Genomic DNA, 209,277 nt, shown 5'->3' on the forward strand with positions numbered 1-209,277 from the left:
AGAGAAGAAGAAGAGGAAAACTGTTTATATATACTCCAAAAGTTAAACGTTGACTTTGGTTGCGCCCGATTTTTATGCAAATCTCTATTTCGATTAAAATTTTCGAGCTCTTTTTTCTCATCAGGCCCGGCGACATTGTGTCTCGTCTTGTTGCCCATTAAAAATGCTAATTTCCCACAAATATTTTTGCCAATAAAATTTAAAAAATAACAACCATCTTTTGGTTTTTTTTTTTTTGTGTTTTGTTTGCTCATTAACAAATGAATTAGCCAAAAAAAAAAAAACCAAAAACAAAAATGTCTTTAGCAACCAATATTTAAATAAAATTCCCCCTTTACTGAAAACCACCTGAACTTTGAGAAAATCCAGCAAAACTACTTTAAATTTAGTTATACAATAAAAAACGAAAGACTATAAAACTTAAATAGTAATAAATGAAATAAAGCCGCAAATTAATTTTATTAAGTCTTCTCGGGACTCAAATTTCTAGCATATATCGATTACAATATCGATTTAATTAGTCGTAGTTTTTATTGATTTTTATTTTTCGTTTTTTTTTGTTGTTTGTGTTTAAAAAACAAGTGAAAGTTGTCGAGAATTTGACGGTTCATAATTTTTCATCAGCTATCAACTTTTAAGCTTTTCTGTACATATTTTCGCAGCACTGCCACATAACTGTTGTGTATTACAGTTGTTGTTGTTGTTGTGACCTCATCAATTGCAATTGTCTATTGACTATTTTTAGTAGCACTCTAAATTTTAGTGGTATTTTTGTGGACTCTATCTTATCTTCTGCACATTAATAAGTATTATTTTTAGCTAGATTATCGGTTTGCCAAGTTGTGTTCTCCACCAAAAAAATAAAAAATTCCGCTAGAAATTTCTATTTAAAATATAATAATAATAATAACTGAAAAAAAAATGCAACACGAACAAAACAACTAAAACAGAGAGCAAAAAGCATAAAGCGGCCCAGAAATGCGCTAGTGACGAAACGATGCTGACGTTGACGCCGACTGCGACGCTGACTACGACTGCGACTGCGACGCAAGCTGCTCGCAACTCGAGCGCAGGCTGCAATGAATGCCCTCGCCTCAAACGTAGCTTCCCCTTAAATTTAATGTTTTGTTTTCGCTGCGTCTCGCTCGCACTCACTGGCAGCGCATGCATGCGCTCTCGCTTCACAGCGTGTTCGACTTCCGTTCGTTTTGTAGTAAAAACGTAAACGAGAGCAACAGCAGCAGCGACGGCAGATAGACAAGTGAATTTCTACACACACACACACACAAGCGCATACACAACGTATGAACGAAAAATGCGCGCGCTTTGCACACACATGAAATGGAAACCAAAATAAGGAACGTTCTGGCAACGAAACACTCTCGCGCTCTCTTTCTCTCTCATTTTGTCAGTCTCTTTGGCTCTGCGAGTGAATTGTGGAGCGTGTTTGTGTGTGGAACGCATTGCCGTCTCCCACAAAATGAACGCAAGCTACAAGAGGCGATCACAAACACAAATAGTTTAAATTCCACTTGGGCATTTAATTGAGGAAAGCGAACAAAATCCAAAAATACTCAAAAAAAAAAAATAATAATCAGACTCAAACAAAGCTCAAGAGACCAAAAAAATAATAATCTGAGTCACGGTTTTTCCATACCGCTGACGAAATTCTTGTTTACCAATGAAAAAATCTCAGCAGATAAAAATGCATAACAAATGCGTCAGCTTGCTTTAAATAATCCAACTGTTATTTCATATGCAAAAACAGAAATACAAAAATAACGGTAAACTCATTGATTTTGTGTTTGTGGGAGGGGAAATTCCAAGCAGCTCTGTCGCTGCGCTGCTTGACCTCTGCTAACGATTGGAATTTGGATATTATTCCCCATTTCCCATTGTCGTTGCTTCTTCATTGCGTGCGATCAGCACTCCTAACGGTGCCTGACAATAGCATCCACTCCTTTGGCGCCGGCGTTGACTCTCAATTCTGAGACAGTTGCACTCACACACACACACATAAATGAGTGCAAGGAGCTATGGACTCTATTTCAAATGCATTGCAACTGAGTAGAAGTCATGAAGTGGTGTTGGTGCTGGTGGTAGCCCACAGGCCAGACTGCTTCTGCTTGCACTGCAATGTGGAATCGGAACACTCAGTTCATTGCTATTCGTTGCGACGCTGCTATGCTCTGCTCTGCTCTTGTGTTTCACATGCCAAGTGTTTAACTGCTGTCTGTTGTGGTTTACTTGGTAGCCTCTTGCCAGAGCTCTTTCAGTTCCATTTGAAACTTTTTACCGTTTGGTTGGGAGCGCGCATCGCGGCACATTTAACACAATTTATATCGCCTAGGCCGATGTTTCACTTTTTGGTTGTTTTCTTTCGCCACCAATAAATTACATCGAGTTTTTCTGCTTCTGTTTTTCGAGCGCGCGCCAAACTTGTAAAGGAATATAAGGAATAAAAACAAAAAAAAAAGACAATTTTCTCGTCGTGTTTTTCTTTTGTCTCTAACTGTGAATGGTAACTGTAAAGTGTCAGTGTTTTTGTTTGTGTGTGTGCGAAGACAGCACAACAAGAAATCGCAACAGCCACAAACAACTGTAACAATTATTAATGCCAACTAAAAACTCCAATTAAAAAAGAAAAAAAAAATTACATTTGGAAAAATATTCCAATTTGTCTGTGTGTGTCTGTGTTCAGATCGGGATCGGGATCGCAGCAAATGCCCCCCAGCACCCAACAGCCACCCACTCGACAACAACAACAACAACGGCCTACTCATGAAATGCAAAAGTTGGTCCAATAAAATCAACAATTTTGTTGTGCGAAGAATAAAATTCATAAAGGTAAATATTAAAAAACAATAATGATTATAATTTAAGGAGAATACTTCAATTCTTTAATTTGTCAAATTAGAAAAGAAAAACTTTATTTAAAAAAACAAGTAACAATTATTTTAACAAAATTAAAAAATATTTTTAAAAAATAATACAAGTCTAATAAAAACTTATTTCAAAAAATATATAAAGTATAACTATTTTTTTTTTTTTTTTTTTTAAGTGTAAAACAATTCAAATTATTTTAAACACTTTAACCCGTTTTAAAAGTTGTAACTGAATTAATAAAGATAATAAAATTTGTTATATAAAATATTAATATACAAATAAAAACAGTAACAATTTGAACTAATTATTTTTAACAATCTCAAAAGATTAAATGTTATTTCTTATTAAGAAAATAAATCACATAAAGTTTAAGTCCATTTGTGAACATTTTGAATATGGATAATAATTCTGCTAATTAATAAAAGTACTTAACAAATAAATTGTCCTTATTTTAATGAGGAGTTTATTTAAACTTTGAAAAATTAAGCAAATTATTTTTTCATAAATTTTAAAATACAATAAATTGATATAACTTCTCTTAAAAAAGTAATTTGAACATAATTTTTTACGATTCAAACCTAAGAAAAACAGGACTAAAACAAATTAAAGAAATTTCGAAAGCAACAAAGAGATAATTAATGCAGTCAAGTGCGTATTACTTGAATTTAATAGACAAAAGTGCGCAAAAAATGGTCAATTTGTTGTTGTTAGACTTGGCAATTGTTTTAAACAAAACACAAAAAAAACAAATTGCAATTAAATTGTATTTATTTTTGCTTCTCTTTTTGTGGCAGCTGTTTTTGTTATTTCACTTTTCTTTATTGACAATTAAAATAAGCAGCAGGCAGTAAAAACAATAACAAACAACAACAATAACAAAAAACAAGCGAAGCAACAACTAAATAATAAATCAATTTATTTATTTATTTCATTTTCACTCCGTAATCAGCCTCTCTCTCCCTCTTCCTCTCTGTCAGTCCCTCTTCCACTTTTACACCCTCTCCAGCTTCCCGCTGTCCCACTCCCACTTTGTTTCCTTTTGCGCCTTTCACTTGTGCATGTCTCACACACACACACAAATGCATATTTTATAATATTTATTTACATTGACGTTGACGTCGCTGTAGCCGTTGGCGTTAGCGTCGCAGCCGCGCCCGCCATTTGTTTTGTTTACTACAGCCTTTTCTCTCTCTCTCTCTCTCTGTTGTTGTTGTTAGCGTTATTATTGTCTCTTGTTTGTGTCTTGTCTTTTGCCTTCGTTTTCGTTTCACACACACGACACACACAACTTACGTTTATGCATGAATTTTGTTTTGTTCGCCGCTTCCTTGTCCTTGTCACCCGTCTCTCTTCTTCTTTTCCGTTCGTCTTCTACTTCTCCCCATACACATGTACATTTTGTGCCTTCGTGTTTTTCCACCCGACTTTTGTGTTGTTTATTTTTACGCGCTCTCTTGTGGGCTACAAATTCTTGAAATTCTTTTTCTTGTTTTTTGTTTTGTATGTTTCGAACGCCGCACATTTTTCCAGCGGGAAAAACGAGTTTTTCCAGGCAACAGCGCATGCATTCTTCTTCTTGCTTGTTTACAGTTAGGAATGCGGGTGCCTCTTTTTAAATGCGAAGAAAAAAGAGCAACGCGACGCAAAACAAAGCGCGCTCTCTCTATCTCACTCAACCTGTGTGTGGATTCGTTGTTTTGTTGTGGACAGCATTATTTGTTGGGGAAGGAGGGTGTAATGTTGTGTGGATTCCATTTGTGGTGTCTGTTTGGAAAACCTAGACCAATATACATAATATGTACAACAATTACAATTACTCTCTCTCTCGCGCGCGCTCTCTTACTAAAATCTCTGCTCGTCGTCGTCGGCTCTCGCTCACGACGACCGACCTGGCGCACAACTTGTTCGCCTTGTAAAAAATTGAAGGCGCCAGCCGAACAACAATAACAACCACAGCTACTACAATATCTCATAGAGCGGCGACTGCGCTGCTTTGGCCCCATTATGAACATAACATTGCCTCGGCTCGCTCTCGCTCTCTTTGTCGGTCGTCGTCGTGGTCTTTCGTTGCTCTCTCGTGTGCTGCTGCTGCTGCTGTTAGCTTGGGGCTCACTTCATTTTGTGCTTTTTCACTTCTGATTAGTTTTTGTGGCGCTTTGAAACCGGACGTTTCGTTTCATTTTTGTGCACGCGTTTCGCTCAAAAAACCCAAACCAAGCAACACACACACACACATGCGAAACGCCCCATAGTTGTTGTGTATGTGTATATGTATAAGTATTTGTGCTCTCCTGCTCTCAGTGCGATTAAATAATACTCCACAAAAGGCCAAACAAATTACATAAAAATCAAAAGAGGAAGAAGAAGAAGCAACAGCAGCAGCAGCAATAGTAGTGTTCTCATTGCATAAATTTTGTTGTGTTTGTGTTTTCGTTTTGCCTTTCTCGTCTAGTTCTAAATTCGTCTAAAACGAATACAAAAAAAGAGTTCCTAAATACAACAACAACAACAAGAAACGTAATCGTTTTTTTGTTTTTTTTTCGATTGTGTTCTTCGTCGTCGTCGCCGTCGTTTTTTCCTGTTCCTGCTCCGTTCGCTTTGTTTTTTCGTGGAAATTTTTTGCCTAGCCAAAATACATACATACAAATTTATTGTGCGTGTTCCGCCTCCTTGTATAATCCACACAAATTTATAAGTGCAAAAAAACAAAATACGTAGGAAAATAAATAAATAAATTGCTGCGAAATTTTTAGTGTAAGCAAATTTCACGACGAGCGCCAAATAAATAAATTAAAACTCACAAACCCCCACACACACACATAATCCCAAATAAAAGAAGAAAAAACAACGAATAAAGAAGAAAAAAAAATACGCGCGCGCATCTTCCTCTTCTTATTTATATTGCGTGCCTGCCTGCCTGCCTGAGACACTCTCAGTGCGTGGCCCATTGGAATTTGTACCGTGAAACGCAATTACAACATATAAAATACACAAACAGAGCGAGCGAGCGCGTTGCGCGCTCCCAACATACAAGCGACGTAAGTGCAAGCAAGATGGAGCGAATCAAAGAGAGCAAGTGAATGTGGAGCAGGAGTTTTTGACAGAGTTGTATTTGTCGTAGTAGTAGTAGTAGAAGAGAGAGCATCGAGCGAGCATGTTCCAATTGGAATTCACAGTTTGCATTTGCATGCTGCTGCTGCTTGCTGATTGTTGTTGTTGTTGCTGTTGTTCTTGTTAGTGTTTGTGTTTGCGTTGTGCATTTTCATTCATAAAGCGCATTTTTTACTACTGCCTGCTCGCCTTTATATACAGTTAGCTTTGTGTGTTTTTTTTCGTTTTGTGTTTTGTTTTTTTTTTCTTATTATTTTTGCTGTGTGAGCGAGCGAGCGGGCGGGCTGTGTGTTTGTTGTCGTCCGTCGCTGTCATTTCGTAAATCCAAATCTTATTGTTTAATTAAAAAAGTAAATTGTATATTTTATTTCTTACGTTTTCTGCGCTTTTGAGAGATACTTTTAACAATAGATTTTGCAATGCAGGTATCGTAACTACAAAATCGTAAATTCTTCCTCAAAACTAATTTGGTTTTACCCAAAACAAAATATAATTTCCCCTTGTGATCATCTGCTCAATAAAATTATGCAAAACATGTCGCAAGAACAACAACAATGCTGAAATACTCTTATTATTATTGCTTGCTCGATCCGCCAACAACAACAACAGCAACAATTTGTATCTTTTATTGCTAAGAATAGCACAGCAACAAGCGAAACCAAAAAAATTCCTTGCGAATTTTTCCATGTGTGCTTTTTATTAATTTTTCACGCCCACAAACAAAAAGAAAAAAATTAACATGATTGAAGAGGTGGGAGTGTGTTGGGCGGGTGGTGGGAATGATGTGTGATGGTCGATCTTAAATGATGCCATATGTTTTAGATTTCTTGCATTTGGATTGGATTTTCATACAGCTACTTTCGTTGAGCTGCAGCTAAAAGAAACGTTTTTGAATATTTCGTGTATTGTTTTGCTTTTTGGCTTACGTGCTTAGTGCCACGATCCACGTTCTCCATGCAACATTTGCAAACATTTAGTTAGAAATAAACCAGGCATTTATATATTTTGAATTTCTGATTCTATATATCTGTTTAGCTGTTTTCTTGTTATGGTTATTTAATGTTTAAATAAACACTCTTCATATGCATACTTATTCTGTGTATGCACATCTACACTCGGTCACGAAAGTATTTTGACAAAGTGAAAGAATCAAAAAATTCAGCTAATGGCAAAGCTCATTTCTTGAATTGCGAAATTTTAAACAACATTTTCTTTTATCTAGTGCTAAAAAGCCAAATAAATATTAGGAAAATATTAAGAAAATATATATAAAAATAAGAATGAAATGGATAAATATTAATTTTATCCGTTGTCAAATAGTATCTTGACTTGGTGTATATTCAGCTATATTCTTTTGCTGCACCAAAAGAGAGGCGACACCCAATAGACAAACACCTTGTAATACACCCCCCACCCCCTCACCGCCCTCTCACCCCGCTTAAACGTTCCCCTCTCGCCTGCATTTCTAATGCATTTTTTTTTCGTTGTGTTTTTCTTTGGTTTATTTTCCTTCTTTCTTTTCAATTGGTTGCAATTCGCGCTAGACGAGAATTTTTATTTATAAAACCAAATTGAAGACTGAGTGGGTTGGTTATGGGCAAGGGAGGGAGTGGGGGAGGAGGGGTGTCTGTTGAAATGGCGACGAAGCGACAATAAAATAGATTCATTTAAATGTCATTTTTGTCTAGACGACAACGACGACGTCGGATCAGATCGCGATAGAATAGAATATATATAAATTATATATACATATATATATAATATATATATAGATACAAAGATACAGTATATAGGCAAAGTCTGTGGTCATATGTTTTGTGTGTTAAGCACCACGCCCACACCCACAAATAATCGGAGGGGGCACGTTCTCGATTTTTTTCTTGCTCTTTTCTTGTGTGTTTTCCGAAATTTTCCACAATTTTCTTGCACTTTGAAAATTTTGTGGCACCTTGGAAAATGTATTTGTGGGTCAAAAATAATATTTAAATTTTGGTTAAATCAAATGAAAATTTTCAAAGCTCTTCCCAAAAAAAAAAAAAAACACTTTAAAAAACTAAGAAAATCCAAAAATATGCATTTGAATCAGGGGAAATCTTATTTAAAAATAATAAAAAAATTTAAATATATTTTAGAATTACAAGTTTCAAGCAGCGAGTATTGTTGGGTATATTTGATATAGGTAGATATATCTTTATGTATTTTGCAACTAGCGGCTGTTAAAAATTTGGAATTTTTGTTGCCGCCGCGTCGCTTTTGACATTTCCTGTTAACTAGTTGCTGTGTTGCCTGTTTGCCCGTTAGCAGCTACCAATTTTATTACCATTATTTTTATGGCCTTTTGACCAGTTTTGTGTGTTGTTCGCCCCAAAAACACCAAAAAGAAAAAAAGTCGAACATCTTTCGATCTGTGTCTGACGCAGATTGAGGTCCGATTCCAATTCTTTTGTGGCTAATTAGCAAATGAAAGATTCAAATCAAAAACACAAAAATAAATTGTATTTAAATGCTTTTTTATTTATTTGTTGATTTTTTTTATGATTCTGAATAGTTGTGGGCGTGGGGACTGCGCTTTGTGTGTGTGAGTGTGGGCGTGGCAAAAGCTAAATCGTGACGTCAAGAGCAACTTATATGTTAAGTTACCCTGTAAAATGACAAACAGAAATATTAAATAAACACATAAAAAAAAAATAATAAAAATGATCTAAAAACAAATAAATAAGTAAAACTGTTAAACTTTTTCAATATTTTATTTACTGATCGAGCAGTTTAAATACCCTTTTCCCCTTTTTAAGGGGCATCACCAAAAACAATACACAATAAGTAAAGTCTTGAGAAATTCAACCAACAACATTCCAAAGTGTGACGCACTTTATCACAAAAGAAGCAGAAAAAAGCCACAAAAACCAAAAACAACTATTTTCATTGACAAAACAAAAGAGAGAAAAATAGAGAAACTGATACAGCGAGAAGGAGAGAGAGAGAGAGAGAAGACGTTTAAGCTTTTTGTTGCCATTGTTGTTGTTGTTTGTTGCCTAGCATGAAAACTATGTGTGTTACACCTGCTTCTCACATTTTTTGATTTTATTTTATTTTTGGGAATTTCCCATTGAAAAAGCTTATCTTTTAGCATAAATTATGGGTATCTGGATTTTTATGTTTTGGGTTTTTCCCCCACAAGACGAGAAAATTTCAAAATTGTTTTAAGCTAAATAATAAAAATCAATATAGAATTAATGTGGAAATAATGAATTGTAGAAATTCACTGAATTTATTTATTTTTGTTTTTGTAGCCTTCATTATAAAAACGACTTTGAATTCCAGTAAAAAAAATTCACATTTCGCTACTTGCCATAAAATAAACAAAGCAGTCGAAAAGTGAATACTCTATAAATCAAATAACAATTGAATAGAAATTTCTGCAAGAGTCTTCAAGTTAAAATACATTTTTAAAAAATGTTGCTTTGTGTGTTTGCTGGTTGCTTGTTGTGGAAGCCTGGTTCCATTTTTCCATTTGTGAATTTTGTGACTTAAATTAACTGCCGCTTGTCTTTGACTTTCATTGACGCATTTGCTCACCTTGTTTTTATTTAAATTTGTTTGCTGGTTTTATTTGAGTTTTTTCCTTTGTTGTGTTTTATATTTATTTTTATATATTTTTTTCTTTTTTTATTTTTATTTTTCTGCATGCGTTTTGCATAATTTGATAATTTTGCGTTTTTACGACACACACACAATAAATAATAAAAAAAAACCCCAAGCAAATCAGTTCCCCCCTCCAAAGCATAACAAAAAACAATTTCTAATGCTCAGTTCTTAATAGTAAAACTGTGTAAGCAAGGTGGCAATGAACTTTAATATATTTTTATGCTCAAGTCCTTGAACCCGGAAAAAACTAACTGCCAAAAACAATAGCAACTAGCCAAAACAAGATAGCAGCAATTAAAAGCGCATTGGTGCAAGCGAGACAGCGCTATCTGAACTTGACGTCAATGGCGGCCATAAGCAGCACATAAAGCATAGGCCTCAAAAAATGAAAAAAAAAAAAAAAAACGCCAACAACAACAACAGCAGTACAAAAAGCTACTTGTCTCTGTCTGTCTGGTTTGCTGTGGCCGTTTAAGTTCTGTCGGCTGCTGCCTTTTGTGGACCTGTTTCTTGGTTCTCTTCCAAGTTCCGCTTCTGCGCGGCCGTCGTTGACTTTGTCTCTGTTATTGTTTTGACTTTGTTTTTGTGTTGCGTCTTTTGCCTTGCTCAGTTTGCTGCGACTGCGCGCATTTTAATTTATTGCGTTTTCGAATTTACGTTCGTTACACACGCACGCACGCACACACACGCATACGCACACGCACACAAGTGATCTCTCTTATAAGCATTGATTGAAAACGCTCTCACACTTTTTCTCTCTCCCGTTCTCTTTACAGAATAACGGTACACAGCAGTTGCAATCGCCAAGCAGCGCAGCTAGCATCGCAGCTGCCGCCGCCGTTGTCGTCTCTGCCTCGAGCAGCAGCGCAACCGCCACCAACAACAGCAGCAGCATTGAACATCACCAACAACAACAACAAGTGAACAACATTGCTGCACCCGCAACAGCAACTGCAGCAACAATAACTACAACAGCGGCAACAATGCCGGCAATGCCAAAAGAAAAAGCAACAACTGCCGTCTCCTTAAGCGAATCAAATTTCCCGGCACTGAAATTCAAAGAGTATAACGTTGCTGTCGGCGCAATGGCAACGACTGCAACGCGTATGCAACAACAGCAACAGCAGCAACACACATGTGGCTGTGGCGCCGCATCGGCAACATCAGCAACAAACACAGAGAACAACAATAATAATAATAACAACAACAGCAACAACAGTCGCTACAGCAGACCGAGCAACATGTATCTGACAAACGGTAAGCAACAAAATACGCAAAATAAAAACATTTAGCAACAAGTTGCTAAGCGCTCTCTCTCCCTCTTTCTCACGCAGGCTTCACATCCCCACTGGCAGCAGCTGTAGCCAGCAACAACAGTTCATCAGTCGTCTCAACGCCGCAGCGTATCACAATGTGCTGTCGCGAATCGCCGTTGTATCAACGCCAGCTACAACAACAACAGCAGCAACAACAACAGCAACATCATCATCATCAGCAGCAGCAGCAGCAGCATCAGCAACAAAGACAACACCAGCAAAATCATCATCAGCAGCAGCAGCAGCAACAACAAGAACAACAACAGCAAACGTCATCAACACCGCCAGCCCAGCAACAACAAGTACAGCAACAAACGCCGCCGCCTCGAAGGTCACCAACCGATTTCTTCTTTGGCCGTTATATTGGCGAGGGCAGCTTTAGCATGGTTTACCTGGCAGTCGATATTCACTCGCGGCGCGAGTATGCAAGTGAGTACCGTACACCAATATCCAATACAACTGTACTTTCCAGTGGGAACTTAAACTGTAATTGTAACCGTAAATTTAGCAGAATTTATGGGGAGTAATTTAAATACATTATGCAAAAACAAAAAAACACTAATAATTATTTACATATTCAATTCACCTTTGCTCTAATTTTTATAAACTACCCCCGCCCCCTTGGCATTTGTGTGGCTGCTGCTATTTGCTGTTTGTATGGCGCCAGGCGACAAATAGTAAAGAAATGCGGACGACGTCGGCGGCGACAGCGGCGCCAACGCCAACGCAAAAGCAAAAGCAACAACACCGCTGCCAGCAGTCACCTGCTGTTGTGGCTGCTGCCAACAAATCAAAATACGCACAAACACACACACACACAAACTGAAACTGAAACCAGCTGTTACTTGTTGCTAATGAAAACGTTTGCCTTTGTCGGGTGGGTGGACAGACGAACGCATGCAAAAAGAAAGAAAAACGAAACAGTTATATATGTGTGTGTGTGCATTAAATAAATAAAAGTGAAATGAATTGTCAGTTGACAACAGCCAGACAGACAATGCGAGAGCGAGAGGGCAAGAGAGATTCATTTCAAGATGCTGCCGCAACAATTTAATTAGTTGTCACCTCTCCTTTTCATTCTCTCTGCCTTGCTGTCTGTCTAGTTCATCACGCGGCAATCACGTGAGCAGATTTCAAGTTTGTGTTTCTTTTTCTCTTTTTAATTTTGGGCAGCTGTACGCACATTCATAAATATTCATTTGTATTGGCCAAAAACAAACGAAAAAAACCTAATGGCATTTTTATCTCGCAAGTGGGGTGTGCGGTGGATAACACACACACACAAATATATTTATATATTTATATACATATACAAATACTTTTGACTTTGACGTCTTTTGATAATCAAGACATCAACAACATAAGCGCTCTCGCTCTCACTCTATATTTCGCCATCTCTCTCTCTCTCTCTCTATCTCGCTGATGCGATAACGCCTGACGACCGCACGCAATTGACGACAATTTTTCTTCATTGTTTTGTAGTTTGTTTTTGTTTGTTTATCGATTGAAATAAAAACAAAAACAAAAAAGCTGACGTCGCTCAAGATCAGCTGCTGCTGAGCAGCAGACAGCAGACAGCCACATGATAAATAAAAGCAGCGATAACGCCTCCTTTTCATCTTTCCCCCTCTTTCTCTATTGCTCATTCGAATTTCCATGCGCTTCCATTGAAAACACAAATAACTGTTCTTCTATCTTATGTTTATTATTTGTGCTAAGCCAATTTGCTTTTGCAGCCAACAGCAACAACAATAACAGCAAATGCAAATTAGCAGCAGAATGAAAACAACGGTAAATCAATAAACTTGTGGCACGTGTCGCTGCTGCTGCTGTTGCTGCTGTTGCTGCTGCAAATGTGCAATGTGTGCATTTCCATTTTCATACACAAAGCTAAATGCAAAGACAATAAGCAAAAAAAAAAAACAAAAACACGGCGCGTGTCTGCAATAAGCTGCTGCTTTTCTCCTTATTTCTGACTGGCTGATAAAGCACAACAACAGCAAAAATAACAGCAGCAACAACACAACAGCGACAGCAGCAGCATCAGGTGCATGTAAACAACAACAGTGCTGTTAACAGTTAGCTTAGCGCTGCACGCGCAATTCGACTGTTTACTTTGACTGTACATGACAAGAGAGTGACGGAGGGGAGAGACAGAGAGAGAGAGCGCAGCGAGTGTAAGGGAGAAGTGCATTAAATAACAAAGAGAGCAAGTTTGTTGTTCTTGTTTTTGCTGCTTATTATTGACATATGCAGGCGTGCACATTTCGTGTAGTCTGTTTTAAAAATAGAACACAAGAATAACAACAAGCGACGGCGGATGAGCAACAGCTGCGTCTGCTGCTGCTAATCGCATATCTATTCTACTCGCTCGCTCGCTCGCACTACTGGAAATTAACATTTTCATTTGAAATGACTTGACACTTTTGTTTACTGTTTACTACAAACACACACACATGTGCAAATAACAATAAATTATTGTAAAAACATTGAAGTCGACTTTTTTGAAGGTCAACATGTGTTGTACTTTTTTTTCTTTTTGAAGACCACCCAGCCAGGATTTGATTGCTATATATGTTTTGTTTTATTGGCACACATTTTCCACTTTGTCCATATTATTATTCTTATTGAAGCAATAAACGAGCGCAATACGTTTTGAACTCGTCTTGTTTTTGTTTTTAATTAGCTTATAAACATTTTATGGCACTTATGTCTGGCAACATGTTGCCAACGGTTGTTATACGCCCACTTCACGCTCTCTCTCTCACTCCCTCTCCCTCCCTATTCAACTCCCTCACACTACTCACGATGAACGCAGCAAAATTTCGTTTTCATTTGGTTTTTTTTTTTTTGTCGTGTGCATGGTGAGGTGAGCGATTCTCACTTACACACACACAGTGTGCTTGTGTTTGTGAATTTGTGTTGCTACGCATTGCCCAAATTACTGTTGTTATTGTTGTTGTGCGGCGTCTGTTTGACGCGTTACGCAAATTCCTTTTACGCATTTTCACATTGTCTGCTTTTGCCTATTCCATCATTCCTCGCAAATCGCCTGCGTGTGCCTGGCTGTGTGTGTGCGTGTTGGGTTTTTGTGTATAATTTGTGTTGTTGCTGGGTAGCAGCAGCAGCAGCTGTGTAGCAGTTTTTCCGCGCATACTTATTTTTTCTGCTACCTGAGAAATTTGTGCACAACAACAACACGTGCTGCCAATGCTGAGCAGCAGCTGCTGGTGTTGCTGCTTCACCCACGCAATGTTTTCAACTTTGAACTGCAACTTGTTGCTGGAACGCATTGGCAATGGCACATATAACACAACTCATCTCACGATCGGCCGTTGAACTGTTCTCTCTCTCTGCTACTACTGCTGCTGCTGTTGCTGTTTCCCTTCTAGACGTTCCCATATTCCACTGGAGTACACACATGCACACACACATACATGCATACAGATATTTTTTCCCACACGTCGATTTTTGGCCACTGAACTTTCAAAAATCGTTAAACACACACTTAAATGCTTGTCTGTCCGTCTTTCTGTCTGTCTGTCTTCGTTTTTGCTCCTTTTTCTTTCATTCTTTTTCTACCTATGCTTCGTGTGTTATTTTTAATTACAGCAGCGAGCAGCAGCTGCTGCTGCGCAGTCGCAGCTGTCTGGCAGGGTATTTAACCTCTCTCGTCTCTCGTTCTTCCCCTCTCTATCTATCTCGCTCTTTCTCTCTCTGTTGGTCTGTAACATAATATTGATGAATTTGGGTCATTCAACCCAATAAAAACGGATCCTTTTCGTATATTCCTTAATTCTTTGGCTGATTCATAGCCATATTTTTATAAATATATATTTTTTTTGCACCTGCGCTTATAATTTTTTTATGTGTTAGTTGCAGCTGTTGTTTTTTTTTTTTGGGGAGCTGAAAGAGGCACGTGGCAAGGCCAGTTGCTACACGTCCTCCCCCACCCCCTTTTCTATGCGCTGGTTTTATGAGCAAATTAAGCCGCGCCAGGAAGTCGGGAAAGATGCCGTTGTTCCTTAAGCTTTGGCCTTGTTTTTATTATTACTCCCAACACACACACACACACACACATGTGTGTGTGGGGGTGAGAGAGATGGCGTTTTGTCTCTTTTTGCTCACTTGTTGTGCATATTGTCGTTTATTTAACAACCCATTTTTCACAGTAAAAAAAAACAAAAAAACAAACTACCAAAAATCCTTTGCGTGCCGTCAATATGTCGCTTTCCCTCTCCTCCCCCTCCCTCCCATCTGGCAAACACACACACACATCCCATAAGGGCAATAAACTTTTGGTCTAACAGGCAGCAAGCAACAACAACAACAATAATAATAAAAAAAAAAGGAGGCGCACTCAAAATTTTGTTATGACTCAGTTTGTCCCGTTCTACCTCGCTCTCAGCTTGTTCCCATGTTCCACATAAGCATTCCCATTCCACCTTTCCACTAAACACACAGTGCTTACCTGTGTCTGTGTGTGTGTGAGTCTGCCTGTGTTGTTCTTGTTGTTGCTGTCATAATCTGTTTGGTTTTTCGGTGACATATTTAAATGAGTTTCAAAAGCGAAACAACGTCAAGTTACGTCATTATGAAGAGAGAGAGAGAGAGAGAGAGAGAGAGAGAGAGAGAGAGAGAGAGAGAGAGAGCAAAAGAAGGAAGTGCCGGCGAAGGAGGATGAAGAACAGACGCCGTTGCCGCCAATGTTCTTTGCCAATTTTGGGTGGACGGCAGTCGTCTCTAATTAATGAAATTGAAATGTTTTGCGAAACAATGCGAAATGGCACAAAACACAAACACACACACACACACAACACACACACATAAATTGTGTTCTTGCAATGGGCTTTCCTCTTCTTCATTTTATAACAATTTTTGTCAGTTTAATGTCAATTTTGTCGTGTGCCAAAAAGGCAACCGGTAACAATAAATAAAGCGAATAAAAAAGCAACGAAAAAAAAACTGGCCATAAAAGTCGCGTGGGTCGCATTGGAGTCGTTGTTGTTGCGGTTTGTTGCTTCGTCATGCGTTGTTTTATCTGACACTGCTCTGGCAATCAGTTTTATTGCCAGGTCAGAAATCGTTTCCAGGAAAAACAAGAAAATTTTCCATTGCGACAAAAAAAGAAATGTATATAAATAAAATCCCTAAAATGCATTGCTCCCCTTTGGAATATGCTTCAACTTGTGGGAAAAGTTTCTCCTTTGCGATCTTTATGCTCGGTTGCACTCTCTCCCTCGCTCTCCTTATTGCTCTCTCATTCTCGGTTCAAACACCTCAATTGACTTCCTGTTTATCGCGTGTTCCAATTCCAAAACATACCCAAACGGCCTTGCGCCCAATTAACTAACTATGACTTTTGGCTCTCTCTTTTTCTCTGTGGATGCTGCTGGAATGCAATCCAGCAACATTTGTTGCTGATGATGCAGTACAGTTGTCTATTTTGCTTGGTTTTTTTTTTGTTTTTGGTCATTGTCCTCTTCATCTCCCAACACACACAATGAGTTGTTTGCTGCAGTTTCGTCTTCTGTCTTATTTTTAGAATCGTTCGTAGCAGCAGCAGCAATAACAACTGGTTACAATTGCAATTTATGTACTGCTGTTGTTTGTGTCCCTCTCCCTCTCTAAATCTCTCTCTTTCTCTATCTCTTTGTCTCTCTGTCAAACTCGTTGCACTGCATTCCAATCGAGACGCAACAAGTTGCAATGCGCTCTTAATACTTCTTTAATGCATGTGGCTGAGTGTCTGCATGTGCGTGTGTGTGTGTATGTGTGTGTGCGTGTGGATGTGTATGTGTGTGTGTTTTTGGAATTTATCTCGCTCCTCTCACTCGTCTGGTCTGATCTGGTCTGCTCTGCTCTGTTGATCAGTGAGTGGGGCAAACACTGGAAACTCATATTGGGCAAATATTTATGCTGTGTTATACTTTTGCCAGCTGCGCGCTACATTTGTTGCTGCTGTTGTTGTTGTTGGTGTTGTTTCTATTTACTTATGTGGGTTTCTTCTACTCGTCGTTGTTGATGTTGTTTTTGCACATGCGCCGCCGCCGCCGCCATCAAGTTCAAGGCTGCGCTTTCGTTGTGTTATCAGCGCCGCCGCGTCGGCCGTTAAACCCAAAAAAAAAATTAAAATTATTTATGTTGTTTTTTTTTTTTTTTATAAACCGCAGCTTAACAAATGGCACGCAAAAAATTTAAATAAATAATGCGATGACAGCAGCAACAACAAACAATTGCCAATTAAATAGAAAGAAATGCTCACTTCCAATACGTTCCAATTAATGCAATACTTGGAAAGCGGCAGACAGACGCAAAAAAAAAACTATTGCAAAAATACTATACATACATAGACATAAAAAAAAAAAAAAAAATAGCAAAAAACCAACGGCAAAAAATTTCAAGGTCAATTTTATTTTTACGCACTTTTTTCTTTTTCTTGTTTTGTTTTTTTTTGGCATGGGAAATTTAAAACGCATAAAAAACGCGCCCGTTTTGTTTGTTGTTGCTATTTTATTTGTGTTAATCTTTTAATTGCGGTTGTTTTGTTTTTCTTCTTTTTGGCTTTAACTACACACATGTGTGTGTGTGTGAGAGTGTGTGTGTATTTAGCTGCCACTCGACAGCTTATCGCCCCTGATTTGTTTTCTAGACTATGAAAAAAAACAAAGTTGCGATCTTGATAAAATGGCAAAATAAAACCAAAAAAAAAACGACAAAAAGAAAACAAAAAAAAAGCAATTTAATATTTGTATTTTCTATTGGCCTGCCGCCTATCCACACAATATTTAGTGTAGATATTGTGAGCGTAATTTATTATATTCAACTCTGCGCTGTTTATTCGCAAAATCAACAAATTTGCGTTTTAAGTTTGTGTTGTTGTTTGTAGTGTGTCGAGAAACTTTTTGCAAAATCTCAATTTTTGTTTCTTTTCTGCTATCTTCTTTTGTTGTTTGTGTTATCGTTTCGTGAATTTCCCACGTTCCATCATCTCGTATTGGAAAGGAGACTCGAGTTTATGCATAATTGACGCAAAACGGTGGAAAACTGCCGTTAAGCGGTCATAATTCATAGTGCGAATGAAGGAGCCGTTAACCTCTGTCTGCCTCCCACCCTCTCCCCTTTTTCAAATCATTTCACATTTTTCTCAATAAATAATGTTTCAATGCCAAACAGCTAAGCTTACACACATGTCTACATATGTATGGCTGTGTGTGTGTGTGCAGTTCAACAACCAGTTTAGAATTTCTAAGGGAGCAGCAGCAGCAGAGTAGACAGATACAGAGTAGGTCGCACGGGGGGCTGGAAACAAGTTCCCAAAGCGCGCTCGCTTTCGTTTCTGCTTGCTGTCTTTGCCTGCCTGTTAATTTAGCAATTTGAGCAAAATTCCTTCTTTTTTGCTTGCTTGCTTGCTCTGCTGTCTTGCCTCGCTTCCCTTTTGGCACGTTGTTTGCTGCTCTCTCTCTCTCTCTCTATCTATCTCTCTCTCTCTCTCTCTCGCTCGCGCTCGCCCGCTCTCTTTCTGCATTCATTTCAATAAATCACACAAGGAATATGTATGCCGAATTGAAACGAACAAGATAAAAGAAACACACAACAGGCTTGTATACATACACACAAACAGCAGCATAAAATAAAACGAAATCAAAGCAGGGAGCCGTTGTCGGCACAGGCGACAACAACAAACACAGGCAACTTGTGAGCTTGAGTGTAGCTTTTACGTCTGCGACAACTTTGTCGCCAGTGCAACTAAGCTGAGAGAGCGAGAGAGTAATTCTACGATGTACTCACAAAAGCGACGCTTGCAAATTGTGCGCCCAAGTGCGGCTTACAGTTGTTGACAAATTTGTCGACCGCACCAGAAAAATTGAGCGTGCTTTGATTTTTATTTGCCTTGTACATATGTATATACATATATATATATATATATGTATATATATATATATGTGCGTGTGTATGTGTGTATATGTATTTTAATTATCATTATTTAATGCTGTACATATATTGGAATTTTACAGTTGATTCAAATTTCATTCAAGCTGCTGTTGCCGACTGACTAATCAAATCTCCCTCTCTCTCTCTCTCCCTCTCTCTTCTGCTTACAGTCAAAGTGTGCGAGAAGCGTTTAATACTGCGAGAGCACAAACAGGATTACATAAAGCGAGAGCGCGAAGTGATGCACATGATGACCAATGTGCCCGGCTTCGTGAATCTCTCGTGCACGTTCCAAGACCAGCGTTCCCTCTACTTTGTGATGACATACGCCCGGAAGGGCGACCTCCTGCCCTACATCAACCGCGTCGGTTCCTTCGATGCCGCCTGCACCCGCCACTATGCCGCCGAGCTGCTGCTCGCCTGCGAACACATGCATCGTCGCAACGTTGTCCATCGCGACCTGAAGCCGGAGAACATCCTCTTCGACGAGAATATGCACACGTTGATTGCCGACTTTGGCTCCGCCAAGGTGATGACGCCCCGTGAACGCATTCAGGCGGCAGCAATGCTCGCCAGCAGCAGCAGCGCCTGTGATCATCCAGCTGGTGGACAGCAGCCGCAGCGAAGACGTCAACAGCAGCGGCAATCGGCACGCAGCTCCGACGATGATGATGAGGAGGAGGACAGCGAAGAGTTGGACGATGATCTGTACGATGATGATGATCAGGATGATGTAGATCGTCGATTTGACTATGGCGATGATGATGATGACGATGATAATGTGGATGAGCCCACAACAAGGACGACGACGACATCTTCGGCGGGTGGGGATGTGGATGCAGCCGGTTCGCCGCGCAATCGTCACTTCCGTTATCCCAATATGCGGAGTAGACGTGGCAGCTTTGTGGGCACCGCTCAATATGTGTCACCGGAGGTGCTCCAAAATGCGCCCATCACGCCTGCCGCTGATCTGTGGGCGCTAGGCGTCATTGTCTACCAGATGATCTCGGGATTGCCACCGTTTAGAGGCAGCAACGATTATGTCATCTTCAAGGAGATTCTCGCCTGTGCCGTTGACTTTCCGCAGGGCTTCGATAAGGATGCCGAGGATCTGGTGCGTCAACTGCTGAAGATCGATCCGCGGGAGCGTCTGGGCGCCCAGGATGAGTTTGGCTACTACGAGAGCATTCGGGCGCATCCCTTCTTCGCCGGCATTGATTGGCAGACGCTGCGCCAGCAGACACCGCCTCCCATCTATCCTTATTTGCCCGGCGTCAGCCAGGACGAGGAGATACGCACCACCAACGGTGGCACCACCAGCTCCTCTGCCTGTCTGCCCATCAGCGGTGATCTCGAACCGGGTCTGGATGAGCGGCAGGTGACGCGACTACTCAGCGCCATGCTGGGAGTGGGCAGCAGCACCGCGGAACCCGCCCACAAGCCCTCGACGGCAAAGAGTAAGTGTGAATCCTCCCCATTGAAAACCCCTTTGAATCACCGACTAATTTGTACTCCTCCATTTAGATTCCTTTGATTTGAGCGATGCACAGAAGCTGCAACGCTTGGAGGCACAAAAGACTGACAAGTGGCACGTGTTCGCCGATGGCGAGGTGATCCTTAAGCGTGGGTTCGTCAACAAGCGCAAGGGTCTCTTTGCCCGCAAGCGGATGCTGCTCCTCACCACTGGACCCCGCCTCATCTACATCGATCCCGTGCAGATGATCAAAAAGGGCGAAATTCCCTGGAGTCCCGAACTGCGCGCCGAGGTCAAGAACTTTAAGATCTTCTTCGTGCACACGGTGAGTGTCTCCTAAAAATCCAAATTAATAATAATTAATTAGTCTATCAAAAATATACCAAATTAGAGGGAACTTTTTGCTGGTCATTGGGTAATTTATTTGTATTGGGTAATTGTCTATTGGGACTTTTGTGGTTGGGGGTTATTTGAAATGAACCGAGTCTGTGGGACTTTTATCGCTTGGGAATATTTATTTGTGTCTAATTGGGATTTGTGGCATATGTTTATATTAGGACTTAAGGGAATTTTAAATTAATGAGCGTATTTTCTGCTGTGGGATATTTAATTATTTGTTTGTTTTGGTGTTTTCATCTGATTTGATGTGGTCAACTCTGTTTTATGTTGTTTTTGTTGTTGGCACTTGACAGTTTGTTGAACTTGAAGCAGCAAAGCCATCAACAAACGATGACGTAATCAGCATCTGTCAAAATAAACCTCCAGCCACAGACACAAATAATTCAATTGGGGGTCCAGTTTATGGCGCCGGCACGTGTTTATGACCCCACGAGGCACAACAATAGCAACTACAACAACAACAGCAACAACAACAGCAACAACAACAGCAACAACAACATAAAACAACAGAAACCACTAAAAAACTAAATTAAATGCGGCATTGAAAACTGCACACGCAACGCAGATAAAAATCACCAAATAGTTTTTAATGACTTTTGGTCACACTTATTCGGCACACACACACACACACACACACACACACTCACACATTTACATGTAAAGCGTTTGTCTTATTTTTCTCTTTCTGTTTTTCTCTTTTTACAGCCGAATCGCACCTATTATTTGGACGATCCCGAAGGCTATGCCATACAGTGGGCGGAGGCCATTGAGAATATGTCGAAATTGAGCTACGGCAGCAGCGATGCAGATTCGACTGGAACGGGAACGGGAACGACTGGAACTGGAACTGGAACGAGCATCTCATCGTTTGCCAGCAGCAATAGTTTGGCGCCCATTTCCTCCTGCACTGCTGCTGCAAACAACTCGAATTCACCCGCCTCCAACAACAGTTCGCCAACAGCGCGGCGCAGTTCGCCTGCGCAGCGGCAAAATCAAATACAACAACAACAACAGCTGGAAGCAACAGCGATAGCAACAACAGCAACAGCTACAACAACAACAACAACATCACCGACAACAGCGCGGGGTAAAAAGACAGCGTCCAACTGAAGAACACGTGTCTCGCCGCTTGTCGCCTTAGATTTAAATGCAAATTAAATTCTAATTTAGTTGAAATTTAGTGCAAAAACAACAAAAACAAAAACACAACTAGAAAACATATACAGATATACACACACACACACTGATATATGTATATATATATATATTTATTTATATATATATATAAATGCAAGAATTGTGTCTAGTGCTAATTCTAAAATTGTTTATAAACACACACAAACACACATGGCATATATCAAATATCAATTTTTTTTTGGTTTGTTGTGTTCAATTCTGTGCATACATATAAAATACATATATATATGTATATATATATATATGTATATATATATTAATATAGAGCAAGTAATAAACGTAAAGCGTAAGTTTGGCAAAGAATAGTTAATATTTAATCAACTAAAATAAATACATTACACATTAATACGTATATTAATATATATATATATAAAAATATATTTAAAAGCTAAATTAAATAGTAACTAAATTAAACTAAATTATTACAACAAAAACAGAAAAAAAATATTTATACCGCAAATTGATAAAATTAATGTGTATGGTCACACTGTGCACAGGCATGCAGGCAGGCAGGCAGACAGATAGTTAGGGCTTAGTCCAATAGATGGCGCCAGCACACACACACACATATATGTATATCTAATTTTTGTTAGCTCGTAGTTAGTCACAATTTAAATGAATAGTAGCCGAAAGAGAGAAAGAGAAGCTATAGCCGCTGGGCACCATCTGGCGGCCAAAACAATTGTACATTACTTGTATGTATATGTAAATGCCTGCCAAAGAAACAACAGTTAGAACGCATTCTCTAGGCTTAAGTACTAAACAAAAAACAAAAAGAAAAAAACAAAAAACAAAACTAAATTCAATTGTATTCAGAAATTATTCAAGTTGAAAGAGCGTAACTAGCAAATTATGTATGTTAAATTGTAAAACTGTAAAACTGTAAAAACTATCTATATATATATCTATATCTATATCTATATTGGGAGTGTGTTTGTCATGTCACCTAACTGTAAATTTGTAAATCGATACATATATAACTATATATATATATATATATAGATATTGTACATTAGCTATATGCGCACGTCTAAAGAAAAATGCCTAAAAAAATAGACAAAAAAAAATCAAACGAATTGTTTAGCAGAAGAAGAGGAAGATGACGGCTGAGGCAGATTGATTTGCGTGTATGGTCCGGCAGAGGGCGCCACTCGCCGTCATTTTCCGAAATTCGCTCAACTTTCTAGTAAGAATTTTTGTATGCTAGTTTTTTGATTTTTACAATTAATTTATAATGCTTTTTTGCCCTATAAAGAAACGTATAAGACTTTGAGAAACTATTTAAAGCAGAGAAGAAAAAAAAAACGAAAACAAGAAAAACATAACAAAATGGAAACAAAACAAACAATTTAAATTAAAAAGAAATATATATATAAATATACTATATACAACAGAATAAAACACCAAATGCATATACAAAAAAAAAAAAAAAAACAAAGGCAAAGTTAAAATATCTGAAACAAAAACAAATAAAAGAAAAAACAAGCTAGAAAAATGGAGTTGAAAAGAGTTGAAATTTAGTTAAAATTACATTTGGCTTTGGCTGTTTTTGTGCAACAGAAGAAATCATTTTTGTATTTGTATTTGTGCTACTTTGTTTGTAACAGTGTAATAATTCTGTAAATTAGTTTTTTTTCTTAGTTTTTGTTCCATTTTTTTTTTTTGCATTTCGCATAAGATTGTAGAGAAAAAGATATAGAAAGAATGAGAGAGGAGAGGAGTGTAAGTTACAGTTAGCTTGAAAAGTTATATATATATATATATATACAGGTATAAAATTGAATTTTAACTAAAAGAAAAACTAAAAACAAAATAATTATGATGATATGTAACATCAGCTATATATGTATATATATACATGTATATATATATATACAAATACATAGATTATGTTCGGCAAGTTTTGTGTTCGTTCATAATTATGGAACAGTTTCTAAAACTCGCGCGTATTAGTTCAATTGTAAAGCCTAAGTTACGCCTAGACCACGCCCCTAATACACACACACACGCATACACACACATACAACACACACTCACACGCCCCCCGCCCCCTTATCTAGTGTTAAGCTACTATGTGAGAAGAAGCAGAAGGAGTTAGCAGAAGATGAAGAATGAAGAAGAATGAAAGAAAGCAAAAAATACATTTGTAAATACATATCGCGTCCCGCATTTTTGGTGGGCGTGGCCGTAGCAGCAATTTAACTATATAGATCACTAAGTTACGCAAGTATACAATTAATTCAATTAAATTAAATCAACTAAATTAAATTGTATAATTTATTAAAAAACAAAAACAAAAAGCAAAAAACAAATGCAAAGAGTTATGTAAGCAGCAACAACTAAATAGTGAGAGAGATACAAACATGTAAATTATTATTACATACATATATATATATATATATACCAATATATATATATATATATATATACATACACACATATATACACCAATATATGCATAAACAACTAAATTGGTCAAAACAAAACAAAAAAAAGAAGAAAATACAAAACAAAAAACAAAAAAGAACGTATCATTAAAAATTAAAAAAATTAAAAAAAGAAAACATTTTCAAAAACAAACAAAATTTAACAAATTTGTTTTTATTTCGCTTTTGGTTAAAACGAATTGGCAATATCAAAAACATTGGAATTGGTTACTCAACTTTAACCCACCCTCAACCCCCATCCCCTCAACCCCCCGCACCCTGAAAAAGAATACACAGAAAACTTACAGAACTTACTAAATAGGTTTCGACAACAACAACTACACTGTAAAAAATATTCAACAAACGAAAAGAAAAGAGAAGAAGAAGAAAATACAAAATACAGTTTAGATTTTCTTGATTTCGACCTTATGTGCTGCAGTACCTTAAGACAAGTCCAACACAGGAGACTTTGCAACCGGAAGACGACGCCAATTTGTAAACCCTACAAAAATATATATACACTCAGATCTATATATATACATATAGATCTGTACACTTCCGACTCATACAACAAACCTTTTTAATCCGAAAATCATTTGTAGCTTTGTTAAGTTTTCTACTAAGAAGCAAAACACCAAAAAAAAAGAATTGAAAAAAAACCGAGCAAAATTTTGAGAAGACTCAAAATAGATGAAAAGTGCCTAGTGATGAACCAGTAGAAGCAGCAACCAAAAAAAGTCGATCTCTCCCCGGTTATACTTCCTATATGTACATACACACACACATATATATATATATATATATATATATATTTTGAAAATCGCCTGGCAATATAAGTATACGATTTGTGTTTAGGAAACTACAATTTTTGATGTTTCTTAGAGGGTAAAATAAAATCAAGGAATTTCTCGTGTTCGATTTTGTGTGTGTGAGTGTGAGTGAGTGTGTGTGTGAGTGTGTGAGTGAGTGTGTGTGTGAGTGTGTGTGAGTGTGTGTGTGAGTGTGTAATTTTAGTTATGGCAAATCTTTAGTGCAAACCTTATCCGTTTAATTAATATACAAGCATAAATATATATATATATATATAGCCAATATTATACGAGTTTATACATACATAAAATACTTATATATATATATATATATATTTGAACATTCCAATTGTATATTGATAAATTCGAGAGCGAATCGATCGTTTTATCCAAAGTTCAATCTCTAGGGGTGCTAGACTGAGTTATTTAAGCCGCAATCGTAACAACTCTTAACGTAAACGTAATTCAATTACTACCTTGCAAAAGTATAAAATACACCAAAAAAAAAAAAAACATAAACAAATAAAATATAAAAATAAAATTAATAAAAAAAACACTAACTCGCAACTTATGTACATATACATATATATACATACATATACATATTTGTATGCATATAAGATGGAAATACTTATATATATGTGTATATATACATACTGAATACTATGAGAACATAAAATACATATGCATAGGCATCTATATCTATATATCCCTATTGCCCTTCAGTCCCTTCTCCCCCCTTAAAGTACTAAACCTAACCTTAAAAATGGTATACATAAAATTACATAACTATATAATACACACACACACACACACTCTCTCACACATCGATACTATATAGGACTATATATTTACATATATAGATTTTAAGCAGAAGACGGTTAAATTATTATCGCATATTTAAGTACGTACGATACATAAATATATATACACACACACACACACACACACACACCAAACACACACACATAGAGTAAGTTCGAAGTCGCCGTTTAAAATTCGACTGCAATGTTGTATTTTTCAGCACGTAAAACAGAGAAAAAGAAAAACTAAAACTAATAAAAAATTGCAAAACAGAAAACAAGAAACAAAAACAAAATACAAAATACAAAAAAACGCAGAGCAAAACAAAAGTTCGTTACATTTCAAAAATTTCCCTTAAAACGCAACCAAACAAATAACTATGAAATATCCTCAAAATCAAAACTAAAAACAAAAAAAAAACGGAAAATGGAACAGTTTGTTAATGAAAATTAAGGTTTGAGATTTGTGTAAAACAGTTGAGCACTAAAAAAGAGTTGAGTGTAAGGCGGTTTGATTGAAAATAAAACAAAAGAAACGTGACGCTAAAGAGAAGAAAAGAAAAGAGAGAATGTACCATGTGTTTGAATTTTTAACGGTTGAGTTCATTTGACTTTCACAGCAGTTAGCTTTCTACACACAGCTGCGTTGTTTGAGCTGAGAGGGAAATTAAATGTTTGGAGACTACATTTGCTTGGAGCGAGACAGGCGTATGTTGTGCTGGAGTTTTATGGCATTGAGCTTTTGTAAGTGAGCAATGAGCGCGCCGTGATTTGAAATTTAAAGTTCGAGGAAAAACGAATTGTGCTTTGCTTTAAATGTCAGTCGAACGCATTTGCTTCAAACAAAATGCATAATTTCAAGCGTCCCAAAGAGTCTCCCGAAAATTGGCCAACGAAATGGATTATATCCCTCATCATTTGTGGCTATTTGACAGGCCTGGGCCTCGTTCTACTCTGGTACGAATGGCATCCGACGGAAAGGAAACAGGATCTAACGCAACTTTGGCTGATCTTCGTCCTTCTGGCGCTGATCTGCACAACGATGCTCTTTAGTCGACCCGTGCGGTGAGCTAAGCCAACTGTTCCCCTTGCCAATCCATCCCTAATATCTGTTCAGTTGCATCCTTGCACTGACGTTACCTTCTCTAAGCAGCTCTCGGGGACGTGCGCTGCTCATCACATTGGCCTGCCTCTTGGCCGGCCTTGGACCCACTGCGAATATCCTGGCTAATTTGATGGCGATGCTGCGCAGCCTCGCCTGTGGCCAGGAGCTGCTGCGTCAGGCAGTTGGCCAGATGCTGGACGTGGCGCTGGAACCAGTGCGTGCCGTCCAATCCGCCATTGAGCTGCTTCTAAACGAGCTGCGTCGTGTCCTGCGACAGATGATGGAGCTGCTGCTGAGACTACAAGGCTATCTACTCATCATTAGTGAGTATAAATCAGTAAACGGCTTGAGTAGCCGATTAAACTACCCTCTGCAGTCGATACTTTAAGGACTTGTGCCGCGTGGCTCAAGTCTGTCGTGGAATTGTGCAACTCGAAGGGGACAACACCGTGGAAACGTTGCCAGCGTTCAGCAGTGGCGGCAATGGCAAAATGTCGCGCCAAGATGGGCATCTTTAGATCCATTTGCCATGCCACAAAGCTCTTCCTGGCGCTCTGTTATCCTGCCAAGCTGGTGGATGTCTTCTGCTCCGGTTTCTGGGATGCAAGCTGGAATATTTTGGATACACTTCTCGAGCGTAAGTTGTGCTCTGTTGTTTTTGCAGGCTTTAAGTGTTATCCTGCAGGATATTACGAGTTTGTTGCTCAGCTCGAGCAAATGTTCGATGTGAGCATCAGTTTTGAGCACGAATTCTACTTCCACACGAACGCCTCGAAGAATCTCTCGGATGTGGGTGAAGAGATTATTGGGGATATCAGCGATCGCCTGGGTCCATTCACGATGCTCCAGGGCTGGCTGGATCTGCTCTGCTGGCTCATGTTGTTCGCCGTACTCATCAAGTAGGCAAGCAATAGCTAATCTTACTATATATATATCTATATATATATGTATTCCCTTAAACAGAGCCATTTATTTCTATCTGCGCTACATGCTCAGCCTTCGCTATCAGAATATTTACTTGATGAGCTCCTTTTATGCTGTCGATAGACAGTGGCAGGCACAGGGACAGCTACCAGTCTTGCCACTCAAGCGTCTGGAGAGGCGCCAATACTTAAAGGTATATATAGGTATATATCGATAAATATCGATCACTAAAAATGTCCTCTTTTCTGCTTTGCGTCTGATAAACTTCAAGCTCATTTTCCACACATCATTAATTATTTTCAATCGGCTTTAGTAACACATATGTATAGTATAGTATAGTATATAGTATCCATATAGTTTAATTCCCGATTCTTAAGCTGACCAGTCTGCGTCTAACTGGCTATGAGTGCCTGATGCTGGTGGAGAATGCCTTCTTTATGAGCGTCACCTGTGTGCAGCTGGGCAGCATTTGTTTGGTGGACTACAGTCTCTTCTGGCTGCTGGACACCATTGCGTTTTATGGCGAGCAGCAGGACGAACTGGAGATCCCAGCCTATGTCGATGTGGAGGTCGAAGGCGGTGGCTTTGTGGGCGATATTATGAGAGGCATTGTTCAGGCCTTTCGACCAATTACCCAGAAAACCACATTGGACACGAAAGCCTGCCTGCCGCAGCCGATGGAGCCCAACTATGGAAACTATATAAAGATACTGATCATTTGCCTGGTTGCCTGGCTGATCCTGCTGACTGAGCCATATATGCTGCGATTGCGTCATCTAATCATGCAGCGATTCTATCCGGAAAGGGCCTTCGAGCGTGCTCTGTACTTGCATCAGCGAATCCTCAAGGAGAGAGGTAGAAACTGTCTTTTTCTTGAGTTGGTATCAATGGTATCAATTCATTTAATGTGCCCTTCTCTTCGCAGATAGCTTCTTGAAGTCTGCTCGTCGCAGGGCAAGAGCTGTTTTTCGATATCAACAGGCGAATAGTCCAAATAGCTGCCTGAGCTGGCTAATAGCCAAGCTGTGTTGGTTTGTATAATGGTACAGTGATCACTCGAGAAGCTATAGTTTCAATGAAGTACTTTAGCTGAAGTCAGCTCTGTTCAATTTCTCGAGCGATCACTGTAGCTGGCCAGCACAGACGACTTAACAAGCTGCTTCTGCAGGTGCTATTGCTGTCTCTGTCTAATGGAAGGACCACGCGGAGATGTTTGCATACTGTGCGCCAAGCGGCTCAGCTCGTTAGTTTTCCCGATACACAAATGCCAATCAGTCAACCGTTTCACTACAGGATTGCTATTTCAGCTCGAGCCGGATCAGGTGCGATACCGAGGGTTGCCAGGGACTCTACTGCGAGGTGTGCTACAGTAAATCGAAGAACAACTGCTGCCTCTGCAAGCGACCCATTGATTATGGCGATGTCAGCGACATCTCTGAGGTTCAGTAAGCATCAGCTTGACATCCATCAGCGGGTCAAAGTAATCTAACCAGCTGCCCTGCAGGGACTCCTCGGATGATCCTGAGGCGGTTTCGTTTACACAACTTCAGGCTAGTCCCTGCGGCGGCAACTATCGGAAGCAGGAGCATAAAAAGGAAACCTAAACGGGATAACCTATGAACTCCTTTAAGCTTATCTGAACTATGAATAATAAAGTGACTAATAGACTCTGTTCTTAGTTGTCCTGAGTTTTACTTCACATAGTCGATTGTAAATTTATTACAGAACTTTATTTTCAAGTCGATGCACATCAGAAGAGTTTAAATAATGCCAATCTATAAGAGTATTAGCGCTGAATCCTTGGCATCCTCGACATCCTCAGCTGGGGATGCGTCGAAACGGGAGCACGCTGGACGGGAAAAGGCGGCGAAAAGAGCCGAGTACACCAACGATGAGATTAGCATTGATGAGGAGATGGAGAATGAGATCTATCAACTAAAGCCACAGAAGCCAATCGATCCCAAAATGGATGCCAAAGTGAGGAGTTATTACTACGGCAAGCGGCGTAGTCAAAGGATGCGAAGAGTCAAAATTAAAAGTAGAATCGACGAGGGGCCAGCAACCATTTATCCTGAAGAATCTGAGTCACCTGCTGCTGGCTCTCGCATGGATGTCAAGCTAACAGCTGTCGACAAACTCTTCATCTGCGACTATCTAATGATCTACTTAATTCTCGGCTACATACTGGGCATATTTCTGGTGCTCTTGTGGTATCTCTTCAATAAGCTCCTTTTCCATAAGGCCTCCAGCGATCTGAGCTTGTATTGGTTGCTCATTGTGCTGCTCGTGCTGCTGCTACTCATTGTTTTGTACAACCGGACGACGAGGTGAGTGAGCGATTAACTTTTGTGACTTCTGATCAAATAACTTCATTTGCAGATCCATTGGGGCTTTATGGGTGCCCCTAGTTGCCGGCTGTAGGGGACAGGTGCTGATCATCGCCATTGCCTTTGTGTTGGCTGTGGCAGGACCCATGATGAACATCATTCGCAATGTGGAGATCATGGTGTACACGCTCTCCTGTGGCCAGACGCTGCTGAGGAATGCTCTAACGCCAATGCACGAGATAATGGGCCAACCCGTCTATGCCATCGAGGATGCCGTCTACTATTGTTTGAGTCAAGTGCGCAGGATCATGCAGCGTTTGGATGTGGCACTGAGGCATCTCGAGACGCCAATTCTTAGAATGCGTAAGTTTGAGTGAGCTGTGAGCTGCTCTCAATCTGAATATTGTTCCCTGTGTGTAGATGCTGGCTATCAAAGCTGCGATGCTTGGCTGCAACATCAGCAGAGTTGGTTTGACACTCAAATGGGTTCGCCTTATGATCGATGCTTGGGCGCCGGCACTCTCAGCATACAGGAGTGTGAGTACAAGTTCAAGGATCAAAGGAAGGCCATTTGTAATATTAGCAATCGATTCGAGTGGTTCTGTGCCAATCTGAAGGCGTTGCCGAGCTTCTTTGACACCCACTTAAAGGAGCAGCAGGCTGTTGTCGATCACATCTTCAAGAGTACCATTTATGCGAATAATAATTACAATTTGTAATTAATATTTATCTACTAGCAGCACCCATGCAGAGCACTGCCCAAATCCGTGGCTTGTTTGAGGTTAGCATCACATTCGATCACAACACAAGTTCCAGCGATGATCGCCATCATTTGAGCAACGAACTCGAACTGGAAATGGACAAAGAGTTGCAGCTGCACATGAAACATTTGCAATTCACATTCATCTGGTTGGAGTTTGTGATCCTCCTGCTGATTGTACTCATCATTCTGCGTTCGATCTATTATCGCTGGAGCTATTTGGGCAGCGCCAACTTTAATAATGTTTATTTAACGAGCCAATTCACCAAGTTCAATAATAGAATGCAACTCAAATATGGCAATAATGATCTGCCCATGATTGCCCTCAAGGCGAAGAAATATGGATTTGTATAAAGCGAAATTTCATTTTACTTTCCTTTTCTTACAAAGTTTTTCTCTTTACTTTTGTCAGCTGGGTTCCTGCCGCATCTTGCCCTCTGAGCTGAGTTATATGTTTCGATCTGTGATGTTCCTGATTATAGCCAGCTTACAGCTATTCACCATTTGTTTTGTGGACCATTGTCTCTACTCGATGTTGGCCATGATGGCCTATCAATCCCATCAGACAGCAGAGCTTCAGCGTAAGTTGGATATCACTCCGTGACTTAGACTACCTAATACTATATAATGATTCCAGCTCCGGTTTATACAAAGCTGATTATTAAGAATGGTGGTTTTATCAGTGGCGTATTACGTAATTTGACCACAGCCTTTGAGCCACTCACGAAGAATCTGATCGTTGACATTCAACGCTGCTTTCCTTTGCCCAGTTTCCCCAACTATTTTCACTATTTCCATATAATTGTGCTATGCATGCTGGCTTGGCTCCTGGTGCTCCTGGAGCCATTCAGCATCCGACTGCGCCATCGAATGCTGGACGCAATGTATCAGAGAAATGCCGAGCAGCGTGCCGCATTCCTGTTTCGCCATCTTCAGATTCGTAAAGGTGGATTTACTAGACTTGTATTACCTTGTATTACCATGAACCCATTTAAAATGGGTTAAAGGGAGAAGGAAGCAACTCCGACCCCATAAAGCACATATATTCTTGATCAGGGTCAACAGCCGAGTCGATATAGCCAAGTCCGTTCGTCCGTTCGTCCATCTGTCTGGCTATAAGAGCTAGAGACTAGAGACCCGGCGCAGATCAAGTTTGCTTTATTTGATCGATAACTATCGATATAGTTAAACTTCCGATAGCAATAAATGCTACAATTTCCAAGGCGGAATCTTCTTATTAATACGTAATATGCATTTGCATATTATTGATCAACTGCCAAAATTTCATCAAGATCGGATAAGAAAGACCCGAGTCGAGCGCACTCGACTACAGCACTCTTACTTGTCTTATATGATATTATTTCAGACAGCTTTATAAAGCCGGCCAGAAGACGAGCCCGTTCCCAGAATATCTATGCATATGAAAATAGAATCTCCAAGGTGCTGACACAGTGCTCTTCGTGTTTATACAGGTGGGTTAATTGATATAGTAATAATTACACTAACTAATATTGTGAGCCAGGTTGTCCTATGGCTGTTTAGGCGCCTATCGGGGCAAATATTGCACTATATGCAATATGTCGCTGACCAAGTAAGAGTTTAACTCTCTTTTATATGCCAAAATTTGATGAAAAGTTTGGGTTTTCCAGAGATGATTGCGTCGCTTGCGATACGAAAGGCTGTCGAGGTGTCTACTGTCAGTCGTGCTTCCTGGAATCGAATTGCCAATGTGTTTTATGTAATCCCCGGGTTAGATATGGTGATTCGAGCGATATCAGCGATGTTGGGTAAGCATTTGGTTGGCATTTGAAGCACTCTTTATAAGGATATTTACACTTTGCAGTGACTCATCCGATGAACCGCAAAGTCAACCCTTTCGCGAGGATGGCAATTATTGTTCCGCTAAAAAACATGAAGGAAAACAATATTAAATAATTTTTATGAATAATAATTTGTTGTTTATTTTGCTTGTTGTTGCATAGTGTAAACAGCTACCATTCTCGGAGCCGGCGTTCCATTTCTTTTTGCACCTTTCACCCAGTTCAAGATCTTACTTGGCCTTACTTGGCGCTGAGAATCTCAGCGATTCTGATGAATCGCAGCTTTTATTGGTAAAAATGACATTGCGTCTGCCTCATCATCTTCTGGTTGACTTTGTCGTTGCCATATCAGCTACTGTTTGCTCGTTTGTCTCCTTCTCATCTCCCCTCTCTCTCTCTCTCTCTCTCTCACTCAAGATGACGAGGAAGACGCCAAAGACCAGAAGGAGGCTGATAATGACCGTCTTTTGTCGTCGTCCATTGGGCAATAACACTTTGTTTTCAATTTGTGCAACGGCCTCCAATCTGCCTCCGGCCTTCGCTGTTGCCTGGGATACACTTGGAAAACTTTCGAAATTACCATTAGAAGTGTGGCCTTTTTAAAAACTGTGATTAACATTACCAAGTCAACAAGTTAGATTTTATAAAGCTCAAAATCCAGGCTATTATTGGAATGCGTGTAGAGAATCCCATAGAAAACCACAGCAGATTTTTAGGAATTTGAAAAAGAAAACTGTTCCCACTTTAAGAAATTTGTTTCTTATAAACATAAAGAATTTTTAAGAATTAAATTTAATTAATATTTCTCAACCAAAATCGATTATGATTGTTACCCGAGCGATACTAGTTTGATGCAACTATTTTAAGGCCGTCGAACGTAAGTATTTCTCTGAGTGTAGTCACATTGTGGTCATTGTTTGGCGCACATGTGGGCTGCAATTAAATGTTCATTAAATGCGACATCCACGACAAGCCTGAGATTGTTTCTCAACAATTAATGCAGCTGTGTTTAGCTGGACAAGGATTGGTCTTCTACTGCTGGGGCCGTCGCGGTCGCCACTGATGATGACATCCCAGCGTCGTTTTGGTTTTAGGTTTGGTTTGGTTTGGTTTCCTCTCCTCTCCTGTCCTCTGCTCGAGCCTGAAGAATGTGCTGTGTAATTTACAGCCATCGTTTACTTATGCGTGTGTTTGTGTGGTCCCTCGAACCCGTACCCCGATGGTCAACCAGCTTGTTTATTTATGAGCCACAAATTTTGACAGTTATTTCTATTTGTTGAATGTGCCCAAAAACTGTAACACGCTTTGTACCTTTACCTGGGGGTCGCAACCTTTTGATCAGGGTTCATTTTCCATCTTTCTTTCTTTTCTTGTCTTTTATGGCTGTTTAATAAATTCTCTGTGTTTTCATTGCCTCTTTCATCTCGTATGCTAATGTGTGCACAAGTGTTTATTTGTTATTTAACACCCGTTTTCCCCCAGAGTTCGAGAAACCACACAATGACCACCACCATCGTCGGGCAGTCGGTTGACATTTAAACCACACTCACAAACAACTGCCAGACACTCAAAAGATCAGAGCTCAAAAGAGGCAGATAGACAGAGCCAGAGGAGAGAGAGAGAGAGAGAGAGAGAGAGAGAGAGAGAGAGAGAGAGGGGTCATCATATTTGCCGAATCGCCTTAAATACCGTGTACTCATCAATAATGACTAAAAGGGGATAATGACTAAAGGAATAAAGTGAAATAAATTACTCTCCTTTGAATTTTGGAACTATTTCTCTTGATAAAATGTTAAGTGAATGCTTTAACATTTGCTGGAACTATCTAAGTGGTATCTTCTAGTCGTTCACTCCCGATTAGAGCACTCTTGTTTGAAATTGGTTGCGGAGCACAGCTTAGTTGATCAGTTTGGTCTTCAGTTACCTGTTTCGATGCAGTAATTTGAGCTGTTGCTGCGGAACTGATCAACCATCAACCGATCCAATTCCAGGCCGTTATATATATATATATATATATATAAGTAGAGGGGTGTAAATAAGTAGCGGCAAGTTTGCAGAGGTTTCATCAGTTTTGAGCTTTGTCTGCGTCCTTTGAACCACAGAGTTGGATGACCTTTTCGGTTTTGGTTTCATGTATTCCTCACTTGTTGAGTCGTTATTTGAGCAGGGATTCTCATTGTAAAGTTGCCCGAATGAATCGATAACTCAGCTTGAGGTAGATATATATGATTTCTAAGTGAACAAAATATATTTCTTTATTTATAAGTCTCATTTCAAAGTACTACATTCTAATAATATTATGAATCGATTCCTAACTTATTCAAAAACCTTTCTGTCATTATTAAGTTGCCAACCAATTTACTTAGTCTTCGTGCTTCTTCTTATTCGGATAACCAAAGAATCCAATGCTCTTCAGCTCAATAAACAATTCCTGATCATTTCCAATGGCTCTGTAAATGGCCTTCTCCATTTCGTCATACTGGAAATGTGGTGAAAAAGGCATATCATTGATGGCCTGGAACAGGGTATTGCCACGTTCGTTGCCCACGACCAGAACGGTGCCGCTGTTGGAGAATCTACAAAGGATAACACATTAAACAGGAGCAGTTACAAGTTATGCCAATTTTGTCGCTTACTGGGCAATTGTGTTGAAGGAGGAGTCCGTGGTTTGTTTGCCCATTGGCTTTAGGATGTTACGCCGCAGATCCCAGATGCTGCAGGCACTTCGATTTACAGTTATGATAACTGTTGAGTGCGTGTAGCTCCATTTGGCCCAGTGTATGGGCTGAAAGTCATCCAGCAGTTCGATCAGGGGTCGAGTAATGCCATCCACCCAGATGCGCACATACCTGCAAAACACATTCAACTAGCACTGTTAATTGAAAGGGGTAGGTTTGATGGGGTTACCAATCGTTGCCGCAGGTGAGAAATAGCTTGGGCGACCAAGGTGAGAACTCCATGACATTGACACCGCCATCATGACACTTGAGCACCTCCAGATACTGATGCTGATAGTTGATGGAGCACTTGTGAATGCAACCCTCGTCGGTCAGTATATAATAGATATCCTTCTGCACCGGATGGATGGTTATATACAAACCCTGTGGATGCCTATTGGCGGCCACAGTTGTCGTCGTTGCTATCGGCACCCGTATGCCCTCGGGCTGACCCTCGATGCGCTCGAGCGTCATCTGTGTGAACCGCAACAGATACGGACTTTTGCCGATGCGAAACCGTGTCACGGAACCATCCTGCAACAGGCAGAGAAACGGATCAATTTCGTTGCTATCCTTCTGCTCCTGTTTGAGCCAACGTATCGCAATAACCGGTGCACAACTGGGCGAGCTGCTCCGCTGAGAGACAGCAATGGGCATATTCGTTATATCGGCCACATTGCGCACCTCAACACTGCCATCGTACAACCCGATCGCAATCAGCGTTGGCAGATAGGGGGAGAAACAGACTGCAGTCACGGGCTGATTGTAGTAATAGGTTCGTTCCGGTTCACCCGGATTCTTAATGCTCCACACGTATACCTCGCCAGTGACGGGCACTTGCTGTGACGAGAAGGAGAACAGACCGTAGCCAATGGCCAGAATGTCACTGTTGCTCGTACAGAAACTGATGTCGCTGACCGCCTTGCGCTCCTCCCTGCTGGGTGCCGGTATCAATCTGAATAGAAGCTTCATCGAGTACTTGTATTGCACTGTCAGGGAGCATCGATGAACCTCATTAAAGTTGCGAAAACGTTGCATGCCGTGATCAAATTGATTACTGGACAGAGTGCGTCCAATGATTCGGGTGGCTTGTATAAACTCTGGTTTTCTAAATAGCTCGAGGATCATCGAACGCAACTTGCCACGTTCCTTGGCCTCATCATCGTCCATGGCACTCGTGCCGCCGTCACTCATGCGAGGTGTTGGTGCCTCATCCGCCGGCTTGGTCAAGCTGTGCATGGTGAGTTGAACATTTGGTTTTTGGCCAACGCCCTGCATTGTGTCATACATCTCAAAGTTGGACACATATGATCCCACCGTGGCATAGTCCACAACTATTGTGTTCATCGCTCGGGTGTTCGTAAGAACCAAATTCGTCTGGGCATCGTTGTCGGCCCGACGACGCACCTTACCCTTGCCAACAGTCAGATACTCATAGAGCTTGTTGTCTGCCTCGACAACATCGCCTTGGCTGGTGCCCTTTGCCACCGTGTTGCTGACCTGTGAGTGCAATACGACAAAAATCGATTTACGCAGCGTGACCTTTACAAAGGACTTCTTGTAGGGCACCGGAATGTGTACTTCTTCCACTTTCTGGACCGTAGCTGGTTCAAATGTGATCGTTTCGTATGTTATCTATTTGGGGGATGGAGCCAGGAATTGCGCATGAGATGAGTGCTTTTAGTGAAGATTCAAATTGGGTGTCTGACATACCCCATTGATGATCTCATCGATCGACTGCTTGTTGCCACCGATTCCTCCTCGCATGCTGGACCGTGTTTTGGATCGGATTGAGCTGTTTCTGGTGTGAAAATCGGGCAAATTGCTGATTTCATTCGCTAGCTGCAAGTTGAGTCTAAAGAACTTTTCCTTTTGCGGTAAATCTGGTATACAGTTGGGCGTCAGATCGACCTCCTGCTCATCAATGGTCTCCAGCACCTAAGGAGCGACAGAGAAGTGATTTAGTTAACAATGTATTTGGATTTCCGATGATGTTTTACGCAGTTTACCCGGAACTGCATGCGATGCTGGATCTCTGTATCTATTTCCTGGCCATAGTAGTGTGTGCTTGTGCGTGGTTTCTCCTTCACCGCAGTTGACTCTTCGAGTAAATCAAGAGCGACCGCCACTGATTTCTTTTGTATAGATTTACGCTCGGCATCGCTGTCTTTTCTCATGCTCGATGTGGGCTCCATCTTTGGATTAGTTAGAGTTCTTGCCCTTTGTATTTGTGACTTGGCAAATAAATAACACTTAAAGTTTTGTTTCAATGAAAACCTGATATTATTAAGTACAAATAACTTGTGAAATGTTCCCAGGATTAATGGAATAATTGGTCCATATGCATAGAGCTTCCTTCGCTTTTGGGTAATCATTTCACACAGCTGTTCTTATCAGTCCCCATTTAATTAGTGCCATGAATGCTGCCCATTTTGAATGAGATCCCCAGCTCAGTCCCAGTTCGTTAGTGCCTTTTTGGCTTTGGACTGCTGCACGAATCCCAGAATCCTTGTGAATTTCCCCTCGCTCTCGTTTCGTTAGATAAAAAGCCAGATAAAGTTAACACGTCTAACGAAACCACCACCCAGATGCGAAGGACGCTGTTCGCAATGCGTTTCAGTAACAGTTGAACTCGCAGCCCGTGCGAACGTTGCGTTACTATATATATATATATATATATATAGATATATATAGATATATATCCGGCAAACCGAAAGCCCGGCGTAATTTCAATGTGCTTGCGACAAAACGTTCGCAGCAAAAAGTGAATTTGCATGCGATGTATCTTTGAGATACACGCTGGCCAGTGTATCTGGTATCTGTTTTCTCAACTAATTGATTTGGTGTTAGACATAAGATAAATTGCCAACGCAATCCCAAATATCAAATAGTCAAACAGCTAATTACGAGCATGTCAGTTACACAACAACAACAAGCACTCGAAACGGCATTGCCTTCAATGGACAACTGCCAAAGTGAAAACCGAGTACCAGAAAACTCAATTAGGAATGTTGCAAAAACACAGACATCGCCATCGCCATCGCCAACAGCGTCGTCGTTGTCGTTGGCGCTGAATAAACCACAACCAGCTTTGGCAACGACTACGGCTTCAGCTTCAGGTCTGTCGAAGCAGACGCAGTACGTCATAAATTCAGTGGCAATGCATGCGAAGGCGACCACCGCGGGAATCATCACCGGCAACACTCTGCATCTGCATCGAGAGAAAAGTGCGCAGGTACGTGAAATGTGACGTTAATTGAAAGTTAACCAGCTCACCGCGAAATCTGCAGTGAATATACATATCCAGTATTGTATAGCTAAGATATATATATATATAGATGTGCATCTATTCGTTAGACATACTGACAGATACGAGATGGGCTCGAGAGGAAATAGCTAATTGGGATAGGAAGTGGACTAGTTGTAGGTATAAATAGCTGGAAAGATTTACTATATATAATACATAGCATACAGATATTGTATTTGTAGCTAGTACTCCAACTTTTAAGTATATTTTTGTGTAATATATTTAATTTAATAAAAAATAGTATACATATATTAAATCCTTTCCAGTATTTTGATAGTTTGGCTATCTAGTTAATCTATAACTTAATATTTCACTGGTACTGAAGCTAGAAAGCCATTTAATGAAAAGAAAGTTGTTTTGTTCTTAGAAAAACCCAAAAAACCCCTAAGTCTTTCAGACAGTAGTTGTTCTTTTTTATCTAATTAATTTTTAACTGCATGTTTGGCTGGTAGCAATTTGTTTTGTTATCTTTTTTTTTAACTCCTTATCGCAAGTGAATAAATATGGATTTATTTATAGAAGAGCTGGAAACAGCTGGTATACAACAACAAATAATTGTTACCAATATTTATCGTATATCCGTAAGATACTTTTAATATACGATAGCAATGCTGAATTTCATATCCATATTTGCATATCTGAAAACTGTGCAGATTTGCATAAAGAACACACCAAGCCGCCCTCTCATTCTGTGAAGCCCAATGCAGCGAGGACATTGTGAGAGTGAACACCAAAAGCGAGTACAGACATCGTATATAGATACATGTACATGTGTGTGTGTGTGTGTGTGTGTGTATCTATAGATAGAGATGGATATACATATATATATATATATAGCCATAGTGCAGGGTGCGTAACGTAAATTTGTGAATGTTGCGTTGCTTTTTTTCTCCTGTTACTCAATTGTTTTTTTGCCGGCATCAACGAGCATCGTCGTCGTCGTCGTCGTGTCTGTCCTTTTGCTGTTGCTATCCCGTTCCCGGCTAGGCTCAATGGAGCTCGCCGCATGCGTGTTAGCCAGCGCTGCTGCTGCAGATGTGGCAGGCGAAGCGTCGTCATAGCCATGTTATGTAAACATTGTCTGGAGTATGGCCAAGGTGGCTGCGACGAGTGCTGATGACGAAAGCAAGCGACGTAGCCGATCCGAACAACGACGCAGTTGCCCCATGAAGCAGATGGAGGAGGAGGAGGAGGCGGTTGAGGTTTTTGCTTGATGATGGCCATGATTGCTGCTGCTGCCACTGCTGCTGCTCCTTGTTCAGCTTTTGTTACTTCTGCCTTGGCTGCTGTCAAAGTCACGTCATTCATCAGATGCGCTCTGATGCGAAATAAATTTGTTGACGCCATTCAAAGCGAATATCTTTTGATACACTCACAAAAAAAATGTATGCTAGAAATTTGTAAAGTTCTCAATCAATTCTAAAACCCGTTTCAATATTGTTGCAGAATGTGTACTTAAAAATAGAAAATATTTCGCAAATTATTAAAAAATTAAATCAATTTGCAACTAGTTAATTAAAGGGAGGCTTTGCAACTTTTATTATATGTTTTGTTTATTAACAAAATATCAAAAAATCATTTATTAAATGTAGTCTTTATTCTGTTTTAGAGCTTGGTCATATGTTAGACAGCTTTAGAGTTGTGTGTATGTTTTGTGGTTTATGTGGGTGTCTGCCTGGTTGGGTGGTCTCTGTTAGCCAACAAATCAACAATTTGCATTTGGCCACTTTGAGTCGAGTTGCACTTGAATGTGCCGCATAGCTAATGTATGGGCTGGAAGTTATGCCACAAAGCATACACTATCTTTAGTGGTTATGTTAAGGTCTCTGTGCCTCTGCAGACTTTACTTGCTTGGGTAAAGAAATACCTTTTCATTTGTTGAAGGCATTTTCCTTTATACTTTAAAGTTTTTCCTGACATCAGCCCACAGGGCTTTGGTGGTGGTTTTTCAGAGTCTTGTTTATGTTTGCTTTCAATTTTATCCCTGACATCGTTTGCATCCTTTTGTTTGGGCTTTCGATTGTGATTTTTTTATACACATGTACGTTTAGTTTCGTGTCCTGTGTGGGTGGGTGGTTGGGCTGGTGCCTGGGCTGTATGCTTGCCATCGTCCTTGCCCGGTTGCGTGTCCTGCCACCCGACAGCCTTGCACTTGCCCGCAATTGAACTTCAACTTGGGGGTTGTTCCGACTAAACGGAACTCCATCCTAAAACCCTCGCTTCCATTCAGCGTTTGGCATCCCTTTTGCTGAATTTATCTGAGAGCGGACTCTCGTTACTCTCTCTCTCTCTGGTTACCTCTCTCTCTCTCTCTCTCTCTCTTATCTCTTGTGTAGGTTGGCTGATTTTGCCCTTTGCCTTTTTGCCTTGGCCAGAGTTGGTTATCCTTCTGGGCTGCTTCGTCTTTCATCTCGCACTTTGTGTTTGTTTTGCCTCAGCACCATCTCGAGGGGTTAATCAACCTTCTTCAAGTTGTAGCTGTAGCTTGCTAAATATGTTGAGATGCTCGCAGTTTTAGTTATGTTCCAAGTATAATGAACAACACAATTGAATTTACGAGCTGTACTTGTCTTCTGAGAATATAGCAAGTTAGTTTGAGGCAGGATTTATGGCCCTACTTGTTACACAGCACGTGACCCAAGCTTGACAATCCTGTTTGCGATTTAAAGTATATTTTTTCGATGGTATAATTTTACTCGTAATACAAGTCAGAATCGGGATTTCAATTTCGAAGATAGTTTTATTGTAGAGTTCCATTATCAAACTGATTTGGTATTTTAAAATCTGAGAATCGATTCAGTTTTGACAAAGTTGAGCAATGAAACTCTGGAAAATAATATTGACAAAATGTCAATGAAAGCCCCAAAAACTTGTGTTTATATGCAAGTCATTAAATTAATCCAACAATCAATCATCTATTATCTGTTTGATGTCAATATAGTCACTTAATGCACACAGCTACTGATATATTCAAGAGTATTTATATAGACAGATTTGTGATTTACGAGTGGCCCAATGTCAAAAATTGAAATTGAAAATGTTGTGTGTGCAAAGTCAACTGATGAATGCAGTTTGTTTGCTGTTTTGGTTGTGGCTGCGGACGGTCATTGAGCTTCGAGTGGAAACCCATTGCAAATAATCCAAAATCCACTTGAGACGGGCAAAATTGTGCATTGCAAACATTTTGGGGGTCGTAAAATGGAAATGCATGTAAGCAGATTTTTGCAGTTTTTGGCATCACCACCAACAGTGGCAGTTGTGGCCAGCAGCTGCCCACTCTCCCCACTGCACCACTGCACCACAGCAACGCTGCACCACTCAGGCAGTGGCGCTAATGGAAGTCAGCGACGCGTCGCTCTCAGCTGCTTGGCGCCAACATATTTTGCTGTCGCATTGAAATTATGAGCGTTGCCTGCGAAATTTGCATAAACTCAACCAAACAACAAAAAAAAAAGAACAAGAAAAAATACAAAAATAAAAAACATATCTTGGAGAATGCAACGGCGAAGTGGAAAGAAAGTGGAAAGCGCATGCTGAAGAATTTATGTGTACGTGTTTGGAAATTCCTTAATTCATAGATAGAAAATGGGATGTACATACATATGTATGTAGTTACCTGCCGGCTTTTCCTTTGGCGACACAACAACTACAACAACAGCAACAGTTTTCCTCACGTCATGTGAAACTTCTTGGCCGAAAACAAACGAAAATATTTTGATGTTAATTACGTGTGGCACATTCAAGAATTTTTGTGTGCCGACAACATTTGATTACATAATTTTTTGTTTTTCGGGAAAAACTGTGTTTTTCTCTCAAGGAGCTGCGCCTGGAGACGTCGTCAGCGCACATTGAAGACAGCTGCCATAAATTTTGCTGCTGCTGGACGGGGCGGAAACTTGGATGCGCCGCTAATCAACGCTGTCAAGCGTTGCAGATGCACAAGCAGATACAGTTGCACATCTAACATACATATATATATTTATATATACTTATTATATATATATATATATATGTCTTGGCAAATTGTTGGGGTCGCAGCATCGCTGGCTGCTCCACAAAAATATCTTTCACATTCTTTCGACGCTTTTTTCTTCTCATTTAATTAATTTATGCAGTTGCTCGAAGATTTTTCAGTGCAGATTAAAGTCTGGCCTCAGAGCATTTAATAAATTGCTGTTAAATTATAAACGAGTAAAAACAAGAGCGGCCCAGATTTATGAGTGAGAGGTTCCAGCACACAACCGTTGACAACTCCGATCAGTGTTGCCACCTAAATGCGTATTTAATGTGGATCGATAAGCATTATTGGGCAGAGCAACAAAATAACATTCTTGCTTCATATAACAACTACAACTACGACTACAACTGACCCATTAATCCGAAAGATGTCAGCTGGCAGTGCAAATGATCTCGAGGGGGCGCCCACGTTTTGGCCCCGGCATCTTCAATTTTGGTGTTGCGTTTATTTTCGGTGCTCGTGTTGACCTTATAAATCAGACAAATACACACTGAAAAGCCCAAAGAGAAAGAGATGCGGCAGTGGGACGGGGGCCATCGAATTTGTACACAATCAAAAGATTTCGAACGGCGACCAAAGAAATCCATAAAGTTGTAGTTTTTTTTATTTCAAAAATCTAAACATAAATATTTGATTTACGCAATGGGCGCGGGCGGGCGCCGATTGTGTTGATTTATCTTGGCCATTTCAGCAGCCATCAAATAATTTGGTTTTCTCTTTGACAAATTGAAAATGGCAGGCAACAAACATCATTTACATGGTTTTTCTCTGGCTTTTTGAGGGGTTTTGGGGTAGGATTTAGTTTTCATAATCGTGTAAAGTGCATAAGAGCATTTTATTGCTCAATTATCTAAAATTTGTTTATTGTCGTTGTAACTATTTATATGGTTTCTTTGGTTGCATCTGCCATTTATGAACGGCTCTTTGTAAGTGTGTCAAATTAGTAGTTTTTCATTCGAACATGGGCTCATTCCATAATCCCATATTTATGACTATTATACCCTCGACTAATTTTAGATATGATGATTTTTGGATACTAGACAAGCTATTATCTATTATCAGAGATCAGACAATAGTCGGCGCAAATAATGATATCACATGTGGCCATAATTTAATCTCAGTTTTTGTAAATATTTTTTTTGGGTTTTTATCTGGAATTCCGTTTCGACGAAAAAATCTGCAATCCTACGTAAAATCAAATAACAAATAAACAAATGCGCTTATCTTGGGAAATTCCAGATAAGTACATTTATATAATCATGTGTGAGCTGCAACTCTTCCAGCTTAGATATTTGCTCAAGTCAGGTCCCAACTTTCGAGTGCTGGGTAAATGTTCAATGCTTTTGAAAGCTTATGGATTTATATAACTGCAACATAAAGAATATCTTTATTTTGATGGAAATTGCCATCAAATTTACGACCTACCCAGGATGGCTGTCCAATTGGCGATAAAAGTTGAGTACATTCTACTCTAATGTTGATTCAACTATCTAATCTTATCATCTTTTTGGCTTTTTGGCGACGGAGTACGCATTTACATTTGTTGTTTATTTAGTTCGCTGAAACGCGTGATTATTCTGTATAACTGAAATACACATTATATACTGCACTGGGAGGAAAATTATTATTATTTTTCATTTATTTTATTGTATTAACAGATATAAAAAATAAACCTTTCGAATTTTTAGAAATTTGATTTCATTTATTAAGAAATTTATATCTGAAAACAGGATTATTTTTCTAGTTTTCGGAACAACTCAGGGTAACTTTTTTTTGACTGTACATGTTCACACTATATAGCGGGTCATATTTGCCATAAGCGTCAGTTGTGGGCCACGTGAAAAGATATGAGATTGGTCGGGTAGAACATTTTCAAAGATAACAAATGGCACAAACAAATAACAACTGTACTCTTCGTGGAATTTTTGCACTACTGTTGGGCAATCGGTTAAAAATAGTCAAAAAAGAAAAAAAAAAACTTTACGATCCTACGAGGCTATATATAAATAAATTTGTTTATCTTTGTTGGACAGATATTAGCGCTGACCAGCTCTAAAAATATAAACAAATCAATCATGAACGTGACGTGACTCGGGAACCCATAGATACATCAGCAACAACAACAACAAAAAAAGAAAGATACAAAAATGGTGTATGCCGATGAACAGCTGATTGATTTATTTACTTGGCTGATGTTCGCGCTCTTCCATTATTGTGGAAGCTCCAATCTCCGCTGACATGCTATCATTATCATCTGGCAACTTTCTGTTCAATTTCCACATTTGTTTTCTTGGTATGCGCTGACGAAATGTGTGTGCGAGAGTGTAACTGGCACCGCTGTGTCTGTCATAAAAGATATTAACATAGCTGATATGTTGATAAGGTGTAAATGAAATCATTCATCTACCTGTACCGTTAGTCAGCGTCTGAATGCGTCACAAGAATTTCCGCCCTAAATGGATTTGACGTCAATGGAAAAGCATTGTTTACAAAATAACTGATTTGTCAATCGATTTATTTATATCAGACGATTTACCGTACTTTTCATTACCAATTCTAATCGTTGTCATTGGTTATTGATCCAAAAAGCAAACAACTGAAACCTTGAGGGACAAGCCGAGCCATTTACAATATTTGAACAGGTTGATAATATGTGAATTATAATGCCTATAACTAGATGTATTTATGCTTAATTATCGCTTTTATAATGCAAACTACTTGCCTACAACTAGCTAGAGTAAATCTATCTGACTATCTGCTTAGCTGACTCATGTCAAACTACTTTAAAGAGTGGCATCTTTGACTCAAATGCTGCCTGTAAGATGACAAGAAATTCCTTTTCATTGTTTAACAATTGCAATCAACACTCGTTGCACAGAAGGCAAAAAAAAAAAAAAACAAAATGAAGCTGGCAAGTGGCAGTGGATGGCTACAAAGTACATGTATCTGCAACAAACTGCTATTTATGATGGGACGCAAAAAAAAAGAAGCAAAAGATGAAAAATAAACAGAAGAGGCTAGAATCACAAAACTATGAATTCCAAGAAACACTCGACTTGGTTCCAAACAACGAAGAGCATCCCTAAAATGACGGCCAGCAGGAATGTGCCGTAAACACTCAACTCAACTCAACTCAGGCCAAGTTGGCTGGCCAGCCATAAAAGTTGTTTCTGTTTTAGAGTAGCCGAAGAGCTGACTTTTGGAATTGGGTTAAATTTACAGCACTTTCAGCGGAAAGTACAAAGTGAAGAAATCAGCATACGCTCGCAATGTGTTTGACTGGACACATTCATTCATTCATTCATTTATTCACTAGCTCACTCACTCACTCAGTCACTCGTCCGTTCATTCATTCATGTGGTCAGTCTGAGTGCTGCTGGTCTGTCTGTCTGTCTGTCTGTCTGTCTGTCAGTCAGTCTCTCACAGTCTGCCTGCCTTTTTCATCAATGGAAGTTTATGACTAAAGTCGCTGCCATTTCCAGAATCAAGTCACTGTCCCACACTGAGAGAAAACGTTGAGGATTATGCGACTTGAAAGTAATATCAAACATTGAAGATCATTTACGAGTCATGTTTTTTTATTAGTATTATTATGGGGGGATTGCAGTGCGACCTACTCGACTACCCTATTGTGCTCCCTTCTGAGCCTATAGCTCTGCCATCAGCCCCAGTTCCCGCTCGAATGTGGGGATCTTTGATGGTTTGAGGTCTTCTATGTCTCTGAAATCCATAACATGGATCCCTAGGATGCTGCATCTTCTTCTAGTTAAGGCAACACCTTCTGCTAGGATGTGCATCGAGGATTCCTCCTCTCTTTCACAGATCGCTACTATATATAACTAATTTAGTTAGGTGACTTCTTCGTCTAGGTAAGTATCCTTAGACTGTTCTTTCCCATGGTTGTAACTTGCTGAAGTCGTCTAAGATTATAAGCACCCAGGAGACATCTGGCTTGTCGGAGTCCTGCTGCCTCAGCTGACCAGCTCTGTTGTCTCCCTATGCCACAATACGGTTCATATACGAGTCATTTATACTCATTGTAGAATATTAGGGAACAATTCATAGGAGATGTTAGGAACTCTATTTCTATTTCTCTGAGTGTAATCGCAGTCCAGACACAGATTCGATTACAAAACGACGGCGACCGACTTTTTGACTCTTGTGGTAATTGAAGGCGGCGTCGAAGAGCAGCGAAGCGTTCTTCGCTGCAGGAGGCCAACAAAACGGATACTTGGCGGGGAATAAACATTCTTGAGCTACTGTTACGCGGCTGCCAAAAGAACGACAACGACGACAACACGATGTACACCAATAAAAAAACAAACTTTTTATACACACAAGTTGAGTATCGTGTGTCGAACAAAATAAAGAAAGAGAGAAAAAAAAGCTGAAGCTATCGAAAGTTGTTTTTCGTGTCTCGGCTGCATCTGTGAGATACAAAGATACAAAGATACAAATGTAGCTACAAGTTGGTTTGCTGCTTGCGTCACAATTGAAATTCTTGAGAAAGTGTTGCAACTTGCGACCTCAACAAGCACTTCAAGTGACAACCACAAACAATGTGTGCGTATCCACAAGATACAAATGCAGATACAGCTACAGATACAGCTACAGATACCGCATGCCACATACAATTACCGTGCAACAAGCAAACAAACAAACAACAACTCACTTCCCTTATGTTATTTTTCTCATTTTCTTTTCATTTTTTCATTTTTACTTTTTATTTTTATCAATTGTGCGTCGCCAACACTTTTGGCGCGTAATTGCAATCAATGCGCTTTGTTTTTTGCGCTGCTGCGTATCTCATGGATACACAAGTTGACAGCCGACAGCCGACAGCGGCAACACAACTGCAAAACATAAACCGTTGCAATTACCGGACTCGGTTGCATGCAACTTTTTTGTGAACGCTGCACGCATGCGCATGACTCAGCCTCAGACACAGACTGCGACTCCGACTCCGGCTCCGATTCCCCCATTGGAGCTGAGACCCCAACGCTGCCACTGATGCAGGATGTTCTAAATGCCTGGGAACAAAGCAAATTGAAAACGAGTCTGTTAACAGATTGCTTGACGTTGTAGATGCGCCATTCAGATTACCCCAGAATATCCATAAAATGGAGCATAACAGCTCAGTTAATATGGGTGTGCTGAACGTTAAACACACTTATAGAAAACTGAACAAAAACAAAGCTCAAACTGTTTTCAGATCCTTGCAGATCCTTGACTTGTCCATGATCTCTTGAACAATGCTACATTTTAAGTGTGAAATACGATTTTAGCTCGAAATTCATGTTTGATTTCTAGATTCTAGAAACTGCAATTCTGGCTTCCGGCCAAACTTTCCACTGCCACTTTTACGATCATGGCTTACGCTCTAGATTAATATTACGCTCATATTTAAGAGCCCATAATGTTGGCCTATAAATGCCAATGCGCTGCAGATACACAAGATTCATTCAGAAAGAGCTTACACAGGTCGACAACCCTTAGCTACTTTAATAGATCGATAATAGATGGGATCTGTATTTTCACGATTGTTGTCTCGTTGCTGGATAGTAAATCTCATCGCTACTTCCTCAATTCTTTGGCTAGCTAAGGAAGTTCAGGAAACTTTAACAGCAGCAGCAGCAGCGCCAAGTCATGCAACAAACTGTTCCACGACAGACTCAACTTGAGGCACTTGAGAGAAGTTGAAACTGTGAACTTGAGCACAAAATGCCAAGTCAGCAAATTGAAATTCAATTCTTTATACTATTTGGGATTGGGATTGGGATGCTTTGCTGGCAGAGTTATCGATGCAAACACCCCCGCACACACAGCACAGAGTAGAAACATTATTTATGCTGCCATATATCGATATGGGAAGAGTCGAGGCGAGTTGAGTCGAGTTGAGTCCGTTCGCCTTTTGTTTTCTATATATTGTGGCATTTGTTTTGCCGGCTGGCAGTTTTGTATCTCAATTTGCAATTGTGCTTGTAATGAATGGCTGGCAGTGCCAAGCGATCTGTGTAGCAGTTGCTGCCATGTGGGTGCAACTTGTAACTTGCAACTGCAACAAGCGAATCTCATGAATTATGCAAACACGAGCAAAATGCAGCCAGGCCCCCTTCCATTCTCATTCTGTGTGTGAGTCGGTGTGTGTGTGTGTGTTTATGTATGTGGACAAACAAACAAATTGTTTGTTATTATCGCTGGGTGGCACAATGTGATGTGCAACAGCGATCGCGTCAGGAAACTGCCACACAGCTCCGGATTAGGAGTCAGCAGCCAAGTCAGATTAGAACAAGGCGAGGCGGCAAATTGTCAAAGGCGCCGCAGCTGCCAACGATTTACTTAGGGCCCCCCCCCGCCCCAAATGTGCTCCTCGCAATATTTACTCACCCAAATGCCATATTTCTTTAGTTTTTCTTTTTATTTCTTTATTTTTCTTTTCATTCTTATTTTTAGGCCTTGCACAATGTGTGAAATTTGCCGACAGAAATTGAGGCAAAGTCTGTGAGATTTGCGTATTGCTTATTGCCTTTTTGGCGTCTGTGAAAAATGGAGGCTCGTTTATTTTGGAAGTCGCCCAAATGTGATTGCCGTTGATGGAGTCGTTAACTCTTTGAATGTACAAAACCATTAATTTTATTTCTAAATTGCCTGAGCAGGCCAATTGACCCATTGAGTTGGGGGAAAAGTACACAGAGGGCGGTAAAGACGTTAAAAGCAGTTTAGAATTTGGAAATATGAGATCTAAGATAGATGTAATGTGATGAGGGATGAAAGGTGAGGGATATAGGCATTAAGAAAGGAAATCTTATGAAATTTATGAAGTATTCAATTTAAGAAATTTTATTCTGCTTCGAATATTGTAGATGCTGTCTTCTCTCTTGCGATCTTAACTTATCTTATGGGTTAAACATATGATATGCATGTGTTTGTGGGTAAATATCATTGTTTTGCCACATGTTGTGCAACACTTTGCATTCGCTGCTATTCCCCTATCTGCGGATTTGACTTTCAAACGAGTGGTCAACTCTTTTTTGGGCTCTTGGGATTGGCAATGCGTGCTCCATAAATGCACAGAACGTGCCACATTCGAAAAACAATGCAAAATCACAGCCATAAAAAGAATAAGAACAACAAAAACAACAACAGCAACGACATCATCAACAATGGTTGATTTCGCTTGCTTCTACTTTGGCCACTGGAAAGCCTCCCAATCTCAATAGCTGAAGCACATCAAGAGTCGAATGTCGGCAACAAAGAGCAATGAACACAGATTGGAAATGGGGCGAAGCAGAGCCCAAAAATGCATTTTGTAGTTCCCAGAATCTATTAAACCAACCGACGGCAAGTGGCGTTCTTTCCTATAGAGAGAGGAAAGGGGAGAGGAACAGAGAGAGAGAGAGAGAGAGAGAGAGAGTGGGAGAGTCCAATTAGAGAAACAGCCGGGTGCACTTCATCAGCTGCAGCGAGGCGTGATAAGCCGCAGCAGCAATCGCAATCAGTAAAAGTGATGTGGCAAACAGTCGAAAATGTCTGGAAGTATATACTTCATGTTGTGCCATAAATTCATCAATTATCTGGGGACTTTTCCCCTCCCCACGCCAAGTGTGTAAAACAATAGATGCCGCACGACGTGCCCAATTTTTGGTTGGAAAGTTGAAAGGATCGTCTTCAACGAGGCACAGCTGTGGGCGCAATTAAGATGTGCATCTTAATGAAAGTCAACCTCGACTGATGGCCTGCTGATTGGTAACTGGTGCCCGGGACAAGCCTTGACAATGGTCAGAAGGGCAACACTCCTTTCCTCGAGGGAGTTATCTTGTTTGACTTGTGTAACAAGAGATTATTGAGTGCTCGTAATGCGCGACCTACAACCCTAGATATATTTGGAGGTACGCAGGAACTGCTGGTGTTTTTAAACTTTAATATATATTAATATCTATAGATACAAATAGATTAAATATATATATATTTCTAGGAAAGCTTCCTCCAGATGGAAAAATAATTATATTTTAAATTTTATTTCCATTTCGGTTATTGCAAAAACCTCAGAAATTTGATCCTGCTGTAGTTTTAAGAACAATTCTATCAGCTGACACAATTATCGATTGCAACACAATAGGATAATAAAGTTATAGCTGAATGGCGACATCGTTAGACAGAGCCCAGGGGAGAGTTCAACTTTCAGGCAGTTTTTCATTAGTGTGTGTGTGTGTGTGTGTGTGGAGTATTCCTCTGTTGGTGTGGGTAGATTCCAGAATCTAGATGGTGACACAAATGTGCAATAAAAAGTCATTCTTCATTTGTTGTTCGCCAGCCATACAAATTGCTCAATTAGGTGGAGACAAACATTTGCCATAAACACTGCCTGACACTGATTGCTATATTGAGAAATGGACGTGTTGGGGCCTTTCAATTCTCAAGTTGTTTGGCAATCGAATTTTTTACCTGCTACAAGCAGGTGCCATTATTCCCTAGAGACAAAGACAGGCAGACGGAGGGAAAAATAAAATAAACAACACAATATTTTAGTTAAAAGATATGACGCCTACAAATTTGTATTGTGCAAACGTCGGGCAGATGCCAAGAAGTTGTTTTTATATATATATATGTATATAGATATAGATATAGACATGAACATTTTGGATGTCCATATTTATGATGCGTGGTCGCATTTGCATAGATTATTTATTCAGCTTCCAAATTGCAAACAACAACATTCCATCTTGTTATGAGGTGTCATGCGGGTTTAAGAGTGAGGATTCCATTTACATATTTGATATGCCCAAATTGTGGCAAATAATAAAGACATATGTGTGTTGTAGGTGGCTTTTGAGTGGCTGCTGTTGAGTGGATGCTCCAAAATTGAACTCGTAACAAGGCAATTAGAGATGCGGTCCAGTGGTCAGCTGCTGGCAGTTTTTCCACCCTCAACTAATAACCTTTGACCGACCCTTTGCCTTTTTTGCTCGAACAAAATTGCCGACTAATTCCATGGAATGCGGGCCTCGATAGAAAAACTGAGGCTCTCGTTTAATTGTTCGCTTGAAATTGGAAAAGCAGCTCTGCATGCGGAATGGAAAAACAAACGGCATGGAAAGTGGCAATGGAAATGGACCCACCCCAGCACACACACACATATACATATATATATATATATATATATATATATATATAGGAGAACCCAAGCGTGACGGTGTCAAAGGGACAGACGATGAGGACATGCTGTTATTGTTGCCAAACAGACAATGGCATAATGATAATGGCCTTAAGGCAGGATAATGCACATACCACAGCAGAAAGAGATGGACATAGTTAGACATAGAGTCGCTTTTTGTTTTCTGTCCAATTAGAGTGCAAAATATGCAGTGACTATTTGAAAAACTTTAAAGGCAAAACGACAACAAAAATGTGGCTATTAAATGCTTACCAAAATCACAACCCACGCATCGCATATGCCCTGCTTATAATAATCAATATATGGTTAGTTTTAATGATTGTGATAAGAACTTCAAAAGAGTCGAGTAATAAAACTAATTGATAGAAAGCGAAGACGGAGGAAAACACTCTGAAAATCGGTGTCTTCTTCTTCAGCTGGTATCAAATCAAATTAAATCAAATCCAAACTGAAAGCGACAATAAAAACTCAGCGAGTGTCTGTCAATGTGACGGCAACGGCAGCGACTGCGGGTTCGGGTTCGGGTTCATCAACGTATTACCCACCCGGAACATATACTAACTCTTTACTGTTCGCTCTCGCTGCCCTGTCAGTTTGAGTGACGTGGGCGTGGCACTTGGCATGCAAATCATGTCAAATGTCACTACCAACTTCACAGATTGCAGCTGCAAGCTCTCAGCTCACGGCTCACAGCTCTACTCGCTGCTCCCCCCGTCTACTCGTCTCTGGTTCTGGTTCTGCTTCCTTTTGTTGCTGGCATTGGTCGCGTTGAACGGGTTGCCTGACCTTCTTCGGCATTGACTTGTTGCGGATACCCTTTCGTAATCGCATGCATGCTCAGGCAAAGCGAGTCACAACACGAAAATGCGTCGGTTTCGTCCCTTACGGAGGAGAGGGGGAGGGCATCAATTGTCATTGTCTGCATACATTGCAGCTGTTGAAGGCGACAAAAACTCACGCCCCCCATTTTTGGCACGAGTTGAGGGAGGGGCGTCGAGAGAGAGAAGCACACGAATTGAATTGTTCTTCTCGATTTGTTTGGACAGCTGCAGTTGCTACTGTTACTTAAGCTCCTACTCCTATCCCGCCTCTCCCCTCCCAATCACCCTTCCACTTATGGGTAATGTGAGCTTTCTTGTATCATCTTTGGCTAAACTCATGTTTGTCTCATAAAAACTGTCTGCATTCGATATGTTATGACAAATATATGAAGGGTATTCTCTTACAATAGATATAGCTCAGTGAAATTTAATGGGGGCTCGTTTCTCATATAACCCAATAATATTTGAGATGTCCAGCATAAATAGAATATTGGATATGAAGGGGCCAGTGAACTACGAATGAGACATCGATGATAAAAGGTTTGAAGTTACTCTTAAATAGATCGCAAACTCATTAGAATTCCAATACGCTGCTAAAGTTACAGAAATTCTATGAAATCGTTCCAATTTTATAAAGCACTACTATATTAAAAAGAAGTAAAGGTATCTACTACCTTTTTCAAACTCACTGCGCTTCGAAATAGTACTAAAAGTACGAACACAGCCGAGTTGGATCGAACACAATCGGCTTAACACAAACGCAAGCCGAACGCTTGCCGAACTCATGTCGCTAAGAGAGCAGAAGAGAGTAAATGTGTGCAGGCAAAGAGAATATATAAAGGCGCTACTTGTATACTCTTACAGAGTATTTGAGTGTGCATTTTGTGTGTATGATGTCTCAATGTCTGTAATTTGAAATGAGTGCGCCAATCGCACCAACAAATCGTGGTACTCTGCATAAGGGTATAAACACAACAAATGTTGGTGGTGAACAGCAACACCGGCTGAGGGCATTGCAATCCGCTAGCTATTCAGTTGCTTGTGTAGTTTCCAATGGTGCGGAGCGTTTTGAGTGCTGAGCGGACAGCGCACAACAAACCAAAATTGTCGTATTGAAAATTTTGTTGCGAGTCTTATTGTTTTTCGTGGCGATTAGAAACGCTATTGAGTAAAAAGGCGATAAGAAGACAGCGATATAAATCGCTATAATTCAGCAAACAGCAAACACATGTCGGCCAGCCAGTAATAAAACCAAACGAATCGGTTTATGTTGCTATTGTAGCTGGGTCATCTTTTGTTAAAACTTCACGAATGGTTTTTTAGTGTGTGTTTTTTGCGTTTGGCGAATTTGTTGTGGCCCCGCGGGTAAAACTTGAATTTTTAAGCTGATTCCGCAAAAAGCAGTAAAACCAAAATAAAACCAAGAAAACAAAACAAAAATAAGAGTCCAAAAACATATGCTGATGCGAGCATTGTGCTTGAGAAAGAGATACACTGAGAATAAGTGACGTGAAGTGGAGTTAAGTGAAGTACACAGCGAACGAGTCAAAGTCGAGATACTTTATCTATATTGTCCTGGATTAAATATATTTGGGTATCTCGATTGAACGACCAACATGTCCCAGCCAAGTCAATAAGCCAAGCAACTGTTCATGAATCAAAGTTAATACTCGAAAAACGAAATACGAACGAGAAAACTCATCAAAAATGCTGGACAATCAAAGCTTAATCTCAGTGCCTGAATCCTGCTGCAGCTCGATTGCCACAAATGCGGACCTCGACTACGATGTGCCCGTCTCTCGACGCGTTCGCATTAAATCGGTTAGTATCGGTTAGCCAATCATATCAATAAACCAACTAACTTTATATCTGTATATGTATATCTGTGAGATGCAGCCACTCCGATTAAGTCATGGACAACTCATTAACAGCGAAATCTGACAGGGAACGCGGTAGTCGCATCCTTTCGAGTTGTTGTTGTGACAGGCGCGTTCAACTGCAGTTCGTGTCCGGAAATTGTAACGGATCTCTCAGCTATCTTGACAAAAAAATAAAATAAACACTCGAATTGAGCCAGGCAGCTGCCACTTTTCTAGTTTTCCAGTTGGCAGCAGCAACAGCAACAGCAGCAAAATGTCCGCAATTTTGCATTCGTTATCACCTCAGCAGACCGTTTGATGTGCCAGTTATACTTAATATATATATATATACTAGTCAATACATACATGTGTGTATTATATATATTTATTACTCAGGTGCGATATCTTTCGGAGCCGTGTGATAACTCTCAACAGCTGCCCCAGGCCCGTTGCCACAACCCACAAGTGCGAAAACAGTTAACACTCGTGAAAACAATGAGTTCATCACTGCATCCGTGTGTGATTCCCTCCCGCAGTTATCTTGACTTGTTTGGCAACAGTAATGATTAGATAGCCAGCCATAGGATTGATAAAGTTTAGCAACTTAGCTTTGACTAGCAGAAACCGAAGGCTTTTCAATCGATTAGGCATTTATAAGAATTTTGTAATATTTATTATACATTCCAAGAAAGAAACGGAAGGCTATTTAATCTATTATAATAATATATATATAATGTATATGTATATAATAATTGTATATAATAATAATCTGAAAGAATTTATACTTATTATACACTATTGCTTAACTATAAATATAATTACTTTGAAATTTATTATTCATACTTTTTATGTTGAGGCTAGTTCTTTGTGTCGTATTTTCTTAGCAAGTCTTTTGTTTATCTTTAATAAAAATAAAGATTCGTTCCTCCTTGTTAAGTTTTGAGATAATTAAAAATGTAAATCTATATATTTACATGCCCCACCTCCTGTTGCCAACCTCTCTGCAAATATTTCTCTACAATTGACCTTGAAGTGAATTAATATTTATAGACTGTTATCAGGCTTGACAAACAAGTGTAGACGCTAAACAAATTTGGACCTATTTCCACAAGTTGATCAGTAAAGTAATAATAAATTTGTTTACCTATCAGCATGAGCTTTTAGAGCACTCATTCCACTCTCTTTCTGGCTTAATGCAATGAAAGCAAAAACTAATTACAAGACATAATCTTGAAGGCAGGCGAGTGATCGATGGCAATACTTGTTTTAGTGTAATAGTCGCTGACACTAAGTACTGCCGTAATTAAAGATATCCAATACACAATGCACTGAGTGTGCTGAGCAGATTGAGAGATTGAAGAGGGAGGTAAACTGCACTTGCAGCTGCATCCATCACATGAGCAAACAACGCTCAGGCCCAGGTGAGATTAAAATAAATGTGCTCCAAATGCGCAAAAAAGCGAAAAGTAATTGACGCTCCTAGCTCCAAAGCCAAAGCCGGTTAGCCCGAGAAGACCATTGCAGATTGCCGACTGTATATATTCAAATGGGAGGGAGGAGCACAAGGGGATAGCAGCAGCAGATACAAGAGCTTAGATTTCAAAATGTAAAGAGCGGAAAACATTGCAGATGGCTTTCCGTTCGCATAGGTTTCAAGAGAGGTAGAGAGATGAAGATGAAGATGAAGATGGAGCTGGAGATGGAGTAGGCATAAGGGTCTATTAGCATGCTGCTGACTGCTGGCAATTAATAGTTGCACTATCCTCCAGCCAGAGTCCATCGTGCTGGACGTGTGTCTGAGTGCCAGCTGTCCATCTAGGGCCATGAAATTAATGGCACTGCTTGCACCAGCGAATAAAATCAGTTATTAATAGTCTTCTGCGTTGTTGTGTTCCTGTTGTTGATGTTGATTTCCAACTAATTTCAATTGATTGAAAGGCAATTGGAAGGCGGCAAGTGCCAAGCTATAAATAGGCAGCAATATACCAACAAACTGAAACTCTGAAGGCCATAAATCCTGCCCGGCAAAGACCACTCACGTAGCTCTCTCGTATCATTTCCTAGACTCTCACTCTCTTCACTGGCATCTTATCGGCAAATGCTTAGGCGTGACCTGTTCCACTGATAAGCAGCAAGTCCATGGCTACCTTATCTCGAATACAGTGAACGTCTTCTCGACGACTTTCAGCAAATCTAATCGCACTTAATTGAGCGCTGTGCCGCCGCCACCAATAAATTGTAATCGAAAACCCAGCGACAAGTGGTAGCCGAAATATACCAAAGCGATGTCTTCGGGCATTAATTAACAGCATGTCTGAGGAGGTCGAGAAAGTAAAAGTCCTGTTCGGAGTTCAACCGTCCTTTGGGAATATATCTCTCTCTCCCCATTTTGATTAAGTGGCGTCCCATGGTGGCTGGGGCACTGACTAAGGGATCTTTTTGTGGTTATTTGGGCACTTATTTTTTAGTGCCACAAGTGCCTGAAGAAATTGATTAGAATTAATGTGCGTGTGCAGCGTCAGCGTTTTCAATTTGGAAAATTAAGAAAACGTAAGGCAAAAAGAAAAAAATAAACTAACAACTGTCTCCAGAAATTGAAATTGATTGAACGCTGTGGCGCTGAAAGCAATGTCGCGCCACAAGCATCTACATATATATATACATATATACTTATATATTGTTTTATTGATGAAAATATATATGACATGTTTGTCAGTATTGTTTGCAGTTGTTGTTTAGGCACGTTGATTTTTTGTTAGTCAACTATTAAATCTGATTTCATTTGTTCCCTTTAATTATCTCGTCGGGCTGAAAACCTGAATTGCTGTAAATTGCATGCTCTAATAATTGGAATAGTTAAAGTTCGCGTTAATTAACTTATAGTGAACTCTAACGATTGTACAAAAGTACAACAAATGCACCAGATTTTGTAATCGTTTGGATTGCGTTTGGTTGTCTCAATGTGTGTTATTTGAAACAAGTTAATAGCTCAAAACTTGAACTATGAGTTAATATTATTAGAAGACTCGTTTGAAGTTCGAGTTAAAGTATGTTAACGAAGACCTTATAGACCTCGTAGTAGATCATGAACCAACTGAACTGTAGACCCCCATTATAACTCTCTCAAGTGTTAAGTGTTAGCTTCTGCCCCTCGTTGTGTCATTCATCTTTTCCGGCATATCAAATAAATTGAGCGCCTTGTGAAAGTCCATTTTATGTGTATGTAAAACTTTCGCTTACCTTTGGCTTGAGTTATTTTATCTACGACTTATTTGCAAAATGGCTGACTGCGTACACAGTGTTGTTATCTAACACTGGACAGCGGGGCATGCAGGGGCACTCATGTGCCTAGTAACTGCATGGCTGCCCCTTCCCCTTGCTCGACCGTCATTAGCACAGTTCACGTTTAAGTCTTTTGCTAATCCATTAATTAAGTTATCAATTTGGTTTGCATTTATTTATTTTGTTTTTTTTTTTTTTGCGCACTGAGAGCTCAGCAAACATGTCAATAAAATGGATAACGAGTGCCAAGCGCTGTAGGAAATTATGCACTTGAGCTGCGATAAATGCCTATGGAATGCCTACACTCAAAAAAAAATAGATATAATATTTATTGGTTTTGGAAAAATCTGCATAAATTGTAAATATGATTTTCAGAGGGAGAAATAATGCTGAGACACAGAATGAACTGCCTCTTAGAAGTATATTATTTTTCTTAGTGCACGCAGAGACACCTGTTGCTGTTTGGCCTTTGGAGTCTTCGTTCTGCACTTTCTCAGGCAGGCAGGCAGGCAGTCAGACAGTTATGCAGTCAGGCAGTCAGGCACTTGTACCGTCTGACAGTTGGGCCGTCAGGCCAAACGTGCCGAGCCAAGACAAATGTGGACGCTGATAAGGGGCTGGTGATAAACGACTGGAGGCCACGCAGCGGCTCTCGAAAGAGGTGCAGGCGGGGTGCTCTATGGGTCTGGCCCCTTTTGGCATTTTACACATTTTCTGCATGTTAACATGGCAACAACAACAACAACAACACACAGCACACATAACAAACACACAACAACAAATTACATGCACGCGAACTTTGCTACTTGATGGGGTTTTTATTGTTGTTGTTGCTGTTGCTGTTGCTTTTCTAGCGCTTTGTCTTATCAGCCAGTTAAGTGCGCTGCGGTTTTTCTTTTTGTATCTGACAGATACACAAAAAAAAAAAATGGGTATGTATATGTTTAAATGTCTGTCAATGTTGCGCTTGTTGTTGCTGTTGTTGCATGTTGTAAAGTACGTGTCAGTTAGGTTTGAGTTTATGAAAAATTATACGAGATACATCATGTCACGTTCAGGAGGAGGATATACATGAGAGCACAGACCCCAAGAGGGCTTACGGGCTTAGTCATCAAAAGAAATTGTTCTGTTGCCGTATTCGAAGCAATGCTAATTAGGCAACACCTGAAACGAGCTTGAGATGCAAAGAGGCATAGCCATCAGTTATTTATATATATATATGCACAGAGATAACATTGAGTTGTAATTACAAAACAAAATGTATTATGAAGGGCACTGGCAGCGCAACTGCTCACAACTGGCTGGCAAAATGACACTTACAATAAATAAACAATTGCAAATTGCACAGCGAGTGCACCACATACATATATATATTTTTACAGCGACAGCAATTTTTATGGCCAGTACCGGAAATGTGTTATGGCATACAACAACAACAACAACAACAACTGCGATATCGACAACGACGACAACCTTTATGGCCAATACCTGGTTAGTGGGGCTGCCTCTCTTCTCGCTTGCTTTAGATAAGACAAATGTATCGCTCTTGAGTAATAAAAGTTTGCACTTAAGTGGGGTAGGCCATCGCTTTGCAGTCATTTTGTACGCCTTCACTTAATTATTAGCCACAATTTGTGGCTACTGCAATGCGCCATAAGGGGCTCAACTGCTGCACTGAGTCAGCGGAATTCTTTGAAAGCGTTAATTATAACAGTCCATTATCGCGCCAATAAAATGCTAATTAGTGGTTTATTTAAAGGTGCAGTGGAAGCTCTTAGAATTTGAATCAATGCATGTTTAATGGGTTTCAGAAGAATGTTTTTAAAAGCGAATTTTTGCTACACACTTTTGAATGCCTATAAAACTATATTTTCTAGTTGGTTGTGATTATTTCTACAATGATTTTTCTCATATTGTTAGTTAAGGAAATCTTTATCAATTCTTTTAACTAAGCTCAACCCGATGGACTCCTGTTTGCCACATTTTCTTTACAGAAAGGTTCACACACTCTCCTTATGTACACCTTCTTTCGCTTGTAATCTTGAATTATTTGACTTTTCTATACACTTTCCCATCTGAGCAGTTTAAGCCCTGCTCTTCACAGACATTTGCGTGGGTCTCAAACATGGGCTTCGGCTGTAATCCATCACGTGGCTCCTAATGAACATGGAAGAGTGTCGCTTAGATGCCTTCCGAGGGCATTTCTGGGGTTCAAGGTCCGCTTACGTAGGTGCTCTGGAGTGGCAAACGATCTTCAGCGCCAGAGAAACTGGTTAGGTGCGCAACAACTAAAAATGTGATGCCTCATGCCCCAATCAGCTTATAGATGAGTCATCTTCACATCCGGGGTATTCCGCGGCTCTAATCTTAAAGTCAATGATTTGATCCATAACAAACATACGACGTAGCTACGCAACGGAATTAGTTGTCTTTGTTGTTGATAAAAGTCTGACTGAGTTGTTCGAAGTGTTTAAGCCACATTTACAGATAAGCTGGAAGAAATGTGGAAACTGTCGTTTCTGGCCGAAAGTCTGGCTTTTAATTTATGCAGACATCTGTTTAACAAATTCTCGACAATGGCTTTTTAATTTGTTTGTCGTTTGCTTTATGCATATTTTATGGGTCTGCTTTTTTTTTGTGACACTTTTGTGATTTTTATGTTTCCCAATTGCCACTTTGCAATGCGCTTTAGGGCACTTTGCAACATTTTTTTCTTTTTGGCTGCGACAAATCTTTTATTATTTAATGGCTGAACAACATTTGTTTATCAAATGATTGATCTTTTGTTTATTGCCTTTCAAAAAGTTTTATGGCGGTTCTGTTCTCTGCCAAATCTTCTGGGAATGTGTCTGTGTTTTATTTCAGCATAAAAAATGCAGTAAAAACAATAAAAACCAATAAAAATTCATAAAATGTTTTCAAATGAAACAGCAACATTTTTTGACTGCATAAAAAATTAAAACTACACAGACACTGTTTAAAATTGATTTGTTGCCAGTTGATTCACGAGTTAAGAAACCTTTGAGTGTTGTTTTTTTTATTTTAGTTTTGTTATTTTTTTTTTGTCAGTGCGGGTTTTTGGGGAAGTCAATTAACAACGCTTTTTGCGTTGCGTATTTCACTTGAAGTCTGGTTTTTCTCTTCTTTTTCCTTCATTTATTTATTGTATTTTTTTGTTTGTGAAGGTCGACAATACTTTTGTGAAACGGTTTATTTGTTCTTTAATATAACAACAGTCAAGAGTAAATTTGCGAAATTTTCGCTACGGGGAATTAGTCAAAGTAACAACAGCAATCGTCATGGGTTTTCTGTGACTCACTTTGCATTTACATAAAAAAAAAAAACGAAAACGGACCCTTAGAAACGAGAGCCGCGTTTTGCCAACATCAAAGTTAATTTATTTCAAGCGCACTTGGGTATAAAAAAAATTATTATTCCACGAACATTAGCTGAAACCAGTATTAAATAACAATCAGGGACGATCTATTAAACTTGGAAAAAACTCAATTTAACTGTGGTCATTTTCTGAGAACAGTTTATAGCCCATTTAGCTACGCTTTTAATATTAACCTTTATTGTGAAAAATCGGAGTATGTCTTAGATTAGTTCAATTTAGCACCCAACTCGCGAGGGTCAGCTTGACTGAGGCATGCCACAGCCTACAGCAGATTAAGCTTGAGTCAAATCCATTAAAGTTGATTCAAAAGATAAGTGAATCAGCCAAGACACTTGCAGCTATTCAAAGCACACACTCATTGTGCACTCTCTGACTATTCATTGTTGTTGACATGTTTCCCCAGTGTGTGTGTGTGGGGGGGATGTTGCATCGGAGACTGAGTATCAGTTGCACTTTCATTGACTCGCTTACAGCTCAGTGAATCTGATATATCAGGGGTGTGTGGGAGGTAGGGGGTTAAATGGCATCTGAATTGGATTTTGTGCACTTGTCAACGCATTTTAACGTCAAGTTTAACAGTTGGCCAGCTGCTCCGACTGATTTTGCTGGGCAGTCGGAACGTGTTTCTCTCTTTTGCCCGCTTTAAAGTTTTATTGTCACATTTTTTTTTGCACACGGCTTGACGAAATGTGCCGAAATGGCCGAAGCTGTCAGCCAGTAAACATTTTGTTTATTTTTGCCAACAACAAACACAAATACAGCCACAATAAAACCAGTTCAACGCAACATATGGCGTTTTATATTGCCAACACAAGTGGGCTAAATACAAAATTTATTTTATATATATATGTATATGACTTTATGCAGTTCAAATATTTGGCATAAGGCAATTCGCATATCTCTTCTTAAAATGGTATTGCCACAGAACCTACAAACGGTGCAAAAAACCCAGGTTATATTTAATCAGCCGAATTTCACTTAGTCAATGCCAATATCCAAAGGTTAAGCAAAAGTCCAAAAAACAAAATATGACGCGTTGCTTATCCAAAAATAAATAGCGTCTACTCACCAAAAATGTTTGCAGCTAATGAAGCCCAAAGTTTAAAGAAAGCAACAACAAAAACCGAACAAAACCAAAAATCATATTAAGCTGCCGCACCTCCATTGATAGTGGGCCACAAATTGGATTAATTAAAAAGCAGCCAAAAGCAAAACCACAAAACTTTATCAGTCACGCGAACCCTCAAAAATAAATACAATTTTTAAATATATATATATATATATATATTATTCTTATCTGTACGAGGACAGGTTATCAATGTAAGTGTTATTGACTAAAAGGAATATGCCCTGTAGAATTCTCTTGACTGTTAATTGTTAAGAGTTAACAGTTTGTTCAAGTATTTATTTGTGTGTGTTTTTGGCATTTCATCGTTTTCAGTTTGGCTTAATGCGGTTAAGCGGCTCCTCAATGTCAAATTATCAAGTCAAGCAGCGTCTTAAAACTCATCAGATCTTGTGTAAATTTTTGACAAACTTTTTGCCAATTTTTATTTTTACACACAATCATTTTTTTTGGGCTTTAAGTGCTCATTAAGACTTTATCGCCTGCGGCATTTGTTGTTTGCTGTTGTTTGTTATTCTTTTCATTTTTTATTTATTTTATTTTATTTTTTTTTGGTTTTGGTAGTTTGGCACTTGTCTATGTTGGTGGATTTTGTTATTTACGAGCTTTGTGAATGTGCTTAAAAAATTGCAAAACGAAGCCGAACGAATTGAGTTTGGTAAGGTAAGGTCATGCACTCGCCGTGGAGATCGTAAATTGGCCAACATTTGTGCTGGGCTCTTAAGTCCAACTTTGCTTTCTACCGAGCACACCTCCCCCCACAACAAAATTAACTGTCTCTACTCTTTATGGCCAAATGGTGAACAACCTCCAAAAAAAAAAAACAAAATCGTAACCAGCCAAGCTGAAATAAAGAAAAAATCATAAAACAACATACTCGAGAAAAAAAACTTTTGTTGCTTTCATGTGTGCTGCTTTTTGGGCTGTATTTTTATGCCAAAAATCTGCGTATATGCAAGTTATGTGGAACGAGTCTTGTTGCTTATAGATATATGCTCATTGTAGTTGTTTGCAACGCGCTCGCCTTTAAAAAACAACAATAAATCTGTGGAGCTCTTTCACTTTGAGTTTAAAGCGCGCCCATCGATCGGAAAGGAAACGTTAAATGGCCCAAAGGCCGAAATTACTTTTATTAAATTTCTCGACTGATTTATTGTCAGCATTTTGCATAATTTGTAAAATGCAATTTATAAGGCATAAATCCACAAATGTTAAGTGAATTGAATATGAGTCTGCGTTCGAATTTGCAGTTGAACAACTTTTCCACAGATTTCCACAGCTCAACAAAATGAGAAGCATTTAGAGAACTCTTCAACGAATCTTTCCAATATTTTAACAGCTATTTCTCACATTTTTCACTTCCATTTTCAAGTTCCTTGGACTAACAATAAAGCGCGACAAGAAATGCGCTAAACAAACCAATTAAAGACCCTCAAAACAAACAACAATCCATCGAAATTTGATTTTTATTTGCTTGTGACGACAACAGCAACAACAACAACTAAAATCACAGACCCACAAACGGAACTGGAATTTAAGACCCCCTTCTCGGTTTTAAGTACATATTTGTCTATTCAATTAGCGTCGTGTTAAAAATTCAGCTTGAAGAAGAAAGCTAAGTAAACTAAAAGCACATGACAACTCTGGACAGTTGGAGAGCAATCTCCAACAATGCTCTATCTCACTCTATCTGACTCGATCTCTGTTCGATCTCTTCTCGCTCACATCGATTACGTTTGTCGCAGGCAAATTGACAAACATTTCTTGAGATCAGCCTCACATTTTGTGGTTGTCGATTGGAGGTTGTCGATTGTCGATTGTTGTTTGTTGATTGTTTGGTTGTCGGTTGTCGGTTGTTGTTGTTTGAGCAACGCAACGTTCGAGTGTCATTGGCAGTTATGTGGATGCCACATGAATTGCTCGTTGCACATGAACTTCAAGTGCGCTCGTTTTCTTTTGACAATCTGAACGGTTTCAGCTTTCCAAATTGAAAAGTAGAATACAATATCCAAGACCCCTGATCATAACTGTTGTTGTTATTGTTGTAGTGGTTTTTTTTTGTTGTTGCCGAAACGGGTTTCAACCCAAAACCAGCGAGTTGAAAGTTCAACGGCGATTCATCGTGCGATATTGTAATCGCTGAGTTTTCTCTGCTTGAGTGTGTGTGTGTGTGTTGTTGTGTGTGTGTGTGTCTCTATGCGATATGCGCAGCTCATATTAAATGAGCCAGTTGAGGCAGGGATGGGGGCAGGTACAAGTTGTACTAGTGTAGTACTCAGCAGACTGCCAAGCGTGGCAGTCACGGCAACGGCAACGGCAACGGCAACCATGGACGTAGACGTCTACAAAAAGGGGCCAAGATGAGCAGTGGCTTAGCCTCCAGCACTTGGTTGAATTTATCTTTTACAGTAACTAAGAAGTTCTTTACAACAACTAAAGTTCAACATCTAAATCCATTACATTATTCCTATGTAGATTTTATCGTAACTATTTATTGGATTAGGAATATTTCTTGAATGATGTTAAGACCCTAAGAAGAACCTATTATTATCTATAAGATGCATAACTGGAGTGAAGAAAGATTCATGAAAGTTGTTCAAAACCTAAAAAATTGATTTATTGCAAATTTCTGCACTTAATTAAGAGTCTTGTATATAAAGGAGCTCTTAAGTCGAAGGTTTTGGGTTTTTTGATCCCCTCTAACTAATATTTTGGCTACGTCCTTGAAAAAATACAACAACGACAAAACTGTCGGCTTTGGGTTTGAGTTCAAAACGTTCGTTTTGGATTTTCTGTTCGATGCGGTGGCGAAATTAAAAGCAACACGCTTAACCCGAGACTCAAACTGAGACCGAGGCACACACAGACACACAGAGGGACAGATAAGCACATGGATATATCAGCCCCATTCATTGAAGAAACCTTTGCACACACTCCACAGATACAGACACACACAGATACACACACACAGACACACACACACATACATAAATGGAGTAAGTACAAAGGGACAGTCGTGCGCAGTGATTTAGAGACGGAGCGATAAAAGGCAACTTGCAGCGTTTAAATGCGTATGAATGGTATGAAGTTGATGATTATGGTACTCTGTTCAGGGGGGGTGGTGAAGGGGAGCTGCAACAATGCAGTGCCGCTAAACTGTTGTGCTCTAGTGCAGTAAATGATCTTTTAAGTGCTAGGAATGCAACAACAAAATTGATATGAATTTCAATCAGCTTGATTACTCAAATATGCCGTCATTTAATTAAAGTGTATGTGTTTCTCTTTTGGCTACCCAAAGTGTCTGCTGTTGTTTGGCTCTAACAACCGCAGTTGACCTGAAATTCCAGCTAAACTAATGAAGCGCAAGACAAAACAAAATACAATAAAAGAACTCGCTTTGTTTTTCATTTTGCCCAAAAAAGAAAAAAACATAAATCGTTTTTTGCACTTTGTGCAGTTTTTTTCCACTTTTTGTTTTTTGTTGTGCTGCGATTTATGTTTGCCAAATTTTTGGCAAATATGCTACCTGAAAATGAGCGCAGACGAATTCTTATAAATGATGTTTTTGGCCCAGTCCAAGATTGAATTGGAGTCGCAGTGAATGCTAAAGTCAAAGTCGGGGTCGGTCAAACACCACCACGTCTTTGAAATTCCTTTGAAATTGGACTCGTTTTAGTTGTTCTCTCGATTTTACTGTTTGCGGCCTCTTAGAAGTTTTTTCGCATGTAGTTGTTCATTATGGTTATTATAAATCGAAATGTTTAGGAACTGTTTCATTCAGATAAAGCACACAATTTGAATTGTTCTTATTTTTTATTCTTTGTAATTGCAGAAACTTTATGCCCGAGCCATTTATGATAATTATGCGGATACGCCCGATGAGCTGCCCTTCAAGAAGGGCGACGTCCTCACCGTCATCGAACAGGACACCGAAGGCATCGAGGGCTGGTGGTTCTGTTCGCTACGCAATCGGCAGGTGAGTCAAGTCTCTTCGAATCTATATTCTAGATACAAAACTGAGAAGAGTTCCAGTCCATTAAATGCCCAAGGGGCAACGCCTTCTCTTCTTGAGCTGTGTATTTGCTTTTTGTGCTGTTTCTGTGCTTCTTCCCCTTAAGTTTCTTCTACTAATTGCCAAATGGGTTTCTAGCCACGCCCATTTCAGCACTGCATTGGTAATTAACCAATTGAGGCATTTGCATAAGTTCTCCAGCAAATCATTTCGCACACGAAATAAAAAAACTCAATTTGAATTTATAATTTAATTTTGTAGTTAACCAACTGCACATACAAATGGAGTGTGTGGTCTCAACGGAGCCACGTTCTCGTTATGAGCCATGTGAATCATAACCAGCAGCAACATCATCGTCTCCAGGCACGTGGCTGCCACCCGTTGAACGTTCGTTCAAACGACATCATTCACCCGTCGCTAGATGCGGGAAGGCCCCCCTTTTTGGTTTTGGTTGCACATAAATTTCACATTTGGCACTTTAATTGTGTCTGCAGCTGTAATAATAATCTTCATAATGCCTTCGCGAGCATTATTACAAGCGATTACCGCAGCACCGCACTGCATATAACATCATTTTTGGACATGGTCTCTGGCCTATGTCCATCATAATGCCACTGGGGTGTGAAATGTGGGGAAACAAAAAGGAGGTCGATATTGTTAGTGTGATTGCATACAAAGTGGAAATGTTTCACAGCTTGTTAAGTTTATACAACAGCAGCGCAATAATTGGTCAGAAAATGCATGGAAATTGCCGGCCAAGTTTGTTGACTGAGTTGTAAAATGTGGCCAAAATCATGCGTTGAATACACAATCAATTTGAACGGCGCACAATAGATTTATATTCTCCAGATTCTTTTGCTCAATTTCTCATATTTCTGATCATTTAAAATCATGTTCCGCAATATAGAATTTCCTAATATCTGCTAGAACAGCATTTCTTATGGTGTTTGTTTAGTGATCTAAGCTCTCTGATTGAATACACGTCTAAAGTTCAACGTGTTGCAACCTTGAAGCTCTGCTCCGATTAGACAATAAACAACTACATAGAGATATACTTAGTGGGAAGGCAAGATCAGTTTCGATGTGGCCATAAACACACCCAGTTGCCAAATTAAAAACTGATTAACGGCACAGCTCGAAAACATTTCTGCACGTCTACAAAATTTGCCGCTACGAAACATATTTTTAATTAACAGCTCAATTGGCTGGCTCAGAGGCACTCACAAGCACTCGTGAATACACTCATGGCAATTTATGGTGTCTGCTGTATGGTGTCAAAACACATATCAAAATTGAAATCAAAATTGCCATACATAGATAGAGATACATACATAGATACTTAGATACTATGTCGGCCAATTGCCGTTAATTAAAAAGTAGCCGCACTTTTTAATGGAAACAATTAACCCACAAAATAACAAAAAAAAAAAAATAATAGTAGCCAATTGAGTGGCGACAACAGCACATAAATATTAAATAAAAAAAATAACCAACAAAAATGTGGACAAAATTGTAGCATAAATTATTCGGCACTTGCTAAAAAATAAAAAATTACGGAAAAAACCGCTTGCAATTTTTGTTGTTGACGGCCTAAAATTAAATTGAAATGAGCAGCAACAGCAGCAGCAGCAACAGCAGCAGCTAAAGAGTTGAAACACATGTTGACAACATATTTCACTTTGGTTTTTGTGGTAATGGGAACATTTCGAACACATTTTGAAAAGTCTCACACAAATGTCAAGAAATAGACAAAAGAGCTGAGCAAAAACCAAAAACTGTCAATGAAAAATTGCATTCATTTTTAAGCGAGAATGACGGGCAATTAAAAAATTGTCATTTATTACTGTATATGTATTATGTATTATATTTTATATATATTTGATGTATTTATTAAAAATGCATTCAGCATTCAGAGTTAATTAAAAAGCAATCAAATTCAATTGAACTCAATGGGCAACAGCCATGAATTCCATTTAATAGATTGCAATTATAATTGCTGAATATTGTTTTTGTTTTCCTTGTTTTTCACTTATTAAATCTTTTGCTCTATTTATTTTTTCAATAGGGTCTATGCCCCGGCAACCGGTTACGCATCTTGAACTCGTACGATTCGGGCTGCTTTTCACCATCGCCGGCCAGTTCGCCGGTACCATCGCTGGCAGCTAGCACCGCCACTTTGAACAGCTCCATTTGCTCGACTGAGATCTATGAGAATGGCTCCATCATCAGTACATCTGGTGCGGAGACCCAATCCACATCCTCAACAGGCTCCTCCATCTCCTCCAGTCAGGGTCGTGGTGCACGCAGATCGTGGCATTTATCCACGAATAAGGTGAGTTTTTTGTTGTCTTTTTTCTTTTTTGTTGGGTTTCTGATTTTTTAATTTAACGCTTCGTCGGCATTTCCTGAAGGGTCTTAACTCCAAAATGCTCCGCCTTATCGTGCTGCTCTTAATTGATTTCATTTTGCTTTTGAATTATGTTATTTCGTATACCCTGAACCCATTGGGTATAAAGGGTATAATGATTTTGTAAGCGGATGTAACAGGCAAAAGAAAGCATCTCCGATCCCTTAAGTTATATATGTATGTATATTCAGCCGAGCGGATCTCAGAGACTATAAGAACTATATATCTCTGATTTATATCGCTTTCCGTTTGCAATAAAAGTCACCATTTTAAAGTCAGCGGCCTCCATTAATTTGCATTGAAGTTCTTTTGATCAACTGCTCAAATTTCATCAACAAACTTTTAAAGGGAAATTTGAGAATTGGTTCAGGGTATATCGTAGTCGAGCTCACTCGACTACAACACTCTGATTTGTGTTTTTTTTTGTTGTAATGACATCGTCTGGCTGATTTATTTTTGGCTTTTGGTCGGCAGCTACTGCATTTTTTGTTTGTGAATTATGATATCCGTCTGGAAAGTGAAAGAAAGCAATTTCTCGACTCCGGCAGGTTTTCCATCATTACGCCCGGCCATCGTTCAGTCTGCACGTCAATTGCGTGTCGTAATTGTGCAATTAATAAGAGCCGTGTTGAGGCCACATTGCTTTGCCACTGAGCTGAGAGACTCCATCTGGGGCTGATGCTGCTGCTGCTGCTGCTGCTGCTGCTGCTGTCCAGCTGTATCTGTTTATTTTGTTGTTGCATGTGCAACGGGTTTCCTTTTTGGCCTGTCTTTTGCATATGGCTCGTAATTTGCCAATTTGTCAGCTGGACATGCGTTTTATTTGCATTTTAGTAACTACCACCACATCTGCTACTTCAGCTTCTTCGTCATCATCTTCAGCATATCTCATCTGTTCGATTTGAAAAATCGATGTCCATAATTAAAGGAAATGAATAATTTGCACTTTGGCTAAAATAGCTGACATTAGTTGAAAACGCTCAAGGAAATCGTTTATCTTCTTTCTTATTTTCTTTCCTTTCTTTTTAACATAGAATCATTTTAGTGCTTGAGCAGATAACTCAATTTTAGTTGACTATAAACATAGTCCATAGCTCATCTAATCACATAGCATACATTTGACCTACTCCGCAGATCATTGCTTTGATCGGGCCTTTCAATTTCATTTGGCAATCCTCCTTCGCATTTGGCCATTGCATAAGCATCCATTGCATCCATAATTGTCCATTATCATTAGCACCACATGCAATCGGTGTGTTTCAGCTTTGAACTTTGCCATCTGTGAATATTGGATTTTTTTCTTCAAATTTTTTTTGACAGACGATGGGCGTTTTTGAGTTTGGTTTTGGTTTTGGGTCGTCTCTTCGGACTCGCTTTCGCTTTCGTTCGCACTTGGCGCAAAACGCAAAACGCCAAACAGCCAAACGCAAATCAAATAAAATAGAGCCCAAATTACAGAGTCGTAAACATTTCCTCGCATTATCGGCAGCTATCAATCTTCATGGAGGCAAGTGAAACCATAAATTCAAATTCAAATAAATGCTGCGCCAGCGGAGAAACAATCGTCGCTCTACCCTACCCTGCCCCCCTCTATCTCCCCACCCAACCACCTCTAATCCCCCTCCCTCAAGACATTGTATCCAAGCATTTGATTTCTTGTCTGTCCAATTCAAAGAGCTGCAACTGCAAATTGCAACGGGCTCGTTGCCACTGGCAGACTGCAAGATTGCGTCTCTGGTGAAACCTTTCTATGGAGAGGAGACCACGACAAACAAACACCGCTGGCCATAAAGCTATAGCTGTTTTTCTTTTTGTTTATGGGTTGGGGGAGAGGTTTAGCTCTTGAAGTGGTAGCTGTAAAAATTAAATGCCGCTTTTTGTTCAATTTGACGTGTCTGTGGTTGAGCTTATATTGATTTGACTTGTGGAAACTCCAAATTGAAAAGCCTCCACTTGAAAGCGTCAAAAAGTTTCTACACATGATGCACTGCATCCAACAAAAGTTAAACACTTGACGGAGGAAGGGGGAATAAAAACTCATTTGCTCTTTTATTGGGTGCTGCAAACAGGTGGAAACGAGCTAACAGCAATTTCTGAAGTGCCTTTTATGCCTTTTATGAGATATGCCCACAAAAGTGTCTAACGATCTGCATGCCATACGCCACATGATTATCAGCTGCATGCCCCGAACTCAATTGAGAACGGAAATGTCTGTGGCACATTGTTGCGCAACTGTTGGGCTGCCACCAAGTGCGGCAAGTGTCGCGACTCTTGCCTCTCGTTGCCAGCCCACGTTCTACAAACAAATCTATTTGCAGCCAGCCCGATAAGTTGAGCACTGCCTGCACTTTGAGTGAATCGAATCCTAAATACCCTCTTAGAACTCTAGACATGGACTTGATTTTGATCATGGTTTGATCTCTAGAATAATACTACATTCAAAAATTGAGCTCGAAATTCAGTTAAAATACTGCAACCCAAAAAATGCCATGTTGGCTACAGTCTAAATGTTCAACTGCCACAAACTCTAGAATAATTTAAAGTTGCAAGCACGTTTTTATCTTTAAACTTTCCTCTGCCATAACTTTCCCATAACTCAAACGATTTTCAAAAACAAGGGCGTTCAAAAGCTGGCCTTAGGATAATAATTTGTCTACAACTGCAAAACAAACTAGTTGATAAATGTTTACAAGCCAATTGCACAGTATTCACTCTCTCTCTCTCTCTCTCTGTTTCTGTCTCTATCTCTAAGTGTGGCCAAAGAGAAAAAGCGCATAAATATTTAAGACTCATTGTCGGCCTGACCAAAAATAAATCCCAGCGGACAGTGGCTAAAACTGAGACAACTGGCAACTGAGATAGCGAGAGCCAGCAACTTGGCTCCACCGTTAGGCAGTCAGCCAGTTAGTCAGCCAGTTAGCCAGTTGCCAGCCCGACAATGTGACAATTTCAAGTTCCTTGAGCCCACATAAGTTGGAGCAGCAGCAGCAGCAGCAGCAGCAGCAGAGCCAAGTGCGGTCACGCACTGCCCATAAAGCAGCGTCCGCAAAACGCATTCAGACCAAGTCAGGTTGGCCAACTGGCAAACAGGCAAACAGGCAAAACCAAGCCGTGAAGATTTATGGCAATGTGGTTGTGGTTGTGGTTGTGCTTGTTGCCTTGCTGCTGGACCATTTCCAAAAAGAGTTTGACGTGTTTTGTGTGCTTGTGCTTGTGTTTGTGAGAGCAAAAGATGTCATTTTTATTTCAATGACCAAAAATGGTCAAAAATGCCAACAACAATAACTCTTCATTGTTGTTGTTGTTGTTGTTGCTGGTGCATCTTTGGTTGTGCTGAGATTTGTGCATGTTGACCAAAGTTAGAGGAACTTATGGCAACAACTGGCTAATACACCGATATGAAATATAGCTGCAGCAATGCGGCAATGTGGCAATGCGGCAATGCGGATTTCAAACATTGTGAAATTTGTTGCGTTTATATTTGGTTTGAGGAATGTATTCCAATATGGCAAGGTCACCAGTGCCAATCCTAGGGATTAACGGTGAATACAGCTTAATGATCCAAGCACTCGGCACTGCCTCCGTCGTCTTCCATAAATAGCCATTAATTAAGCCTCAATTTGAAGCCACTTGATTTTTGTTGTTTTTTTTGCGAGTCTGATTGAAGAGTGGATTTGTTGAGTTCACAACATGACGCCACAATAAACATTATACGGGAGTAGCCTGCGGCCATTTTTAGAGATCTCTGCCCACCGCTCCAGGTTCAGGTCTCAGTTGGCCAGCTTACTGATTTCGTTACAGCAATTTGCATATATTTGTACAAATGTTTTTCGTGTCATCAGCGTACGTGAGAAAATGCTGAAATTTGTCAAAAGAACGCGGGCCTCTTTTTCTTTTTCTTTTTCGATTTGATTGTTGCTGTCTTTTTGTGTATTTGTGCAGGTGTGCGATAGGTGTGAGAGGAGTCATTGAAATGCATCAAATGAGCTGCAAAAGATACAAATCTCTGCTGCTACCACACATATAAACAGGGGCATAACAAAAAAAAAATAATAGAAATACAAAACTATAGAATGTTTTGACAAGCCAAAGATTTGGAGAGATTTCGAGCAAGCAACACGCTGCTGCATAAAATACACAAATAAACGAAAATAAAAATCTCGAAGATCGTGCTGTGAATTTACAACTGCCAACTATCAAAATCCAATTAAAAATAGCCATAAGCAAAATAAGTCAAAGCAAAACAAACCGTGAAGCGTTTTGCCAACTTTTATAATGCGGTCATTTGCCCCTTTCTCACAGCTCGCCACTCGCAACTCGCAACTCTCTTGCAAGCCGTGCCCAAGTGGTATCTGGGCCATTAAAAGCGCCCCAAATGTGTCATAAAAATAAACAAACATATTTGATCTATGGGCCAGGCAATGATTTCCATAACGGAGCATAAAATGAAAATGCCTGGCAAAGTAAAAGTCACGCAAAAAAATGGTGCGCTGGGAAAAAATCAGCATGAAAAGTGACCTCTTTGAAGATAGCACCGCTTCCCGCTGTGTCCCATTTCCAAAGGCTAACCCAGGCCGAGCCCAGAGACACTAGAAAGAAGCAGAAGAACTTATGCAACAAATTACACAACTTATGTGTTCTATTTCCTTTGTGGCCTCAAAGTGAGTCTGGCCGCTGCTCCTTGTTCGTTCAGCTGCGCTGATTTCTCGACTTGATAGGGAATGTTTTTGTGGCTGCAGCTGCTAAGGATCGACTTTTATAGTTTTTGTAGTTTCTGTTTGCTTGCGAATTGTGTGACTCGTGTTGAATGCACTTCAGTTGTGGAGTGCAAACCAAACGGATCGGAAAGGGAAAACTGGACGCACTTCAGGTAGCACATTTCTCGCTGCGCTGGCGATCCTTTTCGAGGGTTGGGGTTTTAACGGTTCGCCTAATTGGAAATCGATTCAATGCGCTAACGGTCGGTGGGCGTGGCAGTTTGGTGTGTGCTCATTAAACGAGGGTAGCTGCAGCAGCAATTGATGAATTTGACATATGCTGTAATAATATTTCATCAAACATATGGCGTCAGAAATTGACGGAACGCTTAAGCTGCTGCCATATCGCATTTTTTTCAATAATAATTAATCCCTTTTCTATTAATAAACAACACTTCAGTTGCCATTCCCCAGATCCACTCGCCTTATTTGCCATTGTCCGGCTTCAGGGTCTTTTTTTCGTAATTACCTTGACACTGAACCGCTTTGAACTGCAGTCGGCAACAACAAGAGGAAAAAAAGACACATTAATATCCCAGTATTTTTTGGCTGGAGAGCAGGTCAAGCAGTGCGCATGCTCAAAATATTACCCACTATTTTTTTACGTGCTGCTTGCTGCGAGCACGAATCGCACTCGACTCCTTTCACAGTCAAGTTTTTCCCATTGAGCCGTGCAGTTTTCTTTTATGCCATCTTTTCTCTTCACGGATTTTATTAATTGGCAATAATTGGCAACAAAATGTGATAATTGACAGCAATAAAGCCAATCCGACAGGCAGACAGGCAGACAGGTGAGACAGTCATCCAGCAATAAGCCCCTCTTCCGCCGCCCCCAAACAATTGTAGCTCATTCATAAAAATCGCCGAGAGGTGGCAACAACAATTGTGAAAATCGATAAGTCATAGTCGTAGTAAGAAAGGGCGTGGGTGGCACCACTCACTCAGACGCTTGTGTGTTGCATGTGTCAGCCAAGCAGGCAGCCAGTCCTAATCAGCCCCAGACCACATATACATATAAATATTTGAATAAAACAGAGTTTCTATTTCTGCTCTAATCACCAATTAAAGTCAGTTTTAAATCTACTTAAGTTTTAATTTGGAAAGAATTTGGAATCAATAGTTAATAAGTTAAACATGTTTTTTGCTTAAATCAAGAACTTGAGTGGATATCTAGACAAAAGTAACAACTTGACTACTAAGATACTTTTTCGTCTAACTTACCTTTCACAAAAGTGGTTTAATAACCCAACTGTTATCAAAGTGAGAACAAAAACAAACTTAACTTAACTCAAAATATAACTTTCTTGTCTACCAAAAACCTTCTTCAAATAAAATATTCCGCGGATCACAGGTCTAGTTTATCACATGTTAATTAGACATTTTTTTATATATATTTTTGTTGTTTAAATTAATATCTTGCATACCCAAAGTAAGATGAAAATATATCTGATATCTTTTTGGTTAAATGTCGAAACTATTCTGCACCAATTTAATATTATGTGTTAAGTTGCTGTTATTCTTTATTCCTTATCAAACTAATGTTTTATAACCTTTCAATAGGTTGATCACTGTTTGCAATATAAGTGCTAAAAAGAAGAACCCAAAATATCAATTTTGTTGCTTAACAAAAACCAGCTTAATTTTAAATATTCCCACTCCAATTAGCGATTTTTGACTTACGCAAATTACACAATTCTAAGATGCTCTTCTGGCCAATTGTTAATTTAATTCTCCTTTCCGTTTTCTTTTTTTTTGGTATTGATTACAGGTCATTACGCCTCAGCGGCCACAGGGTGATGTCTACATTTACAACAACAGCCCGGGGGGATCATTATCTGGAGCGCCACGCTCACCGCATCCACAACAGCAGCAGCAGCAGATCTACAGCAACCAAAGCATCTATCAGAATCTGGGCATGATGAATGGGAGCAACGTCAACGGTTCCAGCACCAGCAGCACCGAGTTCGAGACCTATGATATACCCAAGCCGGCAACGCCTGTGCCCCAGCTGAACTATGATGGGGGCGTGGCGAGGGGCGTGAGGACGCCGACAACGGGTTCGGCGTTGGGTCCACGCTTCGAATCGCTGAAGAGCGTCGGCGCATCGATGTCCATTGAGGAGGAATCGTACGATGTGCCACGCCCACTAATCATACAGCAGCAGCAGCAACAGCAGCAACAACACCAAATGACTCCCAGCAGTTCGGCATCATCGCTGCTGACCAGCGACAGTTTGTCGCTGAGCTTCTCCAGCTCGAATCGCAGCTCGCTGGCGAATATGCCCGACTATGATATACCCCGCCGTAATCCGTTGCCTGTTCGCCCGCATCAGCGTCCCCATCATGCCGCATGCCACAGCTATGAGTTCTCGTTGCCGCCACTGCAGGAGCAGGCACAGCCCAACAACAGCAACAGCAGCAGCAGCAGCAGCAGCAAGAGCAGCAGCAGCAATGGCAGCCAGTGCATCGGCAAGGAACTGCCGCTGGAGCTGAATTCGGCGCTGGAAACGCTGGCCAAATTGCAGTCGGAGACGACGCTGGCCATCACAAGACTGCTCAGCTTTGTGGTGCCACATTGGCGCACACGTGCCCAGCTGGAGCCGAACATCATGGAACTGAAACTGGCTGCACTGCGTCTGCGCACAGCGCTTCATGATCTCGCCGAGTTCGGTGAGGGTGCGCTGGGCAATGCACACCGGTCGGAGGATCGCAATCTGGCCCTGAAGCTGCGTCCGCTGGTTCGCGCTTTGAGGGATGCCAACAAGCTTATTCAGGATTCCTCCGAGTCGCTGGATGCCCAGGGTGGTGGCTGGTCGGTGGAGCAACTGGCGCGTAGTGATGAGAAGCACGGTTGCCGGCCGCCTGACAGCTTGGATCAGTTAATGGCCTGTGCCCAGACCCTGACCGAGGATGTGCGCTCCACGACGAGCTTCATTCAAGGCAATGCCTCGCTGCTCTTCAAGCGACAACTGCCCCCGGATCAGGCAGCAATCGCCAGCCCCAGCACTCACAATGGATGCACACGCGGCAGCGCCGAGTGGCTGGAGGACTATGACTATGTTGCCTTTGAGTCCAAGGATGCGGCGGCCAAAAAGAATCAGGCATTGAGGGATGCCATTCCCGCAGGATTGAAGACACAGTTCGACAGTGCACTGAAAATTGCCGAGTGTACAGCGATGGGAACGACGCCATCGGTGCCAACGACGCCGACAACACCATGTGTGGTGGCCACCGCATCGCCCCAGATGACGGACAAGGACAAGAAGCTGGTGCGATACTATGCCCAGTTGATCTCCACACACATGGGCAATCTGCTGCAGGCGATCGACTCGTTCCTGGAGACGGTGAAGAACAATCAGGCGCCCAAATATTTCATTGCCTATGGCAAATTTGTTGTGGTCAGCGCCCACAATCTGGTCACCATCGGTGACAATGTGCATCGCAATATCTCCAAGGAGGCGCTGCGCGACAAGATATTGCATTGCACCAATTCGCTGTCCGAGGCTCTCAAGACCTGTGTGCTCAAGTCGAAGAAGGCAGCTGCCCATTTCCCCAGCGGCACTGCTGTCCAGGAAATGGTCGACTCGGTGCATCATATCAATGATCTGGCATATGATCTCAAGAAGGTGATGTTGCAGGCCGTGCAGCTGTCCGCCGGAGATGGAGCTTAAGTGTGACACACACACACACACACACAGGCAGTATTTTATTCAACGACTCGGCTTCCAAAGTCTTCCAGGCTGGCGGCGCACATGTTCCTTACTTACCACACGCTTTGTCTATGCTATGCAACAATAATCCCAGACCCATTCTGAATTCGGCATATCCGCAGATATCGCATCTCGATCCTCGATATACTATTATTTGCATTGTGATATTTCTTGGAGCAAACATCAGAAAATGCACAGCCCCTCACCCAAAAAAAAAAAAAAAACAAACGATTGTCATTATCTCCACACAAAAAGAACTACATACATATGTATATATAATTCGATGCATACACACATATATATATATATAAAATTATGTAAACATTTCGTTACGATTACGATTTAGTTGTATTTATTATTAGAACCCATAGTCAGCGCATTGCTTTAAGTTAGGTCCTCTGTAAATAGCACTACTCACCTTAATTAAATGTCGTTTTTTTTGTACATTTGTATTTTCCGCTGAATAATTGTGTATTTTGTATCAGTGAAGCATTTCAGCAGATAATATATATTGTGTAGTTTAGCTTTACTTATCTATAACCAATAATATCTGATAAAACGCAAACCTAGCATGTAGCATAAGCATAAACGTACATAAATAAACACATACATAGTCAAAATCTGAAAGATTTGCAATAAACATTTGTCGTTTTGCGCTCGGCAAATAGTCAGCAATATACAAGAAGAAAAATATTCACATTAGCCATACTATACACTGAATGTAATAATAACAATGATTTCGTGACTGCAACTGTTCAATTCAAGTGCAGACCATCAAATTAAATATAATAAAATTAACTATATTAAATCACTTGTAATATTTATTTTCGCGCATTTGAATTTAAAATCAAACGATATTTATGATTCATGGTCATATCGATAGAATATCGATATCTGAAAACAGCTTTTGGAAAAAAGCACGATACATTCGAAGTAATTTCAAACTTGCCGCCATTGAAGTAATCGAAGCGTGGCTTATCGTATTTTGCCATTCACACAGGATGAGTTTTTTCCACCATTTGTTATAAGTCATCTCAGGACAGGATGCAACGCCTTTGCTGCAAATGTGGAGTGCTTTATTCTAGCAGAAATAACGCACTATGCCTGGAACATGGAGGTGGCCATGTCACCCACTGTTTCTGTTGTGCACAGCCGCCTCGCCTGAAATGCATTAAATGCAACATTTGGAGGGAAATGGATTTGATGAAGGAGCATGCACCTTGTCTGAAGGGGCCGCTGCACGTGTTTGTCTACTCGGAACCATGGCCACCATTTCCCGATCAGGCAACACTAGCGTCACCGTTCAAGGTCGAGTTGGCGGCTGAAGAGCCTCAGATCGAGTTGGGGATTGAAGACCTCCATATCAAATTGGAGGCGTTAGAGTTGGAGTCACCACATGACATCATACAAACAATTAGTGATCCGGATAAAGTGCCGGAAATTCAAGATGTGAAGCCACAAATAATTAGGAAATCTCGTTGGGTGACCATTCGGGAAATAAATCGGTGGTCCCATTGCCAGCGCTGTGGTTTTGAACACTCCAAGAGTAAAGGTTGGCTTCATCATGCGCAAATGTGCGCGCAGGATCCCAAATATAAGACAGACATGTTCTTCATATATCTGCACACTAAGGCCTGGTGCGGCACCCTGGTGCAGGATGCTTTCTGGGAGAAACACACCGATCCCGAGAAGGGCGACTGCGCAGTCTGCCGCAGCAGGTAACTAATAAAACGGATAACTTTGAGGAGTTGTTGTAATCCTCTAATATTTCAATCAATTATTGCAGCCGCAGGTGTAAGAAACCCTTGCCATATCAGCCAAAGGCACCGCCGCGTTAAAATCAGGCCACCTTGGATCAAGACCATCGAGTCCGTTTCTTAAACAATCGCAAAAATCGTCGAGCATCGACACACCACCCTCGTGAGCGAAGACCATCATTACCACTAATATGAGCTATGATCATATATAAATATTTTATTTCATGTATGAAGATAAATTCCCTGTGCATATAAATGTTTATAAAATATCTATATTTATATTATTATATTATATTATATATATATATATATATATATTTATATATATATATATTTCTATGTTTAGGCATTCTTGGCACATCGAAAGCCCAAATTGCCGGCGGAGCTGTCTTCGGTGTTTTGTGATCGTGCCGCGCAGCGATAGCGATAGCAATATGACTTGTGGCACAGATAGGAGCCGCCCTTCTTGACACGAGCGGGACTCTCGCTGGTGTCGCCCGCCTGCCACAGGTCCGCAGTCCATTCCCACACGTTGCCCACCATGTTGTACAGATCGTAGTTATTCTGACGGAATTCATTCACGGGGCATGTGAACTGATATCCATCCTGCTGGGTGTTGCCATCGGGAAACTCGCCCTGCCAGATATTCAGCCAGTGCTGATCCTTGGGCATTAGTTTATTACCCCAAGGATAGAGTTTGCGTTGCTTGCCCCCGCGACAGGCCACTTCCCATTCCGATTCGCTGGGCAAGCGTTTGCCTGCCCATGTGCAATAGGCGACAGCATCGCGCCAGGACACATGCACCACCGGATGTTGCTCCAAGCCTGGCAAGAGAATCAGTAAAATTATTCAAGTATTTATTTGTACCTCATTATTTACACACCTTGAAGATTGCTGTTGATGCCATTGGGTTTGCGCCAGCTGACGCCTTTGACCTTATACCACCAGAGTGCGTTGACCACACGGTAAACCTCTAGCTCCGTTTGCTGCTCTGGCGTCAGCAGCGTCTTAAATAGGAAACTATCCCCAAAACGTTCCGCTTCGGTCTTATAATTAATCTGCTCGGTGAATTTGGCAAAATTCGCATTGGACACTTCGTGTTCGTCCAGATAGAAATCTTGGACCTTGACCACGCGCTCTGGAGATTCGTGATCGGCCTCGAAATGGGGTTCATTGGTGCCAATGTGCAGACTCCCGCAAGGTATCAAAGACATGCCTGTCAAAATCTGAAAAATTTGCAATAAACATTTGTCGTTTTGCGCTCGGCAAATAGTCAGCAATATAAAAGAAGAAAAATATACACATTAGCCATACTGTCTACTGGATGTAATAATTAACAATGATTTCGTGACTGCAACTGTTCAACTCAAGTGCAGACCATCAAATTAAATATAATAAAATTAACTATATTAAATCAATTGTAAAATTTATTTTCGCGCATTTGAATTCAAAATCAAACGATATTTATGATTCATGTTCATATCGATAGAATATCGATATCTGAAAACAGCTTTTGGAAAAAAGCACGATACATTCGAAGTAATTTCAAACTTGCCGCCATTGAAGTAATCGAAGCGTGGCTTATCGTATTTTGCCATTCACACAAGATGAGTTTTTTCCACCATTTGTTATTAGTCATCTCAGGACAGGATGCAACGCCTTTGCTGCAAATGTGGAGTGCTTTATTCTAGCAGAAATAACGCACTATGCCTGGAACATGGAGGTGGCCATGTCACCCACTGTTTCTGTTGTGCACAGCCGCCTCGCCTGAAATGCATTAAATGCAACATTTGGAGGGAAATGGATTTGATGAAGGAGCATGCACCTTGTCTGAAGGGGCCGCTGCACGTGTTTGTCTACTCGGAACCATGGCCACCATTTCCCGATCAGGCAACACTAGCGTCACCGTTCAAGGTCGAGTTGGCGGCTGAAGAGCCTCAGATCGAGTTGGGGATTGAAGACCTCCATATCAAATTGGAGGCGGAAGAGTTGGAGTCACCACATGACATCATACAAACAATTAGTGATTCGGATAAAGTGCCGGAAGTTCAAGATGTGAAGCCACAAATAATTAGGAAATCTCGTTGGGTGACCATTCATGAAATAAATCGGTGGTCCCATTGCCAGCGCTGTGGTTTTGAACACTCCAAGAGTGAAGGTTGGCTTCGTCATGCGCAAATGTGCGCGCAGGATCCCAAACATAAGACAGACACGTTCTTCATATATCTGCACACCAAGGCCTGGTGCGGCACCCTGGTGCAGGATGCTTACTGGGAGAAACACACCGATCCCGAGAAGGGCGACTGCGCAGTCTGCCGCAGCAGGTAACTAATAAAACGGATAATTTTGAGGAGTTGTTGTAATCCTCTAATATTTCAATCAATTATTGCAGCCGCAGGTGTAAGAAACCCTTGCCATATCAGCCAAAGGCACCGCCGCGTAAAAATCAGGCCATCTTGGAGCAAGACCATCGAGTCCGTTTCTTAAACAATCGCAAAAAACGTCGAGCATCGTTGTTATGTGATAGACCTTCAGATCACCCTCGTGAGCGAAGACCATCATTACCACTAATATGAGCTATGATCATATATAAATATTTTATTTCATGTATGAAGATAAATTCCCTGTGCATATAAATGTTTATAAAATATCTATATTTATATTATTATATTATATTATATATATATATATATATATATATATATATATATATATATATATATATATATATATATATATATATATTTCTATGTTTAGGCATTCTTGGCACATCGAAAGCCCAAATTGCCGGCGGAGCTGTCTTCGGTGTTTTGCGATCGTGCCGCGCAGCGATAGCGATAGCAATATGACTTGTGGCACAGATAGGAGCCGCCCTTCTTGACACGAGCGGGACTCTCGCTGGTGTCGCCCGCCTGCCACAGATCCGCAGTCCATTCCCACACGTTGCCCACCATGTTGTACAGATCGTAGTTATTCTGACGGAATTCATTCACGGGGCATGTGAACTGATATCCATCCTGCTGGGTGTTGCCATCGGGAAACTCGCCCTGCCAGATATTCAGCCAGTGCTGATCCTTGGGCATTAGTTTATTGCCCCAAGGATAGAGTTTGCGTTGCTTGCCCCCGCGACAGGCCACTTCCCATTCCGATTCGCTGGGCAAGCGTTTGCCTGCCCATGTGCAATAGGCGACAGCATCGCGCCAGGACACATGCACCACCGGATGTTGCTCCAAGCCTGGCAAGAGAATCAGTAAAATTATTCAAGTATTTATTTGTACCTCATTATTTACACACCTTGAAGATTGCTGTTGATGCCATTGGGTTTGCGCCAGCTGACGCCTTTGACCTTATACCACCAGAGTGCGTTGACCACACGGTAATCCTCTAGCTCCGTTTGCTGCTCTGGCGTCAGCAGCGTCTTAAATAGGAAACTATCCCCAAAACGTTCCGCTTCAGTCTTATAATTAATCTGCTCGGTGAATTTGGCAAAATTCGCATTGGACACTTCGTGTTTGTCCAGATAGAAATCTTGGACCTTGACCACGCGCTCTGGAGATTCGTGATCGGCCTCGAAATGGGGTTCATTGGTGCCAATGTGCAGACTCCCGCCAGGTATCAAAGACATGCCTTCAATTTCGGGCTCCAGCTCCGCGTAATAATCCCGATAGTGTTTGTTTTTATTGTGCGTCTGTTGCTGGCACACCTGTTGCTCCGTCTGCTCCTGTCTGGTGGTTTTCGGAGCGGCAGCATCTCTGTCCAATTTGTTGCAGCCGCAGTCAGCACTTGCATAGTGGCTAATAACGGCCAACAATAAAATTGCAGACTTTAAATGAGACATTTGTAGCGGTTCCTTAGCGGCGGCAGCTCAGCTGATCGCCTGACCATGTAAACCGATAATCGATAACAATTGCGATAACTATTTGAGCGCCATATCGAAAGTGAATTCTGAAGTGGATTCTAAAGTTGAATAATTAAACATAATTAGTAATATAGAAAGTAATGGACTTATGGGTAAGAACTTTTTAAGGCTAGTTTGTATATACTTCCGCTAAAATTTAAAAAATCAACTTCACACCAAAAACAAACACTTTATTAATTAAGCAAATATTGCTACTATTTTTTGTGAAATTTCTTCAATTGCTGTATGAATCCTGCATTGGGCTGTATGCAAGGCCGCCACGATTTAACCAGATTGTAGGCCTCCTCGAAGCGCATGTCGCGCCGCTGCATCAGATAACCGATGACAACGGAAGCGGAACGCGAAACGCCCGCATTGCAATGGACAAGGACACAGCCCTTGACGGAGTGCGCCTCCTCGATAAAGTCGATGGCGACGGGCAGCACGTAGTGCAGTAGATCCGTTTCGGGTAGATCCAAGCAAGGCAGATGCTTGCACTTGACCGTTGGTGGTAGTTCAACACTGGGCATTTCAATGCCGACACTTAAAATGTGCGTCCATTTATATTTGAGGACATTCTCAGCACTGACAGCATCCTGGGAGCCCAAATAGAGAAATTCACTCAATATGCAGGCGGGCACGGTATCAGGTTTAGTGTCCACCACAAAGCCATATTGACGTGCCTCCAGCTGCACGGGACTGCCATTGGTTTCCTTCTCCTCGCCACTTGATGATCTGCGTCGCTCCATATAACGGGCACCGGTGGGTGTGGTCACAATTGTGGTGGTTGGCCTCAGATTGGCCATACGCTTCTGCAGCTCATACAGCAGAATCATGATATTCACTGACTAATCTCCTCGGGTAGATCAAAGGCCGTCTCCCTATAATGGACACGGCACAAATAGAGACCGCAAGCGGGTGCGACAACAACACGACTATCCCAGTTGTGCTTGGAGGGAATCGTTAGCATCTGGTATATGCAGCGCTCGTCAATGCGAGAATTTGCCAGTGCCAGCAGTGTGCCCACGATGCGACGCACCTGCTTGTAGAGAAACGACTTGGCCTTGATCTCTATGTCCCAATAGTCATAGGTTTGTGTGGCCAATTTTGCATTGGGGCCCAGTGCCAGGGTTTGTCCCGGACGTATGTTGATCTCATCGATTTTGCGCACAGTGAACATGGGATGATCACGACTGGGACTCTTTTGCCGACTGACGCTCATAAAGGTACGAAAGTCGTGGAGGCCAAGGAACATGCGTGCCGCTCCATGGAGGCGTTCTACATCAAAGTTGTCACAACTGCAAGTGGTAAGGGATTAACAGGGATTCGATTCATTAATTGCTTGCTTACTGCAGAAAATAGCATCTATCGATCTCCTCGACGGGCACAAACGATTCGTAGCCTTTGTTCTTTAGACTGCTGCCCTTGGATGCCTCCGACACACTCTTTGCCACAGCCACGCGATACAAATAGGTGCGTCCGGTGGCGTGATAGCGACAGTGGAAAGTGTCCACCACACGCTGACTGCTCAAGATGCGTATGGGCAGTTTGTGCTTGTCCAGCGTTCGATTAAGCACGCCAGTCAATGTGCTGGTGTCATAGGGTTTGCCATCGCTGCGCTCCAAATCCACATGAACGGTTGAGTGCAGGGCGTGTACGCCAGCATCTGTGCTAATTAAATGAACCAAATTATATAAGAATACCAGCATGGCATATAGTTCACAGAGTGGGAGCTCTTACCGACTGGAGAGCACCGTTTGTATTTCGTTCTTGGGTCGAAAAACGCGCAATGCCAACTCCAAGCAGCCCTGTATTGAATTTGTGTCCAGTCGAGCTTCTTCCAGCTTGTTTATCGTCTTTTGTATACCACTGCAAGTAACATTTTATCTTTCCTGCATTCCATTTACGCAGTTTTCTCAATTCTCACCGAAAATTCGTGCCAATGTAGGAAATGTTGAGCAAATACCTATGCATTTTACACCCACACCACCAAAACGCATTTATCGAAAGCAGGCAAAACATATGTTTTGTTATCGATTAACCGATTGCTCAGTCTTATCAGAACAGTTGAGCTGAGAAATTGTACTGCATTAACATTTTAATTTCTTATTGAATAAATATTACAAATGCCAATAATAGCAAATTAGAAAATTATTACTAAAGCCTTGTCGCAACAATATTTATGTATTTAAACGTTTGGCGTAATCGCGCGCAACTTTCAAAAGTCCCCACACAAAAAAAATCGACTAGTCGATAGCGCGTTTGCTAAACATCGTACGTGATCATATTGTATAACTATCGATACATGTTTTGTCAAAGTTTTGTAACCTGAAATAAAGCGAAAAAATAGGCAGACGTGCAAACAATTCGGTCGACCGTTTAATATTGTTCACACATAGCATCGCTCAATAAGCAACAATGACAAATTTCAATGGCTACGCTTCGCATGAGGAGACCGAAGCAAATGGCTGGGTGAAGTTTGGAATGCGCCTTGCAGTCAGCGCTGCACTGCATCCATTTGATTACTCAAAAACGCTAATACAGATTGGCTACGAACCGATTGGCGCCAGACCCGGCAAATCCATGCTGGGCAGACCCATCATGTTGCTACCAAATATTTTTCAGTACGGTTAGTAAAGCCACACATCGATTCTAACTGTTGCCGGCCGGCATTCAATTTTCTCCAATTTGTAGCTGGTCACATCAAAAAGGTGGACGGTTTTTATGGTTGCTATCGCGGCTTGGCACCCAAACTGGTTGGCTCCGTGATGAGCATGGTTGTGAGTGAGCGCGTCGCCGAGAAGCTGGGACTTTCGGATCAGGAGAGCAAGGACGATTCCGAACTGACCGAGGAGGAGAAGTGAGTTTGGTATTTGTCCAGCTATTAGTTAGTTAATGGAATCTTTTTCTTTGACAGATATGTGCAATTCAAGAACAATCTGAAACGCGACATTGTGCTGACGGTGAGCGGAATTGTTGTCTCCCATCCGTTCCATGTGATTTCGTTGCGCATGATGGCCCAGTTTGTGGGCCGTGAGAAGATCTACAATTCAATACTGGGCTCCATTGTCGAAATCTGGAATACCGAAGGCATTATGGGCTTCTTTTCCGGCCTGATCCCCAAACTGCTGTTCGATGTGGCCTGTTTGGTGCTAACAAGCTCCACGGTTTTCATGGTGGACAAATACCTCATCAAGGATAAGGTGGCCCGGTCATATAATGCTGGCTTCACGCAGTTCGCCTTCTCGAGCATACTCTATCCACTACAAGTGGTGTCTACATGCTCCTCAATTAGCGGCTCACGCCTGATGGCCGGCCAGCCGCCAATAATGCCGCGATACAACAATTGGGTTGACTGTTGGAATGATTTGCAGTCGCGTCGGGAACTAAAACGCGGCGGCTCGCTGTTCTGGCGGTAAGTGATGTTAATCAAACATGTAATAATTGCTTATGTCTTATCTATCAACTATCTTTATCTATTGTAGCTCTCAAGTCGTTCAGTCGCCCATAATCGCAACATCAGCCTATGCCCCACTGCCCAAGTTGGCCCGTTACCAATAGACGAGTTGTTCATAAAGACGCGATAAACGGTTAGGATCACAATATATCTATATATAATGATAATAACCGGAACCACGTCCAACGAGAGACGCGTCTGCCTGCATTTTTAATTAGATGATTTGCTCGACGAGCGCTGACTCCCTAAGACATAACTGCATTTGTTTTCCTCTGTCGCTGCTATTATTGCAAATCATTATGTTAAAGTGGTCGCTTAAATTATGATTATCGATCGAGTAATAACCAATTTATTGCATTGCACTGTATAATTTTAAAAACGTTTATTTCCTTTTGGCATCGAATGCCGGCCTCTCCAAAGAAAACCAATTGTACGATGAGACTTTCAATCATCTAACATTTAGCCTGCGACGACTAGTTTCTTGTTATACACCTATTTAAAGTGAGAACAACTTAAAGTAAAAATTAAATACGTTATGCGCATAAAGAACAAACTAGGAGTCTATATTTTAAGGGAAGCTCACATTTAATTATTTGGAAAACCAGATTTGATTGCTTATCAAGTGCTTGAAATTGGATGATTGATGCATGATGCAGCAGCTATTGTGTATACTAATGTTGTAAACAGCTCAAGCTAAAGTGAAACCTGTATTGAAAGTTTTTCATAACAAACAACATTTTTCTATTCATATATGGTATAAATTGAAAATGTATCAATCTTATTTATAAATGCCAGCCAGTTGGGCATTATGTATTCCAGCCTAGAAGATCAGTAGCTAACTAGTTATTATGATTTCCAGCCTGGAATTGGTCCAGTTGCCTGAATAACTAAGTTATTTACACAACACTCCTCCAACGATGGGAGTAATTTGGACTAATAACAGCATATTATTCCTTAATTAACATAACTGCTCGTCTCAATTCCAGATCGGCCCCAATTCATTACATTTTATGACTAAACTATGAATTTATTAAAATATCAAACGAGTTACTTCAATGTGAATTCTACACATATGTAATCTGCTATCTTAATAGGCTTTATAAGGAAATTTCAATGTTGTCGATTTTCCATTCCATGGTTCATTGTACGTTTTTTCTTATAGGAGTTCAGGTTTATTTGTTGCCTTTGGGCAGCATCGAAAACAGGAGCGCTCCACAATGCAACGAAGTTGTTGTTCGTCGTTGTTTGTCGTTGTTCGTCGTTGTTCATTGTTGTTGTCCAATTGGCTTTGGCATTGCAAGTGCAAGTTTCGCATGGGAACTGGTTGAGTATTGAAAAACTGTTGCAGCTCTCAAGTCGACTTCATTGTTTTATATGCACTTGACGCGTTTAGTCATGCTAAATTTCATGCAGTGTTGTACATCGCTCTCAACAGAAGTGTCCAAATTGAGCTAAAACGACAATTTCAATCAACGCAAGGCGGCAACTACAACAACAATAGCAACGACGACGACGACTGACAGCATCTCAAACACAACGCAGGCGCAGCAGCGCAGTCTGCAGCAACAGCAATCAGCAGCCGCCAGCTTCATTCAGTCTGCAACGTGAGCTTGAGCCGAACAGACGTGAGCGCGATCATTGATTACCGATCACCAGTCTTCAATACCAATTCAAAGCGAGGAGGGCACGTCATGCAGACAAGCAGCCAGTCGCAGGCAGTCAATCAAAACGAGCCAAGCTCATAAAAAGTGATAATTATGTGTTTAATAATTGTATGAAATGTGCAACTGTGTAAGCGGCTAGAAAAACATCTGCAGCAACAACAATAAAAACAACAGCGAACAACAACAAAACGATTACAGCAACTAAATATTGTTGTTTTCTTTTACGTGGGCAGCGCGCAGGCGAAATCGTATTTGCATTTCTCTCTCTGCATATCTGCATATAACTGCTTTTGCTTCTTCTGTTGCTGCTGTTGCTGGTTTCGGATAAACGGAAAGGTTGCCCTCGCATTTGAATAATAAATGTGTATCTAAATGCAAATATTAGAAATCAGTCCGTTAAATCGTCGCAGAACAACACGTTATACAAAAGGCTGGCAAGCAGTCGACCCACAAAAACCCACAATTCAAATTCTGAATGAATAAATGAATCAATCGAATCGAATGAATCGAAATCTGGGTAAGTTGAAAATAAGACATAATATTTCTGATATTTATTATTTACAATTTGCAACTGTCGCCATTAAACATACTCACTGCCAACCGTGGCAGCCATCAATAACTTTTGATGTAGCGCAATAGATGAGAAATTGGAAAAAAAATATACAACTTAATAGCCATCTGCACAAAAGCGATTAAATAATTAATGGTCAGCGATGCATGCTTCTTGCATTATTTACGGCCTGCTTAGCTAGTCGCCGTATCTCTCTGCCAAAGATATGAATATAGCTTTAATTTCAGCTCTTCTCATTAGTGCGATGGTTCAACGGAGTTATAAAACCAGAACCTCGCATTAACCGAGCTATCTCCAGCTCTGCTTCTTCTTCTTCCTCTACTTCTGCCTTAGATATTCCTCTCTCTCTCACTCTCGGCTTAGATCTTCTTGCGATTGATTGACGACGCTGGCGCATAGAAAGTTCAGCTGCCAATTTCTGCTTTTTCTGCTCTTCTTTTTATTTTTTGTTGTTGTGTTTTTTTTGGCAATTACATAAAGTATTAACAGATAAGCCCCTTGGCAGCTTTGGCTGGCGCCGAAAATAAGATAATTGTTTGGTCAAACAAGCTGCAAAGATAAAGCAAAATAGATTATAATGGTTAGTTGTAGAGTAGTCGGCTTGTAGATACCCTGTACTCATTGTTGTGCGTTTGTTGTGGAATTTTTCAAAGCAAAATAATAAATACACTGTACTCAACTAATTGTATAACTTCTGCTTATACTATTATTATTGAATACTGTAAAATTGCAGTTATTAAGGACGGTTTATAGCACTACTATGGGATTAAGCTAAAACGGGATTCATAAAAATGTCCTTAAAAACTTTTAGTTATCAAAGTCTCCACCTGCGAGCTGCACACATATACACAATTTCAGTATACCCCTTTTAACCCATTTTTAATTAAGTTGCAGGGTATAGAAAAACTGCCATCAATTTTCACACATTTATATTATTTTTTTCATCTATCAAATGAATATTTATTTACTAAATTTAACTTTAAGCTCTATTATTTTTTGTTTTTTGTGTTTTTTTTTGTTACTGGAGAAAGGCGATTCAGTCCCTGCCCACTTTGTGGGTGTCGGCGGGGGGATCAACGCGAACCACACGCTCAGCCACATTGAGATATGCCTCGTATTCGACTGAGTCCGGCGTGGTGTCGTAGTGATAGTGTCCACCCCAGTTGCTGAAGGAGAAGGAGTGAAAGTGCTGCAGTCGCAAATCGAGATCGTGCTCCTTGGTGACCAGTGTGCCGACGGCATTCAGCTGGGCGGGCATCTCATAAAACTTGAGCCACTGATTGACCTCCTCATCCGTGTGAATGGGCGTAGTGCTAAAATCCCGCATCACATGCTGATGAACGGCTCCGCTCTTAACGAGAAAGATGCCACCCAGGCCAACGACCTGGTCGTCATAGTGCTTCTCCAATCCCTTGCGTATGCACTCCACAAAATTAAACTCGCCCTTGCGCCGCTTGGCACTGATCTTCAGCACGGGTCCCGTTTCACCACTGCACACGAAGAGATTCAGGAGCAGGGCACAGCGTGGCTCAGTGCTGGGTATGCGTTCCAGGACGCATTCCTCGTGCTCGCCCCGCACCGTGGCCGTATAGCTGCCATTGTTGAGCTCATTCTCCGCACTCACGGACAGATTGTAGATGCCCTCGCAATTGGAGTTGCGTATGGGAAATGGTCCGGCGCCGGCGCCTATGGCAAATATTTTGCCCTGGGCACCCTGTGCCCTGCGTGTGATCTCCTTAATGTTGTATAACTTCTCGCGCTGCACTAGCGGCAGCAAATACGGAGGACCTCCCACCTCCAGCAAAATCGGTTTGCCACCCAAACCAGACTCGACCAGGCCAAATTGTGGCGCTTTTAGATCTGGACAGGTGCCCACATTTACACTGGCGGTGGCAAAGTTCTTATCCAGTGCACCCTGTATAACTAGCGAGAGAGCGAGCGAGAGAAAGAGCGAACGTAAATATCGTAAAAAGCTTAATCACGCCCTAAATCAAGACAACGAGCAAAAAGTTGAGCAAAAAGCTTCCCAGCTAAGCAGCTCATATGTTTTGTCAAACAACAAAGAATAGCTAAAATGCGACAAGACGACAAATAAATACCCTTCATATTGAGAATTTTATATGTTCAAAATATTCATAAATATATTCATTCATTCAAAATATTCATATTGAGAATTTGATATGTGCAGAATATAATTTATATATATTATCCAAATTATATATATTACCCACAATATATATTCAGCATGAAGAATTTATACACATGAATTTACAAATTACTCTAGCAGTGCGTTACGCATTTACACATGATTCATAATTACCCTAAAATACCCTCTCCGCAATTGCATTCAGAAACACACGCAGAAAACACCTATCAAGAAAACCGGCTATGGAAAGTTCGACACACTTGCGTGAAGGTCATTTGCTTGAGTTCGTGTTGTCGTGCTGGTGATTGGAATCTGTTCAACTGTTTAAGTGCTCGCCTCACCTGACTGCAACTCTTCCAACGAGGGCACATACAATGGCTTCTCTTCAAACACCAACTGCGCCGTATTCAGTTGACTCTGCGTGCTCATCTTTAGTTGTGTTTTCTGTTTTGTTCTTTACTTTCCAAAAATTGCTCCTTTTTTTCGTAATTCCAGCTGTGAGCTCCGCTTTGCGAGAGATCTGTGCGCTCGATTGTTGCAAACGCGACTGCGAAACGACAACGACGAACACGTCGCATTTAGCTTTTGACTGTTGTCCTCTCTCCCGTAGTTAGCACTGCACGCTCATTATACAGGGTGTGCCACATGCGAGATAAGATAAACCAAACCACACAATGTAATTTCTACCACCATGAATTTTAAGTTACTATCTTAATACTTTCTGACTTCATTAGAATTTATAGCTGAATTCTAGAAATCATACTTAAAGCAGAAGGAAAGAAGGGAATTTTTCAAAATGAAAACTAAATTTTGATTCTAGACATAAAAAGTCGAGTTGATAAACACCCGCTAATAGTTCATATTAAGTATCCCTTAGGGGAATAAGCTGTTAACCTACATTTTATATTTTATATAAAGTTGATCACCCAGCTTAAGGCAGCTAATTTTTCTTTATAGGTTTCGATTTTCTCAACCTACCCTACCAAATTTTTCACGCCTAGTTTAACTTTCACCTTCTGCTTTTATTGTCACTTAAGAACCGGTTGCTCTTTAAGTTTGTGGCTTAAATGTTTGTTTGTTTGTTACTGACTTAATCTTGATAACAAAATACACACGCACAGATTGCTTCTGCATTCTGTTTAACATATTCGAAAGGCCTTCTTTGTGTAAAAAGACATAAAAATTGATCAACGTTTGTGTGCATTTAATGTTGTTTTCTGCCTGTAAAAGTCCAAATCGCATCTAAATTGATCCATTTCACTATAGATTACAGTTAGAAGAGAATGTTTATGAAAATTAATGATCAACTGCATTGCATTGCAGAATATTTAGAGCAGATGGCCTACTCAATACATATTGAGCTTTAACAATGTTTTCACCTCTAGTTTAATAGTAAAGTTAATAATAATAAATATAGGAATAGACGTATATTAATAGAGATAAGCCATGTCGAACTATGATTTCAGCTCTACATTAATTGTAAATTTAGTTTAATCGTTCACTTTAAGCTGTGCCAAACTATAGTTTCTTCTCTACATTAATACTAAATTGAATTACATATTTAAAATGATTCTAAATTTACGTCAAAAAGTATGAATTTTTTCTGCTGATAAGCTCTGTTTGCCAACACTTTTGGTTTACCTCTCAGATAGTCGTAGTCAGTTGCAGATAGGGCAACCACAGTCATTTAGCGGTCACACTTGGAGTTCAGTGATAAGACTTAGTCGATTTTGTTTTGAGAATTGTTGACAAATTTGCGCCTAGTGTTAATTTGATGAATTCCATTGACCTAAAGACAGATGCACGACCTCCTTTTGTATAAATATATATAAAATCTCCTATCTCTCCTCTATTCTTTATGTGCAGCGCAAGTGCAATTAACTTGTCCGTGTTCATGTCCAAAGAGATAACAAAAAACCAGTTCAGTTGTCCAGTCGCAATGCATCCATCTATCATCTATCAGGCAGTTTGGATAGTTTATCGAAATTACCCGGCAGATGAAGCGCTTTCGGCGAGCAGCCTTCTATGTTGAGTGTCATGTTCTCTTTATTGTCGTTCCTGTTGGTCAACTCCAAAGGCGACCCCAATTGGCTGCCTCCAAACCAGAATCAGAACTGAGGAGCAGCAGTGGAGAACTCAATAAGAACTCCACACTGCTGACCCAATTCCGAGGACGCCCATTCTCCGATCTTGGTAGCTTCACTTCACTTTTCCGGTTACAAAGCTTTAGAACTGGTTAGCATCTATGTCGGTAAACATACACACACACACATACTCAAGCACACTCTCATTACATATGTTATTAACACGGATTCTTGTCCCTGTCTTATTAGGCAATGTCTGATTGGCATCAATCCTCGTAATGGGTAATCGCATCACACATAGATCCTCAGCTGGAGTTGGCGTCGTGGAAAGTGGATCTCAGTTTAATACGCGTCGTCGTTATCAGCAGCACAAGCGTGACTATTGCCTCCAAGACGACTATCGCTCCAAGACGCTGCCAGCACGCTGCCATCAGCAGCCCAACGATTCTGTGGATAGCCAGCAATCCGCCCCCCTCGGCTCCAGCAGCTGCCTGGGCACCTCAGGCAGTTCACCACCTAATGGAGGCGAGACTTCGCGAATGCTGTTTCTGCTCTACTTAATACACCGCACCTGGAACGTCGTCATGGATACGATGGACACACGCACCAAAAGGTAATTGCCTCTCACACATACCTCCTACAGTGATCATCCGATGAGTGAGAACTTGTTGAACTTGATTGAGTACTTTTCATTTCTTCGAGATTTTTTCAGTTTGTTTTAAATATTTGCATGCCGTAAATAAAAAATGTACAGTGTACTCGTGACTAGTTAAACAATCAATCAATCAATCAAATTCAGTTCAGTTTACAGAGTAGAGCTTACAGAGCCTTTTATTGGAAGTATTAATTCTAATCACAGAGACATGCCACGAAAAATCATTAATTCTACTCACAGAGAACTCCTCCTTTATCAAGTATTAAATTCAAACGCTTCTCTCTCTTTCAGTCGCTCTACGCCCCAAAAAGTGTCCAACGTGGAAATGGAGCAGCGACAACGGAGACTGGACGAGGAGTGTTCGATTGGAATCACTGATTTGGATGCCTCCTCGTATTGTTCGCAGTATTCGTGCTGCAGCTGCAGCTACTGCTACGAGGAGGCCGTGGATAATCGCACCAATGCCTGCAGCTCGAATGCGGATGAATATTCAGTCGACTCAATTTACGAGCGTGCCAAATCAATTACAGACAGGTGAGTTTAATTATACGTTTTAGTATCAATTCAAAATTAACGACTTGAGCGCTGCTACAGCAGCCACTCTAGTCAGCTGTCAATTTGTGGAAAATAAGCATTGCATACTTGCAGGCGGATGCAAAAGTTTGGCTGCACTGCTTGCTTGAGCAGTAATACGCTGCTTGCATGTGTACAAATCAATTTTGAAAATTTGTAGAAAATTATTTACAAGTTGTAATCAGTTCTTCTCAATTCGAAAAGAATTGCATACTTTTAGCAACACAAGTAAATTTCTGCATACTGTATGGGCAAAAATGTATTCAGTTTTCCACATCAGAAAAAAGACAAAAAAATTACATCTACCTAAAATGTACCATAAATATTTGGCTATTTTAATGGAATTGCATTTTAATTCACTATCTTTTATAAACTAAAAACAATAAATTTGATGTGACTTTTAAATAGCTTCAATTTATAAGAGAGCTTTAAAATGTTGGCATGGTTGGTCAGATGGAATTCTACCCGGCACTTCTGCAACACTGCTTTGCCATTCAGCGATGACAGCTGCTCAGCTGTATGTTAAGCACTCAAAGTAAAGATGAAAATGAAAATGCCAAAAAGTCGTGGTTTTCAATCAAAGCAAAGCGTATATTCAATGACAGGTCTTATACTCGTTAATTGTATAAGCCAAGTCTTATACATGTGCAGACAGAGAGAGAGTGAGAGAGAGCAATAGCAACAAGAGAGCGCTTCACTTAAACGAGTTGAGAAAGTGGCCGCCGAGAGTCGAACTCTAACTGTCATCGACAGCGGCTCGAGTTGGGTCGAGTTGAAGCCAAGCTTAGCGGTTGTCTGGTTGGCTGCCTGGCTTCAGTCAGTGCGTGACTTCTGAGCGAAGCGGACGTGTGCGCGTGGCGAGAGCAGAGCTCAATTGATTATTATTATTATTGTCTATCTAAATCAGTTGGTTAAATCGAATAACGATGGCTTTGCTAGCCGTGCTTTAGGTCTAACAAAGTGTTATCGTATTGGGAGTTTAAACTGTAACTGTTACTACGGTTGATGAATAACGGCTACTTCATCAACACCTCCTCCACACACACAGACACAGTTGTATCTCACCTTGTTACGTGTCGTAGACGATTACGCGATATACATACACATATATATATATACATATAAATAGATATTCTTGTTGTGCAAGTTTTTTTTTATTGGATAGAAAAGTGCCTGTGTCCGTTCTCCCCCTCCCTCCTTCCCTGTCTCCTTTACTCTCGTTAAGCTAACATCATCGCGAGCGAGCGAGCGAACGCGCGCTGATTGCATTCTAACGGTAAAACGAGTACGACTCTCCGTTTTGACTCTCCACTCTGGGGCTGACTGTGTCTCTGTTTCTCAGTTCTTGCCCGGGCTGGCCTATGCTGGCCTATTGCAGCATCCACAACAAAAACAGTAACAACAGTAACAACAACAACAATTGCAACCGTAACTAAGTAGCATAGAAGCTTGCCGTGTTTTGCTTTGTGCTAATCTTCTCAATTTATGGTTTGCTCGTTTCTTCGATGACGCTGCCAAACTCAACTTTTCTTCGTATGCTCACAAAAAAAACACAAAACGAAATATGAAAAGTGTGCGTGTGTGAGTGTATGTGTGTATATATGTATATATGTGTATGTGTGCGTGCTTGGACATTTTGAGAACGTTCTGCATTTGGCCCAATTGGATTTGGAATTGATGTTAGTCGCATTTGCTGCAACTCTACTCCAAATTGGATTTCGGTATTTGGCCTAGAAGCGATCGAGAACAAAAGACCGACCCCAAACGAGGTAAGACACAAAAGTGGTCAAATGGACAAGGTTATATTTCAGCTTGTTTATCTGTTGATCACGCCTCATGCACTGAGCGACCCAGTCAAGTTTGATTTGGTCTAAGATTAAAATTAATGCTAAGTCATTTTTTTTCGATTCAGATTTTAGTAGTTTAAAATTTCAACTCTCAAAAAGAAAAGATTTTTTCTTACTGTGTACCATCTTGGCCCATTGTTCTGTGTCTCTTGTTCTGCTTGCCTGACTGACAGATTACGCCCACATAAGCCACAACCCTAAACCCAAATCTAAACTAGATCTTAAGTGCAGCAACTGGGCAAAGCATATGCAAATAGGGCTTAACTTTCTTCGCATAGTGTATACACTAAAAAAAGAATGAAATGAGACGTCATCTTGAGTTTATGTGTGGGCAGCAAGAACCAAACTAAACAACAAAAGATCGTTAGTACAAGCTATAAAAACACTTTCAAAGCTGCAAGTGTCTTAGATACAACAATCAAAAAGAAATAAAAATAATAATAATAATAATAAATCTTAAACAAATTACATTTAACCGTACTCGAAAGCGGCAAAAAATTGAGATGAAAAATTGAATTTGAGACGGCACGAGACATGCTACACAATAACTATAATTCCCCAATCCCCACAGCCCCCAAGACCCCAGTTAAAGCTGCTAACAATGCCAGTAAAGTGTAAGACAAACAATAAAAGCAACATCAGTGGGCAGCACACATAACAAATAACAGAAAGAAAAAAATAGACATATAAACATATATATATAGGGGCAGACTTATGTACTTAGCGCTGAGCTAGACTGAAAACTGTTCCGGTCTGATTTAACAATTGCTAATAATAAATAGCTTATGCATTGGACACGCTCCAACTGGACACAACTTGGGCGTCTCACGCAAAGCCTACAAAATGGCCAGCACACTTTCGACCAGAAACCCCAAAAATACAATATAAAAATTAGGTTTATAAAAAACCAAAAAAACGAAAAATGGAAAATTTTCTTTTCATAATTGCGGTTAGTTGGCAAATTCTTTGTTTAACTTTCAGTACATTTGTCAGACAGCTGTTGGACACCTGACAAATGAGGCAATTGTTGACTGTTGATTGAGTAACCGCAATTTGCTCTTTAAAAGAGACTTGCTTTGTACAGCACCAGCGGCAGCAGCAGCATCTTGGGCAATAGGGTTTACTCTTTGGCCCAACTAATTGAACTAAATGGGGGGAACTGCGCTCAAAGCAGCAGCTCCCAGCTTAACCATCAACGGCTAATTGAGTTTAAAAGGCCAGCTGTCCACACAAAAGCACTCAATTTGCATCTTATCTCCCTAAAAAAAAGGTTGCGATATCCTAAAGGTTGACAGTTTGACTTTTTAGTTAAAGATTAAAGAGTGCTTATCAGGCGTGGTAAATAGGACAGTGGAAAGGTACTCTAGATAAGTTAAATAGTCAATCAGTCAATGCCATTAAGTTCAGCTCCCACTCGCTTAAGTGTATAATATATATACATATATATATTAAGTAGTACAGTAGAACCTGAAAACAGACAGAGCTTTGCCACATATTATCGTAGATTCTTAGTCTAATCCTGAGAATTTCTATCTTGATTCTGTCTTTTCTAATAAATGCTTAAATGCTTGAGTGTGCAAAACTTTTTAAATGGAAATTTGGTAATAACACTGGAATAATATGTTAATTATTGAGCTCTATCGTCCATAGCACTAATGACAGACTTACTTGTTTATGCTGATCTCTTCACTTTTGCTATGTTTTGTTGCATAGACTCGCAAGTTAACCGCAGCTCAACAATTGCGTAGTTTTTTATGATTTATTCTGATGCATACAAATATAACTTCTTGTGATTTGTTTTGTAAACAAACCCAAATGGAGACAGTTAAATTGCTTTGCTTACCACTTTCTCCCAATTTGAGACGCTGCTGCCAATCTCTGGCCAGGGGCAAACTGAGATTATAGATTCCAATCACCTTATAATTGCAGCACTATTCGTGTTCCTCCAAACACAGCTCGAGGATGCCTCGGGCTTCCATCTGTCAGTCAAACTAAGCTTGTCCAGCTGCAATTTGTCTAATGAATACGACATTGTTATATCCATTGATTTTCAAAGTTACCTTCGACATTTGTGTCTATTGATCGCTCATGCGGAAATCTGCACTATTTGTGTAAATCCATCATAATAGTAATCAAAATATAAACACCAGTTCAACTGGTTTTTTGGCTTATTTATTATTATTATTATTATTTCCTCAACGCTGACAAATGTCTCATAATTAATACGTTTTGGGGCTGGGCCATAAAATGCGGTTAACCCCTTATCATGATTTGCGGTTGTTGGTTGACCATCAGAGCTTCAAGTTTACTTTCTATGGGTGAAAATTCGAATTGGCTAACTTTAAAATACCAAATAAATCGCTTTTTAATTTTCTTAAAATCTCTAATATTATTCAAGCCTAAGCAAATTAATCTACGAATATTCTCTTGTGAAACTGTCCACATTTATTATATTAGAAAGTGATCTTAAGAAAGTTTTCGCATGTCATTGAAATAGTCCGTGCTAAAAGTGAAGAATAAGAAAGACTCATCCAAAATTCAATTCAGTTATAATTTATTTATTATCAAAGCGGGCGGTTTTCGATCAGCTTAGAAGCAATCGTTGATGGAGGGCAGAGCACCGTTGCAGTACTTCCAGGTGGACCATGCGGTCCATCCCTGCTGGCCCTGGATCTTCTGGGCGCAACGCACGGAGTTGGTGATGTCGTCGGTCAACAGAGCGTTGCAGCTCAAGGAGCACTCGTTGTAGGAGAAGCGACCGTTGGCAGGCTGGCACCAGTAGTAGTTGTTGATCTGGAAGATGCCGTAGTCGTTGGAGCCATTGGAGTTTTCGGGACCAACCACTCCGGTGCGGTACGAGCTCTCGTGCTCGGCAATGCAAGTCCACTTGTTCAGCTGGTCACGGGGAACGCCCAAGTTGGACATCTCGCGGGCCAAGGAGCAACGGTCCATGGTGCGACCCAGAGCGGGGGCGGCGAAAGCCAGAGCAAGCAGAACGATGAAGAACTTCATGATTGTTGTTTCAGAAACTGATGTCGAATGTGGCAAACGCTCCTCTTTTTATAGCTAGCAGTTATCTAGACCAGAGCGCAATCTCAAGTGGTCTACTGATTAAACAAAGGGGTTGGACAGTTGAATTGATTTGCTTCCCATTATCGGATCGAGATTTGAATCAATCAATAGACTGAAAGTCGCCAAAGTAAATGAGAAGGAAAAATACCCGAAAGGTAAACAAAGTATGCTGAGTAAAGTGTTATCTAGCTGATTTGGCATAGAAGAGATGTTAAAAAAGTAAATGCGATTCTAGCCCAAAATCCATATTAATTATACTCTAGAAAAGGGATTATTGAGAAGAGTCAAACCTTTCGAAAGCCATAACCGATTTTCATACTAGCTCTACCACTACTGATGGATACTACATTTAAAGCTGAAAACGCTTCGTTAAAATGATACCCTCGAAAAGTGCTTGTAATCTTAATGAGTTCAGTCTCTGGCTTTAATGTCTCTGAGTATATGTGTCTTTGATTTAAAACAAAGATAGTTTTATTAAATTAATTGCTCTGTTGCTACTTTCACTGAATCTGCCAAGGGATTTAAAGTTCAAAAGAGTCTACAAACATATCTACATCTTGTGCAATATGTCGAGAATGTTAGGAGCGTTTTATAACCACCATTAAAATGGCAGTTTGTCTGATGGATTTCTCAGATAAGCTCTTCCACTTGCAGAGTTGTCAGCTACAACTGACGTATTACAATATTGTGATATATTCACTTTATAATCAAGTTTGTTAGTGAGCTTCTGCACTAGAGGGCCACCAGTTGGACTTGTTTGTGTTATAACGAATAAATCTGACTCTGTTTATAATTCAGGTGAGGCGTTAAGTTTACTTTCTATGAATGAGCGAAATGCGTGCAAAAAAAGGTATATTTTTATGGTCACGCAACAAATTGTTTTATTTGTTTGTTTGTTTTGCAAAAGTTTCTAATTTGTGGACGAGACACTGAATTGAATTAGATTAGCGTGCATTTCGAAATTGGTATGAAATCATGTGATATCGATAGAAATATTAGTAGGCTCTTCTCGGTTGTGTCTACAATTGGAGAACTGTTGTTTGCGCGTCTATTATTAATGTAACCGTACTTTCTTTTGGCCATCTTAATTACATAATTAGCCGCGACTTGTATGTAAATGACACATAATTGGTCAGTCTTGATGGTAGTCCGAGAGGCACAAAGTATTCAACTCATGCATATGCGATGAGCTCTGGCTCGAAATTCTTGGCCAACACTGTTAGTTGACCCATTTTGAGCTGTTAGCTGATACGCGACGCTCGTATCGCTTATTGGCTTTGTAAATGATACAAAAGAGCGAAAAGTAAAAGTGAAGACGCTGCTCTTACAAAGAATTCACAGCTCGAAATCGATATTTCATGGCTATAACGAACAGGGTCAAATGGTTAACGATAGCTTGAAGCCAGTTTTGTGCTTTTGGCACTTCATTTTGTCAGTCATTTTGGCCAAACGCCAAATACGGCACAGTAGCCTTTTGTCATTTGTCTTCGCTGTTGACCCAAACCTAACCAAACCAAATGGAGAGGTTAACAACTTTCTTACTGTAGAAATCTCTGTGGTCGCCTTAAGATCAACAAGTGCTGCTCCCCCGGGTAGGAATGCCGCTAGCAAGAAAAATGCAATATCTGACTCCCCCCCCCCCACATACTCCCTTCTCCTGCAGCTCCCCTCTTTGTATGGCTCTAGCTTATATATGCATTTATGATAGATGCACACAACTGGCATGCGCTCCTCTCTCGAATGAGGTTAATATAACAGCGCGTACCGGAGTTTTGCATAGTTGCGGTTGGGTCTTTAGACTTCAGGCTGTTCCATCTTTCAACTTCCATCTATCAGCCTCCATCCAAGTCGAGAGAGAAAAATTAAAAAAAAATATAAAAAAATTGTTTGCGCTAATGCGTTGTGTGTTGTGTTGATGATGTGTGATGTGTTTGAGGTGTGCGATGTGTGTGGAGGAAGCCTTGGGGTCTGTGCCGAGTCGCTGGCTTTACGATTCAACTTGTGACCGTTATGAGACGTGAACCATAAGTACTACTATCGTACTACAATCTACACACACACAGTACAGAAACACACAGTTGAGTTCTTTCAAGAAAGCGTTTCAGTTGCCACAGAGCTCATAGCCTAGTTTAAATATCAATAGCTGAAACGAAAACAAAATCTTAAACATAGTAATTACTAAGCGAAGGTTAACCAGGTTAATGGTTAGCATTTGACTAGTGGCATTCGGCTTAATGGCCAAATAAAGTTGGCTAACTTAAGAGCTACAACATATAATGTATAACCACATCAATGAAACAGCATTTGTATCATCTGCTCTCGGCCAAATTAGCTAGATAAGACTTTATTTTGCTTGCCTTTCGATTATGCGAGTGAATTTTTCCTTCTCATTGACTTTGACAACTTTCAGTCTATTGATTGATTCAAATCTCGATCCGATAATGGGAAGCAAATCAATTCAACTGTCCAACCCCTTTGTTTAATCAGTAGTCCACTTGAGATTGCGCTCTGGTCTAGATAACTGTTAGCTATAAAAAGAGGAGCGTTTGCCACATTCGACATCAGTTTCTGAAACAACAATCATGAAGTTCTTCATCGTTCTGCTTGCTCTGGCTTTCGCCGCCCCCGCTCTGGGTCGCACCATGGACCGTTGCTCCTTGGCCCGCGAGATGTCCAACTTGGGCGTTCCCCGCGACCAGTTGAACAAGTGGACTTGCATTGCCGAGCACGAGAGCTCCTACCGCACCGGAGTTGTTGGTCCCGAAAACTACAATGGCTCCAACGACTACGGCATCTTCCAGATCAACAACTACTACTGGTGCCAGCCTGCCAACGGTCGCTTCTCCTACAACGAGTGCTCCTTGAGCTGCAACGCTCTGTTGACCGACGACATCACCAACTCCGTCCGTTGCGCCCAGAAGATCCAGAGGCAGCAGGGATGGACCGCATGGTCCACCTGGAAGTACTGCAACGGTGCTCTGCCCTCCATCAACGATTGCTTCTAAGCTGATCGAAAACCGCCCGCTTTGATAATAAATAAATTATAACTGAATTGAATTTTGAATGAGTCTTTCTTATTCTTCACTTTTAGCACGGACTATTTCAATGACATGCGAAAACTTTCTTAAGATCACCTAAAGATCACTTTCTAATATAATAAATGTGGACAGTTTCACAAGAGAATATTCGTAGATGAATTTGCTTAGGCTTGAATAATATTAGAGATTTTAAGAAAATTAAAAAGCGATTTATTTGGTATTTTAAAGTTAGCGAATTTGAATATTCATGCATTCGTATGAACACGCGGATCTCAGAGACTATAAGCGCTAGAAACTTCAAATTTTGAATATAAGTTCTCGTATACCCGGTGCAGATCAAGTTTGCTTTATTTTATCGATAGCTGCCTCCGTTTCTCGAATACCAATACATTTCGATATCCGATAGCACTAATTTATGCAGAATATACATATGCATATTTTGGATCAACGACCCAAATGTCATCAAGGTCGGATAAGAAACACCCAACTTATAGTCGAAAATATATTCTCATACTGATCTCATATCAATCACCAAACGCAAGCAATTTCTCTGCATAAATATGCGAGCGCATGTGTTTAAAAGAGATGGCATAATATTCGACGCGAGCGTAAATATGTTTTTGAGTGTTTCTGCAGAGATCTGTACACATGTATGAACATATGTATGTATATGCATGTGTTTGTAGACAGCCAGCTAGGATCAGTTCGGGCTTGTGAAGAAAAACATGCGCTGCATTTGTTTTTTTTACTCTTCAGGGCCTGTGCTTGCTATAAGAAATGAGTGCATTTGCAGACCTACTCACATTTGGGTGCAAAACTTTTTATAGGGAAATTTGCCAATCATTTTATAATATATATGTAACAGCTGGGTTCAGGGTATATCGCAGTCGAGCTCATTTGACTACTGCATTCTTACTGGTTTTAATATAGATTTCGAGCGATAATCGGGTTTTCAATTTTACATTACAAGGAAATACTTTTCTAGCATATCTTTTATGTTAAATCAGCTAGATAACACTTTACTCAGATGACTTTGTTTACCTTTCGAGTATTTTTCCTTCTCATTTACTTTGGCGACTTTCAGTCTATTGATTGATTCAAATCTCGATCCGATAATGGGAAGCAAATCAATTCAACCACTTGAGATTGCGCTCTGGTCTAGATAACTTCTAGCTATAAAAAGAGGAGCGTTTGCCACATTCGACATCAGTTTCTGAAACAACAATCATGAAGTTCTTCATCGTTCTGCTTGCTCTGGCTTTCGCCGCCCCCGCTCTGGGTCGCACCATGGACCGTTGCTCCTTGGCCCGCGAGATGTCCAACTTGGGCGTTCCCCGCGACCAGTTGAACAAGTGGACTTGCATTGCCGAGCACGAGAGCTCCTACCGCACCGGAGTGGTTGGTCCCGAAAACTACAATGGCTCCAACGACTACGGCATCTTCCAGATCAACAACTACTACTGGTGCCAGCCTGCCAACGGTCGCTTCTCCTACAACGAGTGCTCCTTGAGCTGCAACGCTCTGTTGACCGACGACATCACCAACTCCGTGCGTTGCGCCCAGAAGATCCAGAGGCAGCAGGGATGGACCGCATGGTCCACCTGGAAGTACTGCAACGGTGCTCTGCCGTCCATCAACGATTGCTTCTAAGCAGAAACTTTTCCTTCAATACTAAATAAACATTTGAATTCAATTGCCGCTTGACTTTCATATGTACATATATATATAGTATATGTATTCCAATTTGAAAAGGTAGATCAATTCTGTACAGTTCAATATGCATAATATGCTCGATTATTGTTTAAACAATAGCGTGAAATTTGAAATATAAAGAGTTACACTCATTGGAGAATTCTAAAGCGATAAAAATATTACATAAAGAGTTCTACATGTAAATGATGCATATAATATTTAGATACATATTGGAAGCTATTAATTTGTTTGTCGACAAAAGGGCTTACATCAGTGCCAGTTGAATGGAGAAAATGCTGCAACGGCATCTCGCAATCAAAGATTGGTTTTTGAGCCATTATCTTTATGCAGCGTAAAAGAAAAAAGAAAATAGAAAACATCTTTTGAGCTATTTCAATTCTTGGCCATCAAGAAGAGTCAAGTGTCGAATGCCGTTGATCGAGGTTCGAGATTTAATTGGCTGTCTCTCCGCGTGTTCGGCGTATGTGCTTTCTAAAAGAGACACGAACAAAACGCGCGAGAGAGAGACAGATAGGGAGAGATAGAGAGAGAGAGAGAGAGAGAGACTAATAACGAAAGCAAGAATCGATCTATCGAACAGACACTTTAGAGTAAAAGCAATGGACTTCCAGACTCTACCCTTCCACTTTTCCAGCCGTCTGCCCGAACCATAATAGGCCGTTGACTTGGAGCGGTCAGTGAATACATATTAGTGGGCAACTCGGTGGGCAATAATTTATACAAGCAGACGTCCGTCTCAACTGGCCGGGGAATGGGAAACGGGAAAGCGGGGAACGGGAATGGGAACGGGAATTTAGAACCCAAGCTAAGGAAATCGCAATGCATTAACAGAGACACTTAGAGAGCTCCGCTTGTAGTGAGCAGGCTAAAACAAAGCAGGAAACCAAAGACTGGAAAATTACACCGTCAGGGAAGGTTGGAGAGGAAGCAGCAGTAGAAGAGCTGAGTTGTCAGCAGACCTTTTCCTCCTGCCAAGTGCAAAGTACACTCGACTCCCGACTCTTTCTTCGGACTCTCTTCCCTGTATAATTTGTGCACATTAGCACAACTGGCCAAGCAGACAGCGGACAGTAATAAGTAATTGCCTCAAGGGCCAGAGTTCGGCGCCCCCTCAAGGAACGATGACGATGACGATGACGACGAAGATGTGGTGTGGGTCAACTAAGTGCTTAAAACAATTGCTGCGGTTGAAGTCACTCTGCCGTAAAGTTATGACGGTCTGAAGTTAACAATCCATTGGAATACGTTGTGTGGGTTGAATTTTCAGACTCACAACTTATTGTGTACTCGCTTCAGGGATTGTGGATTGTGGCTGTTTTAATTGATGCCCGCCAAGTCGACGCAGTGTGTAAAAGTGCGAAAGATGTGGTAGAACTCTTGGTTGGATAACTGCTACTGCACACAAGTAAATTAGAAAGCGCCGCAGAGCGAGAAATGAGTGATGTGAATTGGGAAATAGATAAATGTCTAACTGAAAGCAGTAAGCGCAACTGTGAATTCGTTTTGGGAAAAGTATTTGGCTGGAAATGTATGAGAGCATCCTGAATATAGATTTAATAAGTCACAGAAACATTATGTGCAATTTTGAATTGGCCTCTTTAAAGAAGCTAAAGATTAGTAGAGAGCTAGTAAAAGATCTATACTCAGAAAATAAATCGCCATGAAATTTTGAAATTAGCCCCGACATATAGAAAGTTTTTTTGGTTCTTAGCAATAATTTCTAAATGTACGAAAAAATACTCCTATATAAAATATATATATATATATATATAATAGTAGAACATATTTCTATAAATGAACCCAAAGAAAGACAAAATCTTCGGTTTTAGAAAATACTTTGTGAAAAATAAAGTGAGTTACCTCATGTTGATTTTCTAAAGTTCGAGACGAATTTTTTTCTGAGTGTACAAATATTATCAGTAAATGCAGAAAGCAAGAAGAACACAAGCAATTGGGGCTGCAGAACATGTTCCTTGACTTAACGAAGGAAAAATAACTAGACCAAGTAATAAATTAGCATTCAAGATTACAGCGAACTTCTCCAATTTCCTCAAAAACAGGACTGAATTATAATAAATGAAGAAACTGAATGCAATCTAGAGCAGCTATATCTCAAATATTTGCAGTATACGCATTATCAAAGCAATTATAATAAAACAACAACTAAGTGCAATCTAGAGCAACTTATCTGTGTGCATTATCTAAAGAGTTTATTATTCCGACTCTTATTATGCGACAACTCAGTTTCAAGTGCTTTCGAGTGTTTGCCACTTGAGAAATAATCAAAAACAGTTGCGCTAAAAAGTTGAGTGCAGATGGCAGTTTTTAACTCTTATCAGAAAAGAAAAAATGGCCGGAAAGAGAATTATCGAAGTTTGAGTGCAAAACAAGAGAAAGGCAGATAGAAAACATTTACATGAAGATCTGTGCTAGGGTTCTATGGGCTTATCTCGGATTACTTTGGTTGTGTCTGGATGGAGTGCAGATGCCTAGGCGCTGGTTAAACTTGCACAATGTCCAAACGGATTGCATTACGAACTGTTTGTTGTTTTCCAGTTGGTTAAGTAAACATGATCTTGACTTGTCATTGTCAACGATAACCGAGCTGAAACGACAAACCCAACTAGCCCCCACTGAGCTACTTTTGGCATCAATTACCTGTCACATCACAAATTGGACTTACAAATTATAAACATTTCACCTGCTGCTCAGGCACCCAAAAAAAAAAAAAACATAAAAACGCAACTGTGTCAAATGCAGACAGAGACAGACCCCCTGCGATATTATTTCAACAACAGACCCTAATTATATTAGTGAAGAGACAGGCAGCTCCGTTGATATATTACCAGAGGGCACAGCAAGATACGCGCAATCTGTAGCAAACAAATCTCGGGTGAAAATCATAATGAGCTCTTGGAAAAACTCGAATTTTCTTTTACACTTTTTGCGTGTACTCTGCAACAATGTATTCGCTACAAAACTCTTTTGAAACAAGAACGATATTGTGGAGAGTGCTAGTTAAAAGTGTGTCTGTTCTTATTTTAACTACACAGTATTATACATTTGAAGTATACTTGATATAGAAATTACAAAAAAAAAGTTGGAAACATGCTGGTTGTTAAGTAAGTCTTGTATTGAATAACTTGAGTAATACAAATATTATGTCTGTACATTTCTACAAGTCTTATTTAAAGGTGACATAAGTATTGATAAAATAACTTGAGTAATTCAAATTCCAACTCAACATGCTACAAGTTTTATTTACAGGTGACGTTAATATTGATTGAGTAACTTGAGCAATACAAATTATATCTCAATCAATTTCTACAAGTTTGATTTAAAAGGATGACATAACTATTGTTTGTAGAACTTGACTATTACAAATAAGATTTCAATAACTTGATTCAAAAGCAAAACTGCTTTACAAAGCTGAACAAGCAAACTGAACTCTCCATTTCTGTTTTTATCTATGCACTTATGCAATTGATAGAGCATTTGAGATTCGTTCAGCGTCGTGCGGCTAATTTTAATTTAAGTCAAGCACAGGCGCTGTCAAGCATGACAGAAGGCTATCAAAAAACGAGCTGACAAAAGTCAGTGTTTTTTATTTTTTATTTTTTGGGTAGATGGGAAGGGGAAACGGGGATTGAATCTCAAACACAATTCAACACAAGCAGCTGAGACAGGTCTTGGGAAAACTGTTGTCGTAGATCTTGAGTCGTCGCCTGACAACTGAAAAGTGGCCACATTTCTCTATCATTGTTGTTGCTAAATTCTGTTAATAGTTTTATCTCTATATATCTCTCTCTCTCTTTCTCTGTGTGTCTCCTTCTCTCTCTCTCTGTGAGTTAAATTTACGAATGTGTGTTGCGTATGCAAATGGGCTAAAAAAAAAAAAAAGAAATGGAACTGCCATGAGAACATTTCATGTCATTTCAACGCTGACTTTTGTATCTGTGGCAGCATCTGAATGAAACCACTTAAATAAGGGGCGAAACTGCCACAGGCGCGATTGTTGTTGGCCAAGTTTTTTCTCCTCCTCTCCCCCTTGCAAACAATTTGGCAAGGTGTCGACTTAACACGCAGAGAAACTCTACTTTTCACGACTTATAACATTATGAGCTCTGTCCAAAAAAAAAAAAAGGCTGTGATAAATCTTAACTTGGCCAAGTGGCTGTGCAGAGAACGTTGTAATTGCTGGATGATTAAAAGAGGATTACGAAGACGCGAAAGTTGAGCAGAGAACAAGCTACAACAACATTTGACATTCGGGATTAAGACTGAGGCTTCTTGTCATGTCCAACAATCTTAAGCGACATTTATAGCCAAGTTATCCAAAAGTGAATTCCGATGAAGCCTCTGCTGAGAACTTTACTTTCTACGACTGCCAAGTGACACCAGCTTAAAGTATTCGCAGTAGTTCTTAATCTTTGATAAACAGGAAGTTAAACAATTTCAATTCAATACGACAACCATCACCTGGTTATAGTAAACAGATTCATCCGGCTGGAACCACATACATGTGGCAAATAGAATCTTCTTTATATGGCCACAACTTGAATACGTTTGCTTCAATACATTTTGGTAACAAATTATGCGAAACAAGTTATGTTCTTGAGCTACCAACAGTATCAACAATTCTAGTTGCCCAATTTGGTAATTTGAGCTGAAAAGCAGCTTAAATTTAGTTGTAGCTAGTGAGATTGAACAAAACAAAAAGAGCATATCTCTTCTTATATGAAAAGTCATTCAACTCGGGACGAGACCCTTGAGAATTGATACAAATTTGATACAATGTTGTTGCCTGTTTGCCTTTCTGGCCAAGTTGTTATTGGGCATTTTCGCTTTTGTGGTAGCGAGCAACAAATTGACAACGATGACAAGGCCTGTGGAGTCAACTGAAAATGGCCAAGTTGATCTCGAGCGATTAAACATAAATGGACAGAAGTGGGCCTCAAGCGTAATCGATGTGAAATTGTTTTTCACTAAATCAAAACGAAAACCTAAGTTGATCACAGAAGCCAACGACTTCTGCCACGTCTACAAAATAACAATAATAATAATAATAATAATAACAATAAAGAGTAGCCATCTAATTGGCCGCCTCTTTGAAAAATTGCGCTGCACACTCAATGCCTGGCTTAGATAAACGCAACGATAACGGCTTTGCTTTCATACGTAATTTGCTTTACGATTGGTAAATTAAATTAACTTGTTTACCATTAGCCATTATTACTCAGCTGCTGCTGCTGGCCAACTCCAACTCTTCGATGCCATGCCCAATGCAATATAACTGTCGTTAGATGGACACCACTCATTTTGCAATAATGTGCCACACATAGATATCATTCGTTTTGGCCAAGTTAACTGTCTTAATGACTCGGTTATGTGTTGTTGTGCCATTATATAAAATTTCACTTTTCTCGCATGCCGTCCAAAAAGGCTCGTTTTACAATTGTTAGTTGCAATTTCTTCTTTCGCTTTACAAAAAGTACAACCCTGGACACTGGACACATATTTAATGAGTTCGTTAATCGAGTGTTGACTGTCATCGCTGCAAATGTTGGTCATTAAGACAATGGGAAAGTTTTCGCAGCTCTCTTACACAATATGAATTAATTTGTTGACAAGTTGAGAACTCAACGATGGAAAACATTGTGAGTGTTACACTTCAACATCAACTTAATTATGATATGATATCATATTAATCTCACTGTCAACAAAGACTTTAAAGTTCTTTGTTTAATTAAGCATTGATCAAGGGAATTTGATGACCAATCTATGCAACAAATGTTGCACCCTTTTGCATTTAAATACCCGCAGAAATCGTATCTTTTCTGTTGACATTAAACAGATCAGCAAACAGTCGATCTTTTCTGAATCGCATAAACAAATTACTTTTATTGTGTTGTAAATGTTGTTAGTTTTACAAATTGGCTTGGCTCCACTAGAAGCAAGGATCGATGCTGGGCAAATCGCCGCTGCAGAATCTCCACACAGACCAGGCTGTCCAACCCTGAATGGATAGCACCCGCTGGGCACATCTCACCGCATTGGTAATATCATCGGTGCGAACAGTATCGCAGCTGAGACCGCAAAGGTTGCTGGACCGTCGGCCACGAGCCTGGCACCAGTAACGATCATTCAGCTGGAAGATGCCATGGTCATGGGAGCCATCCGTGTTGGCTGGTCCCACCACATGGGTGCGATAGCTGCTCTCTCGCTCAGCAATGCAGGTCCAGCGGGCCAGTTGATCGCGGGGAACGCCCAAATTGGACATCTCATTGGCCAAGGAGCAGCGATCCATGGTGCGTGCCAGGCCGGGTGCAACCAACGATGCCAGAACTGCCAAAGCACCAACAACAATATATACTTTCATCTTGTGTGGCGCCTATCCTACTGTTGCCCCTGTCCCAACCGATTTGCCGTATTTATAGTTGATCGATTTGCTTATGTGTGTGGCAGTTAAACAAGTAATCCAGCAACAATTATAAATACACAAATGACTTAATTAATACACTTTTATATTTAAATGAGATCAAGAAGAATTGAATGTGTATAAAATGTTGCGTATTGTTCTGATCAAAGAAAAGACTGTGCTCACAATTGAGTATTGACAATACTGCTGACATTGCGTATTGTAATCAAGTAATAAGTGATTATTATTAATACTCCTTTCTTCCATTAAAACAATGCGCAACGTGTTGAATAGTTTTGCACCAGGGCAATCCATAAATAGTCAACAATTCTAGGGCTTAGCAACTCGTAATTCCCAAAATTGTAATATGGAGAATCAATTGTTATACCTAATTAATGAGTCTACACTCAGAAAAAAGTCGCCCTGAATTTTAACGAGGGTTCCTCACATCATTATTCAGAAAGTAAATTTCTTAAATTGAATGAAATATTTCTAAAATAAATATATAAATCACAAAAACGCCAAGTATTATTCAATATGCACTTGATCAGCTGAAAAACAGCCGCAAATCTGCGACAAAGAGTTTGTCAATGGAGATAAGATCAAATCCAGTGCACAAGAAGTAAAACGAATACTCCCATTCGCATTCATATTCATATTTAAACTCTAATCATGACCTCGCACGCATGTTTGCAGCTGTTGCAATTATCTTTTCCGAGCCGTATAACGTAACTAATTCCAAATATTTAGCCAAGTGGCATTGTCTGGGCTCGCTTGAGATGGGGGAGGCGGAATGGGGATTGGGAGGGGGAAGCTTTGTTCACGCAATCTGTGAGGTTGCATGTTCGGTGTGTGTTTCTTGGTTATATTCATTGTGTGGTGGCATTCAAGTTATTCGAGATTGAAAATTGCACTTGATTTTTCTTTCACGTGCAAAAACCCGGGAGGCCAAATTCCCAGCTTTTTTGCACGTTTTGCGCCGCAAGTTTAATGTCCGACTGTGTTGAGTTAACTTCAAGTAGACTAGACGATTGTTGTTTTTTATTTTTATTTTTTTTGGTGATTTTTTTTCATTTGTGTTTGCACTTAACTTCACTTGACTTTGTGCACGCGCCATTTGAAAATCGATTGACAAAACAGGCGGCTTATCATTTGATTATTGCAAACCTCTCACATTCGAGACATCGCAGACTCTTGAATATATTGGAACCTTTACAGCAAATGCCCTTTCTAAGTAGCCTCACAAAATACAAAACAAAATGTTTCGAATCTCAAGACCCTAAGCCCAGCCCATTGTAGACATCATAACAATTATGCAAATTAGACCCAGGCCCATCGAGGTCTTTCCCTTTCTCTCTATCAAATTCAATGAACTTTTGTAAACACACATTGTTCAAATCTATGTTTGTTGATTATAAAAAGAAATAAAAAAAAGCCACAACTTTACACATGATTTTTTGGAATTATCAGTTTAATGTGCAAAAGGTTTCTAAAATCCCAAACATATTTGTTAGCCAAACAAAACTATGCCACAATAGCTCTTCAAACGCATTTGCGTCACTTAAGCACTTAAATTTATGGTGTGATCACACACCATTTACAATTATATAGTATATAGTTTTTCATTGATAAAAAAAAAGAAATAACTTCACAGCTCGCACTTGAAAAATGAACGTACTTCAACATGACGCGACTCTTCACACAGCAACCAAATAGTTAATGAACAAGAAAAATGTACAAACCATTTAATTTGGCATTTCATTTACGCATCTACTTTGTAACAGAAAGAAACTTAGTTTCTAATCTCAATATAATAATAATAAAATAATAATATGAAAGGTTTACCAAGAGCCGGGTAAACTTTGAACCATGATCTTTATTATGATTCATTATAAGTTATAGTGACTAGCTTCAATATGTTTACAGGGTACTTGGGAGTCGCACAGAGCGATACTCGCTCTGCTTTTGATTAATTAGTTTAATTTGGGTTTGAAAATCATTTGATTTATTTATCAAAAAATTTTGTTTATTCGGACCAAGTCAAGGTGACTGCCAAGGCATTGATTACAACATTTTTGATTTGCCAAAATAAATAAAGAAAGCAAAAAGAACTATTATCAAAACCGAGGCATACATTTATTTTTTTTTATTTTTTGTTTGTTTTTATCTTGAAAATGGGCTGACTCTGTAGATTTAAATTTGAATTGAAATTTGAACTTATCAGCGATCTGATGCTACAATTTGATTGTGTGCCCGCTTACCTTATCTGTGTGTGTGTGTGTGTGTGATGTGTGTGGATTGGCAACAACAGTGAAATGTTGCACTTAAATTCATTTGCGTTAGACTCACTTTAATTATCACGTTTGTCATGCTCTGCGCCTTGCTGATCCCAATTTCGTTTTTCAAATTGATTTATGCAAAACAAAATGTAAGTGGTGCTGCCACTCTCATTCACCGTCTTGCCAGCAAACCAATCGCATCTTTCGTATTCAATTTGAGGCTTGTCTGGCCACTTGTGTTTTCTTCACCCTGATCTTTCGACACTCTTTTTTCTTATTTTTGTGCATTTTCTTTGGCTGCTTTTTATTTTTCAAGTCGCTGACACTGATCGAAAGCATTGGCGTGGTGGGAAATTGCATATACAACGCATCGTTAGTGTCTCTTGCATGGTTAATCATCCATATCAATTACAACAATTATCAATTAACCCGTTGCCATCGACCTCCCTCACATGCCAAGGTGTATATTGCCTTGGGCACAGGCACACCTGTCCAAAGAACACACAGCAGAAGCAGAAGCAGAATCAGCCGAAGAAAATACTTCAATGGAATGCTTAAGCATGCTGAGACGTGACGGATGCGACTGATTGATAAAATTGTTTAAAAAAAACAGGCGTAGGCTTGCGGCACTGAGGCACGTCATAATTTTCAACATTTTATCTAATTTGCATATACAGACAGACAGACGGACAGACGAAGTTCAGTTACCGTTAGAGCGCATTGTCAGCTAACGGTTGCACTCTTTTATCGCCCGAACTAACTCAGTTACTAAACTGAGTGACTAGTTGACGGACTGACAGACAGACTGACAGACAGACTGTCTCTTTGGCTAGTGAAAGTGTCTTTATTTCGGCTCGCATTTGTTTATTGACATGTTAATTTTTTGACAATATTTTCGCTTACACTAACCATTCCAAAAGAAATCACCAAAATATGTTGAGTAACTCAATCTGCAGATTCAATCAGTTGACAGTCGTCGTTGTTGAGGCAAGGAAGCGGAGGCACAGCACAGCACAGCCCACTTGCTCTCGCTAGTGGTGTCGTTGACAGCAAACTGATAGGCACACAAAATGCTTAATAAACTGAATGGCTTGTTTTTCCGGTGCGTTGCGTGCGCCAGGACTGAACACTGTCTTCGAATCCCCAAAGACCTGTCTTGGCCAGCATTTATAGTTTATGGCCGAATGCAAATTCAAGTTCTCTGCATATGTCAAACACGTATAACATTCATTTAACGACTGTCTCTCTCTCTCTCTCTGTTTCTGTCTTTTTCCTCTTCTCCTGCAGTGACAGCTCGACGCTGCAGCGCCACCTACCGCCGAGTAGTCGCCAACGCGCTGAAATGGCGCCCAGCGTGTGCCAAACATCGCCCAAATTGCCGTCACACAGTGCGGCAACAGTGGGCGTCGCTTCGGGTCCGGGTCAGGCTTCGGTGCAGCCCGGCTCCAGTGTCTCGGGCACGAATAAGTGTGGTGCGAGCAGTTTGAATGGTTCGTTGGCTTCCTATAAGATGGCCGGTTCGGAGCAGAGTTGGCCACAGGCACCCGTTTATAGCAAAGAGAATCAACGACCACCCGTCTACAATCCCGAAGATTATGTGCTCTCGCTGCGCAAGTTCACCAAAGGCAGCGGATCGGCCAAAGTGCATTCAATCTACGATGTGAATATCAATGGTGTCACTACCAGCACCAAGGAAGATGTCTACAAATCCGCCACACTGCCAGCCAAACACTCTGGCTACAAGTAAGTCTACACCTGACTAGTAGATAACTTCAACAGATATTAACTTCTTTCACCCCCACAGAAGTCCAATTGCGGCGCCGCCTGAGAGCGACAGTGAGATGACCCTTCGACAATTTGGTTCCATAACCGATCTATTAACCAAACTGCGTGCCGATCTTCGTGTATCCTTTCCCAGGTAAGTCACAGCTACTGTTCCTCATATCTCCCAGAACATTCTAAGCTGTTTTCGCTGCAGCTTTGTGCAGGAATTTGTGGCCACACCCTCGGATGGCATCAGCCATCTGCTGGAGGTGCTTCGAGCCATACAAATGGCCCAGGCAAGCAATGCACCCGCTCCAATGGCGGCGGGCACCAATTCTCTGGCAATGTCCAGGAATCCGCAGAGCTATCAGCGACGTGCCCTGCTCGACGAGCTCTCCTGCCTGTGAGTAAATTAACATTTATTTACTGGGCAGCATAATAATATCTCTCTCTTTCGCGTCCCAGACAATGTCTGAGCATTTGCTGTTCCCGCTCTTTGGATGCCATAGCCCGTCTAGGCAATACACCAGTGGGCCTGATGCCGCTCGCCTCTTCGGCAACTGGCCAGGGTATACGTGGTCGCATCCTGGCGCTGCAGCTACTCGCCTCCGCCTGTGATCGACAGCCATTTGGCCAAGGGAATGGCAGCCAGAAGATAAGTGCTGCTGGTCACACAGCCGTCTCGGAGGCGATGTCCACGCTGAGATTGCGCTGCAGTGAACCGGTTCGCTTCCGACTGCTCATTGGCATCCTCAACAGCGGGGGCGGTTCCGGGGAACTGCAATGCGCTGGCATTAAGTAAGTGAACTGAGAGCAACTAAAGAGTGTCACAGTTGAGAGTAACCTTTAATTCTGCTTGCAGATTCCTGAACACTTTCATTGAGAGCGCCGTCAGTTTGCAGCAGCGTCTCTACATCCAAGCGGAGCTCTGTCAGGCTGGCCTGGAGACCAGCACACTAGCCCGCACCATATCCTCCTCCTCGCCGTGGCTGGACGCATTGCGCAGCGAGATCAAGCGATTCAATGAGCTGCACATCGATGTGGACAAGATGATGGCCCAGGCCCGTGATGCGGATCGGGTGCGCAGTCAAATGGTCATCCTGGAGCGGAGAGTGCAGATCTTACACGAGGAGAAGACCGTGCTCACATCGATGGAGCGACGCCTGCAAGAGCGATGTGCAGAGCTGCAAAGGGAAATCTTTCGCTTGCAGGGTGCACAGGAGTCCAACTTCAAGCCAGTCGAAGCACATCAGCCTGTCGCTTTGCCGCGTCAGGTGCCACCCACATCGAAAACTGCGGGGGGCAGTAAACAAAGCTGTTCGGAGCACGAAGACGAGGGCATCAGTAGCTCCGAAACGGGTGCCTCCCTCAGTCCCGTGCCCATTCTTGTGCTGCCCACCAAGTCTAAGCATCACAAGCAGTCGCGCAAGGTGACCACACCTCACCGAGGCAATAATGATGACGATGATGCAGCCACCATCGAGGATGTCATCGGGGAACTGGACAACATTGTTAGCGAGGCGGAGAAACAGATCTCGAGCCAGGCAGCAGCATCAGTCAAGCAGGGGAAACAGCTACGTCTGGCCGTGGAACAGGAACAGGACATTGTGCCCGTTAACATTGTGCCTCAGCCACCGCGCAAATCCCGATCCTTGGCTCACCTTGTACCACGCACGGACTGCTCCGAGCAGGATGCCACACAATATGGCATGCCGGGCGATGCAGCGGCCGTTGAGCGTCTGGCTGCGATGCACACCTTCTTCGACGAGGTGGATTACGATGCGCCGTGCAACACGGAGCAATCCTTCGTCATGGACGCACCACCCTCATCCGACATGCCCGAAGCGGAGGCGAATGCCACGGCCACAGCCTATAATGCGAGCACCAATCGGGAGCTGCTCGATGTCATAATGAATGCGCGGCACGACGATCACGATCCCACCATGCTGGCACTGAGGAACAACAGCGCGCAGGATTGCCAGCAATTGGAACGACCATCCGGCAAGCCACCAGCACCAGCGCCACCAGCTCAGCATTTCAACGGTGTCTTCTTTATGACCGGCATGAATACCCCCCAAAAGTATCCCAAGCCAGATCTCACAGCGGCCATCCAGGCACGCCGAGTGACCAAGAATGTGGAGCGTCTGGAGGCGGCCTTTGCCTCCAGCCACGATGCTCACACTCCCAACGATCCCGGCATGGTTCGTGAGAAGTCGCGCAGCAATCAACAGATCTATTTCAGCAGCAATCCGACAATAAGAATGAACGACTATCCAGCTCTGGGTCAACTTGGTGGCAATATATCCGCACGCACGAGATCCTATACACAGGGTTCCAAGGTTACAGATCTACCCTCTGGCTTATATTAGGAAAAGGACTAATCGTACTCCGCCTCCTGTGCGCAATACAAACAACCAACTCTATCTATAAGTACATCTATATCAGCTCCTGCATTAAATCGAAATATATTTTAAGATAAGTAAGAAGATAGAGTATTGCCTAGCATAGATTTGGTGGCAGCTTCAATCGGGTCCCCTAAGCATAAGTCTCGGATTAATCATTTATTATCTGTGTGTTTAAATTGATATCATATTTATATATTCTTTATTTGCGATTACAAATAAATAATTTAGTTGACATGGTAAACAAAAGTTACGTCAAGCTCATTAATATTTGAATTTGCAATGGTTTTTCAAAACCAGAAAGCCAGAGTTTTCCATTTAGTCCGTCTAACAGACACTTAAAACCTCTAGAAATTAAAATTTTCTAAGATTGAAGTAAAACAATAAAATTCAATTTTTAAGGATGCATTTATTAGAGTCAGTATTTGTCAATAGGCAAATAGCTTAGAAGCAGTCGTTGATGGAGGGCAGAGCACCGTTGCAGTACTTCCAGGTGGACCATGCGGTCCATCCCTGCTGGCCCTGGATCTTCTGGGCGCAACGGACGGAGTTGGTGATGTCGTCAGTCAACAGAGCGTTGCAGCTCAAGGAGCACTCGTTGTAGGAGAAGCGACCGTTGGCAGGCTGGCACCAGTAGTAGTTGTTGATCTGGAAGATGCCGTAGTCGTTGGAGCCATTGGAGTTTTCGGGACCAACCACTCCGGTGCGGTAGGAGCTCTCGTGCTCGGCAATGCAAGTCCACTTGTTCAGCTGGTCACGGGGAACGCCCAAGTTGGACATCTCGCGGGCCAAGGAGCAACGATCCATGGTGCGACCCAGAGCGGGGGCGGCGAAAGCCAGAGCAAGCAGAACGATGAAGAACTTCATGATTATTGTTTCAGTTAACTGATGTCCAATTCCTCCGGAACTCAGCCTTTTATAGAAGGCTTTAATCTGTAAACTTTATAATCAGCCGAACGGAAAAAACCCACGACCCGAAGAAGTACGAAAAAGTAATTCCGACTTTATAATCAATGGCATAATTTTGGCGATTTAAATGCGCTGAAGTGATAAAGTTGTTATTATCAAAATTTAAATTATATATATGTTTATTGATATTAAAATTTCTAGATCCCCATTTTGAATTAAATTATATAAGTATATAGATTAGGCGTGAGTACTTCACCTAATTTGAAGTGCTTTTAAATTACATTACTACATTAGCTGATTTGTTTTTGAGTACAGGCACCGCTGAATAATAAATATCGCTTATGCATTTACTTTAGAAACGTATATTTTTGGTGTTAGAATCATAAATAAATATATATATTGTTTTATATTGCAGCAATATATAGCGCCAACGATTTGAATACGCACAGTTCGATTGTACTGTTGCTGTCGATATCGATAATCGACTTAGCCGACATCTCTGTTACCTAACGGTTGTGAACCAGCAGCAGAGCGGAACAGCCTGTTGTTATTATAAAGCCACTTATTTCTCGCTAATTGACAGTAAATTGACCTACAGTTTTCCTATATTGATTAGTGTTCATATTGAATAACAGTTGAGTAGCTGTTAATAAATTGCTCGCTGCTATGTGTCGCAACTGAACAGAACCGGCGACATAGTCATTCAAATGAACATTGGTTCACGAACGAACTTGTTATTAAAAGTGATTCCTCTTGCCGCAGGGCAACGCAGTAACTTAACAAATCGAAAGAGCAAAAAAAAAAACTACAAGTGAATTTGCAAAAGTGTGAATAATAAATTCAAAGTTTGCGAACGAATCGGCAAAATGTTTAATGGTTAGCCCAATGTGAAAGCAATTACATTTGCTACTTTCTGCTATAACTACTGTGACTTCATTGTGCAGCATAAAATTGCGACAAGAGTAACTGACCACGACACTCATGCAAATACACACACATGCAAACACACTAATACATGGATACATACGCAGATCCAAACAAGATAATATTAGAAGTCATTCCCCTTGGCTATATTAACTGACTTGCCAGCGAAATTGAATTGGGGAAAGAACAAGAAATGTGCAGAAAAAGGAGCCCGGCAAAAACTCACGAGTTGACACACCATTTTCACTCATAGTAAATGTGTGTCCACGTATATAAATGTTATGTATGCATGCATATATATATATGTATATAATCAGTTGATCTTGAGTCACGGATCGTTGAGAAACTGATGCGGCTGCCCTCACATTTGATACTCTTTCCCGGGTTCATTGCAATGCTACAGTTTTCAAGCACAACTGAATTAAACGTAACCTGAGCTAGTAATTAAATGGTTCTCTGTAATTGTCAATTAGTGTGTGTCTAAAGAAAAGCATATTTTGATTAACTGACATGCAATTGGAAGCTGTCAATAGCTGTCAAACTGTTAATAGTAGTTGCCTTCCATTGGAAAATTCCAGTGAAAGATGAGCGCAATTTAAGTAAGACAAAGTTTGAGGGCATTTGGTCTTCGTTGAATGGATGTATGCAACAGAGCTAATTGGCAGGCGCTTGTGCAAAGCAGAGAATCGGACGTTCTTATATTGATTTGTTGGCTGTATTATTGCATTTCTCTCTTCGTCTGTAATTAGTAATGTGTTCACCTTCAGCTAAATATGCACATTCCGAAATAACTAACAAATTGACATTGTTATACAATTTACTTTCAGTAGACTCATCGCTTTTACACTCAAATCTCAAATCGCACTGACATTTTTGAACCCACACATACATATATATATATATATATATATATATATATATTGTACACCAGCATCAAGATTCCAAAGTTCATCCATCCATTTCAACAGCAACAAGCAACAAGCAAGCAAATTCGGAAGCCATGTCGTGGTTGGGATTTGGAGCACTCGCTTCCGGCTTTGGTATTTGCTTATTATCAATGTTCAATGTTCGTTGTTGTTACTATTGTTGTTGTTCATCTTGTTGTTGTTCGTCCTTTCAATGTGTCGTGTTGTTTTTTCATCGAAGTTTTTATTAACAATATCTGCTTTATTCACAGTACTGCAGCGCCTGCTGGGCGGTGATAGTCCGCCGAACAAAGTTCTGGAAATCAAGAGTGAATCACTGGGCACCCTCCAGGTGTTGGCTCGCGATGATGCAATGGTCCTCTTCGCTCCCCCGTACAACAGCAGCGACAAACGCTCCGCCGTCTACGAGATTGTGCTGCAGCGCCCCACCTCCGACTCCAACACCACCTCGTTCAGTTTGTTTCGTTCGCCCACTCAGCGGGAGGCCGAAGAAAAGTTTAACACATTTATGGAGCGACTGCCCGTCTTTGTGGGCCTCGTCAGAGAGGTAATAGATTGCCTAATTAGATCATCTCCTAGTTGTACTTTATTAAAATCTGCACTGTTTTTTCTTTTGCAGTATTACAATGTGAATGGCTTGCAAAAGATATGTGATGTGCTCTCGGAGAATCCGTCGTGGACGCTGGCCCATCTGGTCGCCTACTTCAATCTGACCGAGTACATCAGCAATCCCAAAGTGTTGCAGTGCGTCGATGCGGCGGATCACACGACGCTCATGTCACCCTTCCAGCTAGCCATCAAACAGAGCAACATTGAGATGGTTAAACAGCTGCTGCCACTAAGCAAAATCGAACACTTGGACATAAATAGTAACTCGGTGTTTCACTATGCCGCCAGCACCACCAAAGAGATCATCAATGTGAGTAACAATCAATATCTGGTACAACTACTTATTCACCTCCCTTTCATTGCAGCTGCTCACCGCAAACAGCACGGTTAATCTGAACCACCTCAACTCGGATGGATATACGCCGCTGCATCTGGCCTGTGTGACGGATAAGCCGGAGAATGTGAAGGCTCTTCTGCTGGCCGGCGCCGATGTTAATTTGAATGCGAAGAACATAAGCAAACTGTACAAAACATCGACACCCACTTCGGTAGCTGGTTTTCTTCGCAACAATGCCAGCAAACTGTACACACAGGATATGAAATATGGAGGGACACCTCTACACTGGTGCTCCTCGCGCGAAACACTGCAAGCGCTCATCATGGAGGGTTGCGATGTAAATGCCACGAATTTCGATGGCAGAACCGCATTGCATGTGATGGTGGCACGCAATCGATTCGAGTGCGTCGTCACACTCCTCGCTCACGATGCGGACATCGATGTGCTGGACACGGAGGGAAATGCGGCACTGCACATTGCCATTGAAAAGAAACTGGTGCCGATTGTCCAGTGTCTTGTCGTCTTTGGCTGTGACATCAATATGAAGAATAAGGCTGGCAAATCACCGCGTCACATGGTTGGCAACGATGCGAGCGGCAGCAAGGATGATGAAATCCTATACATATTGCATTCGGTGGGGGCGAAACGCTGCTCCGAAGCCAACTCAAAGTGTCCGCCCGGCTGCAATGCCAAAGGCGCCTACAATGGCATACCGCCCGAGGCACCCGAACCTGTCGAGAAGCGCGAACACATTGAAACTATGCTGGCGACGACCAGTCGTCAAGTGGTCAGCGGTCTGCTATCAGCAGCAGTCAATGGACAAATGGATAAACAACAGCAAGCAGCACAGTAAGTTGTATATTGGAATCAAAATGTTATCCCTTTTCAAGAGAACTAATTATTTTCCAATTCCTTGTAGAATGCCCGTCGTAGTCGATACGGAGAAGGAGCAAAAGGGTCAGAGCATTATGGATGCATTATTGGGCATGTTCATCACCAAAGTCAATGCGGATGAGCAGAAGAAGGAGAGCTCGTCGAGCAATGTAGCCAGTGCAGCATCAACGCCACAATCGGGTGTAGGTACTCCGGAACAGGTGGCCTCGCTAATGTCACCGTTTCCCTCGGAGATTGGTGACAAGCCGTATGGACGTGGACGTCTGCTATGCCTAGATGGCGGCGGCATACGTGGCCTGGTGCTAGTCCAGATGCTGCTCGAGGTTGAGAAGCTATCGCGCACGCCCATCATTCACATGTTCGACTGGATCGCCGGCACCAGCACCGGCGGCATCTTGGCTCTGGGTCTGGGCTGTGGCAAGAATATGCGGCAATGCATGGGTCTCTATCTGCGCATGAAGGAGCAGTGCTTTGTGGGCTCGCGACCATACCAGAGCGAATACTTCGAGGGCATACTCAAGGACAATCTCGGCGAGTTCAATGTGATGACCGACATCAAGCATCCAAAGATTATGGTCACTGGTGTAATGGCGGATCGTAAACCGGTCGACTTGCATTTGTTTCGCAATTACACAAGTGCCAGTGATATTCTTGGCATTGTGACTTCCATAAGTGAGTCGATAATGAAATCTCCAATAGAGTTCAGTTTCATTAAATACTATCTTTTTTTTGTGGTCAGGCAATCGACGCGTACCGCCGCCCCAGCCGGAGGATCAGTTGGTATGGCGTGCTGCACGTGCCACGGGTGCAGCTCCCTCATATTTCCGTGCATTTGGGCGTTTTCTGGATGGTGGCCTCATCGCCAACAATCCCACACTGGACGCCATGACTGAGATACACGAGTACAATATGGCGCTGAGGAATGTGGGTCGCGAAGCTGAGGCTGTGCCCGTCTCAGCTGTGGTCTCCCTGGGCACTGGTCATATACCAGTCACTGAACTGAAGGACATCGATGTGTTCCGCCCAGAGAGTATCTGGGATACTGCCAAATTGGCCTACGGCATATCGACAATTGGTAAATGGAGAATGCATCTTTTGTATTACAGAATTGTAAATTGATTTTAATCTTTTGCAGGCGCATTGCTTGTGGACCAAGCCACCTGCTCGGATGGACGGGTGGTGGATCGTGCTCGTGCCTGGTGCAGCATGATTGGCGTACCCTACTTCAGATTCAATCCGCAGCTGAGCGAGGATGTGGCCATGGACGAGAAGGACGACCAGAAGCTGATCAACATGCTGTGGCACACCAAGGCCTACATGCACATCAATCGCAACAAAATCATCGAGATGATCAATTTCCTCAAATAGCGCGCAAGAAGGATTTAGACCGCACAAGATTCGGCAAATTGCTGCCTCATTTGCTCCTCCACTCTAGATGTATTCCCCCACTTTCTGCACTGCTGCGTGTAAATACGTTACTCCTTTTCCTGCACCTCTTCCTAGCGGTCTAAATCAAGCCCTCCACACACACAAAATGCCACCCATTAACACAAAATAATTACCCAACCGAAAATCATTCTTTTCTAATACAAATAAAACGTTTCATATATATATATAGATAAAAGACATTATATGGTTCCGTATTGCCATGAGGATAGAGAATTCACTTGTACGGGCTTTGAATGTATTGTGGTATTATTGGATAGCAAAATCCTTAAAAATTTTGAATCTTGTGTTAAATTACTTATTTATCTTGTATTATTATTATGTGTATTGTATTTTTATTTTTGCCAATTGAATTCTTAGGCTGTATGATGTAAACATTCCGTGTCGCTTTGGCATTTAAGTATAAACATTGTACAAGAGCACGAATTTTAAATAAAACTTTTTGATGTGATGTTAAATTTAGGTTTTCTTTTGAAGTACATCAAATATTTAAAAGTTCGGCTAATGAAAATCTCCAGTTACATTTGAGTTGCGCACATTGATGCAGTTTGTGATGAGTATTTTTATGTATTAGAATTAGTCATATTTTACAAAAAGAAAAAGTAGTCATCAAGAATTACAGAAAATATATAGGGCAAATGATAAGATCCACAAGAAGAAACGTAAATATTGTTTTACGCGTAAAAATCCAGTTAACAGAACAAAAGGCAAAAGCTTTTGGTGTATCGCGAAATGGAAAGAATGGTGATGGCAGCGTTGCCACCTGGAGCGCACGCGCTAGCAGCACAAATCGCGACGCGTTGGCAGCCTGGCGCACAAAATGTAAACAGGAAAAAAAATCGAGAAAAATACAAACAATACAGACAAAAGTAAGAAGCGCGTGAAGAAAAAGATAAAAAAAATACAGAAAAAGAACATTTTTGGTGTGCAGACAGAAAGAAACGCAATAATTGACAGACGAGGAGCTGCCGCAGCAGCAGCCGCCGCCGCCAACAGACGCGCACGCACATAACGCGGCCATGTCCAATAACCACCGTGTGGACACGGGCAAAGAGCTGCCAATGCCACTAATACAAGACCAACAACAGCAACTGCAACAGGAGTCAGAGGTGGCGCTGCTGCCGAACATGATGTCCATGCCGACAATGCCCGTGTCAAAGGGTATCATGATAACGCCGCCGCCACCATTGATGCCACCAACGCCGACATCGTCGCCCAACACACACGGCGAATGGCCAAATCTAAATCCAAACGCTAACGCATTCCAGCTAACCAGAGAGACCAGATGGCCAGGAATCGGCAGTGCTGGTGGTGGAGGTGGTGGGGTGGGTGGGGTTAGTGGTAGTGGTAGTGTTAGTGGTGGGGTTAGCGGGGAACGGGAACATTTTGCCCTGCCGCATCTGCCGCCACTGCCGCTGAACGTTGACTATCTGCCGAGCCTGATACATCCGAGCACCCTGCCCTCGAGCAGCAAGAGCTTCAAGATGCGTCCGCGCATGAAGCGTCTAATGTACTGCAGCTACAACAGCATATTGACAGAGTCAAACAATCGCAAGCTGCGCACAGCCGCCTCCACCTGCAATATTGAGCTGCTCAACCGGATTCTGGAGTCGGGCGGTAACCCCAATGCCGCCGACGAATACAATCGCAGTCCACTGCATCTGGCCGCCTGTCGTGGCTATATACCCATTGTCCAGCAACTGCTGAAATATGGCGCAAATCCGAATGTGGTGGATTCGCTGGGAAATACACCGCTGCATTTGGCCGTCATCTCGGCCAGCTCCAATAATTTCAATGTGGTTGTGCGTGTCCTGCTGCAGGGCGGTGCCAGTGTGCACATGTATGATCGCAGTGGTAAATCCCCGCTAGAGTTGGCGGAGGCCAAGTTGCGGTTGCTGCGCAATCGCTACGATCATCCGACACCGGAGACCGCCACAATTCTGGAGGATATGTGCATGCTGACAACGTTGATATTGCGCTATATGGTGAAGCAGCAGCAGGAGCTGGAAGATCTCTCAGCGCTCGAGAAGCGATTGCAGAACCTCAGCACCAGTGATGATCAGGAGCAGGTCGTCTCCCAAACAGCCGACGAGCTGCTCGCCAGCGTCGAGCGTTTGTCCATCAACAACAAATAGAAAACGGGACTCAAACGATTGCGTTTCCGATCATTTTAGATGGGTAAATTAATGAAATTAATTATATTATCTTTATTTTTATATATCTAATTTCAATTGAATATGTTTTATTCTTGTAGTTTATTTTACGTTTCCTAATTTGGCTGCCGTTGAGTTGGAGTTGGATTTATGTGTGCCTAATCTCTGGTTGCGCACCGGAGCGCAAAACACACAACCAATGCTCACACACACACACACACACCACAAACACACACATACACCTACATTGTTTCATGCGATCTTTTTTATTAAGTATTTCATTTAAGTTTTCATTGTTTATGCAAACAAAACAAAAACAAACAACAACAAAAACACACGCAACCAACAAATATGTTTAAATTTTAAGCTTTACGTTTAGCGCGCCAAAACAAAATAAATTTATGTAATAAAGAATGCAATTTGCAAGTGCAAAAAAACAACAACACAATTTAAACACCTAATAAAAATGAAAGCAAATTACAAATACAATTTAACTTAAAATTGATTACAAAATAAACAATAAACACAAATCGTTAAACTTCCTTTGTATACAGTACAGTAAACAAACAAAAAAGAACATTTTAAAATATTACTATTATTACATATATATATATTATATTATATTTAATAATGATAACTAAAGCCCAAGCCATTTTGGGTAATTGTATTACAAGATTTTAAAATATTTAGACGATCAGTTAAGAACATCAAAAATAAAAGGAATCTAGCAATATCTCAATCCATCAATATGTATTAACAATATACATAACAAATACATATAATGACGGAACAAATTGCTGATAAGGCATTGAATCTATTCCGCAACAGCCTTGACTGTCGTCTGAAAAGGGTGAGAGAGAGAGAGAGAGAGAGAGTGTAAGAAGGGCGTTGTTATGTCGCCGTTGTTTGGTTTTGCCTTCCAAGAATATACTTTTTTACACATACATATGTTTATGTGTATGTATAGATAAGCCGTGTTGTGCCTTTTGTTTTGGTTTTGCTCAACTTATCGATAGCACATAAGCTGTGAGCAGTGTGACCAACCCATCGCATTGCAAGCTAGCATACAGCCTTACATTGTCAAAATGATAGAATATAAATAATCAGTTCTAATTGTAATTTTCCATTATTTATTTAATGCTTATGCAACTGTCTTTAATATTTATATACTTTCGTTTTTAAATTTGGTAATACTCAATCCAAATCAAGATAGGGAGTACCATCAATATTTGATTGTGAATCGATATCGACACAAGCATCGATTATTCTGTAACGCTGGCCTGCTGCAGTGTTTCTAAAAACAAAATTTTGCCTATTTTGTTTCATTTATATTAACAGGGATTAATGAAGGAACAACAGTATATAGAAGTGCCGCAGCATGCGCCACCACCAGCAGAACCAGCATATGCCACCAGTCCAGGTGAGCTAAAAACATATGCCCGGAAATAAATATACATAATTTTGAGTGTGTGTGTTTTGTTGTGGGCGTTTGCCCAAACAATATAAATAAATAAATATATATATACTATATGTTTGAAAAACAAAACATAAATAATGTGAATTAAAAGTGAATACATATATTGTTATTTTAAACCAGGCGAACCTTGGATGAGCATTCCAGTGGGCAGAGACTGTCCGCAGGGCCTCGAATATTTAACCGTCCTTGATGAGTTGCTTGTCTCTCAGAAAATTCAAGAAGTTGGTCAAGTGCGGAATCCCTTCAAGGTGAAGAACTCACTGGGACAGAATCTGTATTATGCGTACGAGGAGAGCAATATGTTGAGCCGCACAATGATGCAACAATTGCGTCCATTCGAGATGAAAGTATTGGATAACTTTCAGAATGAGGTGTTGCATGTGAATCGTCCAATGCGATGTGATCTGTTCTGCTGTTTTCCCAACTGCTCGAGCATTTTAGAGGTATCGGCACCACCTGGTCAAATTATCGGGACTGTGGAGAAGGTCTGCTTTTTTATGAAACCGAAATTTCTTATTAAAAACTCGTTTGGCGACGTTATGATGAATATTGAGGGTTCAGTCAGTGGACCCTGGAAATGCTGCAAAGATATCGACATGAAGGTCAGTGCCAAACAACACCAACAAGAACTACAACTGGTTCTGTGTAGGGATACATATATGGTCTCGCCATCCAAGCAAGCAATGACGTCACAACATCGCCATGCTTGACTGCGAATGCGAATTGAATTTTAAATTGCTGGGTGTGTCTGGTAAACACTTTGTTTGATTTGTGTATATCTGCTTTGGCCTTTTAGGTATTCAGCGTGAACAACGAAGAGATTGGAAAGATAACTAAAAATTGGTCCGGTCCCGCCAAGGAAATGTTTAGCGACGCCGATTACTTTAGCGTCACATTCCCCCTGAATTTGGATGTGCGCATGAAGGCTCTTCTCTTTGCCGCTGTCTTTTTGGTTGTAAGTAACTGAATTATTCACCTCACAGCAATCTGCTAATTTGTCAACATTTTTTATTTTGCAGAACATTCTCCTCTACGAGAACTAGGCACTGCGCAGCTAAAAACCATGTGTAATAATTCAGCAACCATCATAATCGACTGCTTAGTTTTTAGAACCTGACGTTACTCTTAAGTTTTCATTTGAACAACTCAAATTTACATTGGTTATCTGAATCTCTGCGCCATTAACTGAATCTCCATCTATGTGCATCAAATATTCGTTGTACTTATTTATTAACACATCTATTTATTTACATACTTAACACTGATGACGCTTTGAAAAATATGCGCACAATTTTCATTTTGAATGCATTTCTATTCATCGTAGCTTATGTATATTTTTTTTAATGAAATTTTATATACCATATTGTACATGTGTGTATATTATCTTAAACACCGACACTCGGTTGGCATTTAGACGCTTACCTGACCTAAGCACAACCAACACACACACACACACTGATACAAACGAGAAAGAGTGCCTTAAGATGTCCTTGTTATTGTACACCTTACCCACCACACACCATACAAAACAGACCCCATTCATAAGTATATACCTCAATTGAATCAAGGCCCGAGAGAGTTTATGCTATTTTTGTATGTACTTAAAGACAGTGAAATCGATTGTTAACGTTTCGTGGAACCTACAATGTTACCTGCATTCTTTTGCACTATTAAACAACCAACAACACACACTTGATTAGTTATGCGGTATAATAAAAACAAAATATATTCTATATAAAACAAATTGTTACTTTATAGTATATTTACAAGCGATAAGTGGAATTGTTTACTACATCATTTTTAGATGACAGTTGTGAACATTGGAAATGGAAATGCTATCTAGTGTAAGTCGTCTTCACAAACTGTATGAAATGTTTAAAGCAATTCAGTTGTTCTTGGCAAAGTATTTTGTTTTGTCATTCGGATTGGGCACAATCTGCAAGATAAATATTAATTGCACAAGTGGAAATACATTTTAGATGGGACAGACTCTGCTTACCGTATCGGCGCCAGGTTTCCAGCCAGCTGGACACACTTCGCCATGGGTATCGGTGTACTGGAAAGCCTGCACCAGGCGTATTGTCTCATCCACAGAGCGGCCCACGGGCAGATCATTCATCGTTATCTGGCGCAGCACGCCGCGCTGATCGATGATGAAGAGACCGCGCAGGGCGTGACCACTTGCCTCCAGATATACACCGTAGTCCTTGCTGATCTTGTGCGTCAAGTCGGAGAGCAGAGGTATCTTAACGTTGCCCAGTCCGCCCTCCTTGCGCGGCGTGTTGATCCAAGCCAAGTGTGTGAAGTGAGAGTCAACGCTGGCAGCAATAACCTCAGTTTTGATCTTCTTGAATTCAGCAATGCGATCCGAGAACGCAATGATCTCCGTGGGACAAACAAATGTGCTGCAATTGTGGATTTTATTAAAATGTTTCGAGTTTCGTTAACTGCACAACTTACAAGTCGAGTGGATAGAAGAGGAGCACCACGTATTTGCCCAGATATTGCGAGAGCGACAGCTGCACAATCTCTTTGTTGACCACAGCGGTGCCCTCAAATTGTGGGGCCGGCTTTGAAACTATGACAGAGAATTAATATCTAATACAATAATAAGCAGCTATTTTTTTTACTTACTGACTGCCTTTGTGTACTGCAATTGATGGTCGCCCTTGGGCTCGCCAGCTGGATAAACAGAGCCACCCGCAAAGGAGTAGCAGGAATCGTTATCATCAGCACTTGCAACAGCTGCTACAGCCAGCAGTAGAACAACTAAACACCAACAATTACGCATATTGCCTCTGGTTGATCTGCAAACGGAATAAGCGGTTTTAACTCTGATTTGACACGCAAAGCCTTCAACTTCAGAAAACGCCCACAAAGCACTCTCCACACTCTTCACACACACACACAAACGCACTTTTAGCCACGCAGTCAAAATTCTAGTTGAACATCCGCCTAAACAGCAATTGAAAGGAGAGACCTGTGATAAGAGCAATTGAAACTGTTATCAGTTTGATTCGCGGACAGTGGCAACTACAATAAACTTGTCAATGTTGTCAATGAAAATATATCCAACATTTAACAACACTTTTAAAGAGAAATTGAGCCTTTTGTGACGAGTTATGTTTGTCTTTTCGATTGCCCTTCCGCTTTCATTGCTTTTGTTTTGAGTAAATTGTGTTTAGACAGTTGCTACCTTTTTAAACAATATTTTTTTTATTTTAACTGTTCGAACTGTTGTTGATTAAGCAAACAACACACGCCGCCAGCTATACAACAAGTAATTTGCCGGCTAGCGATGTGCAGACTAAAAACTATCGCGTCTTTTATATTTTTCGGCACGACACGATTAATTTAACTGTTTCAAATATGAGTATCGACCTTAAAATTCGTAATGTATATTTACTAATACTACTTTCATTTTTAGCAGTTAGCGACTGTAACATGGATTCCAAACATATTCGTCATCTACAGAAAAGGACCCGTTGCCTGCTACCGGATGCAGTTCCTTGGACGCCCCCAAACCAAACTAGAATCATAACTTATTTTTTAATTATTAATTTAAGACGAACATAAATAAAACTTAAACTTAGACAATACGAATCAGAATCAGATTATTTATCACGTGCGCCGCTTGACAATCTCAAAATTGGCCAACTTGAGGATGCGATTGAAATCGACTTTGTTGTGTGCCCGCCAATATTTGCAGCGTCCCCACATCACAGCCGGATAATTGGGACTCTGTATGCCGTGGAAGATGCGGGCAATGTTCCGTCCGCTAAATGTATTGTCCGGATACATATTGATTAGGGCATGGACATCGGCAATTATGTGGTCATCCGGCACGTTGCTGGGCTGCAAGGAGACGGCAAAAGTTGTGGAAAACATATTAAAGATTTGTGTTGCAAACACTTACCTCTATTTCCAGTTCCAGATCCTGCGGATAGTCATTGCGGAAATAGTTGCGTATAATGGCCTTCAGCTGCGAGCAGCGATCTTGGGGAAAATCGACGCTGCAACAAGACGCACACGTATTGTAGGCCACCGCAGACAATCCGTGGGCCACATACTGCAGCTGGATGAGCTGCGTTCGCTCCTGTTTTACAGAACGCGAGTACAGCGTATCGAGGGCATTATCAATTTCCGCCTCGTTGAAATCTCCGGGCGCCTTGATACGAAAGCCCAAATCATAAAAGGTGACAGTGATCGGCGAACGCTTCGGATAGCCATTGACTAAGGAGATTAAAGAGATTATTATTTAATTGGCAGATGGTTAATTGGGTGATGAGATACCTTGTATCCACTCCAGGTTCTTTAGCTGGTATTTGACTACTCCGCTGTTCCAGCCAATGCCCGCCGCAATGTCAATGACGGAGAACTCAATTAAGTTCGCATCCTCCTTGAAGGTCTTACGCTTGATCTGCAGCGCAATGGCCATCGCAAGTGGTGGGCACTCCTTAGCGGCATGTCTGTGAAGGGATATTAATATTAACTTCTTTATTTCAATTATTAAATGTTGATCATACTTCAGATATTTGGGACCACCGTATGAGATCACCTTGGCCATGATGTATGCGGAGCTGAGGACATTCATGCACCAGCGCGGCTCGAGTTCCATGTAGCAGAGTAGTGTTGATATGTTCTCGGCTGGTATGTCCAGCTCCTCGACAGTTTGCTCCACCGAGAAGCCAATCTCATGACCGGGACAGGCATGGACGCGTGCACCGTTCGCTGGTTCACTTTGAGGCGTAGTCTCTTTGCTGGACTTGCTGCCCGGCTGTTTGTCACAGCAGCAGGGCACAAAGATGCGCTGCAGCAGCTTTCGGATGACATGGCGGTCAATGGAATTGGCATAGACATGACGACGCAGTTCGTTCTGATCACCTCCCTTAGCATCCAGAAAGAGATGACACTGCGAGTTGAGTCCATCACGGCCAGCACGTCCAATCTCCTGGACATAACTCTCGAAATTCCTCGGCATATTGTAGTGGATAACAGCACGAATGTCTGGCTTATTGATGCCCATGCCAAAGGCAATGGTGGCCACCACAATGCGAAGTTCATTGGCCATAAAAGCATTCTGCACGGTGCGACGCCTCGAAGCGGGCATGCCCGCGTGATAAGGCTCCGCCTGCCAGTTGACCCGCTTCCGCTTCCTCTTCGTCTGCTCCGGTGCCGCGTTGGATGTGCGCTCCTGCAAACAGGTGCGGATGAAGCCAGCAATGCGCTCGCATTCATCGCGTCGCGTGCAATATATGATGATCGATTGGCAGCTCTCGAATCTGCGAATGCAACACAAGATTAGCTAAACATAGATCTTAGATATGATCTCCACTCACCTGGCACTGTTGAGTAGCTGCAGCAAGGCCCCATCGCGATTCTCATCCTTGGACACGGATAGTATCAAGTTGTCGGGCAATGGAATATCGCTTATAATGCCCCTTTCACCATCCTCAATGCCCAGATGATTGATGATGCTGATGCGCGTGGGCAGCGTCGCTGTGGCGGTCAAACCCAGCACTGTTTTCACGCCCAGATTCTTGCGCAGCACCTTGCAGATCATCAAGTAGCTGGGCCGAAAATTGTGACTCCATTGCGACACACAATGCGCCTCATCGATGCAGGCGAATGCAATGGGCGGCAGCTGACGCAAGATGGCCCCAAATCCTGTTGCCCGTTCGCCAGAAACCACAGCCTCCGGCGAGACAAGCAGTATATCGATCTCGCCATTGGCAATCAATTGTTGCACCTTCAGCCGCTGCTGCGGCGTCTGATTTGTATGCAGACACTGGGCGCGCAAGAAATGCGGTACACCCGTCACCTGATCCTCCATCAGAGATACCAGTGGCGATATGACCAATGTTATTGCACCCTGCCGCCGATTGTACAGATAAGCAGGCAGCTGATAGCAAAGCGATTTGCCGCTGCCTGTGCTCAGGGTGACCAGTGTGGACATGCCACTGAGTATACGCATCACAGCACGATCCTGACCTGCAAGACAAGAGTATTTAGCAATGCGCTATACATTTCTAGAGAGGATTACCCTTGCTTACCCTTGCGAAAGCTGCTGTGTCCAAACATGTGAAGTGCTTCGGTTACCTCGTCCGTCAGCTCCTGTACAGTGCCATCTGGCTTGAGATCATAGAGTGGCTTAACCCCTCCGGTGCCCGGTGGTGAGCTGGAATCGAGGCCAGCCTGCTTGAGGAACTCCTCGGGTATTTTATGGCCCGCATAGCTCTTGATGGGTGACACTTGAGTTTGAGTTGACTGCTGTGCCGCACTCACAGCCGCATCCAATGCCTCAAAATCAATGTCCTGCTCATCGCTAGACATGTTCACGTCATCGTCAGCAGATTCATCTTCATTCTTACCCGACTGTATAGCCTCTTCATCGCTGCTGCTACTGCTACTCTGATAGATAGCTTTGGAATTGGCAGCTTGTGGCAGCCGTGCAATGTTCCGGCTATGTGCCGCCAGTGCACTCTGCGATGCCATCTGCTCGACCTCCTGGAGCGTGGGAAACGGCGATGGATCTTCCTCGAGCTGAGCGCTCAGTGGCAGCAGTGCATCGCCCTTGACCTTGCATTGTTGGGCAAAGTGTCCAACGCCACCGCATTGAAAACAGGTGAGCACACCACCATCACAACCACCCATATCCATATCGGGACCTGTCAAGGCTGCCACTCGCTTCTTGTGGCGCCATTGTGTCTTTTTGTATTTCGTAAAGTTCACCGATTTCTTGCCGCGCACAAATTTCTTCTTCTGTATATTAATGGTGACAAAGTTCTCATTCAGCTTGCCAGCCGCAATCTTCTCCTGCAGCTTCTTGCGTGCCACGGCACGCTTTTCATCCATATTATGTCCAGGCACTAAGGCTTCTTTCGTCTGCTGCGCTTCGCTGGCAAAGTTGCTAATGTAGCGCTGTGCCATTTCATCAGCTTGCTCTAGTTCGTCGAGCTTGATGCGTGGCACGGAGGTAATGTCACCCGATTCCAGGGCTAGAACATATTTGAGATCGTGAGGATTGAGCGGCTGCTCCTCTGGTTCTGGTTGCTGATCTACTGCTTGAGCAGCAGCAGCTCCTGCTTTTGACTTTGCTTTTGTAGTGGGCGCTTTGCGGGGTTTCACTTGCTTCTCCGACTTGGCTTTCTTTTCGGGCTTTGGCTTCTTTTCGAGTTTTGGTTTCTTTTCCGGGTTTGGTTTCATTTCGGTTTTTGGCCTTTGACGCTTAGCTGTTGCCTGCTTTCGCTTGGATTTGCGGGACGGCTCCGGCTCATAGGTGGCATCGCGTTCCTCATCCGCTGAGAAATCTTTGCCCGACTCCTCACCTGACAGCTGTGGCTGAGCAGCTGGAAGTGTTGCTGGCTTTGCTGCTAGCTCTGCTGCTGGCTCTGCTGTTGGCGGGTATTCATTATTAGTGGGCATTACTCTGCGCCGCTTGGCAATGGGGCGATACTCCGACTGATCCGCCTCCTCCTCACTGTGTGCCACAACGGAATCTGAATCGGATTCTTTAGGAGTCGGAGCTGAAACTGCAGGTATTGGCTGTTCCTCTGCGACGGGCACTGCCACTGACTTATCTGGATTGTGATTTGTTTTTAGTTTGCTTAAATCTAAATTGGCCAAGCCATAGCTCGATTTCTTGGACGGCATTGCCAGATTATTGTTCGGCTCGGATTTGGGTGTTGTTGTCGGCAACTGTTGCTCCAGCGAGTTCTGTGCCGTGTTGCGTTGCAGCCAACCCTCATCCACATGCGTTTTTATAGCTGGCTCCTTGTTGGGATCCGTTTTTAGCAATGCATTTGCCGCTACCAACTCCGCTGCCTTGTATTCCTGCGCCTTGCGTATGAGTATCGTTTCCAAATCGGGCAACTGCTCTGCTGCGTCATTGCCTGCGCCTGCAACAGTTGCGGCCGTGGCGCTCAGATTGAGGGAACTGTGCGAGAGCGGCTTGCGGGGATTACGTTTGACAAAGCTGCGCGACGACTGAAACAGTTTGCTGCTGACGCTGGCTTTAATACTTGGCGTTCGCAGCTTGGCGGTCTCTTTTGGAGATGCCTCCACAACTGCAGGCAGCGGTTGTTTACTGACACTCTCGCCCCAGGCGGCTTGATTCTGGGGCAGCTCTGTGATTGGCTCAAATTGGCGTATGACATGATTCTCATCGCGATTTGTGAGATTACTGAGTGCCTGTGGCGTGGGCAGTTCCTCAATGTTGGAGAAGTGGTTGTCGCTGTTTTGCTGCATCAGTGCTGATAGGTCCAGCGGCAACTGTGGTCCACCATTGACGCTCTCCGTGCTCGTGCTCTCATCCAATAATGTGACACCCAAATCATCGGCCTGTGTCATTTCCAGCACATCGAAACCATCCTCGCAGAGCACATCATTCAGTGTCTCCTCCAGAAATGATGTTTTCAGTTTGTAATACATTTTGTACGAGTCACGTATCTCTTGACTGGCCTCTCTTATATCATACTGCAATGAAAACAATCTGTTCAATTTTACTCTAAAATCGAATAGAATCTAGAGTAAAGTGTACCTTGGAGGGAACTCGGTCGTGCTTCTTTTTGAAGTCCCTCTCCCATACTTTGACACGTAGCTTGTACTTTTGGTATTTCTCTTTGAAAATCGATTCGTCCATGTTGAGTACGGCTTAACTTAAATCTACATTTAAACAGACAGTTAGGCAATAAACCAAGCAAGAAACACACACAATCATAACACACCTGTTTTTCGCTGAGCGCGCGCTTTTCTGCCAGTGTTGCTAAACGATTTCATGAGCGTTCCCACATGTTTGCAATATAACCACTTCAGCAGGCAATGCGCGCCAAATCTTAAAGGTTTCGTATAGCGTTTGTTTGATTTTTATTCACTTTATTCGTTTTTCTTTTAATAATAATTCAAAGCTTTGCAGCTGCAATATAAAAATGCATTCCACATGACATTGGAAACGTATGGAAACAATTCAAATTCAAATCAAATGACTGCGTGCAGTGAGTGGACACAGAATTCGTTAAACGAGGAATTACAAGATGCAAATATCAGATATTTTAGAGCGATAATAATAGCGAGCACAGAAACGCTTGTGAATTTCACATTTGCCTATATACTTAATTCAATTAATTAATTAAAGTTAGACTTTTACAGAACCGGATTAGGCTTTGCGCTTTTAAATTAACGTGAACTCGACGAGAATGTAGCTTTTTCTTTCGATTTTTTTTTAGTTTTTTTTTTTTGTATCGTTCATTTGCGTATGCGGAAAGTGCATTTTTGTGATTGGGCCTGTTTCTCTTTCGGTTTTTTTTTTGTGGGGGGGGGGGGGGTTGATGGCGGAACAAATGCGGAACGCTTTTACATGAGTATCAATGCAATATCCTCGGGCTGCATGGGCGGGCAGCGCCAATTGTACAAATAGTACTGCAAATTGCCATCGCCAGCACCAAACTTGAGTGGCGCAAAGAACTTCTTGTTCTCCATCAGGTCGAGGGCATTGTAGACATCCATTTGTACGTTGCGTGCCGAGATCAAGGCATCGTTCATCAGGTCCAGCCACGGTGTTTTCGTCGACACATTGTAGAATGAGTAGGCGGCGCGTAGTGTCTTGTGCACCGGATGATGCATCACGGACGAGGGCAGACAATAGTAGCTGGTTAGATCGGTGATGTTCCCTTTCTCATCGACAACCACAAAGCAATCGATGATGCCCTCCTTGGGCGTGAACCAATGACGAAACTCCTCCTTGTTGAATACGGGTCCCATCGAGAATCGCTTCAGATACTCGTCGAGCAGCTTGTGCGCCTTATCCATGTCCTTGGACGTGATGCGACGATAGCCCTTCGTCTTGGGCTGATCGGGCAGTTTGTAGAGTTTAACGGTGCGCTGCATGGTCATGTTGCGTGCCAAATGCGAGAAGCGCACATCGACCAGCTTTTTCGGATTCAGCGATCGATGCCAATAGCGACAGGTAGAGACTGGAGTGGGCAGCACAACGCCAGCGGTATAGGCAGCCTGAAAGATGCCAGTGCGATTGACGCGTCGCGTTATTTCCCTTATTAGGACGGGAGCAACACGCTTGTTGCGCAACTTTTTGTGCACGCACAGGAAATTAATGTCAACCACTTTCAAAACCTTGTCGTAAGCACGCAATTTGCTGGGTATGGCCGAAATGAAGCCGACCAGTTTACCGGACTTCTCCACCCGGACACCGACGTGCCAGTCACGCTTCCAGCCGGGCGGCTGCAGCGACCACTTGAGGAATTCGGGTTGATAATCGAAACGAAACATGGCATCATCATCCTCAACATAGTTTTCGTTGAGCAGCGTGTACAGCTCCTTCAGATCGGCGGTGTCATTCAAGTCCAACGTTACCCACTTGAAGGCACTGGGCAGGGTGTACGGTTCGGCGCGTATTTCCGTTAAATCCTTGTTGGCCTCGATGCACTCGTTGGTGGTCACCTCCTCATTCAGCTTTGGTACCGGCTGCGTTGACCAGAACGTAAATTTCTCTGCCTGTTGGCGTGTGATGTTCACCGCATCGGTTACCGCCTGCAGCACCGCTTGCTTACCTATAAATTAAAAATGTACCATTAACAAATTTATGCGTGCATCAAAACAAGAAAAAAAAAACACACACACATATATAAACACCATCGCATATTCCTGGCAGCTAACCTAACCTCACTCTAATAAGAATTTCAACGCTAGAGAGACTTTTAACGACTTACTGGAATCTGACGGCAAATTGTTGTAATTTTTGGTTGGCGTCGTCGTCTGATCCGCCGGCTCGCTATTATTGCTGGTGCTCGCTGAGGCAGTTGACCCTGGCCCCACCAATTTCAAGCCGGCAATGGTGCTTGCCAGTATTTGTTCCGATGCTGTTGCTACCTCTTTAGCCTTCTGCTGCAGCTCGCTCTGTTCGCTGTTATCATCTGGACTGGCAGCGGGCGCATTTTCGTTCGGCATCTTTGATTTTGATTTGCGCTTGGAATTATTATTTTGGGGATTAATAAATATCTTAGCAAAAAAAAATAATTGCAATGAAATCGCAAAACTTCAAGCAGCTGACTCAGAACGCAGCTGCCAGATCTCGCACAAAAGAACGACAGCAGCGCTTGCTATCAAGTTAATGTAACAAAAACGACAAAATGGTAACTCTAAAAAGCTGTTTGACTTATCGAACGGATATCGATTATACATACAGCTATCGAGCGTTATATAGATGCGCAATCCACAATAAAACATCAAGAATTGTAAAATATTTAATATCCAAGATCAGCAGGGCGCTAACAAGTAAATCTAGTGTACACTTGCAATTAATATGTTGAAATAAATACAAAATATCTTTCGATAGTTTTACCGCATCTAACTCGAGGAGTGAAGGAAGCTAACATTAATTTCAAAGATCAGTGCCGATAAACCACCGATTGAAGCTCCTTGCGCAATAATTGGATTGAAATTAAGTATTAATAAGGAAAAACCGTTAACGACAGAGTAACGAGGCATTTCGTAAGGCACGCTGTTGTTGACTCTGTTTTGAGCGGGCAGCGAAAACAGCTGTTCCAAGCAAAAACAGCTGAGCGTCGCTCGGCGTGATTGAAAATTACTTCGACTCGCTTTGTGGGTAAACAAAAGTATCAAAATAAACATGCGGGGTTTGTGTGGGACGCGCACTTGCTGATAAGAAGAACTAGCAGCAGCGGAGAACAAATTTGTTTCATTTTTAAATACACCGTCACGCACACACTGCTGTCCTGGTTGTCATCGTTGTCGTCATCACAATGAGCTTGATGAAGAAACGCGTCAAGATTGGTTTTGTCACGGCAATAACACTTGTGGTGCTAATCTATTTTTATAAAACTGTGATCAGCTTCAACTCCAACTCCAGCCCCTTGGCTAATGTGCTCGTCGAGGAGCAGAGGCAGTGGCCACCCACCGAGGATGCAGTGCAGCGTAATCTGCAAATCGCGTACGAGGCGCAAAATGCATTGTTGCATCAACAGCGACAGGAGCTGATGCACACCAAGGAGCAGCTGGCACAGCTGGAGGAGAAGGTGCGCTCTCTGCAGGCGAGCACGCCACGCAAATATCCTAAAGTCAAGTACCTCAACTATAAGAATCGCAAACGTATCCTCATCACTGGCGGCGCCGGCTTTGTAGGCTCCCATCTCGTTGACGATCTGATGATACAGGGCCACGAGATCATTGTGGTGGATAATTTCTTTACGGGTCGCAAGCGCAACGTGGAACATTGGCTGGGACACGCGAACTTTGAACTCATCCATCACGACATTGTGAATCCGCTCTTCATCGAGATCGATGAGATCTATCATCTGGCGTCACCAGCATCTCCGCCACATTACATGTACAATCCGGTGAAGACGATAAAAACGAACACAATGGGCACCATCAATATGCTAGGTCTGGCCAAGCGTGTCATGGCCAAGGTGTTGATTGCGAGCACCTCTGAGGTCTATGGCGATCCCACGGTGCATCCACAGCCCGAGACCTACTGGGGCCACGTAAATCCCATTGGCCCTCGCGCCTGCTATGATGAAGGCAAACGTGTCTCCGAGACGCTCAGCTATGCCTATGCCAAACAGGTGAGGGAATGTGGAAAGATGAGAATACGATACTTTCCGGATTCCAATTTAATTGGAACTTAGGAAAACGTGCAGCGATGCATTGAATTTAATTGCGAGCAAAACAGAAGAGAATTGTGAGCGATGCTTAAATGCCCTAACAAATGGAGCAACTATTTGAGATTGTATATACTTTATATATACACATATAACAACTAGCTGTTATTAGGTTTAACATATTACAAAAACATTGAGAGTCACAAACTGCATGCACAAGTCAATATAATCTCTCAGTGATTAAATCATTTCACGCATGCTAGCGTGTCGGAGCATTGCAATTACAACGCACAACGATAAGATATTAAAAAACATGAAATTACTTGAATGTTTACACTGTTTTTATCCGACACTATTTAATGAGTTGCCTCGTTCTTTTTTTTTTTTAGGAGAAGGTGCAAGTACGCGTGGCGCGCATCTTTAACACGTACGGACCTCGGATGCACATGAACGATGGCCGGGTGGTGTCCAATTTCATACTGCAGGCCCTGCGCAACGAGACGATCACCGTGTATGGGAATGGCAAACAGACGCGTTCGTTTCAATACGTTTCGGATCTGGTCGATGGAATGATTGCACTGATGGCATCCAATTATACGCAGCCGGTGAACTTGGGCAATCCCGTGGAGCAGACGATTGAGGAATTTGCGAAAATCATTAGGCTTCTGGTGGGTGGCACCAGCGAGATCAAACAGATCAGCGCAATGGAGGATGATCCGCAACGACGCAAGCCGGACATCACACGCGCCAAGAAGCGACTCAACTGGGAGCCAAAAGTGCCGCTGGAGGCGGGTCTGAGGCAGACCATATCCTATTTTCGTAATGAGCTGGCGCGCAGCGATCGCTTTCAGGAGAGCTCCCGAAAGTACTTTGAGTCGCCCGATCTGCAGCGCAGTCGGCCGTAATTAATATAAAATACGTAAATCACAATATCAATTCTACATAGAAATGTCAAGTGTGTGCCTGTAAGAGCCAATTTATGTAATTGGGAACGTCTCTAGTCTGCAATATGTAAATAAGACCAACGATAGCGCTAATCATATGCCTTTCTCCTACTCCCCCCCACCTCCTTCACCTTTCCCGCTCAGAAAAAGTGTCCTCTTGTTAAACGTTTAGGTGTTCTAAGGGTATTCGTAATGCCATCCGTCAGCAATCACGGAATATTATAATAGAGTTCAGTGTTATAGAAATAATGATATCAATTTAATGACTTCATCAGGGTTAGTTTCAAATGAAGTTGCAAATACGAAATACCCTTAACGAATTACATAAATTCGACTAATTCATAATTAGTGCATAAGTTGAAATCAGTGTTTTTGTGTGTTAAATTCTGCCTTTTTGTATAATTAGTAGTCAAGTAGTTTTTGATAGTTTTGGTAGTCGATTAAATGGCTTTAAGTTTTCAATACAATATATATAGTTTACTTTACTTTAGTATATATATATATATATATATATAATTCACTTACACATACTATGCACTGACTGTCGACGCTACTATAAACTATATACACTTTATGAGCTAAACCTTGAATGCTTATAATTAGTATTAGTAACTAGCATATAGAACTTAAATCAATATTTGCACCTGGACCTAAAATCTAAATCGCCTGGCAATTTCTGCTGCTGCTGCTGCTGTTGCTGCTTTTTAATTGGCTCACTTTCACCTGGTCAACGGTTCGAGCATCTCAAGAAACAGTTTCTTCATGTTAATTAGCTCATCACGTGCCACTCCACGCCAGAAGCGACGCAGTATTTCGTCCGCCTGGCGCAACGAGGGCAACAGCAACAGCAACTGCTGCTGATGGGAGACGGCGGAGGAGTGGCGCAGCAGGTAGACGACATCATTCAAGGAATTAAGGATGGTGTCGCGAAAGGCACGCAACGAGCTCTGATCGTCCAGCAGTATATCACAATTGGACAGCAGCAGTGCCTTCAGCAGATAGTATTCCTCCCGGCGTGGAGAAATGCGCTCCATGCGCTGTGCAATTTGCACGCAATGATAGTAGAAATCCGTATAGCCGCATTCCTTGGCCAGCAACTCATCCATCCAGACGTCCGTGGCAAAGCACAGTTTGCCATTGAAGGGCAGCGAACGAAATGTTAATTGTAACGTCAAGATCTCTGCCCAGGACACCTGCAGCAGTTTCATTTGATCGTTCAGTGGCAGCTCCATAAAGCCAGGTATCTGCTTGGCCCAGCCAATAACGCAGACCAGCTCCTTATCATAGAGATCGCTCAGCACGCTAAGTATCTCGTGCGGATCATTGTTGTTGTTATTCTGAAAAATGCAAGTGGTCCCATTCGGTGTACTATTGCTGCTGCTCTCCAGCTTAATGCTGCCCGACGACGAGGATGCCTCATCATTGCAGCTCGATGCCGTCGTCGTCGTATGCGGCTGTTGCTGCGCTTGAACGCTGAGCGTGTCCGGTTCATAGGAATTGAGCACAACGAGTATTTTGACGTCGCACAGCGATGTCGTGCTCGACTGATAAAGCAGCTGCATCGTCTGGTACGAATTGGACACCGGATTCCGTCTGTACTTCTGTCGGCCACCACGCACGCGATCCAAACGAACGCCCTCCTGCAACAAAAACATGCGAATTGAGATTAGTAATACTGGTTATTATTTAAAGTTAAATCATTATTAGATCTATTAGATAGATTACAATCTATTGTACCCTTTCTGAGCATGTAGCTCTTCTGTCAATTCTAATTCCAGCACAAGTGCTCCCTCTTCTGTAGGACGATTCTTTCTCATCTTTAGTAAACCGAGTTCGCTGCTGACAGCACCTAGTTTGATTAGCTAACTTCTCAGTCTACAACGTACTGTCCAGGGACCGGTAAGTATTCCAAATTTGTTCTTTCCCATGGCTATTACTTGCTTAAATCGGCTCTGATATTTGGCTTGTCTGCCCAGCTCGCTTATCCCTTCTAAGCTGGAGCTTTCTATACGACAAAACTGTTCTGGTCCTGTTAGGTGCCTCACTGCCCCCATTCTCGCCTCAGCAGCTATATTCCCTCAATATATATTATTTAAAGTAGAATGCATTTTTTAGCTACGATTCTAATTTATGAATATTTTCGATTTCTTATCAACTATACCTTGAGCATGCCCATGAGCAGGCACTTCTGGAAGCGACATGCCTGGCAGGCCTTGCGTCGTCGCTTGTTGATCTCGCACTCGTTGTTGGCGGGACATGTGTATTCGATGTTGCCCTGAATGGTGCGCTTGAAGAAGGCCTTGCAGGCCTCGCAACTGGCGACGCCATAGTGAAATCCAGATGCTACATCGCCACAAACCAGGCACAATCGACGCAGTTCGTCGCGCACAGAGCCGCTGCTCGCGTTGGCGCTTGCGCTGCTCGAGTTGTTGGCACCGCCACCGGAGACACCGCCACATTTGCTATCGCCATCGTTGCTGAGGGAGACGTTGTGCAGATCACAGGACAGGGATGTGGTCGAACTGCAGAGTTGGCGCTCAGGCGACACAGATGGTGAGGATTTCATGCCGCTGTTGCTATTGCTGGAGTTGTTGTGGCCACCACCAGTCGTCGTCGTTGCCTTGGAGCTGGGACTACAGCAGGAATTGCTGGCACCGCCGGCCGATGAAGTGTCCACCTCCTGTTTAATATGCAGCACACTGACGCCGTCGGACATGTTCGAGTGCTGGTTGCTTGAGCTGCAACAAGAAAACACTTTTAATTACCAAGAAAAACACAGTTAATCGTGAAGATCAGTGTTAAGAGGAGCACTGTTAACGACCAAGAAGATCACTGTTAATTAATTTCAACATTTGCATAATCAGTGCTTCTGATTGGATTTGAAATGTCAAAAGTACACGCGGAATGATAAAAGCAGCAGCGCCTCTAATTATTAATGAACGTAAACAACAGCAACAAAAAGAACCTAAATGCGCTTTAGTTTCGACTCAAAGATACCCTAGCTGCGCATACACAATAATCAATTAAATTAAAACAGATTAGATCAGCTTACCATTCTGATTAATAATATTTCTTTTTACATGTGACAATCATTTTTTGTTATCCTACTATACCCGTTTACCACTTTCAAATGTGCACAGGGTATGCAAAAGCAAAAAAAAAATTTAAGTCGCTGCACAAACAACGATTTACTCAAAATGCAGTTAGGATTTCGCTGTGCTCGCTCCATCTCTTTCGCTCGCATAGTACTATGCCTACTTAGCAGGCACTTGGCGCGGTGGAAAAGTACAATAACGAGATAACGGTACTGTGCGTAGAGTGTGTGCACTTGACAAATAGCAAATAGTTAACATTACTATAAATCACGACATAACAGCCTGATTACAAAAAAGAGATGTCCCACACTGAAGAGATGCACGTTTTTAGTGCGCGTTCCCATTTATTGCCAGCAGCCTTATCAAAAGCAACGAGGGGGGTGTGTGTTTGTTGATATTATATATATATATATTTACATATATGTGTATATGTTCGTAATTCTGTGGAATATACTTACATAAAAATTCGTAAAGATCTTGATAAGTTGTAAATGTAATCAACGAGCGTGCTTATATTCGACACAGTTAATTGTAAATTTCAGTGATCCAATCAGAATCCAGTCAATACATTTCGCTATGCACATAACATACATACATAGACATATATATATTTATATTCATGCATATGCATTTATTTTGGTTCGTAGCACTTTGTTATGGCTTTTGTTGTCTGTCTGCCCGTTTGCATCTTCAGCCGTGTCACTTATACAGAAATTTGCGAGTGTGTGTGTTGCAGACAACGTTGCTTGCCTTTTGTTGAAGCGTATTTAATTCCTGTCTGCATTTATAACTATTATGCATATTGCAATTTTTGCGCCCATTAAACTTTTACTCGTATGCTGACTGGAGACGACTGTTTTTGGCACGCTACAAAACGTGGCTTGTTATTGTCAACAGCCAAGCAGCCGTGCGAACTGCCAGAAGGCTACGATTTTAGCATTAGCTTTTTATCTGTTTACGCCAAATATTTACAGATATTTTTTAACACAAATAAAACACACAATAAATAAGACATACATACACAGTACAGAACAGCTGTGGGCACCCTAAGATGTAACATTTTACATATTTCAGTTATTGGCAGAGGCCACTGATTGTTTATTGGGCTTTTTCTCGTTTTTAAATCGGCATGAAATCAAATCAATTATTATTTAGTAATTATAGAGGGTTTTAATGTAAAAATAAATTGATAGATGGCTTTCATAAAGAAAGGAAAAAAGAAAGAGGCGACGTAAATTTAATTTAACAGCTCAAGGGAGTAGCACTATCAAATTTTAACAGAGTCGTAACAGAACAGCTGTTATCGATCACATGTAATGCCAGAACTGTTGATATACTCAAAATTAATATAATAATACACCAAAGGGAAAATAATAATATTGCAAATATCGAACTCTATCGATGCATGATATCGATATTTATGCCTTGCAGAATATCGCCTGCAAATCCAGGCCATCTCTAGTGCAAAACATAGCAAAAACAATTGCGCGATAGAAATAATTTTAGAAATACCATTAAATTAGACAGTTTTAACAATAGAACAATTGTTATTGTGTTCGAGCACGAGTTGCCCAAAGTTCTGATAGCATATAGAAGGTGTTCGAGTCACAGGCAAGTAAGTGCGTTTGCCCCTACGTGTTAGTTTTGTTTTGTTGTTGTTGGTGCTTATCAGCCCAAAATACACCTTTCCCCATATGCACATATATATTTATATATATGTCTATATCTGCTTTGTTACTTCGCCTAAATACTACGCAATCCACAATAAAATGCTGCCCATCCCTGCAGCATATTTTGAAGTTAATTCACGTTGACTTGAACTTTGTTATGCTATTTGTTGTTGTTGTTGCTGTTGTTGTTATTGGCTCCACCCACTGAAAATAGAATTCGATTTCGTTACTTATTTGCAGGCGAAACAGAGACAAAATGATGAGCCTGCTTGGGCGACCCGATGTTGATGCGGGCGAGGTGTTTGTCAATTTCAATCAAAACATAACGTAAGTGAAATTGAACTCTAATTAATGTATATGTATGCAAGACTTTAACTTTGATGTATCTATATATTTATATATGTATATATTTATTTAGTTCTCTGGCTGTGGCAACCAGTGGAAGTTATAGCCTTTATAGTCTCGGTTCCGTTGACTCAACACTGGACAAAATCTATACAACAAAGAGCGATGATCTATTTCTGATCGAGCGTCTTTTCGAGAGCTCTCTGGTTGCCATTGTGTCGCAGCGTGCGCCACGCAAACTGAAGGTGTGTCATTTCAAGAAGCAGAGCGAAATCTGCAATTATTCGTACTCGAACACAATCCTGGCCGTCAAGCTGAATCGCGAACGTTTGATTGTCTGCCTGGAGGAATCGCTGTACATCCACAATATACAGGACATGAAGGTGGTGCACACCATACGCGATACGCCCTGCAATCCGTTAGGCTTGTGTGCGCTCTCCTCATCGTCGGATCACTGTTATCTCGCCTATCCGGGCAGCGTGACCTCGGGCGAGGTGCAGATCTTCGATGCGATCAATTTGCATGCCAAGACAATGATACCGGCCCATGATACACCGCTCGCTGCCATCGCGTTCAGCCCGTCGGGCACAGAGATTGCCACGGCCAGTGAGCGTGGCACCGTGATTCGGGTCTTTAGCGCCCAGGATGGCAGTCGGCTCTTTGAGCTGCGTCGTGGTCTCAAACGTTGCGTCTCCATTGTCTCGCTCTCGTTCAGCTCTTGCGCCGATTACTTGGTATCCAGTTCGAATACGGAGACGGTGCACATATTTCGTTTGGATCGCAGCACTGCCGATAGCAATGATCATGGGAAACAGTCCAGCGACGACTGGATGGGGTAAGCGCAGGGGGGAGGAGGTGTTGGGAGATGTTTTTGTTATTTTGTGGTCGCTCGGTATTTTTGAATTACCAGAAAGTAATCAACCGGTAATAATCATTTAATATTTAGTTTTGCTTTTGTAAAAATATCATTTTTAATTAATAGAATCCTTTTCAATTTAAAATCAGCCCTTGAACTTGAGTTTAACTATTTGAGCGACCACTGTACTAGCTTATAATTGTTGTGTAGCTAATGCTGTATGTTGGTTATGGTGTATATACTACATATATACATATAAATAGATATTTTTATACACATACACTCCCCTCAATCCATTTTTTTTTTTGTGTGTTGCACTTGACATTTAACTATTTTTCTTTTCTTTCATTTTTTGGTAAACCACCCAAAAACAAACCACCAACCACCATCACAACCACTCATCAAATCTATTCTCTCATGCAAGTTACTCGTTTTTTAGATTCTTGAGCAAAACGGTGACCAGCTACTTGCCGACCCAGGTGACCGATGTGTTCAGCCAGGGACGGGCTTTTGCCTCGGTCACGCTGCCGGAGGCGGGTGTGCGACGCATGTGCGCCATTACCACGATACAGAAGCAGCTAAGGTGAGTCCACTCATAGTATATTATTATAGTATATATCATCAAATGATCCTCCTTTGCAGGCTGATGATTGCTTCACAGGACGGTTATTTGTATGTGTATTCCATACCCTCGGTTGAGGGTGCAGAGTGTCAGTTGATAAAGCGACATGATCTTCGCCTGGACGATAATTATGCCATGGATGTCAAAGGTGCTTAGAGTAAATGCAATATACCCATACACACAGACACACACCATCAACACACACACACCAATACCAAAAACAAATTATTTAGTTGACTCACCTCATACTTCAGGTCTGAACAGTAATGTTAGCATTGGTGGTGCTGCCGGTGTTCCAAGTGGTGCTGCTGCAGCCGCTGCTGCTTCTGCTGGAGGCGATGGCAAGGCGACAACTGACAAGCCAGGTAGCTCAACGGGCGGTGGAAATGCTGGCGCCAGCTATGCCTCCGCCGTTAAGGGCGATGAACCGCCGGCCGGCTCCTCCACCTCCTCGTCCACTTAGGTGCAATTCAACAACTCACTCAAAACCAACCACAGCAACAGAAGACGAAGAAGTACATCAAACATAACTTAAAGAAAGAAAGAATGAATGAATGAAAGAAAAAAAAGGCAGAACTCACTCCTCAAAGTACTAAGGACGACGATGATAAAAGTGATTGAATTTGGGTCATGCAGCTGGCGACGTGTGTGTGGCGCAAACAAAAATAAGTAAATAAATGAAATAGGTCTTAGACTTAGCTTTTAACATTAATCAATGACGATTCTTCCTCGGTTTATAAGTAAAAAGTTAAAGCATACATATATAGATCCAAGCATTATTGAGTGACAAGTTAAAAAATGAAGAAAAAACCCTTCCTCAAGCAAGCAATTTTTTAGTTTTAAGTTATGTTCGTGGCGCTGCCATTGGTAGAGAATATGCTTTTGTCATACAATTTTAAGTTAGCTGTTATAGTTTTTTAAATTTAATATTTACACACTTGCTTTCAACATTTAATCACTTATTAAATAAATCGCCTTTGTAAATTTATAAATATGAATAATTTATTTTTATTTCCGTTTTATCCCTCGACAATCCACCGAGAAATCTCACGCATTACCTATAATTTCTTTGTTAACTACACACAGCTTTACTCAGCGCATTAGCATGTTTAATGTTATATTTGCAATTACAATTATATATATATTATATATAAATATCAAAATAATCAACAAACCACAAAAGATTGAGTGAAAACATCAAATTTGAAGTGCGCAATGGAGGAACAATTTTCGGCATATATATATATATATATACTCTTAAATATATATTTTGTACAAAGTCAAACATTTTAGAACATAATATTTAAAGCAGTTTACAAAAAAAAAAAAACACAATCATGCGCTACTTTATTGTATTCAATAAATTACAAATTTGATTTATTTTTTTGGTCATTTGAATTTCGCGCGCAAGCCCTAGTCAAAAATTGAACGATTATCGATAATTATGAATCAGCCCTAACATCAAATGAATCGAGTAGTTTCTTGCCATTCAAGAAATGCATACGATATTTATGCACCATCCCTAGAGTGAAATTGCTCACGCACACAGGAAGAATTACGGTCGGCTAAAAGTATAAACAGTTCTTCGTGCTTGTTTATTTGTATAAATTGTTTATAGGACTTGTGTCCTGCAAATAATGCAATAGGTGCCTGACATTAGGCAGCAATTGAACGTTATGAAGGAGAACAACAAGATCCTTCAGCTGATTAATGTGGCGTGGCGTGAACGCTGGTCCGACTCACAATGGGGCATTAACATAAAGAAGGTAAAAAAAAAGAAAAAAAAAACAAATATTTATAAATCACTCAAAGTTGAGTTGCCAGACATACAGCGTTTACATTGAGAATTTTATTGAACACAATTTATCATTGCTACACTCTACCCCCTCTGCTACACCCGCCCTGAATTATACATTACTTTTGTGGAACTCGAAAACGGGCTCCTCGGCTTGGGCCAGGGCGAGCACCAGTTGGCGTTGCTTCACGGACAAATTGCACGGGATGCGCACCTTGAGCGTTATGATGTGATTGCCGGCACCTTCGCGAGTGCGCACTCCCTTATTCTTGAGCACCACTTTGGTGTGGGACTGCGTGCCGGCCTCGACGCGCACATCGACATTCTCGTAGAGACCGGGTACCGAAAAAGTGCCGCCCAATATCGCATCCGATATGTTTAGATACTTATCCGTATGGATATCGTTGCCGACACGACGAAAGTAATCATTGGTTGGCACCTGCAGATGATAGTTGACCCGCTGCCTTGTATTCGGATTATCAACGCTGACCACATCTCCTGCCTTAGAGCCCGCCGGCACTGTGATGAGCACCTCCACATTGCCCAGGACATAGCCACGATTGTGGCATGTATCGCAATCATTGCGATTGATATAACGCTTTCCCTTGCACTGGCTGCAAGTGTTGACCGCTGTGTAGGTGACCGTTTTGGTTGTGACTTTGCCGGTGCCATTGCAGCGTCTGCATGGCTCTTTGCCCACATCCCGATTGGCCATTAGCTGCGATTTGCCCTTGCAGCTATCGCATTTGAGCAAATAACGCAAATCCAAACGCTTCTTACAGCCAACGGTGGCCTCCACAAATGTCAGCGGTAAATCAAACTCGCTGCTAGTCAATTTTTGGATTTCTAAGGAAGGAGGAGAATTGTGGATGAAATCTAATAGTGGGAATACAGTCCTTACCCTCTTGACTGGGAACACCTGCATCATCTAATTTGAGCGACATGTCCATGTGCATTGGATTGCCGGCTTGCTCGAGAAATGCCTGCTCATCCTTAATGCCACCCAGTTGATCGTATTCCAAACGTTTTGTTTCATCCGTCAATATGTTGTAGGCATTGGATAGCTCCTGAAAGTGTTTCAGTTTCTCCTCGGAGTGCATGGAGTCCGGATGATAACGCTTGGCCAGCGCATAGAAGGCGCTGCGTATTTGCTGGACGCTCGCAAGCCGATTAACGCCCAGCACCTTGTAGTAGTAGTCCTTGGGCAGGCCACGTTGCTGTTGCGGCCTCGCAACAGGCAGCGACTGTTTGGTCGCCATCAGTGTTGGACGCTTTATCTCCGAGCTGCGATCCGGATAGTAGACTTCCTTCTTGGTGCGAAACTGATATTGACTAATCAGACGCTTCCACTGCGATATATTGCCGGCTTGGGCTTGTGCTTTATTGTGCTTTAGTCGCAACGGCATCTGCAGCAGCTGTGGCTGTCGTCTCAATCTCAATGATCCACTAAAGAAACTCATTAAATTATTCTGAATACGTAGCAAACTTGGGCGTAACATCCTTAAGCGCGCTTTGGAAATGAAAATAACTATATATAAATATTTTGTGTATTTGTAAGCGCTTTAATTACAAATTAAAGTTTGTATTATGTTTGTCTGTAAATACGTAGACTTTTGTACATCTCAAAACTCTAATGACACCTTACACAACTCTCACTTGGTTAGATCCCAAGCCAGAGATTCATTCATGGGGATAACTGTTCCATCTGATAGTATTTATATGATCAGGGACAGCCTCGGGTCGCCAGCCAGAATTTTTATAGCAGATGTAATTGATACACTTATGACAATTTTAATTAATTAGTTATATAAATAAATTAATTTCACATTTACATTGATGGCAATTCCCATATTACAGGTCTTACCACGAGGTGTTAGCGGCGATGTTTACAATTTGGCCGACTGTCTCTTGCAGCAGGCTGTGATCGGCTCCACAGCGAATCCAGTAAGTGAAGAACCACATCAACCGGAAACCATTTCTCTAACCCTTTACTCCTTACCAAGTAGCTGGTGTTGAACTATCTGAAGCACTCGCTGTGCGCCCATCTTGTCTCGCATGCGGCTGTTCTTCGCTGCATCGCCAAATATGATAAACTGGGACGCGTCTATTGTGTAACTGCTTTGCTTGAGTTTCTGGTCAGCATTATAGATGGCATCACCTGTCGGTAAGTGTCCAAATGTGGAGGGAAAACTCCCCCTACCAACCTAGGGATAAAAGTAGTAACCCTCAACCCGACGAAGATTCTCACATTCGTACAAGAATTAGGATCGATGGTTAAGCAGATCTAATAATAAATCGCACTGTGTAAACATATTTGAACATCAAATCTAAAGCAAATTTTATCTTGCCAGCATTAAATCGGAGGAGACGCTGCTGCCTGGTGCCATGGTGCAGCTGGTGCTGTGGATCATGCAGATCTTTGCCAGGACACTGCAGCAATACGAGATGCGTGGCGAGCTGAGCGCCGAACAATCTTATATGTTGGATCAGAGCTGCCTGCTCGTCGAGCACCTGACGAAGCAACAGTTCGCTTTGGCCATGTTGAATGTGGGCTGTCACGAGGAAGTGGATTCGCTGGACAAGATGCGTGAACTGTATGCAAGCATCAAGGGATCGCTGACCAACTCCAATTTTACGTTAAGCTCAGCCACGGCGGAGCAGCAGTTGAAACAATTAGCGTACATTGATGCCAAACAGTTGGAGTTGCAATCCTTGAATCCACTGCCATCGGCTGAGAAGATCTCCTGCTGTGTTCAGCCACTGCTTGCGGTTGAGGTGCTGCTCAATCCCTGCAAGGACACCTCATACTATGTGGCCGAATTGCAAATGCTGCAACGTCTCAAGGGTTATACGAATACCCGTCTATTCTATGAGATTATACGTGCCGGTTTCCTCACGCTCAGCAATGTGGCGGACACCAGTCCGGATACCATGTGGGGTGCTTTTATGCTCTTCAAAATGCCGCACATTATCAAACAGCTACACACACTGCAACGTGTGCCGGGTGAGCAGCCATTGCCCCCCACAGACTACATACCGGAACTGGTCGAGGCGTTGGAGCTGCTCATCGAGGATAATTTGTTGCTAGATTTCATGGCCACGAAATGCTCGTGCAATATCATTGACTTCCTTCTCAACGACTGGACCAAACAGCAGCTAGTCAACGATGTGCATGTCAAGAAATTCGCCAGTCAGCGGTAAGACATATTCTTGGTGTAGATCTCCTCCTTGTAACTAACACTTCACTTGCAGTGAGGCCGCCTCGCTGCTGCTCAAGAAATGCGTCAATGGCCAGCAGACGCCGTCGAACATAAATTACATTAAGCGTGCCGAGGTGCCTCTTTCGGGCGTACTTAAAACGCTCTGCACAAATAAGGTGCAGGACATGGTGAATGTTCTCTGCCAGGTGCCAGTGGGCAATAACTTTGAGCTGATACTATCTGTGGCCACCGTGGAGGGTCTCCTCAAGACTTTTGTCTCGCGGCTGATTCAGTGCAACGAGAACTCCAAACAGGTGCCCGGGGAACTGGGCAAACTGTCCGTAATACGCTCCACGCTGTTCGATGTCTCCTTCCTGATGCTCACCAGCATTGTGCAGACCTACGGATCGGACGTGAGTCGACGCCTATTCCCCTTTTGATCAGTCTGTATTTCAAGTGTGTGTTTTGCAGGTGGTGCTGTCGGAGCGTGGCGACTCCTTCTTCGAGAAATGGGTGCGCGAATGCATGATGGAGCGCAATAAGCTGAAGAATCCCCGACAGATCTTGGCACTGTGCGATGATAGCATTGTGGATGAACTGCTGCTGAGTCTGAGCAAACCGGAGGCGGCGGCACAACTGAAACAGCCCAGCAGTCTTACCTGGCAGGACATCTGCCTCAATCTGCCCGGTGTGCTACATCACGTGCTGATTGCCTGGGAGCAGGAGACTCTATCCTCTGCGGATGTCAAGAGCATTTTGGACAACATGAAGCGGCGTCTGTTTAGCTTCTCCGTCTGCGCCACCTCCTTCCTGTGCGCCTACATGTATTCCGTACGGGAAACGGAGTTGCTCAAGCCCCTGAATATGATTCAACAGTTTTTGGCACCGCTCACCACCGAGGAGCTGTCCAGCCAGGAGAATTCCAAGGAACGCCTCGCCCTCTCCTACCAGGTCATACGCAAAATGCAGCACGATGTGCATCCGGCGCCCAACACCAAATCCCGTCTCATCTCGCACACACCGCTCATCGAACAGTTTCGCGAATGCTGGCGCAGTGTCCATGACGCCGGCCATCTGCCGGTGCGTGCGGCACAGACACTGGAATCGCTGCTGCTGGCTGGTGGCGCCTCCTGGCTGGTCACCCAACTGGCGGAACAGTTGCTCAGCTGCAAATATATGCGGGATATGGCCAAGTGCATGGACATTGTATTCGCTGTGATGCATCTGGACATTGAGCGCAGCACGGAGGCACTGCTGCAGTATGTGGTGGCACCATTGATTCTACGTCGTCAGGGGTAAGTAATCCTAATACAAGTTGCCTCATTGATTGATTCCATATTCTAATCCCCTGCAGCGATGACATCAATGAGCCGCAATCTCTGGTGCTGGCCCGACTCTGTGTTTACTGCATCATTTCCTGCCTGGAGACGCGCAGTTTGGCTGCCGGCGCACTGAAGAAGCGTTCACGTTCCCATGACGAGGATGAACTGCTGTCGACGAGTGCGGCCAAGGTGCGCAAAGTGTTTAGCGAATGCAGCGATAATTCCAATGAGGCCGCCACAAATGCTGTCGCCTCCATGCTGGTGGGCGGGGGCACAACTCCCAACACCGACTTGCTGCGTGCCACACCCGTCAATCTCAAGGAACCGCTGCACTCGAGCGTTAAGCACATTTTTCGCGTCTTTCTGCAATTCGTCAGCGGCGATGAGCTGTCGCCCAAGGCCGTCTTCGTCTATCAGTTTATTTCGCTGCTCGTCGAGTGCGGCGGTGAGCGGGTGGCGCCCGTGCTCCGCCTGCTGCCCCCCAATCTGATGCAACAGCTGCTTAAGGTGCTGGCCACCGATGATATACGCGTCGGCCTCATCAGTCGCCTCTACGATCTGCGAGCGCAGAGCGGCCGTCAGGCCGCTGTCGCCGATCTGTGTCTGTGGCGCAACATGCAGCTGGCGCGGCACAGCATCCATCTGTGAGCTGCGAGGGCTGATCAATAAGATCTAATAAATGGCTTATCGGGTTTAATTGATAATTACTGAATATGAACTTATGCGTATTAAAAACAAAAATAATGAAAATAAATGTACCTTAGGCTTGTTTCGATGTATATATGCGCCCGATCTTAACCATTTGTATTTAATCAATTATTTAAACTTAATATGATGCAACGCTTCCAAATACTATTATTTATATATATCGAGGTCATGCTACGGAGGAGGAGCGACAATTATTAGTTCTTGGCAATCTTCACAATGCATTTTACAAATATGGATGACAAAAAAATAATATAAATATACATATATATATATATATGTGTGTGTATGTATATATATTATATTTAATGCATGCTACTGCAAATGGTTTTTGGACTAAAAAATTGTTGACTCGACTCGGTTTTCTGTTTTGTTGTTGTTTTTTTTTAGGTTCGCAGTGTTTGTTTTTATTACTGTAATTTGTTGTTTGCTGATGCGGCCAAATCTGCCTGCTGCTAACTGCAACCGTTAGCGTGTTGCAAGCTGTTGTTGTTGTTGTGTATAACTACTAATAAAAGCGCGTCCGCTGTTGGGATTGTTGTTGGCATGATTCCGATTGGATCTCAGGCAGCGGCAGCAGGCAGCAAGCAGAGGCCGTTACTTAAATTAAAGACTTTTGATTTCCTATATCACTTGAGACAGCATTCAAAATAGGTCTCCCCAACGCAACCGCCGCGCATTGCACGCTTCACATTGTGTTCAAATTGGCGCTTGTTGCTCTGCAGCACATCGGCTGCCTCCTTGTTGAGCGGATCCTCGGGATTGGGTTCCTTGCAAAAGTAATACGAATTATAATTATATTAGCCGTATAATTATTGATTGTGTCAGCATTTACCAGGAAGAGAAACTGCAAGCCATAGACAATGGAATTTATGGTCAGCACTGGATTCCAGTCCTCGCGCAATATGTTTAAGCACACATTGCCCTCCAGATCGATGTTGGGGTGATAAACTTGCGTCGCGCATTTGACCTTCGGCGGCTCATGCGGATAATTGGAGCCGACGCGAAAATTGAATACGAAGCGACCATCTCTGTAGAAGCCCTCATCTGGTGAAATGATCAATTTGAAATTGAGCAAGTCATCGCTATCGGGAAACTCCGTTGCACAAGTTTTTGGCAGGTTCAGTTCATTAATATCTAAGAAAAATATATAAATAATTATATATATATATGTAAGTGTGTGTGTGTGCATATATATATATTATATTTAATTATTTCAAATACCTTTCTGTATGCGCAGCTGGGCGGCGGAGGCTTTTTTTTGCTGGCCGCGTGCCGTTTGATCGCCATCCTTTTTTTGTTGCTTCAGCGAGAAAAGTTTAATCATATTTTTATTTTCTTCTTTTCTTTTGCTTTATGTTTGTTTGCCTGCTTGGCGCTGCTTGCTGGCGTCGTCGTCGTCTTCGACTTCTGTCGCTAATCACTGCGATTCGATTGCAGCCTGCTGGTTGCTTTCTGTTTTGTTGCGTTGCGTTGTGTGTTCGAAGGTTGCGCATACGTTGTGGGTTTGTTAATAAATGTTTATACGATTTGTCATTCGGTTGAATTTTTTCTCTTGGTCTTACCTAGAAATTTAGTTTGCTTGTTTCAAGTGATTGCTTCTTCTTACAACTCTTAGCTCTCAATTTCTCTGACTGTCATTCAATGCCACTACTATCGATTGCCATCATCGATATTCGTTTGAGTTTTTTGTACTATGCGAATTTTACAGCACTGCACTGATAACCATAATAAGCATCGATACTACTTATCGACAATATTGTGTCGCACATGTTGTGTGAAACGCGCAAAAACAAAGCAATTTAATTTGTAATGTCTGGTGAGCCTGAAATTGCCAAAGATGCTGTACTCAAGCGTAGCGAGCCCATACCAGTGGATACGCCGCAGGTGCACGGTTATGAATTTAACCAGGGCATTAACTACAGCAAACTATTAGAGTCCTATTTGCACACCGGTTTTCAGGCCACAAATCTCGGCCTGGCCATCAACGAAATCAACAAAATGGTAAGTTAATTTTGCTAAGCTGAAGTGAAACAAAAAAAAGCAATACTAAACATTGACAGTTAGATTGCAGGGCTCAGCCGCTGGATGCCGAACAGGAGGATTTACACGAGACGGATGAGTTTATCCGGCGTCGCAAGAAATGCACCATTTTCTTGGGTTACACATCGAATCTGGTGTCCTCGGGCTTGAGGGAGACACTCCGTTTTCTCGCTGAGCATCGTATGATCGACTGTATTGTGACGACAGCCGGTGGAGTGGAGGAGGATTTCATCAAGTGCCTGGCGCCGACATTTTTGGGCTCCTTTGAGCTGAGCGGGCGAGATTTGCGAGAACGTGGCATAAATCGCATTGGTAATCTGCTGGTGCCCAATGACAACTACTGCAAGTTTGAAGATTGGCTAATGCCGCTGCTCGACGAAATGCTGGAGGAGCAGCGCAGCAAGGGCACCGTTTGGTCGCCCTCACGTATTATCCAGCGATTGGGCGAGAGAATCGGGGATACCAGTTCCATATACTATTGGGCGGCAAAGAATCAGATACCGGTCTTTTGTCCCGCTTTAACCGATGGCAGTCTCGGCGACATGATGTACTTTCACTCGTTCCGGCAGCCTGGTCTCGTTGTGGACATATTGTCGGATTTGAGGCGCCTCAATACGATGGCCGTTAAGGCGGTCAACAGTGGCATGATTATTGTCGGAGGTGGCCTTATCAAGCATCACATTTGCAATGCGAATCTGATGCGCAACGGCGCCGACTATTCTGTGTTCATAAACACCGCCTCCGAGTTTGATGGCAGCGACAGTGGAGCACGGCCCGATGAGGCCGTTTCCTGGGGCAAGATACGCAGGGAGGCGACACCGGTTAAGGTGTATGCCGAGGCCAGTCTCGTATTTCCCCTCATTGTCGGCGAGACCTTTGCCAAACGGCACTTTAACCACAAGGACACCACATTGTAATCGTCTCTCTTCCTCTTTCTCTCTCTCTATATATATATTGTTATAAATATAGTAAAATGTATTCTTTAACGACCCATGGAAAAAGTAGTGCAATTTTCTGCTGGCCGCACTCCAACAACCACTTTGAGGCACAATAAGAAACTCCGCTCAGTCTCCAAAGTGTTGTGTGCTTAATGCAGCCAGAATGTGGTACAGTGGTACCTCCTCACATTATTTCAACCTGTAAAAGTTACAACTGTAATGAAATCGGTTTTGTTTCTAAGGTGCCTTGTTGTATTCTAATTTTGAATCGATATAAATTATTGACATACGAAGAAATTAACATATTTCTATTTATTTTGCAAAAAACTTTACTTTATTATTGTCTTATACTTTTTAAAAATATCGTTCTACAATTGGTAAAAAAATAACTTGATTGATCAACTTTAAACTACTAAAAAGTGTCCTTTTCCATTTCCAGAAATGTGCTTTATTATTGTCCTATATATATTTATTTTATTCTTTTACATTTTAATGAACAAACGAAAGTTCTGAATTCGTTGGTCTGTGATAAGAAAGTGTTTATGATTTTGAATCAATCCCGTCTCGCATTGTATCACTGTACCAAGAAAACTGGCTAAGCAAAGCTGTCAGCCACAATGCAGGCAATGGCAAGCAGCTGGAAGCCATTAAGCGTCATCGTTGCCTGTGAGATGTGCAAAATGTGATAAACGCAACAAGCGTCGTATTTTCGACTCCAATGGGTAGTTTGAGTGGTCGTCGGTTAGTTGGCACTCCTGACGCACTCCATCCTCCCCATTTCCAGCAATCTAATGGTTATGCAGTTCACCTCGCCAAGCAGCAGCAGTAGCACCAGCAAAAATGCAACTTTTGTTGAGCATTTTAATAGCATGAAATGAAAATTGTGCTCCAGCACAGACCACAGCTGCGACTGCTGCTGCATCTCCCCCTGTTTGCCAATAGGCAAAATGGCAACTACGTCTTTTGGTCGTAATTGCTTGGGTTTGCTGGCAATGCACATAAATATTCCTTGGTGACTTTTCACTTTTGTCATATTTTCCCATTTCGCATTTTCCGCTTAATAGTCCGAAATTGTTTTGGGAACAATGCATTCGCTATAAGCTCACAAATTTGTCATTAATTTTATGTCGCTAATGTTGCCGCGCGGTTCTCCTTTCATTTTCTTTTTGCGTCTCTTCAAATTTTATGTTTATTGCACCCCTCCCTCCCCTAAAAGAGCATATCCTCTTAGTCTGGACCAAAAGTTTTGCTGTCTGTGCGCATCATTAAAGCCAAAAGGAAAACTTTTTCGCACACTTATTTTTTCCACCCGTAATTCATTTTTCGTCTATCTCCCTCTCTCTCTCTCTCTCTCTCTCTCTATCTTCCGCTTCGACTGTTGGTGTTACATATTTTGAGCTATTGTCAGGCAGAAGATGGTAGAGGGGTAAAGCGGTAGGAGGGGGGTTTTGCTAACATTGCTGCAGATGCATTTTCTTTTGCGCAACTTTATATGCAGCCGCAACTTTATGGTCCTTTTGTTTTTCACTTGAAATATGAATGGAAGTTCTGGCAACCATCATTTGTAGATAAACTATATATATGATGTATATCAAAGTTTGTTATACAAAATAAAAAAAGACCTCTGCTTTATCTAATTTATAAACTCTTTGGCATATTTTGACAACTGACGTTGAACTGTTTGAACTTTGTTCTTATTGAGTTACCTTTGGCTTAGTCAAATTTATAAAATTGTTTGTATTTTCGCAATAAATTTGTCGTAAAGTGTATATTTTCTTTAACAGCATCTCTCAGAACGTATGCATTTAAAAAAGAGCTATATTTGTGTGCCTATTTCTTATGGGACAATCCACGCCATCGGCACCTCGTGATCCATGTGAATGCAATGAATGCGATTCAGATGCATTCAATAAAGCAACAAACTAATTATATTCGGAACTCCTACAAGAACGGAAGGAAACGGCTTCTGCAGTTGACCCATGCGAGAGAGTTTGAACTGAAAGTGATTAACAATTATGTACTATATATATTTAAACACGAAAGTGCATTAGAAATGTGTAACATGAATTGGCAACATATATTTTTGAAATTGCGACTAAATAAATAATCGAAAAATGTGTGATGATGTTGCTGGTAATAATTAATAATTTTGCTTATTAATTTATTGATGCCTAAAAGAATATTGATATTTAAATCGAGCACAGCAGTCTTTTCTTAATATTTATAGCATACTCTTAGGCGAAATCAAAAATAACCACAACTGTCAGTTGCCGACAACAAGGCTGCCCCCATTTATGGGACGCGACTGTAAAGATTCTGAAAACGTACAGCACACATTTAGTCCATGTCGTGGGCACTCTCAATTTATAGGACTGCAGTGTAGTTCAGTTGCTGGCGCAGTGCAGCAAAAGGCAGTAAACTATAATCCAAGTTGGCGAAACTTGGCAAGAAAATCAATTGCACTTATTATCGTGGCGCCCATTATCGGCAGCCACGCAGGCCAGGCCAGCATTGTCGTTAAGAAGTGCTTAACTGCATGCTGTCATATCTAATGCCAAGCACACACACACACCAACAAACACACACACACACACATGCAGCGCTTAAGAACTAATTACGAGCAAAGCTGTTTGTTGTTGCTGCTTCCTTTTGCTGCTGCCGTGCGAAGTGCGTAGAATTTCGCCAAGTGCATTGCAGCCAGCCAAGTTGTGCGCTGTGTGTTTTTGTTGTGCTGGCCAAGTTTCCAGTGATTACGAGCAAATTAAAACTACATTAAAACTTTGGCGAGTCCAGTTCCTGGCAATTGACAAGCACACACATATGCCATAGCCTATGTGTGTGTTGCAGGAAACTCTCAAGACGTTATTGATTTTAGTATTAGAAAAATGTATCTTAGCCTTGCAGAAGGATGCATAATTGCTCACATCTAAATAATATTATCAAGTAAGAAGTTGATGGTTTGCTACATAAAAAAAATGAAGAAAAGATAAACTTTTAATTCATTTTTAAATAGCATTATAATCCGCGTAACAGGTAAGATTCTATATTTTTTCGAGACAGAATATCACAAATATATCACAAAACAAGCAGAATTTGAAAACGATGAAAACATGAAATATGAAATATAAAATTGGAGCAATTTTCCCCAGCTAGGGAATCTGTGCATCTCGCAACTGGGGCAGATCCCGCTTTAGCTGCGATAATGATAGGGACTCTGGATCCGGATGGCATTCCGAGCAGCCGCAACTGTAATACATAGATTTGCTGCTATGGCTCCATTGGTTAGGCGAAGGCATCTTCTCTTCCTGGTAGCTGCCAGCTCTTGGATAATACTGCACAGTTGACGCCGCCTGCTGTTCCCAGAAGATGCGCTCCCGCTCTTTGAGATTCAAAACCCGGGTCTCCAGCTGCTTGCGTTCCACAGCCAGTGAGCACTGGTCGCGATGCAGTAGCTTCACCTTGGTGTGCAGCGTTTCCTGCTGTTGCTTGAACAGCTGATCGTATAGAATGCGTAGATTCTCCTCTTGTCTCTCGCCTGCCTGCTCCAGCAGAGTGCGGAGCACTTGCTCCAGCTTGCGATCAAGCTCGGCGAGTGGATGCTTCATTGCTGGTGCCTCGTCCAGTAAGTCTTTCAAACTGTTGCTTAGGAAGTTCAGCGGTCCATTTGCAGGCGTCCAATCCTTTAGACGCCGTATGGCCTTCAGAGTGTTGCGCTCCAGTTGCGGCAGCAAGGATTGAATGTTGCGAGGAGCATTCTGTTCCAGTTGAGGCAAGGACTTGCGAGACTGCCACTTGGAGGCGTTTTGCCTGTAAAGCTGCTCATCTTCCACGGAGCGGGCGTGCAACTGATTAATCTCCCTGATGAGCGCCTCATTATCGTGACTCAACTGCTCCAAGTGGAGATGGTCCTGTGTGTCGCCACTTGGATGGAGCTTCAGCTGCTGGTTGGGAGTAGGAGCCGTCGGCAGCTCAATCAGCCCATCGCTCTGCCCAAACTGGAGCTGATTCAAGTCGGCAGTTTTTGGGAATTCAAATCGGGTATTCAGTGTACACGGCTGCAACTCGACCGGGAAAGAGTCTTGTGTGGTAGAGTAGACGGGATCAAACTGGATGTCCTGTGTGTCGGAGTAGAGCTGCGGCGGGATAGGAGTGGGTCCTGTGGATGAAGAACGACTGCTGCCACCGCCATAGTTTGATCTATTTGAATCCATAATCGATTCAGCATCCTCATTCACATTCTCATAAATATGCTGTTGCTGCATGTGCTGATCCCTTAAATGTTCCTGCTGCTGCTGCTGTCTTTCATCCTTGATCTGGCAATGATACGCACTCAGCACATCCTCGAGCTGTCTGCGCATGTTCTCCATCTCAGTGAAGGGCATTCCCAGTCTGCCCATCTCGTTCAACTGGCTGTACATGAGCAGCATCAGACAGTTCCTGGCACACTTGTCCTCCTTGTCCGCCTTGTGGAATCTCTGCACCCAGCGCTGGCTCATCTCAAAGGTGGATTTGCTAATTTTGTCCGTATAAACATCGCTCATTATCCGCAGCTGGGACAGGAAGTGACGATCCAAAGCATTCTCGTTCATTTCACTCATTTTGCTTAGATTTATAGATCAATAGCGATCTATAGATTCAAATGATTAAGAAATTTATAAAAGATTTTTCGAAATTTTCTATCTTTCAAGGACTGTTTGAAAGCTAAAAGATGAGAATACAGCTGACTCGAAGTGAGCAAAGTAGAAAAGGAACTATGTTAAAGTTTTTTGAAAGTCTACAAGTATATTCAAAGAGTCGCATAGAGAGATAGAGAGAGAGAGAGAGAGAGAGAGAGAGAGAGCGCGATAGAAATTCTAATAGCTTCAAAGAAATTAAAGCAGAAAAGTTTTATTAAGTCATTTAACGAATTAGGCCTAAAACCTCTTCTTAATTTAAGTTTCATTTTATCAATGTTTTTTTTTTTGATTTTACCTCATTTTCCTTTTAGACCTTCATTTAACGGCAATTTCTTCATTTTCTTGCGTTAAATTGTTGCTAATTTAATTTCCGGGGCGCTTCTAAACCTTTTTTCCCAAGCAACGTTGATGAAAATGCAAAGCGACGCTTGGGTCGCCATTTGATAACTATTCAAATTACTTGAATTTCAAGTTTATAGCTACGATACATTTACCAAGCCATTGAAGCGGTCCTGCAGAAGGGACTCTAGTGTCGATTATCACAGAGGTCAATGGTAATCCACAAACTGTTCGCACCTTGCCGGCCAACAAAATTGCACAAAAATGCCTCAAATACCTTCCACCAAGAAATTAAAAGAGACGAGAGATAGAGAAAGAGAGAAAAGTTGGCGCACATCCTGCTGCCGATAAGCTGGCAATATCCTTGGCGATGCTGTTTAATTCCTTTGGCATTTTTTTCTTTGCCTCTTTCATAAATTGCGTAAATTCCTTTTGTGGGCCACAAGACGAAGGCGAAGTTTGAGCAGGTCTCCTTGGATTGTGAACGCCTGCCACACAACATCTAATTTCTCCGCATGTCCTGTGCACGTTTATTAAAGTATAAATCATTTGATGGCTCCACTCCAACGGCCCAACCCTCCAAACACATCCACATCCACCCACTCTGTGTTCAAAGCCAAGTGACCAACAAGCACGTCAAAAGTGCAACAAAACAAAAAAAACAATGAAATGCAGCCAAAATAAAAGAAGAGGAACAGCAGACATAGGTGAGGTGTGGTAAGGAAGGAGTGGGGGAGGGGGGTGGGTGGAGTAAGGTTGCCTGGCTTGGCCAAAGTACATTATCGTCGTTCTGGCGTTGGTGCAAGAAGCTGCAACAAATGTAGCAGAAAACCGCAGCTGAGAGTAGTGCAATTAAATACAGGAAATAATGGCCACCGCAGCAACAGCAGCAGCAGCTGCCACCACCTCTCCTCTCTCCTGTCTCTCTCTCCCTATGTCTCTAGGAGAGGCAGGCGTGGTCGTGCCACCGGATACTACAGAATGCAGGAAGCGTTCACAATAGCATCTTGGGCCCCCAACTCCAAGTGGCCAATGCAGCATTACAATTTTGAGGCGGGCACAAAAATAAAGTTCAGCTCACTGAATCCTGCGCGCTCTGTAATAAAAGCACTTTAACTAAGATCCTTATAAGCTAATAGCTACATAAGTGTTGGCACTTAAGCATAATTGCCATATGCTTAACTTTATGGATGTAAAGTTGAGCCGCCAGATTTTAGATTGCATTTCTACTCAAAGAACTTCAGGCAGTTGGCTTGGCAATGTGACATTAAATTCTTTATAGGGCATTCTTGAATAATTTAAGAATTATGACTTAAGAGCTTATTCAATTATTTAGTTTATCTTTATCTGAGTAAAATTATTTTGTATCTTTTGTACAACTATTTAATTTGAAAGCGATGCTTCAGAAGTTTCTTGTAGTTAAAATAATAAAATACAAAAATAATAATAAAATTTTTGGTTAGCAGCTTTGAAACTTGTACGACTTGTTTTAAGAATCTGTACATGTTGCATAAACTTAAATATTTCTATAAAATGTATTTGATTGTTTTATTTTTCAAAGAATGCTGCCTTAGCTGTTGCCAACAGTTCATCTCTATGAAAATACCCAAAGACGTAGCGCAACTGAGATTAACATTTTCACATGATGTGAATTCCGAGCATTTGCGGCTTCTGGTTTTGCCAGTTGCTCAAAGGATAATGTGCAAGTGGTCACAATATGAAAAATATTATAGTTTAATGCTATTTTCAATTGGCAGCCATAAAAATATAGCTTATGCATCGAACAAACCTGATACCCACCCCTCCAGACTGCTCTATGTGTTGACTCTTAATTGAATTCTATGTGCACTTAAGCGACATCCGTTGATAATGAAATTCTGGCATGAAAATTGTAGACGAAAGTGTGACTCAAAAAAAAAAAAAAAAACAGCCAGAAAAAGAGAGAAAATGAGAAAAGAGCAGAGAAAGAGAGAGCTGCAAGTATTTTGTAGGTATGCTAATGCAAAGTTTTTTGCTTCCTTTTTTTTTGCTTAGCATTTTTTATTGCACAATAAATAATGCGAAAGTAAGTAGATGAAATAGCAGGAAACACACAGCAAAGGCGAGCAGCGAGCCAGGAGCAGGAAAGGGGAGCGGAGCAGCTGCCTGGCAACGGCAAACGCGAATTTGAAATGAAATTAAACTGCTGCCTGGCATTTTCCAACACTGTGAGTGAGGCTAGCAATAGGAGTGCTAAAAGAGGGGAGGGAGGGGGGGGGGAGTCAGAGGAGAGAGAGTGACAGAGATGGGGAGTGCAATAATATCATGAAGTCGGAGTCTTTATTATAAGCATATTTGATTTTATTTGATTTGATTTGATTTTCCATATATTTGATTTAATTTAATGCTTTTTACATGACACTTGCAGATAATCGATTTCTCAGTCCGTTTGAGTGATTGTCCTTTCGTCCGTCCAGCGTCTGTTTGACTTTTCAGCTGTTTGGAATGTTGGGCAAAGTATGAGCAGCTGCTTCAATATTGCGCATAGCATTTGAAAACTCCACATTGCACATGGTATTTCACAAATAGGTATGTGTATGTGTGTGTGTATGTGTGTGTATATAAGCATATATTCTACACATGCATATATACATCGGAGAGGTAACCAAACGAGAGGATACCCTGTATGTATGTTAATGAGTGAGATATGCATGATATTAAATATTAAAGAAAGTATTAATTAAATTAATGATACATTTTAATAAATAAATTTAAATTAAGAAAATATGAAATATTGATACTAAAACTTGTATCGCCATCTCTGTCAGTATCCGTAGCTGTGCTTTGATGTTACATTATGTGTTAAAAACTCATCATACATCTTGAGCGCATTTGTATGTTTACAGGGTATATAAATTCCTTACGATTGACTTCGCTTGGAGTTTTATTGATTGATTTTCAATGGTCGTTGCGATAAAGTGAGCTCCGTCAGAGCAACAGACAATCAGCCAAAGCTATGAGCAGCTATGCTTGCAAGCTGCTACAGCTCCCTCTACCCCTTCTAATCCACTTCCTCCAATTGCTCCAACTCCAGCTTTGACTCCTGTCGTGACGTGCCAGCGCACCAGCGTGCCAGGCACACGTTGCGTATGCTCAATATATAAATATATATATATACATATATATATATATATAGATGTATGTGTATAGATTGTGATGATGGCCACGTAGAGTTTAGTTTGAACTGCCGGCTTTGGCTTGTTGGAAGTTTGCACAAGAAATTCAAGCAATGATGAAGTGTTTTTATTGTGTTTATTGGCATGCGTTTTAATGAAGCAAACAGCCATGGAAAATAGCTGGAGGGAGCATCTGGCAATGGGGCACAGTACATTGGTGGTGCCACTCACTCGTCATCCACACACACAGAGCACTATTACGGAGCCAATTTCTGTAAGAGTGCTATATATACATATATATATATATATTTATAAGTACTTGTTTGAGTATATATACGGTTATGGTAGTCGAAACTTTTTTCATTAAAACTCTTGAAGCAGAAGGGCCAGTTGTGGCGTCAGGGGAAGAACCAGCTGGATAAGTGAGTGCAAAATGTTATTTTATTGTCAACAAGCAAAGTTACAAAACGGAGCAAAACCTGTGTGAATGAGGGAAGAAGACCGAAAAGGACCTCAGAACTGAGAATTGTTATGCTGCCAAAATTTATTTAATATGCAATATAAACACAGCAACAAGGACTCTCTCTCTCTCTCTCACTCTCGTACAGCAAGGACGACAACAACATGACACGCTCATAAACTCATTTAGGGAGCAACAACAACAGCAACAACACACAACTCACAGCTCGGAGCTCGGAGCTTACAGCTGCTCGTTTTTAAGGGACAGCAAAGAATTTTTTAATAATACCTCAAGGATTTCGCAGAGCAAGTGCAAACACTAAGGATACCATGAAATATACATAGATAAATGTTGCTCCTCTTGTTGCTGTTCTTGTTGTTGTACTCTATGTCAAAGTCAGTGCTAACCCACAACTGCGCCCACAACTTTTTTCATTAATTTTGAAAAACAACTCAACAGCAGCTCAAATTACCCACAGGCTTCTCACGCATTAGCCATGGCGATTAAGCAACCAACCCTCCCCTCCCGCCCCCCTGTCCGCACAAAGGTCAATAAAAATGTTGCCACAAACTTTTGCCAGCCTACAGTCATTATCAATTTATGCCCCGAGGGTGGACCCAAAGTGTACATCATTTTTTTGGTGCCAAAATTGAATTGATTAATAAAATATTGAATTGCACCTCTCCATCCGCCCTCCATTCCCACCCCAGATGCTGTATAAAAGTTCAAATAAATAAAGTTTGAAATTAATTTTCCGTTATTTTTTTTAATCCAAATATTTAGATATTCTGCATTTTGGCATTTCTATAATCAATTAGCAGGGTTTTTTCTGCTCTAAATAACACAAACTATACAAATATTTAATTTATTTCAGCCCTTTGTTCCGCACTTATTTCTACTCATTGAATTTGGAATTTTTGGGACTTAATGATGTATTTTCATTATCGGCAAAAAATTCCAAAAACTTCTAATTGTAAACTGCGTAAGTTGTGCAAAATTTCAACAATTATTCGATGGCATAGCATTATAGACACGTTGAGATTAGTTGTAAAGATTGGCATCATTAATTTTTGCGGCATAAATTAAGTTTAGTTTTTTCTAACAGCGATTAACTCTGCAGATTGCCACGTTTGTTTTATCCTAAGCGAACTTTATTTGCCAGTGTTACAAACAGTTGAAGTTAGATATTGGTCTTAAATCTTGTTTATTGCCTGAGTTATAATCAGTTGAAGTTAAGTATTGCTCTTAAATCTTGTTTATTGCGGCTTCTTGTGGATTGCTATCAAGCATGTTCTTCCTATTACTTAAGCATGTGCTAAGGCAAAACACAAACAAATGTTTTAAGTTTTGCCAGAAATAGCTATGTTTAACGTGATATATTTGCATTTGACAATCTCCTCACTTTCTGGTGCATTCTTCCCTAGATTCTTGTAACCACAGCAGCTGCAGCAACAGTGTTGCAAGTACAAACCGAATGCCATAGCATATGCATGACGCATGTTGTTAATGGCATTTGCAAAATGGAAAACTGGCCAAAAGCGAAGAAGAAAGCTTGAAGAAGAAACGCCAAAGGAAAAAAAAACACACTTCAAAAGTGACGCTAAGTGCTGGACTCTATAGCTCTCTGTTGCCGCAATCACATCTGGAATGCTCTTTGCTCTTGGCTGCGGCCAAAACCAAAAAACCGGAGGGAAAAATTTGCGGGGGATGCGCAAAAAAAAAGCAGAAAAAAAGCAGACCGCACGCAAAAAGGGTTAGCTGAATGCTGGCTTTAAGCCTGAACTCAATATGTGCATAACTTTCGCTTTCCTTGCCTTGCGGCCCTGCTCCCAAATGCCAAACATAATCTCTGACCCAAATCCCAGAACCATTCGCATTCCCTCCTAGTCTAGTGTAAGTGACGCCTTAAAGACATAAACAAACTGTGTCACTTGGCTCGTGCTCAGGCTCAGGCTCAGCCTCATCCACAGTCTCCGTATACCTGTAAAAGGAGTGCAGGGTGTGGAGTGTTTGTAAAACAAATATTGGCACTTGCCTCAATAAACTGGGTAAGGCTAAGTCGTTTCCTTAGTTCTGCTCCACTTGGCTTTTGCTCCCAGCAAAATAGGTCACAAATGTTGGCGGAGAGAAGTACCAAATCCGGCTAGACTTTAAGCTGCGTAGTTATGGCAGCTAAAGACAGCTCAATATTTGGCCACAACAAATAGAAACTCAAAGTTAAGCCATGTAATTGCAGTGCAGACATATAATCCGACTCCACACACACACACTCACAAACAAATATACATTCGCTTAAAATAAGACTATAAAAAATGGATTTCGTGTAGACATTTAGAAAGTTACCTACAACATTTTGAAAGAGAAAGAATTTATTAAAAGATTTTAAAGAATTTTCATAAATTAAATTTATGCGGTATTTACGACTACTATAAATCCTCCTACTTTTTGCTCAGTGCACTGATGCCATATTGGAGAAAACCTTTGAAATTTTAATGGGATTTAAGTGACTTGTTTAGGTTGGGGGCGCATTGCTGTAGGCATGGCACTTGCGCTTGACTTAACAAATTAATGCAAATCGTGCATAACAACAGGCAGCCCTCTTTCCATCCTCTCCGCCCAACACCTGCCCCTCCTTCGACACCTATAAGCGACTTGTGCGTTTTCCGCTTGAAAATCTAATGAATATTTATTAACTTGTTCGTTGGTGGAGACTTTGGCACTTTGGCTTTCACAGCTGGTTTGAGCCTTGTTTAAAAAAAGAAGAGAAAAAACGCTTACATCTCGATTTTCAAGCTGTAATTTAATTGCAGGTGCCTTTAGTGCTAAGGACAACAGGGACGACAGCATCCGTTTCCGCTGTGGCACAACATCCGCCAATCCGCCGAAGCTGCGACAATCGCATTAGAATGCGCTGCACTTGTCACCACCTGATGGATGGATGAGCTGCGCCTCGAGCCGCACGCTGCAGTCGCGGCATGTTGTATGTCGATCATTGCACCTGCATATTTGTGTATATATATATATACATATATATATATATATATATATATATGTGTGTGTGTGTGTGTGTATATAGTGTGAGTGGCAGCTGCCACTCCTGTCTGTTGCTGCTGCTTAATGCACTCATTTAATTGCATTATGCCGCAGGTCCTCTCACATTGCCTTTAAGTGCGGCTGGGCAGGTGAGACAAGTGGCAAGTGGCATGTGGCAGACTGGCTGACTTGACACCGCGCCAGTTGAGCACTCAACAACAATAACAATAGCAATAGCAACAGCCGCACTGCATTCATTTGCATATGAACAAGAAAGAAGTTGTTAGCATCGCTATGCCGAATCTAGAATGCTCTCAGATCCCAAAACTCTAAAAAAAATACTTGCCTTATTATTCAGAAAGCAAATTTTTAAAATTAAAGGCTGTGGCGTTCTAAAAGCCAAAACTTGTGTTTCTCAATTTCTACAATTTAAAAAATATATTTAATTTCTAGAGGGATGCTTTCTAATTGGGATTTTGTGGTAATTATATTAGCATTTAAATATAGATAACTTAATTAACTTTTTTTTTTTAAGAATCAGAGTTTGCATGAAATGTATTCCTTTGTTTTCGAAAATATTTTAATATAAGAAACACTTTTTTTTTTGTAATTTAAGGCAATCCTTTTTAGTTTTAAGAAAAATGACTTTTATATTGAGATTATTTCTAAAAACAGGAAAAACTTTCTAATTTTCAGGGCTATTTTTTCTGAGTGTAGTCACACAATGTCTTTCTTTTATATAGTTAAAAGACAATTCGTCTGTTGCTGCTAGCTATGAAATCGTAACACTCTCTCTAGAAAGCAGAGTATCAGAAGAGCCTGCAGTTCATATACACACTTTGTTGTCCCGTCCCATTGACTTTAATGAAGTCAAGAAGCTGCGGCTGCTTTTAACCGGGCATCTTATGTAAAAGAGTCAACACAACACAGCATCCATATTTATATAATCACAAAAGCTGCAAATGTATAATTACATAAGATTATGCATATATCTTACAGTTAACTGAAATTTGTGATATTGCATTTAAAACATGAAGCACGGATAATATGGCTGAATGATGTTCATCCAATTTAACTGGTATCGGAGAAGAACAGCACAACAATTGGGCACTGGATGACTGACAGGTGAATGTTCATCCTTGTTCACCCAAATAACGAAGAGATTGTTGCCAAAGATGCCCATCTGGCTTTTAAGGACGTTGAAGGCGATGGTTGCCTCATAATTGTTGCGATACTCGATGATATAGGCATACTGCAGCGGTTTGTACTCCAGCACGTACAACTTGTCGTAGCGCCAGATCAGACGCAGTTCCTCATACACCTGCAGCGGATTCAAATGATTCACATCTTTGAGAAATAGACTCTTCAGATTATTCGATTGGCGCACCTGAATTTTCAGCTTGGCCTGACGAAATAAAGACTGCAAGCTATAAAAAAAAATAAAAAAAACAAAATATCCAATTGAAATGTAAATGTGAATATGTGCTTCTTCTTCTAATTCTAGTTACACAGCCAGTGCTCGTTCCATGGTGTCCACATTGACGTATTGCAAGTAGGCATAACCACGCGACCTGAACGAGAAATCGATCTTGAAGCGCAGCATGTAAACATCGTCCAGTTGAATGGCCACTCGCATTATATCCTCCGGCGTCGTTTGCTTCTTGATTCTTGTGAGAAATATCTGTAAATTCACGATTAGATAGAAATTGTACTAGTTTCGGACGATGATTTATGACGGCACCTCGCCGGCTCCACTTTCCAGTGCCATTAGCTGAACGGCTGTCATCGGCAAACATGTAATCACATACAGGGTGCCATTCACATGATGCTTGCAATAATTGTTCGTCCAATGTGGCTCCATTTTCAAGCTGAGAGAAACGCGTGCGCGAAAGCTGTGTGTTCGTTTGTGTAACTGTATTGGTGTATTGTTGCCAGCTTTGATTTTAAGCGTTGCGAAACGGTGGCCTTTGACAGCGTTGCCAGAAGTTTTCGATGTGCAAATGCAGCAAGCTGCCAGCTATCGATCGAAAAGAAGATCGAATAGAAGACATATTTCAAATATTGATTGCTATTATTCAGCTTGCAGTCCAATTGATTCAGTTTGAGGTTTGAATAAAGTAAAATCACTTTATGTATGTTGTATGTACTGTAATTATAAATAATTATATATTACTGCATCCTAAATCACGGTTCAACTTCCATTTAATTAATATTTTTGTTCCTATTCACAAAAGTTTTGCATTAAAATCAATGAAGTACTTTTAAAAGTACTATTTAACAGTAATTGTTAATTAAATATAAGTTAGCTAACTTGAGATAATGCACAAGATAGAAAATATATTTGTATATATGTTAGCTAACATCATTTTAAACAATGACAAAAAAAGCTGTTAAATAAAGCTAAAATGGTACCACTGCAGCGTTGACAGCTTGAATTTAATACGCTGTGTTGCCAGATTGACTTGCATCATATCAACACTGAAATTAAATACGCTCCACGACAGTTATGCACAAAAGACTGCCAAATAGCTGTCATTGTTTATGTTTTATTCGTTTTTTGGGTATTTTCTAGCACACATGTCAAGCAACATTTTGTTGCCTTGGCTGCTGTTGATGTTGTTGTTGTTGTTGTCGTTGCTTTGTATTTGGACAGGTTGTGCGTGCTTTTTTCTAGTTCAGGCTTAACAATATAAATTAATGCAGGCCACACACAACTTTGAAAGTGCCACGAAACCGCAGCCCACACACTTTGTAACGGTTGTTGTTGTTGCAGTCGTTGTTGTTGCGGTTGTGCCACCCAATGGGAGACAGGCTTAAGTCGAGCAGAGACTGAAACCCATCCCTGCTGCTGCTGCTGCTGATGCACTCAAGTGCCTGCTGTTACTGTTGCTTCTGCTGTGGCTGCTTCATTTTCCTAATTTATACGCGCGCAACACTAATGAAAATTTGCGTGGCAAGGCAGGCAAACCACATGCTTTATTGTTGTTGCTGCTCTTGTGCTTATTGTAAATGACATGGGCGTTGATTCTGGCACTTCAAGGTGCACGCAGCACCTTCTCCTCACAGCACTCCACTCCACTCCAGCAGCAGCAGCAGCAGCAACAGCTCCACTTGAGCCTTTGCCTCTGCGGCTTTGTGAAAGTTGTGCCCTATTATAATCCCGTCACGGCCTCCTATATGCCGCGCCTCCTTGGTTGGCCTTGATGATGAATTGCTTGAGAGGCAGAACAAAACAGTTTTGTGCAGTCAACGAAAACTGACAGCAGATCATGAATTATATATTAAGTGAAAATTATTCTCAGTGTGCCTGAGGCAGTCGACAAGTTAATTTCATTTCTCTTTCAACATATTCAATATATTCGAAAAAAATATATAAAAGAGAAATGGATGAAGAACTAAATGGGGAACATTTGGATCGCCATTTTATGCAGCAAGTCAAGGAATATGAAACGGTATTCAGGACCAAAGCCTGCCCATCGGATCAGGAGATCATAATGTGTTGGCTGCGCATCCTTACGGCGGCACCCGAGTCCCAGAAACTGGCCAGAAATTGCCTAATGCTGCTCATGTATGGGCATTTAAATGAGATCGGCTATTTGCAGAAACCCTTCACGGATATGCGCAATTTTGGCAAGGATCTCAATGACATATTGGACAGCTATAAGGGATTGCCGGTGCCCAGTGCAGTCAAGTCTACTAAAAAGGAAGCAGAGACAAGCAAAGATGAAAGGGAAATAGAAAAGTCCTTCAGGGATATGTACATTGTAGGAAAGAGTCAACATAAAATAATGGATAGCTATAAGGGACTGCCATTATTCAAGGAAGATAAGTCTACTCAAAAGGATGCTGTTGCAGGCGAAGCCGAGACAATTAAGGATATAAGAGAAAGGGATAAACATTTCAGGTATATGGACATTCCAGGGAAGAATCGTAAGAAAATATTGGATAATTATAAAGGACTGCCATTAATCAAGGAAGACAAGTCTACTCAAAAACATGTTGCTTTTTGCGAAGCAGAAATAGATAACCATGTTGGAGAAAAGGATAAGCCTATCAAGGATATGCACATTGTAGGGAAACATCGTTATAAAATATATGATAACTATAAAATACTGACATTATCGAAGGAGGACAAGTCTAATCAAAACGATGTTGTTCTAGACAAAGCAGAGGCGGGTAAGGATCTCAAGGAAGAACAGAAAAGGAATAACATCGAAGAAAGGACTTGTAATAAAACAAAGGGACTCCCAATATCCACGGAAGACAAGTCTACTCAATATTATGCTGCTGCATGCGAAGTATGTGAAAAGAAGAAGGCCTTCGTTGTTGGGAAGAATCGAATTGATATATTGGATAGGTCTGAGGAACAGCCACTAATCAATAAGGACCAATGCACCCAAAAGGATGCTTCTACGGGCACAGGTGAAGAACTAGAGGAAAAGGATATGCGGCCGTATTCTAATGATCATAAATATTTACAGAAACTCTTCACGAATGTGCGAAACTTTGGCAAGAATTGTAATGAAATATTCGAAAACTATAAAGGATTGCCGACTTTAGAGCCACAGGAGAAAGATAAATCAACTCAACCTCTTAAGAATAGAATGCTGCTTGTTAATGAAAACCCATTCCTTCAAAATGCGGCAGTAGCTCTCAAAGCAAAGAAATGTGATGACTTAGAGAGTAAAGCACTGCCATCCAAGAATTATCCTGTTTCAAATAATCAGCAAAAGACTAAAAAGATAATGGCAATACACAACTATCTACCAGAGGTGAAATCAGCTAAACCTCAAGTAGCTACTAAGAACGATGAAAATAGTTACAAGGACATCAACGAATCAATTTTACACACTTCAATTGGGGCCGAGGCATACGAAACATTTGATTCACATCATTTGTACACACGAGCTGCAGCCAATCCTATGCAGGAATTGAACAAAATAATTGATGCCGTAATCAAAAATGAGAATATAAGAAAATCACAAATGTCAATTAAATCGAAGGCTATTAAGAAAACCAAACGAGCCAAGAATCAGAAAATGCCAAATGAAAATAATGATTACGAATTGACGCAACCCGTTGTCAGACGATTCACAAAACAGAATAGAGCAACTCGATCGGATCCTTGAAAGAGTTGTTTGCGTTACAAGAATTCCTGTTAAATAAGTCTAAACTTATTAAAAAGAAGGACCCGCTGGTCACTTGGCTTGAAGTAGTTCATTTAACGCCAGCTGTTCATTAATTAATTTAAATTGCTCGCTTTATTAAATTACAACCTGGTCAAAGCAACAATAGCAGAAAGAAAGTAAGGAAAGGGATGCTGGGGGAGGGGAGGAGGATCAAATAAAAAATAAATTATTCTGCTCGCAAAGAGCAGCTAATATTTTTTAATTATGCAATGCAGCACAATGCAGCAGCAAAAAGTACGACAACAACAGTGTGCAACAGGGACAATAATAACACAAAAACACAGAAAACACAAAACAAAAACAAAAACAAAAATATGGCTGCCAGCTGTGCCGCCATTTTGTAAGCAGTTGAAATTAGCAGCGAATAAAAGCGGAAAATCAGAGAAACAAGTGGCAAGCGAAAATAAAAATAAAACCAACAAAAAATACTCATTATGAACTGTCGCCAAATGCTGTAGTTGTTGTAGTTGTAGTTGTTGTAGCTGTAGCTGTAGTGGGTGCTGGCGTTTTGGGCGTGGTCAAGCGGAAACGGCAAATGGTCAATGAACTTGCCACAATGTTTAAGTAAATGCCACAAATGTCTTTGTTGCACAAATATGTAAACGGATTTACTTACCGTACAGTGCACAGACAAAGTAAAACCAAAATTATAATAATAATGAAAATAGTAATAATAATGGTCATATTAATTATAACTAATAAAATATTAATATTTCATAAGATGTAATCAAAGTCCGAATGCTGAAATGGAAACATTTGAAAAAATTTAAGCTTTAACTTTACGCGATGAGAAAAAATGATCCATATATGTAGTATGTATCATGTATGTACTTATGTATATAATATACTTATTTATTTAAATACATATATCAACTAATGTCAATAGTTCTTGAGTTAACTTTAAAAAATTGGGCACCATCTTGTGGCTTACATCTCTAACCACAACTACTTGATATTTATGTTCCACTGTATATCCTTATAAATCTATATATATATATATTTACGTATGCATACACACATACATATCACAAATGGCTTCATCAGCTGTTGACTATGCAAATGTATGGTCTATATTTAGGCATTTGTACACAACGTTCTCAGCTCCGTCTGCGGTTGCATAAATTAATTATTTATGGCTTGTGAAACATGTTGCTCAACTTTGTCATTCCCTTCTCTATCCCGCCCCCCTATATAGTCTATATAGTAGTTGGAGCTGAAAACAACATCATCATCATTATCAACATCAGCACTGTTTGCTCAGTGTGCGAATTTTGTGGTAATGTTGATGACGATGTGAGGCAACGCCTTTGGGCGTCTGCCTCATGGCTTATCTAATAGAATTGATCGCAAAATATGGTCTTGTTTGTAGTTTTCTCTTTGGCTTATTTTTTGCTGTTGTTTTTCTTTTTGTTGGTTGGCTCATTTGCATGCAAAGCACGCACACATAATTATAATTTTTACAACGTCTAAATAAACGCAAATATCTTATGCATAAAGGCAAGCGACGCATAGCTCAGTCGACTGGGCCTAAAGAGAAAGGGGGTGCTGGGTGGGGTAAGGCGGACAGGCTCAGTGTACTGTCTCTGTAATGAATGACAGTCCAAAGAAGGTGGCCGATACAAACCGAATATGACTGCAAATTCTAAAGGAAGAGTATCTCAAGGAAATGATATAATGAATTTGTTGGCCAGTTAAGCAGAGTATGAGAAGGTGCTGAAGAATTAAATGTGCGTAAGAGAGAGAGAGAGAGAGAGAGAGAGAGAAAGAGAGACGGAGAGAGAGAGGGAGAGAGAAGATTATTATGTATAAATTATTAACTATTTTTTGGAGTGATTTGATATTTTTGTAGATTATTTGAATTTTTATTACATTTAATTTAAAATTGTGTTTTTAATTTAATCAATATATTTTTGTATTTATTTGTTGACGTTAAAAAAATAAATAAATATTTTCTATCAAAATGAATATAGTTAAACTTTATTTCACATTATTTAGTTTATTTTTAAAGAGTATTTAAATTATTTGTGTTAGAGTATTTATTATTTAGCATATGCCTAAAAATATTGGCGTATTTCTTATTGCTGATACTTTTATTTAACAATTTCAAATATCATTACAGTATAATTTATGCGATTTAATGCGCTCAGCAAAGCAACCGACATATTAATGAATCTCTCACGCTCTCCCAACTGACGTCAGCTTGAGAACTGAGCAAATGGACAACTGGGCAACTTGGGAACTGGCAACTGGGCAACTGGAGAAGGCTATAAATATGATTGACATGGCTGACCAGTTTGTCAATCAAATTTTGGATATCATTCGCACAACACGCCACAACTTGGATCGGGATTAAAATGCTGTTCAAAGTGCTGCTGGTGAGTAGAATAAGAGCAGCTGCTGCTAATCAAATCTATGTTGATATTTTCCTCAGTGAGTGCACTCAAAGAAAAATCAATTACAAATATAGTCAAGACAAGAAAAGACGAAATCAATAATTCAAGTAGGCTTTTTGTAGTTTCCAAACTACTTCAATTGATATTATTTTGCTGCTAATCATATAAATTTTGCTCTCTGAGTGCACTTAATGAAAAATCAAAGAAATTAAACGACAAAATCAACATTTCAAGTACATTTATATATATATATATATTCGCCAACTACTAATTTTGAGTTTGAATTGGATACGATTGTTCGCACTTAGAAAATCAAGCTTGTAGTAAGATATTAAGTGCTTACTTTAAGTATTTTAGGAGAAGTATTTGAAGAAATATTCAACTTTTCATACTTGAATTTAGTACATAATTTTCTTCGAGTGTGTGTGTGTTTGTGTGTGTGTATTTGTGTGTATAAGTCTCATCATTGAACTGATATCTTTGGCATGATGTGCGATGCTAAACCACATTTGCTGGCAGTGACGCCTGTTGGCTATGCAACACCCGGAGGCGCACCATGGTTAACAGCAGCGGCGCCCGTTGCAGCCGTAGGCGCCGCTTATTATCCGGCATATGCATCGTATGCGTATACGCCCGTATATTACGGTTCTTATGCCGCATATCCCGCCTACTATCCTTATTTGAGGCGATGAACCTCTTGTTTATTTTCTTTCTTCTTTTTTATATATGCCCATGGGTATATGGTATACATATATGTATATATATATATGTATTTATATATATCCTGTTTTGGGACACGATTAAATTGATTAAATTTAAACACGCTTTGCGTGAAAATCTCATATTTTACGCTGTTTTTACGTTGATTCGATTTGTCGGCTGCTGTAAGTAAATAAAAATAAAAAGCATTTATGAAATCAACATCAACACACACACTCACACACACACACACACATAGAGTTATAAACAAATCAATAAAAAGGCCAAAGCAGCCGTATCCGTGTATCTCTTTGTAGCCGTAAATGTATCTGTATCTGTATCTGTGCAGCTGTATCTATGTATCTATGTATGTATATATCTGTGTAGGTGTATCTTTGCCGCAGCTGTGAGCAATGGCTGAGGGATTTTCATTTGGTCCTTTGAAATTTGCTTACATGTGCGCATATTTTCACCTGCACGTCTTCCTTTTGAGCTAGGTGGATCGACAGAGAGTGGGAGAGAGAGGGGGCAGGGTGTGTGGAAAGGTTGTGGCAGGGGGAGGGGGAATGTCTTTCGGTTTTGCTGTCTGTGTGTATCTTGGTAACCCGCTACTGATTTACCTTACGTGTATAAATCTTTTATTCATGTAATCCATTTGAAAACACGTTTGCACATGATTGTGTTTATTTCGAAACGGAATCTTTCCCAGCAGGTATGTGCGTGTGTGTGTGTTTGTGTGTGTCTGCCTCTTTCTATGTGTGTGTGTGTGTCTGCTTGATTTGAAAAATCGTCAAAATTATATAAAGTGAATACAAATTTTATTTACTCAATTTTATTGCTTTTTACCGGGTTTGCCAGACAAACATTTGCTTCAATTTCTGATTACGCCTTCTGCTTTTATGAATTGTTTTAGTTTGTTTTTGGTTTCTAGTTTTTCCTCTTTTTTTTTTTTGCTCTTCTCACTTTAATTAATTGAGCACAATCTATCATTTGAGCACTGCACAAAACTAACAATAATCAAATATTCTAATCTATCAGGAAGCTAAATTGAAACCAGAATATTTGCTGACCATTTTAGCAACACAAATCAATTGAATTAAATTGCAGAATTTATGAGGAGCTTAAATCAAATGCATCCATTCTGGCATTAATAGCACACTTTTGACTACACAGAGAACAATTTGTATGGATTTCGGAAGCTCCTCTAGTGTTATGACTTGTACAAATTTATGTTTATGGTGTGTAAAATATCCTTCTACTGTATATATATATATATATATAAACATATATTTATGTTTTTTTTCCTTGTGGCAAGAAACTTTTTAGCTTGTCGCAGTTTTATTGAATAAGAGGTCATTAAATTTGGACGCTATCTTTTGCCAAGAAGTTTGTGGAAATGCTGCAGTCACTACGCTTGGAATTCTGAATGCACCTCCCCCCCTCTCCTGTTCAGTCCATCCCTCCACCCAGAGACTAGTTCCGCCACGCACTTGGGTTTTTACAAGACTTTTCCGCTTACGTTGCACAGGAAAACTTTACAACTACTTGGCGTTTACTACCTGACGTAGAGAGAAGGAGGGAGAGAGGAGAAAGGGACGCAGGAACGTTGTGAAAGTTATGATAAGCAGCAGCTCCAGTGCGCCAGCATCGCTGTCGCCTCCATCGTCATCATCTCTAGCTGCTTTGCCCAGGGCGCTCTCAGGCTTCAACGCGCATGAGGATATGGTAAAGCGGATCGGGAGGAGTGCACCTCGCTGGGCAGGTGGACAGACAAAGTCAAGCAGAAAACTTGAGTTGCCGCCGTGTGATGGTAGGTGGGTGGAGGTGTAGAAGAGCGGCACAGGAAGCGCTGAAAGGAAGCATATTTCATATAAAAGAAATCCCTTTTAAATAGAAAGTTTAATCCAAGCAAGAAAAACTTGTGCCAGGTGGACTCCCTCAGATGCTTGAATTTCGATAAGGCACAAGAACAAGCCCTCTACTCCAACCCCTCCCCCCACCCCTTACACCTTCCACCCCCTGGCATTTACAAATTGTTGCCATGCAAAAGTACAACGAGCCGTGAGCGCCGCCCAGCGAGGCATTAACTTAAAGCTGAAGCTTGCCACGTTTGTAGGGTTCATTTTGATCAACTAATTTACTGCTGTTGCCCTTTGCCGGAAATACAGTGGAGCTGCGTTAAAACAAACTATTAACTTGTCATAATTGAAATGAGAAATTTAATGAATTTCACTTGCAGAAATTTAGGTAAATAGAACTTTTTTGAAGATCTTACGAGCTTGATAGGGACAAGGCAGGTATATTAATGTACCTGGCTATCTGCGAGCTAATTATCAAAGAGTATAACAGAGGCATTTCATACAATGGATGGCTGATCGCAAACTGGACCAAAACAAATACAAAACACTGCAGAGAGCTGTGTAATCTGACTCGCACAAACTGCTTTGCAGTCGGAGCCATTGGCTAGTCGACACTCTTGCCAATAGACCCCAAGCTGCTTATAATGATTTGAGGAACCGAAAACTCCTCAGAACTTCTTTTGCCAGGAAGAGATTTAGTTCCCTGAGAAGCCCCTTTCTAACCGATCAATCGCAATTTGTAGAACTATGATCTAAATTCATAAACTCAACCAGCTGCACTCATTTTTGGGTGCAGTCTCCCACTAGTGTCAGGAAATTGAGCAGAATCCTTGCAAGGTGTAAATATAGATATATGCTGTAAGCTTCTCATTTCTTAGAGATTTTAATTATATTTAAACGACTTAAGTTGGACTTTATACATATATTTATTTACACAAAGAGCGGGTTATCAAAACATGTTCGCATATTTGCAGCTTACTTCTTCAGCAGGACTGGGGCAGCAGCGAGGGGTGCGCTGTAGGCCAGAGGAGCAGCAGCAGCATAACGACCAAAGGCAGCGGCAGCAACGGGGGCGGTGTAAGCGGCGGCATAGGGAGCGGCATAGGGAGCGGCATAGGGAGCAGCATAGGGAGCGGCATAGGGAGCAGAGTAGGCAGCAGCAACGGGAGCGGTATAAGCAGCAGCAGCCAGAGGAGCGGAGTAAGCAGCAGCCACAGGAGCAGCAATTGAAGCAGTGTAGGCAGCAGCAATCGGTGCAGTGTAGGCAGCGGGGAAGGCGGCGCTGTGGGCGACCTGGTTAGCGGTATAGCTGGACGCGTAGGGCGCCACATAGGCGGCGCTGCCAACAACAGCGGCTGCTGGTGCGGTGTAAGCCAAAGGAGCCACAATGCCAGGCTTGGCAGCAGCCACAGCCACAACAGCGAAGAAGCAGACGGCGAACTGCAAAGGGAGCAGCAGTTTTAACAATTGAAAGGCGGACTGCAACTGCAATTATTCCTTGGTCTACTTACGAAGTTCATGTTGGTGATTTTTTGGGTTGTTTTTTTTTGGTTGTTTGGGTTTGCTTGTAGACACTTGAAGCTGTGCGCTTTGTTTGATATTGAATTTGAGCAACTGGCGCGTATTTATAGTAATCGCCTCAAGCTTCAAGCTTGAGTCATCCAGGGCCCCGATTGAAGGTTGCACTTAAAAATGCAGCTGGCATATGGCTCACAATAGCTGACGGTTAACTTTGGGCCAGTTTTTTTTGTACAAGTATTGTATTATTGTTGTCGTCGCATGTTAAATTGCATTTGGCACGTGCTGCGGCCTTTCGTTTAATTTGATTAGGTCTTCTTTTCTTTTTTAATTTTTGCGCAAAAGCCAATTGAAATGCGGCTTCCTCGCTTGTGTCACAAAAGCCATAAACCAATTATAAAATACAAAACTTTGGAATACGCACAACACATACCCCAAAATGAAAGCGATTGAAAGCAGGGAGCCGGCCCCGACCAGGGTTGAAAAGCAATCAACAGCATATGATTGACTAAACTTGCAAATCTTTAAGAAAACATATTGCTTTAGTGTGGGAAATATATTATAAATATTTTATATTTCATATGCATTCCAACCAGAGAAAATGTGATGCTAGATTTAAATGTAGTATTAATCTAGAAGCCAAACCATAATCAAAATCTGTTGAGTGGCATTGGAAAGTTGGGACCATCTGCGACTTTTTAGAAAGGAATGCTTTTTATGACTCTCGAAAATGATCGCTTTACAATAGATAATAATAATAAATAAGTTGTGAGCGACAACATAATAATTAATTAAATTTATTAGCAAGCCAAGGAGGCAGGAAACTTTTGCTATTGGCATTTAGTGTTTGCAGCCCTGATTTGAATAGCTGCATGTAGAAATTGGCAAATCCTTCAGGCAGCTGCCGCATGGGGTTCTTCTCGGTTGCCACTTTATCATGAATAATTTGCTGAAACCACTTAAAGGCAGCAGTTGCCGTCAAATGTCGCACGCATTTCTAGACAAATTCAAAACAAAATTTATAATCGACTTGCACAGGGGACTGGATGGGGTGTGTGTATGTGTGTGTGTGTGTGTGTGTGCGTGTGTCACTCACGTTTTACGGCACTTGAACGACGCATTAACGCGCTCGCACAGCTGCTGCCACGCCCACCTAGCGAAACGCCTTTATTATGGCAATAAAGCGAGTTGCCGGGGGGGCAAGAAAGGAAGGAAATCAACAGAAAGTGGCGCATATTTTACACACAGAACTTCCACGGATGCCCCTGCCCCAAATATTTGAAGCGAGGTCTTTGAGTTCGAAGGCTGGAGAAAGTCTGGGAGAGAGAGAGAGAGAGAGAGGGAAGGAGTAGGGGTGAGCGAATCGAGGGAGCTGTGCTAGCTGAGGGAGTTGACGGAGTCGAGTTCTTGTTTAAGCGCTTTGTGAAACGCCATTTTTCTTTTGCGCCTTTTTTTGTGCGCACATTTCTTTTTTAATTACTCCCTGCCACTTAGCCATGTACCACAAAGGTGCAGGGGCTGGTTGCGGATTAGATTGCTTTGATATGTCGCCGGGACGAGTCACTTGAAATTTGCCGCGCCGCACTTGAAATTGTGATAGGGTTTTATTTCTAATTTTTTGTTGTGGTGTATGTTGCATCAAAGCTTTTAGACGAATTAACCAATATGTGGAATCATTTACTCAACTTGACAATGAAAGCGTCGCCTTAGCAAGTGTGAGTGTGAGTGTGGACATGCCACACACTTACTTCCCCCCCAAGTCGAGTGACAACACAAATATGTTGCTGCTGTGGCTTTTTGTTGCTGCTGCAAGTTGGGTAATTTTCAATAGCTGTGGCATCATGATTGTGCATTTAGTAGGCGGATAGGCGAGTGCCGCGTCCACACAGCCGGCTCAGACGAACATTTGAGACTTTCCGTATGCACAGTCACAAGGCAAACACTTGAGGCAGTCTCGAGAGGGGGAGAAGAGGCAAATCCTACAGCGACAACATCATCATCGACAGCAGCAGCAGCAACAGCAAGAAACTTTGTTTGGCTCTGTGGCATGTTGCAGACACTCACTTAAGCCTCCGACACCCTCTACACACACACACACACTCCCCCACGCAAATTTAACCCACTTCACAACTCCTTCCACCCACTCCACTCCCCCCCCAGCCAATGTTTGTCCGTCGCATTGCAAAATCGCGTAATTGGCATTTTTAAGCAAAATTCACGCTTCAACACTTTTTGGAGTGTGTGTTTGTGTGTGCATGTGTGTGTTGGGTTGTTTGGCATTGTAAACACCTTGTCCCAGTGCACACACACACACACACACACACGCACACTCGATACTTCTAATTAGTGCGATTTAAGCGCTGCATTTTCCACCCCCAAGAAACTTGTTTTTCCCTCTTCCTTTTCCTTTTATATTTTTGTTGTTGTGTAATTTTGCAATTTATGACATTTGTTAATTAATTTTCCATTGAATTGTGGCTGGAAGGAGCTGTTTATCAATAAGCCCTTAAGTACTTGTATTGCGTTGACATCGCAATCGATGCGGAATTAGCTGTGGCAGATTATATAAAAAGGATTGGCTGAAAGGGGTGGTTGGACTGGGTCGGGATCTGGGCGTTTTTATTAGCACAAACAAAAAAGTTAATCAAGCTGAGCGGGAAAAAAATCAATGAAACGCAGAAAATAATAATTGAAAAATTTATGCGTTGAATAATTTGAATACAATATGCAATTCAAATAACATAATTGCAGCTATTAAGACAACAAAAAATGCAGCAAATGGAATATATCCAAGGGAAACTTATGATTTTACAGAAATTAAAAATATTGAAAAAAATAATTAGGCAATAATTAATATTTAAGATACATTTTAAATACTTGAAATAAGTAAGTTGTTATTTCCAACCATTTTAAAAGTATTTTAATGCAAACTTACGTCTTGAATTGCATTTAATTGTTTATGAATTATTAAAGAAGTATTTAAGTTTGATAGTTTTCTACTATATATGAAACGATCTAACAAATTTCAACTGTTTAAGTCAAACAAAGTTCAAAAGAAACTTTCAATTAGTTTTTGGCTTTGCTGACTCATTGCACATATTTTGAGGTCGTCTCACTGCGAGCATTTCTTGTGAAATTGAAATTGTAGATAATCTTTAATAAAAATCAATTAACATGCAATTTGCAAGCATGATATCGTTAATCACACCTTCAAGTAGCAACATATGCTACCGTTTTCAGAGCGGTAATACCCCCGCAAAAAAAAAAAAAACATAAAAAATAAATAAGCCATTTAACTGCAGCTCAAGGTCATGGACAAATAGCCGAGGTAAAAGAAAAACAAAAGGTATCAAAAGTAACGGACGTGGCCAAGCACACAGCCAAGTCAAAGACATTAAGCCCATCACCATTGAATCGGAATCCGAATTCGAATTTCTGGCCAAGAATTGCGCATGCGCAACATGGACAACGTTGTCGTTGTCATCGCCAAGTCGTTGACTTTGCAACCGTTTGTTGCTGCGTGCCACGCATTCGTAAGTAGCTCGAAGACAGCACTGAAAAGTGTAAGTGTTGAGCGAGTTGGCTATAAAAGCGCAGCGTTGTCTTCACTTTGGCATCACAAATCAACTGGCCATTCACTAGCTGACAACCCAAACCCAAAAACCAAACCCAAATCAACATGTTCAACTACGTAAGTCGTCTAGGAATCTATCCGGAATATTCCAGCAAGCAGCTAACTATAATTTCTTTGATTCTTATTCTAGTTCGCTGTTTGCTTCTTCGCTGTTGTGGCTGTGGCTGCTGCCAAGCCTGGCATTGTGGCTCCTTTGGCTTACACCGCACCAGCAGCCGCTGTTGTTGGTAGTGCTGCATATGTGGCACCTTATGCCTCCAGCTATACCTCTCACCATATCGCTCACAGTGCCGCCTTCCCAGCTGCGTACACTGCACCGATTGCTGCTCCAGTTGCTGCTGCCTACACTGCACCGATTGCTGCTCCCTTTGCCGCCGCATACACCGCGCCATTTGCCGCTCCCTATGCCGCTCCCTACACCGCTGCCTACACCCGTTATGCCGCTGCTGCGCCGCTGGCCTACAGCGCTCCGTTTGCTGCCCCTTATGTGGCACGTCCCTTCGCCGCCGCCGCCCCCCTCCTGCTGAAGAAGTAAGAAGGTTGTGTGTGAATAATGCGCCATGTATTTAAGCCATGGGCATCTATTTTGCCTTACACATCCATTCCATTTTGTGATTTTGTTTACGACATAAAATAAAAGTTTAAGTTTCAATGAAATATTTTTGAGTTTTTGCTTTTTGTTTAATTTGGCCTTGTTTGGCATGCGCAGCGCTTCTTAGCGCAAATATTTCAGCTGCTTCATTAGCTTCTTTAATGAGCATATCAACTAGACTCCATTATAGCCTCAATTCAAGCCAATTGCTGGTCTGCATATCAATTAACAGTCTCCACGGTTGCCAAGTCCGCCTTCATACTTATATCTTTCGCATACATATATATATATTTGGCTATAATTTGCATTGATATCTTGATACCAGTATCTCTACTTGCATCTACCAGTATCTTATGCAAAGCAGGAAATTCCTTTCTAAAACTAATTGCTGAACAACTTGGTTAAAACTTAAAATATTTATAATCTACAATCCATTTTGCTATTTCTCTGTTCTGTGGATTAATTTTGCGCAGAGAATTTTCATTGATAAATGTTAATTTCAACTACAGACTTCAAATTCAATCAGCTTGAGATATTTAATAACTAAGAAATGCAAATCTATTTTACAATTTCTGTTTGTTTCCTTAAGATAAGATTTATCTAAGATGTATGCATTCCCAGAAGTTACCCCTTGTTTAATGAATTGAATGAACCTTCTGCACAAATTCCAGTCTAGGCAGCACTCTCACTCCTTTCTCCTCCCTCGTCCCTTTTGAATAACTACAAATGTATCTTATTTACCTGCAATAACCACAGCGACCGCAAGGCCCACAAAATATGAGACAGATGCCAAGCCACATTCCCCAAAATTTGATGCCACGTTTGCAACTACAACAAACGCACAAAAGCCAAGCCGCAGGCAGACATTGGAGATGGCAGTCATTGGAGAGACAGTAAATTAAAATTGACACCTGCTGATGCTGCTGAAGTTGATGTTGTTACTAATATTACAGTTACTGTCGCCGCTAATGAGGCCTGAAACCCAAATACGTCAACAGCGTACGTAATCCAACTACTGATGATGATTTAATGGTCTACGAGTGCTGTCCGTCTGCAGGCAGCTCAGATTCGCCCCAAATTACATAGGAATTCAATTCAGCCAGTTTTTGAGCTACTTGATAACTGATAAGCCTTGGTCCGCAGCGGGGTGCGGCAAGGAGGAGAAAAACTTTTGGCAATTATCGTTCTGCAAGAGCAGCAACAAGGACTGAACAAGTTGAACAGGGCCGAGCAAAAGTTTTTGGCTTTATTGTTGACTTTGTTAAATGTGGCTAAATGGCCGTAAATGACCAGCAGCAACAGGCAGCAGAAACATGTGTGTCTGTTTTGTGAAAGGGTTTCAAAAGTTAAAGCTGCTCAAATCCTTTGTGAATATTTAGATTTTCCTGCTGACTAGATTGGGCTTAGTCTTGTTTTTTTTTCTTTTCATTTGCAACCCTCAACTTTCATTATAAAAACTGACAACGCGTAAGAAACTTCTTGCGGTTACTTTGAGGCAGGTAGCTACGCAAAAAGACGCATTGAAATGTAAACATAAGTAGGAGAAGCTTTTTGCCACAACAGACACAACAACAGCAGCAGCAACAGCAACAGCCACAACAACAAAATACCTCATTACAACAGCAGAAAAGGGATGCTCGTTGGATCCCTCATCCGTATCCGTTGGAATTATGCGGCATTGTCTAAAAATGAGTTTTCGTTTGCTTGTTGCTATTTTTACGTTTCATCGAACAAAAGCAAAGTACCTTGCAATGGCAGCAACATCAACAGCAACGACAGCAGCACCATCAACCACAACAACAACAACAAAAACAGCAACAATGGGGCTAAAAGCTGGCAAACATAAAGCATTAAGCTCACCAGCGCACCAAAGAAAGCAGATGAAGAAGCAGCAGCAGCAGCAGCAGCAGCAAGTCGAAAAAGACAAGCCACAACCACTCAGAGTCATGAGTCTGGGCATGATGACAGCAGGGGGGGTGTGGTTGCTATGAGGACGTGCGAGGGGGCAGCTTAACGAATCGGGGAATACCCCGAACCCATCCAGATGCAACCGTTACGCGCCAGCATTACAGTGCAACGTGTATGTCGGGTGTGCGCAATGCGATTGCACTTGGTGCAGGCGACAAATGTGTCGATTGAGAAATAGAAAAAGGAAGAAGAAGATAGAAAAAGATGTAGAGGGAGAGACGAAGGAGAAGAAGGAGAAAGAGGGAAAGGAAAAAAAGTGGGAAAATGGAGAGAGAGAGAGAGAGAGAGAGTGTTGGAGAAGAAGAAAGAGAAAGACAGAGAGTTGAACACGAGAGGAGAGAGAGGGAGGAAGACGGAGAAAGAGAGTTATAGATATAAAGAGTGTGTGATTAAATGTCTCAATGTCTGTTAAGTTATTAATTGAGTAAATAGCTGAGCTTATGTTATAGATTCAGTAAAACAGAGGTTAAGAGAGTTAGCAAAAGTCAGCACAATAATTCCCATAATTCTCTACACTCGTATAAGCAATCGACTCATCCATCAATCATAGTCGTCCATCAAACTATTATTATTATTAATATGGACTGAACGCAGTGCTTAAATCTTTTGTGGCAAACTGTAGGATTTAGAAGTCAACTTCTATTTGTTTTTGTTTTTAAAATAAATAACTTTACTTGACAAGTATACACCTAATAAACATGTAACTCATATGAAGTTTAGTCGCCTGGCAATCATAATAACCAGAAATAAATGCGACTGCAGTTCGCCGTTTGTAGTTGAGCGAGTCTGGATTTGCTTTACACCTGCAACATCCCTATCAGCACTACCACTACCCCTGCCATCTATCAGCCCTGCTGCTGGCAGTCGCATTAAGTGAAGCACGCGGCATGTTGGCTCAAAATGAAGTGCTGACAACGCAATGTTGCCGCTGCTGCTGATGTTGCTGCTGTAGCTGCTGTCGTTGCTGCTATTGTTGCTGTTGGCACATCAGATAGTGCGAATGGCGCAAGTATTGCCCAAGCCCAGACTGCTGCTAAGCGTCTTACGGTCTTAGAGCCAAACCACATACACATACGCACACACACACACCCATACGCATACTGAGGTAAAAGACAAAAGAATGTGGCAAGTGTGCGTGCATGTATGTGTGTGTGTGTGATTGGTGCGTCGCCTCGCTGCGGTTGCCACTTCACTGACTACGTTCTGGAGATGAAGCCGAAAGCTGTGAGCTGCTACACTCAGAAAAAATAAGACCCTATTTCAAATATTGTATTGTATATAAATTAAACAAATTATAATCCATAATGCATTTGTGTATGTGATATCTGAAAATACTAATCTTTATCAATAATGCAAGTATATTCCTAACATAAGAAAAAAAACACTGAAAATTAAACATATTTTTTAATATTCTTAACAGGTGAGTTACCCTTGGCGCTGAAGGTATATATAAATTGTAAAAATTCAGGGCAATCTTTATTCTGAGTGCAGCTGGCAGAACTCATGGTTTCTGGCTGTTTAATTTACGCGCTGCTATTATTTTAATCTTTTGCGCTACAACAGCGTGAAATGACTTTCACCTGGCCTTTGGGCTTGTGACTGGAGAGGGAGAGCGGGGATTGGGGTTGGGGTCTTTGAGTCAGCGATGCCTCATCTGCAGACGCGTCAACTTCATCTTGTGCTTGCGGCAACAAAAGCATTTAGCACACGATTCTTTTCATTTTTTTCCTGTTGCCAAGGTGAGGTCCTGCTGACAGGAAGCTCTTTGTTGTTGTTGTTGCTTTTATCTTTCGCAGTTTTGGCCTTGTGGCTTGCAGGATATGTCGCCCCATCTGTCCATAAATGTGTGCTTCACATACGTATATAAATTCCTGAGTATAGTCTCTCTAGCACCTTGTGCTTTTATTGTTTTATGTGGCTGTTGTCCGTTGCGCTTGCTTCCTTCCATCTCCATCATTCAGTTTGCAAAATAAACGAGCTCTTCTCATATCGTACATCATCGCGTGCTTTGGCGCCTTTCAACGCTGCAAAATCTTTAGCAATCATCCAGCAATTTTGTACTCAAAAAAAAAATAAAAAATAGCAACAGCAGAGAGTGGTAGGGGAGTAGTGCGGCAAACACTAGTCATTGCTAATGCCTCAAATTATTTTCATTTCTTGCCAGGCGCTTGTCTGCCCCGAGCTTGTCAAGACATCAGCCAGGCTACTGCTTCGGGTTCTATCTCCTTCTCTCTCAGTTTCCCTCTCTATCTGTTTTTACTGCACTGCCACTCAGAGCGCTTAGTCTCCCCTCTAGTCCCTCCCCCACGCTTCCCAGCTAGCTTTTGCTTCTTGCTTGCTCTATGTGAACATTACAATATTTTAAGAGATTTACTGACCCAACAGCGTACAGCAGCTACAGCTGTACTCGCTGCTGACTGCTAGCAAAGTGCAAAACGCTGTAAAATATTACGTATACGCAGCGGACAGAAGGCACCTGGAGAAAAGTCGGATTTGCAACGCCAAGTTAAACATTTGTTTGGATTTAACAATAGTTGCAGTCGGACACGGTAAATAAAGGAAACCAAATATTTGGCTTATAATTCAAAATGATAAATATGCATTTTACAAATGATATTAATCTTTTACTTACTCGTGCTCGCTGAGCAATTACATTGCTTGACTTCTACTCCTTTTGATCTATACAAAAATGAAGAATGAAGTCTAAAGACTGTATTTTTAATTTTTTGATTTTGTCAAGCAATATTCGATTTTTTGTGCCACTTCTATAATGACCATTGTAAGACATATAATAAAGAATAGAATAAAGAATATTCCTTCAAATTTTCTTTGTATAAATAATCAAATATAAATTTTTAAAAATCGAAAGCTTAATATGCATTGAGAAATGTTAACAAAATAAATGATGATAAAAACAAATTTTCTAGTAAATTAAAAATTATTTAAGCTTCTTGTCTTGTTTTCTTTTTCCGTCTAACGCCCAAGTTAGATTTTCCTAGAGTTTGCTGTACATTAAGCAGTGCCGATCGCCTCGTGACCAGTTGCTATATATATTCTGAGCGCTAATCTAATTGCAAATATGCTCAACCGTGGCTGCCTTAAAATGCAGAGGATTTGCTTTAAAATACATACCAAACATTGCTCATGCTCAGCTCAAGGGACAAAGGGCAGCAAATGTGGCAAAGGGGCGGTGTTTCGCTGTAGCTGCTGCTTAAGCCCCAAAAATAAATAGAATTTTTAAGTAAATTGAAGCAGCGAAACTTATTTGCAGCGTCCAACAGAGTCGGGATGGCAATCTACACTTTTATACCAAACTTGGCCAACATAACTCACAGCAAAACAGCCAAAGTGGCAGGAGGTACGAGGAGCGGGAAGAAGACGCCAGTCACAAGGCACAAGACACAAGACATGGCCATAGCGCAAGCAACTTGTAGAAAAGCCACACACACAGTGGCTTTGGTGGCACTTTTTACATTCTACACGAAGGCGACGCGTCGCCCCAGCAACAAATGGTGCACATTACAAGTGCCCCAAAGCTACTTACACAGCCAGCAGCCAGCAGCCAGTGTGGCAACACATATTTTATTATCAGCCAGAAAGGATGTGCGGTGTGTCTTTGTGTGTGTGTTTGTGTGTGTATGGGGTATGAGTGGGTGTGTTGCACGCTGCCTGTCTGTGCAACAAGGCGCAAAACTTAAGCGGCGAAGACAAATTTTTATTGCCACAAGCCCAAGTCGTTTTCGATTATTGACTGCAAGCAAACTGTTGCACACACACACGCGAACACCACATACACACACACACACATACAGCACAAGGCAACGAGTGCTGCCAACTGTCGATTGCCAAAAAAGAAGAAAAAATGAGACACAACACAAATAATTTGAGGGCTTAGAAAATGGAACTCATTTTTAAAATACTCTTTGAACAACTTACAAATAAGTAAAATGAAATAAAAATGTCTACAAATTTGAGTAGGTGCTTTTTACAGCTTAATTTCCCACAATCATAACGTAAATGTTCAACAAATATGTTGCAATTCTGTTCAAATACTATTTAGCTGGTCTCATAAGAATCATTAACATATCAACAAAAAAAGGCTAAAATGGCATCACTGGTTGGCAAGTGCTTGAGGCAGTCAGCCAGAAGCCAGCCAGCTCCTTCTCTGCCTGTGGCTTTGTCTGTCGTGTTCGCTCATTTGAGTCACATTTTATTATTTTCGTGCATTTATCGTGTGGCTCGCCTGACATTTTATTTTATTAGAGTGACATTTCAATTGATCGAACCTCTCTTTCCTCTCTCTCTCTCTCACTTCTTCCGCACTTCTCTTAAATCGTTTCCTGTTAAATTTGCATTCACAGCGAACGCAGTCAAATTTACCTTTACGTTCTGGCAACGCCAACAGATCAACTTACTAATCTGGCAACACCTCAATTAAGTTTACTTAGAAAATGAAAAGTAGGCGTTGTTTTTTATTGTCAACTGTCAATTGGCAAATGATTTGCCGTTTTTCACTTTTCTTACTATTCTCATAAGCTCGTCGCGTACAGGCAATTATTTCTACATTCTTTTAATTCAATCGTTTTTAGCTTTTTACTTTTTGGTAAAAAAATAAAACTGTTTTCACAGACCAAAAAAATTTGTAAAAAAAACAACAAAATATTGCATAAATATTGAAAATAAGAAAAAAATGGGCTTCGATAATTACAAGGGCACCGAGGTAGCCGAATCCGGCCAGGAGACTTATACGGTTGACAAGCAATTCTCCGCCATCGACGAGGAACTGCAACCATCGCTGAATAGTGTTTTGAGCTCCATTGACTATGAGCTGTGCGAGAAGCATCCGCTGGAGCACACTTGGACACTGTGGCATTGGCAGAGCGATCGCAAAAAGTGCTGGGAGGAAATGCTCAGCAATGTGACCAGTTTCAATACCGTCGAGGATTTCTTTAGGTGAGAAAACCCAAAAAGTATTAATAAGATTGGCAATTGATGCAATCTCTTTTTGTTTTTGCAGTGTTCACTATTTTATTAAGCCACCATCGGATCTAAAGGCTTTCAATGACTATATGGTCTTCAAACATGACATACGGTTGGTTTCTAGTTTCTATAGAATTTTAATATATTAAATTTCTTATTGGTTATTGTTCCGCATAGACCCATGTGGGAGGATGTCAAGAATAGAAAAGGCGGCCGTTGGATTTTTTTCTTGAACAGAGAGTCCAAAGAGCTGGTGGACAATATGTGGCATGATTTGGTAATTGAATGTGCATTACACTATGGTATATATATAAATATATATATATATATCTGTATGTTTGTGTTATACACTTTATAGCTGTTGTGCACACTTGGCGAGAGCTTTGAGTACCCCTTTCAAATCTGTGGCGTTGTCGTCAATGTGCGCAACAAGGCCGCCAAAATATGTGAGTATTGTCAATTGCTTATATTATAATAATTTTGCTATCTTTTTTTGAAAAGCTGGCAGTGCTATTAGTTAATGAAAGTAGTGCAAAATTGCAACCAGTTGGATTTAAGCTGGCAGGCCAATAGATCAAGGCTTTGTTATTTAGTTATTAAAAACTTTGCTTATTCGAAGCAAGTATGTCTATTATTGAGCACATTTGGTCAAGCAATGATCAATGATTTGACAATCTGGCATCTTCCCATATTAATAAAACCACCTTCGCTTACAGCACTGTGGACCAAGGACTCGCTCAATCAGCACGCCATTCTGGCAATTGGACGCAAAATCAAGGAGGTGCTGCAGCTGTGCGAGGGACAATTGCAATATCAGGTGCACTCGGATGCAATGATCCACACTGGACCCAATTGCAATGCCTTGTACAAATTGTAAACACAAAATCATAACTAAACTTAAGCACTCGAGAACCTCTGACTGAGTGGGGTGTAGAGATGAGCACATGGGGACCTGGACAGACACAGACTTCCTCTATAAAATGTATAACATGTAACTGTAACTGTAACTGTAACTGTAACACAAATAAAGCATTGCATAAAAGCAGCTAGTTGTCAGTCGGCCGCCTTTCGGCCATAAAAGTCGGCACGTCCTTAGACAAGGACCAGGACCAGGAACAGGACTAGCATGTAAGTACACTGTACATCAACCTCTGCTCTTTTGTGTTCTCTTGTCCCATCTTGCCACTCACTTTATTGCGATTATCCTTTGCGCCATAATTTTGGCCATTTTTGCTGTCTTGTCGCGTCGTGTGTGCGCTTTTGTCCTTCATCGCCCCCATGCTGGCTGTGTGGGCGTGGGCGTGGGCGTCCTTTGTGCCATGCATAGCAAATTGTAAGCAATTTATGAAAATATGTTGAACACGCCCCGTTCCCCTTGGGCGCCAGGACACGGCCACAAACGCACATACGCAACGTATTCTACGTAAATGCATAAGTATATGATGTGATTGTTGTAATTTGTTAGGATTTGGCTTTTTATTGTTTTATTGAATTATGAAGTGGCATTCGCCAAATGACACGAACGTGATACACTAGCCAGCACACCTACACACACTCAGACACGGGCACTCGCACGCCTGCACACAGTGGGTGCCAACACGTATCCTTAACGACTCCTGTATGCTTTTTAATATGAGTGGCAAATTCCTCTTGCGTGAAAGCGAAGAATGCATGCAGTTTTCACACTCGAACAAAAACCTAATGCTATATGCAAGTACAAGCGACTTTAAGTGCAAGAAGACTTCATTTAGAATTTTGGAAACTTCAAAGTCTAACTTGAATGTTAGCTAAAAAAGTAAGTAAAGAAATATAGATCTAGACTAAGTACAAAAAAACACATTATTATAAGTCCAATCAATTTGTATCACAAGATTTCTTGCACTTTCAAGCTATGCCATCATCATCTCATCTCTTTTTTTGTGCAGTGTACGCGCATTGATATGCGCAGGTGACACTGGACACGGGACGTGCAACAAGAGTGCCTGATGTTGCAGCAGCTACTGGCTATTTTTGTTGCTGTTGTTATTGTTGTTGTTAATATGGTAAGTCAAATAGTTTGGCTTCGAGTTGTGCGCTTTAAGCACATAGCCGAGACAAATAAAAGTTAACTGCTGCCCGGCAGCTGCGGCAAACTTCCGCTTCCGGTTTTGGCTTTGCAGATAAGCAAACTAATGTTGTAGTTTATATTAAATGCAACGCAAGCTTAATTGAAAAAGCGCTGAGCTTACAATGAAGGGGCAAAGTAAAAAAAAACACATTTATCCAGCTGCTGCTGCTGCTGCTGCTGCTTTAAGAATTTCCCGTTCTCATTGCTGTTGCTGTTTTAATTAAACAAAAAGCGTAAAATGTTTGACCATTTTCCAGCTGCTGCTCCTTCCAGCTGGGTTTTCAATTCAGTTTTGCTATTTTGTTTGGCCAGTCACTTGTCTTTGCCACGTAAATTTTCTTTGCCAACAAGCACGAAATTGTTTGTCCTGTGTGTCCTGGGTGCTCCTCCCAGTTCAACCCATACTGTCCATCTCCCCTGCTTGGGTTACAAAACAAATTAATTGTCTGTCGCTGCTTTCATTTTTTTATTTATTTTTTTTTTGCTATTTCACATAAACATTTTCATCCTTGCCCCGCCTCTGGTTGCGGGTGCCTGTGACGCGTCTGTGCAACTTTCAGTGCTCCGTTTGCTCTGTAAATTGCTGCCACATTTGTTGGTCTTGTCGCTTTTTATTTGCGCTATCTTTTCTCTTGTCTACTGTCGCTCCTCTCACTCAAATTTCACTTGGCTTCCGTTTAGCTCATTTGCTGCTTTACGTTTCCATCCCCCCTCCAATTCCACAGCCTCCACTGCTCTCCACACTTTTCGTCATAATTCAAATGTAATTTCATTGCCATCACCAGCTCCCCGGACGCTCATAATTATTTTTTGATTAAAGATGCGCCCCACTTCTTCCTGCTCCTGGTGATGGTCCTGGTCGGGCTGTCCATCAGCCAACCATTTGGGGAGCCCTTTCTTATCCCCCAAATGCCTTTAGTAACTGTTGGCAGCCGTGGCATAAATGGACAGCATCCTTGAGGTCGCTGCGAATTCTTGGGGAAAATGACTTCTATGTTTTGATAAGAAATTATTTGTTTTGCGGATCTTACACAGAGAACAAAAATATATTCCTAAAACATCAGCTTATATACTTTTTTTAGTATTAAATATTAAATTGATTACGACATATGCTTAATAGCTTTATATAAAACCAAACTCTGATTATCTTTGGTCTAGTTTTCATATATGTATTTAATTTGTTTTGCCTGAAATAAAAATCTATTTTTTTGATAATATTTTATACGTTCATTCAGTCTGAAATTCGTCTATTCAATGTGTGCATTTATATTTTTCAAATTGTGTTTGCAAAATTGAATTGAGCATTTTACATTTTACACATTGCTCGATTTGAGCTTCAGTTCAAAAGGCTCATTGAATTCAATTTCTCGTTTATTAAGCTACTATTGCCAATGAACCCTGAACTCTTAGATTTCATTAAGGAATTTTGCCTGCTGTTCAAATGATTCTTTTCTGAGTTTTACAGTTTAATATTTATATTTTTACTTTAATGATTTTGTCCTTTTGGCTGCTGCTGCTTGCCAAATAAATTTGCATAAGCACTGTCAAATATGCCATAGGTTATTTATGAGCATTCGTTGTACATCGATACATAATAAATAAGAGTCGATATATGATATACATATATATATATACATATATGTATATACGAGAAACCTTAAACGCTTGAGTTTTGTGCAGATTGCTTCTGGAAATGCAATTAAAATAACGAGAGATGTCGCAATGCAATAATAATTTCTCGGTTGACAATAAAATTGACAAGCAGGTCGACAAATTAACACGTTCACATCGTTATCATGTTTCAATATTATATATATATATAGAATCGATTGGAAAATTCGCAGCTTCAATATGCAATTATAATCATTTGATTTGTATAAGGTTTGACTTGGGTGCGATGCAACGGCTGTAATTAAATTTATTACAATGCACGAGGTATAAATATGGTTATGGAATCAACAAACCAATAAAACAGAGGTAACACTGATATCTTAGCCACACCGTAGATTAAATACCCTTGCTGGCTGAATTAAGAGTCTATTTTGTGTTTAATCTCGAAGTCAAATCATAATCGAAAAAGTATTGTTTTTGAAAATGAACTCAGTTTTGACAAATATATTGCATTGGATAATTTTGGTACTTCTGGAATCATTTGACCCCCGCCTAGAAGCAATTGTCAGAGATATAATTTTAAATATATGAATTGAGTTGGAATCGCGTTGCTAACTTTGAATACAGCATTATTCTAGAGGTCGAACTATAATCAGAAATGAAAGGTTTTGGAAAATTGACAAAGTTATGACAAGAATTTATCAATCCACCATTCATTTCTATGGTCGCTGTATGATATGCCGATCAACTTGGAATAGATGTATATACTTTATGAAGTCGAATATGTCGCCCTCAACGCGTTACCCGCCAAATGACAAAAGCATATGGCTATAAAATGTCGGGGGAAGCAAGTATCATTTTTGAAAACATAAATACAATTGCCCATAATAACGACAATTGTTGTTGCTGCCAGCGCTCATTTGCATTTCCAAATAAAAACAACATTAACAGAAAAGGCAAAAAAAAAAAAAAATAAACAAACTAGTTAAAAGTTGACAACAATGAAATGTCAAAATGCTTGCAGCGAAAAAACTTTCAAGCCCAGTGACTCGGCACAACAACAATATACACAGATATATATGTATATGTATATATATATATATACATGTACATCTCTATATCTCTCCAACTTAAACCCTTTTGTGTGTGTGTGTATTTAATGCGCCCACGCCCAGCTGACTCCGGCTACCTTTTTGCCCGTTTTTTTGTTGTTTTGTTTTTTGCCAACAATAAAAGCAAATTTTTCTAAAATTTCATGTCACCCCTCGAGCGTGGTTGAGGGTGTGGGGGACGTGAGAAGTAAGGGAACCCATGCCATTTGCAATTTAACTTTTTGCCAGCAAAAGGATGGGCATGGAAAACAAGGACACGTAGCCCAAGCAGAGCTTTAGTTTTTAGTTGGCTTTTATTAACTTTTGTCTGGGTAACTGTGTGTGAGTGTGCTTAGGTCTATATATATATATATATATTTATTTGTGTGTGTGTGTGTGCGTTCAGTCAGTTCCACTTAGTTTTGGGCATAAAAGTTACGCTATTACTGAGATTTGAGACGTTTGCCTGTCCCTCGACAAAAACGACTGGCCAATTTACAGTTAACTCAAATTTCTTTAACAACCAACCATTATCTACCTAGGGGGTGCAGAGGGTGCTTAGGGTAAGGGATGTGTGAGTGTGGGGGGAGGGGGGTGGTTTGTGCAGCCCTACGGGTGCGACTGCATAAAGCTGAAGCCCCACTTCATGCACAATTTAACTTGGAGTCGAGTTTTGTGTTACGTTTTTCTGTTTTTTAAATGCTGCGGTGACTCTTACGACGCGATTCGTCCGCCTCCTTTGCATGAGGCGAAGCAGCCCTTTGTGGCTGCTCCTCTACTTGGGGGTCATCTTCTTGAAGCTGTCCTCTGTCAGCAGCACGGCTAGTTCGGCCTTCGTCCAATTCCAGATGCTCATGCTCTTCATCCTCCTCCTCTTCCGCATCGTGCCACTCTTCCTCATCCTCCCACTCTTCATCACCCTCCTCATTGACGTCCTCCGGCTCCTCTGTCCGCAGCATTTTTAGCTCATCCTTTCTCTCAGCAATTGCTTCGTAGTCGTCGTCCTCGTCCATTTCCTCCAGTTCCAAATACACAAGCTCCTCCTCCTCCTCTTCCTCATCCTCCCACTCTTCGTCATCCTCCCACTCTTCGTCATACTCCCACTCTTCGTCATACTCCTCATCGACGTCCTCGAGCTTCTCTGTCAGCAGCATCTTTAGCTCATCCTTTCCCTCAGCAATTGCTTCGTAGTCGTCGTCCTCGTCCATTTCCTCCAATTCCAAATACACAAGCTCCTCCTCCTCCTCTTCCTCATCCTCCCACTCTTCATCATCCTCCCAATCCTCATCATCCTCCTCATTGACGTCCACGAGCTCCTCTGTTAGCAGCATCATTAGCTCATCCTTTCCCTCAGCAATTGCTTCGTAGTCGTCCTCGTCCATTTCCTCCAATTCCAAATACTCGTGCTCCTCCTCCACCTCCACCTCTACCAGTTCCTTCTCCACCTCCTTAGTCTGCTCCTCCTCTTCTTCCTTCTTCTGTTCCAGCTGATAGTCTAAACGAAAGATTTCGTCCATCAGCAACCGGCATTTCTGTTTGACATTCTTGCTCCTGTTGAGTGTTTTAAAGATCTCTTTGCCGATCATCTGATGTTCGAGCAGCTTCGATATTGAAGCCAGCTGGGATTGCGGCTTAAACAGCTCAACATAATTGTAAAAGAGCATGTGACCCAAAGTCTGTGAAAGAATACAGAAGGTGGATAAATAAGATTAATGAATATTAATTAGAGATATGCAATCCCTCACCTTTATTATCAGATCCCCAGACGGCAACCGCTTGTAGCTCTTGCCACAATCTACTGTGGTCATGAAGAAGCAGAGCTTAACAAAAAAGGGCGTGGCAAATGAGAAGCAGCGCTGTGCGTACAGCGAGCGAAAGAGAAGCAGCATCGCATTATGATTGCGATAATGGACACGATCGTCTCTCGTGCGCCAGTGTGGCAAAACGACAGCCCAGTCGAAGGCGCTGTTGCTGCTGCCATAGTGGGGCACTCCGTAGGCCAACCACTTGCTGCTGATGGGCGCATCGAAATACGCTGGCAACGGCATCTCAGCGCCATCAAACTCAATGGCCAAGATGAAATCGATGCGGATGCCCCGATCAACTGCCCCCCGATCCCTCGCGTACACCTGATGCACAAAGGGAGCGCCATTGTACATAAGTGCATTATATTCGACATCATAAACATCATCCCAGATGCCAACGTGAATGCGCATCGAATCGATGGTATTCTTTAGATCACGCTCGAGGCGACAGTTGATGTGTTTCGCATTTAGCGCATTGCCAAAGAAAAAAGGATGTCCACAGTAGTTATTCGAATTCGATTTGGTTAATTGCACTATGCGCTCGGAGGCATGGAATCTGGTCTGCAGCGAGAAGGGCAATCGTATGGGCAAAAATATCTCAAATTGGTGGGGCATTTCCAGATTAATCTGATGCACCAAAGAGGCTGTGAATTGGGAGAGAATAGTAAGATGTAACTTAATAAGCAGTTGCAACTTTTGCTTACCACATTTTGGCAACTGTTCGAGATAATCGTGGAACTCGGATTGATTGCGTTTCAAAAGTAATCGTATGCTATCGGTCAACAGATTGGCTTCGTGGTTGAATCGATGCAATTCTTGCAGGTCGCTAGAGTATTGGAGCGTTACCTTTTCCAAGGCATCCATAAAACCATTTAAGAACATTTTGCTTATACAAATTTCGTTGATTTTTCCACAAGGCAACAACACATTAAAGTTCAGTGTTGCAAAGTGTCATATTTCAAAGCATTCAAATTGGCGTTACCAGCACTAAGTCTAACTGGCAGCTGCCTGTTGTAATGAATTATTATTAATATTTTGCGACTGCGTGGCATCTCTTTCGTATTTTCATCTGTTGATCGTTTATCGATATCGTAAATGTTATTTATACATATTCGATAGGCTGCTACACTTTTTTCAGATAAAAGCTCAGCTTTGCAGGAAATTGACACTGGCGGCCAGATCGCAAAGTGTGCATTGATAACGGATCAAGGCAACTGGCAGAAAATGAATGAAATTCGAATAGCATCCATTTTACTACGAATTTTACTACGTTTTGCGGGTTGCCTGAACCCTCCCACCCTCTCCATCCCTCTCCTACACACATACACATGTGGCTTCTGCGCAGTGGAGCACAGCATCCACAGTTAAAGTCCATGGCGCCGATGGCAACTGGCAGCGAAGGCATCTCCTTGGCTTATGGACAGCGCAATGTGAATTCAGTTGCTGTTTGACGTTCCTCGCGTGCGGTTGTGCCTGGCTCCCTGCACTCTACACACTAGATAGAGTGGGATAGACAGAGATAGAGAGAGAGAGGGAGAGTGAGAGACAGAGAGCGGGACTCACTCCCACACACTGAAACAAACGGTAGCTTGAGTGTCGATGTGTGTGTGTGTGTTTAAAGAGAGACAAAGCTTTAACATCAACAAACAGAAGAGAGCGGCGCCGACGCTGTCGCATTTGATGTTTGTGTACGAAAGAGCGTGCAAGGCAGTAAAGTGCAATAGCAAGGAAAAATGCACCAGGCAACAGCAAGAACAACAACAACACAGAAGCAGCGGCAACGTGCACGCTATGTAAATAACAGTTATGTGTACAGATATATATGCATGCACCTTATGTGTGTGTGTGCTGTGAGTTTGTGTTTGTATTGGTGTAGTATCTACTACGAGAAACTGCAGTGTGTGTAAAACAACGAACGCCGGCAACCAGGCAACAACAACAGTAACAAAAACAACAAGAATTATAATAACAACAACAACGGGCAACATTTTCGCTGATAAAGTTGTGTTGTCTAATGAAAGGTGCTAGGCCAGACTCCCATCCCACCCCTTCCACTCCACGCTTTCGCGTTGCATGCTCGCAAATTGAAAATAAATTGAATTGCAACAACGTGCAAAAATCAAGCTAAGCTAGAACAACGACAACAACAACAGCAACTTGACTTTCTTTTTATTCCGTGTTCTGCTCGCTGCTGCTCTGTATCTGTTTTTGTGTGTGTGTTGGTAAACGTGCAAAAGTGTTTTTGAGTAAATTGCATGCAAATTTCGTTTAATTTGATGGCAACTTAAGACTAAAAAAATCAAATATTGCAGCGCATTTTTTATTTTACATGTCTCAAGTGAACTCTGAACGTTGCCGCATGTTGCACGCTGTAAGCCCAGTACTATCGGAAGTGTTGTGCATAGTGACTAGATGATTATAAAACTGAATTTCAAGCAAATATAATAATCGGAAAGAAAATAATTTGCTTTCCACTAGTTGAATGCTGCGAATTGAAGTTGAAGTTGTATTTTCATATTTCAAAATAAATACTTTTGAAGGGCAGGTATTTTTATGCTAATTGAGCTACGGAAAGAGGTGTTATATATTTTATTTATGTATTTATATATTTTCTTTAATAAAATATATATATTTAATATTATAAATTAATGACTTAGTCAGAACTTTTTACTTGGTGGTTTATATCTCTGAAGTAGGCTTGTGTTTGAGAAGTGCTTTCAATTTGTAAATAATTTCGAGAGATTTTTGAAGAATCCCTTGAATAAATCAAGTTATTCTATTTTACTCCACTTTAAGTGGGTTCAAGGGTGATGGCATTTTGTTTTAGTCAACATTTTCTAGGCAAAAGGTTAAGGCACAACTTGGCTTTAACTTTTTTTTCCACTAATTTTTAATGTTCCAGGTTCAAGCCGTCGATTCTTTTATTTAATGGATATTTGAATAATATTCTTTTTGACAATTCTTATAAATATATTGTTAGATATGCCAAAAGACTAATCTAAGCGACCTAAGCTGGCTTTCTATGGCCATTTATAGCACAATCTGCTTTATTCAACATTTTCCCTCAGGTATTTGTTGCTTAGCACTTCAAAATTGTGCCCTCTGCCATTTAAATGAAAACATTTTAAGTATGCTTTAAGTAAGCATGGCTTGACTCTTTTAGCTACCCTAGGAGAAGGGGTACACGTCTCATCAATAAAGCATATGCTGCTAGCATATGTAATCCTTGGCACTCTTATTGTTCAAAGTCTCCCCTCCGCCTACCACTTCTGCGTGAGTTGCCCATTAAGTGCCTGTGCCGCGCCCTCCGCCCACTGCTCGCAATCCTTTCCGAGTGCTGGCAAATTGGAAGACACGTTTAGCGACGCTTTCACGTAGTCGTCGCAGTTGCTGCCTCTGCCTCTGATTCTGTTGCTGCTGCTGCTGCTGCCTTTGCTGTTTTCAACCTTTTGCCGTAATTGCCGTTTAATTGTTTGACATTTTACCTTCTGTGCTGTGCTACTCTCCCTCGCTCTCTCTCTCTCTGTCTCTCGATCTATCACTCTCCCTGTCCCTTGTTTTATTATTATATAATACGCTTTTCACATTGTGCATAGAATTTGAAATTTTCTTTCATTATGCTCGGGCAGCTGACGCTTTTGCCGAGCAATTAGAACCCAAACACACCAAGTGACTTATTTACTGCATCATTTTGACTTGGGACTCTTTTTGTTTTGTTTTCTTATTTTTTTTTTTGTTTCTTTGGTGACTGCTTTTGTTTTTCAAGCACATTTTGAGACTGCAGCAGCTTAAGCTTAACGCAGCACATAAATAATGCTTATACCGGCCGGCAACAGCTACCAGAGTGTGTGTGTAAGTGTGTAAGTGTGTGTGTATGTGAGAGAGAGAGAGTGCAAATTAACGTTGCACATCGCCTATTGATTTTATGAACGAAGCTTGCTGCAGCAGCTGCAAAACTATTTTGGACATTGCCGCCATGACAAACTATAAATCTGTCTGCCGGCATATACAACACACACACACACACAATATATATATCTACTATATACGTGCTGCACACACACACACACACTATATTTATCGATTGGATGCTGCTGCTGTTGCTGCTGTTGCTGTTGCTGATGTGTAGTAGTAAAAATCGCTCGTATTTCATGCGGAAGTGACCATGCACAGACTAGCACACACACACACTAACACACACACAAACGCACACACACACTATGCACACTTACGCATACACAAAATGGCCGCCCATGTGCGTAGTAGTAGTAGTTGTAGTTGTAGTTGCTGTTGCTGTTGTTGTTGTCTTCTCGTAGTAATCGTAGCACAGCCGGCAACGCCACGATAAATGGTTTGGTTTATTTAAATTTTTGCTGCCTGCCTCGTGTCTCGTGCCGCATGCGGCTTACGTGCAGCAGTTAACAGTTACTACTACCATATATAAGCATCATTTTCTTTTTTTTTGTTCTTTTTTCGGCTGGACAACAGCTGCAATGGCTCGTATTGCGTATACGTAATTTTCGTATTTACACTGCGAGAAAAAGAGACTGTGCTGGGGTCGAAGATTATAAATGTTATTGTAAATACAAATACTCAGTAGAAGAACATTTTGGCCACTTGTATATCTGTCAATCATTCTCGATTTACTATCGAATATTCAATACTCATTAAGAGCAATTTTGCAACTTAAAATAATTGTAGTTGGTTCTACTTCGCATTTTATGAACTTAAATTCTAAATTACAAAAGATTCTGGTCATGTTCTAAGACCTCAACTGTCTTAAATTGAGTAACAAAATTACTTAACTAAACACGAAAGGCTGCAAATTTTTTCGGGATAACACAAATCAGACTTAAACTAAGCCTTTTCTTCTCCCGTCCAGTGAACTCAGCTGCCTTAAAATTAATAAAAAGAAAAAAACGAGAGAGTTTTACGTTTTCGGGATAACAATATTTGGTCTTTAAATACGCATTTTCTGCTCTCGTCCAGTATTTTAGAGCTCGACAGAAATTGTGCACATTTATGTTTTCTCGTGTCCTTTTTTCTGTGGCACACAAAATAAAGCTGGTAAAGCGTCAACGTTTGTTGCTGTCATTAATTAGCTGTGCGCAACTCAGCAGCAAGTTTCACTTTTTCATCGTGGTAGTTGTTGTTGTCGTCGGCCCTAATCCATCATTTGCCACAAAAGTCACGTACAACAGTTGCAGCAGCCTCTGAGCTTGAAAAGGAAACTTCCACGCGGAAGAAAGTTCATGTAACTTTAACACACAAACAGGCAAAAACAAGAGGGGGAAAGGGGAACGGGGAATGGGAGGAGTATGCGGCTTATGACTGCCAAGTTTGTTGTAAAAAATTAAGAAATCACTTTCGCCCCGCCGGCAACAAGAATATGTATATATATATATATATATATATATATATATATATATCTGTGTGCAAGTCAGGCTGCAGTTGTATTCTCATCTACCCCTTCACCTCTCCCCAACCCTATCAAAAATTGTTATCTGCCTGTCAAAAAACGACAGCACAAAAGTGATGCGACCCCAAAAAAAGTGTTGCACAAAACAAATGTCAAAAAGGGGCGCCACTTCAACTTGATAAATGTATATGAATGGGCTCTATGTGCATATTATATAGCTGTTATATATACACAATGTGTACATTTATATATATATATATAAGTGTATCTGGTAACGAGCTGCAACACAGTTGGCAAACAAATTTCTGTGATTGGCGTGTGACATTTTCAGCGCAGAGGAACGCGAGCTGCTATTTTAAATGTTCGCATTTATATTTTATGTCTGTCTATGAACATGATTGATGTGCAACAAGGGGGTGTGGCAGCCAGAGGTGCTGAGCAAGTGTCAAGAAAGGTCTAATGTAAAAGGCGTTCGATGGCTGACAGCGTAGCGCGAAAAGTTTTCCAATTCAGCCAGTTGCGGAAAAGCAGTTGAGGAAAAGCAGTTGAAACTTAAGAGCCGTTATGTGGTAGAAATTGAGAAGCACTTACGATGTGGTTGATATGGGTATATGTATAGGTATAGTCATAGTTATAGGTATAGTTATGGGATAAGGATTAGGTATACCTATTGTAAAACTTGATTGACTTGCCCAAAACAATATTAAACTACACAGTTAATATAGTATATCCATATTTTATATATTATTTAAGTTCTCAGTAAGCCAAGATTTTCAATCTTTAATCCTGAATATCTTTAATCCTGAATCTTTAAGTCTAGCATGGATTTGTGAATAGAATACAAGACGGCTTGTATATTCTCTCCATATATGAAACATATTGTTAAAGTTCTGTTTTCATATATATTTTTTTAATTCCAATATTTTTCAATCTTATGCAGTGCAATATAAACACTTGCCTTTGGCTACAGAATGGTTATGCAAACCGTTAATATATATTCTCTATATTTTATATATTATTAAAGGTCTCAATTTCCATATGTACTGTCTCGATAGCCATTATTATTTAATCTTCAACCCAAAATCGAAATATCAACTCAATATTATCAGCAGGCTTTAAGTCTAAACAGCCCACAAGGCAGTTAATATATTTTCTTTATATTTTACATATTCGCAGCTTGCTTACATATTTTTTAAACACGTTTCTCATGCCAAGATTTTTCAATCTGCAACCCCAAATACATATATCAGTTAGAGTGAGAGAGAGAGAGGGAGAGAGAGAGAGAGAGAGCTACTTATTATGTCAGCTTGCTGCTCAAGAGACCAATTGTTTTTGCACTTTTGCATCGCCCCTAGCTCACATATTTGGCAATAGCTTACACCCTCCCATACAGCCCCAACCCTCCTCTTCATATTTACTTCGTCCCCACTCGCATTTTTACTTAACCCAATATTTTGCTCGTTAGTCATAAAAAACAAAAGCCCAGCAGAGTGTGGCGTAGTAAAAGCCAAAGGCAAGGAAAAATCACTGAGCAGGCGGGCAACAACAGCAACAGCAGCAACAACAACAACAACAGGGCAACAGCAGCAACAAGAACAACAAGCCAACAAGCAACAACTACTCAACGCTGGCTGGCATCAGCTGCTATGTGCAAAAAGTTTATGACTTTAGACCCATTTTGTGTGTTATGCGGCGGCGACGCTGAACTCAATTTTTTTGCACTGAATCACAGCAGCAGACCCAACCCCTAAATGGTTGAGGGAGGCAAGGAGTGGACTGGGGGAGCAGGTGCAGAAGGGTGCGACAGAGGGCGCAGCCACCAGGTCGTTCCAAGCTTTACCTTAGGTTTGTTTTTGCTGCTGCTGTCGCTGCTACTTCTCTATCTGACTGCGACTCTGGCGTCGCTGCTGTTTTTAAATGATTTTTATGTGCACTTTAGTCGCAAGCAAACAACAACAACAACGAGAGCCAAGAGTCACCTGCCGTTTTTTGTTTTTGTTGCGTATTTGTATACCCTACAAATATGGCTAAAAAGGTGTGTCATTAGGTTGCGCCAGGGCGAGGTTACTTAATGAATGACAATTTTTCGAGATGTAGAGTCGAGTATATCGCCTTGGCTTAACATATAGATATATATAGATGTAGTTTATTGCATACTATACCAATAAGGCTGAAAGGTGTGTCAATCGGTTGTGGGAGGGCCGAGTGGAAGGATATACTTACTTAATCAAATACAATTTGTCTAGATGAGCAAGGATATAATTTTAAATATATAAAAAATATAGCAAGAATATAGCTTACTCTGTCTATAGTAAAGCAGTCAAAGAGAGTTAGCAAAATCTGCGTTTCCTTTCTGATCAAGAATATATATATCCAGCAGCTTTCTTCTGCCTGTTGAGTACTTTTTAACATCTTTATGTATCCTGTTGCCCATTTTCAAGCTAGAAATACAAGGGAATATTATACAGAGCTGTTGCCCATGGAATCTGCCAGTCAAGTCACATTCTTACCTGTCTTTATATAGTTGTCGTATTATATGCATATATAATATCTTCCATCTTATCTCTCAGCTCTCTCTGTCTCTTTTTCTCTGCTTCACAGTTTTCATATATTTTTCGCTGTTGCACTCATTTGCTGGTTTATTCGTTTGTTTGTTTGTTTGTCTCATTGCTTTGGTCTATTGATTTTTTTTGTTGCGTTTTGTCTCGTCGCTGCATTTGTTTGCGGCCAGCCAGACAGTCAGTCAGTCATTCAGTCAGTTAGCCGGTCGGTCTCGGTCGGCCAGTGTTACAATAATGCAACAGACAGACCCAAAACTACTACAAAACCTGCTGCCTTCTTCATGTTGTTGGCCATTGTTTTTAGCCCGGTTAGTACTCTGGCCGGGTCCAGCCTCTCTTTCACTGGCCATATGCATTGTATTGATTTTTTTGCGGGCAACCCATTCACAGCAGCCGCCCAGAGACGCCATAAAAAGTCATTAGTGAGAAAGGGCTCGGCGTTCTGGACCTGAGTCTGCACACTGAGAAAAATTGGGTATATCTAGGTAAGTTTTTCCAAAAGGTATAGGAATCAGCAGAAAGTCATAAGACCGATTTTTCTTAAGCTCAAATATATAATATATGTGGGAACTTTAATTCTACAAATTTCAAATTCTATGCTAAAAAGAATGAAATTTTTAAGTTATCTAAACTATAAAAAAAAATGTTCAAAAGTCTTAAAAATGTCTGAAGTATAAAAATGGGCGAATTCGTTAGAACTGCCCTTTTTTGGTGAGTGTATGAGTTGTGGCTCCCTGGCTGGAAGTTGCTTCAAGTGTATAATGGTACAATTTAAATACGAGTATGCGCTGCCATGTGAATGAACCGTGCAACATGCCGCATGCAACGGTATGCTGCTGGCTGGACCTACGCGGCGTATGCGCAATGTGTGTGTGTTATTTTTTTTTCGTCTTTCTTTATATTTCTGCCCACGCAAAAACAATAAACTAAAAGCAATTTGCTTTTGATTTATTGACGCTACGTACGTGGCAAGCAGGCAAGCAGCCAGACAGCAGCAAGCAGCAAGCAGGTCACATGCAACAAGCTGAAGCTGTAGCTGAAAGTTGAGACATGATCAGAATCGTTCGCGTAATGATTATCTATTAAAATAAATCACGTATTTGGCAACAGGCGACGGCAAACTTGAGCAAGTTTCGCCAAGTGTCGAAGTCTATAAATTGCTAACGTAGCCAGTGTGTGTGTGTGTGTGTGTGTGTGTGTGTGTGTGTGTATGTGTGTGTCCTGTCTAGCCCTGTGCAGGCTATGTGGCAAATTTCATTTTGGCAACGAGCACAAATTGCCGCTGACAGCCAAGTTGGGCAGTCAGACGAGCACCCAAAAAAAAAAAAAAGCCTCCGCTGGAGACAGCGTCAAGTGTAATATAAACAAATCGAACTTGACTAGCAAATGTTTAAGCCCTTTTTTCCCCCCAAGGCCGAGACAAACGAGCTGTGAGAGCTGCAAACTGTGAGCTGCCAACTAAGTGAAATAGACATAAGCAGCGCTTACAAAGGCAAATGACATTGCGCACACTTAAGAACCCAACTGCTTTACGTACTTCGCCTGTCCTTCTTTCTTTCTTTTTTCATTTTCATTTTTGTGCTAAGCCTTCAAAAGACTTCAAAAGTAATGGCCACACACAAGCTATTGAAGACACATTAGTCTCTTGTTACTTTACTGCAGTTTTTAGTACGTTTCTCATTCCCAGTTTCAGTTGTGCCTTCAAATTTAAACGTGTTTGTTAAGTGAAGGAAAAACTGCTGCCCATTATGGCTTTGGCACTGTTTCTTAAGGTCTGCATTACATTTTCAAAGGCGTTTGTAAATATTAAGCGTTTTCCGCTCGAAATAACAAATCGAAGCGAAAGTCTTTTTCAATATGAGGCAATTTATTTTTATGACAGGCAGCTGTATGCTATAAAGATATTAACACAATATTCAATTTAAATTTCGTTTTAATTGAGTTGAAGGTTACTTTCATTAAACGTTTATAATTTCTGTAGAATACTTTGAATACCCTGTTGTGTAAATGTCGTATCTATGATATGTGAAGAATAGTATTCAGGCATCTCTTAAATCAAATCTCTTATAGAGCAGCAGGTTAACAATTTATTTGTTAATATCTTCTTCAATAAATAAGTAAGTTTTCTTTTATGCTTATGTACAAATTTTGTAGTCTACTTTTCCGCTTTAGATTCTTTTATATATTTAATGAGGTGTTTATTTATTAATTTGTCCACTTTTTTCATTCAATCATTTTGCTCTATTTGTAAACATTTTGTGTAAATTGTGATTTTGCGAACAATACTTTCGTTTGTCAGGCTTTGCATAATTGTCACGCTTTAGCAGAGTCAAATTGCATTTTGAAAGCTGCATAGGCCTGCAATTTTCTATAATTTGCTCGCTTTTTATTTTTATTTTGCAGTGGCTGTTGCTATTGTTGCTGTCGCACTTTTAAACTAATTGCTAGCAATTTAGCAAACGTTGCCAGTGCACTGTGGCGTATGCGTAATATTTATGCTGCTATCTCCAGCTCATTTTTTTATCTCCATCTGTCGCTCTCTCTTTCTCTCTCTCTCTCTCTCTCTCTCTCTCTGTCGCTCTCTGTCGCTCTGTCTCTATAGCTACATCTGACTTTTGTTTGCTGCTGTGCATGCCCAATGCGCACATTTGCCGCATAATTGCCAAGTCATGATTTTTTACACACACCAAAATCGAAAAAAAAGAAGGAAAGAAACATAAATGAATATGCAGTGGGGAAAAGATTTTCATGTGTCGCCTTTCTTTTTTATTTCTGTTGCTGCCACATAGTGTTTGCTGCTGATATTCGCACTGGGCATAATTTCCATGTTGCTTAAACGGCATTTTCGTTGCTCTTTGGGGGTCTTCCCCTTTCCTCCCCTTCCTCCCCACCCCCCAGCTCCATTTCCCATCGCTGAGTTGAGTTTATCGTTATTGACAGCTTTACTGCTGTTTGCTTATTTTGTTGTTATTTCGTTGTTGCTTCTTATCAAACAAGCGTTTGTTCCCTTTTGCATAGTTCACGTTACGCATCTTTCTTTCAGTTTTACACAAGACGTCACCTCGGGGACTACTACGCTCTGGCATAAACATTTTGTCGGAGCCGGACAAGTCAAAGGACAAGTTAATGTCTTGTCAAGCGATTTGCAGCACACATGCTTTTCTTCCCTTTTTTTTTTTTGACTTGGCATATGTTGCCATCACATATTCTTGCTGTGTGTTGCTTAGACTGGCTTAGAGGAGTGGTTTGGGGGTAGCTTGTCATAGGAGCATGATATCTGTTCACTTGAGCTCAACTTATGGCGCTCCAATTTCGCGCTGATGCATAATTTTTGCCGGCGCGCATAAAAATGCGCTTAAAGGGGCGGGGAGTGTAAAAGCCAAAACCAGGAAAAGCACGGAAAATCCGGGAGCGTAAAAAAGGAAGAAAAAAAAAGCAAGGAAAAATATATTGTGCATCACTGTAGGGGACTTTGACTGTA

General features: G+C 41.2%; 39 protein-coding genes across 52 annotated transcripts; 21 read left to right on the forward strand and 18 right to left on the reverse strand.

Annotated features, from left to right (window-relative positions):
* The first annotated feature begins 2,284 nt into the window (after positions 1-2,284).
* Positions 2,285-22,273, forward strand: LOC6556798 (3-phosphoinositide-dependent protein kinase 1). 2 transcript variants are annotated; one of them, XM_001983586.3, is made up of 6 exons: positions 2,285-2,847; positions 10,419-10,899; positions 10,977-11,387; positions 19,064-20,350; positions 20,418-20,692; positions 21,472-22,273. In XM_001983586.3, the coding sequence occupies exons 1-6, from the start codon at positions 2,782-2,784 to the stop codon at positions 21,874-21,876; spliced, it is 2,925 nt and encodes a 974-aa protein (XP_001983622.1). In that variant the 5' UTR covers positions 2,285-2,781; the 3' UTR covers positions 21,877-22,273. The 2 variants fall into 2 exon arrangements, with proteins under 2 accessions (XP_001983622.1, XP_032590373.1); XM_032734482.2 differs by lacking the exon at positions 2,285-2,847 and adding an exon at positions 5,771-5,924.
* Positions 22,274-27,034: 4,761 nt separating this feature from the next.
* LOC6556862 (DC-STAMP domain-containing protein 2) lies at positions 27,035-29,680 on the forward strand. Its single transcript, XM_043215485.1, has 10 exons — positions 27,035-27,066; positions 27,119-27,429; positions 27,483-27,743; positions 27,792-28,005; positions 28,070-28,223; positions 28,408-28,885; positions 28,956-29,061; positions 29,199-29,273; positions 29,338-29,475; positions 29,535-29,680. Exons 1-10 carry the CDS (start codon positions 27,044-27,046, stop codon positions 29,632-29,634), a joined length of 1,860 nt encoding a protein of 619 aa, XP_043071420.1. The 5' UTR covers positions 27,035-27,043; the 3' UTR covers positions 29,635-29,680.
* A 181-nt stretch (positions 29,681-29,861) lies between these two features.
* On the forward strand, positions 29,862-33,048 carry LOC6556858 (DC-STAMP domain-containing protein 2). Its single transcript, XM_032743109.2, has 10 exons — positions 29,862-30,357; positions 30,410-30,720; positions 30,778-31,041; positions 31,098-31,465; positions 31,530-31,698; positions 31,755-32,063; positions 32,484-32,589; positions 32,640-32,708; positions 32,767-32,904; positions 32,961-33,048. Exons 1-10 carry the CDS (start codon positions 29,945-29,947, stop codon positions 33,046-33,048), a joined length of 2,235 nt encoding a protein of 744 aa, XP_032599000.2. The 5' UTR covers positions 29,862-29,944.
* Positions 33,049-35,185: 2,137 nt separating this feature from the next.
* LOC6556839 (dynein axonemal intermediate chain 1) lies at positions 35,186-37,888 on the reverse strand. Its single transcript, XM_001983583.3, has 5 exons — positions 37,664-37,888; positions 37,368-37,592; positions 35,845-37,289; positions 35,574-35,786; positions 35,186-35,513 (listed from the first exon to the last, which is right to left on the reverse strand). The coding sequence occupies exons 1-5, from the start codon at positions 37,847-37,849 to the stop codon at positions 35,300-35,302; spliced, it is 2,283 nt and encodes a 760-aa protein (XP_001983619.1). The 5' UTR covers positions 37,850-37,888; the 3' UTR covers positions 35,186-35,299.
* Positions 37,889-54,008: 16,120 nt separating this feature from the next.
* Positions 54,009-78,332, forward strand: LOC6556744 (breast cancer anti-estrogen resistance protein 1). The gene is made up of 4 exons (XM_001983582.3): positions 54,009-54,796; positions 66,472-66,615; positions 68,717-68,983; positions 75,584-78,332. The coding sequence occupies exons 1-4, from the start codon at positions 54,683-54,685 to the stop codon at positions 77,483-77,485; spliced, it is 2,427 nt and encodes an 808-aa protein (XP_001983618.1). The 5' UTR covers positions 54,009-54,682; the 3' UTR covers positions 77,486-78,332.
* Positions 78,333-78,548: 216 nt separating this feature from the next.
* LOC6571285 lies at positions 78,549-79,550 on the forward strand. The gene is made up of 2 exons (XM_001997450.3): positions 78,549-79,242; positions 79,311-79,550. The coding sequence occupies exons 1-2, from the start codon at positions 78,569-78,571 to the stop codon at positions 79,360-79,362; spliced, it is 726 nt and encodes a 241-aa protein (XP_001997486.3). The 5' UTR covers positions 78,549-78,568; the 3' UTR covers positions 79,363-79,550.
* A 73-nt stretch (positions 79,551-79,623) lies between these two features.
* On the reverse strand, positions 79,624-80,495 carry LOC116805709 (formylglycine-generating enzyme). The gene is made up of 2 exons (XM_032739453.2): positions 80,165-80,495; positions 79,624-80,105 (listed from the first exon to the last, which is right to left on the reverse strand). Exons 1-2 carry the CDS (start codon positions 80,493-80,495, stop codon positions 79,624-79,626), a joined length of 813 nt encoding a protein of 270 aa, XP_032595344.2.
* A 387-nt stretch (positions 80,496-80,882) lies between these two features.
* On the forward strand, positions 80,883-81,931 carry LOC6571670. 2 transcript variants are annotated; one of them, XM_043215400.1, is made up of 3 exons: positions 80,909-81,605; positions 81,674-81,728; positions 81,783-81,931. In XM_043215400.1, exons 1-3 carry the CDS (start codon positions 80,932-80,934, stop codon positions 81,855-81,857), a joined length of 804 nt encoding a protein of 267 aa, XP_043071335.1. In that variant the 5' UTR covers positions 80,909-80,931; the 3' UTR covers positions 81,858-81,931. The 2 variants fall into 2 exon arrangements, with proteins under 2 accessions (XP_001997852.3, XP_043071335.1); XM_001997816.3 differs by having other exon boundaries at positions 80,883-81,605; positions 81,674-81,931.
* A 103-nt stretch (positions 81,932-82,034) lies between these two features.
* LOC6556757 (formylglycine-generating enzyme-like) lies at positions 82,035-83,160 on the reverse strand. Its single transcript, XM_043215472.1, has 2 exons — positions 82,576-83,160; positions 82,035-82,516 (listed from the first exon to the last, which is right to left on the reverse strand). Exons 1-2 carry the CDS (start codon positions 83,117-83,119, stop codon positions 82,035-82,037), a joined length of 1,026 nt encoding a protein of 341 aa, XP_043071407.1. The 5' UTR covers positions 83,120-83,160.
* A 234-nt stretch (positions 83,161-83,394) lies between these two features.
* On the reverse strand, positions 83,395-84,015 carry LOC116805863 (dual specificity protein phosphatase 19). The gene has a single exon (XM_043215473.1). The coding sequence runs from the start codon at positions 84,013-84,015 to the stop codon at positions 83,395-83,397; it is 621 nt and encodes a 206-aa protein (XP_043071408.1).
* A 5-nt stretch (positions 84,016-84,020) lies between these two features.
* On the reverse strand, positions 84,021-85,183 carry LOC6556763 (tRNA pseudouridine synthase-like 1). Its single transcript, XM_001983578.3, has 4 exons — positions 85,107-85,183; positions 84,920-85,048; positions 84,530-84,850; positions 84,021-84,477 (listed from the first exon to the last, which is right to left on the reverse strand). Exons 1-4 carry the CDS (start codon positions 85,151-85,153, stop codon positions 84,021-84,023), a joined length of 954 nt encoding a protein of 317 aa, XP_001983614.1. The 5' UTR covers positions 85,154-85,183.
* A 306-nt stretch (positions 85,184-85,489) lies between these two features.
* Positions 85,490-87,189, forward strand: LOC6556851 (mitochondrial carrier homolog 2). The gene is made up of 4 exons (XM_001983576.3): positions 85,490-85,808; positions 85,874-86,039; positions 86,097-86,594; positions 86,665-87,189. The coding sequence occupies exons 1-4, from the start codon at positions 85,598-85,600 to the stop codon at positions 86,738-86,740; spliced, it is 951 nt and encodes a 316-aa protein (XP_001983612.1). The 5' UTR covers positions 85,490-85,597; the 3' UTR covers positions 86,741-87,189.
* Positions 87,190-88,609: 1,420 nt separating this feature from the next.
* Positions 88,610-117,158, forward strand: LOC6557731. 3 transcript variants are annotated; one of them, XM_032742653.2, is made up of 8 exons: positions 88,610-88,817; positions 93,351-93,714; positions 94,048-94,290; positions 113,984-114,439; positions 114,501-114,614; positions 114,675-114,863; positions 114,926-115,258; positions 115,323-117,158. In XM_032742653.2, exons 2-8 carry the CDS (start codon positions 93,380-93,382, stop codon positions 116,827-116,829), a joined length of 3,177 nt encoding a protein of 1,058 aa, XP_032598544.1. In that variant the 5' UTR covers positions 88,610-88,817; positions 93,351-93,379; the 3' UTR covers positions 116,830-117,158. The 3 variants fall into 3 exon arrangements, with proteins under 3 accessions (XP_032598544.1, XP_032598547.1, XP_001983605.1); XM_032742656.2 differs by lacking the exon at positions 88,610-88,817 and adding an exon at positions 93,106-93,252; XM_001983569.3 differs by lacking the exons at positions 88,610-88,817; positions 93,351-93,714; positions 94,048-94,290 and adding an exon at positions 95,909-96,098 and having other exon boundaries at positions 115,323-117,120.
* LOC6556755 (ester hydrolase C11orf54 homolog) lies at positions 89,784-91,565 on the reverse strand. Its single transcript, XM_001983575.3, has 2 exons — positions 91,359-91,565; positions 89,784-90,794 (listed from the first exon to the last, which is right to left on the reverse strand). The coding sequence occupies exons 1-2, from the start codon at positions 91,444-91,446 to the stop codon at positions 89,908-89,910; spliced, it is 975 nt and encodes a 324-aa protein (XP_001983611.1). The 5' UTR covers positions 91,447-91,565; the 3' UTR covers positions 89,784-89,907.
* On the reverse strand, positions 98,714-99,205 carry LOC6558932 (lysozyme A/C). The gene has a single exon (XM_001983573.2). It carries the CDS (start codon positions 99,186-99,188, stop codon positions 98,766-98,768), a length of 423 nt encoding a protein of 140 aa, XP_001983609.1. The 5' UTR covers positions 99,189-99,205; the 3' UTR covers positions 98,714-98,765.
* On the forward strand, positions 101,814-102,305 carry LOC6557784 (lysozyme A/C). The gene has a single exon (XM_001983572.2). It carries the CDS (start codon positions 101,831-101,833, stop codon positions 102,251-102,253), a length of 423 nt encoding a protein of 140 aa, XP_001983608.1. The 5' UTR covers positions 101,814-101,830; the 3' UTR covers positions 102,254-102,305.
* On the forward strand, positions 103,497-103,979 carry LOC6557715 (lysozyme A/C). Its single transcript, XM_001983571.2, has one exon. The coding sequence runs from the start codon at positions 103,514-103,516 to the stop codon at positions 103,934-103,936; it is 423 nt and encodes a 140-aa protein (XP_001983607.1). The 5' UTR covers positions 103,497-103,513; the 3' UTR covers positions 103,937-103,979.
* LOC6558200 (lysozyme S) lies at positions 109,880-110,407 on the reverse strand. Its single transcript, XM_001983570.2, has one exon. The coding sequence runs from the start codon at positions 110,376-110,378 to the stop codon at positions 109,947-109,949; it is 432 nt and encodes a 143-aa protein (XP_001983606.1). The 5' UTR covers positions 110,379-110,407; the 3' UTR covers positions 109,880-109,946.
* Positions 117,159-117,251: 93 nt separating the features above from the next.
* LOC6558464 (lysozyme A/C) lies at positions 117,252-117,747 on the reverse strand. Its single transcript, XM_001983568.2, has one exon. The coding sequence runs from the start codon at positions 117,727-117,729 to the stop codon at positions 117,307-117,309; it is 423 nt and encodes a 140-aa protein (XP_001983604.1). The 5' UTR covers positions 117,730-117,747; the 3' UTR covers positions 117,252-117,306.
* Positions 117,748-118,521: 774 nt separating this feature from the next.
* On the forward strand, positions 118,522-123,365 carry LOC6557342 (85/88 kDa calcium-independent phospholipase A2). Of its 2 annotated transcripts, none has more exons than XM_032743206.2 (7): positions 118,522-118,647; positions 119,873-120,168; positions 120,241-120,540; positions 120,596-121,416; positions 121,487-122,133; positions 122,201-122,536; positions 122,597-123,365. In XM_032743206.2, the coding sequence occupies exons 1-7, from the start codon at positions 118,638-118,640 to the stop codon at positions 122,827-122,829; spliced, it is 2,643 nt and encodes an 880-aa protein (XP_032599097.1). In that variant the 5' UTR covers positions 118,522-118,637; the 3' UTR covers positions 122,830-123,365. The 2 variants fall into 2 exon arrangements, with proteins under 2 accessions (XP_032599097.1, XP_001983603.1); XM_001983567.3 differs by lacking the exon at positions 118,522-118,647 and adding an exon at positions 119,651-119,735.
* Positions 123,366-123,585: 220 nt separating this feature from the next.
* On the forward strand, positions 123,586-125,593 carry LOC6557830 (poly [ADP-ribose] polymerase tankyrase-1). The gene is made up of 2 exons (XM_001983566.3): positions 123,586-125,085; positions 125,162-125,593. Exon 1 carries the CDS (start codon positions 123,927-123,929, stop codon positions 125,040-125,042), a length of 1,116 nt encoding a protein of 371 aa, XP_001983602.1. The 5' UTR covers positions 123,586-123,926; the 3' UTR covers positions 125,043-125,085; positions 125,162-125,593.
* Positions 125,594-126,310: 717 nt separating this feature from the next.
* LOC6558762 (phospholipid scramblase 2) lies at positions 126,311-129,170 on the forward strand. The gene is made up of 4 exons (XM_032735730.2): positions 126,311-126,480; positions 126,658-127,139; positions 127,334-127,492; positions 127,557-129,170. Exons 1-4 carry the CDS (start codon positions 126,405-126,407, stop codon positions 127,578-127,580), a joined length of 741 nt encoding a protein of 246 aa, XP_032591621.1. The 5' UTR covers positions 126,311-126,404; the 3' UTR covers positions 127,581-129,170.
* On the reverse strand, positions 128,266-129,814 carry LOC6558413 (peroxiredoxin-2). Of its 2 annotated transcripts, none has more exons than XM_032735743.1 (5): positions 129,734-129,814; positions 129,172-129,344; positions 128,998-129,115; positions 128,537-128,942; positions 128,266-128,473 (listed from the first exon to the last, which is right to left on the reverse strand). In XM_032735743.1, the coding sequence occupies exons 2-5, from the start codon at positions 129,326-129,328 to the stop codon at positions 128,423-128,425; spliced, it is 732 nt and encodes a 243-aa protein (XP_032591634.1). In that variant the 5' UTR covers positions 129,329-129,344; positions 129,734-129,814; the 3' UTR covers positions 128,266-128,422. The 2 variants fall into 2 exon arrangements, with proteins under 2 accessions (XP_032591634.1, XP_001983600.1); XM_001983564.2 differs by lacking the exon at positions 129,734-129,814 and adding an exon at positions 129,455-129,672.
* Positions 129,815-130,079: 265 nt separating this feature from the next.
* Positions 130,080-135,201, reverse strand: LOC116805217 (ATP-dependent DNA helicase Q4). The gene is made up of 7 exons (XM_032735721.1): positions 135,077-135,201; positions 132,591-135,012; positions 131,877-132,528; positions 131,064-131,819; positions 130,831-131,006; positions 130,454-130,770; positions 130,080-130,392 (listed from the first exon to the last, which is right to left on the reverse strand). The coding sequence occupies exons 1-7, from the start codon at positions 135,176-135,178 to the stop codon at positions 130,159-130,161; spliced, it is 4,659 nt and encodes a 1,552-aa protein (XP_032591612.1). The 5' UTR covers positions 135,179-135,201; the 3' UTR covers positions 130,080-130,158.
* A 200-nt stretch (positions 135,202-135,401) lies between these two features.
* On the reverse strand, positions 135,402-137,643 carry LOC6558029 (glycylpeptide N-tetradecanoyltransferase). Its single transcript, XM_001983563.3, has 2 exons — positions 137,262-137,643; positions 135,402-137,102 (listed from the first exon to the last, which is right to left on the reverse strand). Exons 1-2 carry the CDS (start codon positions 137,497-137,499, stop codon positions 135,889-135,891), a joined length of 1,452 nt encoding a protein of 483 aa, XP_001983599.1. The 5' UTR covers positions 137,500-137,643; the 3' UTR covers positions 135,402-135,888.
* A 260-nt stretch (positions 137,644-137,903) lies between these two features.
* On the forward strand, positions 137,904-140,583 carry LOC6557618 (UDP-glucuronic acid decarboxylase 1). The gene is made up of 2 exons (XM_001983562.3): positions 137,904-139,136; positions 139,562-140,583. The coding sequence occupies exons 1-2, from the start codon at positions 138,315-138,317 to the stop codon at positions 140,075-140,077; spliced, it is 1,338 nt and encodes a 445-aa protein (XP_001983598.1). The 5' UTR covers positions 137,904-138,314; the 3' UTR covers positions 140,078-140,583.
* Positions 140,354-144,145, reverse strand: LOC6558767 (steroid hormone receptor ERR2). The gene is made up of 3 exons (XM_001983561.2): positions 143,670-144,145; positions 142,278-142,854; positions 140,354-141,756 (listed from the first exon to the last, which is right to left on the reverse strand). The coding sequence occupies exons 2-3, from the start codon at positions 142,830-142,832 to the stop codon at positions 140,836-140,838; spliced, it is 1,476 nt and encodes a 491-aa protein (XP_001983597.1). The 5' UTR covers positions 142,833-142,854; positions 143,670-144,145; the 3' UTR covers positions 140,354-140,835.
* A 139-nt stretch (positions 144,146-144,284) lies between these two features.
* Positions 144,285-147,688, forward strand: LOC6558124 (WD repeat domain phosphoinositide-interacting protein 2). 7 transcript variants are annotated; one of them, XM_032737423.2, is made up of 6 exons: positions 144,285-144,822; positions 145,122-145,208; positions 145,300-146,061; positions 146,522-146,665; positions 146,725-146,852; positions 146,959-147,685. In XM_032737423.2, exons 2-6 carry the CDS (start codon positions 145,138-145,140, stop codon positions 147,165-147,167), a joined length of 1,314 nt encoding a protein of 437 aa, XP_032593314.1. In that variant the 5' UTR covers positions 144,285-144,822; positions 145,122-145,137; the 3' UTR covers positions 147,168-147,685. The 7 variants fall into 7 exon arrangements, with proteins under 7 accessions (XP_032593314.1, XP_001983596.1, XP_032593312.1 ...); XM_001983560.3 differs by having other exon boundaries at positions 144,671-144,826; positions 146,959-147,688; XM_032737421.2 differs by having other exon boundaries at positions 144,682-144,826; positions 146,507-146,665; positions 146,959-147,683.
* Positions 147,689-148,222: 534 nt separating this feature from the next.
* On the forward strand, positions 148,223-153,819 carry LOC6558102 (mediator of RNA polymerase II transcription subunit 24). The gene is made up of 7 exons (XM_001983558.2): positions 148,223-148,470; positions 150,357-150,443; positions 150,506-150,663; positions 150,851-151,696; positions 151,752-152,112; positions 152,171-152,994; positions 153,054-153,819. The coding sequence occupies exons 1-7, from the start codon at positions 148,381-148,383 to the stop codon at positions 153,667-153,669; spliced, it is 2,982 nt and encodes a 993-aa protein (XP_001983594.1). The 5' UTR covers positions 148,223-148,380; the 3' UTR covers positions 153,670-153,819.
* On the reverse strand, positions 148,497-150,087 carry LOC6558283 (chaperone protein DnaJ 1). The gene is made up of 2 exons (XM_001983559.3): positions 149,401-150,087; positions 148,497-149,345 (listed from the first exon to the last, which is right to left on the reverse strand). The coding sequence occupies exons 1-2, from the start codon at positions 149,996-149,998 to the stop codon at positions 148,612-148,614; spliced, it is 1,332 nt and encodes a 443-aa protein (XP_001983595.2). The 5' UTR covers positions 149,999-150,087; the 3' UTR covers positions 148,497-148,611.
* A 162-nt stretch (positions 153,820-153,981) lies between the features above and the next one.
* On the reverse strand, positions 153,982-155,367 carry LOC6558845 (nedd8-conjugating enzyme UbcE2M). The gene is made up of 4 exons (XM_001983557.3): positions 155,292-155,367; positions 154,951-155,181; positions 154,562-154,863; positions 153,982-154,496 (listed from the first exon to the last, which is right to left on the reverse strand). Exons 2-4 carry the CDS (start codon positions 155,051-155,053, stop codon positions 154,356-154,358), a joined length of 546 nt encoding a protein of 181 aa, XP_001983593.1. The 5' UTR covers positions 155,054-155,181; positions 155,292-155,367; the 3' UTR covers positions 153,982-154,355.
* Positions 155,368-155,481: 114 nt separating this feature from the next.
* Positions 155,482-157,008, forward strand: LOC6557928 (probable deoxyhypusine synthase). The gene is made up of 2 exons (XM_001983556.2): positions 155,482-155,730; positions 155,790-157,008. The coding sequence occupies exons 1-2, from the start codon at positions 155,539-155,541 to the stop codon at positions 156,684-156,686; spliced, it is 1,089 nt and encodes a 362-aa protein (XP_001983592.1). The 5' UTR covers positions 155,482-155,538; the 3' UTR covers positions 156,687-157,008.
* Positions 157,009-169,317: 12,309 nt separating this feature from the next.
* LOC6557198 lies at positions 169,318-170,370 on the reverse strand. 2 transcript variants are annotated; one of them, XM_043215598.1, is made up of 4 exons: positions 170,112-170,370; positions 169,879-170,051; positions 169,758-169,797; positions 169,318-169,691 (listed from the first exon to the last, which is right to left on the reverse strand). In XM_043215598.1, the coding sequence occupies exons 1-4, from the start codon at positions 170,229-170,231 to the stop codon at positions 169,395-169,397; spliced, it is 630 nt and encodes a 209-aa protein (XP_043071533.1). In that variant the 5' UTR covers positions 170,232-170,370; the 3' UTR covers positions 169,318-169,394. The 2 variants fall into 2 exon arrangements, with proteins under 2 accessions (XP_043071533.1, XP_001983590.1); XM_001983554.3 differs by having other exon boundaries at positions 169,318-169,797.
* A 1,335-nt stretch (positions 170,371-171,705) lies between these two features.
* Positions 171,706-173,690, forward strand: LOC6557263. Its single transcript, XM_032740576.2, has 2 exons — positions 171,706-172,792; positions 172,852-173,690. The coding sequence occupies exons 1-2, from the start codon at positions 171,754-171,756 to the stop codon at positions 172,890-172,892; spliced, it is 1,080 nt and encodes a 359-aa protein (XP_032596467.2). The 5' UTR covers positions 171,706-171,753; the 3' UTR covers positions 172,893-173,690.
* A 2,180-nt stretch (positions 173,691-175,870) lies between these two features.
* Positions 175,871-184,284, forward strand: LOC6556566 (cuticle protein 38). Its single transcript, XM_001983551.3, has 3 exons — positions 175,871-175,934; positions 183,331-183,719; positions 183,793-184,284. Exons 2-3 carry the CDS (start codon positions 183,708-183,710, stop codon positions 184,195-184,197), a joined length of 417 nt encoding a protein of 138 aa, XP_001983587.1. The 5' UTR covers positions 175,871-175,934; positions 183,331-183,707; the 3' UTR covers positions 184,198-184,284.
* LOC116806466 lies at positions 176,439-176,696 on the forward strand. Its single transcript, XM_032742842.2, has one exon. It carries the CDS (start codon positions 176,441-176,443, stop codon positions 176,642-176,644), a length of 204 nt encoding a protein of 67 aa, XP_032598733.2. The 5' UTR covers positions 176,439-176,440; the 3' UTR covers positions 176,645-176,696.
* Positions 179,418-180,410, reverse strand: LOC6557349 (cuticle protein 16.5). The gene is made up of 2 exons (XM_001983552.2): positions 180,022-180,410; positions 179,418-179,950 (listed from the first exon to the last, which is right to left on the reverse strand). The coding sequence occupies exons 1-2, from the start codon at positions 180,028-180,030 to the stop codon at positions 179,486-179,488; spliced, it is 474 nt and encodes a 157-aa protein (XP_001983588.1). The 5' UTR covers positions 180,031-180,410; the 3' UTR covers positions 179,418-179,485.
* A 6,460-nt stretch (positions 184,285-190,744) lies between the features above and the next one.
* On the forward strand, positions 190,745-192,247 carry LOC6556563 (eukaryotic translation initiation factor 4E1). The gene is made up of 5 exons (XM_001983550.3): positions 190,745-191,175; positions 191,240-191,314; positions 191,380-191,479; positions 191,561-191,648; positions 191,919-192,247. Exons 1-5 carry the CDS (start codon positions 190,913-190,915, stop codon positions 192,077-192,079), a joined length of 687 nt encoding a protein of 228 aa, XP_001983586.2. The 5' UTR covers positions 190,745-190,912; the 3' UTR covers positions 192,080-192,247.
* A 4,459-nt stretch (positions 192,248-196,706) lies between these two features.
* On the reverse strand, positions 196,707-198,698 carry LOC122322586 (FK506-binding protein 5). The gene is made up of 3 exons (XM_043215397.1): positions 198,521-198,698; positions 197,757-198,460; positions 196,707-197,687 (listed from the first exon to the last, which is right to left on the reverse strand). Exons 1-3 carry the CDS (start codon positions 198,696-198,698, stop codon positions 196,707-196,709), a joined length of 1,863 nt encoding a protein of 620 aa, XP_043071332.1.
* Between the last annotated feature and the right edge of the window lie 10,579 nt (positions 198,699-209,277).

The sequence above is a fragment of the Drosophila grimshawi genome, unplaced genomic scaffold (assembly GCF_018153295.1).
Source record: "Drosophila grimshawi isolate 15287-2541.00 unplaced genomic scaffold, ASM1815329v1 contig_44, whole genome shotgun sequence".
Taxonomy (NCBI): domain Eukaryota; kingdom Metazoa; phylum Arthropoda; class Insecta; order Diptera; family Drosophilidae; genus Drosophila; species Drosophila grimshawi.

What these genes read in the sequence shown, in the direction of transcription:
- LOC6556798 (XM_001983586.3), top strand. Translation starts at nt 2,782, where the DNA reads ATGAAATGCAAAAGTTGGTCCAATAAAATCAACAATTTTGTTGTGCGA. An exon ending in GAAGAATAAAATTCATAAAG is followed by an intron (nt 2,848 to 10,418) that starts GTAAATATTAAA and finishes TTCTCTTTACAG; the next exon opens with AATAACGGTACACAGCAGTT. An exon ending in CAACATGTATCTGACAAACG is followed by an intron (nt 10,900 to 10,976) that starts GTAAGCAACAAA and finishes TTTCTCACGCAG; the next exon opens with GCTTCACATCCCCACTGGCA.
- LOC6556862 (XM_043215485.1), top strand. Translation starts at nt 27,044, where the DNA reads ATGCTCTTTAGTCGACCCGTGCG. An exon ending in TTTGGATACACTTCTCGAGC is followed by an intron (nt 27,744 to 27,791) that starts GTAAGTTGTGCT and finishes GTTATCCTGCAG; the next exon opens with GATATTACGAGTTTGTTGCT. An exon ending in CTAATAGCCAAGCTGTGTTG is followed by an intron (nt 29,062 to 29,198) that starts GTTTGTATAATG and finishes CTGCTTCTGCAG; the next exon opens with GTGCTATTGCTGTCTCTGTC.
- LOC6556858 (XM_032743109.2), top strand. Translation starts at nt 29,945, where the DNA reads ATGGAGAATGAGATCTATCAACTAAAGCCACAGAAGCCAATCGATCCC. An exon ending in TGCTCTTCGTGTTTATACAG is followed by an intron (nt 32,590 to 32,639) that starts GTGGGTTAATTG and finishes ATTGTGAGCCAG; the next exon opens with GTTGTCCTATGGCTGTTTAG. An exon ending in AGCGATATCAGCGATGTTGG is followed by an intron (nt 32,905 to 32,960) that starts GTAAGCATTTGG and finishes TACACTTTGCAG; the next exon opens with TGACTCATCCGATGAACCGC.
- LOC6556839 (XM_001983583.3), bottom strand. Translation starts at nt 37,849, where the DNA reads ATGGAGCCCACATCGAGCATGAGAAAAGACAGCGATGCCGAGCGTAAA. An exon ending in AGCATCGCATGCAGTTCCGG is followed by an intron (nt 37,593 to 37,663) that starts GTAAACTGCGTA and finishes GTCGCTCCTTAG; the next exon opens with GTGCTGGAGACCATTGATGA. An exon ending in TCCTTCAACACAATTGCCCA is followed by an intron (nt 35,514 to 35,573) that starts GTAAGCGACAAA and finishes TATCCTTTGTAG; the next exon opens with ATTCTCCAACAGCGGCACCG.
- LOC6556744 (XM_001983582.3), top strand. Translation starts at nt 54,683, where the DNA reads ATGCTGGACAATCAAAGCTTAATCTCAGTGCCTGAATCCTGCTGCAGC. An exon ending in GACGCGTTCGCATTAAATCG is followed by an intron (nt 54,797 to 66,471) that starts GTTAGTATCGGT and finishes TTGTAATTGCAG; the next exon opens with AAACTTTATGCCCGAGCCAT. An exon ending in GGCATTTATCCACGAATAAG is followed by an intron (nt 68,984 to 75,583) that starts GTGAGTTTTTTG and finishes TATTGATTACAG; the next exon opens with GTCATTACGCCTCAGCGGCC.
- LOC6571285 (XM_001997450.3), top strand. Translation starts at nt 78,569, where the DNA reads ATGCAACGCCTTTGCTGCAAATGTGGAGTGCTTTATTCTAGCAGAAAT. An exon ending in TGCGCAGTCTGCCGCAGCAG is followed by an intron (nt 79,243 to 79,310) that starts GTAACTAATAAA and finishes CAATTATTGCAG; the next exon opens with CCGCAGGTGTAAGAAACCCT.
- LOC116805709 (XM_032739453.2), bottom strand. Translation starts at nt 80,495, where the DNA reads ATGTCTTTGATACCTTGCGGGAGTCTGCACATTGGCACCAATGAACCC. An exon ending in CATCAACAGCAATCTTCAAG is followed by an intron (nt 80,106 to 80,164) that starts GTGTGTAAATAA and finishes TTCTCTTGCCAG; the next exon opens with GCTTGGAGCAACATCCGGTG.
- LOC6571670 (XM_001997816.3), top strand. Translation starts at nt 80,932, where the DNA reads ATGCAACGCCTTTGCTGCAAATGTGGAGTGCTTTATTCTAGCAGAAAT. An exon ending in TGCGCAGTCTGCCGCAGCAG is followed by an intron (nt 81,606 to 81,673) that starts GTAACTAATAAA and finishes CAATTATTGCAG; the next exon opens with CCGCAGGTGTAAGAAACCCT.
- LOC6556757 (XM_043215472.1), bottom strand. Translation starts at nt 83,119, where the DNA reads ATGTCTCATTTAAAGTCTGCAATTTTATTGTTGGCCGTTATTAGCCAC. An exon ending in CATCAACAGCAATCTTCAAG is followed by an intron (nt 82,517 to 82,575) that starts GTGTGTAAATAA and finishes TTCTCTTGCCAG; the next exon opens with GCTTGGAGCAACATCCGGTG.
- LOC116805863 (XM_043215473.1), bottom strand. Translation starts at nt 84,015, where the DNA reads ATGATTCTGCTGTATGAGCTGCAGAAGCGTATGGCCAATCTGAGGCCA.
- LOC6556763 (XM_001983578.3), bottom strand. Translation starts at nt 85,153, where the DNA reads ATGCATAGGTATTTGCTCAACATTTCCTACATTGGCACGAATTTTCG. An exon ending in TACATTGGCACGAATTTTCG is followed by an intron (nt 85,049 to 85,106) that starts GTGAGAATTGAG and finishes TGTTACTTGCAG; the next exon opens with TGGTATACAAAAGACGATAA. An exon ending in CAAACGGTGCTCTCCAGTCG is followed by an intron (nt 84,851 to 84,919) that starts GTAAGAGCTCCC and finishes TCATTTAATTAG; the next exon opens with CACAGATGCTGGCGTACACG.
- LOC6556851 (XM_001983576.3), top strand. Translation starts at nt 85,598, where the DNA reads ATGACAAATTTCAATGGCTACGCTTCGCATGAGGAGACCGAAGCAAAT. An exon ending in ACCAAATATTTTTCAGTACG is followed by an intron (nt 85,809 to 85,873) that starts GTTAGTAAAGCC and finishes TCCAATTTGTAG; the next exon opens with CTGGTCACATCAAAAAGGTG. An exon ending in GAACTGACCGAGGAGGAGAA is followed by an intron (nt 86,040 to 86,096) that starts GTGAGTTTGGTA and finishes TTTCTTTGACAG; the next exon opens with ATATGTGCAATTCAAGAACA.
- LOC6556755 (XM_001983575.3), bottom strand. Translation starts at nt 91,446, where the DNA reads ATGAGCACGCAGAGTCAACTGAATACGGCGCAGTTGGTGTTTGAAGAG. An exon ending in GTTGGAAGAGTTGCAGTCAG is followed by an intron (nt 90,795 to 91,358) that starts GTGAGGCGAGCA and finishes CTCTCTCGCTAG; the next exon opens with TTATACAGGGTGCACTGGAT.
- LOC6557731 (XM_032742653.2), top strand. Translation starts at nt 93,380, where the DNA reads ATGGGTAATCGCATCACACATAGATCCTCAGCTGGAGTTGGCGTCGTG. An exon ending in ATGGACACACGCACCAAAAG is followed by an intron (nt 93,715 to 94,047) that starts GTAATTGCCTCT and finishes TCTCTCTTTCAG; the next exon opens with TCGCTCTACGCCCCAAAAAG. An exon ending in CTCGACGAGCTCTCCTGCCT is followed by an intron (nt 114,864 to 114,925) that starts GTGAGTAAATTA and finishes TTCGCGTCCCAG; the next exon opens with ACAATGTCTGAGCATTTGCT.
- LOC6558932 (XM_001983573.2), bottom strand. Translation starts at nt 99,188, where the DNA reads ATGAAGTTCTTCATCGTTCTGCTTGCTCTGGCTTTCGCCGCCCCCGCT.
- LOC6557784 (XM_001983572.2), top strand. Translation starts at nt 101,831, where the DNA reads ATGAAGTTCTTCATCGTTCTGCTTGCTCTGGCTTTCGCCGCCCCCGCT.
- LOC6557715 (XM_001983571.2), top strand. Translation starts at nt 103,514, where the DNA reads ATGAAGTTCTTCATCGTTCTGCTTGCTCTGGCTTTCGCCGCCCCCGCT.
- LOC6558200 (XM_001983570.2), bottom strand. Translation starts at nt 110,378, where the DNA reads ATGAAAGTATATATTGTTGTTGGTGCTTTGGCAGTTCTGGCATCGTTG.
- LOC6558464 (XM_001983568.2), bottom strand. Translation starts at nt 117,729, where the DNA reads ATGAAGTTCTTCATCGTTCTGCTTGCTCTGGCTTTCGCCGCCCCCGCT.
- LOC6557342 (XM_001983567.3), top strand. Translation starts at nt 119,696, where the DNA reads ATGTCGTGGTTGGGATTTGGAGCACTCGCTTCCGGCTTTG. An exon ending in TTGTGGGCCTCGTCAGAGAG is followed by an intron (nt 120,169 to 120,240) that starts GTAATAGATTGC and finishes TTTCTTTTGCAG; the next exon opens with TATTACAATGTGAATGGCTT. An exon ending in CCACCAAAGAGATCATCAAT is followed by an intron (nt 120,541 to 120,595) that starts GTGAGTAACAAT and finishes CTTTCATTGCAG; the next exon opens with CTGCTCACCGCAAACAGCAC.
- LOC6557830 (XM_001983566.3), top strand. Translation starts at nt 123,927, where the DNA reads ATGTCCAATAACCACCGTGTGGACACGGGCAAAGAGCTGCCAATGCCA.
- LOC6558762 (XM_032735730.2), top strand. Translation starts at nt 126,405, where the DNA reads ATGAAGGAACAACAGTATATAGAAGTGCCGCAGCATGCGCCACCACCA. An exon ending in GCAAAGATATCGACATGAAG is followed by an intron (nt 127,140 to 127,333) that starts GTCAGTGCCAAA and finishes TTGGCCTTTTAG; the next exon opens with GTATTCAGCGTGAACAACGA. An exon ending in TTGCCGCTGTCTTTTTGGTT is followed by an intron (nt 127,493 to 127,556) that starts GTAAGTAACTGA and finishes TTTATTTTGCAG; the next exon opens with AACATTCTCCTCTACGAGAA.
- LOC6558413 (XM_032735743.1), bottom strand. Translation starts at nt 129,328, where the DNA reads ATGCGTAATTGTTGGTGTTTAGTTGTTCTACTGCTGGCTGTAGCAGCT. An exon ending in GCAGTACACAAAGGCAGTCA is followed by an intron (nt 129,116 to 129,171) that starts GTAAGTAAAAAA and finishes TCTCTGTCATAG; the next exon opens with TTTCAAAGCCGGCCCCACAA. An exon ending in CTCTTCTATCCACTCGACTT is followed by an intron (nt 128,943 to 128,997) that starts GTAAGTTGTGCA and finishes CCACAATTGCAG; the next exon opens with CACATTTGTTTGTCCCACGG.
- LOC116805217 (XM_032735721.1), bottom strand. Translation starts at nt 135,178, where the DNA reads ATGGACGAATCGATTTTCAAAGAGAAATACCAAAAGTACAAGCTACGT. An exon ending in ACACAGCAGCTTTCGCAAGG is followed by an intron (nt 132,529 to 132,590) that starts GTAAGCAAGGGT and finishes CTTGTCTTGCAG; the next exon opens with GTCAGGATCGTGCTGTGATG. An exon ending in ATCTGGAACTGGAAATAGAG is followed by an intron (nt 130,393 to 130,453) that starts GTAAGTGTTTGC and finishes GTCTCCTTGCAG; the next exon opens with CCCAGCAACGTGCCGGATGA.
- LOC6558029 (XM_001983563.3), bottom strand. Translation starts at nt 137,499, where the DNA reads ATGCCGAACGAAAATGCGCCCGCTGCCAGTCCAGATGATAACAGCGAA. An exon ending in CAATTTGCCGTCAGATTCCA is followed by an intron (nt 137,103 to 137,261) that starts GTAAGTCGTTAA and finishes TTTAATTTATAG; the next exon opens with GTAAGCAAGCGGTGCTGCAG.
- LOC6557618 (XM_001983562.3), top strand. Translation starts at nt 138,315, where the DNA reads ATGAGCTTGATGAAGAAACGCGTCAAGATTGGTTTTGTCACGGCAATA. An exon ending in GCTATGCCTATGCCAAACAG is followed by an intron (nt 139,137 to 139,561) that starts GTGAGGGAATGT and finishes TTTTTTTTTTAG; the next exon opens with GAGAAGGTGCAAGTACGCGT.
- LOC6558767 (XM_001983561.2), bottom strand. Translation starts at nt 142,832, where the DNA reads ATGTCCGACGGCGTCAGTGTGCTGCATATTAAACAGGAGGTGGACACT. An exon ending in TGCTCATGGGCATGCTCAAG is followed by an intron (nt 141,757 to 142,277) that starts GTATAGTTGATA and finishes TTTTTGTTGCAG; the next exon opens with GAGGGCGTTCGTTTGGATCG.
- LOC6558124 (XM_032737409.2), top strand. Translation starts at nt 145,138, where the DNA reads ATGATGAGCCTGCTTGGGCGACCCGATGTTGATGCGGGCGAGGTGTTT. An exon ending in AATTTCAATCAAAACATAAC is followed by an intron (nt 145,209 to 145,299) that starts GTAAGTGAAATT and finishes ATATTTATTTAG; the next exon opens with TTCTCTGGCTGTGGCAACCA. An exon ending in TCCAGCGACGACTGGATGGG is followed by an intron (nt 146,062 to 146,506) that starts GTAAGCGCAGGG and finishes CTCTCATGCAAG; the next exon opens with TTACTCGTTTTTTAGATTCT.
- LOC6558102 (XM_001983558.2), top strand. Translation starts at nt 148,381, where the DNA reads ATGAAGGAGAACAACAAGATCCTTCAGCTGATTAATGTGGCGTGGCGT. An exon ending in TCGGCTCCACAGCGAATCCA is followed by an intron (nt 150,444 to 150,505) that starts GTAAGTGAAGAA and finishes CTTACCAAGTAG; the next exon opens with CTGGTGTTGAACTATCTGAA. An exon ending in AAGAAATTCGCCAGTCAGCG is followed by an intron (nt 151,697 to 151,751) that starts GTAAGACATATT and finishes CTTCACTTGCAG; the next exon opens with TGAGGCCGCCTCGCTGCTGC.
- LOC6558283 (XM_001983559.3), bottom strand. Translation starts at nt 149,998, where the DNA reads ATGTTACGCCCAAGTTTGCTACGTATTCAGAATAATTTAATGAGTTTC. An exon ending in AGGTGTTCCCAGTCAAGAGG is followed by an intron (nt 149,346 to 149,400) that starts GTAAGGACTGTA and finishes CTCCTTCCTTAG; the next exon opens with AAATCCAAAAATTGACTAGC.
- LOC6558845 (XM_001983557.3), bottom strand. Translation starts at nt 155,053, where the DNA reads ATGATTAAACTTTTCTCGCTGAAGCAACAAAAAAAGGATGGCGATCAA. An exon ending in CCAGCTGCGCATACAGAAAG is followed by an intron (nt 154,864 to 154,950) that starts GTATTTGAAATA and finishes TATTTTTCTTAG; the next exon opens with ATATTAATGAACTGAACCTG. An exon ending in GCTTGCAGTTTCTCTTCCTG is followed by an intron (nt 154,497 to 154,561) that starts GTAAATGCTGAC and finishes TACTTTTGCAAG; the next exon opens with GAACCCAATCCCGAGGATCC.
- LOC6557928 (XM_001983556.2), top strand. Translation starts at nt 155,539, where the DNA reads ATGTCTGGTGAGCCTGAAATTGCCAAAGATGCTGTACTCAAGCGTAGC. An exon ending in TCAACGAAATCAACAAAATG is followed by an intron (nt 155,731 to 155,789) that starts GTAAGTTAATTT and finishes AAACATTGACAG; the next exon opens with TTAGATTGCAGGGCTCAGCC.
- LOC6557198 (XM_001983554.3), bottom strand. Translation starts at nt 170,231, where the DNA reads ATGGAGCCACATTGGACGAACAATTATTGCAAGCATCATGTGAATGGC. An exon ending in TGGAAAGTGGAGCCGGCGAG is followed by an intron (nt 170,052 to 170,111) that starts GTGCCGTCATAA and finishes GTGAATTTACAG; the next exon opens with ATATTTCTCACAAGAATCAA. An exon ending in ATGGAACGAGCACTGGCTGT is followed by an intron (nt 169,798 to 169,878) that starts GTAACTAGAATT and finishes TTTTTTTTATAG; the next exon opens with CTTGCAGTCTTTATTTCGTC.
- LOC6557263 (XM_032740576.2), top strand. Translation starts at nt 171,754, where the DNA reads ATGGATGAAGAACTAAATGGGGAACATTTGGATCGCCATTTTATGCAG. An exon ending in GGATGCTTCTACGGGCACAG is followed by an intron (nt 172,793 to 172,851) that starts GTGAAGAACTAG and finishes AAATATTTACAG; the next exon opens with AAACTCTTCACGAATGTGCG.
- LOC116806466 (XM_032742842.2), top strand. Translation starts at nt 176,441, where the DNA reads ATGTGCGATGCTAAACCACATTTGCTGGCAGTGACGCCTGTTGGCTAT.
- LOC6556563 (XM_001983550.3), top strand. Translation starts at nt 190,913, where the DNA reads ATGGGCTTCGATAATTACAAGGGCACCGAGGTAGCCGAATCCGGCCAG. An exon ending in GTCTTCAAACATGACATACG is followed by an intron (nt 191,315 to 191,379) that starts GTTGGTTTCTAG and finishes TGTTCCGCATAG; the next exon opens with ACCCATGTGGGAGGATGTCA. An exon ending in ACAATATGTGGCATGATTTG is followed by an intron (nt 191,480 to 191,560) that starts GTAATTGAATGT and finishes TACACTTTATAG; the next exon opens with CTGTTGTGCACACTTGGCGA.
- LOC122322586 (XM_043215397.1), bottom strand. Translation starts at nt 198,698, where the DNA reads ATGTTCTTAAATGGTTTTATGGATGCCTTGGAAAAGGTAACGCTCCAA. An exon ending in CGAACAGTTGCCAAAATGTG is followed by an intron (nt 198,461 to 198,520) that starts GTAAGCAAAAGT and finishes CCCAATTCACAG; the next exon opens with CCTCTTTGGTGCATCAGATT. An exon ending in CTGGGGATCTGATAATAAAG is followed by an intron (nt 197,688 to 197,756) that starts GTGAGGGATTGC and finishes ATTCTTTCACAG; the next exon opens with ACTTTGGGTCACATGCTCTT.